The sequence below is a fragment of the Panthera leo genome, chromosome D3, assembly GCF_018350215.1.
Source record: "Panthera leo isolate Ple1 chromosome D3, P.leo_Ple1_pat1.1, whole genome shotgun sequence".
NCBI classification, from domain to species: domain Eukaryota; kingdom Metazoa; phylum Chordata; class Mammalia; order Carnivora; family Felidae; genus Panthera; species Panthera leo.
This window is the reverse complement of record NC_056690.1, coordinates 15,785,110-16,068,436: the sequence shown is the minus strand read 5'-3', so window position 1 is coordinate 16,068,436 and position 283,327 is coordinate 15,785,110. Positions and strand designations below refer to the sequence as shown.

The window sequence follows — 283,327 nt, the reverse complement described above, 5'->3', positions numbered from 1 at the left end:
GGAAAGGCTGAGGAAGGGAAGACCGGGGGGCGGCGAAGCGAGAGGGGAGGTTGCGAGGAACGCCGCCGCCGAGTTTTCAGCCGCCCTGTTGCTGCTGCTGCTGCTGCTGCCGCTGCCGCCGCCGGCCGGGCAGCGCCTCACCGGGCGGGCTGCGCTCCGCTGTCGCTGCGACGCTCGCTGCTGCTGCTGCCGGCGGCCGCTCTCTGCAGCCGCGCTCCATGTCCCTCGGCTCGGCGGCAGCCCCAGCAGCAGCAGCGGCGGCGGCGGCGGCTGCTGCAGGCGCCGAGGCGGCGGCTCCACATCGCGCGCGGCGCAGCCGGGCGAACTCCTTCCTGCCTCCCTCGGCTCCTCCCGCTCACCGGGCCGGCCGCACCCCGCCCCGGGCTTCCGGCCGCGCCCCCTCTCCCCGCCCCTTGCCGGCGCCTGACGCGCGCGGGCACCTGTTCGCCGCGCCCGCGCGGGATTCGCCGGCTCGCGGGTCTCCTCAGCGGCGCCCAGGTGGCGCCGGCGACCTTAACCCCTGCGCTGCCTCAAGCCCGGGGGCGGCTGCGCGCGCCGCCTGGGGAGGCAGCTGGCGCATCCCTAATGGTTCGGGCGGCGCCCCGGCGCGGCCACGCCCCCGGCCTCGCGCCCACATCGGATGTGGCCCCGCCCCCAGCACGCTCACCTCGGGGTGTGGCCTCGCGCTCACCTCGGAGCACAGCCCCGCCCCTGGCCTCGTTCTCACCTCCGAGTGAGGCCCCGCCTCCGGGCTCGCGCCACTCTTGGGCTGGAGCGTTTCTCAGAGTCTGGTGGGGATCAGTTTTGTCGAACCTCAGGTGGTCTCCAAGAGGACTGGGGATGTTCTTCCAAGGCCGAGTCCCGACAGAGACTCGTGGTCACGGAATTTAGGTCTGGGCCCTCACCAAAGCTAAGCAGTCAGGAGAGGGAGCCCTAGCGAGCAGGAGGGGGAGGAATGACTTCAGAAATCCGGCATTTTAATGATGATGACTCAGGGATATGAAGGACCAGAGGCCTCCGAGATCAACAGCCCCGAAAGAAAGAGTTATGTTGAGAAATAACGGGGAAAAAAACTCACAGATGGGAATATGAAGCAAAGAATCGCCGTGATAATGACTTTTGTTTATTAGGTACTTAGTATGTTCCGCGTCTTGTGCTAAATGCTGTGTATGCATTATCTTAGATTAGTCCTAACAAGAACCTTATAAAGTGCTGTCACTCTTTCCATTTTACGGGGAGGAAATTGAGACCTCGAGAGGTGTTCTCTGCCTAGATCATTACAATAGATCACATCCTGGCAGGCTGACTCCAGGGTTCACGTAGATCATTATTCTTTACTTTCCTCACGCATGAGAAGTCTCGAGGAAGATAAATAGTAGTTTTTGACCAAGATGGCCTGGGTGGATATAGAAAATGGTAACAGGAAGCTTCCTGCAATGATCAAAACAATAATTGAAGAGCCTACTGGGAGACTCCAAGCAGTTCTTGCTTTGACCTCACTGGTGATGCTCTTGTCTATTTTCAGAAAAAAACCCATCTGAAGCTAGACTAGGTCCCTATTTATTTCCTTTACTCTTGAATAACAACCCTCTTTTGAGTTAGATCATACCTTGATTCTTTTCATCACAGTGAGACGGAAATTTCAGGACACCAAGAGGCTGAAATGGGTCAAATGGATTCTCCTGGTTTTTATTCTTTATTAACTTCAGAGCTCATCAATATTCAGGTATATACATGACTTTCTAATCTCAGACTGAACCTCAGGTCTGGCTTTGTTTGCTTGTTGATTGAAAAGGAGGCAGACAACTGAGGGATTCCCACATTGATCTTAGAGCTAAATTTAGGAAGTTGATCATGGTACCAGTCCAGCAGCAGTGGACTCTTCTAATACATTTTTTTTTTAAGTTTATTTATTTATTTTGCGAGAAAGGCAGAGGGAGAATCCCAAGCAGTCTCCCCACTGCCAGTGCAGACCCGATGCATGTCATCGACCCCACCAACCATGACATCATGACTTGAACTGAAATCAAGAGTCGGATGCTCAGCCCACTGAGCCGCCCAGGCACCCCAGTTGTAACACTTTTTATTATGCCCTCTTGAGCAGAAATTGTGGGCCCCCTGGTGAGACCCAACTGCAACTCTTTTATCTTTTTTATTACAAAAGGACAAGTTTCTCCCTAATTTATTTATAGAGACACACACATCAAGAGCAAACAGGATTCCTAATCAAAAGGAGTTTCAGAGGGGGGAAAATCTTTTGAATGCTTTTAATGAAGCATATAACTTTAATATCTACATTGTTGATAATAGCATGTAGGCATATAGATGTACAAAAAAAGGGAGGTGAGGTCAACTCTTTATTTTTCCTTGATGCAGAGTTGGCAGCCTATCTTTCCTGAAAGGTCTCTGACTTGCCTTTCTTGAACTCAATGGCCCTACTCTATTAGACTTACCTGTTACTGTGAGGACAAATTATAACTAACTCTAGCTCCTGAAGATTCTCCTAAACAATGTTCTAAATGAACTAGAAGGTGATGATTTTCTATTGTAGTTTTGTTCTAAGCACTGTCTTTCAATAAACAGTCAAAGGAGACCAGCTCAAGTTTGGAGAACTGTTTAGAATAGTGGTTCCTACAGTTTTTGGTCTCATGACCTCTTTACAGTCTTAAAAATTATTGAAGATCTCAAAAAGCTTTATATAGGTTTTGATATATATTTACTTACATAGTAAAAATTAAAATGAGAAAATTTAAAAATATTAATTCATTAAAAAATACTTAGGTGTTTGGGTGGCTTAGTTGAGCATCCGACTCTTGATTTTGGCTCAGATCATGATCCTAGGTCTGTGGGATGGAGTCCTGTGTAGAGCTCTATGTGGAGCAGGAAGTCTGCTTAAGATTCTCTCTCTCTCCCTCTGCCCTTCTCTCCTGCTCATGTTCTCTCTCTCTCTCTAAAATAAAAGTTTTTCAAAAATTTAAAAATACGTAGAATAAATTTGTTGCATGTTAATATAATGTATTTTATGAAAAATAGATATATATTCCCAAATTTAAAAAATGAGAAGAATGGCATTATTTCTCTTTTTTACTAATATCTTTAATGTTTGACTTAATAATAGAAAGCTGGACTTTTATGTCTGCTTCTCCTTTCAATGTAGTGACATTTTGTTTAGATTGAAATATGTGAAGAAAATCTGGTTCCACAAAGATATAGTTGGGAAAAGAAGGAATACTTTAATAGCTCTTATAGATCACTGGGATATTTTTCTTTAATATTACACCAAAACTCGACAAGTGATAGCTTATTTTTTTAACGTATGTCAATAATTATAATTTTCTTTTTCTTTATTTTTTAATGTTTATTATTTATTTTTGAAAGAGAGAGATAGAGCACAAGCCAGGGAGGGACAGAGAGAGAAGGAGACACAGAATCTGTCTGTCAGAACAGAGCTTGATGCTGGAGCTGTGAGATCATGACCTGAGCCGAAGTCAGAGGTTTAACTGACCAAGCCACCCAGGCGCCCCAACAAGTAATAGCTTCTTAAAGGTTAGTTGCAATGTGGAATCTAAAACCATATCAAGGAAATGCATTGATCTATCTTTCATTTTGAATGTATCTTATACCCATGTATGATTGATTCTATAATAGCATATATTGGTCATTTGGAAAATATTGGTTCACTGAGTTATACAGATCTTCCAAATATTGTAATATGTCATTATACTATATTTTAAAAATCACAGTCATTAATATAATCACTGATCTCATCAGAAAAGTCTTTAAGCATCAGCAAACTACCAAGCTCACAGAGGTGGATATGAGGTTTTCAAAATTCTAATTTCCACTTAAAAGTTCCAATCTCATCATTGCTAACAGTATTATCAATTATTTTCCTTAAAGTAACAGACTTGCTTCATGAATTTTTGAGAAAACATCTGCCAGATACGCACACCTGAATACCACAGTTTGTCAGTCATCCATTTAAGTGAAAAACGTGTTTCACGACAAATATGGCTAGTTCAGCTCATAACTCAACTGGTAGTACAAGTGCTTTATCTCAAGACAACCATTGTACTTAGGTATGCAGCAGAGTGCTTTATGGGTACTTCCCATTTCATGACATGGAATATTTTAAAAAATGTGTACGCGCTTACTTTGGTAGCACATATACTAAAAAGAGTTTATACTCAAGGGTCAGGATTTAATAAAAGTACTGCTTCATCAGGAACGTTCCTAAGTGAAACTAGGTGTGTGTTTTTTTGTTTGTTTTTTTGTTCTCCTGTGAGCACGTGGTAGTGAAGAATAACGGTAAACTTTTTTTTTTTTAACTAGGCTTCATGCCCAATGTAGGGCTTGAACTCATGACCCTGAGATCAAGAGTCTCATGCTCTACCAACTGAGCCAGCCAGGCACCCTGATAACAGTAAACTTTGGTACCACTGTGTTGATTCATGCTAAGGTATCAATAGTGTTCCCCACCGATGCTTTTGCACCAGCAGAGCAAATGTCATAATGAGAAATAAAAATAGTTATTAGATAATTAGTATTATTAAGAAATTAGTTTTGCTATTATCAACAAAGTTAGACATACTATCATTGCAATTATTATGAAAACAGGAAATTTTGAAATCATAAAAATATGAAAATTTATTACACAGATTCCCTGAAAGGGTCTTTGGGACTTTCTGGAGTTAGTGAATCACACTCCGAGAGCTGTTGATTTAGAGCTATTCAAAATCCCTTAGGTCAGCCTTGACCTAGAAGAATGAACAAGCACCTGCCTACATGGAAATTAGTGCCAGGAATCAAAACTCCTCAAAGCAAAGTTATGAAAACCCTCAGGCTTCTAAGAAGCTTATTATTTAGTTTATTCTGCTTCATACTAGAATAGTATCCCAAATATATTTAGCATTACATTCCTTACATCCTTTATATGACATCTGATTTCATCCTCATACTAACTTCATAATGCTAGTATTTAACACCAATAAATACTACTACATGACACTGTGATGCTAGTGGTTTAGACCTGTCTGACCCTAAAGTGCTTCCCCTTAGTTACTATGCCTCACTTTACATTTTTATCATTTATATATTCCCTTAAATATATTTGCATCAGCGTTGCTTTTGGTACCTCAATATTCTGGTTGAACTTGGGTACGACCCATCTTAACTTCCCATAAATGGATTTCTGCATAAGAGCCATTCCATGCAGGGCTCTTGCGCTGCCCTAAGGAAACTAAGGGCAAACCATGAAACTGTCTTTCTTTAGAGATCCTGATATTTACAAATATGCCAACACTCACCAAAATTCCCCCAAGTTGTTTATTTTTATTAACGTCTTGATCCAGCAAAAACTGGAAAGTGTAAAAGACAAAACATTTTCCAGAAAATTTGTTTTTGAAAAGTCAAGTGTTGAAGAAGCATGAAGAACTGGCAAAACATGTGATAAAGCAGTTCTGTGCTTGGTATTTTCATTCAGCAATTACAAGAGTGTGTGCGCTTTTTAAGTTGTATATTTTATTTATGAACTAGTCGTGGGAACATAAAAGTCTCAAAAATTCCTCAAATGTTACCCAAAAGCTTTTTATATTTTTTGGAGATGAATCGGTTCAACATTTTGCAAAATGTGGTGTGTACACCCCTAGTGATTCTCAACTTGATTTTTAAGGGTAAAACATTAACTTCAGTGGCTGGCGTTTACCAGTGTCGGCTTTGCCTGGTGTGGGAGTGTGCTTTCTCTGCTCCCCACTACGGTGCCTCAGCTTGCCCTGCTGGGACCCCTTCCAAGCCCCACCTAGACCCCAGCCATCCCTCCCATCTCTAGGTTCTCACCTTGACAGCCTCCTTACATCTTTCCTCTTACTCCTCCCAGGGTCCTCTCCTGGACCTGGATTCCCAGCCCACCCTTCCTTTCACCTTTTCTCCAGATTAACATTCTGCCTGAATTTCCACTTCCAGCCTCCCCATTTTCCCACCCTGCCAAACAGCTTGTTTCTCTCAGTGCCTGCTACTCTACTTATTTGAAGTCTCATCTTGCCCCTGCTCTGATGCCCTCTCCCCACAGCTTTTGCCCCTTCCCACCACCATTCCTGCCCACTTTTCCAGGTGCGAGTTCCCCTCTCCCAAGGGTTTGTCTAGCTCCTTGGGTCCCCTGTCTTTGTACCTCTCCCCATTATTTCCTGGCTACTGTTGTTTTCAGTCCCAAACCCATCTCTCCTTTCTCATCAGATGTTTCCAACTTTTCCTCTTACTGATTAAGAACATGGAATTCTGAGCTAGACTTCCTGGACTGGAATGCCACTTCTGCCACTTATGAGTTGGGTGATCTGGGACCTAGATCAGCATCCTCATTTATAAAATAAGGATAATCATACTTACCTAATAAGATTGTTATTAAGACAAAAAGAAAGCACTTAAAATGGCGCCAGACACAGGGTAGGCACGATGTGGGTGCTTGATAAAGAAACAAATGTGTAAAATAACTGAGCACAGATCTTTCCCTCTGACACCATGATCTTTCTTAACTTTAATGTTTGGTTTTTTTTCCCCCTCACATGCCTATTTCCTTTTAAAATAAATGTGTTAAGTTAAAAAACAAGCCAACTCAAATTTAGGAAATTATAATATAGGTGGCAATGGGTATGGTGAAATCACAGTGGCATGCAAATGACTAAAGTTGGGGTATAGTGGAGGTATTGAAAGTGATAATCTGGAGGTCCTGGCTGAGATCTGCCATTAACCAGCTGTGTACATTTGAGCAAGGTGTTCAGTGTGCTTGGGCTCTGGTTCCCTCATCTATATGGTATGAAGTTGGGCTGGATGGTCATCTACTCATTCTCTAAACCAGGGGTTCTCAACTGGGGGTGATTTTGCCCCTTCTAGGGATATCAGACAATATCTAGAGATATTTATTTATTTTTTAAGTTTATTTTTTAAAATTTACATCCAAATTATTTAGCATATAGTGCAACAATGATTTCAGGAGTAGATTCCTTAGTGGCCCTTACCCATTTAGCCCATCCCCCCTCCCACACCCCCTCCAGTAACCTTCTGTTTGTTCCCCATATTTATGAGTCTCTTATGTTTTGTCCCCCTTTTGTTTCCCTTCCCTTATGTTCATCTGTTTTATCTCTTAAAGTCCTCCTATGGGTGAAGTCATATGATATTTGTCTTTCTCTGACTGACTAATTTCACTTAGCATAATACCCTTCAGTTCCATCCACGTAGTTGCAAATGGCAAGATTTCATTCTTTTTGATTGCCCAGTAATACTCCAATGTGTGTGTGTGTGTGTGTGTGTGTGTGTACACCACATCTTCTTTATTCATCCATCGATGGACATTTGAACTCCTTCCATACTTTAGCTATTGTTGGTAGTGCTGCTATAAACATTGGGGTGCATGTGTCCCTTCTGACACATAAATAAATACTTGGATAAATACCTAGTAGTGCAATTGCTGGGTCGTAAGGTAGTTCTATTTTTAGTTTTTTGAGGAACCTCCATACTGTTTTCCAGAGTGGCTGCACCAGCTTGCATTCCCACCAACAATGCAAAAGAGATCCTCTTTCTCTGCATCCTCGCCAACATCTGTTGTTGCCTGAGTTGTTAATGTTAGCCATTCTGACAGGTGTAAGGTGGTAGCTCATTGTGGTTTTGATTTGTATTTCCCTGGTGATGAGTGATGTTGAGCATTTTTTTCACGTGTTGGTTGGCCATCTGGAGGTCTTCTTTGGAGAAGTGTCTATTCATGTCTTTTGCCCATTTCTTCACTGGATTATTTGTTTTTTGGGTGTTGAGTTTGATAAGTTCTTTATAGATTTTGGATCTAGAGATATTTTTGGTTGTCACAGCTGGGAATGGGGGTTCCTACTGGCATCTAGTGGGTAGAGGCCAGATATGCCGCTAAACACTCTACAATGCATAGGGACAGCCCCACGGCAGGAGTTATCTGTCCCTAAATTGTCATAGTACTGAGGATGAGAAGCTGATCTCAAACAACAGGCTTCTAAATTTGACCACGTTATTGCCTGAAGAAGATGTAAATGGGCTATGCACAAGAGAGGCTATGATGTGAGCCCAAGGGTGTTTTGGGCTGCCTTTAGGAATTCCCACGGGGAAACCAGCCCATCATAGAGCCATACCACTTAGACAAACAAATAAATAAACAACAACAACAACAGCAAAACCTCTACTGTTTGGGACTGACTTGCTCCCTAGTCTCCCCTCCGTCTTCTAATAATGTCTTCATTTCCCAAACTCATCAGAAAATGATGCTCAGGGGTGCCTGGGTGGCTCAGTTGGTTGAGCATCCCCCTCTTGATTTCGGCTCACGATCTCACGGTTCGTGGGAGGCTTCACACTGACAGTGGGGAGACAGCTTGGGATTCTATCTCTCTCTCTCTCTCTCTCTCTCTCTCTCTCTCTCTCTTCCCCTCCCCTGCTTGCTCTCTCTCTCTTTCTCTATCTCTCTCTCTCTCTCAAAATAAATAAGCTTAAAAAAAAAAAGAAAATGATGTTCAAAAGTTGGCTATTTTTGGTTTGTCCAAAGCCCACACCTAGAAAGACGTGTGATTTAATTTCCTTGATGTTTAATTTTCCTGCTTCTTTTCAGTGATCTTAGCCCTAAACATACTGCTGATGTGTTTTGCTGCATATATATCATTCATCTGAAGTTATTTTTAGACATTTCTTACTTTTATTTCATTTCAAGAATTTGCCAAACATTTGTTATGTCTTGTTCTTTCTGCATCACATTCTGGTTTAATCTGTTGGCAGACAAGTTATTTATACCTATTGATACTGCTCATACTAACGTTGTTTCTTAAGTGAATTTCCCCCATTTTTCCCTTTATTTTTCTTGGTCTATTTAGAGGAAACTGACCGTAGAAATAGTATATCATCATTGTCGGGCCAACTGAAAACTTCTGCTGGTGGGTAGGTAAAATAACTTATTAATCTATTTTTCATGGTTTGTGTTATCATTGCTACCACTGTCCTTCTGCTTTTAGTAAAAAGCCTTCGTAGGCCTCATGGTATCTTCCTGTTACCAGAGAAATTGTCATTTTCTGAAGCGCCAAGATTTCATTGCATGTCCTACAGAATGTAGCTATTTTGTTTCTGGAGTATATGTGTAAGTGTGAAATATGTGAAATATGTGTTTTCAGAAGATACCTGGAATAATGCGTCAGCTAATATAATTTAATTGATAATTGACAGTGATTGGGAGAAATAAGTTTTTATTGGTGGTTAAATATTTTTTATGGGTGAATTAATTTTTTAATTCCCATATTATAAAAAAATTCAAAGGATCGTATAGGTACCAAGGCAGTTGGCCAGAAAGCATTTACTGAATAACCATCAGGAGCTGCTATAGATTTGGTATTAAAATCTGAGACCTTTAGAATTTATGAAAACATGACCCCTATCCTCAAGGAGGATTTCATCACTGCTTATGTAAGACAGTGTGGTCAGACTGAGCATTCGCCAATCTCACTGTGACTTGCCTATAGCTTACACCAGAGGAAATACACACACACACACACACACACACACACACACACACACACGTATATAGTGGTTAAGAACATGATTTCTAGGGGAAGACCCAGTTTCAAGTTGAGGTTCCACCAGTTACTAGCTTAATAACCCTGGGCAAATTAGTTAACCTCTGTGACCACCAGGCATTGTGCAAGTAAATAATTTTGTTCACTAATGGGTTCTTAGCACACTGCCTAGCATATTGTAGGGACTTCATACATTTTTATAATGAGTGAATAATGCATATGAAGCACTAAGACATTGCATAGTACATAGTCAGTGCTCACTCAATAAAATGTTAAAAAAGAATCTTGGGGGCGTTGGGTGGCTCAGTCAGTTAAGCAACGGACTCTTGAACTCAGTTCAGGTCTTGATCTCAGGGTTGTGAGTTTAAGCCCTGCATTGGGCTCTGCGCTGGGCCTGGAGCCTACTTAAAAAAAAGAATCTTGATTTCAGGATGCCGGATTTGTTCCATATTGACATAGTTTGTAGAGTTTGTATTAAGCTCTTCATTTATTCAGAACAGCTATTGTTCTGTGGTGTTTGGTTATTATAAAGGGGAAACAGAGGCATATTTGCTATGATACTTGTACTCAAAAAGTTTGCAATTTAATAAAGGATAGAAAACATGAGCAGAAATAACTATACTTATACAGTTGATGCGTCAACAACATGAGTTTGAGTTGCGTGGGCTCACTTATACGTGGATTTTTTTTGGATAAACACGGTAGAGTACTGTAAATGTATTTTCTCTTCCTTATGATTTTTTAAGTAACATTTTTCTTCTCTAGCTTACTTTATTATAATGATACAGTCTATTATACATATAACATATAAAAATGTGTTAATTGACTGTTTATATTATATATAAGGCTTCTGCTCAACAGTAGACAAATAGTAGTTAAGTTTTGGGGGAGTCAAAATTTATACACAGATTTTTGACTATGCTGGGGGATGGCACTTCCAACCCCTGTGTTGTTCAAGGGTCAACTGTAAGTAGTATTGAGTTATAGTAAATAGTATATGAAACACCTTAAAATTATGCTATATAGTTTTTGGAATTCAGAGAAGGGAGAGATTGCTAGATAACAGTGGCTTAAAATCAAAAGTCAGTTTGCGGCACCTGGGGGGCTCAGTCAGTAGAACATCTGACTCTTGATCTCAGGGTTGTGAGTTCAAGCCCCACATAGGTTGTGGAGCCTACTTAAAAAAAAAAAAAAAAAAGCAAAACTGAAAAGTCAGTGTGCTTTTTATTATTATCACTATGACCTGGCAATTGTACAGTGTTAATAACAGCATTCTCTCACCTCCCCTTGGCATGCCACTGACAATATTTGACAAAACTGATCAAGGAGTAGTTTGTGAGATTGGCCCTTAAAGAACATAGAAGATTCCATGGGCGAATATGGAAGCCAAGGCAAACTAGAGGGAATAGCTTCTTCAAAGACCCAGAGGCCAGGAGAACAGCAAAATAGGGGAAGAATAAGTTGTGAAGATAAGGGTAGGTTGACATTGACTTGAGGAAGAAGGAAAGATGCCTTTATTGAGTGCCTACTATGGGTAGCCAAAGGATTGGCTTCCATTATCTTCCTTAAACCTTATAACAACACTTAGGGATGGGTACTTTTACCCACATATTATAGATGAAGAAACTGAGGTTCTGAGAGTGTAAGGGTCTTACCCAAAATCTCGCAAGCAGTCAAGGGCAGAATTAGGAGTTGCTTGTAAACTGGTGGTCTTTCCATCTGTCTAGAGTTGAACATTAAATCAAAGACAACAGGGAACCATTAGAGGTTTCATTTTATTGTATTTATTTTTATTTTAATGTTTATTTATTTGTTTTTGAGAGAGAGCAAGAGAGAGAGAGCACAGGCACACAAGCAGGGGAGGGTAAGAGAGAGGGAGACACCAAATCTAAAGCAGGCTCCAGGCTCTGAGGTGTCAGTGCAGAGCCTCACATGGGGCTCGAACTCTGAACCACGAGATCATGACCCAAGCTGGAGTTTGACGCTGAACCGACTGAGCCACCTAGGTGCCCCTAATTTATTTATTAAAAAAATGTTTATTTATTTTTGAGAGAGAGAGAGAGCACACGCGCGCGCACGCGCGCACACACACACACACACACACACGCACGCGCGCGCGGGGGAGGGGCAGAGAGAAAGAGGGAAACACAGAATTGGAAGCAGGCTTCAGGCTCTGAGCTGTCAGCACAGAGCCCAACACAGGACTGGAACTCACAACTGTGAGATCGTGATCTGAGCCATGAGTTGGACGCTTAACCGACTGAGCCACCCAGGTGCTCCAACAATTAGAGATTTTAAAACTGGAAAGTGATCCGAATAAAGCTGTACTTCAGGAGGATTAATGTGGCCCTGGTGTTAAGGATGAACTCAAGGTGGGGGTTGGGAATCAGGAACTCCAGCTACTGCTGGAAGTGTTTCGGTGGAAGGTACAGTGGAATGAAAAAAGATGTCAGAGAGGTTGTAAAAAAAAGAATTGCTAGGATTTAGAGACTGATTGGATATTCAGGTATGGAGCGAGGAAGAAGGAGGATGCAGAGATGCCCTAACCTGGGCAACAGAACGATGGTGCTATTGCCAGGAACAGAAAACCAGAAAAAGAGAGCTAATCACAGAATTAGGTCCTTTAATTTGGCTATGGCCAAGGACATTTGGCCTAAGACAAGTATGTAATCAGTATAAATATAGCAATTATAAGAGTGAGTGGTTGATGAGATATTGGGTTGGGAATTATATCAATGGGCTTGAAAAGGAAGAGTTTTTCATCTGGAAGAAAGCTTCTTATAGGAAGTTACGCTGGGTAGGGAAGAGAAGGACTAGAATACTTGACAGGAGGAGAAAAGTTGTTCTCTGTGTTTGGAAAAGCAATGGTGGAGACCTGGTGGTAGGAAATGGCTCCTTGCCTTGGAAATGCAAATTCCTTTCCTTAACCGGGCCTGTGTGACTGTGGGCAGAGTGACCACTTTCCCCATCTTTCCAGAGTCCCATCTATAGCAGAGCATGTTGGACATCTCTTCCTGACAGCCCGCTCCACCCACCCATCCCCAGTCTAATAAAGGAAAGGATTAGGAAGAGAAGCAAGCCTTCCTCATGGGCTTAGAAAATAATTGCAGAGAAGAAACCTATATGCATGTTTTATTATGCATTTGCATTAAAAAAAAAATCAAGAGTCTGCAAAGGCTTATAGTCAGAAGACATACAAAATTACCCAATTAAAAGGAGAGAAGATGGCAAGGACTCGAAAACTGGTTACAGATTTTAATTTACTTGAAGAAAAACCAAGCAATACGTCAAAGGTATAAATCTGCATTTCCCTGGGGTCTCAACTGAGTGATTCAGCTTTTTTTAGTAAGTGGGTCAGGAAACTGCTAATCCTATAATGATTTTGTTCAACAGCACTCAGCTGGTAGATGATTCCTTGCAGATCTAAAACAAAACAAAACAAAACAAAACAAAACAAAACAAAACCCAGGTATGGTTAAGATGTTGACCCACAATCGAATTGCTTTGTTTATCAACCACGAATTATGTTTTCATTTTCTTGATTGAAAGTCTGTTCTTTTACTTGGCACGTAGGGACAATATTGTATGTGGTTTTACTTAAATGCTCTGTGCCACATTGCACAACTGATACAGTGTTGCCATAGAATAAGAAGTCTTAAACAGAATGAAATTCAACAGGAGAAGCCATTGCCCTACATGAGGATAAACATGGGAGTTGATATATTGGTTTTGTGGAAACAGATCTCAGGTTTAAAAATACAAGCCATGAATCAGCCTGGAAGAGGTTTTTGTTTGGTTGTTTTGTTTTAGTTTTTGTTTTTTGCTTTTTTTTCAGTTTTGGTAAAATATGCATAACGTAAATTTACTATTTTAACCATTTTTAAGGTGTACAGTTCAGTGGCATTAAGTGCATTCATATTGTTAGGCAACCATCACCACCATCCAACTGTAGAACTCTTTTTGTCTTGCAGAACTAAAACTCTACACATTAAACACTAACTCCCTGTTCCCTTCTCTCCCCTGCCCCTGACCACCACCATTGTACTTTCTGTCTGTGCAAATTTGACTACCCTAGGTACCTCATATAGGTGGAATCACACAGTATTTTGTGACTGGATTCTTTCACTTAGCATAATGTCCACAAGGCTCATTCATGTTGTCACATCTATTGGAATTTCCTTCCCTTTTAAGACTGAATAAGATTCCATTGTGTGTTTAGACCACATTTTGTTTTTCCATTTATCAGTTGATGAACATTTGGGTTGCTTCCACCTTTTGGCTATTGTGAATAACACAGCTATGAGCATGAGTGTACAAATATCTTTTTGAGTCCTTTCAAATTGCTTTCAATTCTTTTGAGTGTATACCAAGAAGAGGAATTGCCAGATCATATGGTAATTCTATTTTTAATGTTTTGAGGAAGTACCATACTGTTTTCCATAGCGATGAGAGAGCTATTTTTAGGTCATCTGACATTAAGGTGCATTTATTCTTTCATTCCTTCACTCTCTTTCAACAAACATTACTGAGGACTTGCTTTGTATAATGACTGTGCCAGGCTCTGGGAAGTCTACAAACGTGACTTGTTTGTGGTACAACAGAGATAGTGTCTCAGAATAGAGAGCTACATTCACTTCTAAGTCAGAGCAAGGCTTGAATTCAGGGGTTCAACACAATTTTTAAAAATGATGTTTATCAACGGTGCCTGGGTGGCTCAGTTGGTTGAGTGCCTGACTTGATTTTGGCTCAGGTCATAGTCCCAGGGTTGTGGGATCGAGCCCCGAGTCGGGGTCTGTGCTGAGCATGGAGCCTGCTTAAGATTCATTCTCTCTCTCTCTCTCTCTTTCTCTCTCTCTCTCTCTCTCTCTGTCCTTCTCCCCCCTCACTCACTCTCTCTCTCTCTCGAAAAAAAATGTCTATCAGAAGAGAAGTTTGTCTATTTGAAAGCAAAGAAAAGGAGCATCACAGGGGTAAATATCAGGAGTCCTATTAAAATATGGCTCAGCAATGGACTTCTAGTATTACAGAGTCATTAGTGAGGCTATCCCAGGAAGGGCAGAGTGTGTCTAAAAAACTAAGCTGAGGGACACTTTTTTAGCTCATTTATCTAATTCTCTTTGTTCTAATGGTATGTTCCTTAAGCTGTGTTATTTGTTTTATTTTTAAAAAATGTTTTTAATGTTTATTTATTTATTTTGACAGAGAGAGAGTGCAAGCCAGAGAGGGGCAGAGAGAGAGAGATTGAGGGAGAGCGAGACAATCCCAAGTAGGCTCTGCGCCCCTAGCACAGAGGCTGACACGGGGCTTGAACCCACAAACGGCGAGATCATGACCTGAGCCGAAATCAAGAGTTGAACACTTAACCAAATTAAGTCAGGCACCCTTTTTTTAAAGTAATCTGTATGCCCAGCATGGGGCTCGAACTCATAACCCCAAGATCAAGTCACGTGTTCTACCGACTGAGCCAGCCAGGTGCCCCCTTAAGCTATGTTCTGATTATAATTTGGCTTCTCTGACTAAAAAAGGGGAAATGCTTTAGTCATGCCAATCTCAGCATTGTGGTCTTTGAGAGTTTAAATTTCTCATCATTAATTAATATTTTACCATATATGTCTTGAACATTGGACTTAGTAAACTCTACTTAATGTGAGTCCAATTGAAAAATATAGACCTACTCTTTACTACTGGCAAAATCAAGCCTTTAAGATTTCTAATCTTTCAGATCACAGACCAGGGCCAAGCCACGGATATCTCTGAGCCTCAGTTTCCTTATCTGAAAGTTGAGACTAAAATAGTGTCTACTTTATGAAGTTGTTGTAATGATTAAAATAAGTAACTTCATAGTGTTCAGAACAGTGTCTTGTACATAATAAATACTATGTAAGGGTTGATCTTGTTATTAATGGAAAATTCTCCAAGATATCCTTACCTTATAAAAGTCTGACCTTGCAGAGAACACATTTTTCTGTTGGAATCTGCATAATTCTTATTCTCAAAGTGCAAGCAAAGTTGTGAATGATTTATCTTGGTTGCCTATTTTTAAAAATAACTATTATGTTTATTTGTTTATTTTGAGAGAGAGAGAGAGAGAGAGAGAGAGAGAGAGAGAGAGAACACAGGCAGGTGTGGGCAGAGAGAAGGAGAGACAGAATCCCAAGCAAGCTCTGCACTGATGGTGAACTCATGAACTGCGAGATCATGACCTGAACTGAGAGCAAGAGTCAGATGCCCATCCAACTGAGACACTCAGGTGCCCCTCTTGGTTGCCTGTTCTTAACCTCTTTTTCTGGTGCCCATCCCTCTGCTTCCAAGCACCTCACACCTACAGGATTTTCTGTTACAGCAAGACAAAGCCAGCACCCCCACAGGCAGTAATCCAAGCACTGGCCTTCACATAACCCACTTTGCAAGTTCTTAGGACCTGGCAGGGTTACTGTGGCCAATATGAGAAATTTATTGATGCCAGTGAAGTCATGACTGATAATGATTATACCTGTGTATGTTATATATATGTAACACACACAGATATATATCTATATATATCTAGATATATATATCTCTATATATATATATATATATAGAGATATATATATCTATAGATATATATCTGGGAAGGTTAAAACATATATATATATGTATATATATATATATATACATATATATATATACATATATATAAAATAACTACCAGAAATGTAGTGCCAACATCCTACATAACACTCTTAAATTGTAGAATTTAATTGACTGAGATTGGCCTATAGGGAAGAAAAAAAAAACCTTTTGGGTCATATGAGGCCTATTTGATGCCACCTCTCAGGTCTACTGTCTTCTCCATTGTCCTTTTATTTTTATTTATTTTTTAAATGTTTATTTATTTTTGAGAGAGAGAGAGAGACAAAGACAGAGACAGAGACAGAGTGTGAGCAGGGGAGGGGCAGAGAAAGAGAGGGGGACACAGAATCTGAAGCAGGCTCTAGGCTCCGAGCTGTCAGCGCAGGGCTCGAACTCACGAACCGCAAGATCATGACCTGAGCTGAAGTCGGATGCCTTAACTGACTGAGCCACCCAGGTGCCTCTTCTCCATTGTCCTTTTAAAGAATTCTGTGCCATTACAGAAAGAGAACTTCTGCTCTTGTGTGAATTCAAGGGGTTTTAAGAGATTTGAGGGACTTTGGGTGAGACTAGGGAAATTCTTGGGCTAAACCAGGAGTTTCAGGTGAAGGCGAGCTGCTCAACAGTAAGTATGAGGTAGTTTGGGGCCAGAGGGAGAAGAGTAATATGAACTGGAGCTGATCTGAGCCTACGACAGACACAGGCTGTTTCTTCTGGAGCAAACCACGCTTGGTCCAGGGGACCCAAAGCAAGAAGAAAGACTAGCCACTAGCCACTTTGCTACTTTTTAATTATGAGTCCATATACAAAGCCCAAACTAGCAGATGGTTCAGAGAATCACAAGGTACAGTTAAACAACTGGTAAACAGAACTTACGAGAAAATGTGAGTCGATAGAATTATTCAACCTGAGATAAGTGATACCATACCCTGTGGTTATTTTACTAAAAGTGGTTGTATTAGGGTTCTCCAGAGAAACAGAACCAGTAAGATACATATAGAACAGGATGTTTATTGTAGGAATTGGCATGTGATCATGGAGGCAGAGAAGTCCCGTGATCTGCTATCTGCAAGCTGGGAACCAGGAAAGCTGCTGTAATTCAGTCCAATTCCAAAGGCCTGAGAATTGGGAGCTGCTGGTATAAGTCTCGTGACAAGTTCAAAGGCCTGAGGAGAGGAGAAGACGGATGTTCCAGCTCAAGCAAAAAAAAAGCAAATACACTCCTCCTCTGCTTTTTCATTCTGTTCAGGCCCTCAACAAACTACGTGGTGCCCACCAGCATTGGTGAGGGCAATCTTCTTTATCAGTCTACAGATTCAAATGTTAATCGCTTTCAGAAACACCCTCCCAGACACACCCAAAAATAACATTTCACCAGCTCTCTGAGCATTCCTTAACCTAATCAAGTTGACATATAAAATTAACCTTCACAAGGGTGCCTGGGTGGCTCAGTCTGTTAAGCGTCCAACTTCGGCTCAGGTCATAATCTCACAGTTTGTGAGTTCAAGTCCCACAAGGGGCTCTGTGCTGATAGCTCAGAGCCTGGAGCCTGTTTCAGATTCTGTGTATCCCTTCCCTACTCATGCTCTGTTTCTCTCTCTCTCTCTCTCAAAAATAAATCAAATAAACATTAAAATTAACCTTCACAGTAAGATTCAATTACTCTCTGATTGCACTGAGGATTTTAATTCAAATCAAAGAAAACTTTCTGAAAATGCAAGTTTTTGCCCTTAATTTAACACTTTAGTTAATATGATAACTGGGTTTCTTTGAGATGTCAAAAAAACAAATCAATGTGGTTTGTCTCAGTTATGGGAAGTTTCAAAAGTAAAAAACGAAGGATACAATTTTATATCAAAGATAGTTACAACTTCCAGGATAAAAAAATTAATTTTCTTTTCATACAAATGGAATTTTACCTTATTTTTTTAAGTTTATTTATTTATTTTGAGAGAGAGAGACAGAGCATGAGTGGGGGAGAGGCACAGAGAGAGAGAGAGAGAGAGAGAGAGAGAATCCCAAGCAGGCTCCATGCTGTCAGCGTGGAGCCCTACACAAGGCTCAATTCCATGAACCATGAGATCATGACCTGAGCTGAAATCAAGAGTTGGATGCTTAACTGAATGAGCCATGTAGGCACCCGTAGAATTCGACTTTAAAGCTAAGATTAAGTCTCTAGGACTTCAATTGGGTTGTGAAAGCTCAGTAGATTCTTGTGTAATAGGTATTCCAAATTAGATATGACCACAAACTGTTACTCTAAGAAATTAGGCCCAGACCATTTCCTAGGGCTGGGGAAGCCTTTCTAGTTGAAGCCACCTGGAGAAGAGTGAAAGTTCATTGTTCACAAAAGTTCATGTCAGTAACCTCACTTATCTTCCATTAACTTTTCCCTTGAAATTTTGAGTGAGTGGAACCTTCTTCTGGGTGGGTGCAAATATAGGAGCCAGAGGAGAAAGAACAGAGAAATTAAAGAGGAAATTGTTCGAGCAGGATGTCAGATCAGAACCAGCTGTCTCAGTCAGCTAGCAAGCTTTTATAGAATCAGAAACTTGGAAACCTATATTTTCCAACTTGGCTTTTTTCTTTTCTTGTTTTTGGTACTTCCTGTGTTTACTAGTGAAGCTTCTTTTGAAAATTATAGATGATCTTGTCTTTGCCAAAGGGAACAAAGGAAAGGAAGTTTTACATTTGTCCCTGTTTTGACCAATTAAAGGGAGAACTATGGAGAAAGTCAGAGGTGCCCTGGGTTTTTGTTTGTTTTGTATTGTTTTCTGATGTGGGAAGCAAAGGTAAAAGAAAAAATTAAATTTCTTTGCTACTTGTAGCCCATTGATAAGTCCTTGACTTGTAGTGAACTTCCTGTAGGAACTCAGCTGCCTCGATGGCAAAGGCAATCTTAGCTTAACATTATCCCAATGTCCAGGATCCTGTAAGTCTACTCTAACATAAAGAAATTCTTTTAGAGACTTCTTTTATCTCTACCTCCTGAGATACATGTTAGCAATCATCCTCCAAGCATATGGCCCACTGATGTACCTCTGAAGGGTCTCATTCATGAATAAGATTTTATTAGACAGTAATAAATAACCCTTTCCTAATAATAGCTAGCCTCCTCAAGGTCCTAGAAACCTTGTTTCCAAAATTCCTTAGAGACTTATGCTATCCCAACCCCTCTCCCAACTTGAAAGTATATAATCAGTCACATGTCACAACCCTAGTGCAGCTCTTTCTGCCCACGGGTCCTGTCCCTGTGCTTTAATAAACAAAAAACAAACAACAACAACAACAAAAAAAAACCCCACCTTTTTGCATTAAAGATGTCTCAAGAATTATTTCTTGACTGTTTGCTTTGAACCCCAACATTTTCACATCATTTTCTGCCAATTTGTTTTCAATGAAACGAACATCAGGGACATCATTTAAGATAGAGAATCATTGGCACCAAACTGAAAACATATACAGTATCACTTAAAACTGCTCTCATAGGGCGCCTGGGTGGCTCAGTCAGTTGAGCGCCAACTTTGGCTTAGGTCATGATCTTGCGGTTCGTGAGTTCCAGCCCCACGTCAGGTTCTGTGCTAAAAGCCCAGAGCCTGGAGCCTGCTTTAGATTCTGTGTCTCCCTCTCTCTCTGCCCCTCTCTCGTTCGTGCTCTGTCTCTCAAAAATGAATAAACATTGGAAAAAAATTTTTAATTGCTCTCATAAAAATGAGTGTTTCAGGGGTGCCTGGATGGCTCAGTAGGTTGAGCAACTGACTTCGGCTCAGGTCATGATCTCACAGTCAGTGGGTTCGGGCCCCACGTCGGGCTCTGTGCTGATGGCTCGGAGCCTGGAGCCTGCTTCGGATTCTATGTCTCCCTCTCTCTCTGACCCTGCCCCACTCACGCTCTGTCTCTGTCTCTCTCTCTCTTTCTCTCAAAAATAAATAAACATAAAAAAATTAAAAAAAAAAAAAGAGTGTTCCAAGGGGTAAAGTTACCAACTTCAGTTATTCTACAGCTTCCTAAACATTGAACATGATCTTTAGGGTTGACTGATATTTTCAGAACATACTCTTGGGAGTGTCTAGCATAGTTTATCTAATGTTATTTCAAATGAACATTAAAAATGCGTGGTCTATGGTAGAAAGTTCTTTCTGTTATTTATTTTTGAAGGCTGCTTCCCGATCACTGTGGTACAGTTCTGCTTATTTTTAGGAAGCACGCTTATGATTCCACTATTAATATATTCAGTATCAATTACCACTTGCACACAGTTCTGTGTGGGTGAGTTTTAGAGCTGAGAATTTCCTTAAGAAAATGAATTCTGAATTTTAAGTTTACTTTTATCACTTTCCTGTTTCATCTGGCTACCTGGGATGAAGAAAAGCTCAAAAGACATCTGCTGCCGCTTTTAACTTTTGGTTTGAGTCATGCAGATTGGATTTAACTTTAATAGAAACAGAAGAAATAAACCCTGAAGTGTATGTGTTCTTCCAAATTTATAGGTTCTAGACCAGAAGCCTGAGTTGCTTTTAAAAATTCATGAGGAATGCACTTTTTCATTCTTGTTGTTTGACATCTCAAGAACAGGTTTCCCCTGCTCTCTGAACGTTTGCTTTATGCCACTTCACTTTTATGAAAGACTGAACGTTAGTACTTATTTTTTATTTAAAAATTGTTTTAATTTATTTTTTATTTTTTTTTTATTTTATTTTTTTTTTATTTTATTTTTGGGACAGAGAGAGACAGAGCATGAACGGGGGAGGGGCAGAGAGAGGGAGACACAGAATCGGAAACAGGCTCCAGGCTCCGAGCCATCAGCCCAGAGCCTGACGCGGGGCTCGAACTCACAGACCGCGAGATCGTGACCTGGCTGAAGTCGGACGCTTAACCGACTGCGCCACCCAGGCGCCCCTAATTTATTTTTTAGAGAGAACACACATGTGTGCATGAGTGGAGGAGGGGCGGAGGGAGAGAGAGAGAGAGAGAGAGAATCCCAAGCAGGCTTCTCGCTCAGTGCAGAGCCTGATGCAGTGTTTGAGCCCATGACCCCTGGGATCACGACCTGAGCTGAAATCAAGAGTTGGATGCTCAACCGAGCCACCCAGGCGCCCCCATTAGTACCTATTTAAAATGTTTTTAATGTTTATTCACTTTTGAGAGAGAGAGAGAGAGAGAGAGAGAGACAGAGTGCAAGTCGGGGAGGGGCAGAGAGAGGGAGACACAGAATCTGAAGCAGGCTCCAGGCTCTGAGCCGTCAGCACAGAGCCCGACGTGGGGATCGAACCCATAAATTGCGAGATCATGACCTGAGCTGAAGCTGGACGCTTAACCGTCAGAGCCACCCACATGCCCCAGTACCTATTTTAATCAAAATAAAATCTAAAGAGGATTTTTGCTTTTATGAAACGGTCATCACTTCTTTGCTTTACACCAATTTGGCTCCACTTTTGGATGGCAGAGGAAACCAGTATTGTGTTAGCCTACTACAATTAAGCCCCACAAAATGATGTACCATTACATTCTTAGCAAAATTGTTTCCTAACTCCACCTAACCTCCCCTCCTTGTGTCTACCTCTCCCATGTCAGCCCCCGGCTTTCCCCTTATCATCACAAAAATACTCTATCGGCTTCAGCACAGTAATGAGCTGGCCCCCTGAGTGCCTGAATTTCTTTCATCATAGAAACTATTTCTCAAAGTCCTGTTTGTGATTAACTAACCTTGGCAGTTGGGGTAACAAAAGGTGAAGCAGTTCAAGCAGTGTGTGGGAAATTTCCTTAACAGATGGTTTCTTTCCCTTTGGTAGAAAAAGCAGAAACTGTTGCATGGCATATACTGGCTCATAATTAATCATGAGCCAGGTTTGATATCCATCAACTTGATCCTACCAGAGTGTTCTGATTTATAAGATTTGTCTCCCTGAGAAGACAGTAGGTAGTTCCTTCTCGCCTCTTTCTGGGCCTAGAAGGAATGAAGCTAACGAGAAAAAAAACCTGTCTTAGACAGAAACATCTTAGATCTGGCTTTGTATCCAAAAGAATTGAAAGCAGAGTCTTAAAGAGATATTCATATGTTCATGCTCAGAGAAGCAGGATTCACAATGGCCAAAGGCCAAGCAACCCAAGTATCTATTGATGGATGAATGAATAAACAAAATGTGGGCTAGTCACACAATGGAGTATTATTCAGCCTTACAAAGGAAGGGAGGGGCACCTGGGTGGCTCAATCTGTTAAAGGCCCTACTCTTGGTCTCGGCTCAGGTCATGATCTCACGATTTGCGGGTTCAAGCCCCATGTCAGGCTCTGTGCTGATGGTGTGGAGTCTGCTTGGGATTCTCTCTCTCTCCCTCTCTCTCTGCACCTCCCCTACTCACTGTCTCTCTCAAAATAAATAAATAAATAATTTTTTTTTTTAAAAAGGGATTTTGACATATTCTACAGATGGATGAAACTTGACGACATTATGCTAAGTTGAAATAAGCCAGTCTCAAAAAGACAACTACTGTTAAGAGTCCACTTACATGAGGTACCTACAGTGGTCAAACTCTTAGAGACGAAAAGTCAAATGGTGATTGCCAGGATCTGGGGAGAGTGTAAAAGGGGGAGTCATTTAATGACTGGCTGTAGAGTTTGTCTTGCAAGATGAAATGTTTTGGAGATCTGATGCACAACATTGTGAATATGCCCACGTATTAACTGTACACTTAAAAATGGTTAAGATGGGGGGCACCTGGGTGGTTCAGTCGGTTAAGCATCCGACTTTGGCTCAGGTCATTATCTCGTGGTTCGTGGGTTCAAGTGCTGCGTCGGGCTCTGTGCTGACAGCTCAGAGCCTGGAGCCTGCTTCGGATTCTGTGTCTCCCTCGCTCTCTGTCCCTCCCCTAATAACACTCTGTCTCTCTCTCTCTCTGTCTGTCTCTCTCTGTCAAAAATAAAAATAAACATTAAGAAAATTTTTTTAATGGTTAAGGTGGTAAGTTTTATATTACATGTACTTTACTGTGATGAAAAGAAAAATGCTGGGAAAAGGAGTCCGTGAGAAATAGCTCGGATAGCAAGTTTGAGACTGTGACAGGGAGAGACAAGCATTGGGTACTGGACACAGACATGGCTATCGTGGTTGGCACCACCCCATCCCCCCTTCAGGACTGGGGGACACCTGCCCCGGCTGCTGGAATGCTGCTGGTTGGCACATCCCAGTTACTAGCCCTCAGCTGTCAGCCCTTTGTGGGAATTTCCCTCTGCTGAAGAAAGCCATGCCACTCAGCATCACACCCACTACCCCAGTGCAGCCAGCATCCAATGAGCCATCCATGCATGGGTGAAAAAGTCCTGGTCTTCTCGCCACAGTTGGGGACAGCTCTGAAGGTTGGCTCAACCTCCCTATGGGATCAGCTGAAATCTCATTGTGTGACTGTACCACAATGTCTCCTGCTGTCTAATCTTGCTTCCTTCACTCCCCTCTCCACCGCCCCCTCGCTGGGTGTTCATACAGAGAGCTTTCTCTAACAAACATCCTGCGTGCTAAGCTCTAGTGATGAGAGTCTGAATCATATCACATGCTAAGACATCAAAGCCACCAGAGGTGGTAGCTGAGGCTGAGGTGAACCCTGAAGAGGTGATGGAGAAGGAGGAGGAGGAGGAGGAGTATTAGTTGCATCCTTGAGATCAACTGCACTGGTGGGGGCTGTGGCTCATCCAGCTAATCCCCGCCTCTGAGTTCTCCCTTAGGAGGAGAGGCCCACTGGAGCCATGGAGGAGCTGGTTCCTGAGAGCACATGGAGACGGGGGTCCAAGCAGAGCAAGAGGTGGACTCTGGTAGGCACAGAAATGTGCCATGACGACCCCTCCTCAAAGAAGGGCTTGCTGCCCAATTGTGAGGAGCGTGGTCAGCAGACGGCTTCCAGCTGTCAACTCCTTCAGAGTTGGCCTCACCTAAGAGCCTGCTTTTTCCAGAGCAGCCTGCATCTGGGCTAAAGAAATGAGGGCATATAAAAGGATGGCTATTTTGTCCTAAGAGCCTCCTGCCAGGTTGACACAATGTTTGCATCCCTGCAAAATTCATATGTTGAAACTTAATCCCCAATGTGATAAGTGTTTGGAGGTAGAACCTTCGGGATGTGATTAGTGCCCTTACAGAAGAGATCCCAGAGAACTCCCTTCTCCCTTCTGCTATGTGGGGTTACAGCAAGAAAATAGCTGTCTATGAACCAGGGCTCTCACCAGACATGGGATCTGCCAACACCTTGATCTTGCACTTCCCAGCCTCCAGAATTGTGAGGGATACATTTCTTTCATTTATAAGCCACGAAGTCTATGTAATTTGTTATAGCAGACCAGATGGACTAAAACATAGGTTGACCAAGGCACTGTTAGGCTGTATTGCAAACTCACTTCTGCCTTTTCACAGCTTTAAATATCTTCCCCACTCCATGCCCCCCACCCGGCCCTGCCCAAAACTCCTCTCAGTGTTTGTTTCCAGATATTTTTAGCTGATATTAACTATCTCACTTTCTTTTTTTTATTAATTTTTGTTCATTTTACTTACTTTGGAGAGAGAGAGAGAGAGAGAGAGAGAGGGAAAGTGCAAGTGGGGGAGAGGGGAAGAGGGAGAGAGAGAGAGAGAGAGAGAGAGAGAGAGAGAGAGAGAGAGAGAGAATCTTAAGCAGGCTCCATGCTTAGTGTGGAGCCTGACACAGGGCTCAAAACCATGACCCTGGAATAACAACCTGAGCCGAAACCAAGAGTCCGATGCTCAACCAACCGAGCCACTCCAGCGCCCCTCTCTCATTTTCTACCAAACTGTAGGTCCTCATTAAATGTTTGTTGAATAGGGGCGCCTGGGTGGCTCAGTCAGTTAAGTGTCTGACTTTGGCTCAGGTCATGATCTCGTGGTTCATGGGTTCGGGCCCCGCGTCGGGCTCTGTGCTGATGGCTCAGAGCCTAGAACCTGCTTCGGATTCTGTGTCTCCTTCTCTCTCTGCTCCTCTCCCACCTGTGCTTTCTCTCTCTATATATAAATAAATAAATATTTTTAAAAATGTTTGTTGAATAAGTCAAATTTAATAATATTTAATAACTACCATGTAAAAGACATCATTATGCTGGTTATACAGACAAAAAAACAAAAAAGAAAGAAAGAAATTCTGTCTTCATTGGGACTAATTGTCCAATGCCCTCAGAGCCTGTACAATGGCTCATATACAAGGTGACCATGGCAGCAGGGATGGAGATCATGTACGGGCCCAATAACACCATGGAACCCCCAAGGATCTCTAGCAATGCCATTGCCAAATATCCAATGGCTACCAGTAGAGATCAATATGGCATCAATCTTCATGGGAAATCAGCCATAGCCACCAGCTGACAGGTCCAAGATATCAATCTGATCCCTCCACTTTGGACAAGTTAGAAATTCATCCTTTTAAGCTATTATGTGCTTCAGATATGAGTTTGCCTCTCTTTCCAAGTGCCTCTGCTAGTATCACCATCTGGTGGCCTGCAGATGGAAAGTAATGGCAATAATATCCTATGAAACCTTGGGTATCAAGGGACCCATTTTACAGCAAAGGAAGTATGATAATGGGCATGTGATCATGGGCTTTACTGCCCTTACCAAGTGCCCTATCACCCAGCAATGGCTGGTCTGATAGAATGATGGAATGACCTACTGTATTAACTATGTGTTTCTGATGTTTTGACATCTGGGGCCTTGCTTACCCTGGAAAGACTGCCCTTCCTAGGGCTAGCCAATTCTTGAAGACAGTATATGACTTTCTTGTGAGCAGGCCGTTCATAAACCAACCAATCCAGAGCCCATGTGCCTCTCTTTTAGGCTCTCATACTCTGGGCCACTATTTACCTGCCCTATTTCAGGGCTAGGTAATGTATACCTAGAGACAGCCCCTACACCCCAGAGCCTATTGAAATTATTCAAATTAGCCAACCCTAAACCTACTTACCCTGCCTCACATGTTCCTTCTTGTGGAAACCACAATGAAGGCTCTTGTCCACATTCCCACCAACCGCTGCCCCAGCTCTCCGTGTCTCCTGACCGACCTATTGTTCCCTGTGTGGCTCTGCTTGGCATGGAGCGTCCCCTCCTCTAGGGCACTGTGAGTAACAAACTCTATTTTCAATGGCAATCATCTCCTGATCTCTTGGCCTCCCTATACCTGAATAATAATAAAGTCTACATTTTAAAACACCTGTTGAAGGCCCAGTTACTATACCTCAAAGGACTGGGTGCTATCTTGAAGGATGTGGTTTACACTTTGAACCAATAAGCAATATATCAGGGTGAGCTACTATGTCTGTGTAGCTAGTATATGAGGGCTGGGGATCAAGGAGCAGCCTTTCTCACAATTACATCCAATTCTTGCAGATTCTGTGCTTCTCATTCCCTATGAACTTGTGCTCTGTAGGGTAAGAGTTTCTAATTTCATTTTTTGTAAATTTGTAAATGTTTATTTATTTTTGAGAGAGAGAGACACACACACAGAGTGTGAATGGGGGAAGGGCAGAGAGAGAGGGAGACACAGAACCTGAAGCAGACTCCAGGCTGAGGTGTCAGCACAGAGCCTGATACAGGGCTCAAACCCACGAACCACGAGATCATGACCTGAGCAGAAGTTGGTCACTCAACCAACTGAGCCACCCAAGCGCCCCAAGAGTTTCTAATTTCTTGAGGAGCACTTAGGCCAGGGGACACAGTATGGATTCCATTGAATTGCCCATTGTGACTCTACATAGTCATTTTGGGTTCTTCATGTCATTGAACCAATAGGCAGAGAAGGGAGTTGCCCCATTGCCTAGGTTAATCAGTTCTGATTGCCATGGGGAATCAGGGTTGCTGCTGCTTAATGGGTGCAGGATAGAGCCTGTCTGGAACCAAGAGGATTCACTAGTGCATCATTTGATACTTCCATGCTTGGGATGACAGTTCACGGACAGTTACAGTAATAGCAACCTGTCAAAGGCACCTAAGCATTCACACCTCTTGGGGTTGAATGGGCAACCCACCAGGCAAGTCACCTAGGCCAACCAAAATACTAGCTGAAGATGAACATAATCTTGATGGGTAGTGAAGGAGGGAGATGATAAATGAAGGATGGCCTTAGGACGAACTATAGCAGTGGAGACTGTGTATTAGTTTCTTATTGCTGCTGACAAATCATCACCAACTTTGTGGCTTGGAACAACACAAATTAATTTTCTTACGGTTCTTTGAGTCAGAAGTCCAACATGGATGGGTCTCACTGTGTGAAAATCAAGGTGTCATCTTTGGAAAACACAATTTGCCTTATGTGTATTCTCTCATTTGGGCAAACCATGGGCGCTCCTCTTATCCATTAGTTTCATCTCTCTCTCGTACCAAGTTCTCCTGAGAATAAGAAAAATGCTACTGGCTGAAACTGGGTCCCTCTTTCCTGGGAACCTCCCCTCTTACACAAGACATTGCATGACTCTGCTTCAGTGGCCATCGCTAGAGGTCACATGACCCACACTGGGCTCTCTCCCAGGAATCTGGATTTGGAAATAGAAAGGAATTTATTCAGAAGAGACCTGGAATAAAGTGATGTTAATGTCAGTGTTCTGGAAAGAAAAGGTCATGAGCTGCTACTAAATTCACAAAACTCACCCTGGTTTCTTCCTTTTCTAAATTTTAGTTATTTCTGTTTTCCTTTCATGCCACAAAATACCTCCAGCATCCCTTCGTTAACTTCCTCCTCTGCCTCTCCTTTTCTTTTTGTTTGGTTTCTGCTAGCCATAGGACATTTCTATTACTCGGGATCAAAATTTACAAACAAAACATTGCATACAGCCAAATTTCACCTTGAAAAAGGTATAAAAAACAACTACTCTTTGGGGAATATTTGTCATTTCTGCCGAGGCATCTATAAAAGCCATCACTTTTGTCAGCAACAGGATTGAATGTGCCACCATGGTTTATATTTTATTGCTGTTGTTGTTTTCTAAAAAAACTACCCACGCTTGTGTTATAAATAAATAAGAGAGGTATAGATTTATGGCAATAGCTATCACTCCAACATTAGATAAAATTTGAACACATTTCCACTATTGGACTGGCCAAGAAAAAATCAGCAGGTGGAAATTTTATTTACTCTCCTCTCTATTCTAATGAAAGAGGAAAATAAAAAAGACAATGGGCAGCAAGAAATACAAGAGAGAAAGAGAGAGAGAGAGAGGTCCAGGTAGTCTACAAACTGAGTAATTATATTGGCATAGAGAAGCATCAAAAGTGAGAAAATGCTGAAGAGGTATTTCCAGGTCAAGTGTCCTGATATTCAGGGGACAGTTATCATGGAATGATATCAGACTTAGCTCAGAGGTTTAGAAGATAAACTAATAAGAGAGGTTTTGATAAGGAAGACTTAGAAAAACACTTCTTGATACCTGAGAGGTACATTTCAGTGCAATGAGCAAACAAGAGTAGTTGTGGATCTTTATCTCTGGAGAGTTGAAAGAAACCAGCAAGTTGCATTCATCTGGGATGGAGTAGGTGAGCTCATCAGATCCTTCTGAGCCCTATGAATTATCCTTGGGGTTTCTTTTTTTTTTAAATGTTTATTTATTTTTGAGAGAAAGAGCAAGCAGGGAAGGGGCAAAGAGAGAGGGAGACAGAGGATCCGAAGTGGGTTCTGTGTTGACAGCAGAGAACCTGATGCAGGGCTCAAACTCATGAAAGGTGAGATCATGACCTGAGCTGAGGTCAGACACTTAACTGACTGAGCCACCCAGGTGCCCCTTATATCCTTGGGGTTTCTTTCTTTTTTTATTTTAATGTTTATTTATTTTTGAGAGAGAGGGAGAGAGAGAGAATGAGTGGGGGAGGGGCAGAGAGAGAGGGAGACACAGAATCCAAAGCAGGCTCCAGGCTCCGAGCTAATAGCACGCCTGATGCGGGGCTCGAACCCACGAACTGTGAGGTCATGACCTGAGCTGAAGTCGGACGCTCAACCAGCTGAGCCACCCAGGCGCCCCATACACCTAATCATTTAAACTATTCTTTTAGTATGTGTTTCCACCAGCACATGCCTGCTCTGTGAAAGCTCATTCCTCGCCTGTGCCTCTCCAACTCCCTGGAGGAGAGGTTTGCTGGGAATCATTGTAAGTCAGTTCTTGAAGCACAGACCGCAAACTTCTGGATGCCTCACGCCCTTCAGAATAACTATGAAAGAATCACGACATGCTCAGAAGTGTGGCGAACCTAACAATCTGTCACCCAAAACGTGCTAATCATGTGAAACAGTAGCAATCAGATTCATGGCTACCTCTTGTGAAATAGAAACGTGACACTTCAGCGGCTGCCAGGTGGTGCTTAAATAAACTGGGACACTTCACCTTGAAAGCTTTGTGTGAGTGCTGGGAAGCCAGGTCCTGTAAAAACAGAAATAAATGTTTGAAAAAGCCACAGCCTCTGCACAGGAATAAGTAGTCTGGTCCTGTGTTGTACAATGTCATAGTCTGGTGCTGTTGAGCACTTAGATTTGAGGCTGGGGTGATGGAGAACTCAAGTTGTAATTTTACTTGAATTTTTAATCATGGCGAAATTCATATAGCATAAAATTAACCATTTTATTTATTTATTTATTTATTTATTTATTTAAGATTGTGTGTGTGTGTGTGTGTGTGTGTGTGTGTATCTTTTATTTGAGACAGAGAGAGAGAGAGTGAATGTGAGTGGGGATGGGGCAGGGAGAGAGAGAGAGAATCCTAAGCAGGCTGGGAGCCTGACACAGGGCTCGATCCCACAATCCTGCAATCGTGACCTGAGCTGAAATCAAGAGCCGGACACTCATCCAACTGAGCTTTGTTCCATCCCTATGGAATTACCTATTCTGGACATTTCATATAAATAGAATCATACATTATGTGACCTTATGTGTCGGGCTTCTTTTACTTAGCGTAATGTAATTAATTCCCATTTTAAATTTAAAGACTGATACTCAGTTCATTTATTGCAAAATTTTAAAGTATGTTTGGAATTGCTTGGGTACATGAATCTACTTTTTCCACTGTAAATTTTTGAAATTTAAATGCAGGGCAATTATTTCCAATTCAGATTTATCATCCCAATCGAGATGTGCCGTAAGTGTAAAATTATACGTACACCAGATTTCAAACACTTGGTATAAGAAAAAATGTAAAATATTTCTTTTAAATATATTGATTGCATGTTGAAACAATATTTTGGATATATTGGGCTTAATGAAGTGTATTACTAAAACTGATTTCAACTGTTTTCGTTTTCCTTTTTACATTGTAGCTACTAGACATTTTTAAGTTATGCATGTGGCTCACATTATAATTCTATTGGATGGTGCTGGTCTGATCAAAGATCTAACTCAAGCTAGACACTAAGTCAAAACAATTATTTTGAGCACCTGCTATGAACTCATGTAGTTTTTTGCTGCCATGTGAAAAAGACTGGTTAGGAATAATTTGCTTGCCAATTTTGCTGACCTTTCCTTTGACTCTAGCCTGGGCCATAAATCGTTTATGAATTAAGTTGCAGGAGTTTGATGAAGCTTTCCCCCTTTTTTGCTAGCTACTGATGCTCAAAGAGAGACAGAATTAGTAGGAAAGGTCTTATAAGACAACCATTAAAGTGTTTTCAATAAGGGAAAATAAGGGATATGAACTGGCTTCCCTGCTTTTTAACCCATACTTTAATGATATACTATTGGTTTTGGATAAATCAAAAATATATGCCTTTCGGCTCTTGAGAACAGAATGATAAGGACTTTCTCACACACATTCATTCACCAACAGTATATTGGCTGGATATTGTCTGCTATGCACTATGGTAGATACTGGGAATTTCAGTGTAAAGAAAAATGCCCTCATGGAACTTATATTCCAGGAAATGGAAACAGAAAACAAATGAATGAGATAATCATAGATTCTGATAAGTTCTGTGAAAAAAAATATTGATTTGATAAAAAGTAATTGTATCAAATGATGGGAAGTTGAGGGGGAGTCCTCTATTTTACCTAAGGGAGCTGGGCAATCTCTCTGAGAAGATGACAGTTGAGGAAAAAGGTGTTAGCCACACAGAAGAGCCATGGGAAGAACACTTCAGGCAGAAGGTACAACAGAGGAAAAGACTTTGAGATGGGGAGGAGTTTGATGCATTTGAGGAACAAGAAAGGAAAGCCTGGATGAGATGAGCAGAAGGGAAAGGGAGAACAGAAGGGGTTGGCAAACAGGGGCCAGTAGGCCATATTAAGAAATCTAAATTTTATTTTAAGGGTAATGGGGAGCCATTGATGGTTTTAGAGCACAAGAGTAACTAGATGCATTTTTCATACAGATGATCCAGTAGTAGATTCAGTGAATAGCTCTGTTCTTTAATGCCAGAGCAAACCTAAGAACAGATGATTTTGGTAGATGTCCTCTAATATTCAACAGTATTTTAGTTAATAATCTCATACACCAAGAAACCTTGTACATTTTACATGGATCCTGTTTGCACAAGGGACCTAGGGACCTCCCAGGAGATAACTCATCAAAAAGAAAGAAAAATTCAGTCAGACAAGTTTGACTCAAAACATGGTTTAAAAATTTTAAAAAGTAGGGGTGGGGGCGGGGTGCTGGCTTAGTCGGTAGAGCATATGTCTCTTGAGCTCAGGGTCATGAGTTTGAGCCCCACGTTGGGCGTGGAGCCTATTTAAAATATAAATAAATAAATAAAAACAAAAAACCCCCAAGGTTTATATTTGGTTGGAGTCTGGATTGGAGCTCGGTGCCCCTGGGAGCCCTGGGAAACTGTGGAGAACATGCCTCATGTGATCTCAGTGTAGGGAGAAAAAGCTGGAATATCCATCTACCAGCTCCTCTCCACCACTGCATGGGGCTGTTTCTAGGAACACGAACTCTCTGTGATCTCTGGGCTATCCCAGAAGCCAGAGCAAAGCCCTTATTCAGAGAGCCACAGGTGTAGGTAGCAATGAGCATGCTTTGATGTGTAGAGATGAGTGTTGAGGGGCTCTGGGTGGGGCCCCCACAGCATCGACTATACTAGTGGCTGTGAGCATAGACGAATTTATCACGTTGATCTTTGTGTTACTCTCATTTCTGGCCCCATTCCTCTCTCCTCTTATCATTATGCGATCTGGCTATGTTTTATGCATCCTCGTAAGCTGCCTTAAATCTTTTCCTGAACACAGCAGAATTTATTTATTATACATACATACATACATACATACATGCATACATACTACGGAGGTCTAACATTTTCTCCTTTATTTATTGACCCTTTGCCCCCTTCTTTGAACTTCTTGGAACAGAGCCTTCTTCACTTGTGCTCAGCATTGAAAGCATTTGATTATTGTTCTGTAGAATGGCACACAGGACAAAGATACACAGACTGTTTATAAACCAGCTCTGTGACCAGATGCAGATACAGAGGCATAGGACTCTATGGCCCCTTCTTTCTTGAATCCAGTGATTAGACAGTGCCTGCCACACAGTAGGTGCCCACTAAACATTTGTGAAATGAGCAAATGAGATTTATAGGACCTGTATACAGTGAAGCTTCCTAAGCACCACCAGTTAGAAATCTACCAACATACTGGGATTGTGTGTTTCATAAGGTCAAGGTTGCCCTTGAAATTACAACCATGTGGATGCACTTATTTTCATGAGCACAAGCTTGAAAGTAGGGGCTAAAGATAGATCTAGAGATGGTGTTTTAAAATGTATACCCAGCAGGTTATGTGCATCTAAAAACACCCAATGGTAATTCAAACACACCCTGTTTATAAACCTAATCTTTGCTTGTAGGTGTCCTGGCAAGCTGTTCTCAGTAACACCCCTATTGAGAAAAGAATTGCCAGCAGTATTGGAAACTGGGCTCCCCAGGAATCTTAGATGCTAGAAATTGAGTGACTGCTTTACATCCCATGAATCAGAAAGAAATTGTTTTAAGTGGTGGGCCACAGGCCTGTGGGTATCTGGAGTTTTGTGCTGTAATATTTTTCCTTTAAGAGGCAAGCACAGTAGTTTTGTTTAATAAAACACTAAGTAGAAACTAAAAAGTCTAGCCTTTGAAAGAGAAATTCTTGCCGTTCAATTACCCATAAGTAGGTTATTCTAAGAAGCTTCCTTTTCACGTAGATCTTAGCAAAGGAGGAGGGAGAGATGGTTTGGCACTTCTGTTATTTATGGGTTTTTTAATTAAGACATAATTTACATAATACAAGATTCATCCCTTGAAAGTGAATAATCCATGGTTTTTAGTATAATCACTAGGTTATGTAACCATCACCACTGTCCAATTCCAGAATAGTTCCATCTTTCCAAAAAGAAATCCTGTACCCATTAGCACTCACTTCCTATCCTTCCCTCTTCCCGGCCTCAAAGCATTTGCCTATTCTGGGTATTTCATATAAATGGAGCCATACCTTATGTGACCTTTCATGTCTGGCTTCTTTCACTTCCTATGATGATTTTAAGGTTCATCCGTGTTGTAACATGTATCAGTACTTCCTTTTTTTATGGCTGGCAAATATTCCATTGGAAAATGGATATACCACATTAGGTCACCCACTCATCCCTCAATATCGCTTCTCAGCCTTTTGACTAAGGTCAAGTGTAGCATCCCTCAACAGACGCTTGGGTTGTTTCCACTTTTCGGCTATTACGAGTAATCTTGCAATGAACATTGGCATACAAGTGTCTGTTCAATCCCTGCTTTCAATTCCTCTGGGTATATACCTAGGAGTGGGATTGCTGGTCATGTGGTAACTTTATGTCTAACTCTTTGAGGAACTGTCTGTTTTCCAAAGTGGCTATACCACGTTACATTCCCACCAGGGGTTGGGTTTCTCCATATCCTTGCTAACATTCGTTATTGTGTGTGCTTGCTTATTAATTTTTTATAAGTTTATTTATTTATTTTGAGAGAAGGTGAGTGGGGGAGGAGGAGAGAGAGAGGGAGACAGAATCTCAAGCAGGCTCCGTGCTGTCAACACAGAGCCTAATGCAGGGCTCAAAGCCACAAACCGTGAGATCATGACCTGAGCTGAAATCAAGAGGCAGATGCTTAATCGACTGAGCCACCCAGGTGCCCTGTGTGTGCCTGTTTAAATTATAGCCCTTCTAATGGGTGTGAAGTGGTGTCTTATGGGTTACTTCTGTTACTTTTTGGAAAAAGCTTTAATTTTCCTGTCTTGCCTGAACCCAAGTACCCCTGTTCTGGAGCATTCCATGGACTGTTCTGTTTTCCATCTTCCCTCTTTCCCATACTTTTAAATTTTGTTTTGGTTTGTCTTTGGCACAGTTTTACATTTATAGCACATTGAGCTGATAACACAGAGTTAGCATATATACTCCTCTCCGCTCAGTTTGCCCTCTTAGAAAGGTCATACGTTAGTGTGACATATTTGATACGATATTGATACATTATTAACTGAATCCCTTGTTTGCATCAGAGTTCATTCCTGGTGCCATGTGATTGTATGGGTTTTGACAAATACGTAATGTCCTATTTCCACCATTATAGAACCATACACAATAGTTTTGTTGTCCTAAAGGTTGTCCATGCTTAGGGAGACAAACCATAAGAGACTCTTAAATATAGAGAACAAACTGAGGGTTGCTGGAGGGGTGTTGAGTGGGGGCAGATGGGCTAAATGGGTGATGGGCATTAAGGAGGACACTTGTTGGGATGAGCACTGGGTGTTATATGTAAGTGATGAATCACTAAATTCTATTCCTGAAATCATTATTACACTATAACTTGGATTAAAAAAAAAAAAAGACTGTCTATGCTTCACTTATTTTTCTTTTCCTTCTATCCCCAAACCACTGGCAACCTCTGTTCTCTTACTATCTCTTTTAACTGTAATACCTTTCACTTGTTTTTATAGTGTTGTCTTTTCCAGAGTGTCATGGACTTAGTTTCACCCTGTGTTGAGCCCTTTTCAGATTGGCTTCTTTTGCTCGTTTGTTCACCTTTTGAAGGACAACTTGGTTGCTTTCAGCTTTTGGCAATTGTGAACAAAGGTGCTAGACGTTCAGTGATTGAGTGACGACACGGAGAGGCCAATGCCTTTGAAAGATTTTTTTATTATTTACATTCCCAAAAGAAAGGAGCATGCTATACCACGCAGAGCCACAGAAGAAGCATCAGGTTTGGGTCAGAAGGCAGAAGAGGGAAGGAGGAGAAAGCCTGAGCCAGAGCCGTTACTGGTTCTACAGGAAAGGTGAGGCAGGATAAACAGGATTGGCTAGTTGGAATAATAATTCCAGCAGGCTCTGGGGCATAGGAGGTGTCCCCAGTTGTCTGGTGCCTGGTTCTGGGTTGATTCGGGGAAGGGGACATATCAGCTGGGTGCGCGAAAGTTAGATAAGCAGGCGGTCATGGCCCTGAATCCTGTAGTCTGCATGTGATTGGGCATGCTCCAGGCAAGCTGTCCACCAGTCCTAGGGATTAGCTAGCCCTGGTAGTGGCCGTCTCTCCCCAAGTCCCCCGAAATGTGAAAACATCGTAAGATACAGAAAAAGAGAAAAATCTGATCAAAACACTGAGTTTCCCTAAAGGATGGTTTAAGGATAGCTTCTCTGCAAGTGGACGCTTACGAGGAGGGTACAGGCTGCTCTGGGAAGGGCATAACCTTGAGCCAGGCAGCCCTCAGCCCCTGAGGCAGACCCTGAAGGAGATGACGGCCGGGGCCATCTGCTGACTACCCTCCCTGCAGCTGGACAGCAAGTCCTTCCTTGAAGGGGGACGTGGGTGGCACGTCTCTGTGAAGACCACGGGAAGAGTGTTCCGGTAGCCACATCAGTATCTGGCTTGACAACACGCTCTTATTGGTTGCATTTCTTCTCTTGTTTCACTTCCCCACTCTCCTATATGGATACTTCCTTCAACCTCCCAAATAAACTACATACTTGCACCTAAGTCCTTGTCTCTGTGTCTGCTTCCGGGGGAATGACACCAAGACATATCCAACTCTTCTTTAGAGGGATGATCCTAGCTAGGGGCAGGTCTGACGGTTTCCGGTTATATAAGTTTACTTTTCTTGAGTTACATGTATTTAAGGGGATCAGATTCTGGTTTGCTCAGCACAGTTCCTGTTTCATCTGCTGCCCTGATGTTCCATTCTATTGATGCCCTTTTCCTCTTAAAAGTACTTGGTTGGGATGACATATTTGATGATCATCCTACCACAGTTTGAAAGCGGGTGATCCTCAATAGGAAACATGGATGGGGAAAGCGGTTCGCTTTGATCTTGAACGCCATCAATTCATTGCTTATTTAGGGTGAATCATCAAATTTTATTGCTGGAAGCAACTTCCGGTCTGGATAATCCATTGACTCTTAACGTTTTTTCTATTACGATGCACACGGTCGGGCATTCACGTGCCTGACATCCCCATGGGAATTCCCAATATGCCAGCTGTAACTATGCTCCTTTTGATCGCGCTCGGGAGAGCATATTGAACGCTGGCGAGAATTAGGTTGTTACAGAGATAATGTATTATTTAAAAAAAGATGAATCATTCTCAAGCTTCGGTACTTTAACCATTAGCATCAAATCACTCATGACACATTTCACGACTGATTGAATTTGAGAACTGCTGATCTCGTTCCAAATCCCTGCATTACATAAAAGAGTCATTTAGCCACATGGTGTCCCCATTTTCTCACCTGGAAACAGGGATGGTAGAGTCTCCTTCTCTGTCTGGTTGAATTATGGTGGAAGGTGAATGAGGTAATGAATGTGATAGCATAAAACCTTTGAACAAATGGGAGTCATCGTGGAGGCTATCTATATATGGAAAAAGGGAGGCGTACGGACTGCGAATTTTTAAGAGCCGTGACAAGATTTACAAAATAGGTCTATAGGTGAATCTGTACCCCTTCACTCACACACACACCACAGTTTGCACAGAGATTCTTTCCACAGGACATTTCCAAGTCAGTGTTTTTGTCCGTGCTCCCAGTGATTATGTGACTTCTCTTTACATCTTTGCTAGCGTGTGTTAGTCAAAACCTAGTGGTTGCAGGAGACAAAAATCCAACATGAATTCGCTTAAGTAAATTAGTTTACATAACAGAACTATGGGAACATCCTGGTTGGAGGTGGCTACAGGGATGGCCAGAACTTGAGACTTGACTAGCACAAGGATTCTCCATGCCTCTCACCCATGCTGCTCTCCGTATATGGGCTTCATTTTCTCGCAGTGGCTTCTTTACCAGGTGAGAGCGGTACATGGTTACTGGATGCTGGGCTCTCATCTTCACAGCCTTGTGACCGGAGAGGTAAGACACCCTCTTCTCCCACCATGCTCCCTGGAAGAACCCTAGGGAAGTATTCTGATTGGCTCACCCTTGGACCGACCACTGCAGTCCAAGGAATAATGTGTAGACTAAGTCAGTTAAGCCAGACACCCACACCCCAGATCAATTATCCAGGGGGCTTCAGGGATTGTGGGGGAGCTGGCAGCCACTGGATCTGTGTCTATCACCCAGGGAAAATAAAGTCTTATACATTGTCAAATGTTTATTCCTCATGAATCTATTACATTTTCAGGGCTATAAATAGTAAATCCTTTCCTTCCAAATGCAAATATTTTGAATATTTTAATGATTGCTTTCCAAAGCCTACTTCCAAAATCGCTCCTCAAAGGGTTTGTGCTAACGTACCCTGCTAACTGTAAACTGTCATTGATCTATACTGGTGGTTCTCGATCAAGGGTGATTTTGCCCTCCCGGGGGATAATGGCAATATCTGGGGACATTATTCTTGATTGTCCAACTGGGGCGATGCTACTGGCCTGGCTTCTAGTGGGTAGGAGGACAGGATGCTCCTAGGCATTCTGTGATGCACAGACAGCAGCTCCCCATAACAAAACAATTGTCTTGCCCAAATCTCAATAGTGTCGAGGTTGAGAATCCCTGATCTCTAGAAACAGATATGGTCTTTATTTTCGGATATAAAGTAGTCTCGATAAGAAGACTGCCTCGGCAAAAAAAACTTCGGCAGCACACTCTATGTCTGGTCTTGGTGTATATGGAGATACACTTGAGGTCCTATTTTCCAGTTTGGGAGGAGGGCGCTGACACGGCAGGTAAAAGTTTTCAAGGTGCCCAGCTAAACTGCTTAGAAAACCCAATCTTCAGGGTCTGCTGGACTCTTTGCTTTAAGGGTGGTGTTTAAAGCATTTTAGTAAAAGAGGGATAGTGCAGATTACAACTGGATGTAAGAATTACTAATGTATATTTCTATTCTGCCCCTTGGAAAATGATAGTCATATACTATCATTATGGGAATTTAATGAATGACAAAATAGAATGTAACAAAATTCCACTAACAGGTCTGGTTTTAGCAAATTACACAACAGAAAATAATGTCACTTTCAGCTTCCTTGTTTTGCATCTTTCTCCACATTTCTCACTGCCTCACTCCACCCATCAACCCCAACTAATCTTACCAACTGCTTCTTATTTCTAGAAGTAATATAATGAGACAATAAAGGGCAGAATCAGATTGCTTTGATTCAAATCCTGACTCTACTAATTTCCATTGCTGTGATTTTGGGCAAATGACTTAATTAACTTTAATTTTCTCATCTGTAAAATGGACATGATGATAATACCTCCTCGTCAAGTTGCTGTGAGGGTTAAATAGCTAACATACATAAAGAATTTAGGGGTGTCTGGGTGGCTCAGTCGGTTGGCCATCCGATTCTTGACTTTGGCTCAGGTCATAATCTCACGGTTTGTGGGATCGAGTCCTGCATCAGGCTCTGTGCTGGCAGCGTGGAGCCTACTTGGGATTCTGTCTCCTCTCTCAGCCCCTCCCTGGCTTGCTGTTTGTATCTTTCTCAAAAAAAAAAAAAAAAAAACCAAAAAACTAAAAAAAGTTATTTATTTTAAAATGAAATGTAATGACACATAACGTTGTGTTAATTTTAGGTATACAACATAATGGTTTGCTGTATTTATATACTGCAAAATGATTACCATACATTTAGTTAACATCTTCACATAATTGCAATTTTTTTCTTGTGATAAGAACTTTTAAGATCTATTTTCTTAGCAACGTTCAAATATGCACTAGATATTGTTAGCCATAGTCACCATGCTGTATATTACATCCCCAGTACTTATTATCTTAGTTGATTCTTTTTTTTTTTTTTTTCAACGTTTTTTTTATTTATTTTTGGGACAGAGAGAGACAGAGCATGAACGGGGGAGGGGCAGAGAGAGAGGGAGACACAGAATCGGAAACAGGCTCCAGGCTCCGAGCCATCAGCCCAGAGCCTGACGTGGGGCTCGAACTCACGGACCGCGAGATCGTGACCTGGCTGAAGTCGGACGCTTAACCGACTGCGCCACCCAGGCGCCCCTCTTAGTTGATTCTTATTTGTTTCTCACTGATCTGAAATATTAGCCTTTGGGGATATTAATTGAAACCAACAAATTTAGAGCTGGAAAAAAATTAGAGATGCCATTTATTCCTCCTCTCTACTTGTGGTCTGTTTTCCTTTTCTTTGTCACTTTTCAGAGTCTATGTTCCTTCACTGCTGGAGAACTTAGTAATTAAAAAAATTTTTTTTTTAATGTTTATTTATTTTTGAGAGAGAGAGAGAGACAGAACATGAGCAGGGGAGGAGCAGAGAGAGAGGGAGACACAGAATCCAAAGCAGGTTCCAGGCTCTGAGCTGTCAGCACAGAACCCCATGCGGGACTCGAACTCACAAACCGCCAGATCATAACCTGAGCCCAAGCTGGACGCTCAACCGACTGAGCCACCCAGGCGCCCCAATTTTTTTTGTTTTCTACCCTGGGTAAAACCAAAGAAGTAATACCTGTTTTGTTGTAGTCAGTGAGCTGGCAGTCAGAGAACCTGAGTTCTACCCTCATCTAAACCCTGCTTTTGACCAGCTGCACTGCCCTATGCAAGCTGGGTCTCAATTTACTCATCTGCAAAATGGGAATAATTTTACCTACTCAAGGCTATGAAGGTGTTGAAATATTGTATGTGAACATGCTTCATCATTGATAAAGGAACATAACAACTTGAGGAATTATTTCTAGATTGCCTGGCACAGAGCCTTGAACACCGTAACTACCCACATAACTGTTGGGTAGAATTTTTTTTTCCTGTGGGAACTGCTCCAATAATAGCCACCAGATGGCAGCAAAGAGCAAGCTTCCCCTCAGAGGCTCCCTCTGGTCAGCCCATGAGGGCTTCACAAGGGGAATAAAGTAACTGATGGTTCTCCCTGAACTCCGGCAGGCTGATTCCCCTTCACTCATTATCCCCTCCCAACTCTTCCTTTCTCCAAACCCACCCATATGTCCTACCATGAGAATGCTATGAAAGCAAGCAAGCAAGCAAACAAGCGAGCATTGAGGGACAAACTGGAAGTGACAGCAATCTTTGTGTTCAGAGCCTGGAGTTAAATATGACTTGGTAATGGGGATTCAAAGTAGGGGATTTATGAGATAAATTTCAGGCAAAATGGGTGAAAATTGATGAGGCAAAGGAAGTATTTAAGCAGATTACTTGTTCTCTAAGTTCCTATCCCAGGTGGGCCATCCATCAACCCATCATCCATTCAACAAACATTTACTCCTGGCTTGGGAATACGGATGTGGTCCCAATCTTCATGGAGAAAGGAGAGACAAATATTGGACAAGTAATTAATTACACGTGTGATATGACCCACCTAGAAAAACATGGGGATGTGTCATAGGGTGATTTAATTTGGGGAGAGGTCGGGATGGGCCTCCCTTGGGAAAGCGATGCTTAAGCTGAGACCCAGGGATGAGTAAGAGTTGACTAGGCAAAGGAATGGGGGAGAGGAGGGAGTGCGTAAGGGCCCTCCACGCTGAGGCAACAGTGTACTGATGGCCCAGAGACCGTATAATTTTAGAGCACTCCATTTGAGAAAATGTGCAGTGACCAAAGGCTACCAGGATTCAAGGACACTTAATAGATTTCTTCAATTTTATTTATTTTGGTTATGATGACATCATCTATACATAACCATGTGTACTCAGGAGGCACATTTATTCAGTCTTTAGCTGGTGACAGTCTGCATTGATTTCACAGAGCCGTCATGATGATTCCATGACCCTCTATCCCTGGATCACACAGGACAGGGTCCCTGTCTTCAAAGGGCTGATAGTTTAGTTGGAACAATGGTTGCCTCCCCCCTCACATTCCTTGTCTTAACACTTCCAGGGTCATATGTATGAAACATTTCCACATTTTGGTCATGACTTTCTTGCTTCTGTTTCTATTCCTCTGATCTCTCCCTGTCACCTCTTCCCCCATACTCACTAGACTGGGAGGCCCTAACCAGAATCCATAGACACTCAAGCGGACTGTGGATAGCATTCAGGCATCCATGAACTTGAATGGGGGAAGAAATCACTTCTTTTATTTTCACTAAGTTCTCACTGACATCAGCACATTTCCTTCCATTACGAACATAAGCAAAATGCCCCAGGTGTGTTAGTGGTGCCTCTGACTTTGTCACCAGCAGAAGTCACATGGATCTTGTTATGTAGGGCATTAACGAAGACACACATGCATGTTATTATGTCCCCAAACTAGCTTTTCAAAGTATTTTGATAAGTGTGTTTCAATATAACTGATTTCTTTGTAACCCTGTGTGCTTTATTTTAGGCATTTGTAAACATTCTGAGAATAGTCACTCACCCTCCCAGGACAACCAAAGTGATGCCAGGCACAAGAAAGGCAAGAAACCTCTGCAAAACCTAAGAGCTCCTTGGGCTTGGCCTCAGCTCTCCTCTCTCTGAATGGACTTGGGGCCACATTAGGACTTTTGTGAGCCTGAGGCAATTTTACCTCTATGGGCCCCTCCTCCATAAAGATACTAAAAATTATATTCTATGATTGCAGGGGTATAAAAATGAATATGACCCAGGATGAATTTGTTATTATAGAATTTATTTTTCTTCAGCTTAAAAGCAATTAAAATATTTTTGTGGTCCCCTAGGCACTGGGCATGCTATGCCTGATGGAGGAGTTGGCCCTGAGTGAATTCATTCATTTCCATTTCTTCAATTATTACCCATGTCCCAATGGCACCCAATGGGGGGGGGGTCCAGTCCCACCATCTTTCTTGATGACTCGACCATCTAGTCTCTCACTGGACATCTACACTGCTGTTCCAGAGGAATCTCCAGTGTGTCGGAACCGAACACATTTCTCTTCTCTCCAAGTTTGGTTTTGCTCCTACATCCTGCACCACCATCCAGTCAGTCATGAATGGAGAAACTGTGGGGTTGTCAGTGACTTGTTCTTCTCCTTCCTTCATTCTCCAGTCAATCCCCAAATCCTGCTACCACTGCCTCCCACATTTGTCCCACGTCCAGCCTCCAGCCTCTGTCCCCTGTTTCAGGCCAGAACCATTTGCTTGGGGCTCTCTGATGGGTATGCCTGGCTTTCTCCTCTCCAGAGTTATCTCACTGGAATCCCAATATGATCAGATCCCATCACTGCTCAATCTTTGGACCATTCCCTACTGTCTAAATTAACAGTGAGTCTCGAATGTTTATTTATTTTTGAGAGAGAGAGAGAGAGACAGAGCATGAGCAGGGGAGGGGCAGAGAGAGGGGGAGACACAGAATCCAAAGCAGGTTCCAGGCTCTGAGCTGTCAGCACAGAGCCCAACGTGGGGCTCGAACCCACGAACTGTAAGATCATGACCTGAGCCAATGTCGTATGCTTAACTGACTGAGCCACCCAGGCGCCTCTCTTTCAACCCTCTTCAAACCTTCTTCTTGTCTCATACCCTTCCTCTTGTCAGCTACCCCCTTCTCCTCACTACAGTGCACACCTCTGTACATTTGCTCACTGTCTAAAATACTTTCTTATCCCCACCTGCTGAGAACCTCCTCATCTTTTGGGGTCTAATTCAAAAGCTATTTATTTTTCAAGTCCTTCCTTGACTCCTCCAGGTAGAAGTTAATCATTCCCTTCTCTTTGCCTCCATACCCCTCGGTAGAAACTTCCAGTAGCATGTTTCTATTGTAGAGAGGGGTGGGTGGGATGTTTAATATATTCAACAGCAGTAGGGCACGTTGACCAGGTCAATCAGAACTCAGAAGATTGAGATGCTCTTGTGTCGGGTGTGTGGGGAGAATCACTACAGGAAGGACTGGGTAGTAGGGTTACTGGATGCCGAAGACTGGGTTCTTGAATCTCAATGTCATAGAAAGGAACACTGAACTCAAGAGAAAGAAAGCAGGCAGAATTTATTATTAGAGATAGCTCGTATATAAGGGAGCTGACAAGAGAAAAGAAGTTGCTCCCCAAAGGGTAGCCTGCATAGCCTATAAAGGCACTTTTGCAAAGGGTGGGGGTCTGGGAGTGGATAAGCATCCATTGGTCCCATGGTCATTATATTGTGGTCGTTACTTTTTGGTGGACACAAGACAGCCACAGGATGCCTTTTTCCAAGGTGGACATTCTTTCAGGGCTCAGGGAAATACTTGTGCAAGTAGGCTTTGAATTGTGACTTCTAATTTTGCCCAGACAACCACTACTCCCCAATGGCTGTTTTCTCTTATTTGTCCTCTCTCCCAGAAGGAGGTACTTGTCTCTAAGTGTACCTTTTAACACTTGCCTTAAATCACTGGCTTCGCAGGAGTCAAATCCCTCTTGCTTTCCCTATTCTGCCTCAAGAGTAGCATGGGGGTGGAGGGCAGGAGGAACACCTTGAAGGGGGCAGCTATTTACTAACTGGGATGGAAGTGTTTCAACATTTTAACAATCAGTGTGGACATATTGGCTTCATGGCAGGAAACATGTGTACGTGTGCACGAGTGTGTGCCCTGCCAGGTTAAAGTGCATTTGACTGCTTATCCCAAACCTTTGTACAGTCCATACCTTCACCCAGGTCCCTCAATGCATTTTGGAGAATCTACAAAACTAATGGGTTCAAATATCAACTGCTTTCCTTTTCTCTTTCTCTTTCTATTGCAAATATGACTGGGATGGTTAAAAAAAAAAAAAAAAAAAGACCTTAAAAATAACAGTGGAAGACAGCATCAGAATACCTGCAGATTCCAGGGTCCCTACTCTAAGCCTGCCCAATTATAATCTCTGGGCAGGGACCGAGGTCCTGAATGCTTAATAAGCTTTCCCCAAGTGACTCTGCTGCATGTTATAGTTTAGGAACCACTGGTTTAAGTCAGTGGCTTTCAGATCTGGTTGCACATTAGAATTACCTGGATAGGTTAAAAAAAAAAAAGAGAGAGAGAGAGAGAGAGAGAGAGAGAGAGATTCCCAGGGGTGCCTGGGTGGCTCAGTTGGTTAAAGCGTCCGGCTCAGGTCATGATCTCACCGTTTGCGGGTTCAAGCCCTGAATCAGACTCTGCACTGACAGTGTGGAGACTGCTTGGGATTCTGTCTCTCCCTCTCTCTCTGCCCCTCCCCCTTCCAAAATAAATAAACATTAAAAAAAAAATTCCCAGACCCCACCCTAGACCACTTGAGCCCAAATCCCTGTAGGTGGGACCCTGTATTTTTTAAATCACCCTCTAGGTGATTCTGGTTTGCAGGCAGGATTGAGAACTACTGGTTTAGGAAATTCTTAAACTGGTTAAACAATCCCTGAACGATGGAATTGAATGTTTTCTGCAGGTAGGAGGTGATTTTCTCTCTGGAACCTGATCTTATATGTTGCTTTTTTTATGTTGGGAAGGAGGAAAACTCATTCTTATTTTGACTGCTGTCAGTGGGAAACTGCTTAGCAAGCCAAGTGATGCAATTCTGTTCTGTGCTGGGTGCAATGATTATTAAAGTCTTGAAATCGTCTTGAGTGTAGGCAGAGCTGGAGTCAGCTGACTTGTCATTCTGGGGCTTTGTGTGAATTGGCGGGGCGAATGACCTTTCTGAAGTACCTGGTCCCATGGACTGCTCTGCACAGCTCCCTGGTGAAAAAATATACCTCTTTTCCTCCCCAGTTCATGGGGGGTGGGGGGCGGGAATAAGGCACAGAAATGTAAGGGAGCTGGGCTGCTCAAGGCTGGATATCTTGCAGGTGTCAAAGTCAAGGCTAGAGTCTCTGAAGTCAGGTTATACTACGCTAAGTGGTGGGCTGATACTATTCTAGGACACTGGGCATTCAGAATAAGCACTTCGGAGGACAGAGGCCCTCACCTTTACTTGCCATCCTTGTTCTCTTTCAAAATGTTCGTTATACCATCTGAACTCATGGGCCAAATTCATCACTTAATTGTCTGTTGTCTACTTTGCTAACATAGACTCAATCTAATGGGAATACATTAAGTTCTCACTATCAGATGCAGGACCTGGACCTGAATTCTACAATCATTTCAAACATTTGTACGAGGCCATAGTGGGCTGGAGCCAGACCCCACCAGCCACCAAGAGCCAGCTGTATACATCTCTTCCCACCTCCCTGTTCATTGACATCACACTGATAACTTGAAGTTGTCCACAATGGGCCTATTTACACCACAGAAATTGGCAAACACAGCAAGTCAATTATTTGTTTCTTGTTTTATTTTTTATTTAAAAACTTTTTTCTTTATGTTTATTTATTTTTGAGAGAGGAGACAGTATGAGCGGGGGAGGGGCAGAGAGAGAAGGAGACACAGAATCCCAAGCAGGCTCCAGGCTCTGAGCAGTCAGCACGGAGCCTGATGCAAGGGTTTGAAACTATGGACCGTGAGATTGTGACCTGAGCTGAAGTCCGACACTTAACCGACCGAGCCACCCAGGTGTCCCATTTTGTTTCTTGTTTTAAATTCACAGAGAGCAACAGGTCATGATCTCATGATTGTGAGATTGAGCCCTGTGTCAGACTCTGTGCTGTCTGCGCAGAGCCTGCTTGGCATTTTCTCCTTTCCTGTCTCTCTCTGCCCTTCCCATGGCATGCACGCACTCTCTCTCTCACTCTCTCTCAAAAAGTAAAGCATTAAAAAAAATCAACAAGCTCTTTATTAAAAACCAAAAATTTTACTCATTTCTCTTTCTAAGTTATATTTCTATTCTACTTTCCCTGAAGAGTTTTATTCCAATGTAAACAGTTTTGTGCTTAAAAGTCTACTATTGATTACCTAATAGGCTACCCTGCAAAAAAAATTATATACATTTAAGTATTAAATGGCTTTCTTACCATAAAAATTATTCTGGGGGTGCCTGGGTGGCTCAGTCAGTTAAGTGTCATCAGATCAGGTCATGATCCCACTGTTCGTGACTTGAGCCCTGCATCAGGTTCTCTGGTCTCAGCACAGAGCTCGCTTTGGATCCTTGGTTTGCCTCTCTCTCTGCACCTTCCCCACTCTCACTCTCTCTCAAATAAATAAAAACATTAAAAATAAACAAACAAATAAATAAAATTATTACATTGAACTCTCAGCTAAATTCAATTTTGTCCTCCATCAATTTTATTGAAAACAAAGAATTAGGGGCTCCTGGGTGGCTCAGTCAGTTAAGTGTCTGATTCTTGATTTTGGCTCAGGTCATGATCTTGTGGCTGTGATATTGAGCCCTGAGACAGACTCCATGCTGTGTGGGAAGCCTGCTTGGGATTCTCTCTCTCTCCTTCTCTCTCTCTGCCCCTCCCCCGCTTGTGCTCTCTCCCTCTCTCTCAAAATAAATAAATAAAATTGAAAAAATTTTAAAAAAGAAAAATAGAACTACCATATGATTCAACTAATGGGTATTTATATGAAGAAAATGAAAACACTAACTCAAGAAGATATACATATCCCTATGTTCATTACAGTATTATTTACAAAAGCCAAGATATGGAAACAACCTAGATGTCTATCAACAAATGAATGGATAAAGAAAATGTGGTGTGTGTGTGTGTGTGTGTGTGTGTGTGAATGTGTGTGTGCACATGTGTATCATGTGGAATATTACTCAGCCATTAAAAAGGAAACCTTGCCATTTGCTACAATATGGATGGATCTTGAGGACATTGTGCTAAGTGAAATAAGTCAGACAGAGAAAGACAAATACCACGTGATCTCACTTATATGTGAAATCTAGAACTAAAACTAAAAAACAAGCTCATAGACACAGAGAACAGATTGCTGGCTGCCAGAGGCAAGGGGTGGAGTGGGCAAAACTGGTGAAGGGGGCGAGAAGGTACAAACCTCCAGTTATAAAATAAATAATGGGAATGTGATGTACAGCATGGAGACTGTAATTAATAATACTGTATTGCAGATTTATTTTATTTTTTTTTAAGTTTATTTATCTTGAGAGAGAGAGAGAGCACATGTGAGCAAGGGAGAGGCAGAGAGAGAGAGAGAGAGAGAGAGCGAGAGAGAGAGAGAATCCCAAGCAGGTTCATCGCTGTCAGCGTAGAGCCTGATGGGGGCTCAATCCCATGAACTGTGAAAACAGGACCTGAGCCAAGATCAAGAGTCAGACGCTTAAACGACTGGGCCACCCAGGTACCACTGTATTGAGTATTTTAAAGTTGCTAAGAGGGTAGATCTTAAAAGTTCTCATCACAAGAAAAAATTCTGTAACTATATACAGTGACAGATATTAACCAGATATATTAGGTGATCATTTCGTAATATATATACAAATATCTAATCATTATCTCGTACCCCTGAAGCTGATATAATGTTGTATGTCAATTATACCTTTTAAAAGTTTAAAAACTAAAATAAAAACAAACAAAAAGCACCAAAACATTTATTGTAGCATTATTTACATCAGTGATTTTCAACTTTGCTTGCATATCAGATTCACTTGGGGAGTTAAAAACAGGATCTCGGTGGTTCTCCACAAGGGATGGGGGTTGGGAAGGTAAGGGAGCATTTTGTACCCAGGGGACATTTGACAATGTCTGGACACACTTTTTGGTTGCAATAACTAGGAAGGACGATGTAGTGGCATCTCATGGGTAGAGGCCAGGGATGATGGTAAACATTCTACAAAGTACAGAAAATCTCCCTGCAACAAAATGTTACCTGGTGCAACATGTCAGTATTGGTGAGATTAAGAAACTACACTGCACCACACGTTACATGTGGGCACTGTTCGAAGCAATTTACAAGAGATATAGATAGATAGATATCTTGCATGCATGTCTATCAACCTGTGAAAGACACACAGAGCAATAGAGAAGGAGAATATATCATCACTGTGTATAATATCAAAGAAGTAAGAATTACAAAAGTATCAGAGTGGAAACTAGTTAAAAAAAATCATTGCCTGTTGGGGCACCTGGTTGGCTCAAATGGCTGAGCATCCGACTCTTGGTTTCAGCTCAGGTCATGATCTCATGGTTCGTGGGACTGAGCCCCCTGCTGTAAGCACATAGCCTGGCTGGAATTCTCTTTCTCCCTCCCTCTCTCTCTCTCTCTGCACTTCCCCTGCTCTCTCTCTCTTCCTCTCTCTCAAAATAACTAAAAATAAAACATTATTTATTTAAATAAAATAAAAATATTTTTATTAAAATATTTAAATATTTTAAATAAATAAATAAATATTGCGTATTTATGTAACAGTTCACCATGCAGCCATAGAAATATATATAAAATATATTGTTAGATTAAATAATAACTTGTTGAACAACAATACAGTGATTTTATTTGTGTGTATATAGAAACAGAATATTCTGGAAGGATACAGAAAAAACCCTCTGCAGCAGGAGTAGCATGAAGGCTTTTGTTTTTTGTTTTTGTTTTTTTTTTGTTTTTTTTTTTTTTGCCTTTTCTACTCTTCTCTAAAATTGAATTTTTTTCCCATGGGCATATATTTTTATATAACTTAAAATTATTTCAGTAGATCATAATATATAAACTTTTTTGTGAAAGAAAAGTAAATAATAACATCCATGATATACATCTAAGGGAAAATTTTGACTCCAAGACAGTTTAGACAGTACAGATTTTAAAACATTCATAGAAAACATTCTATGTTTTTAAAACATCCATAGAAAAAAATTGGAAAGTACATACATAAAAATATTCCACTGTTTGGAAGATTGGTGTTTTCTTTGTGCTTTTCTCTATCCTCCAAATTTTTTACAACGAGCTTGCAATTCTTCTGAAATTAGAATATTAACAAACAACCTACAAGAAATGTTATTTTTCTCTACACAAATCTATACACAATTGTTAGGACATCGTGTATGGCTCTCGTATAGTAATATACAAAAATAATTTGACTGTGAGTACGATATTTTGCTGGGCATCTGTAGCGAGGCTGTGATGTGGATCAGCTGGAAGGGTGACCCTGCAAGCCCTTTATTAAAAATGGCACTTCCTCAACACATGGCTCCAAGATGCACTTCATTTTTGGATCCATCCAGTTAATGTGAAAAATGTTTCTGCTGCAGAAATTCATTGTCACCTCAAGTTTATAGAGGAGATATTCTCACAGAGCCGAGTGCCAATATCTCAAAAGGGAAGCAGAGCCCTGAATCCTTCATTTGACATACATTTATAGGGTGCTGTCTTGTGCTTTGGGCATTGTTTAGGAGTTTTTAGATCCAGGGGTAAAGGAAACATTCAAGGTGCTTGTTCTTAAGAAAATGGTATTATATAAATGATGAGAAAGATAAACTGGTAAACAGATGAACAAGATGGTTATAGAGAGGAAAAATGCCAGGATGATGGGAAAGAACACTAAATAACTAGTATGGCTAATTTCGGATTGTGTGCCCCCCCCCACCCCGCCCCATAGGAGGACACATTTTTTAATTGACACATAATTGACATAGAACGTTATATTAGCTTCAGGTGTGCAACATGATGATTTGATCTTTGAATAAGGAGGGCATATTTGGACCAATAGTGAACTACAAGTTGGAGCTAGCCATCCGCAGAGAGGGAAGGGCAGGTACGAAAGCCCTGAGACAGGAACCTAGCTTGTTATATTTAAGAAAAAGAAGGTCAGGGGTGCCTGGGTGGCTCAGTCGGTTGAGTGTCTGACTCTTGGTTTTTGGCTCAGGTCATGATCTCATGGTTCGTGAGTTCAAGCCCTGCATCAGGCTGTGCTCTGATGGTGCAGAGCTTGCTTAGAATCCTCTCTCTCTCCCTTTCTCTGCCCTCTCCAGCTCATGCTATCTCTGTCTCTCTCAAAAATAAGTAAATAATCTTAAAAAAAAAGTCAGAGAAGGTCAGTGTAGTTTTCGAGTGGTAAGTTAGTAGTAAGGAATAGTGAAGACAAGGTGAAAAAGGTGGGAAATGTTCTAGCAGGTTCTGTAGGTTATTGGTAGACAGGTTGGATTTTATTCTAAGTTTAAAACTAACATAATGTAATAGATTACATTTATTGTATACTTACTATGTACATATACTTTTCTAAGCATTTAACAAGTTTTATTGCATTTAATCATTAAAACAAACTTGTGAAGCAAGTAGTATTATTATCCTCATTTTTCAGATAAAACAGAGAGAGAGAGAGAAGTTTAAATAGCTTGTTTCTGGTTACCCAGTTAATAAGTGGGAGCTGGGATTTAAGCTCTGGTTGGACTTCCACTTCTATATACTGTCCAAGGAGCCAGTCAGATGAACCCTACATCTAATTGATCAGCAGCAAGAATCTTGTTCCAAACAATCCAATCTTTGCAACTGTGAGACCAATAATTTGTATCAATAGTTGGGGGAAAAAAATCACAAAATGTGCCTAACAAAACGTATCAAATACCTTCTGTGTGCCAAGTACTCTGTGGATCATGATTTTTACAGATTTCTATCATTTTTTTCTTCTCAAAGCCAGCTTCTTTTAAGAGAAATATCTGGTAAATTCTGAACTTATCTTACGGGTTGTGACTTCCTGCCCTATCTATCCATCTATCTATTTAGTGACTTCCTACTTTAGAATTCAACATTATATTTCCACATTCTGAGCCATTCCTTAACAAAGTGACAATGAGCAAAACAGCCAGAGAACCCTTTTATACCAAGAGTAGAAATAACAGAAATAATCCCTTAAATTGTGATAGCTTTTAACAGTTCTCAGAAGGCTTCTCTATTTGATATTTAACTTGATTCTTTCAACAGTCTTACAGAATAGATGTGGTGCTCTTCCCCTCTCTCTTGGAGTTGAATGTGCCCTTGTGACTTGCTTTGGATGGTGAGTTGTGAGCAGAAATGACATCACGCACACCTGGGTGGAGCTTTAATGAACTAGTCCATGATTCACCATCTTTTTCCCTTGGTCTTGGAAACCATCAGCTTTCAAGATGGCAGCCTGAAACCCTGAATAAGTATGATGACTAACTTGCCAACAGGGGATGGTATGAACAAGAGATAAGCTTTGTTATATTAAGCCACTGAGATTTTGAGTTGGTTACCTTGTTATAACCTAGCCCACTGGTTCTCAATGAAAAATGCTGGACCTTTACTCTAGAGTTTCTGATTCAGCAGATCTAGGGTGGGGTCCAATAATTTGCATTTCTAACAGGTTCCTGGACGCTGTTGCTGGTGGTATGGGGACCACATTTTGGGCATAACTGCGTAGCCTATCCTTAACTAATCAAATATTACTCCAAGGAAACCGATACTCAGGCACACCTTGTTCCTTCCTTCATATACTCAGGGAATATTTACTAAAAACCTGCTACATGCTGGGCATGATCCTGGGTGCTGCATAATCAATGACAAATAAAAAAGACATGGTCCTTGCCCTCAAGTCTTAGGGGCTAGTGATTTTCCCAAGGTTACACAGCTAGTGGTGGAGCTAGCACTTAGACTCTGTCTTCGTCCTCAAAATCCAGCACTCACTTCATTATACAATAAGCAGCATTAACAAACGCCTTGGTTGCCATTTATTACTCCCTTCAATGTCTTCTAAGAAGGTAGCATCAGTGTTAATATAACCAAACTCAAGGGGTTCGCCACTTGGGGTGCATCATGTTGAACACAACCGAAGGAAGTGTTGAAAACAAAGACTTTTTTATGACTTGTTACAAGTAAGGTGACAACAAGATAGCTCGCAAAGCACCGTCTCCCCATGGGGTTAGTACATGAAGCTTTCATTCATTGTATTGGGGGGTGCGGGGAAGGGAGATTGCATAGGCATTTTTGGTACAATTGGGCATTCCTAGCGTGTCAACATGCTAGCCCATATTTCATACGTTCAAAAAATGATGGAAAACTCCTAGTATTATAGTCGTAATCTATAGAAATCTTAGTATTATAATTAGCTAAAGGTAACTTCCGGATAACTCAGGGAGGCTTCTGCATTGGTTCTCAACTCCACTCCCGCTCAAACTGGCTCAGGTAAGGGACTATCAAGCGAGACACCCCTAGCAAAAGACCATCAGGTAAAACACTTAGTGGTTGTTTCCTTGGCTGGAGCTGCTGGTTCTGCAAAACAAAACACATTCCTTCCATCCTCCCTTCTGCAGATAGCTTTCAGTCCTCTTACTGGATTCCCTTTGCATCCTAGCTAACGGTGACTAGACAACCTTCTTATTGGAGCAACTTCCCTTTGCATTCTAGCTAACAGTAATTCAGTTTCTTTGTGGGTGGGTTTGGAAGAAGAAGCTTCAGTGGGGGTGAGGAATGTGAGGGGCCCTCAGCACTATTAGGAGACAGGAGAAAAAAGGAGACTTGACTGATAGCAGCCACGGGAAGAGAAAAATAACAATGGAGGTTTGGTAGACACTGTGATGTCTCCTCCAGGGGCTGGGACTACTGCTGGCTGGCGGCCCTAAGCTGCCAGACCCTCATGGGGGTTGCCTTTCCTGTAGAGAGCTGCTTCACCGTAGGTCACGCCCCCTTCCTGGGAATCCAATAATCAGTGGGAGACATAAGGGCACTGAAGGGCTATCCCAGCTCCAGAATTCTTCAGGGGGTCAATGTGTAACTACTAAATGTGAGTTCGCTCCTTGTGATGGAAACGACACCAAGGAAAGTTGTCACACAAGGAAACTTTATTTGCAGCAAATAAGGAGATCGCAGTGGGACACCTGAGTGGCTCAGTTGGGTAAGCATCTGACTCTTGATTTCAGCTCAGGTCACGATCTGATGCTCTGTGAATTTGAGCCCCATGTCAGTCTCCGTGCTGCTTGGGATTCTCTCTCTCGCTCTCTGCCCCTTCCCCACTTGCTCTCTCTCTATTTCTCTCTCTCTAAAAGTAAATAAAAACTTTAAAAAAAAGGAGTTCACGGGGAATATTTTCCAAAGCCATGATCCCTGAGCAAGAGTGAATGGGTTCTTTTTATTTAGGGTTAGGATGAGTATTTAGAAAGGGGAAGGAGCCTTGTCATCATATGTAGAGGTGGGCATAAGGTTGTGCAAAGATCCATGTCTACCTAGAACCTCAGAATGTGACCTTATCTGGAAATAGGGATTTTGCAGATCTAACTGGTTAAGGATTTCAAGAGGAAATTATCCCGGATTTAGGCAGGTCCTAATCCAATGACTGGGGTCTATAAGATGAGGAGAGGACACAGAGAAGTCATGCACATGGAGAAGGCCACCTCAAGACAGAGGCAGACACTGGAGTGATGCGGCCACAAACCAAGGAACACCATGGCCACCAGAAGCTGGGAGAGGCCAAGAGAGATTTTTTTCCCTAGAGCCTTTGGGAGGAGCATGGATCTGTAGGTACCTCTACTTGGGACTATTAGCCCCCCAAAACTGTAAAAGAATAAATTCTATTGTTCACACTGCTCCGTCTACGGTACTTTGTTATGGCAACCTTAGGAAACTCATAGGGTATTCTACTTGGAAGAACTTAATGAGAACATTGAGGTAACAGCTGACCATCATACAAATGGAAGCAAAATGCCCAGTACTATGCATGTAGCAGACAATAAATGCTTATTGAACTAAATGGAACCCAATGCTAGGAAAGGAGAAAGCAAAATTTATTGAAAGGTATCTTAGAATAGCTTCTTGATTTATTTTCTTTAGACCCTGAGCATGTGAGCACCTGCTAGTTTGCATACTTATGATATTTGATTCTACCCGTGAAATTGTGGAAGGGTCAGTATTCATTTTTGGACAATTCTAATAACTCTTTAAAAGTCAGTCACTAATGAGGTCCCTGCACTGTGTCACTATAATGCATGTCCTGATCATTTAAATTAGATTTATAATTTTAAGATGCCCCTGGCCTTTTTTTTTTCTTCTCCTTTTTGGCCTGCCCCTTCTGGCCCCTCAGGAGCCTCCAGCTCTATTTTTAGGTGTCTTGGCAGGTAGAAAATATATGATTTACAAAGGTGATTTAATAGCTCAGTGCAGCATCAAATGTGAGTGTCCTTGCTAGTGTTTTTCACTCCATAGCTGAGTCTGTCACCACCATATGCCTCAATTTGCCTTATCCATAAAATGGAGCACACACTTCCTTTTCATCAATTAGCAGCAGAAAGAGATTAAAGTGAATTATCTAATCAGTTCCCACAAGCTCAGCCACGATTCTGATTATAGTTGGAGGTCCCAAATCGTTTCTGAATCCTTCCTGTGGGGCAACATTGTGCAAGGAGAGTTATGTTTATCAATGGCCAGAGATGCAAAATAAATGAGTTTCTGAGCTTTTGGTGGGTTGCAAGAGTCCAGAATGAGCCCTAAGATACATACTCTGTTTGTTTTCGCCTACTTCTTCAAACCTAAAGACCCAAACCATAGGAATGATTTTCTTTTCTTTTTTTTTAATGTTTATTTACTCATTTTGAGAGAGAGAGAACAAGTGGAGAAGGGGCAGAGAGGAGAGACAGAATCCTAAGCATGCTCCGCACCATCAGAGCAGAGCCCGGTATAGGGCTCGAACTCACAAGCCGTGAGATCATGACCTGAGCCAAAATCAAGAGTCGGATGCTTAACTGACTGAGCCACCCAGGTGCCCCAGGAATGATTTTCAAAGACTAGATCAGAATGAAAATTTCCAATCAATCAGCACATTTACTGAGTTCTTGCATATGTAGGGCAATCTAATAGGGTCCATTGGAGACTCACACACGTGGTTTCTGTAACTGAAGGGCTCACCCAGGATCTGTGAATACCCCTTATAGGGCAAAGAGAGCCTACAAGTCTTGCTTTGGGAGTTAGGTCCTCTTCAATGGCACATGGCTTGAATTTTCTCCCATCTGTTACTCCCTAAAAAAGTAATAGGTTATAAGAGATAGTTGTCAATGAGGATACTTTTGGCTTCAGCCTAACTCCAGATGGCTTGAACAATACAGGGGAATTTGTTAGCTATTTGCTCACATAACTGAAAGTCTATATGCAGACATCCCTCCAGGTAAGGCTTGATTCAATGGCTCACAAACTGTCTCCAAGCACATGCTTTCTTTCGACCTCTTCATTCTAACTTCTGTAGTGTTGGCATCTTCTTCAGAGTTTACTGAGTGGTCCTAGGACTGTTCCAGATTCTGCTATTTTTAGCACATTTCACATCTTCATGCCACACCATCAGGGGGAAGAAAGAATATATCTTCTGATATCTCTTATGTGAGTTCAGGAATTCATTCTCTCTTATTGACCTGAATTCAGCCTTTGCTGATTCCTGAACCAATCCCTATGGCCGAGACAAGAACCAGGGACCAGAAAGTTCTCAGAAGTCAAACATCTCTCAGGTTCCTTTTCAGATGCTACATGGTCTCTCAAGTCTCTCCTCTCAGCACCTTCTTTCTTTCTGCACATCAGCTTACTCTCTCTCTTTTTCTGCATTGAGTAGAAGGTAACCATCTTTAGTCCTTGAGTTTACAAGGCCTCATTAATGGGTTAGTAGAGCTTGATGGACTTTTGTGTCCTGATTTCAAGTGCTGGGAGAAGTAATCTGATTGGGCTCGGTAGGGTCAGTTTCTCCTTCTCGTCCCAAAAACTATGGTCAAGGAGTTGGGATCACGTTGTATAGACATAGACAAAGGGGACCACCACTGGACTCGGGAATGGGGACAAAATAATTCTCCAGAACTTGGTGTCTACCTCCTACAATTTACAGAAAAGTGAGTGTATGTACTTATATGGCAATATCTGGGAAGGGTCTTCAACTCAATAGACCCAATATACTATAATTAGAATTCTTTGGTTGCAAGTGACAGAAATCAATGCTGGCCAACCCAAGCCAAATACCCCCTTCCCCTCCCCCCCCCACCACACACACATACACACATCTGAAGAGACTTAAGAAATCCCTTAGAGAGTGAATACTCTCTAAAGTGTCAAGAGAGCCTGAAGAACTTGCTCTGGAGTCCTAGGAGAGAGTATCTAATTGGAATGGGCTGGGTCACTTGCTGTGTTAGATCACTGTAAGAATAGCCCTCAATTAATCACATTTTCTTCTGGTCACCCCTCTTTGTAATGTGATGTTGCTGGAGTGGAGTCTATTTTTCCACCCCCTTGAATTGGAGTTGGCCTTATGACTTGCCTTGACCAACAGAAGATGGCAGACATGATGGGTGAGCTCCAGGTTAGGTCTTAAGAACCCTTGCAACCTCTGCCCTTACACTCCCCAAACCTTAAAATTACCATGCTGTAGGAGTAGCCTACTGAAGAGCGAGAGGCTACATTCAAGAGAACTGGGGTTCTCCAGATGATATAGTCAGCACCCACTGTCAAGTATTGAATGAGACCATTCTTGGATCATCTAGCTCAGCCCAGCCCAGCCAACTGGAGGCAACCATGTGGATGAGCCCAGGCGAGACCAGAAGATCTATCAGATGGCTAATCCACAGAATCATAAGAAATTATAGATCATTGTTGTTTTAAGCTTCTAAGTTTGGGATTGTTGGTTGCACAGCAATAGATAACTGAAAGATGTGTCCACCCTATGGAGCTGGAGAGGAGGAATCTGTCAGCAGGGGCTGCAGAACCCCTTTGGGCTGGATTTTCTGCTCCACCAACCAGCTGCCCACAGTCAGGGAGAAGTTCCTCAAAATGCAAGCAGAGTGCTGTTTGTTAAGAGGGAAGTATATACCTGGCAGTATAACAAACCACACACACACACACAAAACCAACAAATATCCACTTTATTTTGTATCGTGCTTCTTGTAAGCAGAGCTGTGTAAACACTCTGGGTACCTATTACATGTTGTCTTAAACTCATACTTTTGGAATAAATTCCACCAGGATAGACTCATCTGAATTAAATAGACAGAGACTACAGGCTGTGCCATCTGCAACCCTCCACTTCTTCTCTTGGCCCAGTTTGAGAACAAACACATACACACCAAACCACAAGGGAACTACTGATTTAGAACAAATTAAATAAAGTAACATGTAGGATGTCAATGCTGAGCATTCCAAGACAGGACCCACACACCTACTCTGAGTGTGGAAGCCAGAACTGGCCATGTGCTCAGCCAGTGAGCAGAAGTGGGATTGGAATATCTTCCATTTATTAAGTGAAGTCTAATACAGTGATTTTTGTCCCGGGGCGATTTTGCTCCCCAGGGACCCCTTGGCGATGTCTGGAGGCATTTCTGGTTATCACAACTGGAGCAGGAGGAGGGAATCTGGAATCTAGCAGATAGTGGTCAGGGGTGCTGTTCAACATCCCACACCCTCCTCTCCCCACCCCAAACAACAAAGCAATTATCTGGCCTGAAATATCAATAGCGCTGAGGTCAAAGGAACCCTGATCTAACGGGACTAGTACTGGCAGATAGAACAGGAGTCATAACGACATCCCTGCGCCTTAGAATAGTCATGAATAACAACAAAGCCCTGTTATTTAACATAGTGATACGTCTTCACATTTTACCATGTGCTGAAACCTCGCTCCTCATCAGCAATCCTTCTCCGCGGTATTTACCCGAGAGAAATGAAAACATACCACCACTCACAGAAGCACACGTGAATGTTCAGCGGCAACAGTATTCGTGATAGCCACCACATGGAAGCAACTCAAAATCTATCAACTGGTGAACAGATAAACAAAATGTGTTCTATCCACACTACTTAGCGATGAAAAGGAATTGAGGAATGACACATGCTACAATGTGGATGAACCCCCAAAACATTATGCTCGCGGAAAGAAGCCAAACAGAAAACACACACACACACACACACACACACACACACACACACACACACACCGTATGATTCCCTTTATACGAAATGCCCAGAGAAGGCAAATTATAGAGACAGCAAGTAGGTTAGTGGTTGTTTGTGGAGCTGGGAGTGGGAGTGGGGGTTAATTGTAAATGGGTAAGGGAAGGGGTAAAAACTGTTCCCAGACTGGGTTATGGTGATGGTCGTGCATCTCAATAAACTCACCAGAAAGTACTTCGAATGGGTGAATTTTAATGATCTGTGAATCATACCGCAATAAAACTTTGCTGTTCAAAGGTCCAGGGCCTGGACCTTATCTTTCCTACTTGAGCTGTAATAGGAAACCATATTTACATCCTGTTGGAGGAACATGCCAGACACCCGAATGCCTTCCGTCCCAAGCTTTCTAGCCTACAGGATCAGCACTATCTCAGGAACGTGAACCACAGGGCAAGTTTGTGCTGATGTCTTTACACAGCTGGTTTTGAGGAGGTCTTATCAGTATGTTTGAGGTTTCTGAACACATGCAAAAAGGTTCTGTCAAAAGTTTGTAATCAAAGCACAATGGTAGGGGCACATGGGTGGCTCAGTCAGTTAAGCATCTGGCTCTTGATTTCGGCTCAGGTCACGATTTCGTGTTTGTGAGACTGAGCCCCGCTTGGGATTCTCTCTCTCCCTCTCTCTCTGCCCCTCCCCTGCTCTCTCTCTCTTTCTCTCTCTCAAAATAAATAAATAAACTTAAAAAAAAATTTAAACCCACAATAGTAGGAGACAAGCAGTTTTAGGGAGCTTGTCTTCTGTAACAGAACACTCCTTTTTAAAAAATGTTTATTTATTTATTTTGCAAGAGAGAGAGTGCAGACAGGGGAGGGGCAGAGAGAGAGGGAGAGAGAAAATCCCAGGCAGGTTCCGTGATGTCAGTGCAGGACCCGATGCAGGGCTCCAACTCACCGACCCTGAGATCATGACCTGAGTCCAATCAAGAGTCGGATGCTTAACTGGCTGAGTCACCCAGGTGCTCCCAGAACACTCTTCTAAACAGACCCAACTGGTTTATAACCAATTGCAGGACTCAATTCCCCGCCATAAGCACAAGGATCTCTATGCCATGTTCTACTGAGTAAGGTAAGAAAATAACTCTCGCGGCACCTGGGTGGTTGAGGTGGTTAAGGGTCTGACTTCAGCTCAGGTCATGATCTCACGGTTTGTGAGTTCGAGCCCCATATCGGGCTGTCTGCTGTCAGCACAGAGCCCGCTTCACATCCTCTATCCCCCTCTTTCTCTGACCGTCCCTTGCTCTCTCTCTCAAAAATAAATAAACATAAAAAGAAAATAACTCTCAACTCCATGTTCTTAGGTGCAGGTAACTTAAAAAAAGTATTTTTTTTTTGCTGATAACTTAAATAATGCATGCTCATTACTTAAAAATAAAAAAAAAATAAAAAGACTGAAATATGTGTGGCCCAGATGTAGCAAGGCCCCCAAGATGGCCACAGCTCCTACCTTGCAGCCTCCCTGGGGCCACATTCAGCACATAAGTGCAATCCTAGCAAACCAGGTCCAGTTGGTGACACACTACTAAGTGATACAGCTTGACTGGAGATTTTTTTGAGAAGGTGGGGGAAAGAAGTGTTACCTTGCATACCACATGGCAAAACCTCACTGTAATTCCCTTTAAATGTCTTCGTTCCGCTAAAATTTCCTCTCTCTTAACATTTTTTTTTTTATTATTTATTTTCGAGAGAGAAAGGTAGTGTGAATGGGGGAGGGCAGATGGAGAGAGGGACAGAGGACCTGCAGCGGGCTCTGTGCTGATAGCAGACAGTCTGATGCAGGGCTCGAACTCACAAACTGTTTGATCGTGACCTGAAATGAAGTTGGATGCTTAACCAACTGAGCCACCCAGATGCCCCCTCCCCCCTCCTCTTTTTTTAAGTTTTTATTTTATTTTATTTTATTTTATTTTATTTTATTTTATTTTATTTTATTTCATTTCATTTCATTTCATTTCATTTCATTTCAAGAGAGAGTGTGTGCATGCACAGGAAGAGCAGAGAGGGAGAGAAAGAGAGAGAGAGGAAGAGAGAGAGAAAATCCCAAGTAGGTTCCTTGACATGGGGCTGAGACTCACAAACTGAGATCATGACCTGAGCCTAAACCAAGAATCTGACGCTTAACCAACTGAGCCACCCAAGTGCCCCTAAAATTTCCTCTCTAAATGTCAGCCTCCTCTCCTCCCTCCCCTTCCTCCTTCCCTGTCTCTGTCTTTATTCCCTCTCCTAACCTAAATCCTCTCTGGATTTTTAGGACAACTTCTTTCTGGCTCTCAACTTGTCTATCCTACTCAAAAGGACAAAAGCTCAGTAGATGGCTCATCTTACTCTGATCCTTTTTTGAAGGAAGCAGTTCAATATCCATCAACTATTTGTCAAGAAAGGCTGGGAATGGCGGCTGGAGAGGGAGGCTTGGGAGACCCGATTGATGGTGTGTTTATCTTCTCAGTCCTGCATTCAGCGAAATCATGTTGGTAGCTTGAAATGGGCTACGGTTCGAGTATTTACATCACAGAAATTGGCAAACACTATAAATCAGGGTCCCCACCTCCAAAGAGCTAGATTTAAACATTTACCAGCACACTACTGGATCCATCCTGCAACAGGCATATAAGAGTTTCACCAAATAGAAACAGGTTTTCTTCTGCAGAAGGCAGTGCCCGGGGCTGCGGTGGGGGTGGAAGATAATTTCTGAGGCCAAGAAAATAAGAGCTTTTCTCCATACTGTTACATATATAATGTATATAGAAAGTATAACTCTCATTTCTTTACCACTTTACAACATGAATTATCCCCAAGATAACTATTGTTTAGTTGTGTATATATTTCCCTCATTTTCTCCAAGTATATGTTAACAGATATTCATGTTATTTGTATGGGATTAAACCACATATTTTGTTTATATCTTACTCTTTTTTTTTTAATCTAAGGAGGAATCTTGGATATTTTCCTTTGTGCACATGAAGTCATTGTTAAAAATGGATACATAGTATTTAATTGTGTGGCTCTGCCATAATTAATTTAACCCAGTCCTGATGAATGCAGATTTGTCTTTTTCAGTTATTACTATTATTTTCTGTTAGGTAAAGGTGTTCCCCCCCTCCCCCCCCCCCCGGTAAATTCCCGGAGCAAGAATTGCAGGGACAAAAGGTCAAAAACATTTTCTACTTTTATAGGTATTGCCAAAATTGCCCTCCGAAAAGGTTTCTGCTGATTAAGGTTTCCACTACAGTGTATGATAGGATTGTTTTAAAAAATGACTTTTCAGATAAAATTTAATGCTTTGATTGTTGTTGGCAGCCACAGCTGGGCCTTAGCAGTGATGATTTGATTGATTTCCTCATGAGCCTTCTGTTCCCTCTTCCTGGCTCCTATACTCATCTCATTGTGCCCACTGGAAATGTCTTTCCCACATAAGTACATCCCACCCATTCTTCCAGATTTATTACAAATCCACTCCCTAGCTTAGTGGCTCTCAACTGGGGACATTTGGCAATATCTAAAGACATTTCTGTTTGTCACAACTGGAGGTGGAGGGTGCTGCTGGCTTCTGGTGGGTAGAGGCCAGAGATATTGCTTAGCATCCTGCAATGCACGGGAAGCCCTTCATATTAAAGAATGATCCAGCCCCAAATGTCAAAAGTGCTAAGACTGAGAAGCCCTACTATTGCTCGATTGATTTCTCCCTTCTCTGAACACTTTATGCTTCCTGTTCTTTCTTCTGTTTGGGCACATACTGGATGGTTTTACTTTATCGATTACCCTCTGTATTAGTCCTTTTGTTTGGAAGTGACAGAACTTTTGATTTGAATTAATTTAAATAGTAAAGGGAACTTATTGGCTTACATAACTGAAATGTTCTGAGGTTATGCTAATTTCAAGTGATGCTTAATTCGGTGACTCAAATGATGTCACCAAGAACCCAGTTTACTTCCAGTGTTTTTCCTTAGACGTGGTCAGTTTCATCCTAAGCTTCCTCTCCCTCACAGACTTGTAGCATCAACATTAGTACATATCTAATTTCCCATCTTCGTGTTCTGCTGTCCAGGGTGGACAGGCAGTACAGTAGCCAATAGCCACATGTGGCTGTTGAGAAATGTGGCTAGTCCAAACTGAGGTGTGCTATAAGTATAAAATGTAAAACACATTTAAAACATTAAAAAAAATTATTATTTATTTTTAGGGGGGAGGGGCAGAGACAAAGGGGGACAGGGGATCTGAAGCAGGCTCTGTGCTGAACCCACGAACCATGAGATCATGACTTGAGCCGAAGTTGGATGCTCAACCAACTGAGCCACCCAGGTGCCCCCCACATTTTATTTTATTTTATTTTTTTTATTTTCACTTATTTTTGAGACAGATAGAGACAGAGCATGAGCAGGGGAGGGGCAGAGAGAGAGGGAGACACAGAATCCCAAGCAGGCTCCAGGCTCTGAGCTGTCAGCACAGGGCCTGACACGGGGCTGGAACTCACGGACCGTGAGATCGTGACCTGAGCTGAAGTCGGACACTCAACCGACTGAGCCACCCAGGCGCCCCTACACATTTTAGATTTTAAAAACCTTAGTATGAAAGAAACCATAAATATCTATTAATAATTTTATACTAGTTACATATTGAAATGATAATGTTTTAGGTATATTGGGTCAAATAGAATAACAGTATTAACATATTATTTATTAACACAAATTAACATATTATAATTTATTAACATAAATTAGTTTCACTTGTTTCTTTTCGCTTTCTAAAATGTAGCTACTAGGAAACTGACACTTGCGTATGAAGCTCACATTATATTTCTACTGGATAGCATTGGTGCAGGGGAAGAACCTCTTCTGGAGACTTCCTCAAGAGTCAAGGTATTTTCTTTTCCAGAGGCCCCAGTAAACTTCTTACTTTTCATTGCCTTCGGTCGGGCTACTGCATCAATTGTGAACCAATCACTGTAGGGGAAAGGTATGGGGTAAGCTGATTGGCTGATGCTAGGCATAGGTCAGTCTCAGAGAGCGGGATTAATCCCACCGGAAGCTTCTGGTTGAGAAGATGTAGGAAGGAGGGGGCTCCCAAACAACGGACATTTGGGATTCTGTTTCCAGAAGGTAGGATAAGAAATGTCTACCCTCTGGGTGCCGGGCTGGCTCAGTCGGTTAAGCGTCTGTCTTTGGCTCAGGTCATGATCTCACGGTTTGTGAGTTCGAGCCCCACATCTGGCTGTGTTCCGACAGCTCATAGCCTGGAGCCGCTTGGGATTCTGTGTCTCCCTCTCTCCCTCTGTCCCTCCCCTGCTTGTGCTCTGTCTGTGTTTCTTTCAAGAATAAGTAAAAAATAAAAACACCAGAAATGTCTACTCTCATCTCCTGTGTGCTCATTATTTAAAAATTCAAACACGGTGGACAAAAGTTGTCCACGATATCCTTTGGGCTTATGGTCTTTTTGTCCTCTCTTAGTTAAGGCTGTAGAGCAGTTTCCATCTGGGTTATAAACATCTTGAGATCATGCCTCATTATTCTTTGCTTCACCAATTTATGGCTAACACTGTTCTTTGCCCAGAAGAGGCACTAGCAACTGAGCTGGTGATAGTGGTGATGGTAGAGACCTCTCTGAACACATAGAGAGAGGTGTGTGTCGACTGGGGGCGGGGGGGGGGGGGGAGAAGGGGTATCCAAGCCTACAGGGGACGTGCTCCCTGTAGAGTAGCAGTGTGGATTCTCAGTATTCGGAGGGGAGGTAACTACGAAAGGGAGGAAGAAGGAGCAGATAAGAAGATAAGAGAATCTTCCAAGATGGCCTTCAATTGTGTGGTAAATGCTATTCTTGAATTAAAGGATTCACAGCAGAGGACAATCCACCTGTCAATCATGGGGATGGAGTCATCTTCATTTAAACCAAGTCAGGACCATTTATACTAAGGTGCCGTCAGCAGTCAGTTTAGACAACTCAGAAGACAGACTCTAAGGTGACTCCCATGATCCTCGCCTCCTGATGTTCAAGTCCTAGTGTGATCCCTGCCCCTTCAGTGTGTGTGGCACCTGTGACTTGCTTCTAACCAAGACAATACGGCAAAAGTGATGGGCTGTCATGTCGGTGGTTCAGCTACCTGTGATCGCAAGGTCCGTCTTGCTGGAAGACTCACCCTTTCTAGCCTTGAGGAAGCAAGCTGCCATCTTGTGAGCTTCTCTGTGGATGGGGCCACAAGGCAAGAAACTGAGGGCAACCTCCACAGTAAACCAGCAAGAAACTACAGCTATAGCTTTCAAGGAAATGAATGCTGCTGGCAGCCGCATGAGCTTAAAAGCAGATTCTTCCCGGGTTCCTGGGTGGCTCAGTCAGTTAAGCATCCGACTTGGGCTCAGGTCATGATCTCATGGCTCATGAGTTTGAGCTCTGCATCAGGCTCCACGCTGACAGCTCAGAGCTTGGAGCCTGCTTCAGGTTCTGTTTCTCCGTCTCTCTCTGCCCCTCCCCTGCTTGCACTCTCTCTCTCTCAAAAATAAATAAACATTAAAGAAAAAAAAGCAGATTCTTCCCCAGTCAAATCCTGATATGGGACCGCTACCCTGGCCAAAACCTTGGCTACATCTTGGCAGAGGATTTGGCTCAGCTGTGCCTGGACTCAGAGGAACTGTGAGGTAATAAATGTGTGTTAGTTTATGCTGCTAAGTTGGTGGCGATATTTCCACGCAGCATTAGATAATGAATACAGACAGGCCTGAGTGATGTACTCCTTTTAATTTGCAGCACCTTACAGGGTTGTTCTCATTTTATAGAGTAGCAGTGAATGGAAAGACATTCTAGTGGTTCAGAAAACAAAAGACTATCTCCATAAGTTACCATGGTGTGATAGGGCCCAATTTCTGTCATTGGTTGGCTGCCATGAGTATTTCCAATAAATTTCAAATCTTAACGATTCCTTGTACCTTGAAGAATCGTAGCGATGCCGAGTGAAAAACTGGTAGAGAATCTCAGATGCAATGCCTTTGTGTTAGTGCTGAAACAGTTTTTAGCTTGGCAAAGGAAAACGATCTGGGAGTTATGCTCCTGAAGTCACAAAGCCTTTATTTTCAAAGTCTGCTCCTTTAGACCCCACTAATGGCAAACAGAGAAAACCAGCTCAGAAGAGTGATCATCTTCAAACCACATCACCTCTTAACGAGAAATTTCAATTCTAAAAATATACCACCAAACACACCGATTGAAAGAGAAATGTTTTAATGGTTGTGGAAAATCTTTATGCCCAGAAAAATTGGTCACATTAAGGCACTGCCTTGCTTTTGTCAGCAGTGAACACGAAGTATGTTGATGCATCAATCCATTGTTCTTCCTTTTCAAGGATTTCACGCTAAATAACAGCAAACCGTGGGAGTTTACCAAATCAATTTATCCTATTCTCTTTCCTGCTCAGTGTGCACTAGAATCTACTATCTAATGTTTGCACATTTCCACTTTTAAATCCCTAGAATTTATTGTGATTTACAGGTGGACCTTCTTTTTATGCCCTGAAACAATATATTCTTGGAGGTCTCTATGATGTAAGGAGCATCCTAAAAGAGTTTGAACCTCGTGCTTGCCTTTGTAATAGAATGACTCTGGAGGAGGCAGCTGGGACTCAAAGCTGTGGACAAAAAAAAAAAAAAAAAAAAAAGTTTCATGGACCCCATACTTAAAAGAGAGAAAGAAAGGGGCGCCTGGGTGGCTCAGTCTGTCTTTGGCTCAGGTCATGATCTCACGGTTTGTGGGTTTGAGCCCCGCATCAGGCTCTTTGCTGACAGCTCAGAACCTGGAGCCTGATTCAGATTCTGTGTCTCCCTCTCTCTCTGCCCCTCCCCTGTTCATGCTCTGTCTCTCTTTCAAAAATAAATAAACATTAAAAAAAAGAGAGAGGGAGAAGAAAAAATTGGGGTATCTTCTCTCCTCTAAGAAGGTAGCAAATTTCTTTGTTATCTGCAGCCCCACTCAGACTTCCACTCCAGGCTGTGTGGGGGGTAGAGACAGGGGAAGGGCTGACACTGTTCCCTCCCCCTCACCGCCCCTACCCCGTGGGGAACTTTTCTTAGAGATGAAGGGATGAAGGGTACTTGCCAGAAGGGAGGCCCCGGATGCATCTCATTTCCAGGGTGGTCATCTATTTGGGCTGTGAACTTAATGCGCTCTCTGAGCGTATGCTTTTTTCTTGGCTGATCTCTTGCATTTCTCCTTGCCAGAGAATTTTATTTTAGTTTCTTAAGTCTCTGCCACACCTCTCCCCCAAACCCTAAAGTTGGGGTGTTTTTGAATTGCATTTCCATAGCAGTTGCATTCCTTTCAACTGTATTGAGGTATAGTTTACATACAATAAACACACCATTTTAGAGATACATTTAGATGAGTTGTGACAAATGTATACACTATGTAACCACCTGTGCAATCAAGATATAGAATGTTCTCATCAGCCTCTGAAAGGTCCCTCATGTCCTTTTGTATGTAATTAATCCTCTTCTCCACCCCCAACCCCAGCTGCTTTCATTTTTTCCCCTTTCTAGAATGTTATATAAATGCAACTATACAGTGTGTACTCTTTTGTGTCTAACTTTTTCCCCTCAGTGTAACGATCTTGAGATTTCTCCATGTTGTTGCCTCTATCAAAAATATATTCCTTCTCACTGCGGAGTAGAATTCCATTGTGTAGGTAGACCATTATTTATTTATCCTGCTCTTCATTTTTATGTTAATTTGGGAAGAAAAAGAATTCTTACCAGGCTGATGCTTCCTATTTAGGAATAAGCCAAGCCTCTTCATTTTCTTACTCAAGTCTTTTGTTTGTGTCTGTAGTCAAGTTTTATAGTCTTTATGTGGCCTCTGGTCTTTTCCTGTTGAGTTTATTTCTAGGAACTTGATATTTTGCTATTACTGGAATAGAATCTTTTCTCCATCACATTAGCTCAATGGCTGCTGCTGGTATAATGGAAAGCAATTGATTTTTCTTTGCGTTCATCTTATTTTGGACTATCTTTTATACCTCTTGTTGGTCTTAATACTTTCTTTGAGTCTTCTGGATTTTTTAAGCTTACAGTCCTACCTAATGATAACACTATCTTCTTTTCTAAGAGTGATACTTACTTCCTTTTCTTGTTCTTGTGACTTCTGAAGAAAGGGAAAAAAATGGGAAAGAAATGGCTGGGGTGTACAGGCAGAGAGGCAGAAAGGGGGCAGAACGAAGTAGCCTCAGCTCTCGCTGTTGGCTGGGGCATGAATGGATTAAGTGGACACCTTGGAACTTAGCTAATGGTATGAGCCGAGGGAGGGTAGTTGGAAAAGTCCAAGTAGGAGTCCATTTCCAATGTCAGAAAATTGGGTAGGAGAAATTTCTAGTCACAGCTCCAAACATCAGAGAAGTTGTTTTGTTTTGTTCCATTTTGTTTTGTTTTTTAATTAAATTTTTTTTCTAGTATTTGGCGGCACCTGGGTGGCTCCGTCGGTTAAACTTCCAACTTCAGCTCAGGTCATAATCTCGCAGTTCGTGGGTTTGAGCCCTGCATCTGGCTCTGTGCTGACAGCTCGGAGCCTGGAGCCTGCTTCAGATTCCGTGTCTCCCTCTCTCTCTGTTCCTCCTCCGCTCACGCTCTGTCTCTCCCTCAAAAATAAATAAACATTAAAAAAGTTTTTTTCTAGCATTTAAAGTAAAAGTTAAGAATAGTTGATGGGGAAGAATAGTTGAATGTTGGGGTGCCTGGGTGGCTCAGTCAGTTGAGCATCCAACTTCGGCTCAGGTCATGATCTCACAATTTGTGGGTTCAAGCCTTGTGTCGGGCTCCGTGCTGACAGCTCAGAGCCTGGAACCTGCTTCGGATTCTGTGTCTCCCTCTCTCTCTTTTCTCCTCCTCCGCTCATACTCTGTCTCTCAAAAATAAATAAAAATGTTAAAAACAAAAAGAATAGTTGACATGCAACATTAAGTTAGTTCTAGGTATACTGTATAGTGATTGAACAATTATATACATTACTAAATGCCCACCATGACAAGTGTATCACAATATTATTGATTATATTCTCCATGCTGTACTTTTCATTTCCATGGCTCATTTGTAACTGGAAGTTGGTGTCTCTAATCTGCTTCATTCATTTTGTCCATTCAGAGGAGTTTTAAAGGAAGAAGGGAGAGTGGAAAGAGCATAAAAGAGAAGACCACCCCCACAGACCACCCTCCTTACTCTGACCTGTTCTGGGGAGGGGGCAGGTAAAATATTAGATGACACTACAAGGAACTGAGGAAACTTGAAGAAACCTGAAAACTAGGGTTTGCTAGGTATGACTTTGAAGGGTGTAAAAGGGAGGTTTGACAGAGAATGATTGAAGGAAGAAACTGGAAGAAAATTAAATTGCTTCTTTTTTGGAACACTCATTCAACAAACCAGTTGCATTTAAAATGTCAGCTGCATTTCTATTATTCCTATTTTAGGAAGGGGTGCAATTAAGAGGACCCAGGAGAAGGAATTGTCATTTGGGGTGAAAGCCCGTCTATTTGATCTTTTTAAAAGCATCCCTTTCTGAATGGGAGTTGGATTTCGCCTTTCATGGTGCTATTACATGGGCATCACCAGGAAAATAAAATATAATCAAGGATTCTGTATTCGGACCGGCATGGGTACCAAAGGGGGCTGAATCCTGCAGTTACCCTATTGGGCCACTAGATAGCGCCTCTGCTTCGGTGAGGCAAATGCAAAACAAGCCGCGGGGCTTTCAGTACTTTAAACGTAAAGAAGTCACTGACTGAAGTAATTTTGAAGGCAGGAGCCTAAAGCCTACTGGAAGTGAAGTATAGGGGTTTATTAGACAGTGCGGAATGAGTGCGATCTGGAGGAATGCCTGAATTTCATATAAAAGATTCTTTTACTAAGCGAGGAAAATAAAAATAAATAGGCACAATGAGATGCCCACTTGATACCCCTAGGATGGCTAATATAAAAAGACCAGCACAGAAAATAACATGCACTGGTGAAGATATGGAGAAACTGGAGCCCTGATGCCTTGCTAGTGGGAATGTAAAAGGGCGTAGCTGCTGTGGAAAAGCTCGGAAGCTTTGGTAGTTCTTCCAAAAGTTGAATGTAGCATACCCTATGATCCAGCAACTCAACTCCTAAGCAGATACGCCCAAAGATTTGAAAGCAGAGACTCAAACAGATGCTTGGATGCTAATGTTCACAGCAGCACTATTCCATGATAGCCCAAAGGTGGAAACCACCCAAGGGTCCATCAATAGATGAATAGATAAACAAAATATATATGCAATGGAATATTAGTCATAAAAAGGAGTGGAATTCTGATACATTCTACAATATGGATGAGCCTTGGCAACATGATGCTACATGAAATAAACCAGACGCACACACACAAATATTGTATGGCTCCACTAGCTTGGGATACATAAAATAGGAAAATTCATGGAGACAGAAATGATAGAGGTTACCAGGGGATTGGAAGAGTGGAGAACGGGGAATGAGTATTTAATGGGTGCAGAGTTTCAGTTTTGCAAGATGAAAAGAGTTCTAGAGATGGATGGTGGTGTGGTTGCCCAACAATATGGATGTACTTAGTGCCACTGAACTGTATGCTTACAAATGGTCAAGATGGTAAGTTTTATGTTATGTGTATTAATTACAATTAAATAATAAATAAAAAAAAAAGAAAAGCTATGCAAGACTGGCCAGTGTCTTCCCCAATATACACAAGCCCCCAAATAGAGATCTTGGGCTCTTCTGCAACGTGATGTGAATGAACAACAGAATACACTTTTTTTGTACCCACTTCATGCTTTGTGTTTCCTTTCTTCACAAAGTTGTCTCAGCTAGGTTTGCTTTTTGGGAATGGACGGCTTCTCTCAACATCCACATATACAAAGCTGAAATAGAATTCGTACTATCATCTCTCCAAGTGTTTTAACTTTATGAGACATTAAGAAAGAAAGAGAACATTACAAAGGCAGTCTGATGGTGGAAGGAGCTAGAAAAGTACAACTTAATGTAATTTACTGTGGGAAGGGCTGACCCAGTTGGTTAAAAAAAATTTTTTTTAATTTTAGAGAGAGAGAGAATCTTTTTTGATTTTTTAAAAATGTTTATTTATTTTTGAGAGAGAGAGAGAGAGAGAGAGAGAGACAGAATCCGAAGCAGGCTCCAGGCTCTGAGCTGTCAGCACAGAGACCGACACGGGGCTCAAACTCACGAATTGTGAGATCATGACCTGAGCGGAAGTCAGACACTTAACCGACTGAGCCACCCAGGCACCCCAGAGAGAGAGAGAGAGACAGAGAGAGAGAGAGAGAGAGAGAGAGAGAGAGAATCTTAAGCAGATTTCACTCTTGGAGTGGAGCCTGACATAGGACTCAATCCCACAACCTTGGGATCATGACATGAGTCGAAATCAAGAGTCGAGTGCCCAACCAACTGAGCCACCCAGGCACCACCCACCACCCCCAGTTAGTTTTAAAGAATGAAATCACAAAGACCATTCTTTTTAATGAGTATGCTTTTAGTTACTAAAAAGGAGCATCTTTGACCTTATCTCCCACTATCCTTGCCTGCATCAACTCTTCTTCAACCTTGCTGGTTGTGGTAGGACCAACAGTGGACCCCCCAAAGATGTCCACATTCTAAGCCCCCCCCCCCACCACTATCAACATTCCCCACGAGAGCAGCACATGCGTTACAGCTGATGAGCCTGCATGGACACATCATCAGCACCCAAAGTTCACAGCTTACTGTTTATTCTTGGAGTTGTACATTCTATGGGTTTGGACAAATGCATAATGACATGTGTCCCTCATTATGATATGAAACAGAACGCCTGTGCTCCTGTAAACATCCTCTGTGCTCCACCCACCTATTCATCCCCCCCTCCCGATGCCTGGCAACCACTGATTTCTTTTTTTACTGTCTCTATAGTTTTTCCAGAATGTCATATAGTTGGAATCATACAGTGTGTAGCCTTTTCACATTGGCTTCTTTCACTTAGCGATATGCATTTAAGTTTCCTCCATGTCTTTTCATGGCTTGATAGCTTATTTCTTTCCAGCACCGAATAATAGTCCATTGTCTGGGATGTTTCACAATTTATTTATCCTCTCACTTACTGAAGGACATCTTGGTTGCTTCTAGGTTTTGTGAATTATTAATGAAGCTGCTTTAAACATCCATATTTGTGTGTGTGTGTGTGTGTGTGTGTGTGTGTGCGCGTGTATGCAGTTTTCAACTCCTTTGGGTAAATACCAAGCAGTGTAATTGACGGATCGTATGGTAGGGGTGTTCAATTTTGTAAGCGACTGCCAAACCATCTCCCATTTGCATTTTCACCAGGAATAAAGAAAAGTTGCTGTTGTCCACATCCTCACCAGCATTTGGTGTTGTCTGTGATCTGAATGTTGGTCATTCTAACAGGTGTGCAGTGATAGCTTCTGTTGTTTTAATTTGCACTTCCCTGGTGACATAGGATGTGGAGCATCTTTTCATTTCCTTTTTTGCCATCTGTGCATCTTTTTTAAATGTTTTATTTATTTGAGAGAGAGAGAGAGAGAGAGAGAGAGAGAAAGTGACTAGGGGACAGGCGGAGAGAGAGAGACACAGAATCCAAAGCAGACTCCAGGCTCCGAGCTGTCAGCACAGAGCCTGATGCAGGGCTTGAACCCACGAACTGTGAGATCATGACCTGAGCCGAAGTCTGATGCTTCACCAGCTGAGCCACCCAGGCATCCCGACATTTGTATATATCTTTTTTAGTGGGGTGTCCTTTAAGGTCTTTGGCCCATTTTTACATTGGTTTGTTCTCTTATTGTTGTGTTTTAAGTGGAGTTTTTTTTTTTGTATATTTTGGATCTTTGTCAGATGTGTCTTTTGCAAATATCTCCCCGGTCTGTGGCTTTTCTTTCCATTCTCTTGAATTCCAGAGGACTTTGGTGACATTTTATTTCCTAGTTGTTCTTAGGGAATAGTTGTGAGTCAGGTGCCTGAATTTCTTACAGTATAAATGGACTGGAAATTATAAGACACTCCTGAAATCAGTGTGCTAAGGGATTAGAGGTATGTTTAACAGTTTATAACATTTTTGAAGAAACACAATTAACTGTCATGCCCAAGCGTCATAGAGAAATTGTCTAGAATCAAATGGCAGGAAGTCTAATTGCCATTTAATTGAACTTTGAAAATTTACCTTTCCTTGTTAGAAGATTTGTCTTAGGTCAGAGAAGGAAAATATAGATGGAAAATCATCCATGGGCACCTGACTGGCTCAGTCAGTAGAGTATGTGGCTCTTAATCTCAAGGTTGTGAGTTCAAGCCCCATGTTGGGCATGGAGCTTAGTTTGTGTTAAAGAAAAAATCATTCAGGGGTGCCAGGGTGGCCTGGTTAAGCGTCCACCTTCAGCTCAGGTCATGATCTCATGGTTCATGAGTTCTGGCCCGCGTTGGGCTCTGTGCTGACAGCTCAGAGCCTGAGAGCCTGCTTTGGATTCTGTGTCTCCCTCTCTCTCTGCCCCTCCCCACCTCACGCTCTGTCTCACTCTCTCTCATAAATAAACATTAAAAAAATCATTCAAGTTCAGAGAAAACATTTGGAAAGTAATGGTGTCAGAATGAAATTTCTAACAATTGGTTAACATTTTCATAATATTTAAAATCTAGAAAACATTTTGATGTGTGAGTTCTGTTGGTTTAAATAAAGTGCAGTATATTTATTCATTGGAGAATTTCACATCATTCAGTTATAACAGGTGGTTCTCAATCCAGGGCAATCACTCTCCCCACCAGGGGACCTTATCAAGGTCTGGAGATGTTTTTGGTTGTCACCCCTGAGAGTGCATGCTAGTGAGTGGGGCATCTAGTGGGTGGAGGCCAAGATTCTGCTAAACATCCTGCGCTACCTGGTTTGATGAACTGGTTGTAATTGTTCCTAATCTAGTAAAGTGTATAATTTAAAAAATAAGTGACATTTGTATGTGAGTTGAAACTGTCCCTCATACCAGTGGTGGGGACACATCTCTGGGAAACAGGTTATACCTTGGCTGTGGCTTGCTGTTAGAAAGCACTCGGTTAATGGTAGTTATTTTCATGATTTAGAAGTTACCTGCAGCTAAAATAGCTTGAGGAACTCTTCCTTGCCAAAAGGACCAGAATAGTTTTATCTCTTTATATCTGAAATGGGGTTAGTTCCTCAGATACTTTTTCTGTTCTTTGGGGGATGGTTATGTATAATTCTTAAGGTTCCGCTAAAGTCTGGTTTAAGTCTTGCAGTCTTTCCTTTAAGGTGCCTTGGAGTTTCTGTGTTTGTGTTATATCTCCCAGTTGGATTCTCTGAGGGCGATCACATTTCTTCGATTTTCAAGTGTTGGATATTTGCTGTCACAATACCACCTACCCTCCCCCGTCTGGGTTGCCACAGTGCTCTATAGTTTCCACTGCTGTAGGAACTTATCCTGAGTGTTTCACAATTGTTTGCTCACAGCCCCATTTCCCCACTCTGCTCAGCCTTTGAAAATCAGACAAGAAGGATGTCTTTTTCATGGCGGTACCCTCAGTGCTTGGCAACATGAATATTTTTCAGATAAACGAATGATGGAATGTCATAAGGTCCTTCACTGTGACTCAGTTGTGATTATGTTCTTCCAAAATCCTCATCACAATAGTCGTGTTGGATTCATATTCAGCAACGGAATGGTCATTGTTTCATTTTGTGCAAGAACAAACGTATGGTCCCAGGTCTCTGTCTAGTTTTAATGACAGTTCTATTTGGCAATGTCTTATCCTTTTTTTAAAAATTAAAAAAGAGTTTATTTTGAAAGAGAGAGAGAGAGAAAGAGAGAAAGTGGGGGAGAGGCAGAGAGAGAGAGAGAGAGAGAGAGAGAGAATTCAAAGCAAAGCAGGCTCCATGCTGTCAGAGCAGAGCCTGACAGGGGGCTTGATCCCACGAACTGTGAGACCATGACCTGAGTTGACCTCATGAGTCGGATGCCCAACCGATGAGCCACCCAGGTGCCCCTTATCCTTTTAGTACATGCACATCCACTCTCGGTCCCTTCTTATTCGTTATACTCCCCATGCACTTTCTGTGCAGCTACTACTCTTGAAAGAAAATTGATGAAGCTAATGTGTTTTTTTTGCTGTATGTTTCTGTATTCATTTTATTTGTTGTTTATTTCCTGTCTTGTTTCACAAAGGGTTTGCAAAGGCCAGTAATTGTTCTAACAGGAAATTAGGATATCTAGGCAGGATTCAGGGCAGTGCACAACAGCGCTGCTAACACTGCATTCTAATTTAGGATGAACAAGTCCCAAGATTCTGGTAAAGGCTTCTATTTCTGATACCAGGAAACTAACAGGTTTGGCTGGACTAGAAAAATCAGAAGCATTGACTAGATCCACATTCAGACCTTTCTGTGATTCTTTTTATCAAGTCAACAGCTGCTTACAACCCATTTTGCACCTCCCCTCCCCTTGCCATCCCCAACGTGTCATTAGAAGCATTTCTTATTTTTGTTTTCCATTTTTCTATACTGGGTCAGCCCTTGCAACATGACAAAAGCGGAGGCTAGGAGAATTTCTAATGTCTTCTGACAAGCAGGTTTTGTGCCGACGAAAGTATTTGGGGTCAGATAGTCCAGGAGTTCCAAATCCTGCTCCACCATCTAAAGTTGAATGACCCAAGATTAGCTAATGCATTTCTTTCAGTTTCAGTTTTTCCATCTGTAAAATGTGGATTATAGTTCCTTCCTCTTAGGGTTGTGGTAAGGATCAAATGAGATAAATTGCTTAGTAAGGGAGGGGGCTTGATAAATATCATTATCGTCCTAGGGAGGAAGAACAAGTTACAGGTGGGGGAAAAAAAGTGTATTAAGGAAGCCTATAGCTTCGGTTTTGTACTGATGGACACACACATATGCATGTGAAAAGACATCTTCATAGATAGAACATCAGTTCTATCTAGTGTAGGAATTGGAAGAGTACAGCAAAGACCGTCTCCTCCTTTATATACATAAAAAGAACATGCGTACATGTACATGCACACCCAATTTAATAATTATAAAGCAAACATCCACATTATTACCATCCAGGTTAAGAAATAGATCATAGCACCCTGACACCTTGAATAGCCTCCATTTTCACCCCAGGGGGCCACTATCCTGGCTTTTGCTTTCTTATGGTTTTACCACCTGTGCGCACATCTCTCCCTTGCAGTTTTGGAAACAGTCTGCTTTTGAAATTTGTATTAATGAAATCATCCTTTGTTCTGTTGTCATTTCCTTCATTCAGCATCATGTCAAAACTCATGTCATTGTGTTTAGCTGTATTTATTCCTTTTCATTATAGTATGAAAACACTCCAGTATACTTTGTATTGCTAATGGGACATTTGCATTGCTTCTAGTTTTTGTTTTTATTTTTGTTTTTGGCATTATGGGATACAATATTATTTGTCCATTCTTGGGCATATGAGCCGTAGGATATGCTTGTCTTCAACAGCAAATAGAACCAAACTTTTTCAAAGACACTGTACTAATTCATAGTCAGCTATGTATAAATGACTGAAGCTCCACATCTTTGAAAAACACTGCGAGAACTTCCTCCCCTTTTTGGGGGGAGGAGTGCGTGTTATTATATCTCACTGTTTCATGATTATGTATGAGATTGAGCACCTTTTTATACGTTTGTTGGCCATATGGATTTCCTCTTTAGTGAAGTGCCTGTTGAAATCTCCTGCGTTTAAGTGATTTTAAAATGTCCTTTCTGACAATTTCAATGTGTTTACCTATTTGTTGCCGGACAATCAGCCCAAAGTGGCAGGAACCGAGGCACGTTGAAGTTCAAGCTGGCTTAGCTGTAGCACAGAACAAATTGATTTCTCCAAATAGCAAACACTTCTTACTTCAGCCAATTTTTAAAAAATGTTTATTTTTTGAGAGACAGAGAGAACAAGCGAGGGAAGAGCAGAAAGAGAGGGAGGCACAGAATCCGAAGCAGGCTCCAGGCTCCAAGCTGTCAGCCCAGAGCCCAAGGCGGGGCTCGAACTCAGGAGCCGTGAGATCACCACCTGAGCCGAAGTCCGAGGCTTAGCCGACTGAGCCACCCAGGTGCCCCCTACTTTGGCCAGATTTAAGGAACAAGAAAATCAGGGCGGCCTGGCTGTCTTCCTCCTCGCAAGGAGACAGAGGACAGCGCCCTGGCGACCTCCTCAGGGATCCTAGACACAAACAAACAATTCCATAAATGCAGCACCCTGCTTAACCGTCAATTTCAAACTTCCAGGACCTGCCCGGCCGCGTTTGCCCTTGCCCGTTTTCCATTGGTCACGAGTCAAAGGAAGTAACAATCTGATTGGTTCTCCCTTCCACTTCCTCTATCCCTTTTAGGACATAGGCGGAACTTTGTTGACACGCAGCTGTTCCTCCTAGAAGCGGGCACTCTGATTGGCCCGGACACGGCTGAACCCCGCCCACGCTGTTCGGCGTTCAAATGCAGAGGCGGGAGACCTCGGGCGGAGCAGAACGCGCACTGGCTGGGTCGGCGGAGCGTGAGTGTGAACCCCGCACGCCCATATCTCCCCCACCCCACTCTGCAAACCCGGGGATAGGCCGCCTCCACCCACACCAGTCCCGGCTTTCCCCCCCCGCTGCGGGGAGGGCGGTGTTGCCGCCTCCAAGGCTGCCGGGGGCCTGAGGGTCTTCCCAGGCTGGAGGTGCGCGGGTCCCCCTCCGAGGGAGCTGAAAGGTCTGCAGGTGGTGCCGTGGGGCGGGAGGAGTTGTGAGATCCTTCTTAAACAGGGTGGGGTCCCGTGTGTGATCCGCCCTGCCTCATTTACCTGTCCGCATTAACTGCATTATTCCGGCTAGTGGAGCGCGGCAGCTCCCTATTATCCGTGTGATCTTGACAATTTTGTGCCTTCACTTTTGGTACCATCCGTCACCTCCTACTTCCAGTGCCTTTCCCTCTGCTCCAGCCACTCCAGTCACTCGCGTCTCCCTGCTATTGTTAGCGAAGGCCAGGTCCTGCCTCAGAGCCTTAGTTCTGGCTGTTCCCTTTGCCCGGCACACTTTTCTTCCCTCTCCCGCCCATCAGCAAGACTTACTACTTACCCACTTCAGGTTTTGCTTCAAATGTTAGTTACCTTCTCAGTGAAGTCTACTCTGACTACACTGTTAAAAATTGCTCACACACACCAGTTGCCCTTACCTTGCTCTCTCCCTCTCCTTTTTTAACCCCTGTAGCACGTATTACTTTCCAACATACTATGTCATTTACTTAAGTCATTGATTCTGTAAGTATTTATTAGCACTTGCTATGTGTCCTGGCTCTGTGTAAGCCCTTGTGGAGCTCCACAAGGGCTTACACTATAGGTGGAGTAGATAATAAATTTATTTATAAGTAAGAGACTATGTCAGATAAGTGTATTACCTCCTGTTATAGTGAATAAAAATCTGCTCTTTAATGCCAGATTTGCCAGACTGAACTTCCTAAGACCTGTGTGGTGACTGTTTTTACCTCCCTGTGCCCAACATCTTGAAGAAGATCAGGATTTTTCAGGCTCTTCCTCCTCAAATTGGTAGCACACACTTGCTCTGCTCCTGTATCTCTTCACCTTTGGAGAGATGTTGAAGTTCAAATATGGAGCAAGGAATCTGCTGGACGCTGGTGCTGCTGAACCCATTGCCAGCCGGGCCTCCAGGTTGAATCATTTCTTCCAGGTAACAGGCTGCCAACTCTTTCACCTGCGTGTGTTCCCTTGGCCCCTCCTTGTTGCTCTTATCCTTATAGGACTGAGGCTAATCTTCTAGGAGAAATCTCATTGGATGTTTTATATTGCTGATAGTTTTGGAAAAAGGAGCCATTGTACGGACAGAGGAGTAGATAGCTGAACTTGTCCTTGAAAGGAGATCTCTCTTTTTTTAAAAAAAAATCATTTCTCACACTTTACACATCTATACTGTTGTCCTTTTATTAAAGAAAGAAAAACAAGATTTATCGAGAAAATATTTGACCATAATTGCTATAGGTGTAATCCTATTTTCATTCAAGAGATGTTTATTTAAAACAAACAAAACAAAGCTTGATAAATACCCACACCTGTGAAAACCATAGTCCATTCAAGATATAGAGCATTTCTGGGTTGCATGGGTGGCTCAGTCGGTTGGGCATCTGACTCTTGATCTCAGGGTCCTGACTTCAAGCCCCATGTTGGGCTCTGTGCTGGGTATGAAGCCTACTTAAAAAAAAAAAAAAAAAAGAAAGAAAGAAAGAAAGAAAGAAAGATAGAAAACATTTCTATCACCCCAGAAGTATTAAAGCTTACTATCAGGAAATAATTTCCAAGTAGATTTCTAATTCTTTTGTTTTTGATGTAGATGAAACATAGTTCGTGTAGAAATCCTTGTTTGACTTATATATTCACAAGTCAGGGAGACAATATGGATAGTAGTGAAGATTTAGGTTTGAATCCTGGCCCCACACTAGTTAGCTGTGTTACCTTGAGTGACTCATTTGCCTTCTCTGAACCCATTTGCCACTCTTTTTTTTTTTTAAGTTTTATTTATTTTGAGAGAGAGAGTGCATGAATGGGTGACAGGCAAAAAGAAAGAGAGAGTCCCAAGCAGGCTCTGCACTGTCAGTGTGGAGCCAGATGTGGGGGCTCAAACTCACAAACCATGAGATCGTGACCTGAGCTGAAAACCAAGAGTCAGACATTCAACCAACTGAATTACTAAGGTGCCTGCATTTGCCACTCTTGAAAATAGAGGTTAGAGCACCAAATTCAGAGGGTTGTCATGAGGATTAAATGAGATAATTTACGTAAAACACTTAGCTCTTGATAAGCCAATAGTTATAAATGGTAACTATTATTAATGTTAAGTGTAGAAATGATATTAGTTATGGTAATGATAAATTTAAAAAATATTTTTAATGTTTTTATTTAATTTTGAAAGAGAGAGCACGAGCAGGGGAGGGGCAGTGAGAGAGGGAGACACAGAACCCAAAGCAGGCTTCAGGTTCCAAGCTATCAGCACAAAGCTCGATGTGAGGCTCGAACTCATGAACCTTGAGATCATGACCTGAGCTGAAGTTGGACACTTAACCAACTGAGCCACCCAGGTGACTGAGCCACCCAGGCGCCCTAGTAATGATACATTTTTAAAAAAAGACTTTAAATAATCTTTACACCCCATGTGGGACTTGAACTCACAACTCTGACATCAGGAGTTGCATGCTCTACTGACTGAGCCAGCCAGGTGCCCCAGTAATGTTTACTTAACAGTAACTCTATTTTTAAATTTTATTTTAATTTACACTTATTTAAATTATATTTTAAATTTTATGTTTACTTAACAGTAATTATATTTAGGAGGGTATTTATGCATGGATGCCTGTATGATGATAAATACTAATACTTTTTTGATGACATTTCCCCCCCAAAATACTGGTATTGGGGAATGTTCAAACAGATCAGTGGAGACAGACTGAAGGCTTAGGTTGTTCTATGCCATCTTCCCTGTTGCCATTTTAAGCCATGAGATATTTTTCACAAATGAATAGTCTGCCTCTGACCCTAGCTGACTGGAGTACTGCCACATTTTAGCCCCTCTACATTTTACTCCAAAACTTTTCCAACTTCTTACAAAATTTACTAAGGGCTTATAGTGTGCTCATTATGTAACAAGTGTGGCTTCCAGAGAGCTGGGTACAGGGCCAGCGTGCTCCTGATTATCTCGCATCAGAACAGATGTAAGGACTGTTTTGACTTACATTTTAAATAGGAGGAGACAGGCAGCAAGAGAGGCAAGGACTTGTCCAGGATCATGCAGCTTGTAAATGGCAGCGCCAAGCTCCAGAGATCAGACATGTAACCACTGGTGACATTGCCAGTGTGTGTCAGAGTTTATTAAATGTATATTATATTTAAGTGTCATTATAGAAGCAAGGATTGTGCTTCTCCCCAGTTCATCTTTTTTTAATGATGAGTTCCTTCCTGCCCCCACAACTGCTAGTGTTTGCAACTGTAGCATACACATGACAATTGTCTAAACAGGCACTGGATACTGTTCTTTCCGGTACAGGGCTATTTTACCAAGGTTTAGATAGAGTAGTGATTTTGTTTTCCATCCAGGTAAGTACTCTAGATTGGGTCTTAGCTTCTACTAACATTCTGCTTAACTTTCCAACGACTTCTCTGTTGGCGGGCAGCAGATTTTTAGGTTTTTGAGCCAGCAAAATTTCACAAATTTGCTGGGCTAATCTAGGTTTGCCAGCTTTTTATTTTGCCAAGTAAAGGATGTACAGAGAAAGGCCTATTATCTCCAGTCCTTTCACTTCAAAAATAAGGGACTTTTTTTTTTTTTTTTTTTTTTTTTTTTTTTTTTAAATAAATAAGGGACATTTTAAGAAACACCAACAGGGGTGACTGGGTGGCTCAGGTCATGAACTTCCAGTTCATGAGTTCAAGCTTCACATCGGGCTCTGTGCTGACAGCTCAGATCCTGGAGCCTAGTTAGGATTCTGTGCCTCCCTCTCTCTCTGCCCCTACCCCACTCATGCTCTGTCTCTCTCCCTCTCAAAAATAAACATTAAGGGGCGCTTGGGTGGCTCAGTCGGTTAAGCGGCCAACTTCGGCTCAGGTCATGATCTCGCGGTCCATGAGTTCTAGCCCCGCGTCGGGCTCTGTGCTGACAGCTCGGAGCCTGTGTCCCCCTCTCTCTCTGCCCCTCCCCTGCTTGTTCTTGGTCTCTCCCTCTCTCAAAAATAAGTAAACATAAAAAAACAAAAAAACAGATTCTAAGCCACAACCTGGAAAATTCTCACTCAGTAGGTCGGGGATAGCACCAGAGAATTTTTTTGTTGTTTTTTGGCTAAGTTCTTCGGCTGATTCAATGTAACCAGTCTGTTTCTATTATCCAGTGCTGTGTAAGAAACCACTCACAAAGTTTAAAGCAGCAATGATTTATTTTTCTTCTGATTCTGTGGGTTATTTGGATTCAACTAGGCAGTTCTGTTCTACCCTGTGATGTCAGCTGGGGTCACTCAAGGGGCCATATTATGTTGGGAGCTTGGCTGGGACTGGAACATCTGGGTGCTGACTGCTGGCTGGGGCATCTGACTTTTCCTCTAGCTGACTTCTCTATGAAGTCCTTCATTATTAAGTAATCTAACCCAGGGCTGGTAACTTTCTTCTGTAAATAATAAATATTTTAGGCTTTGGGAGTAGCTCCAACTATTCAACTCTGCCACTGTAGCACAAAAGCAGCCACGGTATGTAAATGAATGGGTGTGGCTGTGTTCCAATAAATCTTTATTTATAAAAACAGGCAGTGGGCCAGATTGGCCTATGGGCCATAGTTTGCTGACCCCCGTCTGGTCTAAGCTTTTTTACATGGCGACTGGCTTCCCCAAAGAGAAAAGCAGATGGTGCTAGGCTCCTTTAGAACTCTGCCCAGAACTGGCACAGTGTCACTTGTGTCACCTTCTGTTGCTTAAAGCAAGTCACAGAGAAAGTACAGATTCAAGGGGAGGAGAAATAGACTCTGGCTCTTGATGGGAGTGGCAGCAGCACCTACAGAGTTAGAGGGCCTGTTGGTGGCCATCTTGGCAGAGAGACCCCACACAATCCATAGCCTGGCCCATGGAAATCTTTGCTCTAGACCAGAGGTTGCAAACTCATGTCCCTAGGGGCCAGGAAGTGAGTATAAGTGAGTCACATGGGCCAGATGGAAGACTGGCAGTGAGGTCTGCAGTGAACTGCTGAACACATTCACTACAGAGGGGCAGCATCACTCAACCACAGCTCAGCATCACCAGACGGGAATGTGGGACAATATTGCCCAACCCTCCAGTATTTTAGGAGAACCCTCAAATCCCACCCTTTCTTTTGAATGGAATTTCCTGATTTTTCAATATTGGCAGAAAATTCAAATTTAAGTGCTGCAGGCCTGGGGTGCCTGGGTGGCTCAGTTGGTTAAGCGTCTGATCATGACTGTTGGCTCAGGTCATGATCTTGCGGTTCGTGAGTTCGAGCTCTGAGTCTGACTCTGTGCTGACTCCAGGTCAGAGCCTGGAGCCTGCTTTGGATTCTGTGTCTCCCTCTCTCTCTGCCCCTCCCCTGCTCACACTCTGTCTCTCTCAAAAATGAAATAAACTTAAAAAAAAATAAAAATAAATAAATGCCGCAGGCCAAACAAAACATGTCTGTGGGCTAGATACAGTCTGCCAGTTTGGAACTGTTGGTCTAGGTCATGAATAAATTCAGCTTCAGTGTGGGCACTTCGTTCACACTACTTTAGATTGTTCAAGTAAATTAAAGAAACTGCAGTTATATTAGCAAACCTCTGGGCGCACTTGAAAGATGTAGCAATCATTGTGTCCTATTGTAGAGACATGGAAACACGTCAGAACCAGCAGGGTCCGGAGTAAATGTTCCCGTGAGCCTCAGACTGTTAAGAAGGAGGGGCCTTTTCTTATCAATGGCACGCTCGTGAAGGTTTTCTTCCCAGGCACCGGTGAAAGAAGCCCACAATAATGGAATTGTACAAGTGATAACTTAATGACTCTCCATTGATGTCGCTTTAAAGAATGAAGCCACAGAATTGTGCTGTTAGCGTGTGTCGTGAGCAGTTAGAGTTGGTAGCTTGTAATTTACTCTGTGTGGATGTTATTGATCAAAGCTTTTCATTATTGACAGTGTCTCCATCTGCTGTTTGCTGTTTTTAGGGGAAACCACCCTTTCTGACTCAACAGCAGATGTCTCCTCTTTCCCGAGAAGGGATATTAGATGCCCTCTTCGTTCTCTTTGAAGAATGCAGTCAGCCTGCTCTGATGAAGATTAAGCACGTGAGCAACTTTGTCCGCAAATGTAAGTTTGGAGAGGTTTTTCTGGAAAAGTGTTCTGGGAGAGAAAACTGCAAAAATGCCCCAGGCAGAATGAGTTAGTGGTTGGTGGTAGTGAGTAGGAACTCTGCTCTGAGGAAGGCAGACTCAGTTTTAAGGTCAGTTTCCACCTGTTGCATTTGGGAGAACAGATAAGTCAGGTCTCCTGGTTGCAAGTGACAGAAACTCAACTCAAACTAGCTTAGGCCAAATAAGTGAATTTATGGCTCATGAAACTGAGCTCATGAATCCCATCCAGGGATGGGTCAAACTTTAGGCATGGCTGGATCCAGATATGTGAGTTAGTCCTCTGGCTCCATCCTTTTTTTTTTTTTTTTAATGTTTGTTTATTTTTGAGACAGAGACAGAGCATGGATGGGGGAGGGTCAGAGAGAGGGAGACACAGAATCCGAAGCAGGCTCCAGGCTCCGAGCTGTCAGCACAGAGCCCGACGTGGGGCTCGAACTCATGAACCGCGAGATCGTGACCCGAGCTGAAGTTGGCGCTTAACCGACGGAGCCACCCAGGCGCCCCACTGGCTCCATCCTTATACCCACTCAGGGCCGATAATCCTGCAGGCATAGCAGGCACAGTATTTAATTTTAATAAATTGCACTTATTTTCATTAATTTAATTTAAATTTAGTTTGAAACAAGAAAACTATGAACAAAATAATTATAGTGATTTTGGGTTATATTTATCCTTTTGTCAGTGGTATCATAAAATATAATTTTTGACTTTTTTTAATGTTTATTTTTGAGAGAGAGAGATAGTAAGTGAGCGTGAGCAGGGGAGGGGCAGAGAGAGAGAGGGAGACACAGAATCCGAAGCAGGCTCCAGGCTCCAAGCTGTCAGCACAGAGCCTGATGCGGGGCTCGAACCCACAGTGAGATCATGACCTGAGCCGAAGTTGGAGGCTTAACCAACTGAGCCACTCAGGCGCCCCCTGATTTTTTTTTTTTTTTTTTTAATGGAGGAAGAGGCTGATGAAAGCAGATGTACCTAGGCCCTATGAAAGTCATAAATCGGCCTTGGCCACACCCTGTTCGTGTCTTACTCAATGTGGGGGAGTGGGCTGCTGGTGTCCCAGTTTTGTATTTTATTACTTTACATCAGTGTTTTTTGGCCAGTGGTGGTTTTGCACCTCCCTACCCCCCCACCCTGGACACTTGGCAATGTTTGGGAGACATTTTCAGTTGTCACAACTTGCAGGGAAGGGTGCTCCTGGCATCTAGTGGGTGAAGCCAGAGATAATGCTGACCTTCCTGCAATGACAGAATAGCATAGAATTATCTGGCCCAAAATTTCAGTAGTGCCGAGTTTGAGAAACCCTCCCTTATGCGACTTTGCTGTGTAACCATGCACCTTGAACTATAGTGGTCTGAAACTATAATCGTTGTATTACGCCTCATGAATCTGTGGGTTGAGGATGTTTCCACTCCATGTGACTTGGGCTAAGATTGCAGGCACCCAGGACTCTCCTCGTCTAGAAAGTCCAAGATGGCCTGCACAGTGTCTGGTATGTTGCCTAGAAGGCTGGACTCGGCTGGGACTCTGGGATGACGGGGCCTTTCCCTCTGTGAAGTCTCCAGGCCTCTTGCTCTCCAAGTGGCTTCCCTGTGTGGTCTCTCCATCAAGGGTTAGCCAACTACAGCCTGGGATCCCTGTTTTGTAAAGCAAGTTTTACTGGAAGGTGTTGGCCAGGTCCATTTGTTCACATACTGCCTGTGGCTGCTGTCCCACTACAAGGCCTTTGAGTAGTGGTGACTGAGACCATATGGCTTACAGAGCCTTGAATATTTATTCTCTGGCCCTTAAAGAAAAGCTTTCTGACCTCTGATCTACATGGTCTCTCTAGTAGAGATGTTGACTTCTTACATGGTAGCTCAGGGCTTTCAAAAGCACCAAGGTGGAAACTGCTGGGAATTCTCAGGGCTTATGTGTGGAAGGGACGTAAGATCTCTTTGGCTGCATTGTCTTGTTTGAAGTGAGTCGTGGGGCTGCCCAGATTCCATGTGCCAGGGAGTCTAGACATAAGGGCGTGAGTTCCAGGAGGTGTGTGTATGATTCGTTGGCACCATCTTTGGAGATGGCTACCACACCTTATGCAATATTTATTTTCCACTCTCTGTATTAATAGGATCCCCAGGAAAGATTTTAACTGGTTCTGTTCTGGGTCATCTGTCTACCCCGTGACCAGGGGCCAGGCCAGGATGTCAAGTGTTATGGGCCTCCTCTGGGTGCCTAGGGGTTCAGGGCACTGCAGTTACCAGGGTCTCATGGAATGGGGGATGTGGAAGTGCCCAAAGGAGCTGAGAGTTTTCAGTAGATAAAATTAGTGTATGTCCACTTGTCTTTTCTGTTTCCTTATCTGCAAAATGGGGAAAATGCATATCCAATAAGGCTGTGTGGGGCTTGAATGAGTTAGTGCACAGATTAGGCTTACGTTGCCTGGCACACAGGAGATAATAAATGTTAACCAGTAATGGTAGCCACCAGCCTCCAAGTATATTTAATATATTGTAGGTCTTTAACTTTGAAATGTACTTGGGTACTATTCATTATTCCATATTTTTTTTGAATAAACTCCCACCTTATTTTCTTGAATATTTAAATCCTCAAATAGGGAGTGGGAGGGGAAGGGAAATTATGAGACAGACTAATTTATCAAGCCATCTACCGGCTCCTTCATTAATCTTGAGTCTGCCCTCTGGTTACTTTAAAGTAGTGGATCTTCTAGACTCATTCAGTAATCAGGGCGCTTAGACTTAGCGAAATGTAGATTTTTCTAATAGAATTCTCTTGCAAGGAACTGTTTCATATTTTTGAAGAGGCTTCCTGGAGAGTACGGCTGAGAGGCTGTGATTGGAAAAGGGTGATTACGTTAGTATGTCTGGTTCCCCCCCCCCCCCCCCCCAACCTCTTTTTAAGTTTCTATTTTGGAATCTAAGTGTTCTTACATGGGTAGAAGGGCCCAAAAGTTGCTACTACATAAGAGACCGTTGCTACTCCATGCTACTGCATGGAGACCGTTGGAGGAAATGAGACAGTGGGTATGGCCCTGAAGTGGTATCCCTAGCTGGAGCCAAAGTAGGACAGGGAACCCACATCTGGGAACCCAGGGAAGAGATTTTTGTTTCTTAATTACTGTTCTATTCCCAGTGCCTAAAACAGTGTCTGGCACATGATAGATGTTCAGTAAGTATTGGTCGAATGATTATGTTGCTGAGTGAACAAAGTTAAGGGGCAAAATTGTAAGTATTGTATTGTAGAATTTGTGTAAAAAATAAACTGATATTAAAACATGAATGGGGGTTCCTGGGTGGCTCGGTTGGGCGTCTCACTTTGGCTCAGGTCATGATCTCACGGTTCGTGGGCTTGAGTCCTGTGTCAGGCTCTGCCCTGGCAGTGTGGAGCCTGCTTGGGATTCTCTCTCTCTCTCTCTCTCTCTCTCTCTCTCTCACTCTCTCTCTCTGCCCCTCCTCACTTGTGTGTGCGTGCGTGCATGCGTGTGTGTGTGTGTGTAAACTTAAAAAAATAAAACATGAATAACAAAGTGTTGATAATTGTTGACATTGGACTATTCTTGGTGGTTTGACGGTAGCTTTAATCCTATACTCTTTCAGCTACATTTACTGTAGGCAAAAGCTTCTGTATGTTAACAACTGTAGTATGTATGGGCGAGTTATAACTATAAGAAATTTTTTTTCCAATTCTAAACATAATACAAAGTTAAATATATAAAAGGTCCAAATGATAAAAAAAATTAAATAAACATGGGGTGCTTCAATGGCTCAGCCAGTTAGAGCATCAGTCTCTTGATTTTGGCGCAGGTCACCATCCAGGGTCGTGGGATCGAGCCCTACATTGGGCTGAGCTTGGAACCTGCTTGGGATTCTCTCTCTCTCTCTCTCTCTCTCTCTCTCTATCTCTCTATCTCTCTATCTCTCTCCCCCCCTCTGCCCCTCTCCCCTACTCTTGCACTCTCTTCCTTTTTCTCTGTCTAATAAATTAAAAATAAAAATAAATAAAAGGTCAAAATGAGAGAATATCCCTCAAAATCTTATCTAAGATAACCGCTGTTAACAGTTTGGTGCATAGTGTTGCAATTTTTTTTGTCCTTATAAAATATTTATTATGGACATTTTGAAGTGGGTCTTAAGGTAAAGAGAATAATGTAATGAGCTCATGCGTACCAGTCAACAAGCAGTTATCAACCCTTGGCGTGTATGTTCTAACATTACTTTTGTTTAATTTTACACAAAGTGGATCATATGTATGTAATATTTTGCTACTAGCTTTGCTCACTTAGCATTGTATTTACTCAACAAATATTTACGGAGCATTTGCTGTGTGCCAGGTTCCGTTTTAGGTACTGTGTTCACAGTAGTGATCAGCACTGACAAAAATTCCTGCCCTTAAAGAATATGTAATATATTCTAGTGGAGACTGAGCTACCTCATGTGCCTAATATGGTTTTATGTGGGTGGGACTTTTAGGTCGATTCCACTTCCCTGCTGATGGACCTTTAGGTCATTTCTGATTATTTTTCTGTTACAAGCAGTGCTCATGATGAATATCTTCCTGTCTATTTCAAGCACATCTGCTAACGTTTCTGTGAAGGACAAATTCCTAGAAATTGAAATGTTGAATGACTGAGTTGCAGAAAAGGAAGCGATACACTGTGCTGTATTGGCTTTTGCCCCTGGGTCCAAATGTTTATCTGACAAGGTCACGCTTTGACTGCCTTTTCATTACCATGCTTTGGGTCTTCATTTCCACCTCAATATTCGGTACTTAAATGCTGTAACTAACAGTGTGCAGGGCTGAAGTGTGATGTGGTTTTGGAATCACAGAAGCTGCTGGCATGGAGGGAAATTGTGAATCGTCTTTTTTTTTTTTTTTTTTTTTTTAATAGTCATAGACTTGAGTTTAGTATCTCAATCATTCACCTTAATAATTCAAAGCCTTTGGAAAAAGACCTAAAATTTGGTAAGGTTTCTCAGAATTCTGAGTATCCTTGTGGTTCTGTCTATAGCGGTTTATTTACTTGTGTGACTGAAATGCCTGGTGGTTACAGCGATGGATCCAGAGTTGAATTGGACAAATGCAGTAAGCAACTTAGGGACCCAAGGCCTAACAGAGAATTGGGAGAGGCTGGCTTCATGCGCAAGCAGTAATAAAATCAGGTTCAACCCAGGAAGTTGCAAGCCAGCATATTTGGGGAATTATAATTCAAAACTCAAATACTTGACCTGAAAGAAACTTGGAAAAATGGCAGGGAAGAGAGACAGGGCTTGGCACAGGGATGGCAGGGCAGAAGGAAGATATTGTGCAGCGTTCAGTCTTGCTTCTGCATGAATCCTCCACAAAGGTGCTCCAGATTTATTTTTCGCAATGGTTATGATGAATTTATTCGGATGTGCCGACCACGCTTGCCTGATTCCTCCAGGGACCAAAGGGAAATGCTTTCAGGATGACTGGCTGAAGAGACAGGTGGGAAGGCACTCAGTGCAGTGGAGTTCATCATGTGTACCTTTGATCCAAGTGAATGCGACTCCACCCACACAACAAAGAAAGGAGGTGGATACCAATTAACATTGTATTGGCTAATTTATCAATATTCTGCTCAATGACTATAGGTAATGAAATGACTTTTCCCCTTGTTGGATTAACTTCCTCCTATTGTGTGAATAACTTGCTGAGCGTAGCTCTAGAATGTAGCTCCCGAGTTTATTTGGTGCCCAACCATGGAAAGGGCAACCTGCCCTAATGCCTGGAGGACTTTAGTGTCTGTCTGGGATATCAAGAGTCTCTTGGTCTCATCATGGCACCTTTCTGAGGGATTCTCCAGAATAATTTTGATTCCGTGTTCCTCTTGTCTTCCTTTGGAGCATAACCCCTATATTTGATGCAGCTTCTCTGTAATGTGCAGGATTGAATTTTTTAGTCAGCTACAGCTGTTCCACTTCCCTCTTTCAGATCCTTAGAGAGTCATTGCATATCCAGTGATGTCCCAGCTTACTGTTCTTAGAGTGTCAGTAAATATACTGTAGATTCCAAATCTGCCATCCATTTAATCCATACTTCATACATTCAGGATCTCCACCTGTTATGGACTGAATGTTTGTGTCCCCCTGCAAATTCATATGATGATGAAGTCATGAAGGTGGGGCCTCTGTGATGGAATTGTTGTCCTTAGAAGAAGAAAAAGAGAGACGAGGGTTCTGTCTCTCTCCATCTTGTGAGGATATAGTGAGAAGATGGCTGTCTGTAAGCCAGGAAGTGGGTTCCCACTAGGAACTCGGTCTGCCAGCACTTTGATCTTGGACTTCCCAGCCTCCAGAACCGTAAGAGATAAATGCCTGTTGTTTAAGCCACCTCATCTATGGTATTTTGTTACGGCAGCCTGAGCAGACTAAGATACTGACTGAGAGATTGCACTTGAAAAAGGAGTACGACCATAGGCAAAGAAACAGATAGTTGCAAACCCTTCCAGGTGTGTGACCTGTCAGTGCTGCAGAGCAAATGTCAGGGCTCCATTTTCTTTTTCTTTTTGGTAGCACTGCTCCATATTAAGGGAAAGGAGGTATTACTGACAATCCGAAAGAGATGGGTTTGTGGGATAACACTGTGCGGTAGCACTAGAATGGGATAAGCGGGAGGTCAGCTCTAAAGTCGACTGAGTTGGGAATCGTGTTGCTTACGTCACATTATGAACCAGTCTAAATGCTGATAAGCGCGTTTGACCAAACGCTGCCCTGTGGCCTTCAGAGAGGAAGAAGAAAAGGCTGATTTGTGTTCTCCTCCTATTTTCTGAGTCTACAGGATTCAAATCGTAGCTACCATGGAAACTGCTTTGGAATTTCTGGAGCCCTTAATTTTAAACTTAACATATAAAAACACTTTTGTGCTGATTTTATAATTATTCATGACGGATGGGAAAGTGACTAAAATGTCTTTTGACAGCGAGGGAACACATAGGAACACTTTTTTCCTTTCTTTTTTTTTTTTTTTTTTTTGTGCTTTCATAAAGATGCGTGTATTGGAAAGTGCTTCACTCACCTGGGAGTAACTCTTACATCTCTTGCAGATTCCGACACCATCGCTGAGTTACAGGAGCTCCAGCCTTCAGCAAAAGACTTTGAATTCCGAAGTCTCGTGGGCTGTGGCCACTTTGCTGAAGTGCAGGTGGTAAGAGAGCGAGCAACTGGCGACGTCTATGCCATGAAGGTCATGAAGAAGACGGCCTTGTTGGCCCAAGAGCAGGTAGGAGCATTTTCACACCACACCCTTTCCCCTTTCTGTACCAGGATGTTCACTGCAGGGGCAATCATCTGCTGAATTGACATCTGGGATTGAGCAAGTTTTCCTCGGCGACTCTTTGGTTAATTACAGTTGCAGAAAGAGCTCTCCTGTTCTCAGCTTTTCTTGAACTGATACTGACTCATTTTGAGGGCTCACAAGCTTCCCGCGATGGCTTTATTGTGTTTCTATAGTTGTATTTTATTCAGAATCAACGTGGCCTTTTAACTAATGAATTTAAGATGACCCTTTATGACCGTCAGCTGGCAGTTTCGACATGTGCATATTGTGGGGTTAGGCAGCATATGGTTGTGTGCACATTTTCTATACTTGTGTTGTGGGCATATGTGTTTGATTTTAAAACAGGCCTTTGAAGAAATTAAATAAAATCGTCCTGTGGCGAGACTGTTGCTTGTTTGAGAGCAGGTAAGAACTTCTTTTTTATGGTCATGGTGTTTTTCTTTCTTTTAAACAAGGCTGCTGCTCCAGACATATCGATTCATTTGCCGAGTTTCTAGAGAGACTGCCATCAGCCTTGGCGTTCAGAGCAATTTATTAGTTACAGACGTCCGAGCACACATCATGTGTCTGATAATGTACCCGGCTCCGTGGGAAGCCCGTGAAAGGAATTGAAGCTCCATGGCCGTTAGTTGCAGGGTTTTAAAAACAACTTTGGAAAGTGGAGAAAAAATGCAAATGTATAAAGCAGGCGCTTAGCAGCTAAACATCACAGAAGGGAGAGCAGTTAGCAAATTCACCAGCTGGGGAGTGAGGAGAGATGTGAGTGAGCCAGGGATGGTTAGGGGAGGTTCACACTGCTGAAAGCGAATGCAGGTTCTGGGCGGAGAGACGTGACAGGAGTGTGGCAGGTGGAAGTGTATGTGTGACGTTCTGGAGGTTTGAGTACTAGAATGCTGTACAGATGTGTGTGTGTGTGTGTGTGTTTCCTTAGTGGTTTAGAACAGATGGGACTAGGAAATGGGGAGAAATGAGACATTTGGGTGGGGAGAGGGTAATTGGTGGGAAATCTGATGAACCTTTTTTTATTGTGGCAAAATATACATAACATAAAATTTACTGTTTAAAATTTTTTTTTTAATTTTTTTTTTTATTTTTGAGAGAGAGAGAGAGACAGAGCGCAAGTGGGGGAAGGGCAGGGAGAGAGGGAGACACAGAATCTGAAGCCGGCTCCAGGCTCTGAGCTGTCAGCACAGAGCCCGATGCGGGGATCAAACTCCTGAGTCATGAGATCATGAGCGGAACCAAAGTTGGACACTTAACTGACTGAGCCACCCAGGTGCCCCTAAAATTAGGGTTGTAATTATTTAATTAGGGTTTTAACTGTTTTAATCCTTCTTAGGGTACAATTCACTGGCCTTAAGTGCATTTACCAATGTTGTGCAACCATAGCCAATATTTCTAGAATTTTCTCATCCTCCCAAACAGAAACTCTGTACCTATTAAATGTTAACTCCTCATTTCCCCAAGAACTGTTTGGAATGGCAGCTCACTTTGTGAGGCAGCTGGGGATCATTTACACTTTTGGAAGGAGGAGGTTGGGATCAGAGTCTGAGGACTCAGTGGCTTTGCGTGGCCTCCAGTCAAAGAAGCAGCGGAGGGCAGGAAGCTGCTTGTCAGAGTCCGAGAATGATGTAGCCTGTGTTTAGCAGTGAAATGTGAGCTACTTCACAGGAAGGAGAAATGACAGGACGTTGCCGATCATTTGGAAGGGAGGAATGGGAGGTGTTCACTTAACCTCCCAGTATCTGAGCAGCCACCTATCCTCGGTACAAACTTACTGAGCACCTGTTGTGTGTGGTGTGCTTCTGGGTCCTTGAGGGGAGGCATGAAGTGTAGCCCTGACCTTGCACGCTTCTGTTTTAGGTGGGAAGTAGTGCATGTAAAAAGAAAACAATCTAATATACTGCACTGCAGGCAAGCGACAGAGATGTGCAGATAGGGTGCCTTCCTTCCGGTGAATGACTCACGATGACCCTGTGTGAGGTGTGGGCTGGGGGATTTTAAAAATAATACACATCCAGGAACTAATAAAAGCTACCCAACCATTCCTTAAGAGGGTGAATAAAAGAAGAGTCTTTAATTGAGCCATGGCAAGGCTTCATAATTTAAGGGCATGAGAAGAGAAAAACCAGCACAGGGTGTGAATGAAAGGAAATGCCAGAGAAGGAGGTAGAGAGAGGCGACATCCTGTAAGCAAGACCTATCACCTAGGAGAGGCCAGCACACCTGTTCAGGGCTCTGTGAGAACCAGAAGAGTCCTCAGAGACCATTTATTTTATTTAAAAAAAATAAAAATAATTTTTTAATGTTTATTTTTTAGAGAGACAGAGTGCAAGTGGGGGAGGGGCAGAGAGAAGGAGATACACAATCTGAAGCAAGCTCTGGGCTGTCACCACAGAGTCTGATGGGGGGCTCGAACTCACGAACCGTGAGATCATCACCTGAGCCAAAGTCAGATGCTTAACTGAGCCACCCAGGCACCTGAGACTTTATTTTAATGGAGGCTTCAGGGGTCAGATGAGGAGCCAATGGTGAGCAAATGAAGATGTAGCCTTCTCAGTTCAGCCAACCTTCAGTGAACACCTTTTATGTGCCAGGAAAGAAGGACCACAGATCAGGTGCAGGAGATCACAGAAGTTGGGTTGTTTCTGGAATGTGTTCGATATAGCACTGGTGGTATGCAAGATGATTTTAGGTAGTACATGGACAAAACTATTTTGAGGTGTTTAGTAGTCTAATATTAACTAGCGTGTTAAAACCTGGGAGTTTTATAGATGTTAAAATAAATGGAAGAAGGCATATTTAAAGTTAAATTATTACTACTTTTTTGAAGTTTTATTTATTTTGAGAGAGCAAGAGCGGGAGAGGGGCAGAGAGCGAGGGAGAGAGAGAATCAAACAGGCTGCATTCTGTCAGCACAGAGCCCGATGTAGGGCTTGATCTCACGAACTATGAGACCGTGACTTGTGCCAAAACCAAGAGTCGGACGCTTAACTGAGCTACCCAGGTGCCCCTAAAGTTAAATAATTTTTATTTTGAAATAGTCACAGATTTATAGAAAAGTTGCAAGCACAGTGTATCAGCCAGGATTCTATAATATATAAAAATATGCACATTAAATATATATACATATACACATTGAATATCCATACATACACGTGTATGGATGACTTACCCAATTGTAAGAACTGTAAAGTCTGAAATCTGTAGGGGAGGTCAATAAGCTGGAAACTCTTGCACTAGAACTGATAATGCAAACTTGAGGCAGAATTTCTTCTTTATCAGGGAAGCCTCACTTTTGTTCTTTCATATGATTGGCTGAGACCCACCCAGGAAGGATCATCTCCTTTACTAAAATCAACTGATTGTAGATGTTGACTTGTTAACCATATCTACAAAATATCTTCACAGCAATGCTTAAGATTAGCTGGGTGCTATAGCCTAGCTAAGTTGACATGTAAAACTATCACAAACTATGAACAACTTTTTTCTTCCTGAGCCATTTGAAAACATGTTGCCAGTGGTGTCCTGTTACCTCCAAATACTTCAGTGTGCATTTCCTACAAGAAGGACGCTCTCCTGTGAACCACAATACAGCCATCACTATTGGAAAAGACACAATGCTACGTTACTGCCATCTAATCCTAAGACCCCGTTCATGGTCCACCAACTGTTTCATGGTCTTTTAGAGCAAAAGGGTCAAGCTCAGGATCACACATAACATTTAGTTGTCCTGTCTTTTTAGTCTTTTTCAGTCTGGACCAGCTTCTCAGTTTTCCCTGGACTCTCATGACCTTGGCCATTCTGAAGATTACAGGCCAGTTATTTTGTAAACATACAGATATGTTTAATGTTGCTCAGGTTCATTCAGGTTATAGATCTTTGGCAAGAATATCACAGACAAGATGTTCTGTTCTTCTCATTGAGTCCCACCGGGTGACCCCATTTCAGTTTGTCACATTCATGTCGATGTTCACTTAGGTATCGGCCATGCTTCTCCACTGTAGGGCCACCCCTTTCTTCTTCGTCATTACATGAGTATTCTGTAGGGAGGTGCTTTCAGACTGTGGAAATACCCGATCCTCATAAAACTTTCAGGTTCTTAATTTATAGCTGTATGGACTTGCATGTTCCTGTTTAAGTCAATGAATTAGAAGCCATTCCTGTCATTATGTATTTTTATACTCAAATCGTCCTCTAAGCTGGGCCATGAGAATCTCTTCAGGTTGATTTCTGTGTCTTTTGACGCATCCCCATCTTTGAGTTACTGTCTTTCTGGTGCAAGATGTTAAAGCTCTTGTACTTTTACCTTGCCTGCCCCACCCTTGCAATCAGACCTTTCTCAAAGGGTGCCTGTTTCTTTTAGTGTAAAATGGTATTTAGAAACCAAGATCCGGGTACTAGGTGTCCTTATTGCTGTTGGAGTGTCACTGCTTCCAGATCCCTTTCAGTGAGCAGAGCTAGAGAATAGAAATTCAGGTTTTTAATATAGCTACTTGCGTGCACGTGCACACACACACACACACATTTATTTCTCTATTTCTCCATCTCTGTATATTGAAAAACCATGTGTTCATACCAGTACGTCCAGGTCCAGTCCAACTTCCCTGAGTGTATTCTAGTGTTCACCCTTTCTGTGTTTGTAGCTCCCTTCTCTGATATCACCCATAATATTTTAGCTTATTTTATGCATCTCTGTGTATCCAGTCTACTGTCTTTGCTGCCACTCTTCTCATTGGTAGGCTTAGATGCCCTGTTCCAGGCTATCGCTGCATGTGGATGGCTTCCTCACCCTATTTGGGCCCTTGATACCTGATATTGGACTGCCTCCCCCTGCCCCCCCCCCCCCCGCCCCCACACATAGTTGCCGCCCTCCTCACCCTGCTTGGGCTTGGCACCCTGTTCTGGGCCACTGTGTCCCACTCTCCCTACTACCTGTTATGGATGCTTACCTTGTTCTGTTCCACCTAATGGATTTAGGACTGAATTATTCAGGGAGAGAAGGTGAAGAAGAAAAAGAGGGAGATATTTAGATTCAAAAGAAGTGAGTTGCTTTAAGGACAAAAGTAAATAATTGGACAGATAATACACAGATCTGGCAAAAATCATGAGCAAAGTAGATGAATGAATGAAATTTGTGGAGTGCTGGGCTAAGGGATGGTTTTTCTTTTCTTAAACTAGAGACATCAGTTTAGGCTTAAAGAGAGAGGTTGGCACAATGGAATACTACGTGGCAATGAGAAAAAATGAAATATGGCCTTTTGTAGCAACGTGGATGGAACTGGAGAGTGTGATGCTAAGTGAAATAAGCCATACAGAGAAAGACAGATACCATATGGTTTCACTCTTATGTGGATCCTGAGAAACGTAACAGAAACCCATGGGGGAGGGGAAGGGAAAAAAAAAAAAGAGGTTAGAGTGGGAGAGAGCCAAAGCATAAGAGACTGTTAAGAACTGAGAACAAACTGAGGGTTGATGGGGGGTGGGAGGGAGGGGAGGGTGGGTGATGGGTATTGAGGAGGGCACCTTTTGGGATGAGCACTGGGTGTTGTATGGAAACCAATTTGACAGTAAATTTCATATATTAAAAAATAAAAAATAAATAAAAAAAAAAAAAAGAGAGGTTGGGACATTCACCCCTCCCCTAACACTTTGTTCTTTATATTATAATTGTCTAAAGGGTTTCTTTTCCCCCTAGGTTTCATTTTTTGAGGAAGAACGGAACATATTATCTCAGAGCACAAGCCCTTGGATTCCCCAGTTACAGTACGCCTTTCAGGACAAAAATAACCTTTATCTGGTGAGTCTTTTCATCCATCTCTCTGGAATTAGTCCAGTGCTGATACTCAGATATCATAGACATAGAATTGGATGTGTTTCTTGTCCATATGCTCTGTTGAGTTGCTGTCCTGACTTTAAGGTGTCTCCCTGTTCTCCTTGTCCTAAAGATGAAGGGCTATCCCATTTAGAAACAGCCCCATTTATTGTTGAGTATTGTAGCTGTGGCTTAAAGGGCAATAATGAGAAATCATTTATTTGGAAATAGTCTGATACTACCTTTAATAGACTCTTGCTTTAATTTTTTTTTTTTGAGACATAATTGACATACAACATTACATTAGCTTCATGTGTACAGTGTAATGATTCAGTATTTGTATATACTGTGAAATGATCAACCACTAAGTCTAGTGAACATCATTTAAATTTTTTAATTTTTAAAAATTGAGATAATGCACAGTTACTTTAAGAAGATGCAAACATTGCAGAACCGTATGAAATAGGGAAAGTTCTCTACCTTTCTTTCTAATCCCTTTCCCTAGGGGAACCTATTATTGGTTATGTATGTTCTTCCTGACCCTCGTGGAAAAAATATTTCCATGTCTATATTTATAACACATGTATATAGTTTGTTTTATGAAACTTGTATATTACTTTCTACTCTTTTCTTCAGCTTGCTTTTTGCCTTTCAGCAATTTACCCTGGACATTTTTCCATGTCAGTACATACAGATCTGCCTTGTTCTTTTGAACAATGCCATAGTATTTCTGATGTACGTGTAGCATAACTTTCACAATACTAAAATTAATTCTGGAGCCTTGTTTAGGTTCTTGGGGGCTTAGATTCCTAAAGTAAAAAAATTTATCCCAGAAACAATTTTTGTTCCTGATTAAGCCCTTAAAACAAGACTATCATACTATTACCTTGAATGGAGAGAAACTCTTATAGAGGCTCATGTAAGAGGAAAGGGTAAGAAAGGGTTGGATTCCAATTTATCTCAAACTTCCACTGGATAGTTTTGGGGGACTTTATTGCCTTTATTTGTGACCTGTAATAAGCACTTTATTTGGTTTCCTATTAGTTGAGAACCTATTGCTGGTAGAGAAGTACCCCCCACAGCCTTCTGAGCCCCAGCCCCACCTAGCCTTCTGAGCAAGAATGTTTACATACAAACGCATTAGGAGATTGGCCTTGCACTAACCACATGGTAGAGGTGATGACAAATTCTAAGTGTTCTATGTAACAGTGATGACAACTGGTGGTTGACATTGCTTGTATTCGGGTGGCCAATGAGGATGACCAGAGTGGCCCTGGGAGTGATACCAGCTCGTAGTTTCCTTTGTGTTGACTAGTAGTTTTGTTTCTATTTTTGTTTTCATGGCTCAACACTTTTCAAAGTGCATCTTCAAGAGGGTAATACCTGGTCATTTCAAAAATTTTAACCTCTTTGGTGCCACCATTTTTATCCCTACCAATTGACTTTGTCCTAGTGGTAGACCTTCCCTTTTTCTTTTTAATCGTGTAATTAACTGCTGTGGACTTCCGCTTGGGCACAGCCTAACTGGAATGCCTTATGGTCTGGGAATATCAGTCTCTCCTCTGCTAAGAGACCTCCCAGTGGCAGGGGGCTTCCTTTTTTGGGCCTTTTGTCCGTGGGGCTTCCATCTGGATGTTGCCCCTGGCATTGGCATTCCTAGCTTAATGACCATCTTTCCAGGTTTTCTAGCCGCCATCTTACAAGAGGGGAATGATCTCAAAACAGCTGTCTCCTGGAGTTCTAGTTGCCTCAGCACATTGATACCTGGCTGCAATGACATTTTTACACCCTTCTTTCATAGCTCAGTTGGGTATTGCTGATGGGATCTTGTAATTATTTCCCTGTCTGCATTCTCTTCTCAAGTATGTTGGTAATTTGGAGTAAAATGCTTGCTAAGGGTACAGTTTTCTTATAAATATCCAAACTCAGCATTGGAACTAAGATATGATTATAGATCCCCCATTCTTTATCTGCAATTCTGAAATGCCCAGAGCTCTGAATAACCTCAAGTTCCTTAGTTACTTATTTGGCAGCAAAACCTGACCTGAATCTCTTCTTCATTCCCTTTAGTATGACTATTTGTAATTTTGCCAAAAAATTGTGATTTTGATTGCATTTGATTACAGGGTGATATCTCAAGCCATACCCTAGGGTGTTAGATAACATAAAGTAAATGCACCATTTTACTTTTCTAAAATCTGAACATTTCTGCATCTGGAAATACATTCTGCCACAAGATAAGGGGACCATAGATCTATATTGGTATCGTGAAGTACCAAAATTCCATTGTATCTATTGACCACTTATAGATCACCAAACCTTTGAAGTTTGGGGAAACATAAATTATCCTAAGCTCCCTGGCAGTTGAACGTTCACTTGTAATGCAAATGCAGTTTAATTGAAGATACATTTAGAAATCAGTGAATAAAACAAGTAGGAATCGGTGACCTATATATTTCTCAAAGCTGTCTCTTCTCTCCATTCTTGCTTCGACTGGGTGAGTTCCTGCTGCCATCTTTTTTTGCCTGCATTACTGCAGTAACCTCCTAAGTGTTCTCCCTGCCATCTGTCTTGCCCTTCCCCCAGGTCTTCTACACACTGCAGCCAAGTCATCCCACTGTTAAAACCCTTTAAGACTCCCTGCTGCCCTCTGGATAAAGTCCAGACTCTTCCATGTGGTTTCCAAGGCCTTTTTCATATATACCTCTAGGCTTGTTGCTTACCATTTCTTTGTTTTTACTTTACATTCATCCTGACCTTCCTTTGGTTCTTTGATCTGGCCTCTGACCTTTCTCCACGCTGTTCCCTCTTTCCCTGTTTCCCAGGCTAACTCCTGTTTCTCCTTCTGGACTTGGGCCAGGTATCACTTCTTCCAGAAACTCATCCTGGCCTCTCTTCTTCCGGGAGGGTTGCCCTTCTGGCTGCATACTCATAACACCCTGTGTGTCCTCTTCATGAGTGGGTGTTGGGCTACCCTACCAGGCTACACCTCCCTCCACTAATGGAGGGATTCTGTTTCCCTTGCTTCCTGTGGTGCTTCCCCAAGTAAATGCTTAAGATGCGTTTATTCAACGAATGTCTGATTAATTTCATAGAAATTGATTTACATACAGATTTACTTACTGTGTTATGGAAATCACACATGAGTAGTATGAGTTTTATTCTCTAAAGTATGTAATTCAAGTTAGATCCAGTGGGATTTTCAAAATTTGGAGTGCATTGCAGGGAAATTGAACTTGGATCCTTTTGAAATTTGATGGTTAAAAATTTATTTGTCGTTACATACCAATGAATGTGGCTTGCCATTTTCTGGCGTATAGAAAATTTCAATGAAGTCCATTGTATTAATGTCTGGTTCTATATAACAAGGCTAGTTCTGTGTTCTGGCAGGCAGCCCATGGAAACAGCGCTTTGTTGGTCTGGTTCATGGTGAAATCTGTTCAATTCTGTATAACAGATGCCTTCACCAGTGTCCTTCCAGGAAGGAGCTGGTCTTTACAAAGAAACCATTGTTTTGCAACTCACCACTTGTAGTATTGTTGCATCTAAGCCCTTTGTGGGATTCTTAAAGCTTGCTGGCTTTGTATTGATGTTTTTCATGCCATGTGTCTTCAGGCTGCCCTTGCTCTGAGTCACAACCGATCCATGAATCTTCTTTCCTTACAGTGGCCTCACATTGACTTCCCTCTGTTCATTCCAATTTTTTCTCCCCCAGGTGCACATAGGATGTATTAGTTAAGGTATAGACTAAGCTACTGTAACAAAAAGATACCAAAATACAGTCGGAACTGACAGAGCAGCTCTGTTGTATGTGATAATCCAGGGACCCAGGTTCCTTCCATCTTGTGGCTCCTCATCCCTTAGGATGTTGTCCTCTTTGATGTGGTTGAAGTCGGGTATTTCATATTCTCATTTCACCTGGCTGGTAGGAAAAAGGAGTAGAGGACAGAACAAGCAAATTCCTTTTACTTAGAAAGATATGAAAGTGGGGCACATCATTTCCTTTCCTATTTTATTGACTAGAACTTGATCATATGACCTTACATCTATACCATCTAGTGGCATGGCCATCCTCCAGCTTCAGGAAGAATGGATTTGGGGGACCAGTTGTAGTCTGCCACAGAGGTTAAAACATCTACTTTTGTAGGCAATAAGAGATCTGGGTTTTGAAGCCGGGCCCCCTAGATCCACCTCCCATACTTTTACCCATTATGTTACACTGTCACATCCCAAAGCACTTCTGTTCCGTCCCCGGTTCTGAAGTCCTGCTTGGGATTAGTTCTTTATATTGTCTCGCTTTGCACCGAAGCAATTGCACAGGTGGTATTTCCTTCCTTTGTAGGGACAGTTTGGAGGTTGGCTGTTTTTAGACAGTGACCCCTGTGGCCTGTGGGTGTTGGGCTCTAGCCTCTGCTGACACTGGGAGTCTGGAGAGAGTTAACAAATACAACTTCATTGTTTATTTTCGTAAAATGTGGCAGCTTCTGATAGTTTTGACAGTGAGACATGTGCTGTTTTGATCTCTCAGAAAAGATTATCCAGTTTTCAGGCATGTCTCAAAACTCACCAGCATGTTCTCATGTTGCTGTTTCAGAAGCCTGGGTTTGGAAGCTGGCTGCCCATCGGAAGGAAGCTGTTACTTAGAATATAGGTTCTTGTTTTATTACTCTTCCTTGGTTGGTCTCTCTGGAGTCATTGGCCTTTTCGGCTTCAATGTTCTCATTGGTGAAATGAGATATTAATACCTCTTATTGACCCCAATTCAGTTGCTGAGTATATTATTGCCTTGGAGGGGTTCTTTGTGCCTTCAAAATAGTTGTTTTATGTCCTGGTCTTTCGAGGCATATTTCAACTGAATGCATTTAAAGTCTTAGTCGTCACAATTTTGTTCCATTGTCCCAGTTTGTCTTGTCCCATGGTCCCAGTTTCTGGCTTAGTAGATTGAAGATGGGGCCCAAGAATTTGCAACCAGGTCCCAGGTGATGCTGCTGCTAGTCTGGGGGCCCCACTTGGAGAACCATGGTCCTACGGCTATAGTTACAGTTAATTTCTGGCTACTTCTTCCTCCTTTTGCTCCTTCAACAATGGTGAAGTTTCTCAGATCCTGTCCCTTGCTCTTTGCTCTTTCAGGTTGACAAGTGGTACCTACTCCCCAGCTCTTAACTAGCCCCAGGGTTCTTCACCAGGGCAGGGTGCTTCATTAATTCATGTCCTCAGTTACCTAGTTTGAGTGTGCAGTCTGTTTCTTGCCAAGACGCTGGATGATTCAGTGCTCAATGAGGATTTTTCTGAATAGATGGATGAATCAGGCTGGGATTCCTATTTTCTGAAAAAAAAAAAAAAAAAAAAAAAAAAAGGGTCTTCTCTCTTTTTATCTTGGTGACCTTGCCTTTCATGAAGAATAATTTAGAGTCCCTGCCAGGGACCACTCTGCTTTGAGAAGCCCTTCCTTCCTCCCAGATGCCAAAGATCAGGGACAGTCCACAGGGCAGATAACGATGCCAACACCATTGTTACATTTCCGTGGCACTTTCAGGCAGGCTGATTGTAGTGCAAGCATTTCAAGGGCACGTTGCTGAAAGGGTGGCCAGCACAGCATGCTTCTAATGACACCCTGTGCAAATTGGAATAGGGTACAAGGACTATTAAATACTCACCCCTTCCCCACATATGGATATGAGCGCATGCAGGTGTGCATGTATGTGCATTCATGTGCACGTGCGCATACACACACACACACACACACACACACACACACACACACACTCTTGTCCTTTGTTTCAAATGCCACACAACTGATGGGCATTGCTATCCCTTGCTATCCCTGTACTTGGGGTGTAGCTGCAAACACCAACAGAGAGGCCTCTACTCCTTCCAAACCGAACACATGTAAGATTTGCCCTTTAATTAGTATCTGCAGCTGCTGCCATTAGAAGGGTTTGTCTCTGTTGGCCTGAATGTCTTTGCTTTAAAAGAGCAAGTCTGTGATAGCTCCAAGCCAGGCTTGTTTGTCAGCTGCTGTGCTTTCTCTGCCATCTGCAGGGCTGCCGCATTGTTTAGGGCTGTTTCCCTATAGGGCCCTTTTCCTCCTCCCGTCGCCCAGCCTTTGATTACCATGCCTTGGTGAGTGCCATTTGGGTGACCTGCAGCTGGTCGTTGCGGGCAGGCACATGTCTCATCCATCCGTGGAGGATTGTTGCCTCTGTGCTGACGGACTGGTTACCTTCCGGCTCTTTGTTGCTGGTGATCTCGTCGTGATGGTCAGAAAGGCTGTAGGTAGTCATTGAAAAACACATCAAGCAGCAGGAGTGTTGGCTGTATCAAGGGCACCTCTTGCTGTAGAAACTTTTCACCCGCTTGAAGCAGGGAGCCACGTTGTCTCCACAACTTCCTCAGCAGCGGGTCTCAGTACAGTGCTGGGCTGGCTGCGTCAGAATCACCCCGGTGGCTCCTTAAAAATGCAGGTGTCTGGACCTCACCCACGGTCACTGGGATTTTTAACAAGCTCCCTGAATAACCGGTTGGGGTGAGAATGAAACCTACTTTACCCTTTCATACTGCTTAATGTTCGCTATTTTTCATTCCTCTAGAATTCCAGCTCCATGAAGGCAAAGGACTTTTGTCTGTTTTACTCTCTGCTGTTTTCCTTATATCTAGAATAGTGCCTGACACACAGCAGGCACTCAAAAAAAAAATTTTTTTTTTGATGAATGTGTTTTTTTCTGTTTTTCAAAAACACCTCCCTGGGTGATTCTGATGGACAGGCAGGTTTGACAAGCCACATTTTGGGGGTATCAGTGCCTCACCAGGCATCTCTGAGTAGTCAGAGTCCTGGACGGAGTCACACTTTTGGACAAAAGCAGGTGCTGTGAATGGGTTTTCTGGGACAGCCTGGGTGGTGACTTTGGCCTTTAATGGTTTATCGTGTTCTTCTGACCCTGGTGTTTAGTTCATAGCAAGCCATCCGGTAAGGAGATTTAAAGGCTCTTCATTTGTGACTTTGTTTTAAAAATTTTTTTTATGTTTATTTTTTGACAGAGCGCGAGCAAGCTGGGGAGGGGCAGAGAGAGAGGGAGAGAGAATCCCAGGCAGGCTCCACACCATCAGCATAGAGCCTGACATGGGACTCGATCTCACAAACTATGAGATAGTGACCTGAGCCGGAATCAGGAGTCAGATGTTTAACCAACTGAGCCACCCAGGTGCCCCTTAATTTTTGACTTTTGATGATGCTTTTGGAGCCTCTTGCTTTGGTACCATTTTTAAAAGTCCAGAGGTGTTTTCTGAAAGTGCCCAAGTCCTGTTCTATATGTCTAAGCTTAACAGCAAGATGATTGGTTAAGCTTGAGTTGACCACACACAAGCCCTGTTCCCCATTTTGGCAGAATGAGCGACTGTACCCCAGCAGGATAGCTTTGGGATGGGGATAACAGACTTACTCAGTAAATGTCCAAATTGTGTTCTCTAACGGTGGGCACTTGAATTTTTAGGGTGGTAATGTGGGATCGTGTTGGTGGCTCAAGCCTGATTAGTTCTTTGATAAGGACCCAGTCTATTTAGGGGTTTGTCATTTCGTGTCTATTTTGTCCCATGTTGTGGAACATGCTGCCTCGCAGCTGTTGTAATTTTTGTCACTTGTCTTCCCAATCAACCCTGGTTTAGAAGAAATGAAAAGTTGTTTGACTCAGAAAAGACTGATCTTAGTTTTGGTGGGGATTTTCAGCTCAGGAAATTGGATCTTCTGAATAAGCACACAGAATACATATCTTTTTGCCTTTTAAGAGATGGTTCTTATTTTCTGAACTATTTTACTGGTCATTACAAAATAGAGTCTCTAGGAATAGTTGCGAAGTTGTGAAGTATTACAGAGCGGTCAGTTTGTGAGCTCCTAAAAGTTGCCAGTGGGTGCTATATGTTTGACTTTGTCATCCTTAAACTTACAGCCATTCTCTTTTTAACATCTTTTTTTTTTATAAAAAGTTTTTAAAAATGTTTATTTTTGAGAGAGAGAGAGAGAGCATGAGTAGGGGAGGGGCAAAGAGAGGGAGACGCAGAATCCAAAGCAGGCTCCAGGCTCTGAGCTGTCAGCACAGAGCCTGACACGGGGCTCGAACTCACAAACTGCAAGATCATGACCTGAGCCGAAGTTGGACACTCAACCGATTGAGCCACCGAGGCGCCCCTATTTTTCACATCTTTAATAGAGCCAGGTTGGAAAGTTTTTAACTGCGATGTATCGTCATAAATATGCATTGTTCCTATTTTAAGATGTTTCCGTTCTAAAAGCATGAGTACTTCTGTTGTTACTGGTGATTTTTTTGGGGAGGGGAGAGGGCATTTAAGACCTTTTTAATGGCAATATATGTTTAAAACAGATGTAAAAATTAACATTCACTGGGGTGCCTGGGTGGCGCAGTCGGTTAAGCGTCCGACTTCAGCCAGGTCACGATCTCGCGGTCCGTGAGTTCGAGCCCTGCGTCAGGCTCTGGGCTGATGGCTCGGAGCCTGGAGCCTGTTTCCGATTCTGTGTCTCCCTCTCTCTCTGACCCTCCCCCGTTCATGCTATGTCTCTCTGTCCCAAAAATAAATAAAAAACGTTGAAAAAAAAAATTAACACTCACCGACATAACTAGGGCCTGTGGAGAACCAGGTTGGGATGAGTGGGCGAGCTTTAGGCAGCCAGGTGGCTCCTGTGGGTTCTTCTAGGACTGGGACTGGTAGCTTTCAATCTGCTGTGAACTTTCGGGCAATAAAGGCTGCATTTTAGCCGCCACTCCTTCTACACTTCACCCTTCTTGTTAGTTCATAAATCGTTTTTTCCCCAATAATTACAGTGCAAATGGAACCTTACTCTTCAAATTGTCCAGTGTCTGGTTGACTCTCTGCTCCATGCAAGATGCCACGTGAGTGGGGGAGACTCCCGGGTGACCCGGAGCCCTTGGGGAGGACATGCAGGTCACTGGCTCCTCCAGGGGTCTCTGGGGTAGGGTTGACTCGGTGCTGGGCAGAATCTTTGCTGGACCAGCCTGGGGCCTCTGCGGAATGTACAGATGCTCCATGTCTCACGCGACTAGAGCTTTCTTCTAATTCTGCACCAAAAGCAAACAGGAGTTTGGAGGAGGAGGGAGAGAATTCACATCCCAAAATTGGCTTCTGGAATGCAGTAGCTGGAGAGATTTAGTATTTTTTTTTTTTTTTTTTAAGATGTTTATTTGGATCTTGCCTCTTTCCAGATAGGATTTGAGACAACTTAAAACAAAAGACGTTTATAGTGTGGCTCACAAAATGGGAAATCAGAGCAAAGGACGAGAGAGAGAGCTGAGTAAGAGTGGTCGAAATGTGTCCCGGCTTCTCCCAGCCAGGAAAGGATTATGCAGCGAAGGTCGGGAAAGGAAGACTCCTGACTGGCAGTTGAAGACCTTGTTGGTGCCAGGCAGGGTGTTGCGAGGGAATTAGTCTTATCCTCATTTTACAGTGGATGAAACTGAAAGGCTGAGAGCTTAAGTCACCAGGCTGCAGTTTGTAGCCACCCAGGCAAACCGGCCTCAAACATAATATCATGTATATGTTAACAAATGTAATAATTTTTTTATCAGAAAAAAGAGGTTGTACTTTATCCTGTATGTCACTTTATATTATCATGGGCAGCTTTCCACGGCAGTATGAATAAAGGGAGTCTGTTCATTTTTCATATCTACATCTTCTCCCATGGTTTAGATATGTCATATTTCAGGAATTTCTTAATGATGGATATTTGGGTGATTTCCAGGCTTTTTCTCTCTCCTGTGTCGCAAGCAATGCTGCAGTGAATCTGTGTGTCTTATTGATCTACAAACTACTATAAGTTCCTGTGAGATAAGTGGTCAGAAGTGGAATTATTACGTCAAAGAGTATATATTTCACATTTAAATTTGTAACAGATGTGGTCAGATGACTGTTGCAGGAAAAGGTTGTATCACATTTGGTGCACCCTTCCTGTGTTCTGCTGGGTGCCGAGAGAAATACAGAAGGGATGCCAGAGGGTTTGTTGCCCTCCAGCAATTTCCATCTACACTGTGTACCGAATCCTAGGGAATGTCTGGGGTGTCAACTTGGGTGGGTGGGTAGGTGAGTGGGTGGATTTAATTCAGCTTTTCAAGCTTACCTTGCAAACACTGTGCGTGGTGTCTGGGACTAGTCTTTCATTATAGTGATTCTCTTGGGTATTGGATGTAATTTCCTTAGGGCAGGGATCTCATCCTACGTGACTTACAATACGTCTCTCACATCTTGGTTGCTTTGTGGAGATGTTGTAATTATAACACGTCAGGCAGCATTTGAGGCTCTAATTGAGACATTCCCTTCTGGGGTGTATGAAGAATTAATAACTTTGGTATTCTATACAGGTCATGGAATATCAGCCTGGAGGGGACTTGCTGTCACTTTTGAACAGATACGAGGACCAATTAGATGAAAATACGATTCAGTTTTACCTAGCCGAATTGATTTTGGCTGTTCACAGCATTCATCAGATGGGATATGTGCATCGGTAAGTGAGACTCAGGTAGTATACTGAGAATTTATCTGTATCACCTAACAAGTCCCACAGTAGAATGAATGAATGGATGAATGATTTCAGCATCAAAATAATGCTCCCTCCAAATTTTAACCAGTCTTTTTTTTTTTTTAAGTTTATTTATTTATTTATTTATTTACTTATTCATTCATTCTGGGGTAGAGAGTGAGAGAGAGAGTGTGTAGGAAGGGGCAGAAAGAGAGGGAGAGAGAGAGAGAATCCCAAGCAGGCTGCGCACTGTCAGTGTGGAGCCCGATGCGGGGCTTGAACTCGTGAACCCATGAGATCATGACCTGAGCCGAAACTGAGAGCCAGACGCTCGACCGACTGAGCCACCCAGACACCCCCAAATTTTAACCAGTCCTAACTGTAAATGGCTGAAAGTATATTTTCCAAAATGGCAGACCTTTCAGCTTACTCATTCAGCAGTGAAATAGATCTATAATTATAACGTTCTCAAGTTTGCTAATAAGATCTGTTAATGTAGCTGATAAGACTGAGAACTCTTGCGTGGGTTCTTCAGGTTACATGGTAGAAGAACTGAATTTGATTTGCAGAAGGAACTGGCATACCATGTAGGGGCAGAATCCCATGGAGTTGTACTTCTGACCTTATAGAATTAGTTAGTAATTCACACAGGTGTTCCACCCTCTGTTGAAAAATGTTTTTTTACATCCTTGCTCATGTGACGTTTTATGTACCTCCGAGAACGTTGTGGGAATGGAACCACAGTTAGGCCAGGAGTCATGAGACCTCGAATAGAATCTCAGGTTTTTCCATTGACTTTGCTACATGACCTTAGGCAAATCCCCTTGTTGCTTTCATAATGTAAAATGTGTGTCTCTAGGAGAAATAATCCATCTAATAACTTAGATTTGTTCCTTTCTCCTCCCTTCCTCTCTCCCTCCTGCTCTTTTCTATTTCCATCTACTTCCCTTTCTCCTCCTCTTCCTTCTCATCCTCCTCCTTTTCTTTCTTCTCCTTCTTTTTCTTAAATTTGTTTTGCAGAATGTTTTGCTTATTATTTATATCTATCAATCAGGAGGTATGTATAGCAGAACATAGACCTTGAGATTCTTGGCTGAATTGATATCCTAGGTTTACAGTTGCTTGCTGATTGGCGTGGAAAAAACAATACTAATTTGTGGCCCTGATTTTCTTAGAGACGTCAAGCCTGAGAACATACTCATTGACCGAATAGGACACATCAAGCTTGTGGATTTTGGATCAGCGGCTAAAATGAGCTCGAATAAGATGGTAACAAAATGGAGCAAGATAGCTTAATAGAGATTATGCTACAAAGTGTTCTGTGGTCCTTGTAAATTTGGAAAATATGGGAAAACTTTGAGCAACATTTTGGAATCTTCATCTGCCAGTATATGGCAGGATTTCTCCATGGGTGGGGATAGGGGGATAGGAGCTGTTTCCCAGACTTACTTGATCTTGACACCCTTTTATGTATAACATCTGTTAATACCCTACAAAACATTTTTAGGAACATCCTTAATAGTTTGGTTAAAAAGGGAAAATGCTTATTTTGTTTTTCTTTTCATTTTCCTTATTATAGATTGCCTTCTATCATCTTCTTTATCTCAAATTTCTATTTCCTATGCAGCAAAATTGAAATAAATCACTGGCACATTTAAACAAATATCCTTAAGCATTAAGAACCTACTGCTGAAAATGTATTTCCATGTCCTGGATCTTTGGTAAAAATTACGCTGTATTCCACCTGCTAAAAAGGGAAGGCAAGAGGGTATCTGCTGAGACCAAGAGCAAGAATACTTTAGAAAAAGATGACAAAGCAAAAAAATATATATAAATTAAAAAAAATCTAATAAAGTTGGTATATACTAAAGTGTGAATTTTCATGGCAACTATGCAAAAAAATGGTAGGTCTATGAGAAAATCAACTTAGACTTAAAGACTTATTTTGCAAAGGAGTCATTTGGTGACCTGGACAAAATTCTTAGGAACTTTGCATTTGATTCTTTCTCAGTAAAATACTGATTCTAGTTAAAATGCACAAATTCAGAGGTTAGGGAGGTTATTCTTTAAAATGCCCCCTTTCCCTCCAGCCTCTAAGAGTTAAGTCCTTATGAAGGGAAATATGTAAAATTGCCTTTTTTGCTCAAGTTCCTTGGAAGAAAGATGAATATTGTTAGGTTGATATTAGGAAAAGGCTTGGGGTTATGTTAACTCTTTGCACTCCAGGGGCTGGCCACCCTGTTCTGCAGACCTGAGGCCTACTTGAGATAATTTGCTTGGTGTTCAGATCCTTGGAGAAACAGTCTCCCTATGTGCTGGTTCCCCTCCTCCCAAATTATGTTCTTGTAATTGATTCTACTTGATCATTACAATGAGAATTCGGTTATAGGATCAAAGCATTTTATGTTTTAAAAATTATGTGCAATTCAGAAACAGGTATGAAAACTTAAGTTTTGAATTTACTGGAATAAAGCAGAGGAAAAAAGTAATGCAAAGTTTTATCATCTAGGATTGAAAAACTTGTACATTGCATGAGTGACTGTAATGAACTCATGCATCTAGAAATAAACTGACACATAGGTACATAGTCTAATAATTGAAGCATAGGTACATGGTCAACACCACTGACATTTTGCTCTGGGTAATTCTTTGTTGCAGGGGGCTCTCCTGTGTATTCTAGGATATTTAGCTACATATCTACTAGATGCTGATAACACCCTCCCCTCCAGTTGTGAAAACCAGAAATCTCTCCAGACATTGCTCAGTGTTTCTTGGGGACAAAATCACCCCTGGTTGAGAACGATTGCAAGCCAGTTGAGAAACATCAGAAAGCTTATTAATGAGAGCCAGCACTACGTGCTTGCAATAAGAAAATCTACTTGGAAAACTAGATTGTGGTCCAAAGTCAATACTTGGTAAATAAATGGGAATAAAGTAAGGCCTGATCTGTGCATCTGGAATCACTTTCTTCAGAGCCCTTGATGGAGAGACTGGACTTTACTTCATTTCAGATTTCTGTTTTTTAGGGCTTCAGACTACCCTTTTCAGTTCTTCTAATTGGAACAACCTTCACTTCCGGGGAGCCCTCCAGGGTCACTCAGGTTTATTTGCAGCTCAGTGCTCAATCCCTGATTAGTCTGGTGAAGGAAAGACGGCACTCAGTCCAACACGTGAGAACAGTCATCTCCTCTTCTCTTGGAGGAAGAGTCTCCTCTCCAGAACTTTGTACTTTTAGGGCCAGAATGTGACAAGCACGTAGGAGGGAATTTTTAGCATTGTTTTCAGTGCAAAGGCCATTTAATTATGGAAGACCAATAATCTACAATCTAGGTGAAGTCGAGTATGGATATCGAATTATACTTTTTAAAAAATATATGTTGTATTTTTGGTGGGTTAAGCACATGTTTCCTTTAAGTAGAATGTTTCCTAGGTGAAAAGGGGGTTCAGAATATTTTTTGTACTCAAAATATACCATATATAATCTACATTTACTGAAATTTATATATGTTACTCACCCAAAATCAATTAATCCTTTCCCTACTGCTCACAAATATTATCTATGAATTTTAGGTATTTGTGACTCTTAGATCTATAGGGTTTTCCATCTTCCATTGTCGTTATTCCAAGCCGCTTAGTCAGAATGTTGCTTTGGAGTATTCTCCTTACTAACACGGGGCCATACTGCCTAGAGGTTTGGCTGTTGAACTGAGATATGCCTTTGACCTGCAGTGTGACTTTGGTCACCCACCTTACCTTATTAGAATCTCAAAGAGTGACAAATAGTGAAGCTTCCAACCTGTCTCTTTCAGCTCTCACACAAACATTTGTAAGGAGATTGTAAACAAAGAGCAGTATAGCATGTTAAGTGTTAATCAGCCTCATTTAGTGGTTGGAAACTCATAGGAGATAGACTTTTTTGAGATTTATGTAGGAGTGAAAAGCTTTTATTCCTTTTCCCCAAGAGGAACAACATAGTGAGATACGCCCCCCATCCCCCCCTCCTTTCTGCCCTGGGCAGCTACATGGGGAAAGTTAGGTTGAAATAGTTTTTAAAAAAAAACATTTTTTTTTATGTTTATTTATTCTTTGAGAGAGAACATGAGCAGGGGAGGGGCAGAGGGAGACAGAATCCGGAGCAGGCTCCAGGCTCTGAGCTGTCAGCACAGAGCCTGACACAGGACTTGAACTCACGAACTGTGAGATCATGACCTGAGCCGAAGTCAGATGCTTAACCTACTGAGCCACCCAGGTGCCCTGAAATAGTTTTATGTTTAATAAGCATTTTAGGGGAAGGGGATTGGGAGGAGGCAGATGGTGGTTTTCTTACTTCTCATCTGCTTTCTGCTTGTAAAGGAATCTAAGTTAATCTACCCCTTTTTTTTTCTTGCCTTAACCTCTCTATTTCCTGAAATACAACTCAGTTTTCTGTCTCCTAGTCATTTTCTTATTGTCTCCTGCTGAATTGGTGTATTTTCTTCCTTATCAATACAGTGAAAATTAACTAGTTAATTATCAGATGGTGTACTGTCAGGCAGGCTGGCCCACAATACATGGCTCCACTTTTAATATCTCACTCAGATTAGCTGGCTGTGAATTCCCACCAGAAGAGAGTGAAACCATCTTGCAAAATCCTTGTCAGGATGGTGGTATTACGTGTTAAATGGGTTTAATGTGCTTGGAGGTTGGTAGCTAATGGAAATTTAACAGTCATTAAATTGTCATTAAAAGCCTTTGTTAATTACTATTAAGTACTTAACGTACTTTATGTCAGAGATGTCCATAAGGGAAGCTAGGGATATTTTCCTTAAAATTTTGAAAATTATAAAGTGATTAGACATAAATGTGTATAATCATATATCTGTTAGAGGGCAGTAGTTAGGGAGTTACCCGACGCTCTTGGATAAGTCTAATCATGAGTTTGAAAATGAAGCATTGGTGACTTACGCCCTTTGCTGGGTCATGCTGATAACGTGACCCAGTCCAGTTCCTTTCGACTCTTTGGTTGTGAACAAGTGACCAATCCCCGTGCGCTGCAAACAAGGAGAACTGAATATTTCCAAACAATCTAGTGTGATAATAAAATAAAACCCAGCAAGTGCAAGCAGTGCATATTTGAGGATTGCATATTAATGGTTCTGCAAGGTAATTAGGCATAAAGGGTAAGCGTTTAATCAGTGATGACATTGCAGTTTTTCTCCTCTTGTTTTCGTATTTAAAAAATACTTTTATTTCTCATTGTCAATATTGAGGGTTTTTATTAAAACCCTGTAGTTTAATCTGAATCCTGTGCTGAGCTCATTAACATTTACATGCACATTAAAAGATAGATAGAAGTCTTCACCTGTTGGGATGAGCACTGGGTGTTGTATGGAAACTTATTTGACAATAAATTTCATATCAAAAAAAAATAGAAGTCTTAGCTCAGGTTCCCCAGCATCGAGGCTTCCTCTTGACTTAAGCTACTTTCAATTCCTCAAGCGTAAGGTACCCTGTCTTAGACCAGATGTGGTATCCTTTCTCCCCACTTTTGTCTATCAACAATGGCCTTTGGTTTTCTTGGGCGGTATGACTGTCCAGCTTTCCCAGTGGGTACTCGCAGTGGAGATTCTTTTTTTTTTTTTTTTAAAGATTTTATTTTTTTTTTAATGTGATCTCTACACCCAGTGTGGGGCTCGATCTCACAACTCCGAGGTCAAGATTTGCATGTTCTGCTGACTGGGCCAGCCAGGCGTCCTCCCAGTGGAAATGCTGTTGCCCAAAGCAACAGATGACTGGTGTAAAGAATAACAGCATCACACTGCTGTCTGGATTTAGGGTTTGGAAAACCTATGGTGGGCTTGAGAAAAGGGGTGAAAAGAGAAGGAGTAGGGAGAGTGGGTCTGTTTCCTATAATCGTGGGTCTTTGGGGCAGAGGAATGGACAAGATTAAAGTTATGAGCTGGAAGAGCTTGGGTGTCTGTCCCTAGAGAAGGGGACTAAGTTTCTGGTCAAAACAAAGCAAAGCAAATTGCCTTTCTTAATATAAAGCCCAGCCTTAAAGAGGTGTGGCCATACCTACAAAATATCTAAGGTCACTCAGGGGCACTCGACATCCTTTAATAGGGAGAAAGTTCGTTTCTGCCCATGTAACTGCTGATGTGAGAGAAACCTCTTTAAATTTTTTTTTTTTTTAACATTTATTTATTTTTCAGATAGAGAGAGACACAGCATGAACGGGGGAGGGGCAGAGAGAGAGGGAAACACAGAATCGGAAGCAGGCTCCAGGCTCCGAGCCATCAGCCCAGAGCCCGACGCGGGGCTCGAACCCGCAGACCGCGAGATCGTGACCTGAGCCGAAGTCGGACGCTCAACCGACTGAGCCACCCAGGCGCCCCGAGAGAAACCTCTTTAAAGGCAGGGCTATTGGACGGCTGTAGGATTATTGGTCAACACAGTATATGACTAACATCAGGCCCTTTCTGTGTTGATAGGGAAGAAGTCAGAGAGGTGATCCTTAGCCTTCAAATTTCATGGCTCAGTAAGACTTCAAAATAATTTTGAAGGCTGAAAACGTTGCTGACTTCCTCTGTTGTCTAGGAAGGGAAGGGGGTAGGGGGCAGAAAGTCTTTTATCAGGCCTCATTTCAAGAAACAAAGGACATGTAACCACTAAAACAGTCGGAAGGACAAGTTCTCAGAAGAAAGGACAGTTCTTTAAATGGGATATATTTAGCTTTAGAAAAAGACCTACTACACTGTCCTAACCTTTGCGAGGGTTGGGTGCTTGAGTGCCACTGGATTGGAGGGCTGTGGATTTCTGAACAGTGGGGAGGCAACCACAGGAACAGGAGTTTGGGGTGAGGGAAATGAACTCATTAACATTGGTCTCTGGTGGAAGATACTTATCATGTCTTGCCCTGTGGGTGGCTTGAAGTAGGAATGTTGATTCCAAATATTTAAACTTGAGATACAATGCGTTTGCAATATCGTGTTGCCCCAGCTAGCTGCCAGGTTTTAATAATGGGTAGATAGATCTTATAGATTCGTCTTTAGGATTTATTATCATTTTGCTGTTTTCATAAGTAAGAGAAATACTGTGTAACATGTATCAGGAAAGACACCTTCCGTTCTTTCCCCAATTCTCATTTGTGTAACCAAAGGGCGTATATCATCAACAACTCTTGCCCTTTTGCCTTTGGATTATATTATGTACTTTTTTTTTTTTTTAATTAGTAAATCGCTTGCATTTCCTGACAGCGTGCCACTTGACAGAAGGTTTAAGTGCCTGGGAGAATAGTAATCAGTGGCAAATCAGCCTGTGTCTGAAACGTGGCTGTCGGCAATCTATTCGAGAATAATTGAAAGTTTTGCTGTGTTCATTTTGCTTATGGGTTTCCAGGTGAACGCAAAACTCCCGATTGGGACCCCAGATTACATGGCCCCTGAAGTGTTGACTGTGATGAATGGGGACGGAAAAGGCGTCTATAGTCTGGATTGTGACTGGTGGTCAGTGGGAGTTATTGCTTATGAGATGGTTTATGGAAGATCCCCATTCACTGAGGGAACGTCAGCCAGAACCTTCAATAACATCATGAATTTCCAGGTAAAGAGCCATTAGTAGATTTTGAAGTAATATTGAGAGCTGTCATTTAAAAATGTACAAGTGAACCTTTGTAATGTAAATCAGTAGTGCTGGATAATAACAACAGCAAATACTTATAAAGCACTTTGTGCCAAAAGCTGTCCTAAGCGCTTTAGTGATTGTGTTTTATTGACTCTCAGCTGCCAGTCATTGTAAGCCTATGCCATTATTTTAGGGAACGTTAAAAAAGAGAAACTGTTGCCAATTAATCTATGATATTTCGTTGGTTATAAAATGCATTTTTATTTCAGTGCTGTTAAGGGAATAACTGAGTCCTAGACTTGATGAAATATGGTTCATTAACTCGGCTAATCCTCAAACAATGGAAGAGGTAGACATTACTCCCATTTTACAGATGAGGAAACCAAAGCACACAATGGTTAAGCAAGACCATCTTGCCTAGAATAACACAGTCAGTCTGGCTTGGAAGTCCATGCTCTTGATGTTATGCTATGCTGTTTCTCGGTATGACTGGCTATCAAATATGGCAGTAAAATTGAAATGGGGGCAGGAATTAGAAATACAGGAATGTATATGAAGTAGAATTAAAACTATTTTCTAATAAGTGTATATTCTAATAGATTAAGCCCATTTCTCTTAAAATTTTTTTTATTTATTTTTGAGAGAGAGAGAGAGAGAGAGACAGAGTGTGAGTGGGGGAGGGGTAGAGGAGAGAAAGAGATACAGAATCCGAAGCGGGCTCTAGGCTCTGAGCTGTCAGCACAGAGCCCGACGCGGGTCTCAGACCCACGAACTGTGAGATTGTGACCTGAGCCGAAGTCGGACGCTTAACTGACTGAGCCACCCAGGTGCCCCCCCATTTCTCTTTTTTTTAATGTTTATTTAATATTTTGAGAGAGAGAGAATCCTAAGGAGGTTCTACACTGTCAGCACACAGCCTGACATATGGCTCAATCTCATGACGGTGAGATCATGACCTGAGCCGAAATCAGGAGTCAGACACCCAGCCGACTGAGTCACCCAGGTGCCCCTATTAAGCTCATTTCTTTAGGATATGATAGATATGTATGTTTTAGTTTCAACTGAAAGGAAGAAGAGAAATTTCAGTTTTTTTTCTAACTCACCCAACTTCATCTTTCTGGAATGCTTAATGTGTATTTTCATATTTTATATGCTTAATACATATATATATATTACTTGTTATGCTTGAGTCTCCTCTTGAGTTCAAGTTTTCCCTTAGATGATTCTTGGGGCCCATTTATTTCCTTCATTTCAGTTCATTCGTTCAGTGATGAGAGAATGGCACCAGGCACGGTTAGGTACCAGGTTTACAGTGTTGAGCGAGCAGAAGGCTCTCTCTGCCTTCTTTCCCTGTTATCACACGGAAATCACAGTGCACTGTGTTTGTGTAGAAGTAGATTACGGGGCGGGGGGGTGGGTGGTGGAGCTGGGCAGTGATCTGGTGGAAGAGGGGTGCGGGCTGGGGAGGGCGTTCTAGGCAGAGAGAACAGCATGATTTGTTCAGGAAGCTTTAAATAGCTCATCATTGTTGGACAGCAAAGAGTGAGATGGGGAGTGTAGCTACATGAGACAAGAGAGAGGACCGAGGTCAAATCATGAAGGATATTGAACTCTTGCAAAGGAACTAGGCCTATTGATGTGAACAAGCCATTTATTTTGGGAACATGCCTTTGGTCCAAAGTTAAGAGGGCACAAAACTTCCTCCTTTTAACAAAAAGAAACTTGCATATATGAGAAATACTTTTTTGGGGGGACATGAGAAACTGAATTTGCTAAGGAAATAATAATTATTATTTTTTTGGAATAGCGGTTTTTGAAGTTTCCAGATGATCCAAAAGTTAGCAGCGAATTACTTGATCTGATTCAGAGTTTGTTGTGTGGCCAGAAAGAGAGACTGAAGTTTGAAGGCCTTTGCTGCCACCCTTTCTTCTCCAAAATCGACTGGAATAACATTCGTAACTGTGAGTAGGGCTGCGGTCCTTCCTTTCTGGTGTTCAGATTAAGTGTAAACACTTAAGAATGTTCTGAAATTATTCTGGCCTGCAGAAGGTGGTATAAATTATATAAATAAGGGCCTCAATTATCTCCAGGGATAGAAAGGGCTAATGATGTAGCTGTCTGTAAGTGGTAATTCTTCTTTAAAATTGTTTGCACAGAATGGGGTCATTTATCAAACTCTGTGCTTAAGTGGCCTTCACATCATCTCTCAGTAAGTTAGAAGAACAGACTGATGGAGTTCAAGGGTTGCCGGTTGGTTTGACAGAGTTTCTTCTAAGAGGAAAAGTGGACGTATGTATTTCCTTCACAGATTGGGAAAAAAGGCTCAAAAATGAGGCAAAGTGCCAGGTTGCTCTGCAAATGGCCAAGCCTGCACGAAACCCATAAATGCCTCTCTGTGTTCATGTTTTCCCCGGAAACATTTTGTCTTTGCTTGCAAGCCTGTAAAATCTGTAACATAGACACACACAGCAGATTCATTCATACATACATCGCTTTGGAATCAATTAGTGCAAATGAAATTCATTAAAAACAGAGATTTGATTTATTATTGACAAAACCAAAATGCTTGGGCTTTTACAAATTGGTGATTTTGGGGGACACACGGGTGGCTCAGCCGATCGAGCATCCAACTTCAGCTCAGGTCATGATCTCACAGTTGGTGAGTTTGGGCCCTGCATCAGCCTCTCTGCTGTCAGCACAGAGCCTTCTCTGGATCCTCTGTCCAGCCCCCCCGACCCCTCCCCCCCCCCCCCCACCCCACACACACAACCGCGTCCCTCTCCCACTTGTGCACGCACTCTCTCTCTCTCAAAAATAAATAAACTTAAAAAAAAAAACAAATTGATTTTTTTAAAACATTTTTTATTTTTGGATATGTTGACTGAATGTGCCAATGATTAGCATAGATTAGGGCCAGTAGGAAAGCAGTGGGTCTGAGTGGGTTGTTTTTGTTTTTTTTAATTTTTAAAAAATATTTATTTATTTTTGAGAGAGAAAGCATGAACAGGAGAGGGGCAGAGAGAGATGGAGACACAATCCAAAGCAGTTTCTGGGCTCTGAGCTGCAGCACAGAGCCCGATGCGGGGCTCAAACCCATGGACCGTGAGATCATGACTTGAGCCAAAGTCAGACGCTCATCCCACTGAGCCACCCAGGTGACCCTGTTTGAGTGTTTTATCTTTGGTGATGAGGGGAGGTGGGGAGTGGAATCCATTTCTAGGTGTCAAAACCAGACTTCTAGTTCAAGCCATGTTGTAATCCTAATATATGATGAGTGTTTTCCACTGTTTCCCAGTGTTTTCCAGTTGAAAGCCATTTTGATGGTTTCTCTAACCTGCCCAAATATTTAAGTAGGCTACATTTTTATAAATCTGCCTTAGCAAATTTGTTTTTCTTCTGGGAGCCACATTGCTTAATTTTTCTAATCTTCAGGCATCAATCCCCAAATCTTACAAGGTTCAGGGCTTTTAATCAATAGTATATTTTCAGGGCTATTTTCTTTTTTGCTTTTAGAAAGATTTGATACAGTTTTCTTTAGATGCTGTTCAAATAGTCTTTTCTTGCCTTGCCTTTTTATCTCTGTAATCTTTTTTTTTTTTTTTTTTTTTAATTTTTTTTTTTTTTTTCAACGTTTTTTTTATTTATTTTTGGGACAGAGAGAGACAGAGCATGAACGGGGGAGGGGCAGAGAGAGAGGGAGACACAGAATCGGAAACAGGCTCCAGGCTCCGAGCCATCAGCCCAGAGCCTGACGCGGGGCTCGAACTCACGGACCGCGAGATCGTGACCTGGCTGAAGTCGGACGCTTAACCGACTGCGCCACCCAGGCGCCCCTTTTTTTTTTTTTTTAATGGTTATCCATTTAGTTTTGAGAGAGAGAGAGACAGAGACAGAGAGAGAATATCCCAAGCAGGTTCCGTGCTGTAGCGCAGACCCTGATGTGGGGTTCAATCTCACGAACCGTGAAATCATAACCTGAGCAGAAATCAAGAGTCAGATGCTGAACAGACTGAGTCACCCAGGCACCCCGTCCTTCCTTTCCTTTCCTTTCCTTTCCTTTCCTTTCCTTTCCTTTCCTTTCCTTTCCTTTCCTTTCCTTTCTTCCTTCAAGACTGAGTGATATTGTCTCGTGTGTGTGTTTACATACTACAAATTCTTTATTCATTCATCCGTTGATAGACACTTAGATTGTTTCCATATCTTGTCTATTGTGAATAATGCTGCCATGAACGGGAGAGCACAGATCTTTCTTCGAGGTACTGATTGCATTTTCTTTGGGTGTTCGACGAGAAGAGGGATTGCTGGATCATATGGTAGTTCTATTTTTAGTTTTTGAGCAACCTCTGTACTGTTGTCCTTAGTGGCTGTAACAATTAACCTTCTTACCAACAGTGTGTAAGAATTCCCTTTTCTCCACATCCTCACCAACTCTTGTTATCTTGGCTTTTTGATCACAGTCATCTTAATAGGTGTGAAGCAGTATCTCATTGTGGTTTTGATTTGCATTTCCCTGACGATTAGTGATGTTGAGCACCTTTTCATATACATATTGGCCATCTATATGTCTTCTTTTTCTTTTTTTCAAATTTTATTTAAATTTTAGTTAGTTGATGTATAGTATAATACTAGATTCAGGAGTAGAATTCAGTGACTCATCACTTACAACCCAGTGCTTATTACAAGTGCCCTCCTTTGTACCCACCACCCATCTAACCCATCCCCCACCTACCTCCCTCCATCAACCCTGTGTTCTCCATTGTTAAGAGTCTCTTGTGGTTTGTTTCCCTTTCCTCTCTTCTCACCCCCTTTCCATATGTTCATCTGTTTTGTTTCTTAAATTCCGAAGATGAGTGAAATCATATGGTATTTGTCTTTTCTCTGACTGACTTTTTCGCTTAGCATAATACACTCTAGCTCCATCCACGTTGTTGCAAATGGCAAGATTTCATTCTTTTTGATGGCTGAGTAATATTCCTGTGTGTGTGTGTGTGTGTGTGTGTGTGTGTGTGTGTGTATCTACCACTTTTTTTTAAATTTTTTTTCAATATATGAACTTTATTGTCAAATTGGTTTCCATACAACACCCAGTGCTCATCCCAAAAGGTGCCCTCCTCAATACCCATCACCCACCCTCCCCTCCCTCCCACCCCCCATCAACCCTCAGTTTGTTCTCAGTTTTTAACAGTCTCCTATGCTTTGGCTCTCTCCCACTCTAACCTCTTTTTTTTTTTTTTCCTTCCCCTCCCCCATGGGTTTCTGTTAAGTTTCTCAGGATCCACATAAGAGTGAAACCATATGATATCTGTCTTTCTCTGTATGGCTTATTTCACTTAGCATCACACTCTCCAGTTCCATCCACGTTGCTACAAAAGGCCATATTTCATTCTTTCTCATTGCCACGTAGTATTCCATTGTGTATATAAACCACAATTTCTTTATCCATGCATCAGTTGATGGACATTTAGGCTCTTTCCATAATTTGGCTATTGTTGAGAGTGCTGCTATAAACATTGGGGTACAGGTGCCCCTATGCATCAGCACTCCTGTATCCCTTGGGTAAATTCCTAGCAGTGCTATTGGTGGGTCATAGGGTAGGTCTATTTTTAATTTTCTGAGGAACCTCCACACTGCTTTCCAGAGCGGCTGCACCAATTTGCATTCCCACCAACAGTGCAAGAGGATTCCCGTTTCTCCACATCCTCTCCAGCATCTATAGTCTCCTGATTTCTTCATTTTGGCCACTCTGACTGGCATGAGGTGATATCTGAGTGTGGTTTTGATTTGTATTTTCCTGATAAGGAGCGACGTTGAACATCTTTTCATGTGCCTGTTGGCCATCCGGATGTCTTCTTTAGAGAAGTGTCTATTCATGTTTTCTGCCTATTTCTTCACTGGGTTATTTGTTTTTCGGGTGTGGAGTTTGGTGAGCTCTTTATAGATTTTGGATACTAGCCCTTTGTCCGATATGTCATTTGCAAATATCTTTTCCCATTCCGTTGGTTGCCTTTTAGTTTTGTTGGTTGTTTCCTTTGCTGTGCAGAAGCTTTTTATCTTCATAAGGTCCCAGTAATTCATTTTTGCTTTTAATTCCCTTGCCTTTGGGGATGTGTCGAGTAAGAGATTGCTACGGCTGAGGTCAGAGAGGTCTTTTCCTGCTTTCTCCTCTAGGGTTTGGATGGTTTCCTGTCTCACATTCAGGTCCTTTATCCATTTTGAGTTTATTTTTGTGAATGGTGTGAGAAAGTGGTCTAGTTTCAACCTTCTGCATGTTGCTGCCCAGTTCTCCCAGCACCATTTGTTAAAGAGACTGTCTTTTTTCCATTGGATGTTCTTTCCTGCTTTGTCAAAGATGAGTTGGCCATACGTTTGTGGGTCTAGTTCTGGGATTTCTATTCTATTCCATTGGTCTATGTGTCTGTTTTTGTGCCAATACCATGCTGTCTTGATGATGACAGCTTTGTAGTAGAGGCTAAAGTCTGGGATTGTGATGCCTCCTGCTTTGGTCTTCTTCTTCAAAATTACGTTGGCTATTCGGGGCCTTTTGTGGTTCCATATAAATTTTAGGATGGCTTGTTCTAGTTTCGAGAAGAATGCTGGTGCAATTTTGATTGGGATTGCATTGAATGTGTAGATAGCTTTGGGTAGTATTGACATTTTGACAATATTTATTCTTCCAATCCATGAGCAGGGAATGTCTTTCCATTTCTTTATATCTTCTTCAATTACCTTCTTTATCCATTTATCAGTCGATAGACATTTGGGCTCTTTCCATAATTTGGCTATTGTTGATAATGCTACTATAAACATTGGAGTACATGTACCCCTTTGAATCAGTATTTTTGTATCCTTTGGGTAAATGCCTAGTAGTGCAATTGCTAGATCGTAGGGTAGTTCTATTTGTAACTTTGAGGAACCTCCATACTGTTTTCCAGAATGGCTGCACCAGTTTGCATTTCCATCAACAGTGTAAGGGGGTTTCCCTTTCTCCACATCCTTGCCAACATCTGTTATTTACTGTGTTGTTAATTTTAGCCATTCTGACAGGTGTGAGGTGGTATCTCATTGTGGTTTTGATTTGTATTTCCCTGATGTGTTTGTCTTCTTTAGAAAAATGTCTTTTCACGTCCTTTGCCCTGAATCTTGATTCTTCAAAATCCTGATGGCTTTTATGGGCTTCTGACTCCCAGTACAGTGGCTCTGGAGTGTCATGAAATATGTTTGCTTTAAAAAAATGTCTTTTAATTTTAATTAACCTTATTTTGGAATAATAATAGGTTCATAGAAAACTTGCAAAGATAGTACAGAGTTCCCACATACCCTTCTCCTAGCGTCTCCTAATGTTATAACATCTTATATAACGGTGCCACATTTGTCAAAACTAAGATTAATATTTGCACATTACTATTAATCAAACTTCAAACTTTATTCTGATTTCACTGGTTTCTCCACTCATGTCTCTGTTCCAGGAGTCAGTCCAGGGTGCCATATTGCAGGCACCTGCAGTAGGCACATACTTAGTGTAGCTCAGCCAATGAGGGGCATCTTCATGTCCCCCGAGGATTGGTAGTGCGTTTTCCTGGAGGTTCTGTCTTATCCCTGACAATGCAGAGAGACACGGTATTCACTGAGCTTCTCCTACGAGATTTCCCTGTTAGGGAAGTTCACTGAGTTTCCCTTTCAGAATTTTTTTAAACCAACCTCTGATCCCTGCATATTTGCAATCAACTTGGGGTTGTGTGATTGAAAACATTGCTGGGCTCCATGATCTTTGGGCTACTTTCCAACTAGGTAACTCTAACAGAAATTATGCCTTTGTCCAGTCCCGGTTTTTCCACAAATGCATGTTGAGTGACTTTCATTAAGCAAAACCCTTGAAGCCGAGTTTATGGTTGGTTTCAATGCCTTGTGGTTCCAGGGTATTAAATATCTGTACTTTTCACACACAAGATTGTCCCTTGATGAAAGTAAAATTAGCCTTTCTGCTGCCTCACCCCTAATTCTTCTTTTTCTTGTCGTAACCAATGAAAGGAAGTACTGCTTAACACAGCAGGTAATAATCTTCTAAAACTCATCATCTCAAGAGGTGGTCCTGGCAGGATATATGAATGTAGTTTAAGAAGGGTCTGGACAAATTTATGAATGACAGAATCAGGAGTGGCTGCTGAGGGGAACTAGGACATGCCTCGGCTTTCACACTGAAGTCAGACGGAACATCTGCGTCCCCCTGGGTCCAGCCTCTTAGGGTTGCTCTGGGCAACAGTACACGAACCAGGAACCTGACCCAGTTCAGGAACGTATTCTCTCAGCAAGTCAAAAGCTTTGTGATGAGTTACTGCCCTGTGAAGGTCCCCAGGTGCCCATTACCCTGATGTTTCATTCCCACCTTTGTGCGATCAGATGTCAGCTTGTGTTTTCAGCTGCTTATTATTATCATCATTATTTCAAGGTGGCTTTCCAAGTTCCAGTAGGAGACTTCTTAAGTATACTGGCTGCCCTGGACTTTGCACTTCCAGTGATGTTTCCAGTATTGGGCAAGAGTCTGGTGGTACCCAGCCTGATATTTTCTGAGCTTCTGGAATGCTGAGGTCAGAGGGCCTCTTTCATTCATGCCTTCGGGGTTACGCCTCCATTTCCTGGCATCATACACTTGCTCCTGTTAGTGGGGAAGTTTTGCTGCCTGGTGTGCTTTTCTAGTCACATCTGGACATAGTGATGTTATTGGAACCGGCATGCTTGTCCCTTTCGTCCAACACCGTTATGTCCTGACAGTGGGGAATGCGAAATGCGAACATGGATTGTGGAAATATCCTGGAACGTCTGTGGCTAATGCTCAGACGTTGTCTGTTACTTACGACACAGTCTTCTTTTAAATTATGTTCTTTTCACTATTCTCAGAAAGACCTAGCTCTTGCAGAATGATTGTGAGTTTTCAGGTCCTTACCATTTGTTAGCAGAGGGTACATTTCACTTCCACTGGTAGTGAGTGACTCGGTGGTGTTCCCATGCTGTGTAGGTCTCTTTTTTGTCATTGATGATCATTGTGCACTACCAGGCCCTGAATGGCCATCATAAAACCATAAATGCACAGTCCTGTGGTTGTTCAATAAACCTGGGGCATGATGGCCTTTGGTTTAAAGGAAAGGGATCTTGTGGCTTTGTGTCATCAGGTGAAATCTTTACATACTGTTCTATGCAGAAATAAGCACCATATAACTCACTGGGCATTTTACTCCCATCCTTAATATGGTAGGAAGTATTGGTTAAGTAGCCAACTAGCTGTTTAAATACATGACACTGTAGAGGTTCCGGAAGATGGCGGCGTAGGAGGACGCGGGGCTCACAGCGCATCCTGCCGATCACTTAGATTCCACCTACACCTGCCTAAAGAACCCAGAAAACCTCCAGAGGATTAGCAGAAGGGAGTCTCCGGAGTCAAGCGCAGACTAGAGGCCCACGGAAGAGGGTAGGAAGGGCGGCGAGGCGGTGCGCGCTCCACGGACTGGCGGGAGGGAGCCGGGGCGGAGGGGCGGCTCGCCGGCCAAGCGGAGCCCCCGAGTCTGGCTGGCAAAAGCGGAGGGGCCGGACGGACTGTGTTCCGACAACAAGCGCGACTTAGCGTCTGGGAGGTCATAAGTTAACAGCTCTGCTCGGAAAGCGGGAAGGCTGGAGGACAAAGGGAGGGAGAGCTGCTGAGCCCCCGGACGGCAGAGCTCAGCTTGGCGGGGAACAAAGGCGTCAGCGCCATCTCCCCCGCCCATCCCCCAGCCAAAATCCCAAAGGGAACCAGTTCCTGCCAGGGAACTTGCTTGCTCCTCGCAAACACCCAACTCTGTGCTTCTGCGGAGCCAAACCTCCGGCAGCGGATCTGACTCCCTCCCGCTGCCACAGGGCTCCTCCTGAAGTGGATCACCTAAGAAGTGAGCTAAGCCTGCCCCTCCAGCCCCCGTGCACCTTGCCTACCCACCCCAGCTAATACGCCAGATCCCCAGCAACACAAGCCTGGCAGTGTGCAAGTAGCCCAGACGGGACACGCCACCCCACAGTGAATCCCGCCCCTAGGAGAGGGGAAGAGAAGGCACACACCAGTCTGACTGTGGCCCCAGCGGTGGGCTGGGGGCAGACATCGGGTCGGACTGCGGCCCCGCCCACTAACTCCAGTTATACACCACAGCACAGGGGAAGTGCACTGCAGGTCCTCACCACGCCAGGGACTCTCCAAAATGACCAAACGGAAGAATTCCCCTCAGAAGAATCTCCAGGAAATAACAACAGCTAATGAACTGATCAAAAAGGATTTAAATAATATAACAGAAAGTGAATTTAGAATAATAGTCATAAAATTAATCGCTGGGCTTGAAAACAGTATACAGGACAGCAGAGAATCTCTTGCCACAAAGATCGAGGGACTAAGGAACAGTCACGAGGAGTTGAAAAACGCTTTAAACGAATTGCAAAACAAAATGGAATCCACGATGGCTCGGCTTGAAGAGGCAGAGGAGAGAATAGGTGAACTAGAAGATAAAGTTATGGAGAAAGAGGAAGCTGAAAGAAAGAGAGATAAAAAAATCCAGGAGTATGAGGGGAAAATTAGAGAACTAAGTGATACACTAAAAAAAAATAATATACGCATAATTGGTATCCCAGAGGAGGAAGAGAGAGGGAAGGGTGCTGAAGGGGTACTTGAACAAATTATAGCTGAGAACTTCCCTGAACTGGGGAAGGAAAAAGGCATTGAAATCCAAGAGGCACAGAGAACTCCCTTCAGACGTAACTTGAATCGATCTTCTGCACGACATATCATAGTGAAACTGGCAAAATACAAGGATAAAGAGAAAATTCTGAAAGCAGCAAGGGATAAACGTGCCCTCACATATAAAGGGAGACCTATAAGACTCGTGACTGATCTCTCCTTTGAAACTTGGCAGGCCAGAAAGGCTTGGCACGATATCTACAGTGTGCTAAACAGAAAAAATATGCAGCCGAGAATCCTTTATCCAGCAAGTCTGTCATTTAGAATAGAAGGAGAGATAAAGGTCTTCCCAAACAAACAAAAACTGAAGGAATTTGTCACCACGAAACCAGCCCTACAAGAGATCCTAAGGGGGATCCTGTGAGACAAAGTACCAGAGACATCACTACAAGCATAAAACATACAGACATCACAATGACTCTAAATCCATATCTTTCTATAATAACACTGAATGTAAATGGATTAAATGCGCCAACTAAAAGACATAGGGTATCAGAATGGATAAAAAAACAAGACCCATCTATTTGCTGTCTACAAGAGACTCATTTTAGATCTGAGGACACCTTTAGATTGAGAGTGAGGGGATGGAGAACTATTTATCATGCTCCTGGAAGCCAAAAGAAAGCTGGAGTAGCCATACTTATATCAGACAAACTAGACTTTAAATTAAAGGCTGTAACAAGAGATGAAGAAGGGCATTATATAATAATCACAGGGTCTATCCACCAGGAAGAGCTAACTATTATAAATGTCTATGCGCCAAATACCCGAGCCCCCAGATATATAAAACAATTACTCATAAACATAAGCAACCTTATTGATAAGAATGTGGTCATTGCAGGGGACTTTAACACCCCACTTACAGAAATGGATAGATCATCTAGACACACAGTCAATAAAGAAACAAGGGCCCTGAATGATACATTGGATCAGATGGACTTGACAGATATATTTAGAACTCTGCATCCCAAAGCAACAGAATATACTTTCTTCTCGAGTGCACATGGAACATTCTCCAAGATAGATCATATACTGGGTCACAAAACAGCCCTTCATAAGTTTACAAGAATTGAAATTATACCATGCATACTTTCAGACCACAATGCTATGAAGCTTGAAATCAACCACAGGAAAAAGTCTGGAAAACCTCCAAAAGCATGGAGGTTAAAGAACACCCTACTAACGAATGAGTGGGTCAACCAGGCAATTAGAGAAGAAATTAAAACATATATGGAAACAAATGAAAATGAAAATACAACAATCCAAACGCTTTGGGATGCAGCGAAGGCAGTCCTGAGAGGAAAATACATTGCAATCCAGGCCTATCTCAAGAAACAAGAAAAATCCCAAATACAAAATCTAACAGCACACCTAAAGGAAATAGAAGCAGAACAGCAAAGGCAGCCTAAACCCAGCAGAAGAAGAGAAATAATAAAGATCAGAGCAGAAATAAACAATATAGAATCTAAAAAAACTGTAGAGCAGATCAACGAAACCAAGAGTTGGTTTTTTGAAAAAATAAACAAAATTGACAAACCTCTAGCCAGGCTTCTCAAAAAGAAAAGGGAGATGACCCAAATAGATAAAATCATGAATGAAAATGGAATGATTACAACCAATCCCTCAGAGATACAAACAACTATCAGGGAATACTATGAAAAATTATATGCCAGCAAATTGGACAACCTGGAAGAAATGGACAAATTTCTAAACACCCACACTCTTCCAAAACTCAATCAGGAGGAAATAGAAAGCTTGAACAGACCCATAACCAGCGAAGAAATTGAATCGGTTATCAAAAATCTCCCAACAAATAAGAGTCCAGGACCAGATGGCTTCCCAGGGGAGTTCTACCAGACATTTAAAGCAGAGATAATACCTATCCTTCTCAAGCTATTCCAAGAAATAGAAAGGGAAGGAAAACTTCCAGACTCATTCTATGAAGCCAGTATTACTTTGATTCCTAAACCAGACAGAGACCCAGTAAAAAAAGAGAACTACAGGCCAATATCCCTGATGAATATGGATGCAAAAATTCTTAATAAGATACTAGCAAATCGAATTCAACAGCATATAAAAAGAATTATTCACCATGATCAAGTGGGATTCATTCCTGGGATGCAGGGCTGGTTCAACATTCGCAAATCGATCAACGTGATACATCACATTAACAAAAAAAAAGAGAAGAACCATATGATCCTGTCAATCGATGCAGAAAAGGCCTTTGACAAAATCCAGCACCCTTTCTTAATAAAAACCCTTGAGAAAGTCGGGATAGAAGGAACATACTTAAAGATCATAAAGGCCATTTATGAAAAGCCCACAGCTAACATCATCCTCAACGGGGAAAAACTGAGAGCTTTTTCCCTGAGATCAGGAACACGACAGGGATGCCCACTGTCACCGCTGCTGTTTAATATAGTGCTGGAAGTTCTAGCATCAGCAATCAGACAACAAAAGGAAATCAAAGGCATCAAAATTGGCAAAGATGAAGTCAAGCTTTCGCTTTTTGCAGATGACATGATATTATACATGGAAAATCCGATAGACTCCACCAAAAGTCTGCTAGAACTGATACATGAATTCAGCAAAGTTGCAGGATACAAAATCAATGTGCAGAAATCAGTTGCATTCTTATACACTAACAATGAAGCAACAGAAAGACAAATGAAGAAACTGATCCCATTCACAATTGCACCAAGAAGCATAAAATACCTAGGAATAAATCTAACCAAAGATGTAAAAGATCTGTATGCTGAAAACTATAGAAAGCTTATGCAGGTAATTGAAGAAGATATAAAGAAATGGAAAGACATTCCCTGCTCATGGATTGGAAGAATAAATATTGTCAAAATGTCAATACTACCCAAAGCTATCTACACATTCAATGCAATCCCAATCAAAATTGCACCAGCATTCTTCTCGAAGCTAGAACAAGCAATCCTAAAATTCATATGGAACCACAAAAGGCCCCGAATAGCCAAAGTAATTTTGAAGAAGAAGACCAAAGCAGGAGGCATCACAATCCCAGACTTTAGCCTCTACTACAAAGCTGTCATCATCAAGACAGCATGGTATTGGCATAAAAACAGACACATAGACCAATGGAATAGAATAGAAACCCCAGAACTAGACCCACAAACGTATGGCCAACTCATCTTTGACAAAGCAGGAAAGAACATCCAATGGAAAAAAGACAGTCTCTTTAACAAATGGTGCTGGGAGAACTGGACAGCAACATGCAGAAGGTTGAAACTAGACCACTTTCTCACACCATTCACAAAAATAAACTCAAAATGGATAAAGGACCTGAATGTGAGACAGGAAACCATCAAAACCTTAGAGGAGAAAGCAGGAAAAGACCTCTCTGACCTTAGCCGTAGCAATCTCTTACTTGGCACATCCCCAAAGGCAAGGGAATTAAAAGCAAAAGTGAATTACTGGGACCTTATGAAGATAAAAAGCTTCTGCACAGCAAAGGAAACAACCAACAAAACTAAAAGGCAACCAACGGAATGGGAAAAGATATTTGCAAATGACACATCGGACAAAGGGCTAGTATCCAAAATCTATCAAGAGCTCATCAAACTCCACACCCGAAAAACAAATAACCCAGTGAAGAAATGGGCAGAAAACATGAATAGACACTTCTCTAAAGAAGACATCCGGATGGCCAACAGGCACATGAAAAGATGTTCAACGTCGCTCCTTATCAGGGAAATACAAATCAAAACCACACTCAGATACCACCTCACACCAGTCAGAGTGGCCAAAATGAAGAAATCAGGAGACTATAGATGCTGGAGAGGATGTGGAGGAACGGGAACCCTCTTGCACTGTTGGTGGGAATGCAAATTGGTGCAGCCGCTCTGGAAAGCAGTGTGGAGGTTCCTCAGAAAATTAAAAATAGACCTACCCTATGACCCAGCAATAGCACTGCTAGGAATTTATCCAAGGGATACAGGAGTACTGATGCATAGGGGCACCTGTACCCCAATGTTTATAGCGGCACTCTCAACAATAGCCAAATTATGGAAAGAGCCTAAATGTCCATCAACTGATGAATGGATAAAGAAATTGTGGTTTATATACACAATGGAATACTACGTGGCAATGAGAAAAAATGAAATATGGCCTTTTGTAGCAACATGGATGGAACTGGAGAGTGTGATGCTAAGTGAAATAAGCCATACAGAGAAAGACAGATACCATATGGTTCCACTCTTATGTGGATCCTGAGAAACATAACAGAAACCCATGGGGGAGGGGAAGGAAAAAAAAAAAAAAAAAAAAAAAAGGTTAGAGTGGGAGAGAGCCAAAGCATTAGAGACTGTTAAAAACTGAGAACAAACTGAGGGTTGATGGGGGGTGGGAGGGAGGGCAGGGTGGGTGATGGGTATTGAGGAGGGCACCTTTTGGGATGAGCACTGGGTGTTGTATGGAAACCAATTTGACAGTAAATTTCATATATTAAAAAATAAAAAAAAAAAATACATGACACTGTACGACTTTGAAACAGTTCTGTCAGAGGTAAGGATTTTTATGCCCACATTACAGATGTGGACACTATGTTAACTTGTCTCAGGTCACATAGTGAGAGGATCGGGATTTGGATCGAGGTCTGCGTGACTCTAGAGCCCGTGCTCTTTCTACAGAACCAGGCATGCCTTGGCGTAGATCATTGTTGTTAGTAATAGTGTTTGTGGTGATGACAAATAATAAACCATGTCACACTAGGAGTGGTTTAGTCTCTGCATCTATTTAGCACATCTGGAATTCTTGAATCTACAGGATTCGTCATGATGTCGAGTGTCTGCCTTCTTCCTCATTGTGCTAAGCGTAGCTCTGTTGACGGACAAATTTGGATATGGTCCTGCCTTCAGGGAACTTATAGTCTAAGCTTCAGGTCTGCTTACATCTGTTCCTGTTAAATTGCTGTAGCTCGAAATCATAGAAAGATTAATGCTTAGTGGGTCACTCATTGGCTTACCGAACCACATGTGCCTGATTTTGAACAAAATATGGACTATGAGCTGGTGACCCCTTCCCTACATATGGCATCCTGTTCTTCCTGTTAATCTGTTAACCTCTCCAAGCTTCACGTCTGGCCTGGGAAAGGACAGTATTGGATTTAAGACCCACTTCCAAAATTGGGGTTTATAGTCTTGGGATGAATTGACACGACCCAACTCATATTTCCTGGTTATTAGAACAGGGTTTCTCCAGGAACCCTCTTGCACTGTTGGTAGGAATGCAAACTCGTGCAGCCGCTCTGGAAAGCAGTGTGGAGGTTCCTCAAAAAATTAAAAATAGACCTACCCTATGACCCAGCAATAGCACGGCTAGGAATTTACCCAAGGGATACAGGAGTGCTGATGCATAGGGGCACTTGTACCCCAATGTTTATAGCAGCACTTTCAACAATAGCCAAATTATGGAAAGAGTCTAAATGTCCATCAACTGGCAAATGGACAACGAAGATGTGGTTTATGTATACAATGGAATACTACTTGGCAATGAGAAAGAATGAAATCTGGCCATTTGTAGCAATGTGGATAGAACTGGAGAGTGTGATGCTAAGTGAAATAAGTCAGGCAGAGAAAGACAGATACCATATGTTTTCACTCATATGTGGATTCTGAGAAACTCAACAGAAGACCAGGGGGAGGGGAAGAGGGGAAAAAAAAGTTACAGAGAGGGAAGGAGGCAAACCATAAGAGACTCTTAAATACTGAGAACAAACTGAGGGTTGATGGGGGGTGCGGAAAGTGGGTGATGGGCATTGAGGAGGGCACCTGTTGGGATGAGCACCGGGTGTTGTATGGAAACCAATTTGACAATAAATTTCATTAAAAAAACCCCAAAAACCAAAACCCAGGGTTTCTCAACCTTGGCACTGGTGACACATGGGACCAGATAATTGTGATGGGGCTGTTGTGTGAGTGCAGGATATTCAGCAGCACCCCCTGGCCTTTACTCCCATACATGCCAGAAGCACCCTCCCCCGTGCAGTTTGTGATAACCAAATAGGTCTCCAGACATTGCCCAGTGTCCACTGGGGGCCACAGCCGCCCCTGATTGAGAACCACTGATATGGAAGGATCGGCCAGGTTTTTACCAGGAGAGAAAATATTGCAGTAATCAGAATCACTCATGACTGCCATTGCTAACAAGCAGTGGAACCGTAGTCCAGACTGTGGTTCACTTGTTGTTGTGTGGAGTGTGGTCTGTGGACGAGCAGCATTGGCATCACCTGGGAGCTTGTTAGAGATGCAGAGACTCAGGCCCCTCTAGATCTGCTGAATCAGAGGCTGCACTTTAATAAGATCCCAGAAATAAGATTCCTGTGCATATTAGCATTTGCAAAGCCCTGCAAGAGGAGAAAATTCATTCTGTCAGCCTTAGGGTTTCTCGTTCATCTTTGTGGGGTCTTTCATTTTGTCCTCTGGGCCTGGGAGAAGGGAAGACTGCTTTTTGGCTGAGGACTTCCATGGGTGGATGGAACTGCTTAGAAATGCTGGGTTTTAGGCTCTGCTTTTGAGGGATTTAAAGCTTTTTTCTCAGATGGACTTTACAACCTTCCTATCTTTCAAGATGGTGGCTTGACTTAATCTCCACCTGCTGATAGCAAATAGGTGGTTGTAAAAAGGCATTTTTGTGCCTTCTACTCCACATCCTCCACCCAGCTTACTATTGTTCCTTTTTTATTAAAAAAATTTTTTTTAATGTTTATTTTTGAGAGAGAAAGAGAGAGCACAAACAGGGAGGGGGCAGAGAGAGAGAGGGAGACACAGAATCCAAAGCAGGTTCCAGGCTCTGAGCTGTCAGCATAGAACCAAACGCAGGGCTCGAACTCACGAACTGCGAGATCATGACCTGAGCTGAAGTCAGATGCTTCACTGACTGAGCCACCCAGGTGCCCCCCATATTTACTTTTAATTAAAGATGGACTAAGTTTTCTTCATTAACTTTTTAGATGTGTATTATATTGCCATGCTGTTTATTAAGCACCTAGTATGTGCCAGGGTCTCTGCAAAGCACATTCTGCAAATTATTGTCCCATTTACTTGCTACAGCTCTATGAGATGGGTGGTATGATTAGTCCCACCGTTCAGATGAGGACCTTGAGGCCTGAGGAGATGAAGCCACTTGGCAAAGGTCACAGAGCGAGTAGTTGGCAGAAGTCAAATTCGGGTCTCTCAGACTCCCAAGTTCTCTTTGCTTGTATTTATTTGAAAAAGTTGTATAGTTTGTGGTAAAAAAAAAAAAATAAATAAAAAATAAAAAATAAAAAAATAAAATTCAAGTGACACAGAAGGTTAAACAGTGAAAATTGTCTCCTTCTCACCCTGTGCCCATTGCGTCTCCCTAAAGTGAACCACAATTGTCAGCTTCTTATGTAACTTCCCAGAATATTCTGTACTCACGTAAACACCAGTGTGGCCTATACCCTTAACAACATCACTATACTGTCTCCCAAGAAATCAGGAGTTTTTATTGTCAGGTGATTTTCCTGCATCATTGATGCAAATGAAGAGATCTTCATAAAACCCCTATTTATCCTTTGAATTGGCCGTTCTGGCATTGATTTATGATGAACAGTGTTCTTTTCTTCACAAATGAAAGCCCCTTATGGTTTTAACATGAATATTTCATTTATTTATTTTAGTGTTCTGCTTTTAGAACAGCATTATCTCAATGGCTTGTGGTGTGTGTGTGTGTGTGTGTGTGTGTGTGTGTGTGTGTTGGTTTGTTTTGGGTCTTTTTCAGGTCTGCTTTTTTGGGTTCCTACCATTCGAGCAGGTTTCTGTCCATGCTTTGTTTTCAGAGCTAGTTCGAGGAGGTTGGTAGATGTGCTCCTATATTCACCTTGGTTGCCCCTCAAGTGTATCTCCCTGTTGGACAGCCGCCCAGTCGCTTCAGGGGCAGGAGGAAGTGAGGAAGGGGAGCTGGACTGTTTAGGGGATCAGCCTGCGAGAGAGGAGGGTAGAAAGAGGGAGGATGCTATAGTAGTGATGGCAGGAACTCAACTCACTAGACCAGGAGCATGTGGGCACCTGCTTCTCCAACATAAACAAGGAATAATGAAGACATGTAGTCAGTAGCTGTTACAGGCTTATGGGCTATACAGGCAAATATTTATGTCTCTCTTGGGGATTGTTCTGTTTTTAGAAAGCAAGTTATTGATAGGAGAAAATAGGCTAAGAAGAGCTAACTGCTTATAAATTAGGATTATGGGATTTCCCTGCTCTAGTCTGAATTTAGAAGCTACATCCAGAAATGTTAAAAATATGCAGTATTTCACTTTATTCCAAGATAAGTTGAGATGGCTTATTTTAGAGATAATTGCAATATCAAAAGGATAAAAATAAATAAATGTAGGAATCTGGCTGAAGGAAATAGCACAGTAAAGAAATCAAGTCAGAGATAAAGGTAAAAACAAACAAGTTCTGGTCAAGTTGCTGGACAAGGACAGATTTGGGACTCTTAGCCTCCTAGTGGCCAGAACAAAAAGGAAAATGGGAACAGTTACAGTTGACCCTTGGGCAGCATGGGGGTTAGGGGTGCTGACCCCTACATAGTCAAAAAGCTGCATATAACTTAAGACTCCCCCAAAACTTCTTTTGTTTAATGTTTATTTATTTTTGAGAGAGAGAGAGCGAGAGCGTGAGCAGGGGAGGGTGGAGAGAGAGGGAGACACAGAATCTGAAGCAGGCTCCAGGCTCTGAGCTGCCAGCACAGAGCCTGTCGCCTGGCTTGAACCCACAAACTGTGAGATCGTGACCTGAGCCAAAGTCCAACGCTTAACTGACTGAGCCACCCAGGTGCCCCTCCCCCAAAACTTCTAATAGCCTACTGTCGGCGAGATGCCTTACTGATGATGTAAATAGTTGAATAACACATATTTTGTAATGTGTATTACATACTATATTCTTACTATATTCTTAAAGTAAGCTGGGGAAAAGAACATGTTATTAAGAAATCATAAGAGAAAATACATTTACAGTACTGTGCTTTATTTATTGAAAAAAATTTGTGTATAAGTAGACCGCTGCAGTTCAAACCTGTGTTGCTCAAGGGTCAACTGTATGAGAGTCTCAGTCCCATGAGAGAAAAATCCAAAATGGTTTGCTCAGAAGAGACTTGATTTTCTGGATACTGAGCCCTGAGGAATTTCATCATTGGCTTCCTCATAAGTGAGACTTCCTTGTGACATGGTAGACCTCACCCCTCCCATACGTGCTCTGGGGATTTCTCTATGACTGCTGCTGCTTCTTTTTTTATTTATGTTTATTTATTTTTGAGAGAGAGAGGGAGAGGCAGAGAAAGAGGGAGACAGAGGATCCCAAGCAGGCTCTGCACTGATGGCTCCCCTCTGCGACACGGGGCTCGAACCCATAAACTGTGAGATCATGACTTGAGCCGAAATCAAGAGTTGGACGCTCAGCTGTCTGAGCCACCCAGGTGTTCCCCTATGACTGCTTCTTATAGTGTCTCTTAGTGCAATCCAACAGTGCAATGCTAAATTTCAGTTCAGTAAAATCACTTCCAAATGAGGTAAATTAATGCCTTTCCTGGGAGAGGCGAGGAATAGGTTTTTTTGGAAAGCCCATAAATTGGAGTCTTCAATCCTTAAATTCTCACCCAAAAACCTTCTACAACCAATCAAACATGGAAATCATTTGGCCAAAGATTCAAAAATGATATTAAACATCTGGGACTATATTCAGCAGCCAATTTTTGAGTCAATTCTGTGACGCGTGGCGATTGCATTTACGCTTATTTTCTGAGTGTGAAGTTTGGATAGAACTAAAGAGGGTGGTTGGCAGGAGTCAAAAGAGGTTACAACCAAAGGACAAAGAGTAGGAGGTCCAGGTGGTCCACAACCAAGGGTTTGGAAACGATTTTCAGTGTCTCACCTCATAGAAAATAAATGTGGCCAACCCTGTTACTCCCTGGTGGTGGAAAGAAAAGGATTATATTCATCTCACAGCACTGGCAGTTTGGGGTCTAAGACCCACCCTTCCTGTTCTTCAGACTCTGGCTAACAAAGGACACACACAAGGAACCGATAGCCAGCTAGGGATGGAAATATCCACGTTAGTCTTGGCAAGGCAAGTGCTTGATAACCTTTGATGCAGGGCTGCAGGAAATTTACCCACCCTCCCAGAGAAGAGTGGCAATTTTTTTAAATTGAAAAAAATACACACATATATACATGTGTATACATGCCATTGACTTGATGAAGAAGTTAGGTCATTGTCTTACCTATTTGTCTCTGATTCCTCAGTAAGGGATGATGGTGATACTTATTCTTTCAGCCCTTATAAACTGTAAGGTAGCTCTAAAAGCTAAAAATAGATTCAGATTTGACTTTTCTGGCAAGAATATCCAGTAGAGGGGCTTCTCCTGGCCTAAGATGGGACAATATGAGCACCAAAAAGACTGCAGTGGCTTGAAACGCATCAAATATGTAACAGTTTATGAGTTCATAATGATAACTTGAAATCTCACTGGTCACTTCTAGCACTTGTTGCTAAGGGCCCCCAAGTCATTACTTTGGATGTTGCTAAATATAGAAAGAACCAAGCATTTGTTCTGCCTTCCTATTTGAACTATATTTCAGGGTAATCAAATCGTTGATGTGCTAATAAATGCAGAAGGAATGATGAAATTAGAAAACCACCATTCTGCAGCCCTTAATGAAATAATGGCTGTAGGCAATGCTCATCAATGGTTGCTGAAACCTTTAAGTGAAAGATTGGGGGGGAGGACCTTTATGGTGGAGGGATCAGGCTGATGTCATCAGAACCCATGGATCATTCTGAACATCAGAAGGCGGGAGACAAGCGGACATTGTATGCCCTCTAATGTCATGCATTAAGTAGACAGTACATCCAGAATACCAGGAGGTATTCCTGCCAAAAGAATTGAATATGAACATACAGAAGGCCCTAAGTTGAACTTCCAGTTTATAGGAAACCTCATGAGAGACAGAGAAACATGTTAAATGATGTCTCAAGTTTACACTGAAACCAAGTTCAGAATGTGGGAAATTCTACAGAGACACGTGATCCAGTTTCTTAGACCAATAAATGGCATTAAAAAAAATTCAGTGCTATAGATTAAGAGACATACCAACCAAATCAGTTTGTGAACCTTGGTTGGATCTTGATTCAAGTGAAAAACCAACTGTAAAGAGACATTTTTGGGATAACTGGAGAAATTGAACACAAACGTGTTGTTAGATAATGTTACGGAGGTATCGTGGTTTTGTTGGGTGTGATGAAGGTATTGTAACAGTATTTTGGACGTCCTTATCTGTTAGAGCAGTGGTTCTCAACTGGGGGTGATTTTGCCCCCCACGGGACATTTGGCAATGGCTGGAGACATTTTTGGTTGTCATGACTTGAGGTGCTGTTGGCATCTGGTGGGAAGAGGTCAGGGATAATTGCTAAATGCCCTCCAATACATGACAGCCCCCTACAACAAAGCATTGTTCACTCCCACATGTCACTAGTGCCCCAGTTGAGAAACCCCATGTTAGAGATATCTACTGCAGTAGTTATGGGTGACATAATACCCTGTCCGGGGTTTTCTTTTAATAATCAACAAACGTGCAAACAAGACAGGGATGGGGTGGAATGGAATGGGAGTTGCTCGTTGTTGAACTTGGGTGAGGGGCATGTGGGAGTGCATTGTACTACCTTACTACTTTTGTGCCTGTGAAGATTTTCATAGTATTTAAAAATAAATTTTAAAATATTGGAGAAAAGGATACTACAGCGGTCTTGAGGGCGGCAGAGAATGAGTGCTATCTGATGTGTTGTTGGGTATAGGTAATTCAAGGGGGAAGATGCTAGAAGGGAACATTGTTGGGCACTAGAGTGATCGGGTCCTAGGGAATGGAAGCCGAGGGATGAGCTCCTTCATTGTTTGTTTATGTTCTGGGAGTCTCTACCTGGGCCCCAGACTGGCTCTATCCAGACCCACGCTGGCAGGGAAACGCAGTCCTAACTAGTTGCGGTTTGAAAGGATTCTCTCTTTGGAGCATTTCCAGCCTGAGTAGGTATTTTGCAGGTTTGCTGAGTACCTAGACCCAGAGAGCAGGGGGCAAACAAGTTAAAGCTACAATGTTAGAAGTCTGGTTGAAGTGTGATGCAGAATTGAGAGAAGGCATCTCTCAAAGCATTCTCTCAAAGCAAATCCATTATTCAAAGTTCTTTACCAAAAACTTGATGTTAAGCAGCCTGGTAGGAACATGGCTTTTGAGAATAGTGAGATTCGGACAGAGCCCACAACTCCATCGAGACCTGGAATCTGCCACCAGAGAGGGAATCTGCTTAGCTGTTGGCAGCCAGACCCTAGCATCCTTGAGATTGAGCGATTGATGCGTGCTTGAATAATGCTAACTTCCTTATTCATCTCCTTTGAAGACACCATTGTAAAAACTGATCACCAGCCAAATCAGCATTACCTTAAAGTCTCTTTATGACTTTTAGGGAAGCAGAGACATGGGAGAAGTTTTTATTTACTTGAGTCTATTGGAAACTGGATCTAGTTTGTCTTCCTTTTGTATTTCTTCCACAACGTGTTGCTTGTAGGAGCTATACCTGACCACTTCCTACCCACTGGGGAGGAAATAGGGGACTTGCCCGAGGCTCTAGGGAATAGAGTCTGTTCTGATGGGGCTGAATTACTTACGTATATTTAGTAACTAGCTCTATTTGTCTATCCCCTAACTTGTTCTGTTGGCTCATTCCCATGACCTGATGATAATGGATATTGCTCTTCTTACCATTGGAACCTTTTTCTCCTGGAGTTGTTCACATCCTAAGAGTTGGTCATTGATATTCCTAAAAGCTCTGCTCTTGTGTCAGTTGTCAGATTTTGCCACTTCTTTCTGTAGCCTGTCTGCTGTTAATCCACATCCTCTCTGTTTCTGTTATCACTTCCTTAGTATAGAATTTGTCATGTTGACTATTGTAGACTTGTCCTTAAGAGGTTTCTAGCATCGACCTCTTCCAACCATTGCTCCTGCAGCGATGGTATCGGTCTCTGGCACTATCACCCACCCAGTGCTCTAAAACTCTCTCTGATAATCCTTTCTGTCAATCTGATCCAGGGTTCCCCCGCTTCAAGGTCCAGCCAAGATTTCACTTTCACTTCGTTCCCAGCCTCATTACCCAGGTCTTTCTCTGGCTGGTGCTCTGTGGCTTTTCTAAAGCGGTACTCTTCCCCACTCCAGCCCGCCAAGATCCCTTTTAACCAACTCTTGACATTCAATCACCTCCATGACACTTTCCCACAGGAACACACAAAATTCACTGTATCCCCTTCTGTAGAACTTGCCAGCGCTCCATTTATATATCTCTGCTTTTCATACCCATACCTTGACCTCTAAATGACATAAATAGCCTCCTCTTCACATACTTTGCAGTTCTCTGCCTTTGTACCATGGGTAAGTGTGATCGCATTGGTACTTCAGATTTTAAGGAATTGGAAGATGGCTAATTTTCTGGTCGTCTTCCTTTTAGTTTTGAACGTGGCATCTAATAAATGAATTACCTTTTTTTTTTTTTTCTTAAGGTGTGGGACATCATGGTAGATAGAACAAAGTTGAAAATGTTTTTGATTTAATGTCGAATGCCCCCTGTGTTCCAGGCACAGTCCTGCTTCATTATATCATTACACAATATTTTTTTATGTGCCTTTGTCTTTTATGACACCACGTTGGCCATTATTCATCTTCTGCTTCTGCCACACACAATTCACCAGTGTGTGTAACTCACAGTGATGATTAAAAGTCATAGGAGTTTCATGAGCTATATCTAGTTCAGATTTTTGTTGTCGTACTTGTTTTTTAACGTGCCAATTCTTCATGACTAAATCGGGTACTCTAGGTTTCCTAAAGCGGCACTTGCATGAAATAGCCCATTAGGCTTAAGAAATTACCACACATCTAGGGTTCTTGTTAATCATTCATTCCTTTAACCGAACAGATATTGAACATTGAATAAGGACAGCCAGGTGTTGGGTGTGTAATCGTGAGCACGACATTGTCTTCCCCCTCATGGAGCTCGTGTTCCAGTGGGGAAAGCAGGCACTAAACACTATACCAAAATTAGATAATCCCTTATATTTGTAATATTGTTGCTTGCATGGTATCCTGGAAAATTAAAGGTGGGAATGGGGTAAATGGAGCTCGGTGGACTATGTTAGAAATAAGTAGGTCTAACAGGACAAATACATTTGGTTCTCTTTTCCTTGTTATTTGCCTTTTGTTTTGTTTTGTTTTTAATTTGAAGGCATTTCAATTTTTTTCCCCCAAAAGCTTCTAATGAATGTCAGGATTAAAGAAAAGAGAGAGAATTTATAGGAGAGAGATTAACTAAAGCTCCTAAAATAGCTCTTTGTTTCTGAAAACCTTGTTCTGCCATCTATCTTATAATTGGGGGTGGGGGTGGGGGAACACTCCAGAACTTGCTTGCATAGCCCTTGCCACTACAGGGAAAGTGCCCTGATGAGACCTCATGCACAGGCTGATTTATTTTTTAAAATATATAGGAAAAGTTTTTTTTTTTTCCTTAATGGCTTTTGCCAATGAACAGTTGATATTAATATATGACTTCTGATTTGTCATTATTGAATGTGGTGGGTATGGGGGGTGAGATGATGATTTCATAATACAGTATCAGAAAATATTACTATAGGCACTCATTAACATATTTTTCAGACAGAAAAATCTCCACTTTTAAAGCCTCTTCATTTAACTCAAATATCAAATAACTTCTTTGTAGCCTGTATTATGCTAGGTGCTCTCTTTCCAAGATTCATTTTCTAGTTATTTAATTATATACCTGTTCAGCACCTACTGTGTGCCTGGCACTATATACTATGTTCTCAGATGTAATATGTACCTCCATCAACGTAGACTCAAATCCAGTGACCTATTAATACCTTTTTTAAAGAAAAAAAATTACATTTTATGGAAATCAAAAAAGGAACATTTCCAGGGGTGCCTGGGTGGCTCAGTCGGTTAAGCATCTGACTTCGGGTCAGGTCATGATCTCACAGCTCATGGGTTCGAGCTTCATGTCGGGCTCTGTGCTGACAGCTTGGAGCCTAGAGCCTGCTTCGGATTCTGTGTCTCCCTCTCTGCCCCTTCCCTACTCATGCTCTATCTCTCTCTCTCTCTTTGAAAAATAAATAAACATTAAAAAAAATTTTTTTTAAAAAGGGAACATTTCCTATAAGGTACATGAAAGGAGGATTAGACCCCCACGACAGATGTGGTCACATACTTTGTCGTCTTTAGATTTGACCAAGTTTTGCATAATCCTTTCAAAATGTGGCATCCAGACTTTGAGCTACTTTACTCTTTCTGGTGCACCTGTTAAGACATGTATTGAACCTTCTCATTCTTTGTCTCTTGATCTCTCGAGTCTTGTCTCTTCGTTGGCACTTCTCCACTTGCAGATCTTGTTATTACGCAGGTTCTGCCTCAGTGGATGTGGGGGCAGAACCAGAGAATCTGTAGTTCTAACCAAGTCCCAGGTGATGCTGATGTTGCCAGTCTGCAGATCACACTTTGAAAAGCGTGGGTCTGTGTGATTTCTTCAGGTCTCTTAGGCTGTGTCTAATCGTCTATTTAATGCATTCAGTGAGTTTTAACTTTGAATTCAATAACTTTTCATTTTTTAAGTTTCTATTTGGTTCCTTTTAATGTATGTGGTCCTTTTTTGAGAGTATCCTATTCTTTTATTGGAGTTTCTACTCATCTACCTTGGTAATAAATTTACTTTATGGCCCATTTCAGATTGTGTTTTATCTGCAGTTTTTGGAAGGCTGATTTTCTCATTTCTTATATGTGAGGATGCTCTTTTGTGGTGGTTTGTGTGGTTTCTTTTTCCTCAATATACGTAGTTGTTGGTTTTTACTTTTTTATCGTAAACTCATTTCTAGCAGGGACTGTGTGTGTGTGTGTGTGTGTGTGCGCGCGCGCGCGCGCGCCCTGGATTGTGAGTGTCCCCACAAGTTGTTCTCCTGTTGTGTCTACCATTGCCCTCAGGGCTCAGTGATCCTGGGCCAGTATTGGTGTTAATCTCTTGTTTTGTAGTTCCCAAACTATACAGGATACTATAAATACAGACATCCTACCTGGGATTACAGTTTTAATAGCCAGTTTATTTCTTTCCCCCTAAAGGATCTTGGTCAAGGGGAAACATCCTTGTCACTTTCTGGTGGATAGATAATTTCCAATTTGCTCATTTCTTTTTGGCTTGAGGCTCTGGCTCTTTTCTTGCCTAAGTGTGGCCCTTATAAGCCCTCCTTTTCAGACTTTCCTGTTGTACTCAACTGACTACCTGTCTAGAGCTTTATATCCCTAGCTTTTAATCTGTCTTGTGACTATCTCACCTGTTACCATCTGGTATATTTCATGTTGACTTCTCCTTCCTTTTATTGAAGATTGTCCCTTTTTCTAATCTCGACCATATGGGCTAGCTTTGAGCATGATGGAGTTTTTAAGAGAAATCTTATTTTATGGTACAGAATTTCTAAATCATAATTATTTCACAGAGGGTGGCTCCTACCCCTATATTAATCATACTCCTCACTCAGAAATGGAATTCTATTTTAGTCTCCCAAAGATAAATTAGTATATCGTGGAAAGGGAATTAAACTTCTGTTAGGAATGAAATGATATGATAAACACAAACATCCACATGAGTGTGTGTGTCATTTGCCCAGGGAAGAAGAATTTGCAACACAGATTGTGCTGTATCTCGCTAGCCTTCAATAACCGCAGGATCTGTCATGAATGTGTATCTCGTGTGTGCAATAACGACAATAGCAGGTGATCTTTATGGAGTGTTTACTGAATGCAAAGAAATACACCAAACACTTTATACAGAGTTTTTTCATTGAAACCTCCCAACAGCCCTTTGAGCAAGTTGTCTCTATGTTGAAAATGAGGCTCAGAGAGGTTAAGTGACTTTCCCAAAGTCACAGAGCCGACAAGTGGTGGAGCTGAGATTTGAACCCACTCAGATTAAAAAAAAATTTTTTTTAACATTTATTTTTGAGAGAGTGAGACAGAGCACGAGTGGGAAAGGGGCAGAGAGAGAGGGGGGACACAGAATCTGAAGCAGGCTCCAGGCTCTGAGCCGTCAGCACAGAGCCTGACGTGGGGTTCGAACTCATGGACCGCAAGATCATGACCTGAGCTGAAGTTGGCTGCCCAACCAACCGAGCCACCCCGGCGGAACCCACTCAGATTTTAAAGTAAGGTTCCATTAATGACAATGCTTCCATATTCGTATCATCTGCGAATCTCCATATATTTCCTCAGTCTTTATCTGAAGTTTTTTGGCATCGAAAACTTCTCTTTCTCCTTATGAAATGTAATTTCCATTCTTTTTCTTTTTGCTTAAAAAAATATGAGGTAATTGAAATCAGGTTGGATTTGAGGCTATATTGTTGGAAGTACACATGGGATGTGGGCTGAAGCATTCAGTGTAATTTTTCTTTCCATCAGCTAATTTTTAAAGTATTAAGCAAGTAGATTCTGATGCTAACAGGGAAGATTTAAATTCTCTTGAGAGCTTGGAGGTGGTAAATAATTTTCTGGTAGTGCCTTCTATGTTTTCAGTCTCCAGCCTCATCTCGGGTGTACCTGAAGCTCAGCGAATGCCCCTGGGCACTTTCCAGGAGCAGCCAGACCTCCTGGTGGAGGCTTCCTTTCCTGACCCCCTCCCCCCAAGCCCTCACCACTCCCATCTGCTCCCCGGCATTGCTTCCGATATTGTTGTCATTGGGGTACTTTGGAAACAGATTCTCTTGGGTCTGTGAGCTGAAAACAAGACTGCTGCTCCTGTCTGGTGCACAGCTTAGTTCAGAAAACGAGGGGTTAAAAAGGAAGCCTGGACTGTGACAACTGTCCTAGGGGGCGCTGTAGCAAGCTCCGGCAGTGACTCATGCGGCTCTGTCACTTGGATCAGCATTGGCCCCTGCCACGCAGGCGGCCAGGTGGGGTTACAGCCAGAGCACGCACAGAGTGGGGAGCATGAAGCCTGCACTGCGGGGGCTGTGATGCCCGGCTTGCCAACTCAACCGGCCGGTTCGCCACTGACGCCTCAGCCTGCAGCCATGGTAACGCTTCTGGCCCGCTCCACCCCCCGGAGCCCACCACAATGGGCAGCTTCCTGGTGACTGATGGGCGAGTGTCCCCCGTCCCTGACCGAGAGAGCTTAGTAGGTCTGCAGGAAGTGGAGAAGATGTAAGATGCCCCTAGCTGGGAGTCATGCCTTAACGAGGTAGGACGCCGATGCCCATCGGTGCATTTACACCATCAGCGCGCAGGGGTGCTGTAAATCATCGGGAAGAACTTTATTTGGCTGGTGTTTCATTATGCTGATTAAACTGCGGTGGATTCGGGCAGCATGATTGAGGTGGGGAGGAGGGATAATGAACTAAAAAAAAAAAAAAGTGGTTGATAAGAGCTCCGAGCATACTCCTCTGGATATGAATGAGCTAGACTGCAGTGCTTCCCTAACATGAGTTACACACCTCCCAGATCCCCTCCCCTGCTCCTTCCTCTCATCCCGGTTAGCCCACGAAATGTATACATGCCATCTTATTTCAGTGGGTAACACTAAATATTAATGACTTAGAGCTGTCCAGGAGAGCAAACAAATAGGTGTAGGTCAGCTGGCATGCTGGCACCCGCCAGCCTGACGCTCTGTCGAAGCGTTCTGGAAATCTCACGAACGAGCCGCTTGCTCACATGAGTTCCCCAAGTGCTTTTGTTCCAGCAAGTGACCTGTTTGAGTTTCTCCTTCAGTTTTACCCCGGCGGGGAAGGCAGCCTAACTGCCGGTTGGTGGCCATGTTGGCAGAGAAGGGGTTAATCTCTTGTTGCTGTAAGAGCCAAGGCTGGGTCTGCCTGTGTGAGCTAGATTGAAAGCAGGCGCTGCAGTGCCATCGGGAGCCGCTGAAGGAGTAAGACGATTTTCTCCGCAACAGTGTCGAATCCGTCTGAATTTTCCTCTCCCCCTCTTCTTGTTTTCCTTTAACCAGCTCCTCCCCCCTTCGTTCCCACCCTCAAGTCTGATGATGACACCTCCAATTTTGATGAACCAGAGAAGAATTCGTGGGTTTCATCCTCTCCGCGCCAGCTGAACCTCTCCGGTTTCTCGGGCGAAGAACTGCCGTTTGTGGGGTTTTCGTATAGCAAGGCACTGGGAATTCTTGGTAGATCTGAGTAAGTGAAAATTTGACTTTCTGAGGACCTGCACTGATGCAAAGGTGGTGGGGGGGAGGTGGCGGGGTGGGGGGAGTGCAGTGAAGGGAAGCTGTTAATCAGCCTGCGTTGGGGGAGCAGTTTACCTGTCTGGGCTTTGGTGGGGCAGAATGTTCATATTCTCATTTTGCTGTGTTTCAGGTCCCTCTTCCTCTCCCTAGCATCATAATTGTCAATTGGGTACTTTGGGTTAGTTTTTCAGTGTTTGGTCTTCTTTAGAGGAGAGGAAATAGTGGGGGATTACCTAGCAGTGCAAATGCTTGGTGGAAGGAGAAACGTGCAGGGTTCAAGTGAGCTGTCCGTCTATTTATCCTTCTGTTCATCCGTCTCCCTCTCAGGTGGGTGGGTGGAGGTTGCTATCTTGGCTGTATTGAGCGAGATCTCATAAGCTAAAGGTTTATGATGGCTTAGCTGAGCTGCAAGTGGCTGTACCCAAGCTCTAACAGATAGATGGTGCTCGGCTCCGCTCGAAGTCTGCTGCAAGATCAGGGATCTGGCAGCTGAGCCTTTTTGAGCTGGCGGAGCGCTGGTTACCAGAGAGAGCCCCGTTACCGTGAGCCACCGGGAGGGAGTATGATGTCGCCGAGTCATTGATTCACAGAAATTGGGCTTCTTAGGGGAAAAAACCAAACAAACCAAGAGACTAGAAAATGGAAGTATAAACATCACTGTAAACCTCTTGACATGATAGGTCTCTTCTCCGTTCTTGAAAAAGCTCGTGAAAAATGCATTAACGCTGCACTCAGGACCGTAAGGTCCTGGCTCCCAGCCTCCTGGAATTTCTCTCAAATTCAGTAGCTTCTGTGGATGTCGGAGCTCAGTGTCTTGCCTCGTTCTGTGATCCGATGACATTCTGCGTTCAGAGGCACGAGTTCCTCGGGAAGGTTTTGGACTAGCTGTGCTATTCCCCCGATGCCCTGGCTTTCTCACTTGGAGGCTCTTGGGGTAATGTTAGGTAATTAGTTGCTGCCCACTTAGGAGACGAGCAGAATTTGATTTTCTCCTTGGCAGCATCCATTCCTGATTTGTTGTGCTTGTAGTTAAGATATCGATTTGAAAGCATGCGTTGGTTCTTGGATGGTGTCTCCCCATGGGTGCTATTTTGACACTAACGTTCCTCAAAAGATCTCAGACCATTGTGGAGAATTGGGCACTCGATATGAAATAGGGTTGTGGGTTGTGATTCATTTGGAGAGAGATTTTTATGTTGAAAGATGCCGCCATGGTCCTACTTTCCTCCTTCCCCGGGGGGCCGGCTAAATATTTGGGGTTAGATTTTGGTGGTGTTGGCCGTGCCTTTCCGACTAATTTGCTCTGCAGCCCCAAAACAATCTGGATGGTAGGAGGAGAGGCAGAGAGCTCACTAGCTGTTGAATGTGCCATCAGATGGATTTGAAATAGCCCAGCAGGGCATCTGAAGAGCAGGGCAGAGGTGGAGGCCTGATGGTAAAGAACGTGTGGCTGGGGGGCAGCTTAACGTCGACGCACGCGGCACGCTGAAGGTCACAGATCGGGCTGGAGGGAGATGTGGGGAGAGTTCTAGTTCTGGTTAGCAGTGGGCTGGCTGGCTCATGGTGAAAGCTTGCTTGGGGTACTAGTGATCTGAAAAATTGGGGAGGACTTGAGGGAATTCGATTTTGGGGGCAAAAGGGCAGAATGATGTGGGAGATCTTAGGCATTGCAATTAATCTGAAGCGGTGTGTGATTAATGGCATATGGTTCTGGAAGCCTGAATTTGCATCTGCTTCTCATGGAGAGCTCAGTTAAGGGAGCTCTCTGACAGGGACATCTCAGTCTCCAGGCCCAGGCACTCGATAAATATTTGTTGGTTTAATTTGCTCATGATTCTTCCCCCCCCCCCCCGATCCCCCCACCCCCCCGATCACGTTTCTACTGCTCATTGTATTTGAAGATCGGCTATTTCACCTTTGATAGTTCACGGTACATCTCTAGAGCATAAGACGAGCTTCTGTTCATGCCCCAACAGAATGCTTAATAAGATTCTCCTAAAAAAGAAAAAAAGAAAAAAAGAAAAAAAAAAAGTGCCTGCACATGAATTCGTGTATGTCTCATCTGGAAGATGGGGTTGGAGTATTCCTGTCTTTGGGGAACTTTAATGTCTTTTCCATGGCAGTTTGGGGTTGGAATCAGAAAGATTTTCTTTCATCTCGTGTCTTTTAGTGTGATCTCGCTGTTGGATTGGGCTCTTCTTGCCACGGGCAGCCCTATGGGTGAAACCCATAGCATCATTTTAGGAGTTCACTCCACCTGTTGGGTGTAGGTGACCCTGGACAGATCACATTATCATTATGTGGAAATTCCATAAAAGAGGCAGTGATGAAATTAATTAGAAGCTCCTGCAGTGCTGGGGACATATATACAAATACACTGAGAGGTGGGAGGAGGCATTTTCTGGGGGTCCCACCACTGCCACCAGGGACCTGCTATTTCTTCCCGAGTTCCTCCTTCTCCCCACCCCTGTTTTCAGCGTCACAGGTTTTTATTTACACACAGGGATTACCTGTGCCGCTACTCACTCTTCACACCACCGGGGAAATAGCAGATGCTGCTGTGTGGAGGCTGGGTAAATTGACCCCAGATCTGTTACTGGTGAATTGCATGAAATGTTCAGAGGAGGAGCTGAATGAATGAGGAGTTTTCATGGAGACTCTGGTGGTGAGAGTGGTTTTAATTGCTGTGATCGTTGGTCGCTTTTTAGGATCCTTTTCTGGGACCACAGACAGTTTTTAAGCCAGGCATTGAGTGCATCATTATTTTAGACTTAGCAAGAATCTTGATCTCAGCGTTCTGTGTCTGAGGGATCGTGGGCGTTCCTCGCAGCTTGAGTGGAGGGAGCAGGAGAGGTTCCACAGGATTAGTTTTGGTTGTCTCTGGGGTGGGATTCTGGCGAAACTGGTGCTGGAGAGTGAGGGAGTGTCTGTCCTCGTGCCTCTTTTTCTTTTTAACTGACGATAACCCAAGTCACATCCCCAAGCTCTGAATGCTTGGATGTTTCTCTGAGCCTCTGTTTGCTTGAATTTTACAATATGTTAAAGATATATGTTAAAGGTTTAAAAATAAAATGCATCCCAGTTCTCCCTCCCTCCCTTGTCAGCATGGGGTATATGTCTTTAGATCCCTTCTTCCTCCTAGATCTGAAATACTGCCTCATTTGCTGAAACAGTGCATGTCTTCAAACCTTCAGTATAAACTCTAGAAGGAAAAAGCCAGTTGGTTTTATATTTTGTGCTAGTTGTACACATGCTGGTTTGATGCTTTTGGAGAACTTTGAAATCTTAGAGGAGCAAAGAGATGTCAGGGAGGCTGAAATCTGTGGGATGCCAGTGCCTGAATAGGCTGTTTTTAGGAAGGGGCTCTCGCTTCCTTTTGGCTCTGGGCTCTTTACTTTCCTTCTGGGTGATCTGAAGTTTCATTTTGGTGCCAGCCATCTAAACGCTTAGAGGAACGAGAAATGGCTTCCCACCATTACCTTCCCAGATTTTCAGAGAACCAGGTTTTGGTGCCTCTTCCTTGCTCCATCGGGACCTTTTTGCATGTCTGTTTCCTCTACAGCAAAGGTGGAGTAATAATGTTCCCTTTGTCTTAGGGCTTTCGGGAGGATTATGTGAAACACAGAAGCACTTGATCTAGTATTTGGAACATGAAAAAGTCTCAGTAAACATTTACTATTATTTTTGTTATTACTAATTTGTTAGTCTGTAGATGCATAGTGTCCTATTTATACTGAGAGGATATGGAAGGAACTCAGCAATATTAAGTAGTCTGGTCATGCCAGAGCAGAAACCCAGCTTCCCAGGCCCTGGAAGTTTAATGCTAGAGAAGCTTAAACATCCTAACCAACCACAGGTTAATATGCATTTGCCAGATACCTGTAGGTAAGAGGTAGTCGTGGGGATGGAGTGGACTGGGGGACAGAATTAGGAGGCCCAGTCCCAGAACGGGTTCCTTTCTATCAAGTTGAACAAGTCAAGGCACATATGTGTGAAATAGTCCAGGGGACACAGAGCAAACACCTTTCCTGCAGAATATCATGGTACAGATGGGATACCTGACTGCTTTAGGAGTCAAGACAGGAGGGCAGCCTCCATTGTGGGAGACGCTTAATGGGTAATGCCAGTTCATAGTTCTTGCCAAGTTACGGTAATGATCTTCATTGGAATGTCTGTCCGTTTCCCCAAGTTGACTGTGATCTCAAGAGCAGGACTGGGTCTGATTGATCCCAGTTCTCCTGGAGCACAGGACATGGTAGATCCTCAGTAAATGCCTGTGTTGGAAACTGAGCGTGTGAGCCCACTAATGGGATGTAAAATATCTGACTTTTTAAACCAGTGGATTTGGGTGAGGGGAGAGAAATGTAGAGAACATTTCAAGTGGGTCAAGTGGTAACAAAGCTTGTCCTTATAGGGCACCAACTCTGTTACAGACTCTATTTTAAGCATTTTACACACATTGACTCATTTAAACTGCACGATGGCCTACAAGGAAGGATCCGTCATCATTCCCATTTTACATGTAAGGAAACTGAGGCACGGAGAGATTAAGCAATTTACCCCAAGGTCAGGCAGCTCTGAGTTGCTCAGGTGGAAGTTGAACCCAGATAATGTGGCAGCTCCAGAGTCTCTTAGCCACTGTGCTGTGCTGCCAAGTATCAATGCTGCCCAAAGGAGAAATTAGGAGATTTGTGTGGGGTCCCCAGGTTTACGTGCTTGTTGGAAGTGGAGGCCCAGTGTGGGGAATGATATGGGCAATGGGGTTGGAGTCAGGGCAGAATGAGAGCTGGCAAGCAGACTAATTGCTGGATTTTGTTTTCAATCTCTGCAAATTTTTTGAGTAGGTAGACTACGTAGCTCTTGGATTTTTTTTTTTTTTAATTTCTTCTTCCTCTCATTTCAAGACTCTTCCCTGGTGTGTGTGTGTGTGTGTGTGTCTGTGTGTGTGTGTGTGTGTGTACATAAATGCACGCAGATATACTCTCTCCCTGAAAGTTCTTCTTTGCTTGAGTGTAAGCAATTCACAGGGAATTGCATTGACCTTGCTCTCCACCATGTCTTCAGGCCGATCATATACAAGATGCTCAATAAGCATTTGGTGAATCGGTCCAAATCATTTTTGTGGCTGCAGCTTTCAATTTATTGGTGACTCTGTGATCCATGTCTATGCAAATCTATGTTTTGTACTTTCAGCTACCTTCTGTCATTTATCTTGGCGATGGCTTATTCCAGGGGAAGATGGCCTGAATGCTCCAAACAGTCCTACTTCCTTTTTACTGAAATACTTAGGATGGTGGGGAGTCTTCCCTTAAAAACTATCTTCCTTTCCACATCTGGCCCGGGGCTGTTTGTTATTGTGTGTGCTACCTCCAGATCCCTTGCAAAGAGCCTCGTCTGTGTTTTGATTAAAAAAAAAAAAAAATAGCGACAATAACAGAATGCGCTCTGGTACACAAAGGTGTGCATCCTCTGTGCTTCCCCAGTTTCAAAAACCGTAACTAGCTCCTGCCCGTGGTTCCTGCCCTCAAGTGCCCTGTGGTGTTTCTATTCCACTGTCATCCAGACCGGATACCTGATGTTCACCTCTGTTTGTTGAGTTGGGTTCTGTCCTCTCACTCACTCCATTTCTTCTTTCCTTTAGTCAAGCACATCTTGTTCTACTTGCCTTATTCTGTTCTCTATTTAGACTGTGCGTGCTTGCCTCGCGGGCCTGGCAGGACCATTCTGCCGCCTTCTTGTTTGTCTTAAAGATACCTTTAGGAAATGTAATCCAAACGAGCCTAGCCCAATCCTGAAGATTAGACTCCAAAAGATCTGTCAAGTGCGTTTTTTGCTGGCCTACACATGCTAATTTGCATGGTTGCCTCGGATCCCTTAAGAAGACAGTAATTGACTAAATGGTGCTGTGTGTTCCCAAGCTCTGCGCCAGTTTGGCACTTCTTCCGTCGCCTAAGTGAATTTCTCTCCGTTCTCTCTGTTTTCCTTGTCTTTTGTCTCCTGACCTCTGTCACCTTCCTTTCTCTGACCAGCTTCCTGGAAGAATAGCCTGCACTCTGTGCCTCTTTTCCAGTCTCTACAACCTTACGGAATTACTACCTGAGAAGCCATGGATTGCACTCAACCACCAAAGCCAGTGATCCCCACCGTGCCACACGATATCGTCAGTTACCGCACGTGTCTTGAAACTTTCTGCCGGCTTCACTTCTGCCTCGTGGAAACTCGGGTTTCCCTCCTACCTCTCTGACTGCCAATCTCACTGCTTCTTGGCTGTCATCGTCTGTTCCAGGTCCTTGAAATGTTGCACTGTCTCAAGTTCCATCCTCAGTTAACCTTTTTAGCCCGTTCTTGCTGATCTCATTCGGTTCCTTGACTTACACTCTTCTTTCCCCGTGGCCTTCCTCCCAGAATGTCCTGTGTTCATTATTGCCAGGACGTTCTACCAGTTTCTCAACATCCCTGTACTCTGTTCCCTCCCAACACAGACAGACTTGTGTGCTCACTCAGTAAGCCAGTAGGTGCCAGTTTTGGTTTTCTCATTTCATTTGAGAAACTACCACTTTTTCTAGCCTTGTAGACAAGAGATCTGTTCCATCTCCCCCACCAGCCCATCATTTGCCAAGTCCTCTAAGTTACACCTCTAGGATGATACTTGGATCTGTGCCCGTCTTTCTGTCCTTACCGTTACCCCTCATGGAATTTTGCTTGGACTATTGCAGTAGTCTCCTAACCGATTCCTCTGCCTCCAGTTTTCCCAGATCTGATCCATTCTTCACAGAGGATGGAATTCTTCCAAAGCACAAGTTGGATGATGTCATTCTCCTGCTCAGACCTTCAGTGGCATCACAGTGTGCACAGAATTAATGGCCACTCCAGAACTTGGTATTCAAGCCTGGTATGCCAAGACCCCCAGCCTTCCTTTTTCATTCGTACCTCCTTCTTGTCCCCTGTGCCTGGTCACATTGCTCAGTGCTCATTGAGGACAGGGACCATGTCTTCCACCTTTTGCCTGAAAAAGTGCCTTGCCCTTGGAAGGTCTTCAAAGAACATTTTTCAAATTGAATTACACTAAAGTAGCCAGGGATTATGCCAATTCCTTCTGCACAGTTTATACAAGTGCTAATGGATGCTGTCCTCTATGGAGCACTTCTTGTGTGCCCGGAGCTATGCTGAATGCATTTACATGCATTAGCTCACAAAGTCTTCACAGTCTTGCCATGACTCTGTGAGGTAGCAGGTGTGATCCCCATTTTACAGATGAGGACACTGAGGCTCAGCCGGGGTAAGGTCTTTTCCTGAGGTCTTGCAGGTAGTAACACATCTAAGACGTAGACCCATAGCTGGCTGCCTCCAGAACCACTGCGCTCTTCTGCCTCTAACACTCATGATTTCCCTGGATTATGCGGGACCTGCAGGCTAGCCTAATAATAAAGGTGAGAAAGTGGATCTGACTGAAAATTCACTGCGCCACACACTATTCCAAGTGCTTGACAAACATTCTCGTTTAATCTCAGCCACCCAATCTTTTACAGATACAGATACTGCTCATGGAGCTTGGGTCACTTACTAAAGTTCACACCTTGCGTGTGGCAGAGAGTGGCCAACTTTTCCCACGTTTAACTTTAGAGTTGACATAAATATTCTTTATTTCGGGGGACAGACTGTGGTACACTCATTAGAAGTCCGGGCTTTGGAATCAGGTAGATGTGGGTTCTAGCCTCTGCCTCTCACCACCTGTGTGAATGAGGCCATTTAAATTCTCCCAGCATCAGTCCCCTTAGGTATATAAAGTGGGAGTTGTTACAGCGCCCACCTGCTAGGAACACACAAAGCATGTAGCGTTAGCACCTGGAGCGGAGCGAGTGTCCATTTTGTAGTCTTGTTATTTTGGGGATGAGGATGGGCCTAGGAATACTTTCAATTCTCCTTTCTTCCCTGCTTGAGTTTATAAAGACATCTTGCTGGTTTCTGCCCATTGAGAGAATCAGGCTCCACGTGGGGTGCCTGACAGATGTCCTAATATCTCCATCCAATTTTTTTTACTCTGAATGGAGTCCATGATGTGTTGGCTAAACCGGCTCCTTCCCTAAAACGTGCTCAAGGCTTCTGGTCGGATCCGGTTTCCAGTGGAGTCTGGAACTTGGTGCTGTGCCCAACCTGGGTGTCATGCACTCCCCGCCCCCTCCAGTGTTTGAGTGTCCCCTGGAGGGGACAGTGTGTGTGTCATCGTGACACTGCTGTCCTAGAACCAGCGTGTCTGGGCATCTCCCGAGCGAGGGCCAGAAAGCTTTATCGTGCCAACGTTAATTCGGTGGACTTGTTTGGATTCCCTTGGCCACTGTAACCTTTAAACTGAGGCTGCCTGGTGCACAGGAATATTTGGCATACCCTTCATTCACGCATTGGTTCCCTCCACAAATATGTTCTAGGGCTTATGGCGTAACTGACAGACAAGGTCCTTGCTCTCAAGAAGCTAGCATTCTGTTGGGGGAGACAGAGGATAAATAAGTTCATAAAAGATTTTCAGATGATGGTGAGGGCTGTGAAGAAATTAGAACCCGGGATAGGGGTTCTATGACCATGCTGGTGCCTGAGGCCGAGACTAGCCTGTGGGCATCCAGTGAGCACAGAGCCCGGTGGGGTAGTTGGAGCTTCGGGATGCATGGGGAGTGGGGTCAGAGTTGAGGCAAGACAGGTCTTCAGGTTTGGGTTTGGAGTAGGGACATGGTAGATGTGGTTCTCATTGACCGCTGTGTGGTGGATGGAAGGGCAACAAGAATTGGACTCGAGGAGGTTGGTTAGGTCACTGCAGCCATCCAGGGAGGAGGTGGAAGTCTGTCAGTGACGGTGACCCACAGAGCTAGCACTGGCTTAGAGGTGGAGACTGTATTGGAAATCACGAGTCTACACTTTCATTAATAATGTGATTTTTAATAAATGATTCTTTTTTTATGTTTTTTTTTTTATTTTTTTGAGAGAGAGAGGGACAGAGTGCCAGTGGGGGAGGGGCAGAGAGAGAGGGAGACACAGAATCCGAAGCGGGTTCTGGGCTCTGAGCCGTCAGCACAAAGCCCGACGTGGGGCTCAAAGCCACAAACGTGAGATTGTGACCTGAGCTGAAGTTGGACGCTTAACCGACTGAGCCACCCAGGCGCCCCGTAAATGATTCTTGAGTTACCTATCAATCATTCCAAAGCAAATGCTCTAATCCAACTGGAGACCACTGCTCTGGTGTGTGTGTGTGTGTGTGTGTGTGTGTGTATGCATACGTGATGTGTGTGGGTTGGTGGGAGCGCCCCAAAGCCAGCTAGACTCTGAAACTTTAGTAGAACAATATTTTTAATATTTCCAAGTGTTCATGACGGACACTGCTTGTGTATTTTGAAATGGGCTTATAAAGTTAGTTCATAAATTTCAGAATGCTCAATCTTAAAAGCCAATATATTTTTGGAACAGAATGCTGATGAGTGTTTTATTTTTTGCACCATATTACATCTTGCAGTTGCATGTATTTTTAGTGCTGTTGGCCACAATTAAGGTAGGGCCCTCAGCTGAGCTAATTTTGAATCCCCTCGGTTTAGACTCAAGTATCCATTCTTGGTTATCTCAAGAATATCTGTGATTTGTGATCTATGCTCTCAGTGATCTGGTGGCATCTTCTATGGTCTTAGGATCCTATTCTTAAGCGAATAAATGGATGGCTTGATGCTTATGCATGACCTTAATTATTACAGCAGTGATGAGAGAGTACTCAATACATATACTTTCTTTAGGATGGAAGTACAGATTGTATTTTCTTTTGATATGAAGCATTCTCTTGGTAGCGTATTAAGGCATTTTTTTTGAGTTCTGTGGATTATTATAGACATCGGGAAAACTTCTTTTTATCATTGGTACTTAAATGTTCAAGTTACATGGAAAGCAATTTTTAGGTCACATCTAACACATTTTAAGAAAATATTCTTTTTGCTGCAGCGGAAACGACCAAGCCCGACCTTCCCTCTGTGTGTCATACACCATTACCTCTGCTAATACTCTTTGTGCCTCTATAATTATAAAGCAGATGTGTATATCAGGACGAGATGTTGATTTCAGAGTAAATTTTTCTAGAAAATAGAAGCTGGAAAAAAGAGGAAAACCCAAACTTGGCTTCATGTTTGAAGAGACAGCACTGCTGTGTGTGGGTGGGTGGCTGCGTGCACCCGCTGCTCAGAAGTGCCTTTTCTCTCCATGGGTATAACTGGCTGTGTATCCGAGATGTGGCCAGGAGGAGTAGGCAAGCAATGTGTGGGCAGGCTGCATGTTCTTTTATTAGCATCCTCATTGTACTGCATCTCATCGAGCCCGGAGCATGAACCAGCCCGGGCCTCTAACGTCTGTACTGTCTCCTATGTAATTACCCCCCTGAGCTGCCAAACAAGGGAGGAAGAGTTGCTTTTGTGTGTGCGTTGAGCTGTTTTGGGGGGTGGCTGTGGTCTAACCTGAATGGATGTTCTTGGGCACCTGGACTGTCCTGGGCTCAGCCTTGGATTTGCCTTCCCAGGATTGCACACAGCCAGTCACGGATAGATGTTACCTTCCCTGAGTGATCCATTTCCCTTTCTTCTGTGAGCTCTCAGGGTCTATGCAGCTGTTTTCTCAGGTTGCTTTTCTTGGGTTTGTCCGGGGCTGTCCAGCCGAGTAGTAGCGGAGTTGGGATTTGAACCCATGGCTGTTGGGTTCCAGAGCCCAACTTTGAACCAAAACCCAGCTCTCCTGCACCACACCTGTGCCCACATCATCCTGATGGGCTAGGAGCACATAGAGGCCATAGGGTCAGCTATTCCTTTGCCTCATTGCCATGGGATGCCAATGCCCACCTCTTTGGATTGTTGAGTGAGTTCAGTGAGGTAATCTGTAAAGTATCTAGTGTCTGATGCATAGTTAAGTGCTCAATAAATGAGCACTATTAGTGATGACAAATAGTGACATTAATTCTTTCTCCTGCAGTGTTAGTTGTTTGAGGGCAGGACTTCTGACTTTCTTAACTAGGTGTCTACGTGAAAAATAAATAGAATACAAATATGTTGAGCCATACTTGTCTCTAGTATATTTCTTTTACAGAAGTAATTCATGGAAATGGTATATTGCAGTTGACTTATTAAAAATGGGGGTAGGAATAGTCTTAAATCAGTGTCTGAAATCTGTACATTGTTTTGAAATTGATAGCCCACCATGATTAACTTCAAAACTGTGTTCCCACTCAAAGAGTGACCAAAAGGCACCAATACGAAATGGCCTGGCCAAAAATGCCACCTGGAGCCAGTTGTTGGGGACAGTCATACTATGAGTCTTAAAAACCTAGACCCTAAATCACAGGTCCATTCTTATTAATTAGCATCATGATTCTCAATCCTCTCTGTACATTAGAATCACAGGAGAGCTTGACAAAAGTGCTGCCCAGGCCCTACTCCCAGTTAGTCTCTGGCTTAATTGGTCTGGTTGGGCCCTGGACATCAGGGGGTTTTTTTGTTTTTGTTTTTGTTTTTTAAAGACTATTTTTTTAAGAGCAAGTTTAGGTTCACAACAATGTTAACAATAGGTACAGAGATTTCCCATTTACCCCCTGCCCCCAAATATGCACAGTGTCCCTCATCATCAACATCCCACACCAAGAGGGGTGCTCTTTTTACAGTTGATGAATCTACACTGACATGTCACCATCACCTAAAGTCCATGGTTTACCTTAGGGTTCACTCTTAGTGGTGTGCATTTTGTGGGCTTGGACAAATGTGTAACGACATGTATCCACCATTATAGTAGTATCACATGGAGTATTTCTACTACCCTACGTCGCTACTTTATTTTTTAAATTTTTTATTTATTTATGTTTATTTCAGGGAGAGAGACAGAATGTGAGCGGGGGAGGGGCAGAGAGAGAGGGAGGCACAGACTCAGAAGCAGGCTCCAGGCTCTGAGCTGTCAGCACATAGCCCGACAGGGGGCTCGAACTTGTGAACCGCGAGATCATGACCTGAGCCAAAGTCGGACGCTTAACTGACTGACCCACCCAGGCATCCCGACATCGGTACTTTATAAAAGCTTTCCACATGATTCTAATGTGCAGACTGGTTGAAGACCAGGGAAGTTCCAGAAAGCTGTGTTGACCTTTCTGCCCTCCACCCCCAGCCTTGTCCTCCAATCACATTCCTGCTGTGGGATTATTGGTACAAGTTGGGTTCAGAATCAGCATTCTTACCGTAGCTTTTTTTAGGTGTGATTTTTATTTATTCTTAAAAAAAAAAAAAAAAAAAGATTTTCTTTAGCACTTTGCTTCTGAAGAGCTCTTAATTGCTGTACTTAGAACTTCTAAACAGTGAACATTTGTCAAGCATCAAAACAGCTATCAAAATAGAAGGAGGGAGTTGGGCCTCAGGGACAAGGAGGGCGTCTCGCTGTCTCCCGTGAGTGCAGGTGGGTGGGGGGCGCACGTCCCCTGGATTCTTGGCCCCATTAATGAGTGGCCTAGAAACACTTTTTTTGGAGCGGGGGGTGGTGAATAAGCAATCGGCTTTTGTCCCCACAGCAGCGCACTTTAAACATTGAACACAGCTGGATCCTGTCCTCCATGTGTCATCGAAGTTTTGGGGCCACTTCCCACCCCAAGATCCCGCACCCCCTGTCTTGGTTCTTCTAAAAGGGGCTGGTTCTGTGCTCAGGTGCAGATAGTTGTGACCTCATCTGTCATCCCTGCCCCAGGTCAGTGTGTAACTGAGTGACATGTGAGTACCTCCTGAATACTAAAGGACCAAGGACCCCATCTATGGACCATCCCTCCCTCAGGTGGTTTGGGTCTTCTCTAGCCTACCCACCAGAGTGATGTCAGGAATAAAGGAAGTAGCAAAGACAACCCAAGGCCACACCAAGCAACCCATTTCATCTCAGATTGAAAAGAAAAACTCTGTGTGTGTGTGTGTGTGTGTGTGTGTGTGTGTGTGTGTGTGTGTGTTTTGGCTAGATTTTAGGTGGAAAATAGGCTAGTGAGAGCTGCAGAACTTGATTAAAATTTTTAGCCAAAAGTAATATCTGAAAAAGGATTTATTTCTGGGGGTGCCTGGGTGGCTCCATTGGTTAAGTGTCCAACTCTTGGTTTCGGCTCAGGTCATGTTCAAGCCCCGTGTTGAGCACTGTGCTGACAGCATGGAGCCTACTTGGGATTCTCTCAATCTGTCTCTCCCCCTCCCCCTATTGCGCTCTCTCTCTCAAACTTAAAAAAAATAAAATAAAACAAAAAAAAGATTTATTTCTGGGGCACCTGGGTGGCTTAGTCAGTCAAGCGTCCAACTTTGGCCGGGTCATGATCTTGCGGTTTGTGAGTTTGAGACCTGCCTCGGGCTCTGTGCTGACAGCCCAGAGCCTGGAGCCTGCTTTGGATTCTGTGTCTCCCTCTCTCTCTCCCCTCACCTTGCGCGTGCGCTCGCTTGCTCTCTCTCTCTCTCTCTCTCTGTCTCTCTCTCAACAATAAATAAACATTAAAACAAAAAGGAAGATTTATTTTGGGATTTCAATCCCTCTTGCCCATTTTTGTGAATAATCAATATTTGTTTTAATGTGAGTAATAGCACAGAGCACTTTCAGCCCCCTGAGTTTTACTATTTCAAGCAACTGTTTTAGACCTGTGAGGCATGTGCTATTTACACTATTGCATGGGTAGTGATGATAAAAATGGTAATGATAATAGTAATGGTTGACATTTACTGAACCCTTGTAATGTGCCAGACACTGTGCCATGAGATAAGCTCATTTAATCTCACACGAACTCTTTTTTTTTTTTTTTTTTTTTTTTTTTTAAATTTTTTTTTTTTTTCAACATTTTTTATTTATTTTTGGGACAGAGAGAGACAGAGCATGAACGGGGGAGGGGCAGAGAGAGAGGGAGACACAGAATCCGAAACAGGCTCCAGGCTCCGAGCCATCAGCCCAGAGCCCGACGCGGGGCTCGAACTCACAGACCGCGAGATCGTGACCTGGCTGAAGTCGGACGCTTAACCGACTGCGCCACCCAGGCGCCCCACACACGAACTCTTTAAAGTAGGTTGAGAGTTATCCCCATTATGCAGATGAGGAGACTGAGGCTCAGTGAGTGGCAGAGTCAGATTTTGAATAGAGCAGCATGACTCTGGGTGTCAATTCACTTTGCTGCCCTACAGTGCACATGTAGGGAGCTATCCCTGGGGTCCAGTGAGCCAGCGCTGTCATGTCAGCCCTTGCCACTGGGCCAGGGTGAAAGGTCTGAGTTGCCGCAGGAAATGGACGTGATATTGATCGGGAAGTAGTTTGGGCATCAGAAAGCAGAACTTTCACCTGCTGGTAAGAAGTGAATGCTCACTGACCCACTGCTCCTGCGGGTCTGTTACCAAAGCGACAAAGATGGGTGTGTGGGGCAGCGGTGGGCTCTGCGCACGTCTGTCTGAGCACAAGAGCCTTTCTGTTCCCTGGGCCCTGCCCTTCACCGGTCCTGGTGTTCTTGTCCAGGGTGCCGACCACTGTGGGCAGCCGCCCTGGGTGATGGGTATCCTCTCCGCCCATGACTAACGGCTTCTAGGGATGTGGCAGTGTGTGTGAGGTACATGTCCACATGTGGGTGAGTGCCTCCTTTTTGTGGAGAGGGCCTCCTTCTACCCCTCTCTCGGGAGGTCATGCTGCCCTGCTTTGTGATCTCACCCTGGGAATTCTGTCGGATGCATCAGTCAACCTCCACACTCACTCCAGCTCTCTGTGAAGACCAACAGGAGCCATTTATTAATTGGCAGCCTCCCCATGTATAGAATGAGGATAATAAATCGTATCTGCCTCATAGAACTATAGAGAAGAAAGAGTCAAGACATATCTAGCGTTAGACCCAGAGCCATGTGGGTAGTCCGTGCTCAGGAAGTGTTCCGGTTTCCTGTTGCTGCTGTAAGAAGTCGCCACAAATAAGTGGCATAAAATAGCACAAATTTATCACCTTACACTTCTGGAGACCAGGAATCCAAGATGGGTTTTGCTGGGCTGAGATCAGGGTGCAGACAAGGCTATACTCTTCAGAGCCTCTCGGAGAGAATCTGTTTCCTTGCCTTTCCTGGCTTCTAGAGGCCGCCCAGATTCTTTGTGGCTCGAGGCCCCTTCCTCCACCTTCAAAGCTAGCAGTGTAGCATCTTCAATCTCTCTGACTGCGACCCTACTTCTGTTGTCACATCCCCTTCCTCCTCTGCTTTGGTTTTCAAAGGACCCTTGTGATAATGTTGCATCTGCCCAGTAAATCCAAGATAATCTCTTCCATCTCAGAATCCTTATCCTTAACTTAATCCCATTGCAAAGTCCCTTTCTGCCACGTCTGGTAACAGATCCACAAGTTCCTGGGATCGGGGACGTGGGCGTGGTGGGGGCAGGCCCACCGTAATATGCATTAGCTGCTTTTACAAAATGAAACAGAACCAAACTGGCTAGCTTGGGGATACAAGAGCCAGTAATTTGATCAGCACAGTTACTAATGACGTTTGTTAGGCACATGCTGTGTTAGCTCACTCTTGCCTCAGGGCCTTTGCATCCGTTTTCCCCCTTCCTGGAGCTTGCTTCTTTCCAGAGAATTGGTGGCTGGCACCTCCTTACCCATCAGGCCCCAGCTCAGATGTCACCACTCAGAGAGGCCCTCCCTGGTCACCTTTGCTTAGACCAGGCCCGCTGACCCCATTTCCTCTCTCGTACCATATCACCCGTCTCCTTCTTTGACATCATCTGTAACCTTTGTGTGTGTGTGTCTGTCTGCCCTCTGTGAATGTCAGCTCCAGGAGGGCAGGGGCCTTGTGCATCTTGTTCACAGCTGTTCCAGGACCTGGAACAGTTTGTGGAACAGAGCAGGTGCAGAGTGCCTATCTGTTCATAGATGGCAACCAAGGCTCAGAGAGGCTGAATCATTGCCTCAGGTCAGCGGCGACTGAGTTTACACCCAGGTCTGTCTGCCTCCAGAGTTTTTGCTTCTGTCCAGCTCTGTGCCTCGTGGCCTTGATGTCATCAGAAGCTTCTCAAGCCAGCTCTGTTGACGGCCACAGAACTCCGGCAGGTCTGTCCTCTCTGCCGCAGTTTCTGAAAGCGGCTTTTTCAGAACCATCTGCTGGCCACCTTAACGCTGGTTTTCGTATCTAGGTCTGTTGTGTCAAGTCTGGACTCCCCTGCCAAGACTAGCTCCATGGAAAAGAAACTTCTCATCAAAAGCAAAGAGCTGCAAGACTCCCAGGACAAGTGCCACAAGGTATTTATTTCCACAGCCGGCCTCCCTCCTTGCTCCAGGATCCTCCCGTCAATCTATGCCAAGGGATCCGCCCGGGGCCGCTGCTGGCGCTGAGCCACCTGATCCATACCCAGCGGGCGAGGCGCTCCCTCCCTCGCTGAAGTCTCGCCTCCAGCAGCTCAGAGGGAGATGAATTCAGGCCTTGACGTTGCCGTAAATCCTTTAAATCTTAACCAGAGGAGGCCCTGGATTTAAAACGGCCCGTTCCTCAGCATGACCCAGCCAGATGTCTGCTTCTTCCGGCAGGTGGCGTGGGTCCTCACCTGTGGCCGAGATGCATCCCATCCGCTTTGAGTGATGCGAAGTCTCTCTTCTTAGTCCTTTAAAACTCCTGCTTATGTAACTGCGGCCACTGTGTTGACTATGCTCAACGTCTCTTAACGCTCACTGTTCCTGCCTAGGGGCAGCTCTCTGGAAGCTCATAAAACCCACTGCTTGCCTGGGACTCCTAAGAGTGCAGACGAATACATATCTCCTTGCCCTGTCCTGGATTTGTCCTCTAGATCTTTGCAAGGAGATGGGGGGGATCAAGATGGATTTGGGATAAAATTAAAGTGACGTGTGCAGAAAGCCAAACTAAACCCAAAAAGCATACAGGTGAAAAATGATGATTGTGGCTTCCCTGCTCACTGGGCTAGAGAAGTGACCAAGTGTGAACCGAGTCTTGGATGAGAGGAGTGACTTAGCATTGGTGACTGTCCTTACGAAGAACTGTGCACTCCCGGGCGAAGAAGCGATGGTATCTCCTTCCCAACCTTTGGCGAATTAACGCCAGCCCAGACCACCAGGTGGTTTCGGCGGCTGCTTGAGATTTGATTGCTCCTGACGAACCTCCACGGGCCCTTTTAACCTGTCGATGTGTCTGTTTCAGATGGAGCAGGAAATGACCCGGTTACATCGGAGAGTGTCAGAGGTGGAGGCTGTGCTTAGTCAGAAGGAGGTGGAGCTGAAGGCCTCTGAGACTCAGAGATCCCTCCTGGAGCAGGACCTTGCTACCTACATCACAGAATGCAGTGTGAGCCTTCCCCAAAGTCCCCTTCCCTCGGAGGTGGCACTTCCTGTCGTGTGTGTCTCATCCTGTTTCATGACGGCTTCATGAGGCACATCACAGCCAATGGCAGACAGTAGAGAGAGAGGGAGTATTCAAAGGCAAGTTGTGTGATTGGCAGTGAGCCAGGCGGGAGGTCCCCGAACAGCGAGACTGGGCTCCAGGAGTCCAGGTAGGCTGCGGAGCCTGGATACTGTCATAGTTGTCACCGCAGTGAGCTACAGAGGGTCCTAACACCTCCCATCCCAACCTCTCTGGTCTATATCCTGTCCAACACGATCAGCCTCAGGAACCCAACTCTTAAATAAACAAATCCGCCCAAGATCAGTTTTCCATCGCCTAGAACCAGTGTAGCAACAAGAAGACTCAGCCTGTAAAAACCCAGACCCTCTGTCATTATTTACCATGTGACTTTTTTTTTTTTTTCTCCTTTCCTTCACAAGAGTAGACTGTCTTCTCCATTGTCTCGTTAAATTTTTCATTCAGGTGTTTTTTTTAATGTGGCCAGTTAAACAGTCTTAAGAAGTTGAATCCCACATTTTTCAAGTTTTTTTCACAAGGGAGAAGGAAATCTATAGAACGTGGCTGATTAAGAATAACTGCTATGTTTCCATTCCAGATTTGGCTGCCTTTCAGTGGTGGGTGAAGTTGTATTTCAGATATGTATTTCAGTGCCACTGAAGCATTGAGGGAACCTTATGGATGAAAGGTGTCCAGGAGACGTAAGCCAGGAGGTGGAAATAGACTTCTTGGAGTCTTAAATGACAACTAGGGAAGAAGGAAGTCATTGCTGCTTTGAAAGAGGGACCTATACCGGAGAGCCCTCTAATAAATGATATTCCAGAAAAGACTCTGTAGCTGTCCCCATGGTGGTTTAACAAAAGGCTAAGGGACCTCATTGGTTTTTAGTCCTGAACGTACAAGTAAGTATCTGGTAGGACAGGTAGATGGCGGTAGGAGGCAGGTTGTGATGAAGTTTCAGGCTGGACCCACGAGGTCACAAGGTTGAGATGATGATTCTTGAACCAAGGGGTTTTTTACAGGATGAAAACCGGAGCCAGCAACCAACTGGAAGTTGTCAACTTTGCTCCGTCACCCGAAACCGTCTTGGTGTCCGCGAAGCAGCTTGCAGCTCCCTTAATGAATCTTTTCAAACAGAGCAGGCACCACAGGGCATCCCTATTAAAATTTTTGCTTTCCTTAGAGCTTAAAGCGAAGTTTGGAGCAAGCACGGATGGAGGTGTCCCAGGAGGATGACAAAGCGCTTCAGCTTCTCCATGACATCAGAGAGCAGAGCCGGAAGCTCCAGGAAATCAAAGAGCAGGTATGACCTGATGCTGGGGAGCATGGCTGCACCTCGGACCTCTGATTCCAAGAGCGGCGTGTTTGGGCGGGTGGCGGGTGGGGGGGAGGGTGGAGAGAGGGAAGCGGGGGTTGGGAGGAGGAGAGAGAGCTATGTAGGTCATTTGAAAACTAGATTCTCCATGGTTTATGTAAATGGTGGAGCGCGTGTTCTAGCTCCTTTTGAGGTCTGCACCCCATCCTGGCTACTCATTTCACTTAAAGGTGTAGGTTTAGAACAAAGGTGGCCAAACTGCGGCCTATGGGGCGAATCTGGCTCACCACCTGTTTTCCATGGCCACACGCTCAGATTGATTTTTGCATTTTTAACTGGTTAGGGGGGGAAAAAGAAAAGAAAAGAAGAATATTTCAAGACATGTGAAAATTATATGGAAAATTATGTGGGTGCTTGGTTCAGCATCCATAAACAAAGTTTTATTGGAACACAGCCGTGCCCATTCATTTATGTGGTGTCCATGGCTGCTTATCACACTACAATGGCAGGGGTGGGTAGTGGTGACAAAGACCATATGGCCTACAAAGCAGAGATGGCTGACTGTCTGGCTTTTTAGAGAAAAAGTTTGCCAATCTCTGCTTTAGACCACCAAAAAAATGAAATACTTTTACATAGCTTCTCAGATGCACTTTAAGTTTTTGGGAAAAGACAGGATAAGTCGTAGCGTCTATAAAGATATAGAAGAAGAGTCTGAGCAGCGAAAGCCGAGTCAGAATTAACGCAGGGAATCTGAGTGCAGAAAGCCATCCCCTGAGTGTTCAGAAAAGAGAATCAAGATGTTTAAAAAGCTTACTCTCCCTCTCTCTCTCTTTTCCTTTCTAAAAGGGTTTTCTTTTTAGATGGTTCATTTTTACTTCGCCTCATTGTTTCCTTTTTAGCATGGATTTTTCTGTCCTTTGAAGAAACTGTAAATAGAAACTTTAATGAAGAGATGGCACTGAGCAATTGGAGAGCTGAATTATCAGCTGCCAGGCAACTCTCATTCATTTCAGGAAACCTAATGGAAGCAGTGATGGCAATGAACATTTTCGTCTCTGGGTGGCACAAACTTGCTAATACAGGAGACTCCTGCAAATCATTCGATCCATTAACTCTTCTTTAAAGATGGAATGATTGTTTTGGGGACTTTGTTGGCATGATCTCTTTATCACCTTAATATTTTAAAGTGGTTAGTTAATATCCTCCTGCTTGATAAAGATGTTATAAATAACCTGCAAAGGAAATGTTGCAATCTGTTCTGAACACCAATACTAATCTTAGAGATTTTGAAGGTTACAGAGAGTTTGAAAAATCCGCTCTGACAGTTGACTCATTGCCCCTTTTATCAACACAGTTTTTCATCCTAAAAGTTTCAAGAGATAGGATTCTTTTTCTCCCATTAGTTCAATGTGTTTTGGAGATTTGCTTTTTGGTGACATCCTGGGGAAATGAAAGCTGCGTTTGGCCAGCAGAGGGAGCAGCTGGTGTCCGTGAATTCCATAGAAACTGAATTATCAGGACATTTTGAAAAGGTACATGCTGGTGGTTGAGTTCAAAGAACTGTCTTTGATGATTCATACCACAGTTGGCATACATGTGGAGGTTTAGATTTAATGATTGCTAAAAGTTCGGCGGGGCGGGGCGGGGGGGGGGGGACAGAAAACTTCTCAGTTTCGGATTTTATTTCTCATCGGAAGATGGATCTATTAAAGTGAGTTTTGGGAGACCGGGATGTCTGCAGTCCAGGAGCAAGCATTTCCTGCTCTTCAGCAGACCCATAGTAGTTGGTTTGCAGCATGTCCATTCCTCCCAGATTTGGCATTTATTCCCTACTGTTTCTCTCAAAAGCTAATTTCCATACAGCTATTTATTATTTTATTTTCTAAACATTTTGCTTCTGCTTAGCTACCCCCTGTAGAGTGTTTGCATTTGGTGTAAAATAAAAACACCTAAGAGCCTTACATGACAGTTGGATTCAGGCACCATTACTAGAGATGACTGATGCCGTTTGCCCTTCCTCAGGAAGGGAAGTGGAAGTCTGGGTCACACAGAAGGCACTGGTGTTTTGGGATTTCTGACTGAATAGGACTATGTCTGATACTATCTTCCTATGATATCTGAGGCTCCATTCAGAAGACTTACTTTGTGTGGACCTCGAACGTTGTCCATGGTTCCCCATCTTGACCCCACTCAACGCTGGCCTACAATCCATCCCATGCTGAGATACAGCTGTTCTCTCTCCTTGGAAACAGATCTGATTCTTTTCTCTCAGACTTTTTCCTGAAGCAGGGATTTGGTTAGCTGTTGGATTTATAGGATTTCCTTGATATAGGCGGCATAATAACAGCAGCTCAACAGATGAGGTGGAATAAGCTGTGTACCCCAAGAGCTCAGAATACTGATAGAGATGTTGTCTGATTCTTGCCTTCCTCCCCCTGGGTGCTGACAGCTCAGGAAAGAGAAACGTTGAGGGGACAGAACAACTCTCTGTCCTTGCTCTTGACAAAACACGAAAATTACATTCCCTTCTCACTGACAAGTTCCAGACAGAAAAAGGAGCTTGAGGATAAAAGATGCCCAAGATTTTCTCTCAGAACTTTGCTTCCACTACAGCTTGGTGTTTGTGCCTGTGAGCAGGGCCACAGTAGTTTTAGGGACCCATAAAATGTTTACCTTTTTTTTTTTTTTTTTAATCAGAAGATAAGAGTTGAGCTTTTAGGTCAAAGGAACTTTTTCATAGATAATATTAATGTTTTTGTCTTTATATGAATGCTGTTGTAAAATACAGATTTTTTTTTTTTTAAAAAGGTTTATTTTTGAGAGAGTGGTGCACGTTGGAGGGGCAGGCAGAGGGGGACAGAGGATTTGAAGTGGGCTCCACACTGACAGACTGATAACAGCGAGCCAGATGTGGGGCTCGAATTCACGAACCGTGAGATCACGACCTGAGCCGAAGTCAGACGCTTAACCGACTGAGCCACCCAGATGCCTCTAAAATATAGTTTTTAATACATTTTTTTTTAATGGAGGAAGGGGTGCAGGAAGGCACGGTGCCCAGAGCCTTTCAAAAGTCATAGCGCATTTCTGACCAAGGGGTCTAGAAAGTAACAGATGTAAATAAAGGATATATCATTTCACATAATTCGGTTCATGTTCCACTCTGTCAGTTCAGATAATTGTGAGCAGCTTATGAAGACCTTTGGTTATATAACCCGTGTCACCCACTTAGTATGCATCACCCAGAAAACCTGGTGCCCCGTGACTTCTGGGCTTGACCTTCAACAATAGTATGCTTATGGGTGGGAGGGAGTGAAATGAGACCATGCTCCACTCTGGACTCATTTTTTTTCCCTTTCCAGTTATACAGAGAGGTGTGCTTGCATGGAAACTATCCAATTTTCACAAGAATATCACCTCGGCTTTAATGTGCATCTGGGGGTATTGCTTGGTACAATGGGATGAAAGGTTTGCTTTCTACCCTGCTACTGAAAAAACCAATTATTGTTTTTACTGGTTAACATGTCCTTGTTCAAGTGATACCGCTTCAATTATTTCTTGGGAGAACAGATCTTAGAGATGTATATTGTGGGTATCAAGGATAGTCTTGATTCAATTCCTTGTTTTTTTCATTTTGTATCCCTACCCCTGCCTCAAGGCACCTTTGACTGGCTCCATTCTCATTCAAATCCTAATATGCATAAGCTTTGGTTTTGCTAACAGAATATTTTCATACTTCGCCCCAAAGTTTTCAAAACCACTGCCCATTTCTCCTGGTAAATCCAATTTTTGAAAAACCAATTCAAATGTTCTGTTTTGATTTTAGAAATTCATTTTGGAAAAGGTCAGGCTGTTTGGATCACTTTAGAGGTTTGCTCAAGGGAAAAAGATAATTCTTTCTCCGGAGTTGTCCTCACAAGTTATTTTGACCAGAGCCAGTGCTTTCTGACTCTTCCAGATTTCTGGGTGACTTGCATTTCAAGAGCAACGTTAAGTTCATCATTCAGTTTTGGGCCCAGAGAAATTAATGGTGAGAAACCGACATGATGAGTTTCACCTTCCAAGAGTCTTTCCACGGAGATTTCCAATTATCCCCTTGTGCAGCCTGAAAGGTTAATTTTAAAACTAGTACCATATCTAATTGTGTTAGGAGCACATGACTTCTAAAGGACAAATCTATATAAATGATTACCCTTGGAGGAAAGCTACATGTAAGCAGTTTATCCTGGTGGTTTAAAGAACATCCCTTTCAGCTCTCCTGTGTTGCAGATGCCTTAAGGTTCTGTGCTACTTGTGCAGTATTATTTGCTCAGGGGATCTTATTAGGTACAGGCACATGTGTTCCAAAGGGTGTTACTAATGATACATGATCTACGTTAAAATAGTTGAGGGATTTAATGTTCTTTGCTTCCTCCTCACCCTCCCCACACCTCTCCCTTCTGCCTGTCGCTGTCCGCCTTTTCCCCAGGTCTCTTCTCTGCCAGTCAGCCTTCAATGTGCATCTTCCCTCCGTGGTCCGTGGTCTTCTGTCTTCACTGCCTGTCTTTTCTTTTAGGAGTTCTAAAGTTCGTCCTTCTTCCCTTGCCTGCTCTTTAGGAGTACCAGGCTCAAGTGGAAGAAATGAGGTTAATGATGAATCAGCTGGAAGAGGACCTCGTTTCAGCGAGGAGACGGAGTGATCTCTATGAATCGGAGTTGAGAGAGTCTCGGCTCGCTGCTGAAGAGTTCAAGCGGAAAGCCACAGAATGTCAGCATAAACTGATGAAGGTAGCCAGCCACCTGCCAGAAGGCTGTTTTGGGGGGTAGACTCCTGGATGGTCTTTGCAAGAATAAAGGGAATACTAGCTTAATCAGTGTACGTTTGGGAAATAATGGAATACTCTGCAAAGCTCCTGGTCCTTATTTATAGAAGATAACTTATTTATCATCATCATCATTATTTGGCCACAGAAAACGGCCAAATAATTTCTATTTCTTGGTAGAAAGTACAGCAGGCGGTGTTGTCTTTATACGACTTTAAGGCTCTTGAGATTTCCCAATATGTTTTATCTCTTAAATTACAGGCTAAGGATCAAGGGAAGCCTGAAGTGGGAGAATATTCCAAACTAGAGAAGGTATTTTCCATTATTGGTGTTGCTATTTTTGGTAGATAATCTTTTAAATGCTATTCTCCATGGCCAGTCATTGGTTAAGAATGCTTTTGCAATGGACTGAGAACTCTCTTCTAGGTTTATTTTGATGGCCAATCTGTGGGCAAGCATGTTTAACTTAGGTATGGTTCCAGGAGGGGTACAAGACACCTCATTTTTTATCATGCCCGATCAGAGTAACATACAAACCGAGACTCTTAGGAAAACACACGTGAAAATTTCTATAGTCTTAAGGCACCGGCAACTTCAATTCTCTTGCCGTATGTATGTTGTTGGTTCTAGGGAGATTGTCAGCATGGAGGTTTGCATTGGGACATTCAAAGTCTTCTCTGATAGGCCACTGGTCTTCCTCTCCATTAGTAGGCACTGGAAAACAGAACAAAAAGACCCCAGAGAAACCTTCAGAAAATAGAACTGCGCTAAATGTAGCAAGACGTTAATGCCAATTTACCTTTTGCTTTATTTCCCGGGATTTTAATTATAGATCAATGCTGAGCAACAGCTCAAAATTCAGGAGCTCCAAGACAAGCTGGAAAAGGTAAGCCTGAGGTGATTTTTTGGGGGAACTTACCCCTCATTTCCAAATACTTTTCGTTGCCTTGTCCCGGAGCCTGAAAGATGAGAGAGACCGAATTAGTCAGCCAGCACCGAGGAAAATGAAGGGGGAGTGAGCTATTACCTGAAAATATCAGAGCTCTGAATATAGTTTTTTTTTCCTTTTGAGACATGTCAGCAGTGTTTATTTTTAAAAACCAAGCTGTGCGAGACACTCAAGTAAAAGTTCTAATTATACTACGACAGAACCCAAGAGGCCAAGAGGCCAGCTTCTTTCCCTTCAGGGGGCCAGGCTCCCCGTTCTGCACATTTGTAAGAGAGGCAGGTGTTGTTCGTGACCCAAACTGCTTTCGGTGAGAAACTGTGGGCAGCATTCCTGCCCACTGGAGGGCTGGGGGGAACTGGGGAGTCAGCTCGGGGTGGGGGAGGGGGTGCGTTTGGCTTACACCATCCTGTGCATTGGTGGCTAATGACCCTCCTCTCAGCCAAACACTGGAAATGCCAACGAAAAGACCGGAATGAATGTGATTCTGAGACATGCCTGTCGCATCAGGAATGCGAATGTGTTTCCTGGCCTGGTTTAATAGAGCCTCTTCTTACTTTTTTCTTTTAAGTTGTGGTTAAAAAGCATATAACACTAAATTCACTGTCTCTGAAGTGCTGTCATTTTAAGTATAGAGTTTGGTAGTGTCGTGGATATTCACATTGTTGTGCAGTGAATCCCTAGAACTTTTTCCATCTTGCCAAACTGACTCTTTACCTGCTAATTCTCCTTCCTTCCTCTCCCTAGCCTTTGGTAAACCACCGTTCTCCCTCTGTTTCTGTGATGTGGACTGCCTCAGATACTTCATATGAGTAGTATCATACAATATTTGTTCTTTTGTTAACTGGCTTATTTTGCTTAACGTGATGTCCTTGAGGTCCATCCACATTGTAGTGTGACAGGATTTCCTTTTTTTTTTTTTTTTTTTAATGTTTATTTATTCATTTTGAGAGAGAGAGTAGGGTACAGGCAGAGAGAGAGAGAGAGAGAGAGAGAGAGAGAGAATCTCAAGCAGGTTCCGCACTGCCAGCGCAGAGCCTGACATGGGGCTTGATCTCAGGAAGCGTGAGATCATGACCTGAGCCGAAATCAAGAGTGGGACGCTTCTCCGACTGAGCCACCCAGGCGCCCCAGGATTTCCTTCTTTTGAAAGGCTATGTGTGGTGCCTGGGTGGCTCAGCTGGTTGGGCATCCGACTTCGGCTCTGGTCATGATCTCACGGTTAATGGGTTGGGCTCTGTGCCGACAGCTCGGAGCCTGGAGCCTGCTTCGGATTCTGTGTCTCCCTCTCTCTCTGCCCCTTACCAGCTTGCACTCTGTCTCTCTCTCAAAAATAAATAAATAAACTTAAAAATAAATAAAGACCGTGTGATACTCCACTGTGTGGATAGACCACATTTTCTTTATCCCTTAATCCGCCCCTTCTTACCTACCCTTGAGCTCAGTGATGAAAGCCTCTACCATCCTCTTTCAGCTAGAAGTTTGTATGAGGATTCATGTTTCTGTCTAGAACTGTGTTCTACACTACAAGTGTGATGCCAACCACACATGTCAGCTCCTGGTGTAGTTTTAAATTTTCTAGTAGCCACATTAAAAAGGCAAAAAGAAACAGATGAAGTTATTTGATACAGTTTTTTAATCTGATATATCCAAAATATCATTGCTGCATGTGTCAATACTAAAATATTTACACCGTTTCAGCTTTTAAATGAATTAAAACATAAGTAAAACTGAAGATCAATTTTCCAGTCACACCAACCACTTTGTAAGTGCTCAGGGGCCATGTCTAGCTAGTGACTCCCATATTGGATGGTGCTAGTGTTCAAGTTTTCTTTGCAGTTTTTGCTTTTTAGAAATCATATTTCAAAGCAGATAAGTGTGAGACTATTGGTTTCTTATGCTCAGATCTTTGCTCTGATGCTATAAGAGCTACAGTATAGTTAAGACCCAAATGAAAATTAACTTCCAAAGGTTTAGCTGTTTTTTTCTTTCAAGCACAGATTTATGAATTACCAGTGCATCTGTGGCTGTTGTATCCTTTGACAGGTATTTATTTGAAAAAAAAGTTTAAAGTATAGTTTTTATTTTGTTTTCTTATAAAAGTAGTAAAAAAAAAAAATCCCTAATTAGCAAAGGAGATAATTAAGTAAGGTGAAAATTAATGCTGTGAGGCATTAACACCTGGGCAGATAAGTCCACTAGACCCTTTTTGTTTACATTTACTACGTTGCACTGAAGCTAAGGTACTAATGATCATCAGATACACCTTTATCTGCGCACCCCAAGAAGGAAAAATTGCTGTCCATTTTAACTGTAAGATGCATTCCAAATTCAGTGATGTTCAAAATATATATAAGTGCGCTTGGGCATAGACAAAAATACAGAATCAAGTGAATGTTTACAGGTTTTGAAAAGGGATATGATACATATATACTTCGTATTACCTGACTTTTCTTGTTGAGGAGATTGTCACCATCTTTTCGTGTGAGTAAATCTGGCCATCTGTCTCCTGTCCCTCCTCTCCGGGCAGGCTGTAAAAGCCAGCACAGAGGCCACTGAGCTGCTGCAGAATATCCGCCAGGCAAAGGAGCGAGCCGAGCGTGAGCTGGAGAAGCTGCAGAACCGTGAGGACTCCTCTGAAGGCATAAAAAAGAAGCTGGTGGAGGCCGAGGTGAGCAGGGGACCTCAGCCCGCGGTGGACTGAGCCTGGGTCCCGGTGTGGCCGCCTGTGAGCTGCTGACCAGCTTTGGGCCGTGCGGAGGGAAAGACACTGCAGAACCACCTCTCGCTTATGTCTGACCAAACCACTTTCCCTTCTGCAAATCCTTTGAAGCCTGAGAGGAGTGGCAATGTTTTCCCCAAAAGGGAAAAAGAGATGGGTCACAGCAGCTTCAGGTAGAAAGATGTTCTGCTAAAAGCTTTGCCTTTCTGTTTTCCTCGGACCTCACTATGCTGCGAGGATTTATGTTCAGTAGATGAAGTGTAATTCCATCCTGAGTTTTCTTCCCTCTGCACCCTTGTTTTTCCTTGCCTCTTCCCCATGGTGTTAATGACATTATTTTTCAAGGCTACACCTGTTACCCGTGTGTCGATGGCCCCCAGGCCTAGATTTTGGGCCTCTTCTCTCCCTCGAATTCTTTGTTGTTGTTGTTGTTGTTGTTGAAATCTTTGAAATAATTATACAGGGAACACATGAGTATCATCTTGTTGTAAAAAATTTGAACAGTACTGAAGAATATAGAATAAAAAGTAACACTTGCCCTTCACTCCGCCTCCCCGCCGCCGCCGCCTCGGTGATGGTTCCACAGAACAGATCGGAGTTGATTTAACCATCCCCCCACCCTGTTGCTGGGCCCTCTGCTTTCCCTGCCTCGGTGCCGGCTGGTGCATCAACTCTAGAATGAACTCAGTATCTTCCCCCACGAGTGGGGCTCCCTTCTTAATCTCCTCATGCCAGCCAGGGCCACTGTCATTTATCTGGTCACCCCCTGGCTTGAAACTTTGACATCGTTGACTTCTCCTTGCTCCCCTGCCATTCAGTGAGCCACTCAGTCCTATAAATCCAGCCACGCTGTCTCCCCCTGCACCTCCCCTTCACCCCTGCTTGCCGTTTCTGTGGGCCTCCTCATGGTCCAGGCCTTCTTTCCCTTAGATGAGCACACTAAGTAATTTCTTGGCCCTCCGCTCCCCGTCTTCCCTTCCCCCCAGCTGGCTCATATGATATAAGGCTCATGGGCCTCAACACAAGGCTCATCAGCACCCCCTGCCCCATCCCAAAGCTTTTAGAGCTTCTCTATGCCTTGCTTGCACCCCTCAGCTTGGTACATGAGACTCTGAACCATTTGACTCACAAGTGCCCCCTTTCAGTTTTTCTGCTACTCTGTCCCCTAAAGCATCTTATGCTGAGCCATGGGAGGCTTCGCCTCGGCCTAAACTGGCTGCCTACCCCTCCGTATTTCTGCTAATGCATCTGCCTTCATCCGAAGGGCCTTCCACCCTCACCTCCCACCCTTCGCCCTCCAAAGCTCACATCTCTGTGACTTCTCCCTTCAGCTTTCGGTGAAAAGGCCTCTCTCCTGCCTGCAGCCTCCCACAGCACTCTGTACCTATTTTCTGTATGGCCCTTCCCCGTCTTAACCTATATTATGTTTCTTTGTGTTTGTCTTATCTTTTCCAAGGGCAGGAATTATGTCGGCTTCGCCTCCATATTTTCCGTGATGCCTAGTGTGATACTTTGCAGATAGTAGGTGCTTGGTAAATATTTGAATGAATGAATGCACTCTTGTAACCCACACAACCGAGTACTTGGATTCTAGAAATCTTATTTTTTCTCACTGTTGCTTCGGATGCCCGAGACTTCTCTTCCTGCCTTGCGCGTATGCTTCTCGAGGCCGCTCTCCCTCGGTGCAGGCGCTATGCCCATAGCGGTTACTCCATTAAAACTCTCTGATTGATTCATGATCTACAGGAACGCCGCCATTCTCTGGAGAACAAGGTAAAGAGGCTAGAGACCATGGAGCGTAGAGAAAACAGACTGAAGGATGACATCCAGACAAAATCCCAACAGATCCAGCAGATGGCTGATAAAATTCTGGTGAGCAGGAACAAAAGCTGAAAAGTTAAAAGACCAACAGGTTAGAGGTTGCAGAGGGAAGGGGGTGAAAAGAAGAACGGCCTGCTGTCAACAGGGGAGGTATCTCCGAGTAGGCGAATGGAGAGAAGTGGTTTCAGTGTCTGCCACATTCCTAGGATAGCACGAATAACGAAATGTCGGACGTTTCAGCACCGGTAACAGATCCGTAATTATTACTTTTCTGCTCTGTTTGCTACTGCCTGACATTTTAAAAACACGAACGCGCATCCTCTGTCATTTCCGTTAAACGTTTTTACGGGAGCATTTACGTACCACCATCAGCAGAGTTTTGTATGGCTGTTAACTTTGCGAGGCCAACTTAAAAAAAAAAAAACAAAAACAGCAGGGATTTAGACCTTTAAGACCAAAGCCCAGGTTTTTGCTTTTGGAGAAGAAAGAAATTAGTCACGCAGGGTTGTTTTTCTCAGAGTAGTATTTGTCATAGATCCGTGTTCACCCACTCACTCTCTCTGCCACATTCCGTTATTAGGATTGTTCCCCGCCCCCCTCCTTAATTTCCTTAGATGTAGCAGGTCTTTTTTTAGGTTTGTAAATCATCATGATTCTGTTTTCGGCTCTGGTGACCAGATTAACTTCATCAAGGAAGCCTGGCTCTGGGAGTACTTGCAGATGTGTTGCAGTTTTGTCCCAGGCAGGTGAACTTTTTGAAAGGACTGTCCTTGGATCTCAGTCCCCAAGCCAGGAATGTGTGCCCCGTTTGGGAGTCTTAGTGATGACATGGAGTCTGTTCATGGTCCCTTCCCCCTGCCCCTAGGGGACCCTCTGGGGTGGGTGACTGTTCCTTTCTGCCATAAGGAGGCGAGGCGGTGAGCAGGGCCCTGCACCTCTCTCTGTCATCTCTGCATCACTTCTGGGAATTGAGTCACCTGCAGCCAAATGAACTCAAGAATGGCCAACTTACAGGCCTGCCCTTAATACCAAAACTACCCCCAAGCCCTTCAAAACTTTGCCTGTCTATGTTTGCATATATGCACGAAGATACGGATGCTCTTGAGCAAACAGGTGAAAGAGAGATTGGTTAAATTGTTTTGCCTTGACACACAGTCTTCGTATATACGTCTGCACACAGAGGCAAATGTGACCGTTAGTCTGCCCTTTCTGTTCTCTTGTTCCCTCATCAGAGTTTCTCTTGGCGATTGTCAAGTGTGTGAATTTTATCGTGAGTAAAATTAGATCCCACCAAGATCCCACCACTCTATCCCTTGCTTGGTGCAAACAAAGTGGTTAAGTCTCTTGTGGTTGCAAAGTGTTTCTCTGTTTAATGGCGATGTGTTCATTCATTCATTCAACAAATATTTAATGAGCTTCTACTATGTGCCAAGCACTGTTCTAGGAGCTGGAAATGTAGCAGCGAACAACAGTGTTTGCATAGCAGGACCGAAGAGTCTGATCTTATACATATAAGCAAAGTTAACATTTTAAAAAAATGACAACAACAACAAAAAATGCCAAACCACCAAGAAATCAGATTTAGGATATCTGCTTTTCCAAAGATTCACTTGCAATTAAAATGTAGGAGCATAGACTTCTCTGGACTTTTGGATTCTGTGTTGTAAACTGCCATTCATACATAGATCAGAAACTGGGTATTAAAAGTTCTCAGGTTCAGGTATCTGAGCATTTGACCTATTTTTAGATTCTGCTTTCCGTTCCTGTGCTGTCTTAGGAGGACTGAAACTAAGAAAAGATGATTATCAAGTGATTCCTAACATAAAGAAAGAGCAAAACAGATTTCTTTGTTCAAGGGTATCTTGCCACCTGCCCAAGCACCTTTGTGGTTGTGCCTTCATTTATCGGAAAGTGCCTGTTGCTCAAGAACCATGTGCTGACAGGCTGTGAAATATCCAGGACACGGGCAAAGGAGGTCCTTAATACTGTTATATAATGATGGTGCTTGGAAACAGATCCCCAAATGTCAATTGCTTTAAAATATTTGCTATTCTGATAAGACTTTTCACAACAGGTAATTGGGGTTCTCATGACAGCAAAATCTTTTGCTTAAATGGAAGAAGTCATTGCAGGAGATCCTTTAGTGCACATAAAGCCCTTAAAGTATGTTTTTATTAATTAAAATCCTGTTTACATTCAACTTTTCAAGATCACATCTGTTGCATTGCAATAGATCTTGTGCACCTGCTCTTAAAATTGAACACTTTACTGGCCCCCGAAGCAAAGTCAGTGCTGTAGACTTTAGAATTTCAAAAGCTTAATCAGTAACATTTTATGTGCATGTGAATCTGAAAGTATTTTTTCCCCATTTTATGGGCACATCCTGTATAATTTCCTCATTCTTCAGAATGCTCATAATTACTTCCACTTCAAGGAAAAATTTCAAAACAATGTGAAGAGATGAAAACTTGGAGTGATAACTTTTGATATTAGTAATTAACTAATGGGTCCAGATTCACAAGAATTAATGTAGATGCAGATATCTGCAGTTTACAGAGTGTTTCAGTGGATTGAATGCCACCTTTTGTAAGAATCAGTTTATGATACATTAGCAAATGAATTGGTATAATTTCCAAATGAATTACAATTTTGTTTAAAAGCAGAAATCTTAGAACGAAGGGAACATTGAATCCAAACTATTTATATTCCTCCAAATTCTCTTCCCATCTTTAATATATCTGCATACATATTTACGTCATTATTATCAGTGTATTTTATGTTCTACTGTTTCCATTAGCTCTGTATCCTATAAACGTGATATGATGTGAATGTCCCCAGTCACATTCTCCACACGCCAGTTAAAAAAAAGAAAAACAAATCATTCCAACTTCCAAGTGTTTGAACTGTAACATTAGTTTTCTTCACAGCTAGGGCTCTTGAGCAGTCATGTTGATAATCAGGAAAATATAAAATATTTTTTATCATAAAAATGCAATTTGGAAGTTAAAAGAAATTAAAGATACTTTTCTCATTTAAGGGACAGTGAAAATGGCCTGAGGCTCAAGACAGTGGTCAGGGGCTTTGTGCTGCACTAAACTCTCAAATGTTGCCTTGTGACTGTCATTTCTCTGTGCACAGGTGAAGAGCTGCCTTTGTTTGTCTGACCTGTCACACTGACAGAGTTCTGATCCCAGCCCACCAGCTATGTGTGTATGTGTGTGATTTACTTGGACCTGGAAAACCCAGGGCCAAGGATGGGTGGTGGTTTCCTTCCCAAGAGCCTTAGGGCTAGTAACGAAGGAACACGTGCCTGTTGCTTGTGGTACCGGTGCCAGAGTCATGTTTCCTGTGAATGTCTACACACATGAGCTATGTCTTCCCCTTTGCACACCTGACCGCCTGTTCTTTTGTGTCCAGGAGCTGGAGGAGAAGCACCGCGAGGCCCAGGTCTCAGCCCAGCACCTAGAGGTGCACCTGAAACAGAAAGAACAGCACTACGAAGAAAAAATTAAAGTAAAGACACTTTCTGATCTCCCCCAGCATTCTTCCTATGGCACGACATAGCTTCCTGGGCACTTTGGGTCACTTCTTGCTAGACTAGAGGACTGTTTGGGGTGAATGCTGTCCTCAGGCCATGGTGGGTGGTTTCGGGGTGTTACCCATGTGGGGGTCTTGATATGCAATGTTCAAAAACAATTTTTTAAAAAAATTTGTTATTAGTCTCAGTTCTGTCTTTAACATATTTTCACCCCACTGTCATTTGGTCCATGGTAATTTAGATTTAGCCACAGACTCACCATTCTTTGCTTTTAATTTCCTTCCGGCATCTCAGACCTGATCCTTTTCCTTTTGTTTAAAGCATATCCCTGATGACTTTCTTGAGTGAAGACCTGCTGGTGACAAGTTCTCTGTTCTGTGTGTCTGAAAGAATCTTTGTATCATCCTCATTCTTGAAAGGTGTTTTGACTGGGGACAGAATTCTGCGTTGGCAGTGATTTCTTAGAACATCCTTTGAAAATAACATCCCATCGACTTTTGGCTTCTATTATTGCTAATGAGAAGTCAGCTGTCAGTCTAACTGTTGCTTACTTTGAAAGTGTTGATCTTTTTTCTTTGGCTGGTTTTAAAATTTTGCTCTGTCTTTTGTTTTCTAAAGTTTTTGGTGTGATGCATCTAAATGCAGATTTATTATTTATCTTGCTTGAGATAAACAGGACTTTTAAATATATTGGTATCTTTTAAATTTAACAAAATTTTTTTAATGTTTAGTTTTGAGAGAGAGACAGAGGCAGAGTGCAAGTGGCGGAGGGACAGAAAGAGACAGGGAGACACAGAATCTGAAGCAGGCTCCAGGCGTTGAGCTGTCAGCACAGAGCCGGACCCAGGGCTTGAACACATGAACCGTGAGATCATGACCCGAGCCGGAGTTGGATGCTTAACTGACTGAGCTACCCAGGTGCCCCTATCTTTTATCAATTCTGGAAAATCACTGGTCACTATATCTCCCATATTGTCTCTTCTCCTTCCTTCTTCCTTTTTGAGAATTTGAGAAGGCATCACCTCTAACTTTTTTCATATTTTTCCATTTCTTTCTCTTTTGGTGCACATTGTGGGTAAGTTCTGGCTGATTTTCTAGTTTACTAATTCTTACCTGTCAAATCTGCTGTTAAACCTACCAGTGAGTTTTACATTTCAGTTACTGTATTTTTGGTTTCTAAACCTTTTATTTGGCTCTTTTGCAAGTTTACTAGATTATTTAAGACAATAATTTTCTATTCCCTACATTCATTTTAAAGCTTGTCTTCTGTTTCTTTAAACACATTAGCATAGTTTTTTATGTTCTTTATCTGATAATTCCAATATCTGTTCTGTCTGAAGGTCTGTTTCTGCTCCACTGTTTTTCTTCGTTGTTTCTCATGGTGCCTGTCTTCTTGTGTGCTTGGTCAGCTGCTCATTTTCCTTTGAAAATTATTAATGAGAATTCTTTGAGACTTTGAACGCAGATGTGTGCCCCCTTTGGGAGTGGTTCTGGGCTCAGATTTCTCTATCTTCTTACTCTTTGAAGCTATTAAAAATGAAGCTCGAGTTTATTTGGTTCAGCAAATGCCTCAAGTTAAAAACAGCTTGTGTCCTTCTTAACTCTCCAGGTTTCTGCTTTCACTTAGGATTTTAGTATCTAGTTTCTTACTCTCTTGCCAACTTTTGGGAAAATGTTTTCTGTATTTTATCTAGTATTTTAAATCATTTTCCATAGAAGAGCTGTTAAATTCAGTTATTATTTCAATTGTTGAAATAATTATTTCAATTCAATTATTATTAATTCACTGATCAGAAAAAACGCGAGCTTATCTGTTTCCTTTTAAAAGCACATCACATTTTCATTATGTTTTTGGACAAAGTCTTTAACTCAGTTTTTGTGTTCCTGAGAATCAGACCTTGGTCATTACATCTCAAATATTGCCTCTTCTGCTTCCAAATCAGACAATTAAAGGAGGCTTTTAATTTTTTGATGATCCTGTTATTGATTCGGTTGGTCTTTTCTGTTCCTTTTTTGGAGAACCAAACATGTACATGCCCACGCACTATCAGCATCGTCACCACCCTGGTCATCCCCCTGCCCCCCCCCCCCCCTTTTTTTTTTTTTTTAACCCCTGGTGTTACTTTTGGTTATTTTTAATTAAAAAAAAAAAAAAATACAGAGGGGTGCCTGGGTAGCTTAGTCGGTTAAGCATCCGACTTCGGCTCAGGTCATGAACTCGTGGTCTGTGAGTTTGAGCCTTGCGTCAGGCTCTGTGCTGACAGTCGGAGCTTGGAGCCTGCTTCGGATTCTGTGTCTCCCCCTCTATCTGCCCCTCCTCTGCTCATGCTCTGTCTCTCTCCCTCTCGAAAATAAACAAACATTAAAAAAATTTTTTTTTAATACAGAAAATTAACCCAGAAGTGACCTCAATGTGTTGTAGTATGACCCCCTACTCAGTGTATTTTAAACTTTATATACCAGTCCTTTTGGTTTGCGTTCTTACAGGCTTCCCAACTTTTACCTTTGGAATAAACCAACTTCCAGAAAATTGTGAGAATGCAGTCCACTAGCACCTGTGCACGATGAAAATAACCATTCTTAAAATTCATTCTGGGGCCGCCTGGGTGGCTCAGTCGGTTAAGTGTCTGACTCCTGATATTGGCTCAGGTCATGATCTCACGGTTTGTGGGTTCGAGCCCCACATCGGGCTCTGTGCTAAATGTGGAGTCTGCTTGAGATTCTCTCTCTCTCTCTTTCTCTCAACTCTCTCTGTCCCACCCCTGCCTGCACATGCACACGTTCTCTCCCTCTCAAATAAATACATGTAAAAAAAATTAATTCTGTAATTTGGGTGAGTATATTGACCTTCCTGTCCAAAAGCCATGTTCTGTCTTAAATTGCTATAAATGTCTACAGTGGTTCTCCTATTTCAAGTTCCTTGCTTCCCCCCCCCCCCGCCATGCGTCTTTCCTCTTGTTCCTTCTGCCAGTTTAACCCTATCAGAGCCGAGGTGCGTGAGTTCTTGATCGAGGCCTGTTCCTCTATACCTGTCATTGGTATCCATCACGGTGCAGAGCTGAGGTTTTATTCTGAGCAGAGTCATCCTGCAAATGTGCTTCGTTGCTTTAGCACCTGATAAGCAGGAGCATACCTGGTCCAGATACTGTGTGGTCTCCACAGCCTTCTAGATGGGAAGAACTTTGTTTGATGGATCCTGGGGAATGTTATGGAAAGACTTGTTTTCTTCTGTCTTCCCTACTGGGAATCTTTATGAAACCATTTCTTTTTAGCCTGCTCTGCTTTGTGCTTCCTGTTTCCAGCCTCTCTAAGGCCATTTTAGTCATAATTCTGATCATACCCTAGATTCTGTCCTTTTCTTGTTCGTAATTTTAGAATCACACCCCGCCATCCTAGAGAACGGGCCACTTATCCTGTTGAGCTGCTCCCCTCCTCCCTTGACCTGTCCTCCACCTTTTGTTCTTCTCCACAAACTCTCATTCTATTTTTTTCATCAGTCGGTTCTAGTTTAAAGCCCTCTTTGAAATCTGTTCTTTCCTTTCTGTATCATGCGAACCCCCTCCCTGCTGACTGGCTCTTTTTAGGGACGACATCCCATGAGCTACGAAGGTCCCTTCACAATAGACATTGTGGGAAAGGCCGATTTCAATCCCCTCTGTGACCCCAATTCTTTCAGCTTCTTCCCAATATCAGAAGCAGTTGGTGTCATTCAGAAAAGGCAGAGTGGATTCTCTGTGTTGAGAAATACAGGGCAGTGGTCAAAGGCTCGGGCAAGTTATGTGACGTCGTCTTCCTTTTTCTCCTTTCTTTCTCACTCGTTGTTTTGGCAACTGGTCGGGCTGTGTGTGCCTCGCGGAACATTAGATCAAGCTGGTAGATGGTGACACCATTACTGTTTTATTTTTTCCTCTTGGGAACAGTAGGTGCTTGCAGTGGCGTTCTCGGCCCTGAGAACACATGATTTCTCTTCCCCTGAGAAAAGGTTTCTCTTTCCAGTGCCTTCCCCCCCACCAACTCCCAGCTGGATCAGAGGAAAGAACGGAGGAAAGAGGCTTTTTTTTTTCCTCTCTCTCTTTTATGTTGTCTTTTCAAACTATTGACTCTCCACCTACTTTATCGGTGGGCAGAATCCTCCTGTCTGCGTCTCTTTCTGAACATCAGCCTTGGTCACATGGACGCCCTCGGCTTTCAGCTTTGTGTCCTTCCGTACACAGCCTTGGAGATATCTAGATTAAATCTGCACAGATTAAGAGCAGGCAGTGTTCTGAAAACTGGTGCATTGACTACGATAGAGTTGTCCTGAGGTAATATCTGCAGATTGTAAACTCTGGGGAGAGAGCTTTTTTTCTCTCATTTTGGAGTCTCCTTCCACTGAGGATATACCTCTTTTGAGTCTTTTTGGCTGCTGATTTTATTTATTTTTTTTGTAATGTTTATTTATTTTTGAGAGAGAGAGACAGAGCACAAGCAGGGGAGGGGCAGAGAGAGAGGGAGGCACAGAATCCAAAGCAGGTTCCAGGCTCTGAGCTGTCAGCACAGAGTCCCATGCGGGGCTCGAACCCACGAAGTGCGAGATCATGGCCTGAGCCAAAGTCGGGCTGTCAACTGACTGAGCCACCCAGGCACCCCTGGCTGCTGATTTTAAAATAAGTTCTTAGCTCAAGTCTGCTATTACTTGCCATTTGATGGTCATATCTGACTTCTTACCCTCGTCCCAGCTCATAAGCAAACTCCTAGTCTCCCTCTTTGCCCCAGAACTTTCTTGGCCTCTTCATTCCTCCTCTTTCTTTTCCCGAGTGCCCCTGGTTAGTCTACCCTGTTCAACTTTGCTACTCAGGACACTGATTTCTTTTGTTTCTCATAGGTGTTGGACAACCAGATAAAGAAAGACCTGGCCGATAAAGAGACTCTGGAGAATCTGATGCAGAGACACGAAGAGGAGGCCCACGAGAAGGGCAAAATTCTCAGTGAGCAGAAGGCGGTAGGTATAAGGAATCACAAAGCCAGTTTTCAAAGGAGGGTTTTTGAAACATGCCTGGAATCACACACACGCAAGGGGAGTCCGTTCCAGCTGATGAATTATTCTTCCTGCTTAATCCTGTGGAGTTCCTTGCCCACAGAAGGTTCTCTGCAGCTCCTTCCTCTCCTAAAAGCAGTAGGGGTGGTGGCTCAGGGTGGCCAATTTTGCCTTTCATACTCTTCTTGAAGGACTCACGCTGGTCTATGATTAGCGTTGTCCTTCACAAGGCCACCTGACAAACCGCCCAGTGGCCCTAGGTCATCCTTAAGTGCCTCCTTCCTACGCGCATTCGCTGCTTTCCTTCCTAACCCGTGTAGGCGTGGGTTTTAGAAAGCTTCCACTCCTCAGGTTCACCTGTGGTGCTTGTTAATCCACCTGCGACCTCAGACCCCACAGGGACTTGTCACATCAGAGTCTCTAAGGGAGGGTCCTGGGAAGTTGTATTTTTAACCAGCACCTTTCCCTCCTCCTCCCTGATTCTTATGATTTATTAAGTTGGCAAAACTTTGATGTAGAGTATCTAGGCAACGGTGGCCGGGTATGGAGGGATCGCTTAGAAAACGACAGCCCCATGGGCGATGAGAAACATGAGTTTGCAGGTTCAAGTTAGAGGCTCTGGCAGGCCCAGGGCCCATGCAGATGACACAGGGTTTAATGAGGCCTGCTTCTTCACAGAATGACGGGTTCCTAAGTTGGTCCTTCTATGTGGTTTTAATGCAGGCGGCTTGGGTAGTGTGGGGATGTGTCATCTCTTTTGGAGAAAACTGAGTGCCATTGTCTGGGCAGTAAGACCTGTGACCCTCAGGGTACAGTCCAGTCACCTCCCTTGTTACCTCTGGTCAGATCGCCTACATTTCAGAGGAGCCTTTTACCCGGCCCCACGGCCTGAGTTAATCTCATTCTGGTAGAACTGTCTGTGTGTGAGGTTTCAAAGGCCGCCCTGTGTTTCAGATGATCAATGCTATGGATTCCAAGATCAGATCCCTGGAACAGAGGATTGTGGAACTCTCAGAAGCCAATAAACTTGCAGCAAACAGCAGTCTTTTTACCCAGAGGAACATGTAAGTATTCACATTCTACCTGCGTGCATGATGACACATTGGTCTTCTCTCCTGGGGCATAAACTTCATTCTTCTGTCTGATGAAGCCAGAGCAGATTTAATTACTTCTGTAGTTTGTCCCAGACCTGGTTATACTTGTGTAACTTTGCCTTCTTTTACATGTCATTCTGCCATGCCCTTTCTTTGGAGCTGGGTTTTCTTAAATACTTCAAATTGCCAACAGATTTCAGAGTGCTTTGCTCTCTCTAATGAGGGCTGTTAATAGGTGGCTTTTGGAAAGCTGTGGTCCTTGTTCCCCAGACTTGCCTCCCATGATTAGCCTGGTTGGGCCATCCGTCCCGCTGGTAAGTCAGGCCCGGGGGCATGAGGTTTGTAAGGATTCCCCGTGTTCTAGGAGAACTTTGATTTTAATCTTCTCCCCCAAAGAATTAGCATCTCCGGGACTTTGTTCCCCCCTTAGATACGTCTCTTGAGAGATCTAAAACATTCCCATTTTCACCTAAACCGGCTTAGTAGGCCGCTTTTGGGTCTTTAAGTCATTCTAGGTTCTGATACTTGTGAGCAGTCTGGTGGGGAGGTGAGCAAGGCCTGTGGACAAGCGGAAGGAGTACCTTCCTTCTCCTCATCGCTCTTTCTTCCCCAGGGCCTGCCTTCGTGAGTTTTGGGGCAGTCTTGTACTCTAAAGTGGCCCCTTTCTGCTCCTAGACAGACTCAAAAAAAAAAAGTCTACCATAGGAGGGAAATGTTAGTGTCCCTTGCATCCCCTGGGACCTTCCTGTAGCCAATAGATGAGGGCCTCTGAACAGTGAGGACCGAATGGGCCCCAGCCCCCCAAACTGGGATCATGCACACGAGGCTGAGTCCAGACCAAGCTAACCTGGCAATGACCATCCATGCCCACTTACAGAGACGTGCTGCTCTCTGTTTCTGTGTGCCCCTTCTGAGCGAACGTGCTCACCTCTAACAAGACTGTGATTTTGCTTGGCTCCTCCCACCACCCCCACCAGGAAGGCCCAGGAAGAGATGATTTCAGAACTCAGGCAGCAGAAGTTCTACCTGGAGACACAGGCAGGGAAACTGGAGGCCCAGAACCGAAAGCTGGAGGAGCAGCTGGAGAAAATCAGCCACCAAGACCACAGCGACAAGAACCGGCTGCTGGAGCTGGAGACGAGGCTGAGGGAGGTGAGAGCGAGGGGCCCTCCCCCAGGAGGATTCGCTGGGGGGTGGGGCTCCAAACCCAGCCAGGTGTCAAGCGTCCGTCAGTCAGTATACACACGAGAGGTGTCATGCGTCCCCGATCTGGGTTAGAGTCCCACTTGCACTTGTGAGTTTTGTAACCTTGGGTAGCCTGGTTCTCTCTGCGCTTCAGGTCTCTCATCTGTCAGATGGCCATGATAATGGATCTTCCCGCTAGGGTCACATGAGGATGATGTAAACGGGTGTGTTTTTCAAACTGGAGCCGGGAGGGCAGAGTGATTCCTCCCTTATCCTGATTTAGCAAGGGTCACGAGGGTCATGTATTTGACTGAGTCCATGCTTGGGAGTTTAGCACTCGGGTACGTAGGGTGGCTTCATGACAGTGGAGCGGTCTCCTAGTGACAGCGGAAGATGAAAAGACAAATCTAAATCTTAGGTTTGATGGAAGGTGGTTCACTTCAGAGATATAAGGAAGCTGGGAAACATAGCCAAGTTTTGGGGAGGAAAATACAACACATTTGGTTGTAGACACATTGAGGGTGATTGAGGCTGTGAAGTTACATGTGGAACAGTACTCACTGTGTATTTGTTAAATGCCTTGCTATGTGCCAGCAGTGGTGATAAGACAGACCCCATCTCTGGTCTTGGGGGCTGTCGGCTCGCAGGCAGGGTTGGCTGGTTGGACAGAGGAGTGCAGGAGAGGGGTCGTCGGGAGTAGGACATCCCAGCTGGGAGAGGAGACACAGTTCCCGGAGCCTCGTAGGTCTTGGGTAGTTGTGATGGAATTCTTCAAGGAGCAGATGGTCTCTCTCAAGGAAAAGGCTGTTAAGCAGACAGAGGTCTGAGGACTAACCTTGGGGAATACTCATGGGTTTTTTTTGTACTGCAGCGTGAAAATGAGGCCAGTCCCCCAAAGGACAGGAAAAAAAAATGCATTGTCTCGTGTTTTTCAAGGGTGGTCCAGGTGTACATGGGTCCTTTAGGATCATCTGGTGTGTCTTTTGAAATGCAGATTCCTGGGTCTCTTAGCTTTTTTTGAATGAAATAGGATGTGGGGAGACAGGGGGAGCTGGGATTTGCATTTTTAGCAGTCTCCAGGTGATTCTGACACTTCCAGAATGGTGGTTCTGGGTTGTCCGGAAGCCTTGGATGGTGGTTTAAGTTTTATTATCCAGGCTATATTTTTACTGTTCAGTAAGTTTAACAACATTTCCCTGTGGTGTCAGCCTTAAGAGTGTGAGTGTAAATAACTCTGATTTCTTTGAGCGTGGGAACACTGGCTGTCTTGCCTTCCCTTTCCACAAATGTCTCTCTTACTGCGGCACCTGTCCTGCCTCTGTCGCTCATCTGGACAATTAAAATGCCCCAGGAAAAACGAGTTGCTTTTTTCTTTTCCCTTGAATCTGTTTTTTTTTTTTTTTTCCTTTTGAATCGATCCAGCTAGCTCCCCCAAGGAAGGTGGGGCAACCTAGAACGTTTATAGGAGGCTCAGTGCTGTCACACCCCCTGGGAGTTCTGGAGCTTAGCTTTAAACATAACAAGGCTGGTCCACCTTCTCTGCTGCCTGCTGCTGCTGAGTTTGGGGGCAGAGGCCTCTCCACCTTAGAGGGCCCTGGGCCTCCCCGACCCTGTGTGTGCAGTGTGAGGTCTTCCCTAGCGAAGTGTGTGGAGTGGCAAAGGTGCAGGGCCCGGGCTGGGGGGGGGGACTCCTCCTGTCTTTTCATGGCGTCCTGCTCACCCACCTCCACATGACTCGCTGTCACCTGCCTCCCTTGGTTCTGCCAAGTGGTCTCGGGGGAATGTTTCAGCCCGCCGGTGGAGTCACTGCCTGCTCTGACTGCTGGCATATTAATAAGACAAACAGCAAGTAGCAGACTCTTGAGGCAGACTTCTGGGTTCGAAGCCAGCCCCGCCATTGCTGAGCTATGTGACATTTGCTCAGCCACTTAGTGTGTCAGCGCCACAGCGTGCTCGTGTGTCAAATGGAGGTGATAGTAAGCAGTGCCTCCCTCTCTGGGTTGTCACGGGATGAGATGAGCTAAAGGAGTGCCTGGCACCTTGCGGGTGAGCCCCGACGTTCACTGCCATCAGGTCGCCGCCATCTTCACAAGCGGGAGAGCGCAGCCTTGGCTTCAGCTGCCGCTGACTGACTGGCTAAGGGCTCCCAGATCTAGATCGCCAGCCCACACCTTTCTCGTGAGTCTCTGACCCACTGTCCCAGTAGAGGTTAGTTAGACACCTCCACCTGGATGTCTCCCTCGCTGCCCAAGTTCATCACATCAACACCGAATTTCTTACCTTTCTCCTCAGACCGGCTCTTCTCATGTTCCCTGGTGTTCTCTGGCGTAACAGTGGTCTCACTGCGCAGAGCACCTGCCCAGAAGCTCAGGTGTCACTGTCAACTCCCCTCTGTCCTGTGTCTCTTGCCCCACCTCAAATGCACCACAAAATCTTGTTGGCTCTGTAGGCTTAATCTTTTATAAGCCTTCTCTTCATCCTTAAGGGACTTGGGTGTCACCTTTTCCAGGGACCCTTCTCTGGATAGAACATCTCCTTTGCGTCCCCCTGGCCTTCTTTGTCTAGATCGTCACGTTGTGTACCTCTTGGAAGAACCAGTTAGACAGTGAACTTTCTGAGGGCAGCAGACACCTCTTATTTGCTTGACGTCCCCAAAGTCTGACACAGGGTCTGGTCCCTAGGACAACCTTGTCAGTGTTTGTTAGGTCAGTAGATTAGGCCATGGTCTCCCACATCTTTATGCCTTTGGATGTCTTGGTTCCTCTGCTTGGAATTTTCTTTCCTGTTTGCTCATTTGGCTCCTGTAAATTCTTCAATAAGTACACTGAGAGTTACCTTCTTTATTCTCCACTGTGTGCCCACGACGTCCCTACACATTCTGACCGTTACACTTGACCACATATATGGTAATGGTTGGTTTTCATTTCTCCTCCAACTCAGAGGCAGAAACTGTCTTTCCTCTTCATATTCCTTTTTATGTGGAAGTTGCTGAGTAAACTCTTCTTGAATGAATGAAACATTGAGTAGATAGAAGGATAGATGGGCAGATGGAGGAAAGAATGATTAGCTCACAATGTGACCTAATGTGGGTTACCTAATGCGAACAAATCAGAGCAGGAATTCATTGAACTGAACAGAATCAATTCAATTGAGTTGAACAGAATTCAATTCTGGTTGTTTCATTTTTATCCCAATTGTAAAGGTGTCCTTGTTACCAATATGGTGTTATTTATAGCCATTTACTTTTAAATGCTTTTTTTGTATTATTTTTTTTAAATTTTAGAGCATGAGTGGGGAAGAGAGGCGGGGGGGGGGGGCAGGGAGAGAGAGAATGAGAGAGAGAGAGAGAGAGAGAGAGATTGGAAGAGAGGGAGAATCGCAAGCAGGCTCCATGCTCAGCGTGGAGCCCGACGCAGGGCTCGATCCCACAACCCTGGGATCATGACCTGAGTCAAAATTAGAAGTTGGGCGCTCAACTGACTGAGCCACCCAAGCACCCCTTAAATGCTTTTCTAATTAGAGTATTTGTCATACTTTTCATTTGAGACTCTTGCCGTGTGCTTTTTCTTCTGAAGCCTCCCCAAGCCTTTGAATATTTGGAAGTAAGGGATGCTTCGTATAGACATTCTCTTACACGTTCTTACTTCTGGTCATTTTTGAGACTCCTGAAGTCAGGTCCATCTTACGGCATTTCCTCCCTCTCAGTTGAGTGCTGAGAATTTGAATCCATGACCACATCAGTCAACCAAGATGTAGGCTGAACGGCCAGTTGCGTCTCAGCTAGTTAGGGTCAGTCAGTTAGCTTGACTAGTCGGTTGCGTTCTCTGTAGTTAGGGTCAACTGACCGTGAGTGTGTGTGTCTCTCTCTCCGCCCCTCTCAGGTCAGTCTAGAGCACGAGGAGCAGAAACTGGAGCTGAAGCGTCAGCTCACAGAGCTGCAACTCTCCCTGCAAGAGCGCGAGTCCCAGCTGACGGCCCTGCAGGCGGCCCGGGCGGCCCTGGAGAGCCAGCTTCGCCAGGCCAAGACCGAGCTGGAGGAGACGACGGCGGAGGCGGAAGAAGAGATCCAGGCGCTCACGGTAGGCCTGGGGACGGGCACCTTCAGGCTCCTCCAGGCCTCAGCCGGCACGAGCATGGCGCTGAGGAGACCTGCTCCCGCATAGAAATCCCAAGAGAGAAAAAGCAATCCCTTAGAGATATGTAATGAGCAGAAAGCGGGCTTACATAAGCTCCTCCCTCATGAGAATTGGTATACTGCATCAACTGGTTAACATCTGACCTTTTCTTAGTATCTTGAGAAGTTCCTCTTCTATTTATACGTCTTCCCTCTTTTTAAAATAATCATCATTGTATTTAAAATTTTAGTTTGAGCCGAAGTCCATTTTCCTGGATCTTCTACTTAGGTTTCAATAATCGTTAAAAAAAAAAAAAAAAAAAAAAAAAATCTTCTACCTTATCGTAGTCTTTCTACCACATTTCTATATTTGTATTGGTTAGCCTCATTTGTGTTACTTTTTTTTTTTTTTTAAAGCTGTACATTCTGCTTCAAGTCTTATGTACGCATCTCGTATGTTCTGGATGGAAAAGATTCTTCTGAATGAGAGTCTTTCTCTAAGAGGGACCTGGCCTCTCTGCTCATTGTGAGACACTAGTTTATTCAACTGAAGAGTGTGTTTAGGAAGTAGAACTTGAGGAGAAGGGAGGGTGACGCTGGATTTAGACCTTAGTTCTTTCTGGAAGTCTAAAAATAGGACGTTTTGGGTCAATTTCCCACAGTTGATCCTTCTCATGGGGGCTGACCCAGGCTGGTAAAACTGACAAGAATCTTACATATAAAAGGCCAGCGTATCAACTTCCAGTGGAAAAAAGAACCACCGAGCTGCCTGGGATACTCCGGGTGGCTAATCTTCACATTTTTTCCCCCTTTCAGAGAAGTCTTCTCAAAAACCTCATTTCTCCTGGAAGGGCCGCTTGGTGGACCTGGACTCGGCACAGAAAGCCGAAGGCGTTTAATGGCTAGTATCAGCCAAGCAAGTACATCGGTGGTAGTAACATAGTGTACTTGCCAAGTGCACAGACACAGTCATGCCTGCTGGTCAGGGTACCCTCTTCCGTGGGCAGGGCACAATGCAGCTGATTGGGTTTTAGTGTTTTCTAAAATAAGGTAGCTCGGTGGGTACCTTATTCACTCTGATTCATCTTGGATGCCGTCCCCATTTCCATCAGCGAACATCTCAGCATCTCTTAGAGTGGGGTTACTTCTACAGATGGCCATGCACATTTGTTGCTTATGATTTACCCTGTTTGAAAGTAATGTGTGTACTTCTTTTTCTTTTTAAAAACCGATCTCATCCTTAGAAGTTACCTTCTGTTGTTGGCTTTGGGGACCCCATTATCTGAACCAAATTGGGAGCGTGATCTGACAGTGCCAGGCTCCTTATAGACCCGTCTAGGGCAAGGGGGGTTCCGGGATCCTGGGGATACGGATTAACTCCTGCATAGGAAGTACGTGTGCGTCCCAGATTTTCCAGGACTTTCACCAAGTTCAGATATTGATTGCAACCTTAATTTCTATTGTCCCCGTGAGAACACTCATTATGTGATATGCCATGTGTCCTCAGTACTTGGTTTGGCGAACAAAACAGTCACGATATCTTTTTATTTATACTCTGCCTTGTTTCAAAATGGATTCAGAGCAGTTTGGGAAGATATAAAACAGTATAACAAGATAAAATAAGAAAGAAAAGGCATAGAGAAAATAAGTCTATATAAGAAAAATATGGAGGTAGGAATGAAATGAATATAAAAGACTGTGTGCCAAGAAGACTTATGTGCTTTCTGGAACTGGGTAGATGAGGAGGGAGACAGCCAGATAGCATTTCTTAGCTGCTAAAGGAGGCACCTAAAATCTTACCACGGTTATATTGAATGCATTGTATATTAATATTGTCCCCCCTGTATGAACCACCCACGCTCTGAAAGATAGAGGAGACACCAGTAATCTAATCCATACTTAATGAATCCTCACCATGTGCCTAGTGCTGTGTCTTTAGCCTTTTCTCCCCAGGGGATTGGCCTGTAATTCCTCAAATCCTTTTACTTTGGAGCGGAGGAGAAGGACACATTTATCTCACTGCTCTGTTGGGATTGGGAGGGAGGGTGGTGGCATCTTATCCTGCCCATTCAGAAGGAGGAGGGTATAAAATAGAGCATGTGTCACTGCTGTTTATCTGTGGGGAAATTAGTCTTTAAATCCTGCCTTGCTGCTGGTTGGAATGTGCTGTGTCTAATGGCTGCTGGAAGCCTTCACAGCAGCAAGTCACGACTTAATTTAGTCAGATGAGATCACTGCCTCCGAGCATCTTATGAAAAAAATAAAGAAACAAACCTCCCTAAGTCTAGAAACTAGGGCTCTACCACCCTTGCAGATGAAGATGCCTTGGAAAACAGGGCTTTTTTTCAAAGTGATGGCAGGGAAAAATACCTTACAGCTGTTTGTAGCCTATTGTGCAGGAATCCAAACCCCATATCAACTTGCCTCAGTCCAGTTTTGAGGCCATGGGTCTTCCCCCTGCCCCTCTCTTCGATTATGTCCCATGGACGTGGTGATGGACCCCATGCAGCTGTTGCCTGAATGGCTTTGTTGAATTTGTTCTGAAGAATGTATTTTCCGAAAGAAAGAGAAAATGGCCATAGATGCAGTACCCTGACTCGGTCTCATTGTTCAGGCCCAAGTTCGGGCCCCCCACATAAGCATCAGTCAAATTAAATCAGCTGGACCTAAAATGGTCTAGGAGATTTGCGAACTTCATAGCAGGCTGTTTTACCAATAAAAGAGAATAGTCAAATGGGCTATTGTTGCTTAATTTTAAGAGGCAGCCATCTCCTGGCCAGGGTAGGGAGCAGTTACTCTGGCTTCTGCCCCTGGAGCAGATTAGATGCAACCCAGTACCGTTGACTCCCTCCACTGCAGAAGTGCTTTGGGGCCCACTGGGAAGCGACTGTCGGTCTCCTTCGTGTTTTCTTGCTACCCACTCCAACTTTAGCCATCCTGTCAATTGAGTTTGCTTGGAGATTCACTGGCCATCAAAAGTGGAGAATGAATCAAGGTGGAGGCCAACAGGAGAGTCATATTTAAACAAAAAGCCATGCTTTTAAGGTGCTTCAATGCTTCTTGGTGGAAGAGAGAATTTTCCACCTCGACTTGATATTTAAGACCCCATCCCTTCATCTGAGGAAGAGAATTTGATGTTCCTTGACATGTTTCTTGCACACTTTAGAGCAGACAGATGTGTGATGTGATGTGCCATTCCGAATGTGGATGCAGGGAAAGGCGTGGTGTAGGCACCGTGTACATCAGCATTGACTCCACGACGCATGCCTCGTGTCCCTGTCCTCACGTTCTTTTACTGATTTGGTTAAATGACTAATGCTGCATAATCAAGAGTCCAAAGCTAGAGGCACTAATGAAAGGAGTGATCCAGCATAGCGTGATCATGGGATCCCAATGTCATCCTCTTTGGTTTGTTAAAATCATGAGTCTGCATACTCTCATTTGTTTTACATAAATATCAATCCTTGTATTTAATTAAGCAAGCCACTGGCATGATAAGCAAGATACAGAATTGGGGGCATGTGTGGAAGCCTGAGTGTTCTAGAATCCTGACCATGGGCCCCAAAAGATGGTCAGACATCTAAACACTAGTTTCCTTTCTCCAGTTCTGCATGGAATTTTTCTCTCATCAAGACTGCATTAAATTCTCTTTTTTTCTTCCTCTTGTAACTTTCTTTAAATCAGTGAAGACCTAAGTACTCCTAAAAAAGAGTGCCTCTCTAGTCTTTAGGCTGTAGCCTGTGCATTCTTCCTAATTGCCCCCCAACCCTTAGGTCAGCAGTTCTCAAAGTGGGGTCAGAGGATCCCTTGGGGTTCCCCAAATTCATATTATTTTCTTTTTTTTTTTTTAATTTTTTTTTTTAACGTTTATTTATTTTTGAGACAGAGAGAGACAGAGCATGAACAGGGAAGGAGCAGAGAGAGAGGGAGACACAGAATCTGAAACAGGCTCCAGGCTCTGAGCTGTCAGCACAGAGCCCGACAGGGGGCTCGAACTCACGGACCGCGAGATCATGACCTGAGCCGAAGTCGGACGCTTAACCGACCAAGCCACCCAGGCGCCCCTATTTTCATAATAATACTAAGATGTCATTTGGCATTTTTCAGTGTGTTAACATTTGCATTGGTGGTGCAAAAGCAATGCTATTTTAAAAGAAAGAATAAATGTTTGAAAAAAAATCTCCATTTTAATTTCTTAAGTGATAAATATAGATAAATATAACCCACATAAACAAAAGCTCTTCAGGGTCCTTTGAAGAGTGTAAATATTTATTCCCCGTAGCACCTGATATCCAATTAACACTCAAGTATTTCATTAAGAGAATCTAAAGACTGTCTTACATATTTTCTTATCTTTATATACAGTATTGTGTGAACTTTTGTTGTGTGCTTGCTTTACAACTTATTTCAAAGAAACATAAAACATGTTTCTTGACATTTTCTTGCTCAGATCAGTTCAATAATTGTTAAATGCTTATAGAATCTCCAGCAGTCATAATAGGATCAGTTCTACATTTTGTGTTTATATTTCACAGTCAATGATAAATCAAGTCATAATGATCCTCAAAGAGGATTGCCATTTGATATGTCAGAATGATCCAGAGGCCTCATAATGGTAGATTTTAATGGAAATGAAACAGTATTAGTGATTGAAATATCAGACTACATTGGGGGAAGTTAAACACGTTTTTAAAGGAGTAGTGTTATTTGGAAAATCTATTAATAAAAAAGTTGAATAGGGCCTCTCTTCCTAAGTCAAGGCCAGTGAGTTTTTTCATGGTCACTGCTTAGGCTTTGAAGAAGTTCATTTTGAAGGAGTTCACTCTACTGTCAGCTTCCCGTTTCTGTCTTTGAGAGATTTCACACCAAATAGTCATTTAAATCAGGGGTTGGCAGGCAACAGCCAATGGGCCAAATTCAGTATGCTCCCTCTTTTATGTAAATAAAGTTTTATTGGAATACCCACTTGTTTTCACATTGTGTATGGCTGTTTTTCTGCTATGAGATCAGAGTTGAGTAGTTGTGAGAGAGACCGAATGGCTCTCAAAGCCAAAAATATTTACTGCCTGGTCCTTTAAAGAAAAAAATTTGCTCATTCATGCTCTTAGGTTTGTTAACGTAGGGCCTTATTCTTCCTAGGGAGAATCCATGCCTTTTGTCCTTGATGATTAGTAAGTGTACTCGAGGGAGTTGGATGGTCTTTGGGGGCCAGGCTGCTGCTTACAGCAGATGAGATTTCAGTGGTAGAACCATGTTCCCATTTTGGATAAATGGTATTCATGCCCCATTAAATCAGTAAATCTCTTGTATGATTGTTGGGCCTGAAGCAGATTGATTTTTGGGAAAAAAGATAGTCTGATAAGTTTTCCATAAAAACGTGGGCTAATTATGTGGAGAGTCGATTCTTTTTTTTTTTTTTTTTTTTTTTTTTAACGTTTATTCATTTTTGAGAGACACAGAGTGTGAGTGGAGGAGGGGCAGAGAGAGAGGGAGACACAGAATCCGAAGCAGGCTCCACGTTCTGAGCTGTCAGCACAGAGCCCAATGTGGGGCTTGAGCCCATGAACCATGAGATCATGACCTGAGCTCAAGTCTGATACTTAACCAACTGAGCCACCCAGGCACCCCTGGAGAGTTGATTCCAAATGATAACTTTTTATTTATGAATCTGTGAGTCTGTACAGCCTAAAAACAAAACATTTTCCAAGTGCTCTTTAATCTTTTGTGTAGATGTATATTTCTGGTTTTCATTTTCCTTTTGCCTGAAGGACTTTCTTTACCATTTCTTACAGTGAAGGTGGCAAATTCCTTCAGCTTTTCTATATCTGAAGAAGTCTTTAATTTCACCTTCATTTTTGAAGGGTATTTTTGCTGGGTATATAATTTAGATTGACAAATTTTAAGAGTTTTTTTGTTTGTTTGTTTTCCCTTTCAGTGCTTTAAAGATGTTCTACTGACTTCTAACTTGCTTTAGCCCCCTTTCCCTCCCCGTTTTTTAACCCACTTTTTGGTGAGAAATATGACTTCCATTTCTCTGTATGTAACTTGTGTTTTTCTCTGACTGGCTTTAAGCTTTTTCTCTTTATTACTAATTTTACTCAGTTTGATAGTGAGGTGATGTAGCTTAATTTTCTTCATGTTTCTTGTGCTTGGGGTTCTTTGAACTTTTTGCATCTGTGGGTTTATGGTTTATCTGCTGTTATAAATTTATAATATTAATTTATGGCAAGTAGACATACTAGAGAATACATCAAAGCTCTAAAAGAGAGAGAGAGAGTGCAAGCTGGGGAGGGGCAGAGAGAGAGGGAGACACAGAATCCAAAGCAGGCTCCAAGCTCTGAGCTGTCAGCACAGAGCCTGACGAGGCAAACCCATGAACACGAGATCATGACCTGAGCCAAAGTCCGACGCTTAACTGACTGAGCCACTCAGGTGCCCCACACCTCTAAAATTTTTGACTTAGTTCTTTTATAGACCTTCTGGTGGAGACTAATTTTTTTTACGAGAAAGGCCACTTTTGCCTTTGTCCCAAATTAGATTCTTCTTTGAGGTTTCATAGCTAAGCAAATGATACCCTGTCTCTCAAGTCAAAGATCTCTCAGGGCATCTTTGACCCTTCCTTTTCCAATGTCTGCAGCAAGTCTTATTTCCTATGCTTCCAAAAGAGAACTCACTTCCATCCACTTCTCTGTGCCTTGGCCGCCATCCTACTCCAGACCACCATCATCTCCTTCTTGAATGACAGCAACAGCCTCCTCTGGTTTCCGTGCTGCTTTCTATTTCTATTTCCGTGCTGTTTCCTATTTCTATCTGTTCTTCCTACAGCATCCACAAAGTGACAAGCAGATCATTTCCCTGTACTTTTTAAAATCTCCATTGGCTTCTGATTAATGGTATTTTGAATGAAACCCAGACTCCTTTCTGGGCCTTCAAGTGACTTGGTCCCTGCCTGCCTCTCTACCATAATCTTGGGCCACATTTTCCTTCTCTTGCTGTGCTTTAGCCAAAAATTGTTTGACCACTACCCACCGAGAATACATTTACCCTACAGTCTAATACAAGGGAGCATATATATATTCTTTCATTGATTCCAAAGTATGTAAAATCAGGATCCATCTTAGTCATAGCTGATATATGACTCTCTAGTCACATGGACATAAACATGTCATAGCTTATTCAACACCTTTTTTTTTTCTTAATGGTACATAAAATTGCCATGTCTTACAGTTGATAGCATCTTAAATGTAATGAATTATGGTATTGGAAACAGAAGTTTTCTGTGACAGTGCTTCACTATCCAAGGGCACATCCCAGTGTTGTCTATTCTTTTTTATTCCATTTCATTGGGTAAACCAAAACAGAAAAGCAACACACTTGTCATACTCGCTATTGGGTCGCAGCTTGAAGTTTGAAAAAGCCATTCAGGCCTTTTTTTGTTCATCGAATGTCCCAAACATTTTCTCACTTCAAGATTTGTGCCCTCTTCCTTTTCCTGTCCTTTGCCTGGCTGGCTCCCCATTGTCCTACAGGTGTCAGTTTAAGTGGCACCTCTTCAGAGAAGCCCTCCTTGACTACCCCACCTAAGTAAGTTCCTTTCTATCCCCCTTATTCTTTTTTCCTGCACCCTGTTTCTTTCAGAGCCTTTGTCACTGTTTGTAATCATGCACTCGTTAACTTTCCATCCTCCCCCACTGAAGGAAGGTAACTCCACATATACTGTGTCGTGCCACAGTGGATGGAATAGCATGTATGCTCACCAAGTCCTTGAAGGTCAACTGAACAAATGCTGCTGTTTGAGAGCAGCTCTGCCTTGGAGAAAGCCTTTCTATTTACCTCAAGGTCAATGTGGGATTTCTGAATTTCAGCAGCTTTTGATTAACAAGAAGAAAAATCCCTAGCTTGTCCTGGCTGGTGTGTGTGTGTGTGTGTGTGTGTGTGTGTGTGTGTGTTTGCATGCATGTGTGTGTCTCTCAGGGAGTAGCCTAGCGAGGGGTCAGCTGGAAGGAAGAGGGAAAGGTTAAGAATGGGGAGTAAACAAAGGAAAGAGAGTAAAAACTTTATCCTTTCATTTTTTTTTCCTTTTCTTCCAAAGTCCCCAGGCATTCATATAAACATTAAGTGTATGTATACAGGGTGTGCCTGTGTGGTCTAAATAGTCGTTGTTACTAACCCAGCATCATATATTCCTGTAACTTTAACTTCTCATGTTTGACATGACTTGATTAATTAGTTCTTTGAAAACAAGATGTTTGGGCAGCTGCAACAATATTCTTGGCTTTCTCGGTAAATTGCTCTTTTCTTCATTTGGCCCATAGCATGTAGAATTGTACCCTCTGCTGTGAAAAATTTATAATCGACTTCTTACCTTTTAGGCACATAGAGATGAAATCCAGCGCAAATTTGACGCCCTTCGTAACAGCTGTACTGTGAGTATTAAAACTAAAGATGATTAAAATAACACGAGACTAAAACGGGCAAGGGAGAGGGGGTATCTCTTACAATATCCCTGACTGATTTTTGTTACAAACTTTCATCTTGAAGCAGTTAATGTGGTCAAACTGATTGGGAGTTTCTGAGCACCAGATAACTCCAGTTTCTTGGGTTCCTGCCAGTTTTTAAAATTCAAAACCGTTCTTCATGTTTGGGGAAGGATAGTTGGAGTGGTGGAAATAATTCTCACTGCAGAACCACTAATCGGTTTCAGTCGCTGCATTGTAAGTCCTAGGGCGGCTCCCCCTCCACCCCAATGTAGAAGGTTCCGAAGCTGGTCCCAGCCAGACCCTGTCCAGACGCTGGAGGCAGGTAGCATCTGCAACGGCTCCTCCAGCCTGCTGCAGCTATGGAGAGGGAAGACCAGCACGTGCTGTGGACCTAGAAATTTTAAGTTCCCAATGGGCAAAATAAAAATCTAGGGCTTTTGGGGAGATATCATGTATATGGAGAGAAGTAAATTCTGCGAGCAGGTAAGTATCATGCTTAGATTATGTGATGGGGTAGGGTCAGCAGAAGCTAGGTCTGTTTTTGCTTATACAAAAAGACTGAAATAAGCCCCTTTCAGAAGATAAGATGTTTTCCTTATTCAAGGTTCCACTTCCTTTATTTGGTACGGTCATCACTTTATTACCTTCTTAGTTCTCAGTCAACTTGTCTCCATTTGTAGTATTCACATCTGTGAATGTCTGGAAACCAACCCCACCCCACCCCACACATACATATTTTCTTTCTTTCTTTCTTTCTTTCTTTCTTTCTTTCTTTCTTTCTTTCTTTCTTTCTTTCTTTTCATATTTTATTGCCTTGTAATGGAACTTTTTCTTTCCTCTTTATCTACTATAAATAGGATGCTAAGTCTGGTCAGTGTATGGTTTCCCCCTTCATTTAGTTACAAAATACACACTGTAAGGACACCTGGGTAGCTTGGTCAGTTGAGCATCTGACTTTGGCTTAGGTCACGACCTCATGGTTTGTGAGTTCGAGCCCCCACATTGAGCTCACTGCTGTCAGCCTGTCAGCACAGAGCCCGATTTGGATCCTCTGTCCCCCTCTTTCTGCCCCTCCCCTGCTGTACTCTCCCAAACATAAATATATATATATTTATGTAAAAAAAATATATATAAATATATATATATATATACACACACATATCTTTTAATATGTTTAAAAAATAAAAGATATACTGTAAAGTGCATGAAGTACGCTAATCTTACAGTGCAGTTCAATGAAATTTTTACACATATGGACAACATGTAACCACAACGTGCATCAAGATCCAGAACATTTTCAACCCCCAGAAGGCTCCCTCATGCCCTCTTCTTATCATCATCCTTTGCCCCAAAGGGTGACCTCGGTTCTGTCCTCTGATACCAGAGATCACTTTGGCCAGTTCTTAAACTTCAGACAAAGGGAATCACAGAGGATGTGTTCTTTTGGGTTTAGTTTTTTTGTCTCAAGTTATCTGTGGGGTTCATCCCTGTCGTTGCATCCATCAGGAGTTTGTTCTCTTTCATTAGTATGGTGTGGCGTTGCCAGTGGATGCGTAGAACTGAAGTCTGTCTATCCATTCTCCTGCTGATGGTCATTTGGGTTACTGCCGTTAGGAACACAGTTGTGTAGAAGCACTGTTATGTAAGTCCCTTGGAGGCTGTCGGCACCTGTTTCTGATGAGCATATACCCAAGAGCAGAGCAGCTAGTGGGTCATGAGATGCGCCTCTGATTGACTCTAGCAGGTACCCGGCAGATAGATTTTTGGTCTGTGGCTCCCGATGCCGATGGCTGCATCAGGGGTGGGCCTGCCTGAAAAGCATCCCCGACTTCCTCCATTCTGCCTCCCTTCCTTGAGGAGCGGATGCATTCTGTTCCTGTACTCTCGTGCCGCCACTTTTTTTAAGTCTCTTACCGTCTCAGTTTCTTATTTTATGCAAGGGTTATTTGCTTTTATTACATACATGCTCGTAAATGATCACTGAATAAAACATAGATCATTTTATGACCGTGATTTTTTTATATATTACTATTTTTTCCTAAAATAAGCTTGGATAGGTTTTAAATGTGTACATCGTTAATCCTTCATCTGGAGTTTTCTCTTTTTTTAGTCTTTTGGCATAACAGTTTTTTTTTTTAATTGAAGTATAGTTGACACACAATATTACATTAGTTTTTGCTCTATAGCATAGTGATTCAACAACTCTATATATTATGCTCAGCTCACCACAAGTATAGTTACCATCTGTCACCGTACAACACTATTATAATACCAACTATATTCCCTATGCTGTACTTTTCATCCCCATGACTTATTCATTCCATAACTGGAAGTCTGTATCTCCCACTCTCCTTCACCAATTTTACCCGTCCCTCCACCACCCTCCCTTCTGGCAACCATCAGTTCTCTGTACTTACGGGTCTGCTTCTGCTTTTTGTTTGTTTGTCTTGTTTTTTAGATTCCTCATGTAAGTGAAATCATGTGGTACGTGTCTATCTCTGTCTGACTTATTTCACTTAACATGATCCCCTCTAGCTCCATCTGTGTTGTCACAAAATAGCATAATCTCATTCTTTATACATGGCTGAGTGATATTCCAGTGTGTGTGTGTGTGTGTGTGTGTGTGTGTGTATGTGCGCGCGCACGCACACATGCACACATGCACATGGATGCCACATCTTCACAAAGCTTTTTTTAAAAACATCTTTATAGCTTTATTGAGGTATCATAGGAGCACAGGAACCTCAAGAGTTTTGAGATGTGTACACAACTGTGAAACCAGCGAAACAATCAAATTAATGAGCGTATCCATTACCCTCCAATGTTTCCATGTGCCCTTTGGTAAGCCTCCCTCCCCTAGATTTTTAAGTTAGAGGTTTGTTTTTTACTAGAATATGCCAATATGTAGAATGAATTTGGCTACTTTCTTTTTTTTTTAATGTTTATCTATCTTGAGAGAGAGAGAGAGCGAGCGCACATGAGCAGGGGAAGGGCAGAGAGAGAGGAAGACAGAGGATCCAAAGTAGGCTCTGTGCTGACAGCAGAGAACCCTATCTGGGGCTCAAACCTATGAACTGTGAGATCATGAGCTGAGTGAGATCATGACCTGAACCGAAGCTGGAGGCTCAACCGACTGAGCCACTCAGGCACCCTGAATTTTGTTACTTTCTCAACTTACGTAGCTTTTATATTGTCTTACTCACGTTTGCTTTTTTCTGGAGCAGTGACTTCTAATCCTTGATTTACTTAGTTCCGTCATTCTGTGGAGGAACCTTTGGGTTCTCTCCCAGTGGGAGGGGGAACCCAAAAGAGTGACCCCCCACCCACACTTAGGCTAGAGAAGCTGGGTTGTTTAGTGATCCAAACCATGCGGTCTGGTGTCAGGCAGACTGGGTTCATATTCTAAATTGGCCTCTTTGCAACCTATATGATGTTAAACTCCCAGGCCTCCATGTCTTTACCTGTGAGATGGTGCTGACATTGTGTATTCTCCATTCCAATATACTGTCAGTGATAAGATGCACAAGTCATTTAATAACTGCTCTTTGGGTGCTTGGCAAGGACAGAGACAGCTGCTTAGTTCCAACATATGTTCACATTTCAGAAACAGTAGAACTTAGGAAACACTAAGTCACCGAATCAGAAATTTGGTGCTAATGCCTACCTCACGGGGGTCCTGCAAGAATTAGATGATGCATCCCGGTGCTAACACAGGTCCTGGTCCATAGAAAATGCTAAACAGTATTGGTTACTATTATTATTTTATTATATTGTATTTACGATACCATCTTTTGCTTAGGCAACGGTGTGCCCCTATAAAAAGTTTGAAAACCACCGTTTTAGGACAATATTTGGTAGCAATAGATCTCTGTTCTACTTTTTCAGGTTCAACAGCTGCTTTAAAGACACTTCTGAAGGGCATGATAGATGTTCTTTTCTTACTGGCGCTGTCTCAGGTTGCCTCTGTGAGGAAATGGTATCTTTGTTCCTGAATGGGAACTCCTATAATAACTGAACTGATAGGAGCTCCCAGTTAGCATCTTTTAAAAAGCTCATGAACAGTAAGATTTTCCAGCTCAGACCATTTCTATATTTTGAAGAGATTTTTAAAAAGGATTTGATCCAATCTGGCACCTAAAACCCTACCTAAGTCTGTTTTGGAGGGGAGTTGGTGGGCAAACATATGACACAGTTTTAATTATGAATCAATCTGTCAGCTATAAGATTAAAAATAAATAATATGCAAATAGCTGCCTTCAAGAAAGAACCAGACATTCCAGGAGGGCTTTAGCCCTGTGTCTGTTTAGACTGATGCTCACTATCTGACTGGTTTCTTCACCCCTGACACGCTGTTGAACATTAATGGTCTCCCTGCTGGTCTTTGCATTAGGTGTGAGAAGTAAACAGTTCTTGTTCAGAACCGTGAGATTTGCTTGAAAAGCAACAGATAACCCCATGTAGAGATATCTCTCTCCCACTCTCTGTCTTCTTTTTTGGACACTGAGAGTAGATCATTTTTTATACCCTTGGTTTCTCTTAGAACTGTACCGTGATCTCTTATTTGCAAAAAAAGGCATGTAAGAAAGCCCTGCTGGCTCCTGCGTGAGGAAGCTGTCTCCCTCATCTTACTGCTAAGGTGGAGTCAACCCTTCAGTTTCTCTTTTTCATCCTGTATCCATGGGGTTGGAAGGTTAACAGACTCATACTATAGTAAACAGATGATGTTGCCCTTGGTGTGGAGAGAATACACCCGTGGACACATAGTAGACCTAAGAATTCTCATTGCGCATTACCTGGTTCAGAATCATAGATTGCCTATTAGAATACTTTTTAATTGTTTTTTTAAGTTTATTTATTTTGAGAGAGAGAAAGAGAGTGCATCAGTGGGGGAGAGAGAGAGAGGGGGAGAGAGAGCATCCCAAGCAGGCTCTGCACTGTCCGTGCAGAGCCCAACACGGGGCTCGAACCCATGAACCTCAAGATCGTGACCTGAGCCGAAGTCGGATGCTTAACCGACTGAGCCACCAAGGCACCCCTAATACTATCACTTAATGCCACAATTCCAGGAACTCAAAATAGAGTCTCAAGCTAAACATGTGACTTAGGCGGAAAGAATATATAAAAAGTCTGAGTGAGCTAAAATGAGTGTTTGGGTGCTTCACACAAACACATAACACTCCATAACATTAAAAGCTTGACGAACAGGCAAAATAGAGACAGTAAAATATAGAACCAACAATCACAAACTGTAAGTAGAAATCGGAGATGTGAGGCCCCTTGAAAACTGGATGACAATAGGGAAATAGAAGAGTGCCTCTTAGTCCAATGGGCAGTCTCCACTGAAGTGAGAGTAATAATCTTGGCCCTTCATTGAGCTTTTCAAAGATTTCTTCTTTAGCACTTTGTAACCTATTTTGAAAGAAGAGGTAGCAGAAACGGGCTAATAATAAATTGCAGTTTTTCCCATAAATCAGAGAAAGGGAGTGGGACCCAAAGGCTTAGGTATGTTCTCAAGTGGCAAGTTAAGTTATTTGGGCAACGTATATATTCTTGTGTCGACAGATTTTCTGGGGTCTCTATGCTCTGCAAGAGGCACCGCTATAATTAAAATGAGCACTATCTTGGTCATTACTTTTTATCCCTTGAATTTTGTAGGCCACAGTAAAGTAGAATAGTATGCCAGAAATTCAGAACATTGGGGGTGCTTGTGTGGCTCAGTAGGTTAAGCGCCCGACTTTGGCTCAGGTCGTGATCTCGCAGTTTATGAGTTCCCGCATCGGGCTCCGTGCTGCCAGCTCGGAGCCTGGAGCCTGCTTCGGATTCTCTGTCTCCCTCTCCCTCTGCCCCTCCCCCATTCATGCTCTGTCTCTCTCTGTCTCAAAAATAAACATTAAAAAAAATAGAAACAGGGGAGGTAGTAAATATGGTATTGACCTCTGTGTTATGGATGGAGACACCAACCCCCCCCGCAAAGTTCAAAATGGCTGTGTTTGTGGTTCCAGGCTCCATTTGATAGTATAGTTCCAGGTCGGCTTACCTCCGTTTTTTGGGGAGGGGAGGGAAATAAGAAGGCAGCACAGTAGTTAAATGGAGATATTTGCAGTCTAGGATGAAAACTGTCTTAAGAAATGGGTTTTACTACATGTAAGACGGAGGCCAGTGGAACTAGTGGGCATTGTTTATTCATTGTTTCTGGTTTTAGGAGATTTAACCATGTCACCAAAAGGGTGATCCAGGGATCCTTTTGAGGCATGACTGCCTACTAGGGATGACAAACTTGTAGTGTTTTCCTATTTTCTTCCCCCGGTAAAGAAGGATCTGTAGCTAAGGATCCAACCAGATAACCTTTATTCCCCGTCTTGTAGCTGACAGCGCACCTCAAACCAGTACAGTAGGAATTAACAGGGCTTTTGACATTAAAATACAAATTACTAGACCACTTACTACATTAAAAGCTTATCAGCTCAGTTAACAAAATGAAAAGCTCTGTTTTCTGAGCCGCATCGAACAAATGTGCTTAATTGATGTTCTTTAATTCTATGTGCCTGGGAAGATTTTTTTAAATTGATAATCAAAGGGGGTTAAAATAGGGAATTAGTCATGGAAACAGTGGCAACATTTCATAAACTAAGTCTACTCTAGGTTTGAAAATTGGAAACAATTAATAAACCGTAGGCTTCAAGGCACTTCCTTTTAATTTACTTCTTTTTGTTACGTAAAATTTAATTTACTGCCTCTGTGCCTCATTCCAACCATTATTAGAAAATTGCCCTTAAACTTTGAAAGTGTTGGATATAAAAGCTCTGCAAGTGCTGATACTGAACCTCAGCAAAGAGAATAGGAAACGCCGAATGCACTGACATCGAAGTCATTCTGCCATCGAGCAGGGAAATAACTTAGCAAAGCCAGATTACATCTCTCAATAAAATGACAATTTCATATACATGCCTTCCCATTTTCTGATAGCTAACTGTATAACAAAAACCATTCAAGTGATGCCACAGTACACTATTTTCAGGATTATTCTGAGCTTCCCTTAAATTTTTTTTCTTTTGTTGCATGAAATTAAATTTATTGCCGAGATATTAAAATAACTCTTGGTGTCCTCCGGGGTCAGTCCTCCTTGATAAGAACTTATTTTGCTTTCTCAGACTATCTCCGGTTCCAGTGTCCTGTGGATCGTGCCGGGGCCATTGTAGTTTAATTAGCTGACTGTGATACCAGTCTGTTAGATGCCTTTCCTCGGCTCACATGTTCCACATCGTATTATTGTCCGTGAACCTGATCTCATTTAAAGTTTAGCCCCTTCCATACGGCGTCACTCTTGCTTGATTTACTTTAGCCACATCTTCCAGATGGATCCTGAGTTAGAAAGAATCAGAGACTTTTCGTTTTCCCCCACAGCACGTGTGTGTCAGTGCTAAGTGGGTGGGCGTGGCCTTGGCTGCCGGGGCTGGAGAAGCAAACAGGAGTGGCCCGTGGACCGCCAGTGTCACGTAGGCTCTAAAGTCATTGGCTCTAGAAGCAGCTTCTCATTTTAAATCCACTTGCTTGATGCAGAACTGGATTCCTCTCCTCTTTTAGGTAATCACAGACCTGGAGGAGCAGCTAAACCAGCTGACCGAGGACAACGCTGAGCTCAACAACCAAAATTTCTACTTGTCCAAACAACTCGACGAGGCTTCTGGCGCCAACGATGAGATAGTACAGCTACGAAGCGAAGTGGACCATCTCCGCCGCGAGATTACGGAGAGAGAGATGCAGCTCACCAGCCAGAAGCAAGTGAGGACAGTAAATAGTGTCAGAGATCCCTGACACCCTTTGATCCCTTTACATTTTGTTTATTTTGTTTTTAACTTTTATTCAGTTTTGAGAGACAGAGCGCGAGCAGGGGAGGGGCAGAGAGAGGGAGACACAGAATCCAAAGCAGGCTCCAGGCTCTAGGCTCTGAGCTGTCAGCACAGAGCACAACGCGGGGCTCGAACTCACGAGCCGTGAGATCATGACCTGAGCTGACGTCGGCCGATTAACCGACTGAGCCACCCAGGCACCCCGATCCCTTTAGAATTTAGAGCAGGCACCTGGTACACCTCTCCCAAGGTATCTAAGACTGAGCCTTGTCCATTAGATGGGGGCTCTTTTTCATAGTCATGTCTACATTTTGAGGGCTTGGGGGGTTTGGAAATGTGGCTTTTAAAAGTGGGTCGTTCTTCTTAATTTTGATTTAAAAAAAGTAAAAGCAAAATAAAATGTTTTGGGACACCAGTGTGAGCCACATGACTTTTATTTTTCAAAGATTTTTTAGAGGGGGGGGAGGGGGGCGGAGATACAGGGAGAGAGAGAGAGAGAGAAAGAGAAAGAGAATCTTAAGTAGGCTCCATGCTCAGTGCAGAGCCCGACATGGGACTCGATTCCCACGACCCCACTGGGATCGTGACCTGAAGCCTCCCAGGTGCCCTGGACCACTTGGAAGTGTGGTCTCTTCCCTCTGGCTTGCTTTGGGTTCTGCCGTTAACATGGTGGCAGAAATGGCCCTTTATCCATTCTTGTCCCCTTGGTTTGTAGAAGAAAAAGATAAACTGTATTTTCAGACTATAGTTAGAAACTTGTGCTTTTTCTGACACTGATCCAACAAAAGTAACATCCAGGAAATCCTCATTTGATACAAGGCACAACTGAGTGGTACTGATTTGCAGACGATGGAGGCTCTGAAGACCACTTGCACGATGCTGGAAGAACAGGTCATGGACCTGGAGGCCCTAAACGACGAACTGCTGGAAAAAGAGCGTCAGTGGGAGGCGTGGAGGAGTGTCCTTGGTGACGAGAAGTCCCAGTTTGAGTGTCGGGTTCGAGAGTTACAGAGGATGCTGGACACCGAGAAGCAGAGCAGGTGGGACTTCCTGTTTGTAGAAAGCCAGTGACCGGCAGCTTCACCAGGACCACCTGAGCGTTGCGAACAGGGTGCCCACCGGTCCCAGCTTGCTCAGGACCGAGTGAAGTTTCTAGGATACAAGACTTTCCGTGTTAAAGCTGGGAGACCCTTGGACAACCCAGGGTGGGTGGGTCATCCTAGTGGTAAGTGTGGTCAGTGTCACTTGGATTCTGGGGTAGTAACTAGTAGCTGGTGTCCTTTTGCTCTGTGTAGAGGCCTACAAGTCAGAGCAGGGCAAATATCTCAGTCCTCTCTTTGCAGAAACTTCTTCCTCAGGTTTGTTATCATTGTGACCGCATGGCAAGACTATGACCATTTTAATCCTGCTCACGTGTAAAGCTAGTCACCCATCTATACTAGGGTTACTCAGTCTTGGCACCATTGACCGTTTGGCCCAGATAATCTTTTGTTGTGGGGGCCGTCCTGCATGTTGTCAAACGGGAGCCTCATCCCTGGTTTTACCCACCACGTGCCAGTAGCAACCCTTCCTCAAATTGTGACACCTAAAACGTCTCCAGACATTGTCCAGTGTCTCCCGAGGGGCAAAATCACCCTTGGCTGAGAACAGCTTCTCTACAAGCATAGTTAAAAAAACCTTTTTTTTAAATATTTACTTATTTTTGAGAAAGAGAGAGAGTAAATGTGAGCAGGGGAGGGGCGGAGAGAGAGGGAGACACAGAATCCGAAGCAGGCTCCAGGCTCCGAGCTGTCAGCACAGAGCCCAGCACGGGGCTCCAACCTACAGACCACAAGATCATGATCTGAGCCGAAGTCGGATGCCCCACAGACTGAGCCACCCAGGTGCCCCTACAAGAATAATTTTTTTGTTTCTTGGTAGGAAATATAATAAATAATAATAATAATAATAATAATAATAAGTTCAAACAGTAGCTTTTCTCTGCCACTTTCGCTTCCATAGTCCCCTGGCATAGAATCCCCTTTCCGCTGGGGCTGTGATCCTGCAGGTCATATACTTCCTAGCCCTAGGGGGTGCCATCCACACTGAAGACATTGTAGATGTGAAGATTGCTTATGACAGTGTTACAGCTCTTGGCAGGAAAGTGTTTTGGTCTAACAAAATGGGCATATTATGACAGTTTACCAACAGATAGAAAGAAATGGTCTTGAGGAATAGGTCCCATTTTCCAGCGTGCACAGAGGCACAGTGTGCTGGCTGGAGTTAGCCCCATGATGTCATGTCTGCACAACGGAATTGTGTCCGTCCTTCCTAACCTCACTAGTGTCACCTTCCTCTGAAACTGACTTTCCTGGGACCCTCTGAACTCCTTAAGCAAGATACAGTAGGCATGGAAATGTCACTCGTTTAGCTGGACTCCATCAGACTCATTTGGGTATTTTCCCACATTTACTGGGACGTACTAGATTCAACCAAATGTGTCGGATGTTTAATCTACGCCAAGTCAGTCAAACTAGAAAAGATTAGAGGCAAAAGATGAGACCCTTAAGTTGCAAGAGGCACTGGTAGAAATACTAAGGTTTTTCGACATCCTTCCTCTCAGGGTATTTGCTGCTGTGAGGGGCTGCTGGTTTAAGACCTCCTATTCTTGTTTACCCTGAGTCCTCATGGTACATTCTGGTTGCTTTCACGCAGACACCCCCCCCTCCCCCGCCCCCGCTCTTACCTTCAAGTGAAGCTCTTACCGGAGCTGTTTCTAGAGTCCCTCAGAGATAATTTTGAGGGTCGGGAGCTGGCTTCAGCATCAGGAAACACACAACTACTCATGGAAGGTATAATTACAGGCTGTGCTCAGGAAGACATTTCATGTATACTTTCGGGGGCACTTGTGAAAGATCTTGGCTTTTCCTTCCCCCCCCTTGCCCATTTTGATGTTACATGGGATACAGAGATGAGTGAAGAGAATTCTTAATTCTTGTCCTCAAGAGGCAAGTTTCGCAGAGAAGATGAATTATGCATTCAGATATTTACCACCTCAAAATAGAGAGCAGGGCGTTCCAGGAGAGCAGTATGCTTATGCTCTGGAATATGGAGCAAGGAGAACTTCCTTGCAACAGGAGTAATTGAGCAAGGTTTTATGGAGGACATGGCCTTTTGAGTTTAATCCTTGAAGGCTGAGTAAGATTTGGGTTTGCAGGGGAGGGGAGGAGAGTGCTGGCCAGTGGAGGAGACTGTAGAAGCCCAGATATGGAAGTAGCAAAGCACAAGACCTAAAATAGGGAAAGGCAGCAATTTTTCTAGTTTTCTTCTAGTTTTTCTATTCTCTAACCTTATTTACAGATATATTAATCATATTTGAGTTTCCCTAATAAGCACCCAAAACAATTAATTTACTGCATATGCTTAAAGGAGAGGAAATGTTTGCTCCATTGGGTCTCCCGTGGTCCTCTGCACCCTGGTCCTTCGGTGGGACCTCATTTCCTTTCCAGTCCCATGGGAGGCTGTGCCAGTCTTGCTATCCTATCAGTCCAGTTGCTTTTGGAAAAATTTCCGCTTCAACCTCCAAGTGAGTACTAACAGGAACTTTACCTGTTAAGAGTATTTTTACCCAAGACCTAAAATGGGTCAAATCTTCGCTCTGTAAGCAGTGACAAAGCAAGACAGAATTTGGAACTTGGAATCGGGATTGGGCATCTATCCAGCCTGCAGCCTGTTCGGTTGCTTATTGGAATTAGAGATGGGCCCCCTTCCTTTTTCTAGATGGTGATGGTGGAGCTTGGTGATGGTGGGGCTTCTGAAACAGGCCTGTGCTTTTCCGGCAGGGCGAGGGCCGATCAGCGGATCACTGAGTCCCGCCAGGTGGTGGAGCTGGCGGTGAAGGAGCACAAGGCTGAGATTCTCGCTCTGCAGCAGGCCCTCAAAGAGCAGAAGCTAAAAGCCGAGAGCCTCTCTGACAAGGTCAGTGCCCATCCCTTTCCTTTTAGGAGAACGATTTCATCTCCATCTTTTAGAAGGTGTGCTCGACACAAATTCAGGTGCAGTCCGTGGTCCACATATTTCACAAACATAAATTCACTCAGTCCTGTAAAGCCTTGGGATTATGGTCCACCATTGGACATCCTTGGTTGGCGATAGCTTGGGAGGTGTGGCGGGGACTGGGGTGTCACAGTCAGCCAGTGACTTCTTTCACATCTGCCTGTCTGGGCCCCCTGAGGTCCAGATTTTGATCTGGGCACACAGCTCTTGTTTTCTGGCAACTGGTTTCTGGATTTAAGTTGTGGATTGATTGCTGGATTTAATGTCAAGCATCGGAAAGTGCTCAGTGACAAGAACGAATGCTCCTTCCATTGTTGCAGTAACAGGCAGCCGGGCCTTTCTGTGCTCCGAGTCCAGGGACACGATAGGCTCTGACGGCCACACTGGCACACAGTATTTCACACTGGAAATACACATGTCCTGTCCATTTAGCACGCCATATTAATGTTCACAGAGCAAGGTACCAGTGTTCTGGAGACTTATCTAAGTCTTGAAACAGATTTTGAATAGATGCCCCAATGTTACAGATAACAAAAGTGACGATCAAAGAGATTTCATGTATATACCCAGGCTCTCACATGTGCTCTTTCTCTCTCTCTCTCTCTCTCTCTCTCTCTCTCTCTCTCTGTCACACACACACACACTCAAAGCAGTAATCTAAAATTTGTATTCTGTATAACTCTTTGTTATTTTGTGATTGTAAAAATAACCATTTGAGGTCATTGTGGCAGATCTAGAAACCATAGAAAAGTAAAGGAGAAAATGACTGGCAATAGAACCACTGTTCTATTGGTGAATTTATTTGTGGCTTTTCCTTTGCATAATATGTTTATGCATACATATGTTTTTACAAATTTAGATTCTTACTATGTAAGCAGCTTTGCATATTTTTTTTTAAAAAAAACAAACCTATAACTAGGGGCTTTTCCTGAGTTACTGAATGTTTTTTGAACATTTAGTTCTAAAAAACCCCTAAACAACAACACAGAGGTACCTTTTTTTTTTTTTAATTTATTTTTTCACTTACATCCAAGTTAGCATATAGTAAAAAATGATTTCAGGAGTAGAGTCCTTAGTGACCCTTACCCATTTGCCCATCCTCCCCCACCCCCCCCCCCCCACGATCCCTCCAACAACCCTCTGTTCTCCATATTTAAGAGTCTCTTATGTTTTGTCCCCCTCCCTGTTTTTATATTGTTTTTGCTTCCCTTCCCTTTTATTCATCTGTTTTGTATCTTAAAATCCTCATATGAGTGAGGATGTCTTTCTCTGACTGATTCTGCTTAGCATAATACCCTCTAGTTCCACCCACATAGTTGCAAATGGAAAGATTTCATTCTTTTTTATTGTCGAGTAATACTCCATTGTGTGTGTGTGTCTGTGTGTGTGTATGTGTATATATATATACCACATCTTCTTTATCCATTCATCCATCGATGGACATTTGGGCTCTTTGCATACTTTGGCTATTGTTGATAGTGCTGCTATAAACAGGGGGTGCATGTGCCCCTTTGAAACAGCACACCTGTATCCTGTGGATAAATACCTAGTAGTGCAATTGCTGGGATGTAAGGTAGTTCTATTTTTAATTTTTGAGGAACCTCCATACTGTTTTCCAGAGTGGCTGCACCAGCTTGCATTCCCACCAACAATGCAAAAGAGATCCTCTTTCTCCGCATCCTCGTCAACATCTGTCATTGCCTGAGTTGTTAATGTTAGCCACTCTGACAGGTGTGAGGTGCTATCTCATTGTTGTTTTGATTTGTATTTCCCTGATGATGAGTGATGGGCATTTTTTCATGTGTCAGTTGGCCATCTGGATGTCTTTGGAGAAGTGTCTATTAATGGTCTTTTGCCCATTTCTTCACTGGACTATTTGTTTTTTGGGTGTGGAGTTTGATAAGTTCTTTATAGATTTTGGATACTAACCCTTTATCTGATATATCGTTTGCAAATATCTTCTCCCATTCTGTCAGTTGCCTTTTAGTTTTGCTGATTGTTTCCTTCACTGTGCAGAAGTTTTTTATTTTGATGAGGTACGAAGAGTTCATTTTTGCTTTTGTTTCCCTTACCTCTGGAGACGTGTTGAGTAAGAAGTTGCTGCGGCCAAGGTCAAAGAGGTTTTGCCTGCTTTCTCCTCTAGGATTTTGATGGCTTCAAAAGGATGTCTTATGTTTAGCTCTTTCATCCATTTTGAGTTTATTTTTGTGTATGGTGTAAGAAAGTGGTCCAGGTTCATTCTTCTGCATGTCGCTGTCCAGTTTTCCCAGCACCACCTGCTGAAGAGACTGCCTTTATTCCATTGGATATTCTTTCCTGCTTTGTCAAAGAGTAGTTGGCCATATGTTTGTGGGTCCATTTCTGGGTTCTCTATTCTGTTCCATTGATCTGAGTGTCTGTTCTTGTGCCAGTACCATACTGTCTTGATGATTACAACTTTGTAGTATAGCTTGAAGTCTGGGATTGTGATGCCTCCTGCTTTGGTTTTCTTCAAGATTGCTCTGGTTATTCGGGGTCTTTTCTGGTTCCACACAGGTTTTAGGATTGTTTGTTCTAGCTCTGTGAAGAATGCTGGTGTTATTTTGATAGCGGTTGCATTGAATATGTAGATTGCTTTGGGTAGTATCAACATTTTAACAATATTTGTTCTTCCTGTCCAGGAGCATGGAATCTTTTTTCATTTTTTTATGTCTTCTTCAATTTCTTTCATAAGCTTTCTATAGTTTTCAGTGTATAGATTTTTCGACAAAAATACCTTTTTAAATCATTCCACTTGTGTGGGAACTTTGAGCTTCTTTCAGCTTTTTGCCATTATACATAACACTATCATGAACATAAACTTTGTGGATATCCATGATTTTTTCTTATAGAAATAAAATTTCATAGAAATAAAATGATTGGATTCAAGGCTAGAGCTTGCCCCTCAGGAACACTCTGGAGTTCCTCGATACTGGCTTACTTTTTTTTTTTAACCCGTGAGGAAACAAAATGTAGTATTTAGAGGTAAATGAACCTTTTTGTGTTTAACTTGAATATTTTTTTCTATTTAACTGTTCCTAGAGGACTCTGTAGCAAAGTTTGCCCATCCTTTATGACCCTAGACATTGATATGATCTTTTATTATTAAAAAAAATTTTTTTTAATGTTATTTATTTTTGAGAGAGAGAGAGAGAGACAGAGACTGTGAGTGCGGGAGGGGCAGAGAGAGAGAGAGGGAGACACAGAATCCGAAGCAGGCTCAAGGCTCCGAGCTGTCAGCACAGAGCCCGATGCGGGGCTCGAACTCATGAACCGTGAGATCGTGACCTGAGCTGAAGTTGTATGCCTAACCGACTGAGCCACCCAGATGCCCCAATACAATCTTTTCTTTTTTTTTTTTTAATTTTTTTAATGTTTATTCACTTTTGAGACACAGAGAGAGACAGAGCATGAGCAGGGAAGGGGCAGAGAGAGAGGGAGACACAGAATCTGAAGCAGGCTCCAGGCTCTCAGCTGTCAGCACAGAGCCTGACGCAGGGCTTGAATTCATGAACTGCGAGATCATGACCTGAGCCAAAGTCGGATGCTCAACCGACTGAGCCACCCAGGCGCCCCAATACAATCTTTTCTTGATGACTGTAATTCAGGAAGAATAATTCTTCTCCATACCTCTCTTACCGAAAATATCATGTGACAAAGCAGTCATTGTGTATAGGTCTATTTATGGTCAGTCTCCCACTTTGTGACTGTTTGTAAGATTCTTGAGAGACTTTGTCCATTCTTTCATCACAAGAGCCCAATATAATGCTGTGCAATAGTAAGTATTCAGCATTTGATAGTTTAATTAAATTCAGCCAAGGTGATCATCCTTGTCCTCGAACTTGTCATAGTTACTTATGCATCCCTTAGCAATAATCCCATCCCCGTACAAGGCTTATCTGCAACATGGACCTTTGTGATACTATACTTTTAGAAAACAACATTTATATTCTGATCTTCAGAACTTGATTCTTTACATGTGAAGCTTTATGGAAATTTTCAAAAGTCATTCGCATCTAGCATTTCTAAATATGATCTCATGGCCAATTTTTCCAAATGCCCAGCTCAATGATCTGGAGAAGAAACATGCCATGCTTGAAATGAACGCCCGAAGTTTACAGCAGAAACTGGAGACTGAACGGGAGCTCAAACAGAGGCTTCTGGAAGAGGTGAGTGTGAAACACCTGGGAAATGGAGCCAGGTGGACTTTTGAAGATGAAAATTTGTTGTGTTTAGATGGTCAGATCCATATTAGATGTTCAATCTTTGAAGTTGGAATTTTCAAGGAGAAGTAAGGTGGTCACTTAATACCTTTTTGAAGGTATTTAACAGGCTCAAAGAATGTGTCACAAAGGCTAGACGGCCTTTGTCACTTGTGTCCTCTCACATAGTGCTTAATAGAACATAGAGCACAGAAGAGTATGTGCCCCATGGAAGCTTATTAAATATACAGGTGACTGAATATTGAGTTAAATTGTTCTTTTAGAGTTAATATCTAAAGTATATTAAGTTTTCAGGCTGGTAGAACATCCATGCAAATTAGCTTCATGCACAGGGCAGAGACTTGACCAGATTGTGTTGAGTACCAAATTTCATGAAGACTTTTGAACATTCATTTAACTCCATTAAAAAAAAAAAATTTATGTCCTGCCTTTGAGACATAGAATGAAAAGCTCAAATTGATCTTCTGAACCCATCCCTTACATTATTTCCTGGACCTTTTAACAGAATTCTGAAAATGTCTATTTAAGTTGCTGACGATGTCCTGATCCCAACCAAAGCCCTATATGTTGGATCACCGACGACTCTGTTTTGTTCACTAGAATTGACCAACCAGGACATACATGCTTTGTAAAGATATTTAATGAGAAATGAGATTCCAAGATGGTTTTGTTTAACCCATAGTGAGCCAGATAGTTCAGTTAACCAGATTACCTGTTCTCATTAGTTGAGGTTTTATTATGATATGTGCTGATAGAAATAATATTGCTAAACTATCAACTTGGGAAAATGTGGTGAAAATTTTGCAGGTGAGAATAAAATACCTTACAGAATGATACTTTAAAAAACATGGGTGGGCGTTTGGGAGAGGTCTGGAGGTGGATGCTGGCAAGGGTTGCGTAACCACGTGAATGTCCTTAGTGCCACTGAACTGTGCACTTACAAATGGTTAAAACGGTAAATTTTATGCGTATTGTACCGCAATAAAGGTTTTTAAAATAAAATTAGGTATATCTCAATATATCCTGAGTGGAAGGCTCACCAAAGGCAGCATTAAGAACACTATAATACAAATTTAAAAATCTACCTGGTGGTCAAGTAGAGAATGATGGTCTTTTATCTGGAATGAATAGGCAATGTCCCTGCTTTAGGCACATGTTGGAAACAGAACGGAAATAATCAATGATCTCGCCCGTCCTATTTTCCTTCCGAGAAAGGAGAGCTGGCTCTGACAGCTCAATACTTTGGTCCAGGGTTACATGGTGAGTCAGTGACAAGGCTTGGAATAGCATGCTGGGATCCTGATTCAGTCCCCTCTTTCTCACTTGTAAACGACATGAGAACATTTCCAGCTTCCCAGTCTGTACTTCACAGATAGATTGCTGAGCACGGACATCTGGCTGACACTGAGTTTGAGGCAGATTTTACTGACACTTGAAACCATTATGAAACAAAGAATGATATTTATCGTCCAGAATGTGGCTAGGATCCCTGGTCGTGGTGTGCACTTTGTAAGCATGTGACCAAGGGCTTAACCTAAGTTTGCTCTATATGTATATACATACATACATATAATTATATATATAATTGTTTTAATGTAAATGCCTGGTTAATCCTCACTGCAACGAAAATATAAAACATTTTCATCATCTAAAAAAGTTCCTCGTCCCCCTTCTAGTCCATACCTTCCGGGTCTGGCCCCAGGTACCTGCTGACTTGCTTTTTGTCACTATAGATAGTTTTTTTGTTTTTGTTTTTTTCCTAGAATCTCATAGAAGTGGAGTTATACTCTGTATACTCTTGTATCTGGATTCTTTAGTTTAGTTGAACATGCTTATGTGATTTATTGATGTTGATGAATGTGTTAGCCGTTCATTGCTTTTTATTGCTAAGCAGTAATTCATTGTATGGGTATACCATCATTTATCCATTCACCTGTTAATGAATCTTTGAATGGTTGTCATTTTTTTAGTTATTATACATAAATCTATGAAAAATGGTGTCCAAGTCTTCGTGTGGCAGTTCTGACCCCATAACAGTATTGTTTTGCCTTTCTAGTGCATATATTACAGTATCACATTGTGGTTTTAACTTACGTTTCTTTAATGAGTGATGATAAACATCTTTCCACATATTAGTCATTCATATATCTTCTTTTGGGAAGTGTAAATTCAAATCTTTTGGGTAGTTACTTCCAAGTAAAGTTGTTTTTTGTTTTTTTTTAATGGGAGAGAGAGTGAACACATATGCCTGCAGGGGAGAAGGGCAGAGAGAGAGAGAGACAGACAGAATCTTAAGCAGGCTCCACATTTAGTGCAGAGCCTAGCACTGGGCTCTATCCCATGCCGCTGGATCACAACCTGAGCTGAAATCAAGAGTCAGAAGCTCTGGGTCAACGAACTAAGCTGCCCAGATACCCCCCCACCCCCCGAGGAAAATTTTTAAAGAATTCTTGATAATAACCCTTTGCCACATGTATGGATGGTGAATCTTTCACCCACTCTATAGCTTGCCTTGTCTTTTCAAACAGTATCTTTCAAAGAGCAAATGCTCTTAATTTTGGGGAAGTTAAATTTATCAGTTTTTAAAATGGATTATGTTTTCTGTGTCCTATTTAAGAAAACTATGCTTCTGCTAGGAATTTACCCAAGGGATACAGGAGTGCTGATGCATAGGGGCACATGTACCCCCAATGTTTATAGCAGCACTTTAAACAATAGCCAAATTATGGAAAGAGCCTAAATGTCCATCAACTGATGAATGGATAAAGGAGATGTGGTTTATATATACAATGGAATACTACTTGGCAAAGAGAAAGAATGAAATCTGGCCATTTGCAGCAACGTGGATGGAACTGGAGGGTATTGTGCTAAGTGAAATAAGTCAGTCAGAGAAAAATACCATATGTTTTCACTCATATGTGGATCTTGAGAAACTTAACAGAAGACCATGGGGGAGGGGAAGGGGAAAAGAAAAAGTTACAGAGAGGGAGAGGGGCGAACCATAAGAGGCTCTTGGATACTGAGAACAAACTGAAGGTTGATGGGGGGTGGGGGGGATGGGAAAGTGGGTGATGGGCATTGAGGAGGGCACCTGTTGGGATGAGCACTGGGTGTTGTATGGAAACCACTTTGACAATAAATTATATCTATAAAAAAAGAAAATTATGCTTATCCTAAAGTCAAAGATATTATTTTCTCTGTTTTCTCCTAGAAGTTTTCTAGTTTTAGCTTTTATTTGTAGGTCTAGGATGTCTTTCGAGTTAATTTTTACGTATGGCAGGAGAGCAGAGGTTCACTTTTTTCCATAGAGCTATTCTGTTACTCCAGTACCATCTGTTGAGAAGACTCTCTTTTCCTCACTACATTTTCTTGACACCTTTGTCAAAAAGCTATCTATGTGTCTAGATGTCATGTCTTGATTTCAAGATATGTTAAAACATGTCTTTTTTTAAATGTTTATTTGACGTTTTTATTTATTTTTGAGACAGAGACAAAGCATGAGCAGGGGAGGGGCAGAGAGAGAGGGAGACAGAATCTGAAGCAGGCTCCAGGCTCTGAGCTGTCAGCACAGAGCCCAACGTGGGGCTTGAACTCATGAGCTGTGAGATCATGACCTGAGCTGAAGTTGTACGCTCAACCGACTGAGCCACCCAGGCGCTCCTAGCATGTCTTTTTTTAAATTGTGATATGTGTACTCTTTAATCCCCATCCCCTATTTCTCCCATCCCCTCACTTACCTCCCCTCTAGTTCCCATCAGTTTGTCTTCCATACTTAAATAGTCTGTTTCATGGTTTGTCTCTCTCTTTTTTGTCTTTGCTTGTTTGTCGTCTTCTTAAGTTAACCATATCCTCTTCATTAGGTATAGAGACTTGTAAGTGGGGCCAGAATCACAGTCTCAGGGTTGGAAAGAAGGTGTTTTTTGTTTTTGTTTTTGTTTTTTTTATGTCACAGAACCCAAATTTCCAGCCCTTGTTCCATTGTTCCCTTCATCCCTGGCCCTGGCAGACTTTGCTAATGGATCTTTCTCCCAGATTTCCTCCTGGACCCAAAATGGCTTCAGAAACTTTTTTTGACATGACATTCAATAGCTACTATCAGGCTGTCAGAGGTAATGCCAGAGGTGAAAGTCCATTTGCTAATCCTGGTCAAATTAACCTCCTGTCCAAGGCAGAGAATCCCTTCCCCAACATTCCTCACTGGTGGGCCTGGTTGAACCTCTGCCTGAGTACATGTGCCTTTGGATATCCTGACCCATTTTTTCAACAACTTTAATTCTTAGAAAGTTCTGTCTTATTTTGAACTAAAGCCTGTAACTTCCAACCACTGGTTCTGTTTCATTGAAACATTTGAGTCTGGTATTACCACCTAAAATAGAGTAATACCAAATAATAATCAAATTACTTGATTAATAAAAAAATAATGTTTAAATGTTTACATATTTTTGAGGGAGAGAGAGAGAGAGTACAAACAGAGGAGGGGCAGAGAGAGAGGGAGAGAATCCCAAGCTGACTCTGTGCTGTCTGCCCAGAGCCCAACACAGGGCTTGAACTCCTGAACTGTGAGATCATGACCTGAGCTGAAATCAAGAGTTGGACACTTAACTGACTGAGCCACCCAGATGCCTCCAAAAAACTAATGTTTAAGTAGCAATTGCTATATGCCAAGTGCCCTTTTCATGCTTTGGCTCATAAAGTCCTTGCGATAGTTCTAGGAGAGAGCTACGTTTATTATCTCTGTGACAGTCAGTTAGATATCTGAGTAGCTCCCCCACGCCAGACCACCTTCTCTTACCTAATTGAAACATTTCAAGTCCCTCCAAGTTTGAGATGTTCTTTTCTGGTAGATTTATCTTTCCAAAGAGAGTTTCTAAAAGTCCACAGGGTATGAGCAACATGGGGTCCAGTGGGATATTTCCAGCTCCATTCTGGGCTCTGTAAGCCTCTGCCAGTTACCCTGGGCTCTTTGGATAGGTCTATCACACCACCGACACCCACTGACCTGTGACATCGCCACCAACCCTTCTGTAAGCTTGCGTTTTTTGAGTAAACATCTTTATATTCTGGCATTTATCAGTCAGTGTTTTCAAAGAATACTGTCCTTTTGAACTTTTTCTTGTTGGTTTTGATCCATCCTTCCAACCACCGCGGTCGTTTGGTGCTCTGGTTCTGTGATCCAGCTCCCTCATGCACCCTCCCGGTCTCCTGTCACCTCGTGGAATTGTTGGACAGGTCCAACGCCCTGCATTCAGTCCAGCACTGACCCATGAATAGCCCCCATTTCCCTCTCTCTGGGAAGCAAGTAAATGACTTTGAAAAACATTCCACTGAGCAACCTGTCACTCTTGTTTTTTATTATAGTAAATAAGCAGTCTGTTTCTTGGAAAGCTCACGGACAGTTGATGTGTTTATTCTAGAGAAATATTTTGGGCCTGGCTGTCACCAAACCAATTTTTGTCCCCAGCTCCTGTTTCTCTGCTTCCTGTGTAGTAATTAATGTTGTCCTAAAATAGTGGGAAGAAACTAAAGAGGGTAATTTGTGGAAATCACTTGCACTGTAAGGGACTCATAGTTCCCTTTAAGAGGTAATCTTAGCTGTCCCCCTGCGTCCCCTCCCCCCTGCATTTTAGGGGTTCTGGTTTGATTCATAAATTCTAAGTTGGCACACAGGCCAGGTGATCTCTGGCTGCTGACAGTATCTCTTGCTTTATGAAGGACTGATGGGGGAGGCTGGTGGAGGAGGCTGGCACGGGGAAGGCAGATGGGGAAGTGAGAGGGAAGCCCAAATTGGATGGAGGGAAGGAAAGAGGACAAAGGAGGGAGAGAGATTACGAGAATTCCTTGAACATCTGGGGTACGCCGGGCATGGTGGCACTGAGTATGTCACCCAGGGGGCACCTGGGTGACTCGGTTGGTGGAGCACCCAACTTTGGCTCAGGTCATGATCTTGCGACTCATGAGTTTGAGCCCCGCGTGTGGCTTGCTGCTGTCAGCACAGAGCCCACTTTGGATCTTCTGTCCCCCTCTCTCTCTGCCCCTTCCTCACTTGCGTTCTCTCTCTCAAAAATAAACAGATCTTTAAAAAAAAAAAAAAAAACCCAAGAACCCCAAGGACAAATTGGAGCTTAGCTGTCATGGCAGTAATTCACAGCATCTCAGAGGGCACCTCAGATGGGCCATATCGTACGTACCCAAATGTCCTTAATTGTAACTCTGGGAAGGCAGACCACCAGCCTGGATTTCTTGTTACGGTGGGGATCCCGTGACTTGCTGGCCATCAGAGATTTCTGGGCAGATTCTTCTTATTGGTGCCATGCACCAATTTGGAACAGAAGACCATCGGTAATTCTGGAAAGAGATGATTTCAAAAGCCAAATTTGGTGCCATGCCTGCAATTAGTTTGGCAACAAGCTAACAGTGGGGGACCAAGCTGTATTCTCCGTGGTACCGAGACTCTGTCTTGGCCTTCCTCCCCACTAGCAAGCCAAATTACAGCAGCAGATGGATCTGCAGAAGAATCACATCTTCCGTCTGACTCAAGGGCTGCAGGAAGCCCTAGACCGGGCTGATCTGCTGAAGACGGAAAGGAGCGATCTGGAGTACCAGCTGGAAAACATTCAGGTGAGAACCAGCGGAGGTAATTGGCTTAAAGATTGCCTGCGGAGGCAAAGCGTGATGGCCAAAAGCCATCTGGGGAAACGGTCGCTATCTTTATATTGTATGTTATTGTGTGTTTCCCCCAATATTTCATTGGGAAACTTTCCAAACATTCAGAGATGTTGGAAAATTTCTATCATGATCATGCCCGAGATTCTAATATTAACCCCTGGCTCGTTTTACTTTTTCACCTACCTGTCCATGTATCATTCCTTTTGTTTGTTTGTTTTGGGCTGTAAGAATAGGACTGAGTAAATATTGGTGCAGTGTGGTTTGTGTTGAATGTTCATTTGCTACTATCCTAATGACTTTATTTTTTATTTGTTTAAAGTACCAAATTTGCAAGTATACTTCTTTCTAGGGCCAAGCTTATTTTTTTGTTTTTATGAATTTTAGGTTCTCTATTCTCATGAAAAAGTGAAAATGGAAGGTACTATTTCTCAACAAACCAAACTCATTGATTTTCTGCAAGCCAAAATGGACCAGCCCGCTAAAAAGAAAAAGGTGGGTCCGAGTGTTAGAAAAGTCGGGAGGTTTTCTCAGTCCTTATGATTCATGAAATACCGTTGTGAGAGATAATTACAGAAACATCCATGAAAACAAAATGCACATTTTTCTAGTTTTATGTTGGGTTGAAAATAGGTTTTGAGATCGTCAGAATAGTCCTTAAGGAAGGCATGTCATTATCAAGTCTGTAACAAACTACTTTGTGTTCATAGCCTTTAAAATTATAGTGCCTGTCTCTGTTAAGGGAGTGATTTTTTTTTCTTTCTCCCTCTCTCTTTTTTTTTTTTTTTTTTAATAAGCAGCTGGATTGGGGGGTGGGTGGTAATAGCAGAGAGAAAGGTTTCCAGAGAGGTCATTGTACAAGACTCCAGAGGGATTAGCAGGTCACAGGTACAGGGCTATAGAAAGATAGGTCATGTGTGTGGGATTCAGGAGAAAGAGAGAGTGGTTCTCAGTTCTGTAGTAGGATTCTCAGAGCACATATACGGAACTCCAGAAGAGACTGGAAATCATCTAGCCCAGTCCTTTTGACTGGCAGAGTCCTAGCAGGAGACTGGGACCCAGGGAGGTGAGGTGACACCACTCCACTCCAAGGGTGCTGCGCCATCCCTTTAGAAGGATAATAGACAAACAAATGAAAAACTTTGACCAAAAAGAAAAGGAAAGGGGAAAAAACCCACCCAGCTATGGACAGGGTTATACACAGATGCACCTATGCAGATTTTGGATCCACCCAAGACCTGCTTCCCTAAACCACCAGAGCCCTCTTAGGAGGTTTGGCCGGGTGTTCTTAGTCTGAACAGGTCTCTGAGGACCCTGCCTTTTCCTTCCCAAAGCATTCCCACCCTGGGGGAGCAGTGGCAGCCCCCAGTGACCTGGAACACCCGAGAAGGGGCTGGAGCGGGCAGTTGGCGCCCGTGTCCCCAGCGCTCTCTTTATGGTGAGGGACGAGAACAGCCTCCTCCAGTGGTGGCTGCCGGGGAGGGACATTCTTGCATACCGCGTGACTGTCTGTGCTTGTTATGCTTCTGATATTTAATCTTTTGTATTTTAGCAGCGGATTGTTTTCTGATTGTGTCATGTGATGTAGTCAGGGTGTTTCCATTTATTTTTGGTGGTTAATTTTTTTTTTTCAGCCACATGATTCCCTGTGTTTTCCTTTTTCCATGTCCAGTACACGTTTTCATTTTTTCATTTGCTTTTTTTTTTTTGAGTAAGCCCCTTGTTTTGACATTATTTTAGGATTCAAGTTTTTTGTCTCCTTTTTAAAAAATGCTCATCTCTGTGTCTTGTAACTAAGCATCATGAGACAAATTCAAGGCAAGAGTGATTTCCGAACCATCCGTCCTGACTCCATCCTCCACTTCCATTTTTTGAGGGTAAAGACTCAGGAAATGGCTCTCCTCCTTGGGAATGCCGAAGGAAGGGGTGGTGGCCGTGCAAGCATCTTGAGCCCTCTTGTTGAAAATTTCCAAAACCCTATTTTTTTCCAGCCGGCTGGAACGGGCTGTGGTTCAGTCTCCCCTTTCCCCCTTCACATGCCATTTTTACTAAATCCGCTTACAGTGAGTATGCTCCTGGCTTTCATGGTCTGCTCCTCTTGAGTCAGAGTTCCTTCAGCTAAAGTGCCAGTTTCCAGGAGTTAGGAGATATCTCTGTTTCCATTGCTAGGGTTTATTTAGTCGACGGAAAGAGGACCCTGCTTTGCCCACACAGGTTCCTCTGCAGTACAATGAGCTGAAGGTGGCTCTGGAGAAGGAGAAAGCTCGCTGTGCAGAGCTAGAGGAAGCCCTTCAGAAGACCCGCATCGAGCTCCGGTCTGCCCGGGAGGAAGGTAGGGGCACTCTCTACGCCAAGTCTCTGGAAAAGGCAGAGGACCCACCTCAAGCAGATGGGTTGTACTAGTTCAGCATCTGTGGTTCTGGCCCATAAGCTCTCAGTCCAGATGTCCCAAGTGTGAAAACTTCACAGCATCCTTGGTATTGCCCATTTGGCACGATGCGTGTCCTTTTGGTCTCGGGGGCTTGAAAGACAGCCCAGGGGCAGTCCGCTTGGTTTGGGCTTCTTGGTGACCCAGCTAACCAGAAGGCATCGGACTGGTCTCTTTCCAGCTGCCCACCGGAAGGCCACAGACCACCCGCACCCATCTACGCCAGCCACCGCGAGGCAGCAGATCGCCATGTCCGCCATCGTGCGGTCCCCCGAGCACCAGCCCAGTGCCATGAGCCTGCTCGCCCCGCCCTCCAGCCGCAGAAAGGAGTCATCGACTCCAGAGGGTACGTTCCCAAGGGGCCCTTGGAGTTTGGTTGAAAGTGTTTTTAATCCACTAAGAAAATGCATACATACGGTAAAAGTGACAAGTAATAATACTAAGGGATAAAGAATAAGAAGTGAGTCCCCTGTCCCCGATGTCAGTTCCCTTATCCGGGGACCACCACTGTATTCTTCCAGCAATAGTTCATGCATGTGAAAGCATATCATATTATTCATGTATCTTATATAATTATACTTAAAGAGTATGAGGAAATAGGCATATTTTCCTTAGCCCTTTTTTCTATTAAAATATCATAGCACACTAAGCTATACACTGCAAAACACCTTTCTTCTTTTACTTAAAATGTTATCTTAGAGTGTATATTAATAATACATATGGCTAGCGGTGCCTGGGTGGCTCAGTCGGGTAAGCGTCTGACTTCAGCTCAGGTCATGACCTCACGGTTTGTGGGTTTGAGCCCTGTGTCGGGCTCTGTGCTGACAGCTCGGAGCCTGAAGTCTGCTTCAGATTCTGTGTCTCCCTTTCTCTCTGACCTTCCCCGCTCACACTCTGCATCTCTCTCCCAAAAATAAATAAACATTAAAAAAAAAAATACCCAACTCCTAATAACCGGATAATGGAGATTTTAAGTTGATTCATAGAACTTGAGATGCATCTGTGAGTGTTAAAATAGTTTCACACTCTGTAACCTGCTGTAATGGTTCTTTAACAGCTTTATGGAGATAAAGTCACATGCCATACAATCCACTCATTTGAAGTGTATGATTGGATGTTTTTTTATTAAGTGCATTAAGGGTGTACAACCATCACTTTCTAATTTGGGGACATTTTTTGGCCTTAACCTTTCCCTCCCCACAAAACTCTGCACCCGTTAGCAGTCACTCCTCATTCTCCCCTCTGCCAGACCTCTGGCAGCACTAAGCTGAATAGATTTGCTGCTCTGGACATTTCATATAAATGAAATCATACCATATTTTTTGTGTCTGGCTTGTCTCACTGAGCATAATGCTTTGGAGACTCACCCGTCTTGTAGCATTAATTAGTACTTCACCTTGTTCTGGTTGAGTAATATTCTGTTGTATGGATAGCAGATCTTGTTGATTAATCCATTGATAATCGTTTGGGTTGTTTCCATCTTTAGGCTATCCTAAATAACGTTGCTGTGAACATTGTATGTTGTGGCTCCATATGTTTTCGGCTTTCTTGGGCATATACCTAGGAATGGCATTGCTGGGTCACACCATTGCTGGGCAATCCTAATTTTAACTTTTCAAGGATCTGCCAAAACTGTCTTCCAGAGCGGCTGCACCACCTGACATTCCCACCAGCAGTGTATGAGGATTTGGATTTCTCCACACCCTCACCTTGTTTTCCATGTGTCTGATTCTAGACCTCCTAGTGGGGTGTGAAGTGGCATCTCCTTGTGCTTTTGATTTGTGTTTTTCTTTCTTTAAAAAAAAATTTTTTTAATGTTTATTTCTGAGACAGAGACAGAGCATGAGTGGGGGAGGGGCAGAGAGAGAGGGAGACACAGAATCTGAAGCAGGCTCCAGGCTCCCAGCTGTCAGCACAGAGCCCGACGCGTGGCTTGAACTCACAAACCGTGAGATCATGACCTGAACTGAAGTCGGTCGCTCAACCGACTGAGCCACCCAGGTGCCCCTCTTTCTTTTTCTTTCTTTTTTTTTTTTTTTAAGTTTATTTATTTTGAGAGAGACAGAGACAGCACAAGCGGGGGTAGTGGAGGGGGCGAGGGAAGGCAGAGAGAGAGAGAGAGAGACAGAGACAGAGACACAGAATCCCAAGCAGGCTCCAGGCTCTGAGCTGTCAGCACAGAGGCTGACATGGGGCTCGAACTCATGCACTGTGAGATCATGACCTGATCCAAAGTCAGATGCTCAACTGACTGAACCACCCGGGCACCCCTGATTTGTGTTTTTCTAATGACCAATCATGTTGACCATCTTTTCATGTGCTTATTGATCATTTACTTATCTTCTAGTCAGATCCTTTGCCCATTTTAAAATTGGGTTGTCTTGTTTATTATTGAGTTGTAAGAGCTTTTTATATATTCTAGCTACAAGCCCCTTGTCAGAGAGATGATTTCTAAATATCCTTTCCCATTCTGTGGGTTGTCTTTTTACTTTCTTGACGGTATCATTTGCAGCACCTAATGAATTTTTAAACATTTTCCTTCAGAATTCAGTCGGCGTCTTAAGGAGCGCATGCACCACAATATTCCTCACCGATTTAACGTAGGATTGAACATGCGAGCCACAAAGTGCGCTGTGTGTCTGGATACTGTGCACTTTGGGCGCCAGGCATCCAAATGTCTTGGTAAGAGAAGCAGTGGTGCGTTTGCCGTGGGCACCTGCATGTCTCCCCCTAAACAAATCTATCTGATGGGTGTGGGTTTTTTCCTTTAAAAATGTTTTACCATATAGCGCATTCATTTTGAAGCTTTTCATTCCAGTGGGAGGACGCTACTTTTCCCGTTGAAGGAGAGAGCTTATACATGTTTCCAGCTCACGTGTCCACCCCCCGTGTGCAAAATGCCTTGCGCTTTGCTGATTTCCAGCCCTCCCGTTTTGCCAGGCTGCCCTTTCCCCACCTTTAGGCTGGGTGCTGGCTCCAGCTGAACCTTGCCGGTGGGTCCTCTACACGCCTGTTTGTGGCGGCCTGGGGAGAAGCCAGGACAACTGGGTGGAGAGCACTTGGCTCTCATGTTTCCTCTCTCTGTAGGGAGGACCTGGCTCCTGCGAAAGCTTAGGGATTTACCTGGGTGATGGGGCTCGACCGATGGACCCTGGCTGGGGCTTGGCTGGCAGAGGGAGGAATGGTCCAGGGTTCGACAAGGTGTTTTCAGGTTGTTCACTGCTTTTCCCCAGAATGTCAGGTGATGTGTCATCCCAAGTGCTCTACGTGCTTGCCAGCCACCTGTGGCCTGCCAGCCGAGTATGCCACGCACTTCACCGAGGCCTTCTGCCGTGACAAAATGAACTCCCCGGGTCTCCAGACCAAGGAGCCCAGCAGCGGCCTGCACCTGGAAGGGTGGATGAAAGTGCCCAGGTATTGTGACAGGGTGGCTTGGGCTGGGGCACGTGCCGGCAAAGATGCCACCCCAAAATATGCCACTTTGGAACCAGGATTATTTTGAGCCAAAGGCACTTGAGAAACAGCAGGTCTAAGAAGGCCCCTCTGACCTCCCCTTTCTCTTCCTGAAAGCAGGAGATAAATTTCCCGGGTAAGAGCACCCCTCCCTTTTCCAGGAGGAAAGAAATATTCTCACCAGAAGCAGGGAGGCAAGGCTTGTAGACAAAACTCTGCAGATAAGCCTTGTTAAAGTAACACCTTATCTTCCTTTAGCCTCCCCATACATTTTAGTTGCTTTTTCATAACCACTACTCTTTGTTCAAGCTAGCATACAAACACTAGGCATATCTACTTTTTGGTCTTTATTTTCTTATGGAGATTCCCAGGTACACACACATAAAATAAAAACCATATGCTTATCTCTTGTTTGTCTGTCTGATACCAGTGGAATGCCTAGGCCAGCCACAGAACCCACAAGGGGAGAAGGAAGCTCTGCCTCCCCTGATACATGGATGGCACAGGGCACTTCCATTCCTGAGGTTTCCTAGGGAAGCGTCGTGGCTAGGATTCCCCCTCCCTCCTTCCCTCCTGAGTCTAAACCTTTGTTCTTATCCATCCCTATACCCCCAGGAATAACAAACGAGGACAGCAAGGCTGGGACAGGAAGTACATTGTCCTGGAGGGATCTAAAGTCCTCATTTATGACAGCGAAGCCAGAGAAGGTAAATTAAGAATTCAGGGGGAATTTCATTGCACGTGGTTGACCCAGGTCTTTCAGTCTTGGCGTGAAGGCTTTGTTTTTCCAACTGCGTTGCAAGCCTTCTACGATTTTCCATTTTTGAAAATTAAAAACCAAATGACTTCGCTAAAGGTTATTGGTACGATACTCACGTCTATAGGTCTCCCCTCTGAGGAACCTGCAGGGTGCTGCCCTGAAGATCCTACCTGCTAATACACCTTCAGAGAACTTCTGCCTCAGTCAACTAGCCCATAAATCCGCATCGTCAGCAGAAATTTGACTGTGCTACTCATCTGACACACTTTATTTTGTTTTTATCTTCCCTCTCCGCCTTCTCTGCACACCTTTTTCCCTCCTCCTTTGTTCTCGTGCGCCTCTCTTTCCACGCATACTCTGTCTCTCTTGCCTTGTCTCTCTCTTTCTCTCTCTCTGTCTCTGTTTCTTTCTTCCTCTCTTCTCCCCTCGTTCTTGTTCCTGTTCTTTTGGTTTTCTCTCTGCCCTTCCTCTTTGCACCAAGCTGGACAGAGGCCGGTGGAAGAATTTGAGCTGTGCCTTCCCGACGGGGATGTATCTATTCATGGCGCCGTTGGTGCTTCTGAGCTTGCAAATACAGCCAAAGCAGGTGAGCGGAAGCCGGAGAACCCACGGCAGGGGGTGGGGTGGGGAGGTGAGAGTGGGGGCGGGCACTGGGCTGGATGAATCAGCAGGGGGAGGAGGGGGCGCCCTCCTTGGCTCCCCCTTTATAGTGGGGTCTAGGACTTGCATGCCTGGGCGATGTCTGACACCTCAGGGCCATCCCTCCCAAGAGTGAGAGGAATCCACAGCGGACCCCTGCTCTCTGTCCCATCCCCTAGATGTCCCCTACATACTGAAGATGGAGTCTCACCCACACACCACCTGCTGGCCCGGGAGAACGCTCTACTTGCTGGCTCCCAGCTTCCCCGACAAACAGCGCTGGGTCACCGCCTTAGAGTCTGTGGTCGCAGGTGGGAGAGTTTCTAGGGAAAAAGCAGAAGCTGATGCTGTGAGTATGGAGGCAGGAGCTGGAGTCTGTCTTTGTAAAGTGGGCTGACTTGGGAACTGACCTGAGTGGTGGGGCCCCTCTTGCCGCCTCTCCAGGGGAGTGATGGCCGAGACTGTCATGACTGGGACTCTTGTGTCACTGAGATACAGGCTGTACGCGGTCTGTCTGGTGTCACACACCCTCCCCCTGCGGCCCTTTAGAATGAGGCAGTCAGTGCCGTTAGCCAGCTCTTGGGGCAGCGATTGATCTTGGTCACGGCAGCAAATGTACTCATATGGAAATCCTCTTTCTCGTTTACTCTGATGAGTTTATTTGCAAGCGCTTGGCTGTGGAGCAGCACAAAAGTCTGCCGACAGCCATGCCAACTTCGGGAAGGCTTTTCATAACCTTCTCGTACCTTCCACACGAACTGCTCTTCTGTAGGCAGGTTTGGAATCCTACTTACCCTTAAGATGTTGGAACTGTAGGTGTGCCTTGATTGGCATCACTCCTCCTGGAAACTTCCAAGATATAAACAGGGCTCCTTGCTCATTGGTGTTTTCTCCACCAAAGACCAAACACTGGGCTCCTAGTAAGCACCTTCACGGTTCACAACGGTGAACTTCTTAACCATGAGCCTCCTGATCGGAGCTTTGCTCACTGGGTGGACCAGTGTTTTGATGACTTATTTTGTGGTTACCTGTGTGAGCCTGTTATTGAAATCCATGTTAATATGTGTACAATAGGGCCGTGACTGTATTTCCTACGAGCTTCTGCCTGCGTGGGTTCAGGTAAAGAGATTCAGAAGCTTGCTTCTTTGGTGCTGACACTGTGCTTTGTACTTTTGCTGCAGCCTGGAGGGGCAGGAGCCTTCCATGTGGCTTATTAACCCTTTGCAGGTGGAATCTCTTTAGCCTCAGCTTATTTCCTACCACAGAAAATGTCTCTACAGCTATTTTATTTCTGCATCAAGCTGAGGCATTACTTTGATGCTAATTAACAACCACCCCAGAGATAAGCAGTAACATTCGTGTTTTGCCTTCTGAGCTCAGATCAAAATACGGGGCAAGCCAAGACCAAATGTGTGTTTCTGGCATTTTCAGGCGTAACCTTCCTTCCTGGCACCAAACTTCTCTCTGTTCTTGCTTTCATCTCTCTGGATGGTTTGGTCATGAACAGTTCCATCTTACCATGTCCTTGTTTTTTTCTTTTCCTTTCTTTCCTTCTTTTTTACATTTGTTCCAATACGAAAAGAAATTGCTTGGAAACTCCCTGCTGAAACTGGAAGGTGATGACCGTCTAGACATGAACTGCACACTGCCCTTCAGCGACCAGGTAGCACTGTTCTCTGGACACTGGCAGTAGCCGCCCCCTGCAGTCAAGAAAGAAAGGGCTCTTCCTTGATGGGGTTGTCCCCGGGATGTGATCATGCTTACGTTGTGCTTGTGACCTTCTCTCCTTGCAGGTGGTGTTGGTAGGCACTGAGGAAGGGCTCTACGCTCTGAATGTCTTGAAAAACTCCCTCACCCATGTCCCAGGAATCGGAGCAGTCTTCCAAATTTATATCATCAAGGACCTGGAGAAGCTACTCATGATAGCAGGTGGTAGGCCAAGGACATGGCGCTTTCTCTTCACTGTCGAGGGAAACTATCTGAAAGCCAGTGTCATGCTTGCGAAACACAAAGGCAGGCCCTCCTGCAGGCAGGTGGGAGCAGAAGCGGCTCTTTCCCCTGTGTCCCTGCTGGTGCCCAAGCTGATGGCGCTCTCTGCCCAGATTTATTCCCATGGTGGCCAGTGCAGTACAGTCTGACACCCCCAAAGAACACTTCACCATTAAGCCAGGGGATGAGTAGGAGCCTCAGAGTCCTGGTAACATCAGACCCTTTGATGCCGGCGTCGTGGCGAGGTCAATGCCACCTTGAGCCATGGCCTTCTGAGAGCCTGCCTGTTAGCATGTTGCCTCTTATTTCTGTGTGACCCTCAGAAACCCTTCATCTGTTCACTGGTTAACATTTTGCCATATTTTCTCTCTCTTCCTATACAAATGTACATGCGTGCACGCACACACACTAACTTTTGAGCCGTCTGAGAGTCCCTTGCAGCTGTGACCCCAAATTCTTCACCGTATCACCTACGAACATGGGCATTGTCTCACATAACCATGGCAAAAAATTTTTTCTCTCTTTATTGGCAGTACTATTTTTTTTTTTTTAATGGAAAACAGTAATTTGCTGGCTCAATGTTCAAAAACATCCACAGTCAGGTCTTGTTTTAGGCGTGGCTGAAATAATATAGTCAGGAACTGGCTCTCAACACTTACTCTCTTTGCCTCTTTTGTTTTTCTGCTTGCTTGCCTTCCTTCCTTTCCTTCTTTCCTTCCCTCCCTCCCTCCCTCCCTCCCTTCCTTTCTCTCCATCCCTACCTTCCTCCCTTCCTACTTGACTTTATTCTTTAGAAGCGTTTTAGGTTCACAGTGAAATTGAGCTTAAAGGACAGAAAGTTCCAGTATCCCTCCACCCCCACTATCAGCATCCCCGACTGGAGTGGGACATTGGACATAACTAATGAACTTGCAGTGACACATCATCAGCCAGGGTCCAGAGTGTCTGTGAGGGTTCACTCTTGGTGGGTTTGGACAAACGTGTAGTGGCATGGGTCTACTGTCATAGTATCACACAGAATCGTTTCACGTGGCACCGTTTTTGGATTCAGGATATTTATCCCTCGTTGGAATGCAGTTGTCTGACACACTGCTCATAGTTAGAATTTACCTGCGGCTCCAATAACGTCCTTTCTGGTATTTTCCCCCTTGGTTTGTGATCCAGTCCCAGATTGTGCACTACATTTAGTAGTGTCCCATTAGTCTCCTTTAATCTGGAATGCATCCTTGGCCTTCCTTTGGTCCTCCATGACACTGACCTATCAGAACGGTCCAAGCCTGTCATTTCATAAAACGTACCCTCTGTTCCTAACCCGTCCTCATCTTCACTTTGATGGGGATCATGTTTGAAAGTACAGTTCACATTCTGATTTTATGTCGGCAGAATTTTTTTTTTCATCCCAGAATCTTGACCAAGAGGCCAGATGTTTTCATTTTAGATCTGAAACTTGGACCTAAGCTGTGTACACAGGAGTGTCTGGAAAACTCTGTTGACCTGCATGGCCCCGCGTGGATGTTTGTGAAGAGAAGTAGAACTGCCATCCCACACCTTTGCTTCCCTGCCTCACACTGACCGTGAAGCTCTTCCTTTTCCCTTCAGGAGAAGAGCGAGCTCTGTGCCTTGTTGACGTGAAGAAAGTGAAGCAGTCCCTGGCGCAGGCTCACCTTCCCGCCCAGCCCGACATCTCACCCAACGTTTTTGAAGCCGTGAAGGGCTGTCACTTGTTTGCTGCTGGCAAGGTAGGCTCTCCTCAGGGCCTCAGCTGGCAGAATGTTCTTGAAATCGGCTCTTCCCTCCTTTTGAGGCAGCTTACCAATTTGACCTTGAAAATTGTATGTCTTCTAACTGGGCTAAATTTCTGTTGCTTCCTTTAGACACATGAAGGAATTTGTGTAGCCATGAAATTTGCACAGGCTTTGAATCTAAAGGAAATGTCAGAGAGAAAAATGAGAATTTAACAAAATTGAAAGGAAGATCCATGCTTAGAATGTGTACGTGTGTGTATATCTGTGTCAGTGTGTGTAGGACAGGGTCTCTTTTTTTTTTTTAATCTGACATGGATCCCCACTCCTGGACTGGATGAAAAATGTTTTATTACTAGAAATTAGCAAATTCTGATTTATGACATTTATAGAACATAAAGTCAGTTCACGATAACTCAGGTTAATTGTTTGGTAGCTAACAGCATATTGATTTTGGTGCATAAATACATTTATTTTCTTCCCTGCTTCTTTAGGGAAACTTTTTTTATTGAAAAAATTAAGAGTATTTGTGGGTGCCTACACATGAACATGTCTAACTTTAATGAAATCTGAATCAAGCATTTGCAGGCTGCCTGAGGCCACTGGAGTCATCCTGTTGACAACCACTAATTTTCCCTTCTCAGAAAATGGCTCAATGGGAATCTGTTGTTTAGCCACTGAGTCAGAATTTACCCAACACATCCTGTGTCCCTGACTGAGCCTTCAGAGAGTTCTGTGCTGAGGAATGGAGGACCAGTGGGGGAGGGCTATGGTTGACTCTAGGAACCTTCTGAAGGGGCCTTGACCTTAGTCACTATTCTTGAGGACTTTTGGTCTCTGGAATTCTTTTCTTAGTCACTTATATGATGGTTGTGATTAATTGTGGCAATAAAAAAAGGGGGGGGGCAGAATATAAAGTAGGAGAATGGCTGGCCTAGAAAGGTGTTGATTTGAAAAGGTTTCTTAGAGGAATCTTAAGGGGCTGATAAACGACATTGCTAGATGGGCCCAGGATTTTCAGACAGGGACTGAGCAAGGTAAAACACCGTGTGCTCTGTCAGTTTTATCAATTCTTTTCTTTTTATTTAAAAAAAGTTTTTTAGGGGTGTCTCAGTAGGTTCACTCAGTCAAGCGTCCAACTTCGGCTCAGGTCATGATCTCCTGGTTCGGGAGTTCGAGCCCCATATCGGGTTTTGTGCTGACAGCTCAGAGCCTGGAGCCTGCTTCAGATTCTGTCTCCCTCTGTCTTTGCCCCTCCCCTGCTCACACTCTCTTTCTCTCTCAAAAAATGAATAAACATTAAAAAAAAATTGATGTTATATTCCTAGTTTTGCTCTGGAGCCAGTGTACACACGACTGACACTCTTTTTCTGTTTCCCTGATTGCTTTTCAGATTGAGAACGGGCTCTGCATCTGTGCAGCCATGCCCAGCAAAGTCATCATTCTCCGCTACAATGAAAACCTCAGCAAGTACTGCATTCGGAAAGTAAGTCCTGGGCCTCACCTGTCCTGCTGTCCCCACCAATTGATGTGGAAAGCGTGCCGTCTCAGGGAACAGTGTGTGCCAGGTCCCTTCAGCTTTGGTGATCTCTAGGTAGGGGGAGAGGGAGAAAGAGACAGACACACCTGGAGGAAGCTTCAGAGCCTTGAGTGGCTGCCCTTTTCCCTCTCATTTTCCTTCTGTTTGTGAACGGCCTCTCTAGCCTGCCCAGTGAATTCAGCCCTTTGTTACGGGAGAAAGGAAGCTGGCTGATGGAAGAGACACTTCGTTTCAATTAGCATAAAAAAGGAAGGACATCTCTCTGAGAAGCTAGCAGTCTCTGGTGGCACTTATCAAAATTTATGTCAGATCCTAGAAGTTTCTTTGTTTAACCTTTGGAGAAGCCAGTGCTAGCTGTGTTCTGATGTGTAATTAGGGAGCTGATTGTCCTTGGAGCAGAGTGGTGGTGATGGTGACTGCCGTGTGGACAAGGTGCACATTGGATCATTTGCCTCACTTCCTGAGACTGGCCGTTGTCCCTAGGCTAGGAAAGCGCCACCTGTAGTAAGCCTGCTTTATTTCAGGTGTCTTCACGATTAGTCTCAGAAGTGAAATGACTGATGGGTGAACATACATAGAGGTCATTCTGTGTTAGGGAAATAGTTTCATCCTGGGTGGGCTGTTCGTCCACCATCCAGAAACTGAGCTGGTTATTATATACTTTCCACAACAGTTCTGAAATGCAGGGGTGGTAATCCTCAATCTTCAGGTTAGACAATTGAGGCTGGCTTGAGATCTTGTTACAAAGTTGAGACCAAAACTGAAGTTTGATTTTTCCCTGCCATTTCACTGTGTCATGCTGCCTAAAAGTTTCCTCATACTTAGCAGGTGATCAGAAATATTCAGTGATGATAGTGTGGATTGTGAGCTTGAACTGTTAGCTTTAGGAGATTTCTCAGAAATCATTGCTTCCCTGTAATTCTTGGCTACCGTTTTGAATAAGCATGCCTAGGTTTTTTTTACTATTAGGACTGGCCTGAAAACAAGTGGAAGTAATTAGAAAGCCCATCACTAATGGAGATGACAACAATGATGATGAGAATAATCATATAGGTGATACAGGTTCACGTTAGAAACTTAGCTTACCAAAAGAAGGAAGCTTAAAACCACTCCCTCTAACCCTGTTTTCTCCAGTTCTTTTCCTCAGATAAGAATTTGTATTTTTAAAGATCTGTTTTTGCAACCTTTTCATTGAAATGGTGTTTCTGACTCTTTGGCTGCCATTTGACCTTATTTTCTTGGTCTGGGGTTGCAGAGAACTCAGAGGTAGCAAAGGGATTATCAGCCCTCGTGGGGGACATGAAAGGATGGAGTATGCTTTGTGTGGCTGAGAACGTGAATAAGTCCAGAGGTGACCGTCTCCAAGGCGTGGTTAGTTGAGGCGGAAATGGAATAGCAGTGGAAATGGGGCTGCCCTGTGTTAACTCACATCATTTTCTTCTACCCTCTGTCTCAGGAGATAGAGACCTCAGAGCCCTGCAGCTGCATCCACTTCACCAATTACAGTATCCTTATTGGAACCAATAAATTCTACGAAATTGACATGAAGCAGTACACGCTTGAGGGTAGGGCTCAAGTCCTCCCCCCAGCCCGCACTCTGCTCCAGCCTTGCCACCAACACTAGCTCATTCCTGAAGCCCCGCTTCTCGCCTGACTTTACAGAATTCCTGGATAAGAATGACCATTCCTTGGCGCCTGCTGTGTTTGCCTCCTCTTCCAACAGTTTCCCTGTCTCAATCGTGCAGGTGAACGGCGCAGGGCAGCGGGAGGAGTACCTGCTCTGCTTCCACGGTGAGTCAGGGCTTCCCGCCCGCCACTGGTCTGATGGCTCGCAGACGCCAGGAGCCCCAGACCCTACCAGCACCCTTGCCTGGTCCAGCTCTCTCATATTCTCTCCTGAGAGCAGCCACTTCTTTCCTTCTCTGCCCCTTCTTTCTCTCCCTTTCCTTTCTCTTTTTTCCCTTCCTTCTTTCTTGCATTTTCTTGTGATGTTTCTCTTCATTCTTTTTCATTTCCCCCCTTCTTCCTATCTCTGGGTCTTTCTGTCTGTTCCTCCTTGTGTCTGGGTCTCTCTCCTTTTCCTCCTCCTTTTGCCTCTTATTTTCTGTCTCTTCCACTTTCCTTTAACACATCTCTGAGAGATGTGACTCAGCAAAGGTCTTCAGGTTTTAATGATCCAGTTAAATCTGGCTGGTGGTCCCCTGGGTTCAATCCCTTATTCTTCTATCAAAGTATGTGTCGTTGATACTGATGCCTCTGGCTGTGCTGATGCCCCGGGCTCCAACTCCTTGCAGAATTTGGGGTGTTCGTGGATTCTTATGGAAGACGTAGCCGCACAGATGATCTCAAGTGGAGTCGCTTACCTTTGGCCTTTGGTAAGTGATGCAAGGTATGGAGGGTTCTGTTCTGCCAGCAGCTGGTGTCCTAGGAAAAAATTGCAGGTGGACTCCTTTTTGGGTTAAGCACTATGCTTATGGATTACATTAGACACCAAGCACCACAGGTGAGAGTCACCTGAAGAAATGTTCAGGGCAAAGATTCTGATGAAGAACCGCGTAAGCCAAGGCCACTGGCCTTGTGAAATATCTGTTAGGCTCTCATGACAGAAAGGAGAGCATTGCCTGTGAATTTAAATCATTTCAAAGGCTGCAGAGTATCCCATGGCATAGCTGAACACCTGTCAGTTTAATCAGTTCTGATTAGGCAGAGCAGGTAGATCATGCTCATTCTTTCTGTAAGCATAAACATTGCTATGATGAACATCTTACACTGATCTTTGCACACTTGTCAAATAGTACCTGCTGCTCATAAGCCCTCAAAGTGGAGCTGCTGGGTCAAAGCATAAGCACACACCTACGTGCAAATATGTACATACATGTCTGTGTGAATGTTCTGAAATGCCGTTATGGTTGAAATACCTGTCGAGGCTATTTGGTTTATCTATTGCTGCATAACAAGTTCCAAAACTTGTTACGGACAAGACAACAACAACTTGTCATTGCCTAAGATGCTGAGGCTGGACTGGATAGTTCTGCTTCATGTGGTTCCAGTGGGGGCACTGGGATAAGTAGGAAGTCCAAAATGGCCTCACAAAATGGCAGGCAATTGGTATAATTGTTGGGAACTCAGCTTGGGCTGGTGGCCGGAGGTCTCAGTTCCTCTCCACGTGGGCTTCTTCCAAGAGTGCAGAAGTGCAAGCTGGCAGGCCTTCTTGCTACCACCACATCCTACTGGTTAAAGCAGCCACAGGGTCAGCCTAGATTCAAGGGAAGGAGGCTCTATCCACCAGGGCCTGAGTACCAGGAGGCATGACTAACAGTCTAATACCAAAGTCCTAGTTTACTGAAAGGAATGGTAGTGATAATCTCCTTTACTTTTAAGACAGAAAAAGATCTCATCATATCCTAGAGTTTCAGTGACACTATGATATAGATATATAGTATTAAGGCCAGAAATATTTAATTATCTATGAACCCAATCTTTAATGTTTTTTGAAAACATATACAATGAAACACTTTAAAAAGGTATACAATGAAAAGCCTCACCCAAATAACCTGTCTCCCTAATTCTCCATTCCCTCTCCCCCAAAGGGGGAAAAAATACTTCTTTGCGTTTCTTATCCTTCCAGTGCTTTGTGCAAATACAGACGCATAAGAAAATATATTCTTATCTACCCCCCAACACACTTTAAAAATGCTTTTTGTTTAAATCAGTATGGTGACACACTTTACACATTCTGAATCTTGCTTTTCACACTAAGTAAAATTGTACACTTCAGGTTTTTTTTATGTATCAGTACATAGAGAGCTTCCTGCAGGTTTTACAACTATGCAGAATTCCATAGATGTACCATAATTTAACTGACCCCCTATAATGTCCCCTTGAGTTGGTTCCCATCGTCTGCTCTGAAAACATGGCAATGAGTATACTTGAACATGCCTCATTATGTTGGCACATGGATGTATGTGTAGGATAAATCCCTTTACGTGGGACTGCTAGGTCCAAGGTGGCCTTGCAGCCTGGTTTTGAGTTTCTCTTTTAACCCTTCCTTGCCCATGCTCTTCTGTGGTGGCCATGCAGCCTACAGAGAACCCTATCTGTTTGTGACCCACTTCAACTCACTAGAAGTAATTGAGATCCAGGCACGCTCTTCTCTGGGGTAAGCATTGCCCTTTCAGACTTTGAAAACCTCGGCGGTTGGGGTTGGGGCTTGGGGCCAAGTGTGTGTTTCTTTCCATCTAGCAACGGAGATAACCTGAATGTAAACTCTTATCTGGAACTCCACAGGACCCCTGCCCGAGCGTATTTGGAAATCCCGAACCCACGCTACTTGGGCCCTGCAATTTCCTCAGGAGCGATTTACCTGGCGTCCTCATACCAGGATAAATTAAGGGTTATTTGCTGCAAAGGAAACCTTGTGAAGGAGTCCGGCACTGACCACCACCGGGGCCCCTCCACCTCCCGCAGGTACAACACTTCTCCATTACAGGAGGCAGAGTGTTTTTCTGTAAGATAGCAGGAAATTTTGCTAAACTGGTCAAAGGTTTCCCAGTCTTCAAGCTCAAGCCACTCATTTCTTTGGGATCTATAGCACTAACGTGCCCTTTACAAGCATCAGAATTTTTAAATGCCCCCTTGGAAAAAGGTGGAAGGAAATGTCTGGTCTTTCTCTGTTGAGTTTTTTAGTGGCACTAGAATCGATCATGAATTGTGCATTCACTGCTTAGCAGATACTCTGCCATGCTACTTGGGCTTGCTGCAGGAGGTATGGTGCTGAAGAACCAGATGCAGTCCCTCCCCGATAGAGCCCAGTGGGAGAGAGGCCATGATGAGCAATCAGGCAATTATAGCCTAGCTTAGAAGGATGGGCCTCTGACTGGGGTAGTTTAACGCACCACGGGAGCCCAGAACAGGGTTCCTAGCTTGGACTTGGGGGCCAGGGAAGATTTCCCAGAAGAAATAACACCATCCGTATGGGCCATGCTTTCCTCTTTCTTTGCATGTCTTCTAATTTTTTGTTGGGAGGCTGAACATTTCAAATACTATAATGTGGCAACTCTGGAAATCAGTTCCCCAACTCTCCCCCGTTTTGGTTGTTGCTGTTTTTGGTGTTATTTTTTTAATGTTTATTTATTTATTTTGAGGCGGGCAGGCAGAAAGAGGGAGAGAGAATCCCAAGCAGGCTCTGCACAGACAGTGCAAAGCCTAATGCCGGACTTGAATTCATGAACCAAGAATTCATGACCTGAGACAAAATCAGGAGTTGGCTGCTCATCCGACTGAGCCACCCAAGGGCCCCTGTTGTTGCTGTTTATTGAGTGACTCTCCTGGACTAAATCTGTAAAGTCTGTATTCTTTGTTATGTGGGGCTGGCCATTCAAGTTTCTGCTTGGTTAGGTTATCAGCTAATGACAGGGCAGAGATTTTGTTCAATGCATTGAATCAGTAAGTCTCTCACCTTTTGCTTAGGGTTTGTGTGTGTGTGTGTGTGTGTGTGTGTGTGTGTGTGTGTACACGTGTGTGTTGGGCACACCTTCAATGCTCAAAGTCAGCCAAAATTGAGAACTGAAGCCTTCTCAGGTTTTTCCTGTGTGCGTGGCCTTCTAAATCCCTATGAATATAAGGGACCATTTCAAAATGCCTTGCAGACATCTTATTCCCAGATTTCCTTTTGAGTGTTTTGGCCAGCCTCTTCCCCAACTGGTAGCACTCCCTCAGGTATTTGGCAGATTAAACACTTGCTGTTGATTGTTCTTGATAAACATCTGGGAATAGGGCTTTTCTCATGAGCAAGCCCTGACTTGGGTCAAGGAAAAAGCCCCGAGAATGGTCTTTTCTGGGGAGTAGCCATGCAGGTCAGACTGTTTTCTGGGGATGGGGCTTTTTGGGGAGTTTCGATCCTGATCTCTCTCCAGAGGCTACTCTTACAGGGCTCTTAGTTTCAAAACTGCAGCTCTGGGGAGAAAGGGGGGAGAACTAGGTCACATTAACATGTCACAAAACTTGTTCTTACTGGGATTATCAGTTATTTTTCTTGCATAAATGCCCTTGCTGTTAGAGTTCTTACAAGTCTGGTTAATTTCCAGAGTTCTGAAAAGTTGATTTTGACGGCTGTTGCCAGTGTTCTTGTTGCTTTTATGGAGGAACGGGTGTTCGGCGATCCTTGCTGTACCATTCTGGAAGTGCTTTTCCTCTTTTTGATACAGGTGGTAGCGCAGCACACATTCTTGTACCTGATGTTCCTTGGAGACTGCTCCACGTTGGCATCAGAAGTATTCTTCATTGTTGTTTTTATGCCTACACAGCATTCCTTCATGTGACCTTGATTTATTTAACTGCTTTTTTATCAATGGATTTTAGGGTTATTTACAGACTGTTGCTACAGTAAATTAAATGATTTTGTGCTTCTGTCATTTTGCATGCTTAGGAATCTATCTGTAGGATAAATTCCTAGAACCAAAATTGACGGGTGACATCAGACATCCGTTTGTAATTTTGATAGATCTTGCTGAAAGTTCCTCCCTGAAGGCCAGATCCATCTGCAATCCCATCAGCAGTGCATGGAAGCGGGACTGACCTGGTCTTGACACAGAGGGCTGTGAGCCAGATCCAGGTCGATGTGGAGCTTTGATGTATATAACTTTAAGATCTTGGTCTGCAAATAAATTCTGAGATTATTTAACCCAAGGGGAATATTTAACTGACCTGGGATTTAAATTTTTCTGGAATGGTATGTCTACTCTGTAAAGAATTACATGGATCCCCTACCATGTGCTAGACACAATGTCTGGAGCTGGGGATCCACAGATGAAGACATGTTTTTATTCTCAAGGGACTTAGTTCCTCCACCACATTGTAATTATCTCTAATATTAAAAAATGCTTAGATCTTGAAACAAATCATAAATTTAATATTCTGAGACTATGTCCTAATGAATAGTTTTTCTTCTATTGAAATATAAGAGTTAGTCTGAATTTTTGGTCAGTGTGGTTTTAGTCCCAGGCACTTGCTAGAAAATCAGAAGTGCCAAATAACCAGCGGTTCCTAACTCTTTTGGCTTGACCCTGCCTCAGAAGGAACTGTTCAAAGGGCTACAGTTCTGTCCTGAAACGTCCAGATTTTCTTTAAGTAGTTTCCAAGTCATGCCAAGAACAAATCAAAGTACCATAATTAGATTTTTTTTTTTTTCTCCACTGCCTCACTAATTAGATGGCAGGCACCTTCCTTCTGAGACTATATGGTGTCTCTGTAAGAAGTTGCTTATTCCTGTGGTTGGAAATGGTTCCGGTTCCTTTGAACAAGAGGCAGAAATAATGCTGTTGCTTTCCTGCTGTTGCCAGGCACGTGTGGAAAATCAACAGTTAGTCTTTGGTTGTCTCTTGGCTTATAAAATGATCTTTTTATGCAGACTGCTTTGGCAGGTCAGAATGTAGAAGCCCAGCTTGGCTGAATATGATTCACTGCAGGCCTCATTGCCCTGGTCTGTTTAGCAAAGCAAGAAATGAAACTCTTTGCAAACAAAACAAAAACAAAAAAACATAAAATTGGCATGGTAGATCATTGGTCATTAATGGATACAGAGATAGAAGATTGCCCACTTGGCCTAGAATGATGGGTATTTTCTTTCATTCCATTAATCTGACATCCCAAATGGCCTTCCTTGAGCCATCCTTCTTCCCCAGGGCATTGAGTGTCTTCTCACTTGCTTTATGATGGGCCCCTGTGGACACATTTTATAATTTCATCTCCATTACAAATAGGCTTAATGTAATTCTCCTAGTTGGAATTTATTTTTTTTGTCTTCCATATCTTAAAGCCACACGACTAGAGATGAATATAAACCTTCATTTCAAGATGCTGAAATCTGAGTTATCTCAGATTTTTCTGCTATACCCACCTAGCACAGGAGGGTTCTGGCTTTCTGGGCATGTTATCTGGAATCTTGACAGAATTGCACAGAGAAGCCAGACAATGACTTGAAAAACTTCACAATGAACTGATCACTTATCTAATTATCTCTACTTACCTCTCTGTTTCACTGTAGAGCAGGAATCAGCAAACTTTTGTTAAGGTCCAGATAGTAAATATTTTTGGCATTGTGGGCTATATGGTTGTCTCAACCATTCAACTGTTGTTGTAGTATGAAAGCCGCACAACCAGTGCAAAACCAGATGGGCATGGCTGTGTTCCAATAAAACTTTATTTATAAAACCAGTGCATCTGTCCATATTTGGCCTTCAAGCTTGCTCTAGAGTCTCTCCTCCCCCAGTAGGTGTCTTTGCTTCTCATTTGTTTTCAATTATGAGCACTGACAAAGAGATTCTGGTAGTTGGACCAATAATTGAAGAAAAAATCAACTAACTTGGCCCCTTCCAAAGAGAAGGATTTAAATATCAAGGATTAAGATGGGCCTCTGGGAAAACCAGTGACTCTCAAACATTTCTGAAGAAATGACTGATTTTACTGCAAAAGTCCAACATTGATGGAAAGTATGTCATCGAGCATATTAGCATACAATTTCGCTGCAAAAATTAGAGCAAGATAAATCAGTATGTGATTCATACTTGGCTCATTCTTAGAATCAGCCTGTAATTCCAATTGTAATTTAGATTTTAAAAATAACGAGGATAAATTTACTTGCCCGATTTCTACTTTTATTTTCTGAGATAAAGTTCCAATCAATCAAAATATGTTCTCCAAGTAATATTCTCCATAAAATGTGCCCATGTTAAGTCGGTTCCCTTTTCCTGGCTCTAATTATACTGAGATGAGGAGGACTGAGTACTTTTTCTGCTCGTTGGGGTGGGAAGGAATTAACTCTCAGTTCTGTTTCTGGATCTCCCTTCTTCAGAGAAGTGGTTAGGGCCGTACCTGCTGAAATCTTCATTCGAAATATCCAGGCCGGGCTCAGGGGAGGGTTGGATTGGCCATACAAAAAGGCCCCAATGTTTTCTATTGTTTGGTTATTAACTGTCAATCTTCAGGGCCAGGGCCGTGTTTTGAGCAACTGTACTGTTTTTGTCTGTCCTGCTCAGTTTTCTAATTCTGTCAGGCCTGATCCCTCTCACGTCAGTATTGGGTGCCACAAAGATGCTTGGAAAGCCACCTGGAAGGAGAGGTGACCAAACACCAGGCCGACGAGTGAGACAGAATTGGCAGATGAGTACAGGCTTTCTCAAAATTGCTCCCTTGCATCAAGGGCCTTTGAGCAGCCTCCTCCCCTAAATGAAGACTTCCTTCTGTGCCTTATAGACTCTGCAAAATACTTAGGTCAGTAGGATACTGGGTGGGGATTAGGATGTCAAACTGACCTGTGTCGGAATCCCAGTTCTGCATCTCCCTAGCTTAGGCCAGGCACTCAGCCTCCCTGTCTCCACATCGCCTCTGCTGTGAGGGTCATGCCTGCTCTTAGCTTGTGGAGCTGTCATGACGATGTAATGAGTCGAGGCACATAAAGAGCTTAGCACAGGGTCTGGCAGTAAAAACCTGCACTGAGACCAGGAAGCTTGATTTTCTTTTGTTGTCCTCTTTCTCTTCCTGTCCTATCAAAAGAAAACAAAAAGCCTGAAGAACTCCTGGTGGGATTGGGACCTGGGGGTTGCTCAGAGGAAGAAAATGCCCCTTTGAGGTTGTGACTTCTCATTTCGCACCTCCCTTTCCTGTTGCCCGCAGCCCCAACAAGCGAGGCCCGCCAACATACAACGAGCACATCACCAAGCGTGTGGCCTCTAGCCCGGCGCCACCGGAAGGCCCCAGCCACCCACGAGAGCCAAGCACACCCCACCGCTACCGAGAGGGGCGGACAGAGCTGCGCAGGGACAAGTCTCCTGGCCGCCCCCTGGAGCGAGAGAAGTCCCCAGGCCGGATGCTCAGCACGCGGAGGGAACGCTCACCTGGGAGGCTGTTTGAAGACAGCAGCCGGGGCCGGCTGCCTGCGGGAGCCGTGAGGACCCCACTGTCCCAGGTCAACAAGGTGAGGCACCATCCGGAGAGGCCAGAGGAGTGACCTGAGGAGCTGAGGGCCCTTTGGGGCCACTGTTGTAAAAAGGAGACTCTGTTATTATTCAGATTTTTTAGGACATGGTAACAAGTTTAGGAAGAAAATGTATTTAAGAAGAGGCCTTTCTAAGCAAATGGATAATGCATACATGTGTACCTCAAAATGGAATAGCTACCCTAAGGTATATCATTCGCTTCCCCAGAGGCAACCAGTGTTCGCAGTTTCTAGAGATACTCTACGCACATAAGCAAATATCTATGTGTATCCTCCCTTCTTAAACACAAATGATAGCCTACTATACAAAACGCTTATGTCTTATTTTTTTCAGGCACATCTACAAATACGTACCTCAAGAATTTTTTGGAAGGCTACACAGAAACTGGTTAACAGTGGTTGCCCTCTAGAACTTTGAGCTTTTTGAAATCTTTAAATCATACACATTATTATCTGTGTAATTTTAGGTTAGCAATTGAGATGGAGGGATGTGTTGAAGGAAAGGGGGCCCCGACGAGCAGGGGGAGGCCCAAGTACTTGATGCCTCCTCGGTAGGCTTGGTTCCAGGGACCCCTCTGGACAGCACAGCCACCTTTCTGTCCTTGGGAGCTGGTTTTCTAGATCACATTCTCCCAAGGCCACCTGCAGTTGGCTCTTGGGACCCCTGCTGATAAAGAGAGGAGGAAAGGCCAGTGTTTTTTCTTCTCCCCTCTGATTTACCGATAAAATGGGGGCTTGTGTGTGTGTGTGTGTGTGTGTGTGTAACAGAGATCCATCCACAGCTTTGGAGAATTTTCTGTGAATGTCATTCCCTGATGAACCCCAAGCTCAGAGCTGGAGCCGTACTGTGGAGCACTCCCTATTAACAGCTGCAGGGAGGCCGGGTGGTGCACACTTCCTCCTGGGATCAGGCAGGGGGAGCACAGGCATTTCTGGCCCCCTCAGCTAAAACCCCCTCCTTATTTTGCTCCTAGGTCTGGGACCAGTCTTCAGTATAAATCTCAGCCAGAAAAACCAACTCCTCATCTTAATCTGCAGGAAAACCCCAAACACTCTAAGGAACTTTGCTGAAGGGGACCCCAGCCCCCATCTGCTCAGCCACCCCACGGCACAGCTGGGTCCAGACCCACCTCAGTGTGGACGCCCTGCAGCCAGGTGGTGCCGGGCTGAGGCTCTCGGGAGCCATCAGCACCTTCCTGCAGTCACCCTCTGTGCACTTTCTCTTTCAGAGCATTCACAAACTTTTATACCTGGCTCTAGCCTGTACCAGTTCATCAAAGGAAACCAACCTGCGCTAACTACAACGTGGTTAGAATCCTATTTAATAGCTACTTTAAGATCCTAGGGTTGGTTGGTTTTCTTTCTTTTTTTTTTTTTTAAAGACAACAGAATTCTTAATAGATTTGAATAGCAATGTATTTCCTGTCGTAGTCATTTTTAGCTAGATCACACCATCAGGTCTTTGCTACGGAAACGTATTGTAGAAGAGTCCCTGCCAGTTGGCTAACCTCCTGCGCTCATGTAGGTTCATTCTTGTTCCAGTCCATCCTCACAGATGGCCCTGTTTTACCCAGGGTGACATCTTAGCCAAATGTTTACTGTTCTCATTGCCTTTTATGGCCTTGACGACTTCCCCTCCCACCAGCTGAGAATGTACGGAGGTCATCAGGCCTCAGCTCGGAGGCAGTGACTTGGGGCCAAGGAACCTCGAGGAGCTCTCCCTCCCCGCCCCTCAGCGTCATCTCCCCAGCCTGCTGTCCCTGCTTTCCATGTAGCTTTGGCCAGGAAAGCATGCAATAGACTTGCTCGGAGCCCAGCGTTGATGAGTCTCTGGGCCCGGGAGAGGACCGGGGGGCCATCCACCTCCTGTCCGCGACAGCGCGTCGTTCCCCACCCTGGGATGGGAAGAGACCCGTCCGGGAGTTCTGCATGGCGGTTTCACTGCATGTGCTGCCCCCTGACCTGGCTGCCCCCGTGGGTTGCTCTGCCAATGTACTAGTACCATACCATCGCTCCCGCTGAATCGAGACCCTCTGACCACTTGCCAATTCACTGGCCACAAAAAGCTGCAGTCTGTAGCACTGAACAAACAAAAAACCAAACGCTCAAGCCTTACGACCAGAGAAGGATTTCAGCAAACCACCACCTCACACCTTCACGCTTCCCTGCCGCCTCCCTCGTGGATGACTCCGTGTTCACACAAAATCCAGCACAGTTCTACCCCACGAAACTGTGACTTCCCAAGTGAGCCTTTCCCTAGGGCTAGACTAAGACCAGGAAGTTGGAGAGCCGCGGCCCCTCTTCCACCTCTGCTGGGGTCAGGAGGTCCTCCTTAGGTGCAGTGCTGCTCACATGGTTTCTCTCTGCCTGCTACCAGAATGCGAAATTCCTGGCAACTGGTAAAGAACCAACCTAGAGGCTTTGCAGTTGGCAAGCTAACAGCGGCCTTACTTCTGCCTTTAATCTCCCACAAGGCATCTCTTGCTTCTGATTCTCCATGACTCTTAGGCATGCCTCGAACAACCAAGGCACATCCTAGGTAGGCTGAAAGGTAGACCTGTTTCCACCACTGCAGGGGAACACGACCACGTTTCAACCCACGTCAGATCACTTTCCAGATTGCAACCTGGCCCAAATCCCAGCTCCTTCCTGCTCGTCTCTTAACCTAAGTGCTTTCTTGTTCGAAACGCCTATGTCCCTCCCTCCACGTTACTGCACCCTTGGCAGGTGTCATGCTGTTGTGTTTTATGTGTCGCTTGGAGTCTCTGGGGTCACACTGCATCCCCTCCCTCCCCCAGGGCAGATCAGACTGAATGTTTGCTGAAGTTTTTGTCTCTTGGTCCACAAGTATTTGGAAAGGTCACTGAAAACTGGTCTTTCAGTCTTGGCATTTCATTTAGGATCTCCATGAGAAATGGGGCTTCTTGAGCCCTGAAAGTGTATATTGTGTGTCTCATTTGTGAAAAATGCTTCCTGCTATAGAACTAGCTCAAAAGACTGTACATATTTACAAGAAACTTTATATTCGTAAAAAAAAAAAAAAAAAAAGGAAATTGAATTGGTTTCTACTTTTTTATTGTAAAAGGTGCATTTTTCAACACTTACTTTTGGTTTCAACGGTGGTAGTTGTGGACAGCCACCTTCACTGGAGGGTGGGGAGCTCCGTGGGACCACCAAGATGCCAGCAGGAAATACCGTACCACGAAATTGCAGTCAAAAGCTTATTAGCATACGTAAGATTCTAGGTCTCCAAAAGTACAGGCTTTTTCTTCATTACCTTTTTTATTCAGGATGAGGAAAAGAACACAAGGAACAATTCAAGATCCACCTTGAGAGGAATGAACTTTGTTGTTAAACAATAGTGAAATAAAGCAATGATCTAAAATGTTTGCTTTTGTGCAACGACCTCTTCTTTTCTTGAGAGACCATAAAAGTCCTCAGTATTGCCAGTGTCAGCATGGGCTTGTTACCGTGGCGTGGGACCTTGCCTCCCTCTCAGGAGGCTTTTTTCTGGGGTCGGGGGAGCAACACAGAGGCCGGAGCACATTGCTCTCCTGGAGTCAAGAGCCTGGTAGCAGTCTTTCCCAAGAGCAAGACCTTGTTGGAAGTTTGGTCACTATTTCCAGTGAACCATAAACTGGCTGTTAGGTCACTTTATAGGACTGCAGAACAGGAAAGGTCCTTATGCAAACAGGCCATTTTGAAAGGATTACTTGAGGATGGATTACCTAATTTTCCCATAATGCAGCTAAGCAGGAAAACAGGTCACTTTAAAACTTCTCTCCATTATAAGGTCGTGGGGGAGTTTTTAAAAATATTTTTGAGAGAGAAAGAACGAGAACAAGCGGGGTAGGGGCAGAGAGAGGGAGACACAGAATCCGAAGCAGGCTCTGAGCTGTCAGCACAGAGCCCGATGCAGGGCTCGAACCCACAAACAGTGAGATCATGACCTGAGCCAAAGTTGGACGTTCAACCGACTGAGCCACCCAGGCGCCCCGGTCGTGGGGAATTTAATGATGTAGATTTATTTCCTTGGGGGGAGGAGTTTGGATGAAGGTAATTTAAAATGTAAATACTTCTATTTTTAACTGGATGGATTTTTACAGTCTGTGAGGTAAATTTATCCCATGATTGTTAGTATAAACTCTGCTTGATCCAAACATCAGTTTTGGCAAATGGTGAATTTTTTCATGGTTCCTGTTGCTTTCTACTCTTCGATTTTTATTTTCCAATGAAGGTATCTGACCACAGTCACAATCGGACTGGGAGGGCTGTATCTGACATGCTTCTTACAGGGACTGTACCTGCAAATCTGTTTTCTACTTTACTGTTGGAGATAAAAATCTGCCAAAGGTCATAACTATAAGAATGAAAATGACTCAGAAGATGAATAAAATGTCAGAACCTTTCTTTCTTTAGAATACTGGGGAAAGTCCATTAAACACCAACCATTTCAATTAATGTCCCGAGGATTCTTGGCAGCCAAGGAATACTTTCTAAGTAAATACGGTTTGGTTCCAAAAGGAATGTGCCAGAAAGGTTCTTTGGACCCTAAGGAATGACTTCAAAGAACTGACAAATCACTCAGCCACACCATAAAATGAGGCCCAACCTTCCACAGGGCCACCACTCCTGTTTCTTAAGCACAAAATCAGACATCACGTTTTCTGTGCTTAATTTTCATGAGACTAAAGACACTGATTGTACAGCAAATTTCATAACCATGAAACTAGGTTTTGGAGACTTAGGCCAAAAAGAGATAATTTGCTTAATGGGACTGAAATTCGTCTTCAGAAAACTTGGGCCTCTTGAATCAGATTTGCTTTAGAAGACATCCATGCAGATTTAAGTCTAAAGCATTAAGGCTACGCCTAGGAGCAGCTAAGCTTCCACTCGCAATACAACAGCTAAACAGGCCTGTCCCAGTGGTTCTAAACCACTGAACTTTGCTCCCCTCCCCTAAGAACATCTGACAAAAGTCTGGAGACCTTTTTGATGGTCATGATTGGCATCTAGTGGGTAGAGGCTAGGGATGCTGCTGAATGTCCTACAACAGGGCAACCCCTACCCCCGAAAAGAATTATATCAGGTCCAAGTGTCAATAGTGCCAAGGTTGAGAAACCTTGGCCTGTTCTAGTCAGATTTCTCTCTGGGCAGTTTAAATATTTCTTATGATGTCTACACCATGGAGACTGGGGCTCCAGGCACACAATGTTTGTATGAGAAAAATGTTTCATCACTTGCCTAATCAAATATTGGCTTTATTTTCCAAAGCTGGGGAGGGTTGGGCTAGTGGAAATATAGTACAGTGTTGATCACTTGGCTTTCCTTTGAGTCTATCAATGATTAATGGAACTAAAGGGCTTGTTGGAGGTAGAAGAAAGAACTTTGAAAATGACTTCACTACTGTAAGCAACTCAGGTGGTATTTCCAAGAACCACAAAAAGGAAAGCTAAAGGTGACCTAGGGTACTCACAATTTTCCAGATGAGATGGGTGAATTCACACCAAGGTGGTAGAAAAGGCAGCAGTGAGGGCCGACATCATCATCCAGGCAAAGGCCCTTTAGTGGTGCTGAGGACGAAAAAGATGAGGACTGGGAGCTGACCCAGAGACAGGGTGGGCCCCACAGATTGGACTCTGGCTGCTCCAGCTTTTGGGATCCTCTCCAAGGGTCTGACAACAGTGATGGCTCTCAGGAAGGCCCTACAGATGTTACTACAACAGCTGGGATGACTTAGGTTTCAGAAGAAATGCGTGTGTGTTCCTAACTTCCTTATTTTCTCCTGAAGACAATTAGCATTGGTCTTCCAGGTCAGAAGGCTCTGGCTTGTTCCTCCACTAATTTGCTGATCGAGAGAGGTGCTAAGGGGGGGATTTCTCAGAAGCTGGATAAAGATTTGAGTGGTCCATAGACTTGGATCCTCATCAATTCATTCAAACTGTTTGTAAACACTGGTGGAGAATCGGTTATTGGGAGAACTGAACACGTTTGGAAATGAAACTATTCATCTAAAAATAATGGGAGGTGAACCAAATGGCATTTTATTCTTCCCTAAAGTGGCTGTCTCTGACCTCAGCCATGGATGAGATTACTGACGTTCTGGGTTTTTAATCCTGGTCTTTGGAGTTTGGAAATTACCTAATTAAGCGAGTTGAGGGGGCTGGCATTTTTGCTTTTCCAGCCTCTTAACTTCCTGTTTGTGGCCACATCCCATCCATGTCGTAAAGGCTTTGTGGCTCCCAGTGTGGAAAGAGCCCCAGGATCATCTAGTGCTAGTCCAATCCCTCTCATTTTTCAGGAGAGGAAGTCAAGCTAAGAGAGGCCATGTGATCTGCCCAAGGTCATACAGCTAGTCAGCAACTGAACTGGATCAACATCCCTAATCTCATTAGGGAGGGGACAGTGGGAGAATGGCCAACTTTAATGTGAAGTCAGGGTTTGACCTGGTTTCGGAGTGCTACTGACTTCCCTTACATTATTTACACCCATAAGCAAAGCTGAAGGAAAGGGCTTTGCCTGGGTCCTTTAATCTCTGGTTTCTGTATTTTGACATACAATTCTAATGACCCATACCATTTTACATGTTAGTAATTTAAAGGCCTTACCTTTGGCTCTATAAATTTCACTTGTACATAGATTTTCGGGAGGAAAAATACATCTTCATTCAAAAGCAATTTGGGTTAAGCTTTAACCATGTAACCAGTCCTTACCCGTAATGGGAATGCTAATAAAGCATTGCCTGCCTGGGTCATAGGACACTTCACTTCCACATTTGGCTTTGCCTCTGTGATCTGGGGTCTCCTCTGACCCTGTGATTTCACATCCATGAAATAACTTCCCTTACCTCTAGCTTCTTGGGTATTGAGGATTTCACTTGGCTCTGTGAGCAGTCTCTCGAACCATAGGAGACTTCCTTTGTGTTGCCTTTTAAAGAAAATGGAAGTCTTTTAGATACACAAACTGCTGTAGAGAATGCGGATACCTTGGTCCCATGGAGTGGCTATGCCTGCATCCTTCCACCACAGTGGTGGTCTCTCTTGGGGGTCTCCTGTGGCCTCTGGGCTGCAGAGAGCTCTCACAGGGTTTACTGGTTCCCAATTAGTTTTTACAGTGGATTTTTAAGTTCTTACTGTTTCCCCCTGCGGTCTGGGGTTGATGGCTTCCTCTGAGCTCTGACTCTGACTCAGGCTAGCAGCCAGATTCTCTAATCCCTCTCACAGAAAGGGCAGTGCCCTCCTGGGCCAACTCATGCAGGGTCCCCACCAGCACCCTCCCTCAGTCTCCACCAGGGCATAGGGCCTGTGCTCACAGCTCACCAAGTTTCTTTTCTGGTGCTTGAATACATCGCTTTTATACTTTTGAGCTTAGGTAAATTTTTTCCATTGTATTTTAAAAATACTTTATCCAGTTTTGGAAAAAGGATTTTTGCATGTTTCCACAGTCTACTTAAAATCCCTATAGTCCCCAAAATCTAGGGTTCCCACATCACTTGGATTTTCAGGGTGAGACAGCCAGTTACCCAGGTAGGAGTACTTTCTAGGCCACTCTCCACCTCAAGTAAACCAAATGACCTAGAAGTTCCCTTTTCTCATACATTTATTTAAATACTTCCTGGCACTTGGGAAGGAAAGGCTTATTACAATGTCATCTGTAATCTTCCATCTTGTTTGGCAGAGCAAACAGAGCTCCTTTTAGCCGATGAGAACGCTGATTCCAGAATGTCCTGGCGTCTTCCAAGGGTGTCCAGATCCCAGGCTCCTGTGGTGGTGCTCACTGATAAGCAAGAGGTGGCAAGACCTTTGACCTGGAGATGCCATCAACCTGCCCAAACTGGGAACCTTCACTGTTGCCTCTCCTCAGTCTCCCCTCAAAACTGAGTGGCTCAAAGGAACTCAGTTTTACAGGCTTCTTAACAGCCTTCCAAATTCTGCGTGCAAAACCCGTAGGTCAAGGGAATGGTCCTCAGTCCTGGGGGCAGCCAGAGCCGCCCTGTCACTCACCCCAGAGTACCACGAGGATCGTACCATTTTCAATGAGCACAAGACGTGACAAAGATTGAAAAGCACCTCACCGAGTAAACCTCGGATGCGTTCCAGTCTTTTCTCCAAATGACTGAGTAAAATCAAAGCTTCCTCCAAGCATGTGTCCCATTATCTTTACAAAGCTTTATTGAAACCTGTACGTCAAGGTGACAATAATTCAGTGTTTGGAAAGCAGTAACAACAAAAAAGGGTATCCCAGACTCAGGTTTACCAAATAAATACTGGCAACCAGGGAGCTTGTTCCTCCGTCTCCCAGCAAGAACACAGGGCAGAACCATGGCTTCTGCTGACTTGAGGACAGGAACCTGCACTAATGGGCACGTCTGCAGCATCTCCCCGGAAACCACGCCGAGTGTGAAGAGGTTTGCTTTGGTCCAAAGAATGTCTTCTCGACATGAATTTAGAAGGCTGCTGTCAAGTTCTAAGTTCCTCCCAGAATAAACGACAGCAACTGCTACAGCCTTCGTTGCTAAGTAAAGACAGAGGTCCTGAGCAAGTTGGCATAGGGTAGGGTGCTCCTCCCAAGTTTTCATGGTAATACTGTCCCCTCATTGCGATTAGAGTAAAAAGCTGGACAACCTTCCAGCTAACAGTGGTCAGTCCATAGGATCATCCAGCTTAATGGAGAAATCCGGCAGCAGTTTTCAAAGTCTGTTCTAAGAACAGATTATTGCTGAATACAGTTCGCATGATCTATATTCTAGTTGGGGTGATTTAAAAATTGCCCTAAGGCCAGAGACTCAGCCACCTCTGGTTTAAAACAAAAATACTTAGTGCACAAAAGCAGAAGAAACAATTGTACAACTTCATCTGGAAATCAGACAGGTTCTAATTTCTACAGAAATTATATCTCCCTGGAGCAGAGAACAGGAGACCATCTATTGCTTTGATTTCAGAGGACAGGTACCTGCCGTTGCCTCCACAGCCAGGCCTCAACAGGGACAAACTGATGGTCTTAAAAATGCACATATGATTAGAAATTTTGCGTGGCCTCAGACCCTGCTTCTTAGATTTTCCCAGCAGAGTGGCTAGCGTTCATTTCTGGCTGAAGAAGAATCTCCACGACCAGTTCAGAACTGCACCTGTCCTCATGCACTGCGGTGTGGGGGCAGCAGACCCTCTGCTTTCCCTCACTGTCCTCGGCCTCGGTGAGCCCCAAGGCTCACAGCCGCAGGGTGCCAAGAGGACTGTTCTAGATCGAGGTGCTTTGGGAGCTGCCGTGCCTGGAACAAACCTTCAAGCAGGACTACGGTGGGGATGAAATGTCTTATAGAGTGTGAAATGAGAAATTTACAGTCCGTTCCCTCTAGTGGAAAGCATGCACGCGTGGAGCCTGGTGGTGCACACTGTTCCCTGGAGCCCACCGCTGGCTCCCAGCTCTTCATATGGGCTTGTATAGCAAGGTGGTGACATACTTTTTCTTGTACCGGTGGGTCGCGCTGAGCACCATCACTCCATCCTGAGGAAGAGGGTGGAAATGATCAAAGGTGGTACCAAGTCAAGAGCTCAAACTTTAGTGTGTGTGTGTGTGTGTGTGTGTGTGTGTGTGTGTGTGTGAGAATCATCAAGAGGGCTTAATAAAAACACTCTTGTTCTGCCTTCAGAACCCGAGCCTGTGGATCTGCACCAGGTCCCAGGAGCTGCCCTTTAGATAAGTACTCCAAGTAATTCTGCTGCTAGGGGGCCTCACAGCACACTTTGAGAAACACAGCTCTACCAGCAACAGAAGTGTCATTACCTTGATAGAGAGTGCATAAAGGTGGTTCAACATGACGTGGTTGGGCTCGGGGAGCAAAGCTGGATCACACTGTTGGAGAAACAAAAGCAGACATGAGCGTTTAGGATTTGGAAATCAAGAAGATTCTCCCTTTATTTCACAGCACCAGGTATCAATGGAAAGGAGGCAGGCTCTCATGCCCCTTTCTGCTTAAGTTGGGTAGTGAAAGACTGATCTGACAGGTGAGGTGAGGGGGTCGTGCCTTATGGTCTAACTAAGGGGAGCTCCCTGCACGCCTGTTGGATGCACTGGTGTGTGTCTCCAGTCAGGCTTTACCTTGGCCTCTAAAGTGTGGGCCACGGCTATCTTCTTATCGAAAGAGAAGAAGAGAGAGCCGTCCAATGAATACACTTTTAGAGAAGGCGGGAAGATAAATCTATACTAAACATTCCTGAGCAGTGGGCTGCAAGCTCATGTCTGTAGGATTCAGAAAGCATGAAGAATGAAATGGATAACTGTGGGGGGACGGAGGGGAGGCCACCCGGTGCCTGGGAAACCATGTCCCCAGGGCAAACCACGACCGCTGCGGGAGACGCCTGCACACGGATGCTTTTGGCTCTGGATCGTAGCACACGTGTACCCGCTTGTATGTGGAGTCCACGAGCAGCATGGCTGCTTTATCACCTCATAAACATGGGACTTTCAGGGGGTGGCTTGGACAAAGCACAAGAACATTCAGATTCCCAAGAATTAGGGCTGTGCTGCGCATGTTTAGTGAAACGGAATGGAAAATTAACAAGGTAATAATGGGGTGCTCTTCGGGATCCTGGAGGACACATACTTCTTTTTACGAATAATATCAATTTCCCAGAGAAAATGTGTGTCAGCCAGATCCCCCAAGTTTTAATCCGAGAGCACTGACATTTCTGAAAACAATTTGGTGATTAAGAGTAGATACTGAAGTCTGGGGGCCAGAGGAGGAGATCCACTAAGTAGCTTACCGACAAGGAATGGTTACAGATTTCTCGTCATGTTTCACAAGGAATGGGGCTTAGGTTGAGGCAAGAGTGAAGCACTAGGAAAACAAGTTCAGAAAGGCTTTGTGCAACGGGAGAGCAGCACCCACACTCTGGACCATCTCGCCGGTAGCCCATTCCCACATCAGAGGGGGACCCTGGCAGTTAATACCAACGGGCAACACTGAAACCTTTTTCCCAACCGCTTCCGAGAGGCAGCTGGAAAGGGGAGCAGCACAACAGGACGGTGGAGGATGGTCTGGCCAGACGCCTGTGTACTCACAGAAATCCCTGTGTCCTTGTTCAGGATGACCTGGAGCAGATGTGGAGGGAGAATGGGTGGTGCCTTAAACCGTTCTTCTGGTTTTGAGACATAGGGTTCCTGATGGTAGGGTCCTGGTGGGGAGCTGGACAGCTCTGTCGGGAGACGGTGACAGGACATTTACTTTGAAAATTATGAGGTCTAGGAGCAGTCTCACTGAATTTATGGCACCGTTCAGTTTTCCTCGTCCCCTCAACACAGATTTCTATTCCCTTGAAGAATATATATAGGCCCCAAAGGTGAAGAGTAGAGGCAATGAGAAAACTCTTCTGGAATTTGGGTGACTGGCATAAAATTCAGCATGAACTCAGATGCCCTGGCAGCAGATAGCGGTGGTGGCAAAGCTGGTGATTCTGGGTCAGACTAACAAGGAAGCTGCTCTCAGTAACCTAACCTGACATGCCCTGCAGAACAATGCTGCTCGCCTTGGGCCGGGCTGGCAAATACTGCAAAGACGCTCATGGCTTCAAGCGAGGCTTAAGCAGCTAAGCCCAAGGTCTGAGCACCACCAGCCAGAATAAAATGGAAGATGTAGCAGCCTGTTTATAGACACAGTGGTGAAAACAAGTTATATGAGGCATTGGCACATTTCAAAACTAAAACCAAAAATAAAAAATTGATAAATCTAATCTCTACAGGCTCTTTGACTCCACCACTCTCAGGTTCCTTTCAAACCCTTGCTTGTCTTGATTATACAGATATTAAGAAGCCTCTGGAGGGGCGCCTGGATGGCTCAGTCGGTTAAGCGTCCGACTTCGGTTCAGGTCATGATCTCACGGTCCGTGAGTTCGAGCCCCGCATCGGGCTCTGTGCTGACAGCTCAGAGCCTGGAGCCTGCTTCAGATTCTGTGTCTCCCTCTCTCTCTCTGACCCTCCCCCATTCATGCTGTCTCAAAAATAAATAAACATTAAAAAAAAAAAAAATTTTTTTTTTTTTTTTTTTTTTTTTAAAGAAGCTTCTGGAAGTGCAGCATTTCATAAGGTCAGAGGTAGCTCACTTAGTGATGTGTGACCAGCTAGAAAGGACTGAGCTGTTGTCAAAGGACATGTAGGATGGATCCTGGCCGACCAATCCTTGGGCGGAAGATTAAACCTGATGTGCCCCCGCTCTGCCAATTCCCTCAACGTCACTTTCTAGGGTACAGGCTCACTTCGTATGCCCCAACCATATGACAGCAGGAAATGGAGAAAAACAAGCGTAGAAAACTGAGCCAATAGGAGTAAATACATATTTTAAGAAAATGAGTATCTAAATATGAGGTCTATGGAGAGCCTGATGTTGGTTTACCAACAGTTAGGGGCCAGTTATCTTTCCCCAGGTGGTCTATGCTGCAGAAACTTGACTAAAAGCTTTGGTATGTGGCCTAAAGTTACATTTATCAGTAAGTGGGGGATACTTGGGCATTTTCTCCATCCTCCTATTCCCACCTATCTGACAAAGAAATAAATGGCTTCTCTAAAAGATTTGTTAGCTATCCAGAGAGAAGAACACTATTTTGGGATTTCCAACTCCTGCTCAACAAGCTGGCTTTTCAGCCACAGCAAGCCCGCCATGGTCAATTTACCACTGTGGTTTCTGAGCTGATAAGAGTAAGAGATCATGGGGGCAGAAGCTCCAGGCCCAGCCAGCTGACAATGAAGAATCATCCTGCAAACTGCACTGAACCCGTCTTCTTAGACTGTCAGGTCCCATCCTGGACAATCTTTTCACTGCCTCCCACAGGGGTCCAAGGAATTGTTTACACTCCTGCAAAAGGGGCAGTGGAGTTGGCACTGATGCCTTAGATTACAAAACATCACTGCCCCTGAATTGTATGTATTACGTTTCTTCCTGTGGGTTTGGATGAAAAGCAATTAATTGAAAGCTTGAGGCCTGGCTGACTCTTGCAAAGTTCTCTAAGGATGATACGAGCAGGTTGTGCAGCTAGCCGGTTTCCTGTGGTTAGCCTCTTTCTCCCCACAAAGGGATTCTGGCAAGGTGCTAATATGCCATATAAGTGACGGCCCGGATCACTGAAGTGTCCATTTATCACCTGTCAGGCTGAGACTCTCCTGACAGGGTCGTCAATAGGCAGGGAGCTGGCAGGCTCCCCCCGAGCTGGCTCATCACTGACCCAGTGCAACTTCCCAGGGCCTCTTGGCCCTGCCCCTGGCACGAGATCAAGCTCTGGTTCTGCTTCCACCATCTGCTCTCTGTGGCTAAGCAGGCCTACTGAATACTGGAGATGACCAAAAAAATGCCTTACAGCTCCCTTGGGGCTAGATTTCAACAACCTGACCTGACAGCGTTAGGAATCACTTTTGTGGCTCTTTAGGGAGCTACAAACATCCACATGACAGGGCAGCTCAAGAGTGAGAGGCAAGAGAAACAGGACTATTTCTAGACTGCACAGCCCCACCTGCACACACGTGGTATAAAGTAACTGTGTTCATACCAGACACATCGGAGCACTTTTGGGAATCCACCATTAAAGCATCAAATACTTCAAAGTCAGTTTTCTTCACTTGAATGATGTTGTTAACTGTGCCAAGCTGGCTGGTTACTATTGGCTGGGAAGAGACAGACAGGCAGAAATCATAACGTGGAAGGTCTCTGGAGTTATTCTTTAGAGGATTTAGAATTCCTGGCTGGAAGGTCTCATCTCCTGGCTGGCCAACCTGCTCATCTCCATCAAGTTTGCCCATAAGTCTGACAATTAACACTGCCATCTAGCTAAGCCACACACAGCGACTTTTACCAGCAGGACAAGGAGACCTGGCAACAATTGGTAGAGGAAAGTGAGCTGTTAGGATTGTAAAGGCAGTCAGAGGACCAAGGGCAGGAGGAAGAGTACCTCAGAAGGGTCATGTGTCCACTGACCATCCACAAAGAACTTGTACTGATGCTCTCCTTCAGGCAGGTCCAGGATGGCTACAAAGTTATTGTGGCTGCAACGAAAAAGGAAGCAGAGGATTTCAGCTGGGTGAGCTGCCCACTTAAGCTTACTTACAAAACTGGCCATGGGACGAAACCAAACCTTTATGTGAAGAGTTTAGCTGCAAAAGAATAAACATTTTTAACCACTGTAGGCAATTCAGCATAATGACCTCAATCTAGAAAAGCCGTAAGAAAGCAGCATTGCAAGGTTTCCTTAAGGACTCACTTTGGTCAAATGCCAGGAATCCACATTCCTACCATCAAAAGGTCAACAAACAGCCACTCGTCCTTTTCAACTTGCCCGCAAAATACCACTTGGCATCTGGGAGGCCAAAGAGGACAGCAACTCAAGATAAACTGCACGCTGCCGAGTTTTACCGTCAGTCTGCCTTGGGCAGGAGATGGGATCAGTTTCACAAGAACCACAAACAGGTCTCTAAAGAAGCTTGCTTAACGTCTAAAACAAGGTTCCAGGAAAGCTTTTTGCTTGAAATGACTCTAACCATGCTGAGTGTCCCCCTCCTATACCCACATTACCAGTGGAAAAGCAGGCGGCCTGTGACCATGATCAGGCCACACCCAGCAGGGCACAATTTCTCCTTTTGTTTCACCAAGAGTACTCACTAGTGAAGATGGTTTTTCACTGACTATTTGAGACAGAAGTCCGTGCTAGGATTCCTGATCAAGGGTTTTACCATGGTCTTGCCTTGATGCCTAATGATGCCTAAATAACAGGTACCTTCCAAACAAAGGCAATACAAAGAGTGTCAAAGTTTAGAAGGAACTTCAGAGATTTTCTGTCTAATGTTCCCTTCTTATAGTCAGGAACACTGAGGCTCAGGTGTTACCAACAGGTTAGCTTAGTCAACATGGACCCAAATCCTGGGCTTGAAGATTCCCAGCCCAGTGCTCTTTCTCCACTGCACTAGAAATAGATTTCTCATTCTGAGGAAGAAGACTTGCCTAAGCAAACCTATCTGAAGTCGAACCTATGTCTGTGAGATACTCATAACTGAGAAGTGTTTTCTCCTAAGTGTGCTCTAAACCTAGAGTCTAACTGGGTATGAGATTTGAACCTTGTGAATCATTAAGCAAGTTTATTTTCCATTCAGCATCCATTTTATAAAAACATCCTTTTCTATTCCTCTGCAGAAACCAGTTAGAAACCAGAGTATCTATCCCTGGATTAAGACAAATATGTGAATATTGCCCAGGCAATTACCTTCTTGTGAGGGGAAGTTTACTCCAGTTGTTGAAGGACCCGGATAAGTAAACTTCCTTTCCGCCTCCCGTCCATCGAAATACTGTTGGCCGAGCCTGGGCAGGGGCTTTATCATTCACTTCCAGATCATGCTGCCAAGCCAGGAATTCTTCCTTCTCTGGAGCCTAGAAAGGGAACAGTTTACTCAGGGACAGGAAGCCATCAGTGGGCTCCCTGCAACACACAGTTACCCTATCTAGTCTTCTAAAAAAGAGGCAGTGATGACTACTTAGGTTCATTGTCAAACTCATTAACTAACAGCTCTGCCTTGGTTTCCCCACTGCAAGGTGAAAATAACAAAAACAACTATTTAAGGTTGTTGTGAAAGACTGAGACAGTCCGTGTAAAATGCTCTGCATTAATGTCTGACATGTACTTAATAATTATAAGCTGTTAATATTGTTTTTAAAGAGATCTACATCAAAATTTTAGAAGAAACTATAGAACTCACTTGGAAGCGGGTACAATGAATTCAAGACTAGCTTGACAAATGTCATTTTCTTCCCTGAATTAACAAGATTCGAAGTAGGTGAAAATTTATTAGAGACAATTCCAGAGCTGTCAACTTGAAGCTCACGAATCCAGATTCTAAGGGAAAAAATATTCACAAAGTGCTATCCAGGCACCGGGGAGAAAAAGGTAAGACAAAGACTGACCCTCCTTATGGCAAACAGTAACTTCTAGCACGGGAAGTAATGTATAACTGAGGTATTCCAAAATAAGGGAGAAATAAACACAGCCAACTCTGTTTGAAATATATGTGGTTTTAGATCCTTTTACACATTTCCTAGTCAGAAGCCAAAGACAGTAAAAGAGCAGGAGTTCCAGGCTGGGAGAGACCTTTAAAGGTGTCATTGAGCAGGGGCACCTGGGTGGCTCAGTTGGTTGGGCGTCCAACTTTGGCTCAGGCTCTACGATCTCATGGTTTGTGGGTGCAAGCCCTGTGTTGGGCTCTGTGCTGACAGCTCGGAGCCTGTTTAGGATTCTCGCTCTCTCCTCTCTCAGTCCCTCCTCGACTTGCGCTTTCTCTCAAAATAAATAATTTAAAAAAAAAAAAAAAAAAGCGCCATAATTTCTTTAAAAAAAAAAAAAGGTGCCATTGTGCAAGTTTCTAATATCTTCATTTCGAATACTGACTGGAGCTTATCGTAAATGAGCCTGCATTCTTTAAGATTTAACAAGATCTAAAGATTAAAGAATAGCAGACTGGAAAATCACTTGCCAATGAGGAAGTGATAACCACGGCCAAAATGGTGAACTAGGGCATTCAATTCAGTGTCTCTGCTACATCATCTCAGTAACGTCTCAGGAAATGATAATGGACACTATTTAAAATCATTCTCCACAGATCCTCTGTATTCTAAATATTTCTTATAGGAGCTTTGCAGCAGCAGCAGAACAACAAGTTACTCCTTGAAGAAAGGAGTTTGGTTCTTGTGGTGTCTTAAACAGCCGTCCTTGGGCCGCGATGATTTCTGGGAGAAGGGATGTCAAGTCTTTGGAGAACCAGGATTTCAAAGTTCACTTTGCACACAGCTCCTCGGGAATGCACAATTTCAGAAAGCAAGTGCAAATCACAGGACTTAACGCCCAGGAAGAGCAGGCTCTTTCAAGTTGGGACTCAAAGTCAAGATCCAAGTGAGGATTTAAAATAATGTGATCACCTAGCCCAACATCTGAGAAAAAAATATGAGTAAAGGTGGAATGAGTCGCTAGGCAACTAGCCCAAACTGGATACTAACAGAGAGCATGCTGGGCCTGGGGAGACCCCATTTTTCCTAAGCCTGCTCTGTTGCCCTGTCCTTAAGGGATCCGTTCTTCCTTTTTCAGGCTATACCACATACTTTTCAGCTGCCAGAACCACTAAGTGTCCTTGGACTGGGCCCTGCAGCTGGAAACACCACACCCCATCAGGCGGTTTGCAGGAATACGGCTGAACCAGGAATCAAAGCTCATCTTTAAAGTTTTGATGAATGAAAGCAGACTACATTTAGGATGTCCAAATGTGGTCTGCAAAAATGTCTGCTTTGGGGCGCCTGGGTGGCTCAGTCAGTTGAGCGTCCGACTTCGGCTCAGGTCATGATCTCACGGTTCGTGGGTTCGAGCCCCACATCGGGCTCTGTGCTGACAGCTCAAAGCCTGGAGCCTGCTTCAGATTCTGTCTCCCTCTCTCTGCTACTCCCCCACTCACGCTCTCTCTCAAAAATAAACATTAAAAAATGTTTTTAAAAATGTCTGCTTTGGTCTGTTTAAAACATCATGTCATATTTTTACACGACAGGAGAGAGAAGGTTGAGTAGCAGCTGGCTGCCCCCTTTTCAGACTGACACTTCACTCACCTACTGACCTCCAGAAGTCCAATTCCTTTTCTGAGTCTGCTCTAAAGAAGCCGGGGGAACCACAAGTTCAGGGAGAACTAAACGCCTCTGGCAACTGCAGTCAGCTGGGTAACTCTGTTTTCAGCTTGCACGTGTGCTCTGGGTTCTCTCCAAAATCGACAATAAACTGCAAAACCAGCTCCGACAAAAAGGGCCCGTCTCCGTAAAGGTGAGGAAAGATCTCTCAAGGCTGTGAAACTAATTATACCTAAGGGGAAAGCAGCGACCGGGGCTCACCTGCTGCTAGCTCAACGATCTTAATTAATTAAGAATTTGAAACGCTGTCCCAGAGCTGCTTTCTCCTTAATGATGTTAAACGAAGTTAGTTCCTCCTCCCTCGGGGTGACTTTCTCTTCGGTAATTAGACACAGGTTCCTGGACTGCGAAGACGGCTCTTACAGGGCCATCTGGCTTTTAAGTGAATAGAATTAAGTATCTCCTCCCACCCGCTTACGAAGTTTCTGGGAGGATGTGGCGGGGAATCTAATAGGGGGTTCCTCCCCTCAACATTAATCAAGGGGAGCCGGATTCCCCCACCCCCTCACCTTGATTTCCTCGGAGTGGAAGAGGTCGGCGTCCTCGGGGCTGTCCATCAGGATCTTGGGCCTGTCCCCGTCCTTGGCGCCCCCGGAGCTGTCCCTCCGCGGCGTCTTGTGGCCGCCCTGCCGCTCCAGCGCGGCCCGCTCGCTGCTCGTGTTGCCCATGGCGGGGGTCTGCGGGGACACCGGGAAGCCGGACGGGGCCTCACTCCAGGGAAGGGGCAGGAGACTCCCGCAACTAACGGGTCACAACGACCCTGGGGAAACAGTCGGAGCCCCGAGTACCACACCGCTCGGGAGAGGGCTCCGGGCCGGTAACCGGTTTGAGGCGTGCGGGACGGACTGGCCGTTTCACAAGCCCGCGTTACCCAGGAAGCCCGAAAATAAGCTCGACACTTTCCCAACAACTCCCCCACCTCCTGGCAACTTCCGCTTCCGGCGCGTCTGAGAGTCGGTCGCGATAGGGGGTGGGGGCGGGAGCAGCGGGCGAAGCGCCTTAGGCTAACTCGACCTCACTTCCGCTTCCGGTCTGGATCTGCGCGGCCGCCACACCCAAAGGAGGCTCCAGGGCCTCGGGGCGCTCAGTCGCAGTGAGCTGCTGCGGCCGGAGTCAGGACGAGACTGCGGAAGGCCGGCAGGGCGCGTGCCAGCGCGAGGGCGGTCTGGGCCGCTTTCCCTGCTCTGGAATGAGTGATGCCATTAGCTATTTTAGATATCTTTACCCACTTCCAGTTGATCCTGCACTCGACAGCCAAAGGGATCATTTAAAGTGTTAATCTAATTAAGAGACTCATACTATTAAAGCCGGTTAATGCTCTAGCTCACACGCTTTTTGTGTGCCTTAGAAGCACTGCCTGAATAAAATGCAGATTCCCCGGTCCTATTCCCTGGAAATTATGATTCCGAAGTAGGCTCTGGAGTAGAGTCTGCATTTTAATATGAACTCCAGGTGATTTTGCTGCAAGTTGTCTTGCAGGTGTTTGAGAAAATGACAGACCATAAGATCTCAGGAAATTTCTCAAGACTAGTAGGTTTGGGCGTTATAAAATGCTAGTTACTAGTGTATTTTTTAAAAGATTGCACAGCCTTTTGATAGATAATTTTGTAAGACATTTTATAATCATTTTGGACACACCATTCTGCATAAAATTAATTAATTTATTAACGATTGTCACGTCGTGGCCAGTGCTTTAGCAAAAGTGTATGCACTTGTGGTCCTAAAATATTCTAATCTATCGGTCACTGTCATGGTTTTTTTTGGTGGTGGTGAGGTTTTTTTGTTTTTGTATTTTGTTTCGCATGTGATTATCTCAAAATGCTTTGCATTTGCTGGGCCAGGTCATGCATTTTGTCTACTGAACAAACATTTATTTGATACCTATAAAGTGCCAGGCATTGTGCTAAGTAAATAGTAGGCAGATGACTAACAAATAAATGGTCTCCTGGGAAATTCGATAGTATCCATCAAAATAAAAAATGTACCTTCATCTTAGTGCACAATTTTACTTCCAGGGAACTTCTGTAGAAATATACACATGCAAATTGTATGGAAGCATGTCCATCTGCCGCAGGGTCTCTAATGCCATATTACATTAATTCTAAGATGCACATGTTTTTTAAGGATGCACATTTTATTTCACATTTTAATCTCTGAAACTGGGTGCTCCTTACAATCAATGGAATGTTAGATTTGATGAAATAAGGAAATAAAAAACTGCAAAATTTGAAAAGGTGTGGCAATAGAATGACAAAATGAATTTTAAAAATTCATTTTATAGAATAATGAGCAACTTTAAAAAAGGAGGAAATATGGGGCGCCTGGGTGGCTCAGTCGGTTAAGCGTCCGACTTTGGCTCAGGTCATGATCTCACGGTCTGTGAGTTGGAGCCCCGCGTCGGGCTCTGTGCTGACAGCTCAGAGCCTGGAGCCTGCTTCACATTCTGTGTCTCCCTCTCTCTCTGCCCCTTCCCTGCTCATGCTCTGTCTCTCTCTGTCTCAAAAATAAATAAACATTAAAAAAAAATTAAAAAAAAATAAAAATAAAAAAGGAGGAAATAGAATTCTGTGGGTAAATATGGAGAAGTGTCTATGACATTCCAAATCCCAAAGCAAGTGGCAGAACAATAGAGGTTAAGAGCATGAGCCCTGAAGTTAGCCTGGGTTTAAATTCTGGCTTTACCACTTTGTAACTGCCACCTTGGTTTCCTCTTTTGTGAAATAGGAAATTAAATAACACCGACCTTATAGGCTTGTTTTGTGAATTAATTGAGAACATGCACAGAAAGTGCTTAGCATAGCACCTGACTTAGTAAACATTCAACAAACGTTAGCACTTTTATTGGCATCATTATTCTTGTGAATGGAAAGTTCTGGAAATATATACAACACAATGTTAATAGTGGTCCCACCTGGGGAGAGGAGTGGGTTTGGAAACAGGAGCAGATCGAAAGGGGACTTTCTCTTTTTCATTTATTGTTTGAAATTTTTCTCCTGTGAGGATGTACTACTTTTGTAATTTAAAAACAGATTTTATAAGACAAAAATAAGCCATGATTCCAGCTCCAAAGGAATCCACAGAGTAAAGGTGGAAACAGACTCCCGGAAAGGCAATAATTCGGGTAGGCAGAAGGGTTCTACTGGCCCGGAAGGGACTTAAGCCAGGCCAGAGGATAACCCAGAATGCATTCTTTGAGCTTTCTTGCTCACACTAGGCAGTGAGGAGGGCCATGGACATGAGGACGGTGAGCTCATGAACACATAAGCTGTGGACCCTTTATCTGGCTATGCAGGTGCTGTTATGCATGAAGAAAGTTTCAAGACTGCTACTCTGGCTCAGATAAGATAACCCAGTGAAAGCATGGGTCCCAGATCCCCCCGGTCCCCATTTTCTTACCATGCAAACTCAGAAGAAAGGCCATGGGAGGCCATCTGCAAACCAGGAAGCGAGCTCTCACCAGAACTCGAATCCTGCCAGAACCTTGATCTTGGACTTTCCAGTTTCCAGAACTCTGGGAAAGTAAATTTCTGTTGTTTAAGCCATTCGTTCTGCGGCATTTTTTTTTTTTTTTTTTTTTAAATAGCAGCCTTATCTAAGACAGACTGCAGTGTGTGTGAGCTGTTGAGATAGAGTTGTAAGCTGGCCTACCTGGATTTCCACCAGACCTTCTGAAACTCACCTCACCGATGTAAATAACACAATGTTGGCAGACTTGTCTGTCTTTTCTTGGTAGATGACCCCATGTTCTCTCTCCACCGAGATACAACTGTCATTGTGACAGAGAGATAGTCATTGGCTCAGAAGTAAAATGAGCTCATTCCATGGTATTCGGTCCACAAGTATTTGTGTAGAGCCAATTTATGCCAGGCTTTGTTTTAGGTGCTGTGGATAAAGGAATAACAGGAAAGGGAGTGTCAATCCTTTTGCAAAGCTGAAGGGCCCTGTGTAGCAATAGATACATAATCGAATATGCAAACATACATAAGCTGGGTAATTTCAGAGTGATTACTTCTATGTAGGAAACAAATGAAATTACGTGAGAGAGAGACTGGGGTACTACTTTAGATAAGGTGGTCATGGAGGACCTCCCTGAGGACGTCACAGTTGAGCTGAGACCTTACTGACAAGAAAGAGTCAGATGAGAAAATAGTTTGGGAGGAGTGTTTCAGGCAGAGGGACAATGCAAGTGCAAAGGCCCTGAGGTGGGTATGAGTTTTTCATGCCGCAGAAACATAGAGGTGATTTGGGAGTGTATTGGAAAGCAGGAGGAAAGGCTTGATCCTTTTGGGGCTTGGTAGTCACAGTGGAACTTTCTGGATTTTATTCAAAGTCAGTGGGAATTCATGGGAGGGTTTGGGTATGGGAGTAATGTTATCTTATTCACATAATGATTGATATACATTTTATAATATCATAGAATTTAGGGGTAGGGCTGAATTTTAGAAATCAACTGATTATAAAAATACAGAATTGTAAATTTCATAAGTGTAGACTTCCAGGGAAGAGACGTTAATTGGCAGACAGTCTCATTTTGTGACTTGTGATATATCTGGCAAAATTCTATTTCTTGACCTGGGTAGTGGTTATTAAAGCATTTGACTTATAATAATTCACTAAACCACACTTTTGTGTGGTTTCCTGTATCTTTGTTTTATTTTCAATAAAAAAAAATATTTTTAAAGAAATAGCTTCCCTTACAGAGTAAACTGAGACCTCAAGGTGAGAAGCGCCCAGCTCAAGGTATCACATCTGTTTTTTTTTTAAATGTTTATTCATTTTTTGAGAGAGAGAGAGAGACAGAGCATGAGTAGGGGAGAGGTAGAGAGAGAGGGAGGGGCAGAGAGAGAGAGAGACAGACAGACAGACAGACAGAATCTGAAACAGGCTCCAGTCTCTGAGCTGTCAGCACAGAGCCTGACACAGGGCTCAAACCCACAAATGGCGAGATCATGACCTGAGCTGAAGTCGGCCCCTTAACCCAGCCACCCAGTCACCCTGGTAACACATCTGTCTTAATAAAGTTCACTCCAAATCTACTCTCTATCAAGAAGCTTTGAAGGAGTGGAGGAGAAAAGGATGTATATCTCTTCCCTTTCCCAAGAAGATGACTGACAAACTAAAGCAGTTTTCATGCATAGATTCAACTAAGGTGAAAAAAATAAAAAGAAATCTGTATTTGTCTCATTAAAACGTGAGCTCCTAGGGATCTGAGGATGAGTTTGATAAGCCCTCTAACATGCCTTGTTGATGACCCCTGCGTCCCATCTGCAATCTGCACGCATCCTTCTGTGTATGCCCAAAGTTTCCTACTGTAAGCACATGTGACTCTATCTGAGGGCCTTCTAGAGCATTCTTGGCATGCACATGGGGGAGACCAGAGGGGCCACACAGTGGATAGTTTGTGAGCGGTCCTCAGCAGTGACAGATTGTAGTTAGTGGATAGATATTGCAGCTCCTTGGCCAGTGGGTGGAACATTTCTAAGATATGTTCCCTACTGTGTCCACTACAGAGGTCCCCAGTGGAACTGAACCAATTTATGCCCAACACAGTTAACTTGATCATAAAGGTACACTAAATTTGTTGGCTTCCTTCCTCTCTTTCCTTTGTCACTTCTTAGGATTATCTCCTAAATAAACACTCGGAATCACCTTCCAAATAAATTACTTGCACAAAAATCCTGGTTGAACCTCTTGGGTTACAGCAGAGGAGGCAAAATGGCTTGCTGAATTATACAAGTTCGTGGCTGACAGGACACTGCTATTTCAGTCTTCATGATCTGACATACCATGCGGGCTTAAAGAAAAAACAAAAACAGGATTGGAGAGCACCCGTCACAACAGCCAAAAGGTGAAAATAATGCAAATGTCCATCAAGGTACGAGTGGATAAACTGGAATATTCCACACAATGGAATATTACCCAGGCCTAAAAAGGAGAAGTACAATTGACCCTTGAACCACTGGGGTTAGGAGCCCCGCCCCCTACCCCTCCCAGGTGAAAATCCGGGTATAACTTTCGACCTACGTTTTTTTTTTTAATCCACCAATAGGCGGGCTGGGACTGGGGCGACGGGTTAGGCCGGGAAAGCCGGGTTGGCCGGGCCCCCCCTTCCCTCGCGCCCTGGTGGGCCTGCAGGCGCTGTGCAGCTGCCCCATCTACCTGGAGGTGCAGCACCAGTTGATGAACGTCCGGGAGCTGCGGCGACACGTGAGTGCTTGGCCTTGCGAGGCCGTGGGGTTGGGACCGTGTCTGGTGCAGCCCCTGACTTCCGCGCCAGGGGAAGGGGCCGCCGAGGGCGCAGGGCTGCCTCCGCAGGGCCATCCCTGCCCCCTGGGCTTCAGCCCAGCCTCCCGCCTGCTGGCTAGAAGGCTCCAGCCCTGGGGTCGTGGCCCGGAGCTGCTGAGGGCCTTGGTGGGCCTTCCTCGGGACTCAGAGGGCAGCAAGCGCAGCCTCTGTGAGAGTCGCTTTGGATTTGGTAGACGTAGACTAAGGGGTTGGGGGGTGGGGGGGGGGTGGGGGCGGGGCGGTTGTCAATAAATGCCTTGAGGCTTTTGCTGTTAACAAGGCGGTCAGTTGTAGACACACTGTTAACAGTGGATGAACCTTGAAAACATTATGCTAAGTGGAAGACGTCAGCCACGAAAGGCCACATGTATGTAGGATTCCGTCATACGAAATATCCGTAATAGGTAAATCCATAAAATTGGAAAGCAGATTGGTGGTTGCCAGGGGCTGGGCTAAGAGGGAATGGGGAGTGTCTGCTTAATGGTTATTGGGTTTTCTTTTGGCGTGATGAAAATGTTTCAGGACTTAATATAGTTGGTGGTTACAGGACACTGTGACTGTACTAAATACCACCGAATTGTACACTTTAAAATGATTAATTATATGTGTTATATGAATTTCACCTCGACTGAAAAAACAGGGCAAGTCCTAGGACAAAGGTGAGAGTTGTCTTGTTTATCCTTGGATGACCCTTCCAGTCCAGGCCTCCTGTGCAGCCCGTCGGAGCCTAACCAGTCTGTGACATCTGTTCTAGTTAACATTTAGAGGCCTTCAGCTTTCTAACCTCATTAGTTCATTTCTTTATCAATAATTGTGTGTGGCACAAACTATCTGCCAGGCCCTGTGGTAGATGCTGGGGATAGAGAATGGTGGGTAAAACCAGACCCAGGCTCTGTGCTAATGGGGCTTGTGATCCTCTTAGAGAAGATGGACATTTATCATACAATCATTCAACAGTCATCTGTGACAAATGCTACGTAGGAGAAATGTGATCTATGAGGGGAATGTGAGCTAATCAGGGAAGGCTTCCTGGCAGAAGCGTCACGTTGAAATTTGAAGATTGTAGGTGTTACCAGTGAAAATTGTTTATCAAACTGCATTATGTGAGTGGCATTGTGCTTGATATATCAACTCATAATGCTCCCAAGAATCCTTTAAGGGACTATTATTATTATAATTTGTATTTTACAGAAGAAACTGAAGCCAAGAGGTGAAGTGACTTGCTCAAGGTCACACAGATAGGAAGTCATGGAACCAATATTCAAAGTCAGGCAACCATGTTGATGTAGAAATTTAGGCGTTATGGACAGATAACTGGGTGCAGGGTGAGATCACTTGGGTGGGGCCGGTGGTTCAGGCCGATCAAGATTATAATATGAAGCCAGAATCTTTCAGTGAAGTAGATCAAACAAGGTGGGTTTTTTTTGTTTGTTTGTTTTTCTTTTTGTTTTGTTTTTGTTTTTTAGCATCTATTGACTTTTATAAATATGGGTCTGTGTTCGTTATTGTTGCAAAACTCATTAGCGGAAGTTGGAGGCTATGAATTGCTTGGTGTAAGATACTAAATTCAGAAGGTGGTATCACTTATTAAAATAGTTAAGTTTAAACAAATGACCATGATTATGGCAGGCAATACCTCCAGAACCCCCTAGGTGGCAGTGAAGAACATTGAGAAATATTCCCATGGTCTTCCAAAAAGTTGAATGTCTATTTTTAAGTATGAACGAACATGGTAAAAACATCAAGTGATATAGGAGATACTGAATAAAATACAAAAGTTCCTCTCACACCTTCTACTAGAGTTCTATTTTCTTCTCCTCAAAACAACCTGTTGAGAGTTTCTAGTACGCTTTTGGGGGGCATATTTTGTTATAACTATATAACCTTTTCCAGAAGAAGTATTTGCTTATATCACATTCCTTTTAAAAAAAATTGACACAGTGGGGACTTTTTCCCCCTTAGTGTCTTTTTCCATGTCAGCACATACAGATCTCCCTCATTTTTTAATTTTTTTTAACGTTTTTTATTTATTTTTGAGACAGAGAGAGACAGAGCATGAACAGGGGAGGGTCAGAGAGAGAGGGAGACACAGAATCTGAAACAGGCTCCAGGCTCTGAGCTGTCAGCACAGAGCCCGACGCGGGGCTCGAACTCACGAACCGTGAGATCATGACCTGAGCCGAAGTCGGACGCCCAACCGACTGAGCCACCCAGGCGCCCCTCTCCCTCATTTTTTAAATGGCTGCAGAGTCTATAACAATAATAGTTAACATTTATAGAGTGCTTACTGTATACCTGGTACTGCCCTTGTTTGAATCCATTGAACCCTCACAAAGCCATAAGAGGTACATTCTATCATTACCTCCACTTTACAGGTGAAAAAACTGAGGCACAGTGGATAAGTAATTTGCTCAACCTCACAGAGCTTGTAAGTGGTAGAGCCAGGATTTAGATGCAGGAAACTGGACTCTTACATCTTCACCCCTAGCTACCATACCAAACTAAGGATAGATGTATCATAATTGATATGTCAATCTTTCTCAATACTCTTAACAATTACTTATTTTTTAAAAATATACAATAATATGCAAATAAGTAAGTTAAATAAATCAATAAAATATACAAAAATATACAATATGCTGCTATAAAACATACCCAGGATTTTGGACTTATTCATGTATGGTTAGGTCAACAGATCAGGAGATGATGGCCATTGAAAAGATAGTTTATGAGTCTCAGTTCCCAAGAGGAGGGGATATGCCACGCCAGTCAGGCTGGCCACAGGTAGAGAGGGTGAGGGGAGAGCATGTGCAAAAAGCCCTTCTTGTGGTTTCGTTGGGCCCTGGGCTATAGGGATGGTCCCTGGTTATCTGGTACCGGGCCCTGGGGTGATTAGGACAGAGAGATTTTTGCCTGCTGGAGTGTAAAAGCCAGATGGAGAATGTGCTTCAGAGTATGGACTCTGGATTGGTTGCATTGCAGATTCCAGGCAAGTCATTCACTGCCAGTAGAAATCAGTTAATCTTGGGAGGTGCAGTCTCTTCCCAGTCACTGAGGGCCCAAGATGTCAAAACATCATAAAATATAGAAAATAAAGAACATGGGGTGCCTGACTGGCTCAGTAGGTAGAGCATGTGACTTGATCTTGGGGTTGTGAGTTTGAGCCCATGGTGGGTGTAGAGATTACTAAATAAATAAATAAATTAACCTAAAAAAAGAAAATGAAAAACGTGATGAATACATATAAATAAAATAACATTTACCATCTTAATCATTTAAAAAAATTTTTGTACTTCTCACTTTATTGGTTCTTTTGCTTCTTAAATTCCACATGTGAGTGAAATCATACAGTATTTGTCTTTCTTTGACATATTTCACTTAGAATTATAACTTATGTATACCATAACTTCTTTATTAATTCATCTATCAATGCACACTTGGGTTATTTCCATATCTTGGCTATTGTAAATAATTCTGCAATTAGCAGAGGAGTGCATATATCTTTTCAAATTACTGTTTCCACTTTCCGTGGGTAAATACCCAGTAGTGCAATTGCTGGATCATATGGTAATTATGTTTTTAACTTTTAATGTTTATTTATTTTTGAGAGAGAGAGAGAGAGAGCACAAGCGGGGAAGGGGCAGAGAGAGAGAGAGGGAGACACAGAATCCGAAGCAGGCTCCAGGCTCTGAGCCGTCAGCACAGAGCCCGATGCGGGGCCTGAACTCACAAACGGTGAGATCATGACCTGAGCCGAAGTTGGACACTTAACCGACTGAGCCACCCAGGCGCCCCTCTGTTTTTAACTTAAAAAAAAAAAAAAATTAATTAATTTTTAATTTACATACAAGTTAGTTAGCATATAGTGCAATAATGATTTCAGGAGTAGATTCCAGTGATTCATCCCCTTGTATAACACCCAGTGCTCATCCCAACAAGTGTCTTCCTTAATGCCCCTTGCCCATTTAGCCTATTCCCCCACCCACAACCCCTCCGGCAACCCTCAGTTTGTTCTCTGTATTTAAGAGTCTCTTATGTTTTGTCCCCCTCCTTGTTTTTATATTATTTGTGTTTTCCTTATCCCCCTCCCTGTTTTTATATTATTTTTGCCTCCCTTCCCTTATGTTCATCTGTTTTGTATCTTAAATTCCACATATGAGTGAAGTCATATGATTTTTGTCTTTCTCTAATTTCACTTAGCATAATACCCTCTGGTTCCATCCATGTTGTTGCAAATGGCAAGATTTCATTCTTTTTGATTGCTGAGTAATACTCCATTGTAGATATATACCACATCTTTATCCATTCATCCATTGATGGCCATTTGGGCTCTTTCCATACTTTGGCTATTGTCAGTAGAGCTGCTTATAAATATTGGGATGCATGTGCCCCTTCGAGGCAGCACACCTGTATCCCGTGGATAAATGCCTATTAATGCAATTGCTGGGTCATAGGGTAGTTCTATTTTTAATTTTTTGAGGAACCTCCATACTGTTTTCCAGAGTGGCTGCACCAGTTTGCATTCCCACCAGCAGTGCAAAAGACATCGTCTTTCTTTGCATCCTCGCCAACATCTGTTGTTGCCTGAATTACTTTTAGCTGTTCTGACTGGTGCGAGGTGGTATCTCATTGTGGTTTTAATTTGTATTTGCCTGATGATGAGTGACGTTGAGCATCTTTTCATATGTCTGTTAGCCATCTGGATGTCTTCTTTGGAGAAGTGTCTATTCATGTCTTTTGCCCATTTCTTCACTGGATTATTTGTTTTTTGAGTGTTGAGTTTGATAAGTTCTTTATAGATTTTGGATACTAGCCCTTTGCAAATATCTTTTTCCATTCTGTTGGTTGCCTTTTAGTTTTGCCGATTGTTACCTTCGCTGTGCAGAAGGTTTTTTATCTTGCTGAGATCCCAGTAATTCATTTTCACTTTTGTTTCCCTTGCCTCCAGAGACATGTTGAGTAAGAAGTTGCTGTGGCTGAGGTCAGAGAGGCTTTTACCTGCTTTCTCCTCTAGGATTTTGATGGCCTCCTGTCTTACATTTAGGTCTTTCATCCATTTTGAGTTGATTTTTGTGGATGGTGTCAGAACCATTTTAATCCTTTTTAAGGGTACAGTTCGGTGGCATTAGTGCATTCACATTGTTGCAAAATTGTCACCACCATTTAATCTCCAGAGCTCTTTTCTCTTGCAAAACTGAAACTTTATACTTATTAAAACAATAACTTCCTACTCCCTCTTTCCCCCCAGCCCCTGGCAACTACTGTTCTATTTTCTGCCTCTGAATTTGACTACTTCCTATAAGCGAATCACATCATTTGTCCATTAGTGACTGGCTTATTTCACTTAGCATAGCGTCTTCATGGTGCATTCATGTCGTAAGTTGGCTCAGAATTTCCTTTTTGTTTAAGGCTGAATAGTATCTTATTATGCGTATACACCACATTTGTATGTTCATTCGCCATCGACTTGAGTTGCTTCCACATTGTGGCTCGTATGAATATTGCTGCCTATGAACATCAGAGTGCAAATACCTCTTTGAGTCCCCTTCCAGTTCTCTTTGGTATATACCCCCAAGTGGGATTGCTGAATCATATGGTAATTCTGTTTTTATTTTTCGGAGGAGCTGCCGTACTGTTTTCATTATGGCTGCACCAGTTTATATTTCCACCCGCAGTGTTCAAAGGTTCTAGTTACTCTGTATTCTCCTATATTTTCTTCAGAAGTTTTATCATTTCAGGTTTTATGTTTTTATTAAAAAATTTTTTTTTCATCTTTATTTTTGAGAGAGAGAGAGTGTGTGTGTGTGTGTGTGTGTGTGTGTGTGTGTGTGTGTGTGTATGTGATCAGGGGAGGAACAGAGAGAGAGGGAAACCCAGAATCTGAAGCAGGCTGAGCCGTCAGCACAGAGTCCAATGTGGGGCTTGAACCTACGAACTGAGAGATCATGACCTGAGCTGAAGTCAGACGCTTAACCAACTGAGCCACCCAGGTGCCCCTCAGGGTTTGTGTTTAGATCTATGACCTATTTTGAGTCAGTTTATATTACCATGTGAGGTATGGGTTGAGGTTCATTTTTTTGGCATGTGGAGGTCAGACTGTTCCGCCATCACATGTTGAAAACATTATTTTCTCCCCATTGAATTGCTTTTGCATTGTTTTTAAAGTTTATTTTTTTTTATTTTGGGAGGGGAGGGGCAAAGAGAGAGAGGGAGAGAGAGACAGAGAATCCCTGATGCAGGGCTTGAACTCACAAACTGTGGATCATGACTTGAGCCAAAATCAAGTTAGACGCTTAACTGACTGAGCCACCCAGGCACCCCAGCATTTGCACTTTTGTCAAAAATCCATTGACCATACATGTTCCTTATTCCATTCATCTCCATGTCTGTCTTATCTCACCAATATCACACCTTCTTGATAACTGTAGCTTTATTGTAAGTCGTGAAATCAGGCAGTGTGAGTCCTACAACTTTGCTCTTTTTTTTCCAGATTGTTTCAGCTACTCTAGGTCTTTTGCTATGGCATCTAAATTTTAGACTCAGCTGATTGGTTTCTGCAAAAAGTCATGTTGAGATTCTGGTGAAGATTATGGTCTTTTCTATTTATTCACACATTTTACATTTCCAGAACTTTTTGTTTTTTTTCCCATAGGTACTGATTTCCATCTGTTTTTTCCTACCTTCATTCTAAAGGAAATTCCTTTAGCATTTCTTGTGGTTCATTTCTGCTGGAAACCAACTCTCTAAGCTTTGTTTGGTTTGGCTGAAAATGTCTTTATTTCATTTTCTATTTAAAGGATATTTTCACTTGGAGGTTGAGAGTTGTTTATTTATTGTTATTATTTTTTAATATTTATTTATTTTGGGGAGAGAGAAAGAGAGCACGGGCATGGGAGGGGCAGAGAGAAAGAGAGTGTGATCAGGGGAGGAACAGAGAGAGAGGGAGACACAGAATCAGAAGCAGCTCCAGGATCTGAGCCCGATGCGGGGCTCGAACTCACAGACTGTGAGATCATGACCTGAGCTGAAGTCTGCGGCTCAACCGACAAGAGCCACCCAGGTGCCCCAACAGTTGTTTATTTTATACTTGTCATTCCAATGTATCCTGTATCCCGTTGTTTCTGATGAGAAGTCAATTATTTTCACTATTGTTTCTATGTATGTAATCGATTCACCCCTCCCTCCCACCCCCCTGGTTTTTTATTTATTTTCTTTAACTTTGGTTTCCAGCAATTTGGTTTTCCTTGAATATTTCCAGTTAAGGGTTTTTTTTTTTTTGAGCTTCTTTAACATGTGGGCTGATATTTTTAATAACATTTGGAAAATTTTACGTCCGTATTTTTTTTTTTTTTAATTTTAGAGAGTGAGAGAGCACAAGCTGGGGAGAGGGGAAGAGGGAGAAGGAGAGAGAATCTTAAGCAGGTTCCATGCTCAGTGCACAGCCTGACAACAGGGCTGGATCCACCACCCTGGGATCATGATTTGAGCCAAAATCAAGAGTTGGGCGCTCAGCTAACTGAGCCACACAGGTGTCCCAAGTCAGTATCTCTTTTTTTAAAAAATTTTTTTTCAACGTTTTTTAATTTATTTTTGGGACAGAGAGAGACAGAGCATGAACGGGGAGGGTCAGAGAGAGAGGGAGACACAGAATCGGAAACAGGCTCCAGGCTCCGAGCCATCAGCCCAGAGCCTGACGCGGGGCTCGAACTCACGGACTGTGAGATCGTGACCTGGCTGAACTCGGACGCTTAACCAACTGCGCCACCCAGGCGCCCCCAAGTCAGTATTTCTTTAAAAAATTTTTTTACCACTCCATTGTCTCTTTCTCTCCTCCTCTTTTGGGAATCGAGTTACATTTATGGTAGGATGCTTGATATTCTTCTATAAGTTGCTGAAACTTTATTTTTGCTGTGCTTCAGTTTGAATAATTTTTATTGACCCGTCCTCGAGTTCACTGATCTTTTCTTCTGTGTTGTCCAATATACTGTTAACATCATACACACATTTTGTTTCAGAATTTTCAAAATTTTCAAATTTTGTTTCAGAATTTGTAATTTTCTGATCTAGGATTTCTAGTTTTTCTTACTTTCCATATCTCTCCTGAAATTCTCCATCTCTTTACTCATTATATTAACCTTTTCTTCTAGATCCTTTCGATTTTTTATTGCCTTTATTTTAATGCATTTGACTACTTATTTCAACATCTGCAGTATCTTTGGGTCTGTTTCTACTCACTGTTTCTTCTCTTGATAATAATGCTTTTCTGCTGCTTCACATGTTCAGTAATTTTTAAATTTCATGCCGCACGTTGCGTGTGATATATTGCAGAGAACTGGGGTTCTGTTACCTGCGTCAGAAAAGTATTGGGTTTTGATTTTGATTTATCTGACAGTGAAATTACTGACACCTCTTCTTTATCCAATGGAGGCATGATTTTAGACTTCTTTTGGGTGGGTCTGTTTTGGTTTTGTGTGTTCCAGACTTCAGTCCTTTGATGTGATCTTTACCACTAATGTGTGACTCCTCTTGAGTTTCAACAAAAGACTGAGGGGTTCCCAGGGTTCTCTAATCTGGTGGAACTTTAACTCCAAACTGTGCCTCCCAGCACTAAGGATCTGCTGAAATCTCTTCTTAGTTCCTTAAGTTTTCCAGCTATTTTTTCCCCTTCTCTTTTCTTTTGCCGTTCCTTCCTTCCTTCCTTCCTTCCTTCCTTCCTTCCTTCCTTCCTTCCACACCCTCTATTCTCTTTCATTATTTATTCGTTCTTACCAAAAACCTTGTATATGCCAGGCACCGTGAAAGCAGGGGTGAAAAAGATGAACGGCGTTCCTGCTTTCATAGGGGCTGATAGTCTGCTGGGAAAGACAAACATTCAATGATAATTATATAGTTGATTAGTGTATCCAACTCCATTGTGATAGACCTTGAAGTAACGCCCTGGGGATTGTGTGATAGTGCAAATAAAAGACTGTAGGCTGCCTTGGAGGGGGTTAGGTCAGCCCTCTCTAAGAAGCCAGAGACTTGGAGGAAGAGGAAAAGAAAATCCGGAATCAGTGTTATGGGCAGAGCAAACAGCACATACAAAGGCCCCGAGGCAGGAATGATCTTGGCATGTTTGGAAAGTAGCAAGAAGGCCAGTGTGGGGCTGCAGCAGAGGGAGGGAGGGTAAGTGGTAGGAGATGAGATCTGAAAGGGAAAAAGGTCTGATCACATAGGGTTACATGTTAAAAGTTTGAGTTTTAGTTGCGTTGGGAGGCCATTGGTTGTGTGGGTTGGGTTTCAGCAGAGGAATGATGTAGTTCTGTTTAACTCAGGTTTCGAGATCACCCCAGGCTGCTGTGAGTGCTGGACGGGGATCAGTGTGAAAACAGGGTGTGGTGGGAAAAAAAATTATAACCCCAAAATGTCCCTGGATTAATCTCTGGAACCTGTGAGTTTGTTAGGATACACAGCAAGGGGAATTAAGGATGCTAATCAGCTGCTTTTAAAATAAGATTAGCCTGGATTACTTGGGTCGGCCCAGTGTAATCACAAGGGTCCTTAAATGGAGAAGAGGAAGTCAGAGGAGTCACAACGGGAAAGATGCCATGTGAAGTAGAGTCCAGTGGCGATTGCTGACTTTGAAGGTGAAAGGAGGCCAGGAGCCGAGGAACGTGGGCATCATCTACAAGGTGGAGAAGGCAAGGAAATGGATTCTCCCTGGGAAGCTGCAGGAAGGAATACAACCCTCCTGGAATCTTGATTTTGGCTCAGTGAGACCTGTTTCAGACTTCTGACCTCCCAAATGGTAAGGCAATAAATGGGGGTTGTTTTCCAGTTACTAAGCTTGTAGTATTTGTTACAGGACCGATTAGCAACCAATACACCAGGGAGACCCATCGGAAGACTATTGTAATTGTTTAGATGAGCTTTGGTAGTGGCTCGAGAAATATTTATTCACCTTGCCCACTAGGTGTTGAGATCTGCGTTAGGCCCTGTGTTGTGCTGGTCCTCAAGCCCCTTGTTACCTCCACAGAGGCAGGATTTGGCCTTTCCTGGGCCCCTGTCAATATATTCACTCTGAAGTACAACCAGTCCTCGTGCGTGGGATTCCGTGTCACCCGGCAGGATCAACACCTCGTGGCAGTGCCAGGAGCAGACAGCTTCGGAAAATTAAATGGCAGGACACCTCACTGAGCCAGTGTCTGACGGTGAGCTGTGCACTCAGACTGGAAGAGGGTTGGAGGTTGTGACCATCACAGATTTGACCTGGCTGCTCACCTGAGGTTTGGAACCAGGAATGCAGGGGAGACGCAGGTGCCCGACCCACAAAAATGCACAAAGGCAACCCTGTACTTCTTTCTCCTGACACCCGATAAATAAATCTCTATTGGAAGAAATAATAAACAAACAAATCCGTATTGGAAAGGGAATTCCTTCTCTCTGGGACTTCTCCAGAAATGACGAGTGATGCTTGACTAGTCTTTAGGCCTCTTTCTTGCGTGCGTCAAAACTGGAATTCAAAGTATGTGGGTTCAGGGGCCTGTTTTTATAAGGTAACTCTCCAGGCTCAGATAGTCAACATCCACGAGTATTTTTTAAGGATTGGTAGTAAGCAATGAATGTGGATGCTGTCTTAGAATTTTTTTTTTTTTTTTTTTTTTTGTAGTCAGTGGCCCAAAACTGTCTCTTATATTTAGAAGCCTGGATCTAGGGTTACGTATCAAGATACATGCATAATGCTGTTTTGCTGAATGCAGCTGTCTTGGTGTAGGCCAGAGATAATTTGCTGATCCAGGAGCTGAGGCCAGCGATTTTATGTCTGCATCTGCTTCTGCCCATAACTTGTGGCCAAAGATAGGGCAACTTCAAGGGCCGTAGCCGTATCAGCCTTAGCAATGCACGGGGCAGTGGGACAGGGACATTTGCTCCCTGAGGCCTCCCCTCTTGGGTACAGCCAGCGGTCCCTCCTGCAAAGTGACAGCATAACACTGTTCATGCCTGTCTTAGCATCCTAATGTTTTCTTCTAATTATCGTATATTTGCCTGCTCCCCACTGTGAACCCTTCCAGGGGATCTCTTTTTATCATATTGGAATCTCCAAAGCCTCACCCATGGGTGAACAGGTGCTCTGTAAATAGCCATCGGACAAGGGAGTGGATGAGAGTGACAACAGAGTGGGGAAATTGTCTGAAAAGCTATTACATCACTTTGGCCTGTTTGTGGCAGGCATAGTAAGAGGCAGCATGCCTAATACAGACAGTGGTTGTTTTTTCTGCTTAGCCTCTGTCTCTCCTTCTTCTGGTAAAAGCACTTTGGTTTTCCTTTGGGAAACCATCCTTTTCCTCCACCCTCGACCCATAAAGTTTGGGTGGATCTGACTTCACCCTCAGTTACACTGGCTGAGCCGTGAGCCAGGTGCGGCCAATGAGGGTGCCATACACCCCTGGCCACGGATTCAATTTGTGTTGGGAGGGTGGCCACGCCTGTTCGTTAATGGCTGGTATCCAGACTGATGGACTGGCTCTGGTTCTGAATCAATTTTGCATTATTATTATTACTATTATTTTTAACGTTTATTTTTGAGACAGAGAGAGACAGAGCATGAACGGGGGAGGGTCAGAGAGAGAGAGGGAGACACAGAATCTGAAACAGGCTCCAGGCTCCGAGCTGTCAGCACAGAGCCCGATGCGGGGCTCGAACTCACGGACCGTGAGATCGTGACCTGAGCCGAAGTCGGACGCTTAACCGACCGAGCCACCCAGGTGCCCCTTGCATTATTTTGAATTGAATGTTTTCCCCCCTGTAGCTGTTAGGGGACAGACACACCATTTCTACAGGCATTGCTAAGCAGATAGGAGAAGCCTGAAGGTGCTGACAGCCAGCATGCTGCTATGAAACCAAAATGAACTCAGGAAGTTGAAGCTGAGAGACCGGTAGAAGTTCTTAGTGCTGAGCACCAAGATCCAGCCATGCCTGAAGCTATTTCTGGAATTTGCAGTTAGTTAGAGGAACCAGTAACCTCTACTTTTTGCTCTAGCCATTTTTTTTTTTTTTTTTTTTTTTTTTTTTTGGTCACTGTCTTGCCGAAAGTATACCCTGGCTGATGCACTTGGTCAATCCTTTTTCTAGCTGTTTTTTTTTTTTTATATGTTTATTTATTTTTGAGAGAGACAGAGACAGAATGTGAGTGGGTTAGGGGCAGAGAGAAAGGGAGACACAGAAGCAGAAGCAGGCTCCAGGCTCTGGGCTGTCAGCACAGAGCCCGACGCGGGGCTCGAACTCACGAGCTGTGAGATCATGACCTGAGCCGAAGTTGGATGCTCAACTGACTGAGCCACCCAGGCGCCCCTGTTTTTTTTTTTTTTAATTAAAAAAAATTTTTTTAAATGTTTATTTATTTTTTTGAGGGAGAGACACACAGCGTGAGTTGGGGAGAGGCAGAGAGAGAGGGAGGCACAGAATCCAGAACAGGCTCCAGGCTCTGAGCTGTCAGACAGAGCCCGATGCGGGGCTCAAAGTCACAGACTTTGAGATCATGACCTGAGCGGAAGTCAGACACTTTACCGACTGAACCACCCAGGCACCCCTCTGACTGCTTTTTGGAGTGGAACAAGGATGATCTCAGCCTTGCAGGAAGCCCTGGAGGAGAACATCATCCCAATTTATCAATATGAAAGCTCTCTGCCAGGTTCCAAGGCCCAGCAAAACTCAGACCCCCTCTGGAGCGCAGGGACCTTATTTAGTGACTTCAGTGTCTAACATTTTCAATGCCTCCTGGAAGGGCATTTCAGGCCTAAGTTAGTTCCAAGTTGACGCCTCTCCAGCCCCATCCCCAGCCTCTCTCTGTCTTCCCTACAGGCTTAGACTGGGATCCAGGAGCCCATTCCCTCTAGAAGGTTGGGAACCCCGAGAAAACACAACTTTATACACCATGGAAAACAGGCTTACTTAAAACCATTTTTATTCTGCCTCTCAGCAACACTTTTCATTTGATCTGGGTAAAAGATCAGGGACCCAAACACAAACAAACAAGAAACAAGATGTCTGAAACAGAAATCAGGATCCAATATACTGGAATGACGTTAGGATCTCTGCGTGCCGAGAATTCGTGGCCCTGATTCAGTTTCCTCCTGGGACAAGTGCTGGCTCATGACAGACATCCGGCTGAGATGACAGGTGGAATCTGATGCCCATCAGCGTTTATTTTTTGCTGGGGTCCAGGATTTTAACAAATGCCTGAGATTCATAGTAATCTAAGAACACTGCTTTGTATTTGTATAGCACTTAGAATCTCCCTCCAGGGGCATTCACATCTATTATGGCGATTAATTCTTGTTAACAACACTCTGAGGTATGTAGACAGGTATTCTCATTTCCATTTTCCAGATGAAGAAATTCGAGGCACAGAGAGGCTAAGAAACTTGCCTAAAAATCAGCTTGCATAGCCTGTGAGTGGCAAAAAAGGCCTTGGGACACAGGTGTTTTAATTCTCGGCCTCTTGTTCATTCACTTAGAATAAGCTGCCTTTTCTCTTGCTTAGGAAAGTTCATTACCACTGTATTTCTGATAGTAGTTCTTGAAGTTACTTTTGCCACATGTACATATCACCTGTTGTGTTAATCCCTTGATATTTTCTTTGAGTCCACTTATTTTTCCTAAGTAAATTTATTTGAATAGAAACAACGTATCACGTCCCTAAGGGGAAACTGTAAATGGAAGGTAATTAAGAAATACAACGAAAACAGGACTCTGCTATTAAATTCTATCTAGACAGAAGACTTTGAACCTGAGGCCTGCTCTTCCTTTATGAAGAAGGGAAAAGAGCCAAAGTGACAGAAAAGGTGTGAAGGACCCGTGAGCACTAAACAGAAGCTTTCTCTTTGCTGTAATCGGCATTGAGAAAGAATAGAAAAGGGGAAACATACTTTGTGATTTGCATCACTTAATGTTGTGTCTATAAACAACTTAAAAATGATCTTTGTGTACCACCAGTGGTTTGCCCTGCATCTGAGAAACACGGGGTTGGCAAGTTCTGGCAGGCAGAATAATGGCATCATTAAGCCAGTACACTCACACCTGAAGGGGTTACGTTTGACAGAAAAGAAATACAGTGGGTGGTATTTCCAGGTTGGCATCCAGGAAAATCAAAGATCTTGCCTGAGACTTGCTAAAAAAGAGTGGGGGGGGATGGTTTGAATAAAGCACATTCCGTAAACAGCCAGTTTATCCCCAAAACTGGGATGGGGAAGGTGCTCCTGTACCTAGAATTGATCACTAAGTACAGTCTCAGAGTCTTGAAGTGAAAAGTGAGGTGAGCAGCGGTAGATACAAGCAAGGGAGAGGACCATCGGAAGATTGAGGTCAGGACAAAAGGCCAGAAAGACCCTTCATTTGTTTTCTTTGGTGAGTGATGTGGGGACTCTGGGGGCTGTGGCGGGGAGCAACTGATGGAGTGGGACCCTCTAGCTATGGCATGTAAAATTAGAAGGGGACAAAAAGCACAGATTCAGCTCCATTGTCAACTTTAAACATGCTGCAAATGTTTGTGCTCGACTTGGCAGACGCCAGCTTCTGGGACCTCCCTCTCCCCCCACATGTAGACCCCCCAGCCCCCATGTAGAAGTACTGAGATTTCCTGAGGCTCATCTCTGCAGAAGAGGCATGGACACAGAGGCCTTCACTAAACTCAGACAGTGAGACTTGAGTTTTTCTTTTTGTTTAAAAAAAAAAAAATCTGTGATGGCTGACCTGTCTGTGCTGCTTGGTTTTCCTTAATTTTGGACTTTTTTTTCCTTCCTTTCTTTCTTTTTTTTTTTTTTTTTCTTTTTTAAGTTCATTTGCCAGGGACCTGCCTCTGGAGAGTCCTGGAGGAAAAGATCTCACAGTCTGAAGTCAAGGGTCCATTCCTCAGAAACTCCGGTGGGGTGTGTGTGGATGAGGTCCGTCCTCCATGCTCACGGCTGACTGCTGGCCGCTCAGGCGCTGTGGGGTACACACAGACAGGGAGAAAGAGTGAGAGAGAGAGCAGGCCTGGGCCTTCTCCACCCAAGGGCTTCCGTTCTCTGTAGGGATCAGCCTTGATTAAACAAGTGCAGACCTGGGCCAGCATATCTGCATAAGCACTGGCTTCCTTTGGAGAAATGTCACATCTGAAACATATTTGATTTTACACTTGGACCATGCAAACAACAACAACAACCCACAAAAGACAGAAAAAATTCCGACCCACAAATGATACAGATGCAGTAAACTGCTTTGTGAGCATTTCTGAACCTCATTCTCCTCCTAAAGGGTTAGCAGTACTGTTTAGCATTTTGTATGCATCTTCCAGGTGATTTTCTCTACATTTAAATCTGTAAGTATGCACTTAGAAATTCATCTTGTGTGTGTTTATATACATGGGATAATGATATATCTATATATGATATGTATGTATCATATATATGTAAGATATGGGTTACACACACACACATATTCATTCATTAATTTACTCAATAAATATTTACATGCCAGGCCCTGCTCTAGGTGTTGGTGATGACAGTGCCCAGCAGTTACATAGTGAGTACCGTGTGTCAGGCATTGTGCTTTACACAATTGAATCTTCCCAGTCCTGTGAGCTAGGTGCTGTTTTATCCCCACTTTACAGATGAGAAAACTGAGGCACAGACTGGTTAAAAGACATGCTCAAGAGCACACAGCTACTTAGAGGCAGAACCTGGATTCAAACCCCAACAGTTTAGCTTCAAAGGAAGAACCGTAAAATGTTATGCTCTATTATTATGGGCAATGACAGAAATGAAAATGTTTTTGGGGCGCCTGTGTGGCTCAGTTGGTTGAATGTCTTGAGTCTTGATTTCGGATCAGGTCATGATCCCAGGGTCGTGGGATTGGGGCCCCACACTGGGATCTGCCCTGAGTGTGGAGCCTGCTTAGGATTCTCTTTTCCTTTCCCTCTGCCCTTCTCCCCTGCTTGCGCTCTCTCTCTCTCAAATAAAAAAGAATGTTTTTGGAGTCTTCATCCTACTAGGAGGAAATAGACCATAAAAGTGTATGATTATATGCATATTAATATATAAAATGTATAATTTTATATCAATATAATAAGTTACATATAATTATATATTATACAGTCAGTTTTGCAAGGAGTGGTAAGTACTAGGAAGAAAAGTAAAGTTGGAATAAGAGGACCAAGGTAATAAGGGTGGAGCTGTGGGTGCTATTTTAGAGAAGTTGGTCAGGGGTAACCGCTCTGCTAACAGGTGACCAAGCGTCTCAAGGATAGATGGGAACAAGCCACTTGGATATCAGGAGGAAGAAAATTCTGGGTCGAGGGACCAGCAAGTGCAAAGGCCCTGTGGCAGGAGCATACTTGCATTGCTCAAAGAAGAGAGGGGAATTCAGTATAGCTGAAGTGGAGGAGTGAGGGGGCAATGTGCTGGGAGATAAAGAGAGGCAGCAGCGAGATCATGTGGGGCCTTCTAAAGCCATAGTATGGGAGATGGGCGATGTATATTTAAACTGTGGTGTGGTATCCCGTCCTATGAATAAACCACTGGGTACTTAATCATTTTCCCACCCATGGCCATTTAGGTTGTTTCATGGTTTCCCAGCTGCGGTGAACATCACTGCACATCCTGGCTGCGTTAGAGTCATCTGGAGAGCCCTAAAACCTACGAATGCTTGGTCCTATCACTGGAGATTCTAATTTAACTGATCCAGGGTAGGCCCTGGGCATTGTTAGTTTTTAAAGCTCCCCAGGTGACTCTAATGTGTAACCAGGGAAGAGAGCGACTGTTTCACGTGCCTATTTGTACACTTGTATCTAGGGAGGATACTCAGAAATAGAATTGCTGAGTGGGTGGGCACATGGATTTTCAAGTTTGATAGATGTATTCAAATTGACCTTCCAAAGACTCAGTTTACTCCTCCACCAACAGTGTTGTTTTGTATCCAATTCTTCATACTTTCGCCAACCTTGATATTATCCATCTTTTTAATTGTTTCAATCTGACAGTCAAAAGACTCCAGTATTTTGTTGTTGCTCTGGTCACTGGTTGAACATCTTTTTAACGGCTATTTTGATTTATTTGTCAAAGTCCACAAGTTTATATCCTTTTCAAAGCCACAGTCTTTCCATTGTTGATGATGACTTAGGTGTGATTTGTCTTGACTTCAGCTTATGTGAACCAACAAAGAAAGGCCCTTCTGACCTTTTGGGAATAGGTAATGTTCC

General features: G+C 43.5%; 2 protein-coding genes across 15 annotated transcripts; one reads left to right on the top strand and one right to left on the bottom strand.

The window, feature by feature from the left end:
- Positions 1-76,662: 76,662 nt before the first annotated feature.
- On the top strand, positions 76,663-245,524 carry CIT (citron rho-interacting serine/threonine kinase). Of its 14 annotated transcripts, XM_042911697.1 has the most exons (49): positions 76,718-76,908; positions 77,633-77,882; positions 82,891-83,032; positions 90,140-90,315; positions 96,071-96,172; positions 105,022-105,090; positions 106,573-106,715; positions 107,906-107,999; positions 114,108-114,311; positions 116,140-116,293; positions 144,162-144,345; positions 160,557-160,662; positions 161,573-161,716; positions 162,954-163,073; positions 167,679-167,849; positions 168,146-168,196; positions 168,717-168,770; positions 171,361-171,501; positions 173,299-173,424; positions 176,791-176,886; positions 181,776-181,892; positions 182,883-182,992; positions 184,000-184,174; positions 188,089-188,286; positions 196,694-196,747; positions 204,386-204,583; positions 205,471-205,691; positions 208,473-208,608; positions 212,769-212,873; positions 219,405-219,545; positions 219,978-220,085; positions 221,760-221,922; positions 222,200-222,364; positions 224,563-224,700; positions 225,252-225,432; positions 226,087-226,178; positions 226,713-226,817; positions 227,050-227,219; positions 228,453-228,533; positions 228,664-228,799; positions 230,459-230,598; positions 231,995-232,087; positions 233,598-233,706; positions 233,804-233,932; positions 234,436-234,516; positions 236,222-236,300; positions 236,429-236,608; positions 241,814-242,114; positions 243,110-245,524. In XM_042911697.1, the coding sequence occupies exons 2-49, from the start codon at positions 77,787-77,789 to the stop codon at positions 243,131-243,133; spliced, it is 6,303 nt and encodes a 2,100-aa protein (XP_042767631.1). In that variant the 5' UTR covers positions 76,718-76,908; positions 77,633-77,786; the 3' UTR covers positions 243,134-245,524. The 14 variants fall into 14 exon arrangements, with proteins under 14 accessions (XP_042767628.1, XP_042767631.1, XP_042767630.1 ...); XM_042911694.1 differs by lacking the exons at positions 76,718-76,908; positions 243,110-245,524 and adding an exon at positions 76,663-76,711 and having other exon boundaries at positions 241,814-242,170; XM_042911696.1 differs by lacking the exon at positions 243,110-245,524 and having other exon boundaries at positions 76,718-76,876; positions 241,814-242,170.
- Positions 245,525-250,283: 4,759 nt separating this feature from the next.
- PRKAB1 (protein kinase AMP-activated non-catalytic subunit beta 1) lies at positions 250,284-260,773 on the bottom strand. Its single transcript, XM_042911709.1, has 7 exons — positions 260,337-260,773; positions 257,375-257,538; positions 256,070-256,163; positions 255,671-255,785; positions 253,197-253,330; positions 251,919-251,987; positions 250,284-251,639 (listed from the first exon to the last, which is right to left on the bottom strand). The coding sequence occupies exons 1-7, from the start codon at positions 260,493-260,495 to the stop codon at positions 251,562-251,564; spliced, it is 813 nt and encodes a 270-aa protein (XP_042767643.1). The 5' UTR covers positions 260,496-260,773; the 3' UTR covers positions 250,284-251,561.
- Between the last annotated feature and the right edge of the window lie 22,554 nt (positions 260,774-283,327).

Excerpts from the sequence above, each read along its gene's own strand:
- CIT (XM_042911694.1), top strand. The coding sequence starts at position 77,787 with ATGTTGAAGTTCAAATATGGAGCAAGGAATCTGCTGGACGCTGGTGCT. Across the intron at positions 225,433-226,086 it reads GGGTGGATGAAAGTGCCCAG|GAATAACAAACGAGGACAGC; the intron begins GTATTGTGACAG and ends CTATACCCCCAG. Across the intron at positions 227,220-228,452 it reads AAAAAGCAGAAGCTGATGCT|AAATTGCTTGGAAACTCCCT; the intron begins GTGAGTATGGAG and ends CAATACGAAAAG.
- PRKAB1 (XM_042911709.1), bottom strand. The coding sequence starts at position 260,495 with ATGGGCAACACGAGCAGCGAGCGGGCCGCGCTGGAGCGGCAGGGCGGC. Across the intron at positions 257,539-260,336 it reads TCCACTCCGAGGAAATCAAG|GCTCCAGAGAAGGAAGAATT; the intron begins GTGAGGGGGTGG and ends TTCCCTTTCTAG. Across the intron at positions 251,988-253,196 it reads ACAAGGACACAGGGATTTCT|TGTGATCCAGCTTTGCTCCC; the intron begins GTGAGTACACAG and ends TTTCTCCAACAG.